We start from the raw sequence: 254,779 nt of genomic DNA, 5'->3' as shown, positions 1-254,779 counted from the left end.
TGAATCTGAATCAAGCGAACAAATCAAAAGAAAAGAAGAAGAATGAAATCAATGACTCAAATGATAAGAAAAAGTCAAAGTCAAATGATCAGAATAAAGAACAAGAAAATGACTCAGGAGTTGAAGTTAGTAGTGGTGGTGTATGGAAGCATCAATGTACGGTTTGGCTTATTGACAAGTTTCGACATCAAGTCAATCTTGGACATGGTAAAAATGGAGGACTTAAAAGCGCTGCGTGGAAGCAGGTCCTCGAAGCTTACAACAAACGATGGAAGACCAAAGAACCTTTGAACAGATTAAAGAATCATATTCAAAAGGTCAGTCTTTCATTCTTTTTCTTTCCTCTGTTCCATCTTCACTTCATCTCGGCTGATCATCATTCTCATACCTTACAAAACCAGCTCAAGACCACTTACAAAGCATTCGATAAGATTATGGTGTCCTCTGGAGCTCCTGGGGTTGATATACATCGGGTACAGTGCATGCCGATAAAGAATGGTGGGATGCTTGGATTAAGGTGGTCAGTACAATCTCGATTTCATCATATAATTCACTGAGGTTCTTATGCTTCTTTTATTTTTCAAACTATCCTTCTTATACATCTAGGCTGGAAACAAGGATGCAATCCCTATCAAGAATAACGGGTTTCCTGCGTATCAAGCTGTCTCCCAAATAATGCCTGAAAAGCATTTACGAGCTAACGGTGACAGTGGACTTGGAACTCAGAGCAAGAAACGAAAATCAATCCAGGATAAGCCGGGAGCTGATGATGATGACGAGGAACCAGATGGAGACAATTGTAAGATTTTCCAATCTTTTACTTTTCTTTCCCTTTGTTGTTTTTTCTCTCATTTTCATTATTTTTTCAATCCAGCTTCTATTCAATCCGAATCTGAGTCAATCAGAAGGATGGCTACGGATCCACCAGTGGATAGCGAAGACAAGGACAACAAGGATGGTAGTGATTACAAGAAGGGTAGTAAGAATGAAAGTGACTCACAGCCTGCTAGTCCTAGTCCGAGCCCTCCTCCCAAGAATAAAAAAGGAAAGGTATGTACATCATTCAACATCAGTGGGATGACATTGACTGATTTTATTATTGGCTCATGATTAGAATAAGAAATTAACTAGGCGTGAACTTGAAGAAGATGAAGATGATACTCCTGAGCTGAGGTTTGTCCGCAGCAAGAGGAGTCCTGTCAACTCACAACCCCCAACCAAACAATCTCGCACGACCGGCCCAAAGCTCGTAGCCCAGTCAATTGATCGAGCAGTGGAATTAGAAGATCAAGCTGAAAGCGATAGAATCACGATAGCAAAGATGAAATTAGAACAACATCCAAAACGTAAAGAAGCGATGGCAATATTCAACGCTGAATTCCGCAACGAACTGAAACCAGCTCACATCAACCAAGTAGCAAACAAATTAAAAGAGGATGATACAGCCTCTTTCTTCTTCCATATGCACAAGGATAATCACTGGAATTGGTTGAAAGAGGAAGCAGGAGTATCAGCAGAGTATGAATAGGGAATCATTCAAATGATTCTCTTTGTTTGTTCTTTAAAAGAAAGATCATTATAATTTAGATATATGTATTCAGATATATGTATTCTCATATTATCATTTGTATCTTAGCACTCCAAAATCGATTGTACAACAATAGCTTAACATGATCCTAATCATCTTATTATTATCATATAATTTTTTTATAACAACAATTACTCGTAAAAATGATTGAGAAAGTAAAAATGAAAATGCAAATAACATGTGCCAATTAAAAACAACTGCAAGTGTGATTCGAGAGTGAGAACAAATAAAATAATGTCCGAGATTTCAAAGGAAAGGTTAAAGACCTCAAACGTGTCTACAAGCAGCAGGAGCGTGAATATAATCATCAAACATCATCTTGGCAATGTAATCCCTCATAGTGCTTGCTTGAGCGTGTTCCTGAGCGGTGGGGTGAGCCCAGTCTGGGTCATCATTATCACCTGTGAGCCTTGCTTCCAATCGCTCTTTTAAAGTGTATTCCTCATAAAACTCGTCTTCTCCGGATTCAATTTGGATTATATTGTGAAGTACGCAGCATGCAATAACAATCTTAACTTGAGTCTTGTACGGAAAGGATGGCATGACTGCCAAGATCGGAAAGCGCATCTTCATGATTCCAAAGATCCGCTCAATGACAATTCGAAGTGAGGAATGTCGGTGGTTGTACAACTCCTTTGGATTCTGTGGTGTAAGACCTGAATGGCGCCACTCTTTCAAATGGTATTGAACTGATTGATAAGGGGTGAGGAACCCTGGAACATTTGCATAGCCAGCATCGGCAACGTAAAAGTGATCTGAAATATGACAAAGATCAGCTAAGACCAAGATAATCAAAAGGACATGATAACAAACATACCTTTTGGAACAACAAAGTAAGCTTGCCTTCAAGGGCTTTCATTAAGCCCTTGAAGGCAAGCTTATCCATCCGGCAGACTTCCAAAAACCGTACGTCGCTTCCTTCCATGACCTCTTTTGTATATTTGTTTCCTCGCAGTTTTGATGTTCGACACGGGATCTTGGGCCTTGTTAGAGTCTTTAGGAAGTCTGTACCAGCTTGGATAACGAGCTTAAGAAGCTTGCTTCTTCTAAAAGAAGATGAGGAGGTGGTCGAGTTTGAATCAGATGAATTGGACATGATTGGTGGTGGTTGTCTGTACCACCACTGATCATGTACTTTCTGATGTTTTGTTGCTTGATGGTTGCCAAGACAAACGCTTTTCACAAGCTTTCTTGTCTCTTTCTTTCAAAAAGTGAGATTTCGTTTTTTTTCACGAAAATCACTTCTCTACATGTAGAAAAGATGTCTCCTAGAAACCAAATTCTAGGAAACTGGGCTAAACAAACGCGCTCTAAGTTTTTACTCGATGAAACTTTGAATTTGGCTGTAATTCAAGGAGATACAGCATTTTTCAGGTTTTAACTGGTTAAAACTTAGGTTTCAAGCTCATAAACTTTTTCTTTTCAAAAATGTGAGTGACAACAAATATCGGAATGGCTGTAGGGCGTGTTCACTTAAACAATTTCTGAACAGAAATTACATTCTGTAAATTTTAAAATGCAAAAATGAACTATACTCTACCAAAGCAGCATCTTAAATGTTGTAGAATGCAATTTCATTTCTGAACAGAAATTGCTTGAGTGAACACACCCTAAAAGTGTCTACTTGGTGGAGCATGTTTCATTTTTGCATCAAAAAATTCACAGAATGTGATTTCTGGTCAGAATCCCCTCAAGTGAATGTGCCCTATGTCTCTACTATTTCACTTTTGTCAACTGTCTTCATTGTACTTCTTCATCAGCCACCCTATTCTTTTTACTGCAATAAAGTGGACCAAAAAAATAATGATATTTGATATTGTTTCCAACAGGATTCAACAGTGGCTTACTCGAGTGCAAGTAAGATTAAACTACAGTTGAATTGAATTATTGCAGCGCTCTGCCCAACCCCTAATACAGATTAGTTGAGGTTTTCATCAAAGCCTTTATACACTCTAATACTGTAGTTCATTCAAGGCACGAGTCTACAGATTATTTCGTTTGAAAATTTTCCATTTACCTGCCCTCCTGCTCCCTCCAACAACAAAATGTAGAAATAGTTATCTGCCCTCACGACACGTGTCGTCTCTTTTTTGCTATTTCTCTCCCTATTTACTGGTTGCAAAGATGGGGGAAATACATTCCGGGCACAGGCCCGTTTTGGTAGCCACACTTGCATCTTGCTGCCCCAAGACAAGACCCATTCCATTGATAATAGGGACTGGGCAAGGTCTGAAAAGTAATCATTCAAGCGCAGTTTAAATAACTTGTAAGCAATTCAGCCCCGTTCAATCAGTATCAAATTTCCCAATTTTTCTAAGTCAAGTTTATGACACTAAAAAAAATAGGGTGGCACATAGCCAGCTCCAACCATATGTTGGACTCATTGTTCAATTTTGGGTTGCCTCACCAACCAAAAGCCTCTGGCATACCACTTTGGGATAGCCAGATACAACTTTCACAGATGGAGCTGTGGCCCCGTGCCCTTCCTGTGTGGATTCCATAAGGAAGTCCGACACAGATGTTTATCCCTTTGCCATTTGGGCCTCTGGTGGTGCGGTGATGGAATCAACTGTATTCATTGTACTTCTTCATCATGCCTTTTTTGTTCATTTGCTTTAAAAGATCTTTTCTACTCACTTTTTGCACCAGGCTTTTGAGCACATCACTGTTATGTTTAAAAGATGTGTGTCACCATTATCTAAATTCAAACTGATGTTAGTGTCATGATCCTTGCACAACAAGAAAAACTCCCTGCAAGAAAAGTTTGATGGCTTGAAGTTGATAAGAGACAATCATAGAATGAGTCTTGATTTTGCCAATTTCCAATATCTAGCAAACTTTCTAGAAAAGGATTTTCAAATTTGAGAAAAAAGTAGACTTTTATCAACAAGAAAAACAAGAGTTTCATGTATCTTGATACTTTTGGTATAGGCACTCATACTTACTAATCTTGGTATAAAAAATCGTCTTCAAGGATACCTTGAATATGGTATTGATTACTAAGAATTCTTTGTGTAAACAGTATCCTAAAAGTAACCTCATTCCCAAAAAAAACATGAAGATGCTCTTGATTTATCTATTTGCTTGAAATACATTGGGAGTTTTTTGACGCAAGATACAAATATTGAAGTACTAAAATCTTTCACTAACCCTCTATAATATGATAAGATGTCACTTTGGAACACCGTATCTGAAGAAATGCACACTATACTTACACATAAGCATTCAGGAATTGTTAGAGTCTTTGATCCCAAAAAGAAGAAGAGTTACAATTTCAGAATCCACAGAATTTCTTGATTTAAAGTCCAACACCAGTGGAAGTCATGAGGTTTCAACATGACCAGATCTTGCAAGGGTGATCAGCTAGATTTTCCAGCATTTATATTGGGTCTTAAGAAGTTCTACATTTTTCATAGGACCAGAAAATTAAAACAGAAAGAAGAACTTGTTTGATTTGAGACCTGTGCACATGGCTACTTACCAGAATCTAATTCTCAAGGTTCAAAAAATTTCTAAAAAAGAAAATCAACAGAAAGATCTTTTTCCTATTTGCAGTCTCATTTCAGAGGGCTAGCTCTAGTTTACTTAATTTAAAAGCAAAAAGGGAGAAGAGATTTGTAATTGCTTATTTTGGGGGGTTAAACTTAAGCATGATGTATCAAGACAGTCTGCAAGAGCTCCTCATTAAAGATTCATTTCACATTGGATGGGTGTATCTCCAAATTTACCTGAAAAGAGTGTTTGATCTTAGTCACGATAAACCAGATGAATGTTCACAGCTAGTATACCAGAGACTGCTGCACATACGAGCTTCTTGAGTGACCTCTTTTGACTGCATGATCTTCTTGGGTGACCTCTTTTGACCACATGAGCTTCTTGGGTGACCTCTTGCCATCATGTGATTTAATGAAGTACATTTTGAAGCTTGACCAGCACTGCTCCATTTGAATCAAAAATTTGGTAAGAGGACATATGTTTCAAACTCCTCAATTCAAGAATGAATTTTTAGCACCATTCATTTCTTTCAGACCTCAACAATAAGTTCTCACTGTTCATGTTCAATGATTCAAAATACTACAGAGCCTGATGGTAGATCCCTTACACTATACCTTTCAAGAATTGATTTGATGAATCTGTGTTGGAATAACATAGGCATTTTTTGGAAGCCTTGCAAAAGACATGAAAAAAAGCTTACTTACTAGAAGGCATACATGCTATTGGTGGCAAATTGAAAATAGATAACTCCACATTGATGATGATTGACTTAATCATACTACAGAATGTGATCTTGTCAGTTGCAAAGATTCCATGATACCAGTATTTATGGGTATGACACTTGTCTTACATCAAAACCAGGCTGTCAAGTCATTGAAAGCTTAATAGAAACTTGCTGGCATACCCTTAATGCTTATCTTGGATGACAGATTTCTTTGAAGAAACAACATCAATCACTATGAGCAAAATTGTGAAGGGATCAAATGCAGTCACTGTATGGTTTCTTTATAAGCTTTGGTATGAGACTATAATTCCAAACAGTGTCACCAGGGGTCAAAACCTTGGATTTTGAACCATCACCACCAAACAGAGATTTGATCCATCAGATTCTATCTTATTTGAAAAATAGGAGGCCTTTATCTCAACAGTGGCTGGTGATTTGGTCAAGGCTCTTTTAGATACTAATTCAAGAATCAATCTAGACCTTATCTGCACAGAACAGCAATTGCAATGGCGGCATGTTATGACCCTTTAAGTGGAATTTCTTCTCTTGGTATGTATGTACTATGTGGGTGCTTTGACCTGCCAGCTAGGGTCATTCTCTCAATATTTGTGTGTAGGATGGCCCTATCCATTTTTACCCCCGAAATCTTTGCCATTGAGAAAAAGCCATCACATATCTAGATGAATAGGCAGATATAAACCTTGAGCAAGTGTAGATTCTCAATGTTCTGTAACATGTCACTTTCTCTATGCTTATGAAAAAACCCTCAAAGTAAACAATCAAAGTAAATCTTATCATAAGACATCTTACATCCTACAAACTTATCTTTCAATCCAAAATAATGAACTAAGAAATCATTCAAAATCAAACCTACCTACCACTTAAATATAAACATCAAATATACTTTTATTTTCGATTTCTTTTAACAGGTACAGTTTTTCCATCCACACTCAAGACCTAAACGAAATTCACAAAACCCCAAAAATCTATCAATGTAAAAGAAAGAATTGATCAAGAATCAAAGAATTTCCTACGTACTGCAGAAAATGCTTCTTGAGGTAATTCAACATTTCCAATACTCATCATCTTTAATCTTTTTTTACCTTCTTTTTGTTTATTTAAATGTTTCATCTAAACAGAGAGGATTGAAATTAAAACACATTAGAGAAAATGTATGATTGTGCAATTCAGTCGAATTGAGCTAATGATCAACAAGTATAAGATATTTACTTTACGTTCATAATGACCTCCATCTATTTGAACAAATCATCATGGGTGATAAACACAGTCAATTTAAACCTCTCTTGTGATTCATCTTTCGGAGAAACAACACTTACACAATCCAGCAGTAACATCCTTCCGTACAGCAGATAATCTAAAAAAATCAAAATTCAACAAAGAGAACTCTTGAGATTTAAAAGAATCCTTACCTTTCACTAGCAATCACTTTATTTCCAACAGTAGCCTGAAGCACAACTTCGAAAACCTGACGTCTCATCACACCCTTCAAGCGACCCAAAACAGCTTTACCTTCTCTCAATGCTTTATCCCTATGTACAACCGTAGCAAATGCATCCACAGGATCACTGCCATTGACAATGATATCTAACCTAACCAATTCAGCAGGTTTGAAATCTTTAGGTTTGTAATCAAAGCTTGCATAACCTGCCGTGATGGAATTCAATGATGAATGAAATGTTGTGACGATTTCAGATAATGGGATTTGATAGACTAGTTTGATTAGTTGGCTTGAGTCTGGTGAAGTGGCAGAAGCTGGGAGGTATTCAAGTGAGCTCTGTTCTCCTCGATGAGTCTACAAACACATAAATCATATAATGAGATCTAGAGCTCGGATAGTCAATATCAAGGTAATTGAAAACTGACTGCACAAAGTTCGATGACGGGCCCAGTATACCGATCAGGAACAACAATTGAAGCCTCGACAATCCTTTCTAAGACTTGAACTTTTTTCATTCCCACCGTTGGAAATTCAATCGGATTGTTAATCATTTTTTCTTTTCCATCCGCTATTACTAAAAAATCCTCAAGTTTGAAAAATCAGTATCTTCACACAAAATTTCAAGATAGTTTGAAAGACAACTGACATTTAAGTGGTACAAATGGTCTAGTAACAATCACTTCGGTTCCGTATTCATCACTGAGTCGCTGTTTGAACACATCCATATGTAGCGTACCCAAGAATCCCAACCTACTCCGTATAGAATAAGATTTCATTCCCTAAGGCAAGGTATAAACTAAAATACGTACCGAAATCCTTGACCTAAAGCCACACTAGCTTCTTTCTGTACCGAAACACTGCGATCATTCAAAATCAACTACCAACTCAACCTCTAATCAAGACCTACTCGCATGTGTTTCATGGAAGAGAGAGCAGGAAGAAAGAAACCAACCTGATCAATCGCTTCAGTTAATTTATCTAAACCAGCCACGGAATCAACCGGAAAAAGGGAAGCAAAAACCATCGATTGTCTTCCTTCAATCGATCTTTCCACTGGTTCGAAATCTTCACTTGGAGTCTTTGGATCATAGAATGTGTCGCCCAAAATCGCTATCTTACCTCACTGATCAAAAACTTGGTGTTGGAAAAAAATGTGAAAAGAATTTTTTTTAACAAACCTTGAGAAGGGTCTTTCATACCACATGTTACCCATCCACATTGTCCTACATGAAGTCCGGTTGGAATCGAAACTTGTTCTGGATACATTATTCCACAATCCGCCACTTTGGTTTTGTATATGTGAAAAAGACAGTATTAAAATAAAGGTTCATTGGAGAGATACAATTTTACTTCTCTGACCTTGAAAAATCTTTCCCGTTTTGTAAGATTGTATCTTATCCCCTACAACAAAAATAAATGAATATTGACACTTTGATAGATGAGAAGATCTTGAAGTTTATAAAATCAATGATCGTGAAGGAAGGTGTAATCAACTCACCTTTTTTCAAAACTCCATCTGCCAATTTAACCAATGAGACAACACCATGAAAGTGATCAAACCAAGAATCAAAGACAAAGGCTCTCAAAGGTTGATCACTTTGACCTTTAGGTATCGGAACCTCCTTAATCAATCTTTCCAATAACCTTTCAACTCCTATCCCAGTCTTTGCACTAATCCTCAAGACTTGATCTTCTTTAACACCCGTAAGTTTGGCTAATTCGTTTCCTATCCTATCAGGTTCAGAAGCAGGTAAATCGATTTTGTTCAACACTGGAATGATAGGTAATTCTCGACGTAATGCTGATGATAAGACTGAGAGAGTTTGGGATTGGATGCCTTGGGTTGAATCGACTAATAAGATCGCTGCATCTGCTACCGTTAAAGATCTTAAAACTTCGGTACTGAAGTCTACATGACCTGGTGTATCGATCAAGTTGAGAAGGTACTTTTTCTTGGGTTGATCCGGTGGTGAATAAAACATGCTTTGAACCCAAATTAAAAGAAGTCTATAAATTTCTAAAGTCTATCATTCGATGGAATCAAATTCGATGCGAACCTGACTGAGACCGCTTTGACGGTGATACCTCGTTCACGTTCGACCACTAGTTTATCAAGTACTTGTCGATTCCGAAGTGGTGGTTCAGATGGATTAGAAACTTGGTGGGCGATAGGAGTCAGTTTTGGTATTGTTTCTGTGAGCTCAAGTAAACGATCCGAAAGTGTTGATTTGCCATGATCGATATCTGGTTAGAATGAAGAGTCTATCAGTAAAGTTATCTCTTAAGAACGTTAGAATGTCTTTGTGATCATGTAACTTACGTGCAATGATACAAAACGAACGAATGAGTTCAGGTGGATATTCAGAGAGTGATGGTGTTGAAGTCGATGTTGGTGGTATTGATAGTTGAGCAACAGTTGAGAAGCGATGATGATGAAGTTGATATGATTTGATAGTATTGCTGATCTTGAATCTCAAGTTACTTCTTATCATCTTTCTCATTCTCTATCAAGATTCAAATTATTTCTGTTTCATCAGCATTCAAATTCAACTAGACCTAATCATCTCATCAACTTGAGTCTTGGACAGGGAAATTCAGAATCTGAATCGTGACAGTCGATAGTAGGTCATCACTTGCTCTCTATTCTGCTCAGCCACTTCCAATGCGTTTCACGCATCCACACCAGAGATGACAAACCCAAAAAACCCAACGTGTATATCACAGCACTCGGAATGTGAATACCTCACATAACAATCCACAAAAAAATCATCAAGTGCAGATATCCGGATTCTTGAGACTCCTCGGGCAAGATAAAATGAAAGATAAGCAGAAAAACTATCTAAAGTGGATTGTAATACAGGCATACAACAGTCAACCATCTGGAAATTGAATCACCACATAAAAAACAAACAAGAAAGAATTGGAATTGCGATGCATCACCACCTGAGCGTAGGAAAAAAACCAAGAAATCAGTCTTATCCAATTGATCAAAATATTTGCAAATCAAATCAGAATGTTCTAAATAACCATAATGAATCGAGACCAAACCTCTCCAAAGAAATGATCGCTAATTGATTTATAGGATTTGAATGAAGGAAAGGTTTTGAAACCTATTTGAAAGGTAAAGAACAGGTCCACATAAAGAATGGTGTCAGTAAAAAAAACGTCTTGATGATCATCGACTTAATTTAATCTGATCACCAATCGCTGTTAAAAAAATATGTGAATGAGGTTTAAAGATAAGATATCTTTGAGCAAAAGAGAGCAAAAGGAACTTGCAAACGCATGTGATTTTTTTACTTCACCGAATAGCTCATCAGATCTCGTTCTGTTCATTCCTTTGATTATTATCATTTTCCAGTTGATTCTTCTCTCTCAAATTCGCGTTTTTCAATATGTTTTCAAAATGCTTTGGGTTCTCAAAAGAGTAGATGACGATTATTAATTTAATGATATATATACGTTAGTGATGTAGATACACTGCATGTAGTCAAAAGACAACTGAAAAGAGTAGAAAATACAAGAACAACGTTTGTTGTGAATTCAAGAGGATTGTATATAAATCCACTATCACTTATGATTATTGCTGGGTTCCCTTCAAATCATTATTGGACACTGTAATAGAATCAAAAGATAAGAAAAGGCAATAGAGGGAAACGTTTGCGTGTTTGGTCAAAAGATACTCACGAACCTTAGACAGTTCCGGTTGTCATAGGAGTAGGAGCAGTAGTGGTGCCATTACCGGTCGTGTCGCAGGTAGTGCCAGCAGGAGGGTCCTGGATCGTGAACTGATCAGAGTAATTCAAGACACCAACACTATCACGGATTTGAAGATTAACTGCTGTTTTTGCAGGTAGATCGACTTTCCTGAATATGTCAATGTGCAAAGAGTTTGATCAATGTGGGTCCCAAAGATATGGATGCGAATAGAAGGTCCACTGACCAAGTGAAGCTGGTACCCGTTTGTTGACCAAGGTCTTCAAGAGGAATGGCAGTCGTTTGACCACCAGGAATGAGAGATATAAAGTAAGGAGGTTGACCACCAGACCACTGTGATAGGCAAACAGTTAGATGGACAGCGTATTCAAAGCCTATAACGAGCTAATAGTGAAGTATTGTCTTGAATGAAGAGCCACTTACACTGAGCTGAACAGGTAAACATTGTACCACGGAGGCTGAAGCGATCAATTCATGCTGATTAGATTTGGAAGACAGTGAGAGTAATTGAAGAAGAGTTGAGGGCGACAAAGGCGAGGTAAATAGGACTTACTAGGGGTGTTGACCATCACAGCTTGAGAAACAGCACCAGAGATAGCGAGCGCGAGGATGAAAAAAGAAGTAAGACTCATGATGAAAGTATATAAAGTGAAGATATTAAAAGTAATAATATTATCAATGTCAAGTTAAATGATGAAGTGAAAAGGAAAGTGCGATAAAGCAGGACGATGGTCACATTTATAACAAAAGGTGAGTAAGATTGGATCTCGTTCGACACGGAATAGCGAAAAGGCTGCCAAGATCATGGTGATTTGATCTTGACTTACACAGGCTGGTCAGTTGGCCATATGATGTAGCTTATTAAGATCATACGAAATACTTTCGGTCTCTCGATGAGAGTTGTGCAAAGCTGTGAACTTGGCTATCAGAGATCATGGTCGTGCTTGGGTCTTCTCAACACTTGGTAAACAGTCTTTCCAAGTCAAACAGATGAATATTTACAATCGAAATCCATCATCATAAGAAGAGAGAACCAATAAGATGAGTATAGTGAAGATGAAGGTGGTCTTGATCTTTGTGAAAAGATTTGAGGGATTTTTTGGGTGAAGACTACACTGCCAAGCTGTGCAACATGAATGAGAAGTCCAGGTGACAGAAAACTCTAACGAAGTCACTTTTGCTGATCTTACTGGACTCTTGGAGCTGGAGTGGATATTTGTCATTGATTGAGCTCAGTCAGAAGAGTTGCCTATCGATCTTCGGCAAACTTGCTCGAGCCCAGCCTGATCAGACAGTCGCTTACAAACTACCAGACAGTGACCATCAGCAAAACCCTCTATGAATTGCTGAGGATGACAGATAATTGCTCCCCTCTTCCCACATTCGATTTTCATTCATCCTGGATGAGGGGGGGGGTCAAGCTAAAAAACACCTGAAATACGTCTCTACATCAAAATGCTGCTTGTAATTTCTGAAGTTTCACGTGTTGGCCAACAGCAAGAAATCTTCCTTGAGATTGCTCGAGACCGAGTGAGTGCCCGTGTCTTATATGGCCTCCTTTCAACCGCTCAACCCCCCTCCTATGTAATTTATACGCCTGTCTTCACTTTAAATTGATAACCAATTGCTGCTCTGATGCTATTGGACAACTCCAAAGAAGTCTTCATCTTCCCTCTCCCTTGTTCATGCATTCAACAATTTTGGCAAAGCCAGCAGCAACTTTGACGCTTTCATGAAGTCTCAGCAAGCCATTTGCCGTTACCTCTGATATGTTGAACCAAGCATCCACAAGTCACTTGAACCTTCCAAGAGCTAAACTTTTGAAAAGTTTTCAATGGGACTGGTCAAAATTCTCCCCGACATGTAAGTTCTATCAGATATCTCATATTCACATATGTTTCTGAGCCTGTGCAACTAATTCCAGCAGGCGCGGATGTCAAGAGCAAACTTCAACTCTATACTTAGAATTTGGCCTGCGGCCACACTGGTTAGACAATGAGGTACACTCCACACCAAATCACTTGTATTCAGGTTATTGAAGGGAGTTTCTGTGGTATTGTTTGGATAATAAGTTGGGTTAATGGCTTGGTTTGTCAGTGGTGACAATTAGTTGGTCATAGTGGTTGTATGTATCTTGATCAGAACACCACATTGAATCTGGTGTTGGCAAAAGTCTAAACTTGTACCAAAACAAAACTTTTTGCAGGTTCGAGATGGTTTCAAAAACACAAAAAAACTATATATGAAGAACCATATACATGTATATGCTTACTTTGAGTACCTTAATTGCTATCATCAGAAGGGTTGAATAGCAAACACCATCATTCATTAGGTGAGCTTAGCTATATTGTCTGATCTATACATTTCTGCAAACACTGTAGCAATTTGAGACATGCTCACAAATTCAACCCTTGAAAGTCAGAGATCATCCTGAGACAGGTCAGTGTTTGTGACCTTTCTGCATAAGGGAGCTGCATAACATTGAGCCCACTCAAAACAGAACTCAAGATTCTTGTAAATTTTTCTATTATTAATCATTGCCGTAAATTTAGTCTGTTTATCCAATTTGTTCTTTACATACGTGAAAGTCTGTAGCAAAGCAAAATCCCCTAAAAAAATGACACTCTTTATTCTAATAAAGTTTGGTGCAATGATTTGGAATAGCATTCCATTTAATCACCTCCTGAGGTTTGTCTGACTACCTGGTCATACTTTTTATCATCTCAAGAGGTTTGTCAGACTAATTGGTCAGACTTGCAGAGATATTTTTTTCTATTGCCTGGTTGGTAGTGATGTGGCATTGGTCTCATGATTCTTCATTTGCCACACAGAAAAGTTGTTCCCTCATCTTTCTTGGAGTTTGAAGGGATACATCACAAGCTAGTACTTGGAAATTTTTAACAATCTTTTCACCTAGCACCATCCAACATCTATCAGGCACATAGCTACCGCTAACTTCAAGGAACAAACAATATAAAAAGATCTATTTCTGAAGACCACAAACAACACTGCCCAGAAAGCAAGGAACAAATCATCTGAGCCATAAAGCATACACTACATATGTGCAAACATCTGAGTAAATCCTTAGCTATCAGCTACATACAGGTCCGCTCAGTTATCTGCTCATCTAGATAAGGAAATCATGTGTAATACATGCTGTAACTTTGTTCAGATTGAGACACACATTTCAAAATATTGACTACATATATCACAATGGCTACTCAGGCAATATTCATGGAACTGTGTAACAGTAGCAGAATGGGAATCTGATCACTAGGACCCATATTCCCATCTGGGAACCTCTTTAATGCTGGCAGTGTATCAGGCACATAGCTACCGCTAACTTCAAGGAACAAACAATATAAAAAGATCTATTTCTGAAGACCACAAACAACACTGCCCAGAAAGCAAGGAACAAATCTTTTGATTTGTAAGTCAATTTATTCTTAAAAGGCTGATACACTCTAAAAATACTAAATTCTGGATTCTCTTCTAAATCAACGGATCAACAGCAACATCATGGCTGAAATCAATCTAAACAAAACTCTGGTAATCAAGAAAAATATTGGAAAATGTGTTTTCCTAGTATTGCTCAGTAAGGCAGTCATGACAATCTCCACAAAATTTCCAGTCCTAGAATCTCAACACACTATGGTTAATGAGGATTCAAATGTGGCATATTTGAAGGGAAACCAGTTTGATTTTTTGGCAGAAAGTTCTGATCCCAGAATCATTCAAAACTCTCACAACATCAAAAAACAAAAACACAAGGCAAAGCTTCTTGGAGTTCAACATGGGGTACATATATCTAAGAAAAAAATGAATGCAAAATCAAAGTTTCAAGTTCCAGAAAATGTGCCAAAGATTGAGGGAGTAGAGAATCAATTTAATTTTCACTATTCCCACTTTCAATCCAGAAGTCTAGCTAATTTACTCAAATCAAAAGGAATGCTAGCATTATGGCACAATCCTGAGGTGTCAAGACAGATAGATGTTTTCTTTGATAAGCTAGACAACAAATTCTACTCAATACTTTGGTCTTCATCAATCACCCCCTGTACCCCATATCAAGTCAAGTTTGCAATCAATAGGGTCAAGAAAGATGTTGTTATTGCTTTCTTTGGGGGCCTGAGTTTAATCTGTCAGAGAAGTCAAAAAGATGTCTCAATGAAAGACCTAGTTTCTGATGGATGGGTTTACCTTCAAGATTATTTGAATCAAGTGTTTTATCCTAGTCAAAACAAAATCAGTACACTTTCATTACAATTAAACAATGATCCAGACAACTTGTCAAGCCCTTCAAATTTACCAGAGTACATCTTGGACCGTGATCAATACTCCCCTGTTCAACCAAGCTATATAGGAGCATTGATTTCAAATTGGACAAAATATTATATCTTTGAGCCACCTCATTGCAAGATTGAATTCTCAACACATTCATTTCTTTCTGCAATTTTATCTGAAGGAGAACTCAGAGGGAAGAAGGTCTTGACATCTGAGATTAGTAAAGTGAAAGATAAGCCCTCATTCCCAACCTTTGAATTCTCAATCTCAATGATCCCACATCTTTCAGAGCTGGAGGTGGCTAAATTAAAAGAATTCAAAGGTAAACGGCCTGCAAATTATGTGGCAGTGATTGGCATGTCTGTGTTGAAAAAGCACAAGGACATCTTGGAAAGCATTCAAATATTCTTTGATTGTCTTGAAAAAGATATGGAACAAAGCTGGATAGAATGCATCCATTCAATAAATGGTACATTGAATACAGATCTGATCCTTGACTTGATGAAGATCCAAAATGTAATCAAAGCAGTTAAATCTTTCATGGTTCCAGCCTTTGTGGGTGTACTGGTTGTCTTGCACCACAATCAGCTAACAAACCAAGTGATGCAAATCTTACTTAAGACTGGCTGGGATATCCTTCAAGATTATTTTTCTCGATGGAGAAAATGTTTTTGTGAAGACACATCATCAATTATCCTGCCCAAAGAGGAGAAGTTAGCACATGAGGTTGGCTGGTATGATGCTAAAGACACATTACATTATTTCTGTCAGTCCAGGGTAAAGAAAAACTTCCCTATGGATCCTGTGTGGTATGTAATTGAGCTTTGGTATGAGACTATAATTCAAAGGAGAGATAGTTGGGTTCATGATAACATGGACTTTGTACCATCTCAACCAAATCAAGATGTATACCATAAGTTTCTTTCTTGTTTGAAAAGGGAGAAATCTTGATAGTTTTTTTGTATTATCAAATGGGCTTCCACAAAATGAAGACATATGTGAGATTTTCTTAATACAATGTCACAGGAAGCATTGAATGCAGTGGGTTTTTCAATGACCCATATGTTGATTCTTTTAACAGCTCCATTTTCCTACATATGTACCACTAATTACCAGTTTTACACTTGATGGAAACTAGTAAGAAATCAACAAAACAATAAAAACCATTGCACTGAGTTTAGCTACGTAGGTATCTTGACTTATGACTGCTACAATACTAATTAAAGATTGTGTCCCAATGGTCTTATTATGTCCTGAGCCATGCTGATCATGAGTAGCTACATATGTTATTAAGGCTGCAGATTTCTCAATTGAATCCTGATCCCAAGAATCAGTTTTTATCAAGAAGAGTCAATCAAGTGATTGACAGATGAGTTAGATGACATTCATAGAGATTAATTTCCCTAATGAAAGTTCACAGCCCCCAGCTACTAGGCTCTGGCAGGCCAGAGATTACCACAGCTTCATGAAAGATTCATGAAAGATTCAGAAGGATTTCAAAATCACTTCAACATAATATCATATGGGGCCATTTGCCTGTCCAACCACCAAAATTCTGATGTCATCATATGACATCATAAATCTGTACACACCTGCTCCTGTATTCACAGATCAAGAATATATAGTCTATTAAACTTTATCAGGTAAATTGACTGAGTTATTGAGGTTTGAAAGAAAATCACGGATAAAAAATACTATTTTTGTACTATACAAAAGACTGGGATCTTGGATATCTCAAATCCTTTTCAATATACATATAAAACAAATTTTATATTCCACTGTACAGTACACTTTTCTACCATTTTTATTTTTGCAGCGTTTGTTCAAAAGGCATATTTCTATATGTAATTGTGATTTCTACATGAGTAGTCCAATCTTTCCCTGATTTGTTGAGAATAGGTTAGGTGCTTGTTGGTGATCTGTGCTAAACTTCACGATGTGAAGAGTTTAGCCAGAATCGGGGCATGGAGCCCTAATTGCATAGTAGAATAAACAACTATCGGAATAGGTTTAGGATACATGTGCAACTGACTCAAAGGCACAAAAAGAGGTCCGCATGGGGCGGCCAAAGAAGTATTACAATATCTAGGGAGAGGAGGGTGGGAAAAAAGTTCTTAAATATTCTATTTTAGAAAGAATAAGAAGGACGTGGATAATATGAGAATACTTCTAAGGAATGAATCTTCTAAAAAACCTTTGAGAAGAATGAGAGTGGGGAGAAGCGGAGTTTGAGAACATCCACAGACTTTATATGATTGACATGAGGGTAAACAGCATCCTTGTGAAAAAGGTAAAGAGGATCTTATAATGATTCGGAGTGGTAAAGAGCACAGCAGTGTAAATCAATAATGACGTGGATGGCTTACATCGTTTGTCGGGGCTTTGTCACTCTTGGCACCATTGCCTATTCTTGTATCTAGAAGCAAGCTCCTAGTGCCCCATTCTAGGAAGGATATGAATAAATTGATGGCAGAAACTTTTGGAAATTATTATTTACATGCATATCAGTCTATTTGTGCCTAATTTGTGCCCTACATTTCATCACAATTTTCCTCAGGGTCAAAGAACTTCAGAAAATCCAACTTCTGTATATAATCCGCAATTACATATGAAAATACTACCCGTAGACAAAGGCTGTAGGGAACAGAAATGTGAAGAAACATAGTGCGGAAAATATTATCAAATTTGATGTATTTGTATATTGACAAAGATTGAAGATATTTAAGATCCCAGTCTCATGTATAGTACAAAAATAGTATTTTTTATCCGTGATTTTTTTTTCAAACCTCAATAACTCAGTCAATTTACTGGATAAAGTTTAATAGACTATATATTCTTGATCTGTGAATACAGGAGCAGGTGTGTACAGATTTATGATGTCATATGATGACATCAGAATTTTGGTGGTTGGACAGGCAAATGGCCCCATATGATATTATGTTGAAGTCATTTTGAAATCTTTCTGAATCTTTCATGAATCTTTCATGGAGTCAGTGGTAGGCTCTGGCAGGCCAGAGCCTAGTAGATGGGGGCTGTGGTTGTACACATGGATTTCTGATTGGATTGCTGAGGTTAATCTGTCAGAGCATCACCACAAACACTCACTAAACCACCAGTGCACTAAAACAGCCCCCATGGGGAGGCTTTTGCAGCTTGTCAGTTAATAGTTGTGAGAGAGAAAGTTGGAAACCAGCAACCATGGCATGCATCTGCAGTTCCCACATGCCCAATTGGGTGGTCAATCATTTGATTGGTGTGCAAACAAGGTAGAGGTTTGGCAAGGTGGGATTCCAATGGGGAAGGGGATTATTTAGTTAGAATTTGTCAATGCTTTATTGGTCAAAAATAATGTCAAGTGTGTTGCATATTACATTCAAAGTGGTCTTCCACTTGCAAGTCTGACTTTTGGTTAGCTTCATGTAGCACCTGTCATCTAGTCATATACTTAAAAAAGTCCCACACTGGCTCATTGCAAGTCGCTGGCAAGCAGGGAACTTATGACAAAGTGACACACTTTGGCCTGTGAGGGGAACAACATCTTTGGTGAGGAATCAGACTGGAAGTGATTAATCATGCAAGCACTGTTGTGGTAAAAGGATTACACAAAACCCATTTCAAGATGTGAAGAGGATATGACAGGTAACCCACTCCAATATCCTCTTCACGTCTTGAAATGGGTTTTCCGTCCTCCAATATCCTCTTTGCATCTTGAAATGGGTTTCACGTCCTCTGATATCCTCTTTGCATCTCGAAATGGGTTCCTGTCCTCCAATATCCCATTTTCAGGTCAAAAACAATCTTGTAGTGGGTGAAATGGTGTTATGTATGGGTGTCAAATCCCTTGTAGGTGCGTAATACATATGTAGGCATAAGAAAATGATGCCTACATCTGAAATTTGAAATGTAGGCGTCATTTTCTTATGCCTACATGTTGAAATTCAAATGTAGGCGTCATTTTCTTACACCTACATTCCAAATTCAAAATGTAGGCGTATCCTCAAGGATTTCTGCGCCTACATACTCAATTTAGGCATAGAATGGTGCGAAAACCACGTGTAGGTGTAGGAAAAACCTATGCCTACATGGTTTGTGTTGGCAACGCTGCCACCTTTACTTTACTAATCATAGTAAAGTATCGGTATCGTATCTTTTTTGCAGTATCCTACCCCCGATACTCAGTATCGGTATCGGCGATACTGTACTCGCTGGGTCCTGACATGGTATCCTGGGATCTGATACCATATCCAGTATAGTACCGCGGAGGCCAATACTTTACCGGTTGGGGTCCTGGATAGTATTGCGGTATCTTTCAGTATCTTATTTAGCACAAAAGCAACTGGGATACGTGATACAGCGCGATACTTGTCCAGTATCGTCCAAAGATACTTGATACTATAATAGTATTGTCAAAGATACACGATACTTTTCCAGTATCGTGTAGAGATACTCAATATCTTACCAGTATCGTTTAAGATACGCGATACTTTATCAGTATTGTAATGGTATCGTCAAAAACACTGATACTAGATACGTATCGGTATCGTACCTAGTATCGAGGATACTGTACCCAAACCAGCTGGGAACAGTATCTTGGAATTCGATACGGTATCCAGTATTGTATCCTATTGGGCTATACTGTACCAATACGTGTTCGAGACAGTATCTTGAAAAAGATACTTTACCGGGTATCCTCAATACTATACCGAGTATCGTATTGTGGCAGCGTTGGTGTTGGTGCATCAAATAGCAACAGCCTAAAAAAACCAAGAGAAAAACTCATGAAGCCATCTGATATTTGGGTTTTTTGACAATGGGGTTCCCTGGAGGTTCTAGCTTCCCACCTGTCCCATCCTCCTCAGTAATTCTGAATTCTTACTACACAGGCCTCTCTTAATATCTTGTAACCTTTGCCCTACTCATCTCTCTTGCAATATCAACAATGACAACAAATAAGACACAACAATCTTGGACTTGCAGAATACAATGATTGCATGGTCACAATGTTAAAAAGGTTTTTACATCATCTTGTATATATAAAACCAAGGTGCAAGGATCACTCTCATCATTCAATTAAATATCACCTTCAATGACTTGTTCTGTCCTTCATCTCTTCTCCAATTTTAGGCTATGATGAATTCATTGAAATTGCCAATTCAAAACATCATACAAATCCTCCACATACTGAGTTTCCTTGACTGTTATAGAACTTATAACCCAACAAGGTTTATACAGAGTGTAAAGGCAACAATCTACCAATAAAAGAATAGTAGAAGATGTCTAAAGAATGCCCTCCTAAAATAACAATCAGAAGAGGTAACTCTGTTGAATTGATTACCAATAAGTATCAAAAGAGAAAAGTAACTGATTTTAATTCTCAAAGGACTAAAGGCACAGTTTTTTGAATGAAATAGCACAATTTTTTCAACTCTTAACACTTATAGTGTTATTCCAATCCAATAACTAAGAGAAAAAAGCACAATATCATTTTGATATCATTTCCAAAGACTTTATAAGTCACAAACACTACAACATTAAAGTAAATATCTCTTTATAGCTACAACAAAGGGTGTATTTAAGTGACCAGGTACTATTAAAATGAGTTTATGATGATGAAAAATGACAAAGAAAAAGGGGAATAACAACACCCAAATCCTTCATTTGATGATATATAACACCAATACTGCAATGATTAACAACTTCAAAAACCAACAAAAGCCCTCAAAAACCTTATAATGTCATTATTATTAATGTGCCGCATGAATCAAGCTGTGGAATTGATCGATTGATGTTTAAGAATGATGAGTATATCTTCTTATGATGAATACAGGTGATATATCCATAGCTGAAAACTATTTTTAGAATAACAACTTTTTTGTAAAGTTGTCCAATTTTGGATTACTATATCTCATTTTATAGCTCTTTCAATACTGATAATTTGTTGCCCCATTATGACCTACTTCTGAAGTGTGATGAATAAGTTATTGAGCTGTAGAAAGTGAGAAAATAAGGTCTTTGTCATGTAAATGTTGCTACATGTGTGTATGTAAGCACAAAAGTCAAAATTCACACCATTTCCTTTATTTCCTTATAAATTTTTCACTAAATCTCTGATACTATTAATATAAATGGTGTACATTATCAAACAAAGTATTCTGTGTTGAATTAACTATTACCTGTCCTGATCTGACAGGTTTTGACATATGTAATTAGCTGAAACCTTCAATTTCAATGGATTTTGACCATTTTCACCTCTTTTCTCATCTAATATTGATTTCTCTTCTATCATAAGATCATCTAAGATCAATCCATTAATAATCATAGCTCTAAAAATTATTCACAAAAACGTTTGGTGCCATAAATCCCTGAATGACATCACCACACATGAATTAATTCCATAGTATCCTTGTTTACCATCCCTGAATTTCCCTCTTTCTTGAATAACTTCACTCCTCCCTTATCAATTCCCATGATTAAAGTTGGTGCTGACTAATGTGACCCTCCTCTTTTATAATAAAACCCTCTTGAACCTTTAAATCCCATATTAATAACCAGAAACCATTTTCCAACCTTTATACCTACATTTTTGACTTTTTTATGGATTTATTTTGCTTTCTTCTTTCTGATAATGATTTAATAGTTTTAAATCAAATAAATATAATTTAAATAATCAACAATTACATAAGAATGATTTATAATCCCTGTATGTACAACAAAATAATAATAAAAATGAAAAGATACAACTTTGCCCTAAAAACCTCAAATCTTCTAATGATGATATAATTTTTTAAGTTTTCTTGATGGACCCTATAAATTGATTACCACACTGTAAGAAAAAAATTCAAACCAATGGAACCGTAATTTTCTGTCATCCTTTTTCCAACTCAATTCCTCTTTGAAATGGATTTCTAATTTTTCTCTCTCTAAACATTTTTTTCAGCACTTGGTTTTCACTCTTTGGTTGATGAACTCAACAAATGAGATTCAGGTTTCACATTTTCCAGTTCTTTATAGTCAGATTGGCTTTTGAAAATTTACAGAGATCAAGGTTTTTTGAAAACAAAGGTGGCATGAGTAGGATTGAAATGTTTGGAAAAAGTTGGCTGCAGTGTTCATAGCTGTGGTTTGTGAGGTGATTGGACTGTGATGAGTTGCTGAGGAGGGCATATGTAGTAGAATCCCAGATCAATTGACTCAACCATTCTGTTCATACTATTACAGGCAATAAGATCTGACCAATATTGACCCATCAAACAGAACCATCTTAAAGACCACTGGTGCCAAAGACCCAAAAGTCAAATGGGTTGTCATGGTTGTTTCCATGGTTTTTGGGATGGTCTTAGATTTTTGTACCCCTCTTGTTTTGGAATGTGTCCATGTATTCAATATTTTCTCCATAGGTGAGCATCTGTCTGTGTGGGCTCAAATAGTTCTGCCCTGCAGTAATTTTGGCCAATTTCTCTCAATACATACTGTGCTAAAATGATTTGGAATAATATACTTTTTGATCAATGGCCATAAGGATTTTAAGATGACTTGGTGAGACTTGTAAAAATGTATTGCTGTTCATTGTCTGAGTGGAAGTAATGTTTCATCACAGCATATCAAGTCATGATTCTTCAGTTGCCACACAAGGATTTTATCTTCAATCTGTCTTGAATTTCATTTTTTTCCACTTTGTCATTTTTGAAGAGAGAAGTAAGCTTATTTTCAACTTAATATCACTTGGGGGCACCATGGGACTCAAATCCTTGGACATAATATTTCCAAGGTCTTGACTCAAGGTATCTTTTGGTGCAAAACCATATCTCAGATCAAAAATTTGCACAAGATATGTCTGAGGAACTGTATCAAATTGAATGATGGCTTGGATTCTACAGCCCAAGGCATATACATTGGTGGTGATAGTCCCGGGGTCAGGATGGATATGGAGCATACACAAAAGCAAGAAACATACCAAGATCTCTTTCTTGTACTAAGAATTGGTGAAGGGTGGATCCTAGTCCTTCCTGTAATCTTCAAGGTGACTGATTAAAGAGTGGTGTGAAGTCCACTACACTAGTTGCTCTGTGGTCACTACACTAGTTGTTCTATGGGCACTAAGCTTGGGTTGTTTGTATGGTCAGCGACCTTGGGTTGTTCTATGGTCACCAACCTTGAGTTTTTCTTATGGTCACCAACCTTGGTTTGTTTTTTGGTCACCAACCAGAGTTTATTTCTAATTGGGGGAAGTAGAGGATCCAGAGAGGGGCGAAGTGTATTACTTACTTCTAATCAGGGAGAAGATCAAAGGTATGAAGTTATCACTAGTCTTATGTTTTCTAAGACTCTTGATGTTACTCCAGTAGAACTTTGATATGTTCTTAAAAGTAATGTGTAATAAACGCTTGGGGGAAAGCTCTGGAAGCTGAGAGAGGAGGGGTTTATATACCCTCCTCTCTAAACCTAACTGTAGTGATATTTGTCTCTATCACTTCATTGGTTCAGGGTTGATCATTACCAGTGATACTTAATTACATATGCATTTTATATATAATATGTAATATAAGCATTTTAACTCTTGACACTGAGTTATGAGGTGTATATGATGTTCTATTACATATTACATGTTGTTTTAAGTGTACATGTGTATGCAACAAGTGTTTTTGTATATGTTATTACATGCTACACACTGTTCCTAGACTGTATGTATATGTAATCAATTTTACATATAATTTTTATAATGTTACAAGATAGTTTTGGGTACATGTATATGTACTCAGGGCTACTCAGGGCTGTGTAAAGGACTGTAGTCCTCACTAAAAGGATGTTTGAAGGAAGGGGGTTCTCTCGGAGGGAACGTCTGATCTAATGCCACAAAGTGGACTTTGAAGTCTAGAACCAAAGTGTGTACTATTTATTTCTGACTCCAAAGAATATGAGATAAGAGATCAGTCTCAATTCCCTAAGGAGTCAGTTCCATGTGGAGCTTTGAGTGAGAAGGGAAACAACGATGTTAGGTCCAGAGGTTATGTATCTAAGGTCTGTATGTTTGCACTGCAAACATTATTCAACTTCCCCAATTGGGCAGGAAAAAGTGACTGGGAGTATGATTTGTCATAAAATGATCTATCACTCCACACCTGAGCCATAACACCCACACTACATATGTGTAGCAGGCTGAGTGAATATGTGGTTATCATGTACATACCATTCTGCTCAGCTATCTGCTCATGAGGATGAGTTATTCATATGTAATACATGCTGCAACTTTTTTGAGATCAAAAAAAGCATTCAAAAGATTGACTACATACACTGACTCAATGTTTTGGTGTAATCTCATCAACTCAACTGCATGTAACACCCTTTCTGTTACTAAGCAATAGCTTCAATAATATTGCCTGAGCAGCTACAGACTTATATGTAGTGAATTTTTGAGATAATTTTCTCAAAGTCAAAAAATGTTACATGTGGTATAACATGTGATTTATTTATTATGATGAGCAAAAAACTGAGCAGACCTGTATGTACATGATAGAAAACTATTGACTTAGCTTGCTGCACATATGTAGTGTGGGTGAAATGGCTCAGGTGTCTAGTATTAGATTCTTTTATGACAAACTGTACTATTAATCATTTTCCTCTTCCAAATTGGGGAAGTTGAATGATGTTTACAGTGTTTGTAGTAATGTAGTATGCTTGTAATGATATGTGATCATTGCAGGCTGAAATTATTAGACCTAGACAAGTATGTTGAAGTAATAATCACTCATATGAGCTTTCTAACTTAACTTAATTAAGTCTTTGATCTATTTGTGAATATTTCACCATTTGTTACTCACAAGTATTGTCTTACAAAACTAACCTAACCACAAAGTGTATTGGTTCATTGATTCTCCTATTTATACCTGTTGTATTGCTGAAAGTGTGTTCCTCATCATTCAAGCTTTCATTCACCAAACACAAAACCTCATCACTCGTATATACCTAGTGCTTGTCCACATCAGATATTTAGACTGATCAAGCTCTTCTGTTTTGTTCTGTTTGCTTCTGATCAGCACTCTGGAAGTCCTTTAAAGTAATAAGAGCATCAGCAGTGGAGCATCCATCTTTCAGGCTCTCAAAAATTTGGGGAGTCAAACCACCAAGAAACATTGCAGGAGTCCTTGCAAAATCTAACACGAAATGTCCAGAGTCTCCACATTTAGGTGGAAAATGGGAACTCTCAATACATATTCCACTAGCGTAAGAAATCTTGAATAATACAGTGGGTTCTGAATAACACAAAGGTTTGTCTGGATTACCAGCATATTGAAATACTTAAATCAAGTTTTTTTACAAATTTAGGGGCACAGCTTTGCACACACACTTTTTTAGACCCCTTAAATTGAGAACTGCTTTTGGGGGTCTTTGTGGGATCCCACAAAATACAAGATATTCTCTTGAAGATACAACTCAATCATTGTTCAAGACCCCTGATCAGAGTCTCTACATTTCTCTATGGGATGCTTTATGCACTGGACTTAATTAATGATTCAATTTATTCACTGGTTCATATTTAAACCTCAGCTGATCTCTGCACACAGTGTGAAGCTGAGTGTTGAAGTAGAACGGGAGACCTAGGCACATGAACCTACACACAGGTGGGATTAGGAGAGAATTCTGCAAGGAGACTAAGGGTAAATCAGAAGTATTTTCCTCAGATTATCCCATTCTCAAAGCTCATAACACTCAACTAGAATCAAATACCTCTTTTGAACCCTCCCACCATCCAGGTGAGTGATACTTCTATTCCTTTTCTGCACTCAGAATCCCCTGCTAAGCTAAAGTTATTGGTTTTGGTAAAAGTGGATTGGAGAGAGCATTCCAATCCTAGATGATAATTGCCAAAGGATCCAGGAGGGAACTTTATTCTTTTCCAAAACCTCTGTGAAATTTCAAGAAATTGATAAACACACAAAGCAATCAGAATACAGTAAAAATTCAAGGAAACAAACCTGTGCAGTACCAGCTTACTGATAGCTGCACCAGTTATATTTTGATATAAAGATGTTCAATTCTGGTTTTGAACAAAACAAAAACCTCTCCAGAAACCCTGTGTTACTTGAAGATTCTGATTAGTATCAATATTCTTGCTTTTTGTTTTGCTTTCTCAGTTAACTACAGCCATTCTGATTTTGCTTGTTGCACCTCTTTGGAAAGAAAATGGTTGTAAGCTTGAAACCTAATTTTTGTCCAGTTAAAGCCTGCAAGTTGGCTGTATTCCTTCAATTACAGCCAATTTCAAAGTTTTATTGAGTAAAAACTTGAGTTGAAAACTTAGCTTTCCCTTTTCTTTTTCAGCATGGAGCAACAAGCAATATTGGAACGGCTGTACAATCTTTAAAAAAGAGAAAAAAAATTGATTTCTTTTTTCTTGACTTTTTGCTATCTTGAACATCAAATATATATAATTGTGTCAGCCTTGAGTACTAAACCATAGTATCAATAGGCAACATATGATGATAGGAATAACCATAAAAACAATAATTACCACCCAAGTCTCAGTTTCAATCGTCAACTTACATATGAATTAGCCTGTCTAATATGTGCAAAACTTACATAAAATACTATTACTGTGTATGTACAAGCAGACGCAAAAAGTTTACGTCACCCCGGGCCCTGACCAGCTTGATTCTGCAGTACACCTCTCGGGTTAGTGAACTGGTCGGGCCCAGGGGGTGACATAAACTTTTTGCGTCTGCTTGTACACATCTTTTATATGTCCTAAGATTGCATGCATTTCACAACTGCAACATGTATGTAACAAAGTGCAATTTTTCAAAACTGATACAGCTATTTTGAGAAAAAAAGTTGTCCTCCTTGTTTATTTTATTTTATTTTATCTTAAAGTTGCACTTGTAAAAACAGTCACACAGACTCTACATGAGAGCTGTAATCACCTTTTTCAAGGGTGCAAAGATCACAAATGATCACAACTGTTGCATCCTTTGTATCCGCAATGCACAACTTCTAGTGCTTGCTCAAGGCTTAATGGTGAGTTGCAATCTTTAAAGTTTAGCACATTATTAAATACAGCTGCTCATATGTAGAGTCTACACCTGTAATCTCTAGTGCAACTTTAAATTAAACAAGATAAAAAAAATAAAAAAACAAGGACAACAACATCTTTTCTTAAAACATCTGTAGTAACATAAGTCTGTAAACAGAAACCTAACCTTGAACCACAAATTGTGCCATTTGGAAATTCAGACTTCAGATTATAAAAACTTGGAAGATCGATTCCAACCTTGTGAAAGTCATCACATTACAATTGAACACTTGTTATTATACCATAAACACAACCATATATCCTCATCACCAACTAGATTACACTGTGTGGATAATGTATTTCACCCATTGAAAAATGATTGCATTTAATGCAGAAGAGAAAACTGCAGAATTAGTGCATCATTTCAACATTTTCAATCATTTTGGGCATCAGATGCAATCATTTTTCACATTGGTAAAATACAGTATTCACAGTGTTATAAGCTTTTCAGTGAATTGAACTTTAATACCTTATTTATGTTAACTTTTATCCTGTTTGTGTGTCTCTCTTATCTTGTTGTAATATTATTGTTTTTCCCAAACACAATATAATCATAGTTGTTGATTTCCATTTATGGAATCAGACTATTCTTTAAGTGCAGCTTGTATCTGACTGGGATTTGGTCAGATCAAGAAACTTTAAGATTATGTGGTACCTCTATAAGTCAGAGTGTAAAGTAACAAATACTATAAGAGAAATTCTTGATCAAACAACTTTTAGTTAAAAAAGGTATTTGATATAAGGTTATCACTGATTAGTCAGTGCATGCTTTCTACAAAACCACTTGTAGAAATTCATTCTCAAATTCCTCAAAAAGGCTTTGTTTGAAGGTCCTCCAACTGTAGTTGGTACTTGTTTGTTACAAGTACAGTATATTAACCTTGTTTTTCCACCTTCAAACCTTGTAGTATAACCTCTTCAAGTTTCCCCTTTTTATTTAGTGATTTACTATCCTAACAGAAGCTAGTAGCTTACCAAAAAATCTGTTTAGATGTGCCACATTTTTTACATATTTGTCACATCTCAACTTTGGTTGCTAATAATTAAAGTAGAGGGAAGCAGATAACAGATTGTTGTGGTAGTATCTGCATGGACCACATCAATCTGAGGAATTTTTGGGATTCCCAAAACAAATTCACAGCAAAAAACTCTATTTTTGGTGGTCTGTTTGATAAGAAAATTGTTCAATAAGTATTGAAAAGTGAGAAAATTATCAATGCTTCAAGGGAGTCTGATGACCAAGTTTTCAAAAATAAATAGCAATAAATGTCTCTTTGGATAAGCATAAAATATGCTCATACCATGCAATACCCTGTACAGATCCCAGGTTGGTTCCGTGTATTTACCAATTCTCTAAATTTTAATAACAGGTTTATCACATATATACATGAATCTTGCTTGACTCTTGCCCACTCAAACTTTTCATTATTGGTATCATCAGAATAGGCTCAAATAGTAACTGTTGTCTTTCATTAGGTCAGCTGATCCAAATTGTCTGGCCTCTCCAATGCGGCAGACTTCAACCACTTAAGACATCCTCTCATGTTTGAGCCTTGAGCAGTTAATTCCATGCTGAGATAGGTCAACTTTTGCGACCTTGCTGCACAAGCAAGCTGTGTAGACTGAGCTCACTCAAAACAGACTTCAGCATCTTGATTGTGCAGTCTCATCTTTCTTGACCATTGTTTTTAATTAGGTCCATTTACTCAATTTTGCTCCATACAGGAGCAGAAGTCTGTACCAACTCAAAATCCCCATATAGGTATGTCTATTTTCATCAGTACAAACTTTGGTGGAATGTTTTGTGTAATATCTTAATTGGTCATCTACTGAGGTTTTGTCTGAATACTTGGTCAGACATGTGAGGGAGCATTTGTTTTTTTGCTGGCTTGAGAGTGATGTAGCATTGGATTACTTAAATACCTCCATCATTCAGTTGCCACACAAGATTTCTATCTCCTTGGCTTTCTTGCATTTTGCGTATTTGTTGCCAATTTTCCATTTCTGGAGAGAGAGATCACAAAGTTCAATTTTCAACTGATTATCACTTGAGTCATTCAGCACAAGCAAATAGCTATTAGCCACATATCCACCATAAAGTAGATAACAATCCATATTGTCAATCTATCCTCTCTAAACTCTTGATCACAAATCTCTTTCTGAAGATCAAGAGCAACACTACCCCAAACACTAGAATATACTACCGTATAATCTTCCTCTTGGTAAGTCAGATTATTTCTCAAAAGGCTTATAACTTCCAAGAATCTTAAATTGTGAATTCTTGTCTAATTCACCAGATCTACAGCAACATAATGACTGCAATCAATCTAAACAAAGCACCAGTATTCAAGACAAAAATTGGGAACTTTGTTCTCCTACTTTTACTCAGTATGGAAAATCTGGTGAATGGTAGGCCTCTGGTATCTAGTGCTACTCATTCAGATTTGGGAAGCACTTTGTTGCCAACTCCAGCTACAGGTTCAACACAGGCCTCGGTAACATACAAACCTATGTTTCAGAGTGTTCAGGAGCGTGTAAAGCAAGGTCAAATGTTTGAAGAACAAAACAGAGTCTTTGATGAGAAGATGTATGCCCCAAATGAAAATCCAGGGGAGGAATTTGACTTGCCACCCATGAGGATAAGAAAATTATTATGGTGTCGCGATTGCAAAGATAAATCAAGTGGGGGAATTGTGTCTGATTTTATTACAAAAGCAGCTTGGATTGCAGTAATTGGGTTAATATGTATGAAGCTGTTTGAATCTTTACAGGGTGATAATCATAGGTATTGAACATCATACAAGTGATCATCAGGCTAGAGATAACCTCACCAGTATAAATTTGTATGTACATATGTAGTCTTCAACATACTATTTTTTGTCCATCAAATTCAATAGTGGCTTGGGAGACGGTGCAAAGTCTGGGGGTAGAAATTGAGATGGATAATAACAATGGAAAACTTTTTCTATGTTTTTTCATTCATTAAATTCATCTAAAGTTCTATTTTACTCTTGGATCAAAGAAATGAATGTCCCATCCCCATACTTTTTTTATTTCCATCATCAGAATAGTATCAAATTGCAAATATCACCTTTCACTCAGTCAGCTCATCTGAATCAATTCATCTATATATTGCTACACAGACTGTGTCTACTGGACGCACACTCAAATTATGCCCGCTGAATAGTAAATATCACCTTGAGATATGCTGGTCAGCTCTTATACATAAGCAAGCTGCATGGACTGGTCTCAATGAAGGTAGACTCCAAGATTTGGATCTTGAACAATGTGATTGTTATCTACCATCAAACTGAATCAGTCAAATCATTCATTTTTTCTCCATAGTTAAGCAGAAGTCTGTCCTGAAGCACAAGGTACAGGCTCACCAAAAATTGTGCCAATCTTCATCAATACATACTTGTACTTTGGTGCAAAGATTTGGTATGATACTTGATTTGATCACCTCCTGGAGTTTGTATTACCAATCTCCTTTCTGTTAAATTCAAAAGCTGTTTTACCTGAGCACACAGGTACTCATCCTGCAGTAGTTGCCACCAAGATGTCTATTTCTTTGTCCTTCCTGAAAATTACATTTTTTTAGTTTTTCATTTCTGGAGAGTGTGATCTCGACCTTTAACCTTCAACTTCCTATAACTATAGAAATCCAACACAAAACCCCTATGATTCAGTCAATAGATCAGGAAGACATGTTAGAATATATCTATCGATTAGATTGTCGAAAGAAACTTTATTTCTCACCTGGCATGAACGTAACTCCATTCTCTACAAAATGTTGTTCGTCCTGACTCCTCTTCAATTGTAGTTGAGTTCATTTTATCAACCGGTTCATCATCGTCTGTGATCTCGATGACTTTCTTTGTGATTTTATATGTCGTGTCTTTACAAATCGGGACTGGTATCACCGTTCTTGGCGTGTAATATAAACAGGAAAGACGTTTCTTCCGCGTTGCCATCCGTTGCTGCTTTCATCGCTTTGTTCAAAGTCGTTCGTATATCTAACACCAATTGTCATTGTTCCTCCTCGGGATCGATGTTGTACATTTCTGTTTCAGAACAATCCCATTGAGCATTAATCAAGTTCTTGCTTGGTTTGCATCTCAGATAATTTAATCTTGCTGTTCGTCATCTTTGGTGCCGCACTGCCTAAGATCTCAAGGTAAATTTTAGTTACTGGGTTATCGGTTGATTCGGTGGGTATCTTTGAATTCAGATCCGTTTGACAGTCGTCTTTTGCCTTTGCCACATTTCCTGTCATCACGATGAAAAATAAGTCGCAATTTCAAAGAAACCAAGCGCAAAATCAATCTTCAAAACTAATACATTATTTATGAAGGGATAATACTGAAATGAATACACGGGTTAGCTGAATCTTTGGCTTTTGCCGGCTTCGACGTGCCTTATCTCTCTTCCTCGACGGTATCTTTAGCACTGGCTGTACCTTGGTTGTCATTCTTGTCGACTCTTTAGCGTGAGCCGAATCTGTCGATGAATCATCATGCTCTGTAGCGTTGGCTGGATCGACGTGACTGTTTGTTGACATTCATCACAGGATTCATTATGTTTAATGATAGGTCTTATCTCAGATTATTATCAAGAATAGGTCTTGGTTGAAAGTTTTCTAAAAGAATATTATCAAAAGTGAAAGACGAATTACGGCTGAAATGAAGAGAAAATCGACAGTGGGAAGAAAGGAAACTTGCAAGCGTCTGGGTATACTCCTTACTCAGAAAGTGTATCGAACTGCTGTGGAGATTTTCAGGACACGATCCTCAAGTTCCCTTCCTTCATCGATCACACACCAGGTGCGCGTAGAGATGACCCGATCTCTAATATAGACGCCTTGTACGGTTACTACTCATGAACTTGGCTCTGATCAAAGCGGTAGCTTAACTACGTGTCATGGACTCGTTAGGGGCTCACTTGAGCTCAGATATCAACGCGCTGTAGCTGGAAAAATTATGGCACTGTGGCCTGAGGGCGCAACATGTCATAAAGGAGAAAATCTCGTGGGACGTTAAAATTTATTAAGCTGAATGAGAATGAAACTTTGACAACAATGATTCGATCACAAATAAGCTAAATAAATTGAGATGATAGCGTAACATGAAAGAGAAAAGAAATTGATTAAGCTGACAAATGAAAATAAAACCTCGATAACAAGTATTCAGTCACAAATAAACTAAAGCTCCGAGTTAAATTGGGCTGATGGTTTAAAGCAATTAGGGAACAAGCCTAGAGAAACTGGATTTAAAAAAAAACGTTTGCTAAGATGGATGATGATAGGATGGTTTCAAATGGATTAGATTCTGGGTGAAAGGACAGTCAATTATGATGAGAACACGTACCATTAACATGGCGAGGCGCGGTTGATTGCATGAGCTCATGATTTAGATTTGGTTGGTGTCCTACAAACGGTACAAAAGGATGAGTAAGAAGGCCACACGGATAGGAGATCACGACAGGTACACTCACCGCCTTGAGTTCTTGATCCGAAAGTAGGCCAAGAGTGTTCCCGAGCCCTCCCACAAGACCACCAACACCGCTGACTAAACCTCCTACGGCTTGACCGACACCACTCACGAGGCCACCAACACCTCCTAAGAGACCACCTAAGAGACCCGTGTAGTGATTGTACGAGTCTTGGCATTGGCCCGGGAAGGAGCACTGACCCCAAACCACTTGCCCGCTGCCGAACCCGTTACAGCTATCAAATCCGTAGTTCTGATTGATTGAGTAGTAGAACTGTGAAGTAAACGGAACATTGAGATAGCCGCGATAATCGTAGGAGAAACCAGGTACAAAACCACCGTTATAGAAGCCAGCACATCTTTGATCAATTCTTCCACCCTTGCCAATTTGGCTTTCAAGCCGAGGCATAAGAGTAGTAGGTAAAGTCATGATAGCTTGGAAAGAGACCAAGACAGATAAGATGATGAAAGCAAAATTCATGATGAAGAGTTTTCGTAATTCGTAGAGTTTCGTAAGAAAAGAAAAATATAACTAATGGATTTGATGATTAGATGATTAGATGACGAAAGCGGATGAGGTTGCAAAAAACACAGTCAAGAGGCTTCCTTTTATATCTTCAGGTTCACCTAAAAATTCAGTCATGGCTGTGCAGAAGAGGCCTCGCACGACTACGATGCGTGATATTTGATTTTCTATTCTACATAATCTACGAGCCGACGAGGTTGAAGTGGTGTCAGTACCTTCGTAGTATAATCAACAACAATCCGTGTGCGAAGAAGCACCGGGGGCGAAGATTAACAGAGATCATTGCGGATTCTGTCACTCGGTCACGGTGGACGAATTCTGCCACTCGGTCACGGTGTACACTCCAGCTCGATTGACAGAATTCTCTCTTGAGGAACTCTTTTCAAAGTAGAAGCAAAAGTACCACGCTTGGGACTTTTGCTAAGTTTATGTAACATCACCAATGGTCCATGGATATTCGACTTGTCAACTTGTCAGCTTAGCGGGAACACTCGGACAAACTTTTCGAGAACGACAGTATGTAACATCACCAATGGTCCATGGATATTCGACTTGTCAACTTGTCAAGGGAACCACCTGAAGGTTTACACCAAGAGACTCAGGAGGTGTTGATTGCACTAAGCTTAACTAAGCCCCTCTCGCGCGGGACGCGGCCGCGCTTGCACAAAGCTTGCCAAAGTCTTTGGACCAATTTGCGCGAGTTTTAGCGGGAAAACTTGCTCAAAATTCGACGCGCTTTTTGAAATTGAAAGGAAACATCCTCGGCCTCGATTAGTTCTGGAAACCTGTCCAGGAATTCCAATGAGATCATGGAGGATGTGGAGGATGTGGTCACTGGTGTCTTACGGTGAACAGTCAGACGCGCCTGTCGGCCTGTGGCTAGCTTTGGCACGAGTACATAGTTCTTACTAGGCGAAGACCGCGCGGGTTGGGATCAGGCCCGGACGTGATGATATGCCTTGAAACCAGGGAATATGTAGAGAAAGAAACCCTACGCCATCCCGCCCATGAGAGGGAGGTAGAGGTAGGTGTGCTGTGTAAATATGAGTTGTTGAGTGATTCATTGTCTTTTTTGCACAATCTCATAGAACCCTATTGGTAATTACCAAAGCCAATTCACTTCCAACTCCAAAAACTTTGCCACATGATAAAGATTAAAACCCCAATCCAATCCGATCTCAACTATCAAACCAAGCCAATCAGTTTTATTTTTTTTCATTTGTAAAGTATTTACAAACTTTTCAATTCAAACCATTTAGTTCTACAATCGACTGCAAACCTTCTAACCAATCTTCTAGAATCATCTAAAAGTTCTTTCAAAGCCATCAAAACTTTTGTCCTTTCGTTCCATAAAGTTAATGAACCTTTAAACTGATTAGGTAAACCATTTAAAATCTTAATAGATCCTAACCTTACATTCTAGATTTAGAAAAGAAGAAAAGACAAACAAAAATCATCATCATCATTGATATATTTCCTCATTTGTTGACTTTCTTAGGTAAATGGAAAGTCTCGGTAAGCGAAATCACTCACTTCTGATCCATTTTTGTTTTTCAAAGTTTTCAAAAGTCCTTCAATTAATGAAGAAAGATAAGGTTCAAAGATTTCATAACTTTCTTCATTCATGATTAATTCATTAATCGTTTTCAAAACATTGGTTTTCAATTCATCTTCAGGTAAATGTAAACCTTCAAGTAATAATCCAATGACCTATTAGTAATTTCAATCAATTCGATCAATCAAACAACTTATTTTGCGATGGGTTCAGATTTCACTTCATAGAAATCTTTCACTTACTTGAGATAGTTCTGGTAAGATTAATTGAGGTGTGACATGTGCTAAAAGACTTGCAAGTCCAATCAAATAAACCGTTTTATCTTCATCTGTTATAATCATAAAACCCCCAAGACAACTCATCAATTCTCGCAATGATGCAAAACATAAATAAAAAGTGTACTCACTATCACGACGATGATAAGCTTCAACCAACTTATTAAGCAAATAACTACAAGCTCTCTGTTTCCACAAAAACTATAACCCAAAAATTCCAATCCCAAAAGATCAATAACCATTCTAAATTCCAAAAAAAAACTCAAAAAAAAATTCTCAAACCTTGACCACTCCAAAATTTCTAGACCCAACCACTTCATCCACAATCAATCCAGTAAACCTAATCACTTCTTTTCCACTTCCACCTTTCTCATTCCAAAGTTCAATCAATCGATCTAACAAATCATATCCTCTTTGTTCTCCTCTTACAATCAATCCTTTTATGATCCAAATCCAAATCTCAATGGCTAAGATTCTAGGTTGATGTTGTGTTAAGGGTCCGATTTCGATTTCTGATTTCCAAAAGCTTGGTAATTCTTCATCAAAAAACTGGGGGAAATCTGATTCCTCATCAAAAAAGATCAAAGACAGTGATACAAACTGGTCAATTCCTTGCGCCCAGAATCCACTTGATGATGAGAAAAACGCACCATTGCAACGCCTATTGACAGTCGAGCAGAGTAACCGAAGACCAGCCTTGATAGGCAACAACTTGGTGGAAGCACCCATCTCAAGCGTATGTCGATAATATTTAAACGGAAATGATTCCGTCGTTGACAACAGTTCACCCGGAATGATAACCTAAAAAGTTGAAAGATATTGGAAACCCTTTTCAATTAACCTCTTGAAATTAGACAAGTATCTTACTTACATCAGGTCTGATTGCAATCAATGCATCTGAGTATAACACCAACATATTCTTATCTGACTCTGGCGCATCAGTCTACGTTATTTTCAAAAGGAAATGGCAAAGTCCAGATAGTTAAGAGTAAGACACAATTTAAATCTCGCTACTTGAAATCACAAAACTAAACTCACGGACATTGGTCTAAACAAACGCTTTTCAGCCATCGAAGCAGTCGGTGGTGAGTTTGGTTCAAATGCACCATTAATAAGTGCATCAGTTTGTCCCAACTCGTAGCACGCATACAGCCGATTTGCAAAATCCTGTTGTTGTCTATGATCACAAACCGAAAAGTTAGCTCGATGAAAGTGTCAAAAAGAAGATTGACGATCTCTCACTTTGAATCCATCTGTCTGACCATCAAATTGACGATCCGACCTGCATCGGCAACCAATCGAGTATCATTCCTAATCGAAACTCTTTCACGAACAACAAGTAATTCAAGATCATCAGGAGTACCGAACAAAACTTCATGTTCTCCTTGATCTTTTACAGCAAGAGATTTTCCGACCATTTCATCTTCTGAAATAAATACTGCAAAGATCCTTAATAAAATCCTTTCAGCTTGTAAAACAAGTTGGCTTTGTCCTATTGATTTATCTTCAGTTTTGGTTTCTAAAACGATATAAAGTGTTAAAAGAAGATGATGAGCATATAAATTATGATCTTCTTCATCTATTTCTCCTCCTGCAGATCTTGAACCAGCTGAACATGCAAAATCAATTCGGTTTAAGATTCTAACAAGGAAAGATTCAAATAAATCCGGTTGATGACATAAAGTAGCTAGTGCTTCCAATACTCGAATATAATCTTTTGGTTGTTTGAAGGTAGCAGTGGTGGGTGTTGGAAATGGGCTTGCATCAGGCAATTCAGCAAAAAGTTGAGCGATAGTGAGTGTTGAGACGTCCACGGGTGAGAGGTAGGCCAAAACTGCAAGTGCACCGAGTGCAGCGTCACTGATAATGAAGAAAGTGTAAGTACATCTTTAAACTTTGGGAACGACATGTAAAATCATTTTTTGGTTCTGAGAACGACATACCGGGTAGCAGAATCTACACTTGACATCAATACTCGTGTAGCTGTATCCACCACATTCTTCTTTTCCTGAAGTCCCAAGAGCCCATTGACTTCGACCATCTGAACCAATGCCCTTATAGCACCACTCACTATCAAATGCGTTGCTGATCCACCAGAGCTTTGTAAACTAGCACTGATCAAGATTCCAAGAAGTTCATCTCTTGTTTCACCTTCAAGGATTTGTTCTTCACTACCACCATCTTTTTGTACAATCTCAGCTAGAGCGGTAAAGAAAGTAATCAGATGACTTAGGATACTAGCTCTTCTACGCATTCGCTCATCACTCTCACTACTTCCACCCACATTATCCTTCCAAACAGTTAGATAAAGTGTGATGGTACGTTTGATGGTAAGTTTGATCACTTCTTCTTTTGATGCTCCACTTGTGATAATCCAAGCGATTAGAGAAGCAGCAGGAACGGCTTTTGATTTCTCAGGTGAGGCTAATTCATGAAGAGTGACGTCCAAGATTTGATTGATTAGCTCTATTGGTCCAGATGATTCCGAAGGGAAAACTGTGCGCAATAAAGTTTGAAAGGCTGGTTCGATTAGTTTCATTAACTCTTGATCAGGTTCGGTGGGTTGGAAAATCTGCAAAAAATTATACAATTGATCAGCATTTTGGCTCAATAATTCAAGTATCGGGCGGAAATGACGAAAAGAATGAGAAGCGCAATGGTGATCAAAATACCTCAGTAGCAAATGCTTCCCAATAGAGGGATCCGAATTCGGCTACGGCATGTTGACCGTATACAGGAAACGCTTGGATAACAGTCCTTAGAACTTGAAGCTATCAACAAGAAAACCGAATTAGATAAAATCAACTGCTATACAAAGACAATAATCTGATATCGATACCGACCTTTGGACCCATACTTGTAGCTAACAATTTATCAAGTAAGATAGGTAGGGTAAGAATAGCAAAACGTGGAGTAGCAGCCAGACAACTGATCAATCCTTCTGTTAATTCTTCTGTGGTAATACCACCATATGCTTCAGGATTTCCAGGTGGTGGCCGAAAAGTGATTGGAAAATAACAAAAAGTAATATCAAAAAGTTCCTGATGAGACAAAGAACAAGATCCATCATAAGTTCATGATTTTTCAACATATTTTTTACTTTGGAATAGGAACAAATGACATACTTCAACTTTTCTACTAATATCAAATTCGGTCAAGATGACTCTATCAAGTCTGAAGGCTACTAATAAATTACGTGGATCTTTTTCACCTTCTACCAAGTTACAATATCCACCAATGAACTCATCTCCCATTGATTTTAAATCTGAAAAGATTCAAATTTGTAAGGTATCAGTTCAGTTTTTTAATCTTGGGTAAAGCAAATCAAACAACTGACCTAGACGATGATTTGCTAAGAGCTCATCAATCAACATCAAGATTTGTAATCTACCATGTTGATTCAATTCTTTATTAGATAAATTGGTGAAAATCCTGAATGTTTGAAGTTTAGTTAGATACATAATCAGAACAGATTAAAGAATATAATCTGAAATCAAAACTGACGCCTTACAGCAACCGAGGATTTCATGATATTGAAAATCTTGTGATCGAGAAAGAAACCGAAGACCGGTAAGTGCTTCAACGATGACTGTAGGATGATCGGTAAGTTTATCGATAAAGAAATTGACCAAATGTTTGACTATTGATTGGAATCGATTGCAAGGTATATCAAAAATGAGTGAATTCCCGAATGATCAAGATTGAATAAAGCGTTTTGAGGAGTTGAAAAACTAACTTTCTGATGATTTGAAATTATTGATAAGTTGAGAAACCACTCTTGATAATAGCTTTATTGAGTTTGCTCTATCTGAATCGATCTCTGATGTTAATTGTGGACCAAGTTTAAGGATTAAATCGATTAAATTCAAATGATGATCGGTAAAGAGTTGAATGATTTGATTGATAGTGATTTGGATTTCTTCAGATGAATCTTGAGCTTGGATGAAGTAAGTTGAGATAAGTTGTTGAGTCAATGTCGATGATGATGAAGGTTCCATGTCGATGATGATGATAAGAATTCAAAATTGTCAAGAGACAAGAACTTGAAGGTCAACAGTCAAATTACAAAAAAAGTTGGATGTATGCGCCCGGAAATCACAAAACTGATTCAGGTTTCACATCAAAATCACATCCTTTACTTCACCATGTCACATGAAGAACACTTCTATGGGGGAAACAACAAGTTCACAAAAGTAAATCAATACTGGAGGACTTGGATGATGATGCAGTCAATTTGATAAAAACAATGAGGCCCATTATCTACTCTTGAGTCTGAGCGCCATGTATGGCATCATTGCTGTACCACACACACATGTTGGGTTTTCAAATCAAAGCTGAGCTTGGCAAAGCTTGTCTAGTACCCACCAATAACATTGCTTCTGTTGATCCGGTATACTAAGTAGTGCTTGTCTCTGGTCAAACACTCGCAGGAAACCCAGGTAAGTAATCCATCCATTCACTTTTGATATGGTTTCTTCATTATAATCAAGATGTATATACAATGCATTCTGATGATGTCAAATTTTCATTGATTGTTTTGTATTGGAAGCTATCATTGTATTTTTTGAAGCATCAGCTGAACTTGAGACTTTTGAAACAGAATTCACAAGCGGTGAGTAAAAAAACTTTATCATGATAATTCAGGGAGATTTGAATAATGATTCTTGAACCAACCATTTCTTCAATGATCCATAACTTTTACTACCTTGAAAAATAGTCAAGCTTTTAGATCATGATGGAGACCTGGCCATTGATGTAAATTGGATTGAAAGTGTCACTTTCAAATCCAATGGTCAGATAATTCAACAAACTAATAATGCCAAATTATATGTTCTAAAAGGTAAGTACTGTGTATTTCTCTATAAAATGGAATTTATCTTAGGAAATTGATGATGAACTTGCACAAACATGCTTTGATTTGAATCCATTTTCAAATCGTTGCCATGTTCCGTAAAGTATCTTTGAGTCAGGCCTTTCAACCATGAGGTCAAGAACAAAATTATATACGTAAACTGATGATTGGCCAAAATTGATCGAGGATAGATATGGATACGTGTTATCGGTCAGCTCTCAACTGGGTTTCAGTGGTGGTATCACCTCAGATAAAGACATCTGATTTGAATCAGTTTGGCTAATCAGAGAAATCATAAAGTAAGATTGAAACAAAGATATCTCAAAGCTAAATGATTAAGTTGAACTGGTTGATTTGTCAATTATTCGAGCCTATAAATGCGCAAAAGAATATCCAGTCATATATATGCGTCCCCTTAAAATGCTTATAGGTAATTTTGACGCAAGATTGAGTTTGCAAGGATAAATGCGAGATGAAGATTTCTGCGCTTGCTTCTATCTACCTTGTACATAGCATCATTAATACTGGGTACCCTTCTTGATTGTATATTTGAATGTCTCAAAATTGATCATTCTGGTTATAGTACATAATACACTCTTGATACAAGTCCTATGAGGTCATTAAACTTATATGGCGTCATTCTTGTACCACTGAAATGTTGAGTCTGGTCTTGACACAAGTGTTCCGAGAAATTTTTAGAACAAGGTTTATAACTTTCCTCTTGAACGCTTCGACGTGGAACGATATCACTGCCCGGGATACCGGTGAGACGAAAGGCAGTTGAAAATTATGTCATGATCGTCGCCAAGATTTCTACCCGGACTATGCTTTCAAGGGTGATGGCGAGCTCCCGCTGCGGGGAATGTGAATTTGACTGTCCATCAAACGTGAATATCGACAAAGAGACTTGCATAAGAGATAAGGGAACATGCTGCTGAAGGCTGTATGGAGTTTGGCATCAGGATATTGTTCAGTGCACCGACCTTGTAACCTCAAATGCCCAAAAGATTTGCTTCAGAAAGTGTCAACAATTATCATTAATCATCCTGAGTCAGGGTCGGTATTGGATTGACTATATATAAGAGTTGGAGAACGGAGTCGAACATCTGCACTTCACAAGCCTTCTCTTCAGAATACTAAAACTCTATCGAGCATTTTCCAAGTCATGGTTTCCATACTGCGATCCTCCATACTTTTATTTGCGAGCTTCTTCTTGCTCTCTTTCTCAAACCTTTCAACGATCAATTGCTTGAGTTTCTCTTCGAATTTTGTCGTTCCGGAAAGTAAGGAAACTTTCCTGATGTCTCATAAAAGGCCACAGTTTAGGTTTCTAAATTATCCTTGCCTTTATCAGACATACCCGGAAACTTCAAGAAGTTTTTGACCGATTTTTACACGGCAGTGGATGCTTCTGATGCACAGAAGTCTGTGTCTTACTTTTGTGATAAACCAGTACCAGTAGTGGCTAGCTCAGGTAAAACAGTCATAGGAAAAGCTGGTGAGTGATTCTTGTATGCTCGTAGTCACTCCGTCATTTTGGCACCCACCAAGTTCCAGGAGATCTTCTATCCATCGACATAATCTCATGACAAGAGATACCTAATTCCATCGGTTCTAACTTCCAATTCATGTTTTTGGCGACATAGCTATCATCAATATTTTCAAGAACAAAGTTGCCGATGCCACCTTTGAGAAAGTAATCACGAGCGGTGAGTAGAAACCCATTCGTTATGATCTTGATCAAGAAAGATCTGAACCATAATTCTTCTTCATGCCCCTCGAATCACGCTACACAACAATTGTTGATTGCATTTGAGCAATCAGTGAATCGTGTAGAGAGCAGTGAAGGACTTCAGATCGTAGTTAATGGAAGAGTTACAAAGACTTTAAAGATTGGTGGCCAAAAAACTCAATATAACTATTATGCTAAATTACATTTCCTTGACCAACAATACTATGGAGTTCTCTATAAAATGGAAAGTAAGTTGTCGAGTTGAAGATGGATTGGTATGAGCGGGTGATGATGGTCTTTTTCATTTTGCTTGTCTTTTTGGAATCGGTATCTTGTTCTTCCTCCTTTGTATCTCTTCTACTCTTGAATACATTTTTGTCAGGCCATTGAATCATGGGGTCAAAAACAAAAATCATACACGTGTTTTATGTCTTTTAGAAAAAATGGGCTCCAAAAGTAAATGTATCATGTCGATCAACATCGATGAAAGTTCTCCAGAATATGACTCGGGATTTGTTACAACATACACATGAAATTTCTTGTCGTAGAAAAAATCTTCTGTAACTCATGACCGGAGACACAATTCCACACATTGCTTCTTATGACTGCTTCCACAAATACTCATGTATGACAAACGATCAAACAAAAGCTTGTGGAGTAATCGTGATAAGGGAATAAACGGGCCACGGCACTTCCTCATTGAGGGGTGCCTAAGTAGGCATTGAGAGGTTTGAAACTTCCATTGCACCTCCCACCAGCGCACATTGCTTGAGCGGCTCATAGACATTCACAGGTTGTCATGAGTTTGAAGGACATGACAATGACTTCGTCAAGAGATTCTCAAGGATTCAGATTATTTTGTATGACGCAAAGTTGAATGGAAAACCATGAGATTCGAGGCATGACCACAAAGCTAGTCAGGAGGCATGACGAAGTCAGGCTGAAAAAGAAAGCATAATTGATTTGAGATTATTGGATTAGGCGGATTAAAGCAATCTCCGGTGCTTTCAAGATAAGATAAACAACTAAATAGTATTGAGAAAGAAATGAAAGCATGAAAGCATGAAAGCATGAGAATTTCGAATATAAACAAAATTGAATATGCAAGCGTAGGAGAAGTCAAAACCAAAAGAGAAATTAAAAAAAAGTAACATCGAAGAGTCGAAACACAAGAGAAAACGATGCATTTAGAATGAGAAAAAGAAGAAGAGATAACAATGCAATTAGAAATGAGAATTGAAGAAAAGAGAAAAAAAGAACTTATTCCATCATCGAATCTTCATCATCAGATTCAACTTCCATCATCACACAATCTGAATCACTCTTTACCATCTCAAAACTATCAATGACCATCTTATCATCATCATCATGTTGAAACTCTATATCCATCCGATCATCTTCTGTCACCATTGGGAAAAACAAATCTACCATTTCAACTTCGGGACATGCCAAATCTTTTGAAGGACTTGGAATGCTTTGTAAAGATGAAATCTTAGCCGCTGCTGCCACGACCCATGGGATGGGAGTCGAAGTGGTGACGGGTGGTACAGACCCGGAAGAGCGAGCGTTGGCCCGGGATCTTGTTCCGGTCCGGATACCTTGAGGCGGCTGAGCTTGTTGAGTTTGGGAGCATTGGAGTTGTTGAAGATGGAGATGTCTCTGATGTTCCTCGTGTTGACGATGTTGGAGAAGCCTGATTTGATACTCTTGCTCTTGTTGATCTTGGTATCTTCTTTGTTGTTCTGCTAAAAGGTATTGTTGTTGTAATACCTGACGTTGATACTCTTGTTGTTGTAGCTCTAAGAGTTGTTGTGCGTGATTTGAAGCAGTAAGATGATCGGATTGTGATTTTTGAGACAGTTGACCTTGAAACTCGTATTCAACTTTCATGTCATCTTCTTCTTGAATCACTTCTGATACATAAATTGAACTTCTTTCTTCGACTTCCTTACGTCGATTTAGAAGTGAAGTTCGTAAAGCAGACAGAACTTCAGATACACTCTTAGAGGCGTTTTCAACATCAGATTCAAATTTATTTTTCTGCTTCTTTTGTCGACACATTCGTTTAGAGGCTTGTCGTTGTCGATATGCTTGATGAAGATGTTGAGTGAAATAATGAGGATGGATAAATTGTTGAGGTGTTAATCCATAAACCTTGCAAGACTCGGTTCCTTTCAGATGTGGCTCCATCATTTGTCGCTTTGCCACTTGTTGTTCATGTATGTAGTATACTTCGATAGCTTTTAGTTGACTATGAGCAAAGTCGATACGTTCCCTCTCAAGGTGACATTTTGCTAAACAATGAGACCACGAAGCGCCTTGGGAGATCTCAGTGAGACAAGCTGGACGTAGGCATAAGGTTGATGACATGATGAGGATGGAAGAGAAGTAGAACTAGAAAAATAATCTTTTGAGAATCAAACACAGATCCGATCGGTCAGCATCGTTTGCTTCCAGCAGGATCTCAAGATGAACCTGATCGAAAGACCAACTTACCGAGAAAAATAATAAACGCCTACCTGAAGTAAATGGTGAATGCGAAAAGGAAGAGGAGAATGGGAATGCTTTGAAGTCGAGCTGGAATGAATGATACGAGATAGATGAACGAGAGAGTGACGGGGAGGAAGACCTTTCAACGGGGCCTAGGATCAAAGGAAAAAATAAAGACCGTCTAGTTGTGAGTGCTCATTCAAAACATAAATGGGAAACGTAAAAAGCCTGAACATCGAGAACTTTGGCACTGACTTAGATTGGTGGAAATTTATCTGGTATCACGACAAGGAAAATCCTTATCAAGTTGCTGTCAAATAGCTCAGTGAAGACTCGAGTTGCCGTGTTGCTTTTGTTCTTTTGATAGAAATGAACGTGAAGAATGAGTGTGAATCAGAATCTTAGAGTGATGCAGAGGATCCAAAGAAACAATAGGTATCCGATGAATTCAAGGTTGTTCAAGAGCTGGTATGATGATGAGTGATTTTTAGAAGTTGAAATTATTGAAGGGAAAGTGAGATATGTTCCGGGACTAGGTATGAAAGACTTCATATTTATATGCTGATCTTCAACAATAGGGTTCAAGTGAAGTTCATAGATGGCGGGTATTGATTTGTCATGAGTAGGTAGCTCGCCGACTCAGATTCTAATAAAAAGCGATCAAAACGGCTCGTTAGGGCGATCACTCAGGGCTAAGGAACGATCCATAGAACGAGGCTGTCTCGAGACATCTTACACCACCGCTTTACATCTAGGATGATAGGGGAGTGGAGCTAACTTGTGCCACGTTAACGGCCACAACCATCCCGGTATACCGGGCCCAAATCATCACAGATGCGTGACCCTGGGGAGTAGAGCCAATATCCACAGGAAGGCAAGGAATGGATTTTGATTGAGACTGATGAATTGCAGTCGAAGGAGGGTTGTAATCTCATACGGGCTACCGAAAAGGTGATTGGGTAAGACCAAGTACATAGTTTGATCGATTCAACACAGAACGTGAACCATGAGAAGGAAGGAAAGAAAGATAATTGTGATTGGATCTGCGGGTGAAATTTTTGATGCGATGGCGGATATTGATTGATGTTCAGACTAATCGAGGGAGCATTGGAGATCAATTTGATGGAATAATCAAAGTGAATGATGAAGTGAATGAAAGAGATAGGTAAGAGCAGGAAAAATCAAAAGTGTGATACATAGAAAACCCTTCAACATCAATCCAGTCAACGCTTTGTCTTGATGAAGACAAAGATCGACATTGAATCATCTCGGATAAGTCATAATTTCCCAATAACAATCCAAGATAAAAGATGAATCGCCCAGCTTGAAATCATGAGGAATTGGTCGAATGGATATCGAAGGTCTGCTTCTCTTCAACCTGTTCTCACAAAGACAACATATGATACATGTCATCAGACAGAGCTTGTAGAGTCGTGAAGGAGATCAACGGGCAAAGCACCATACTGGAAAGCAAATAGACCTGTGTTTTGACAGACTTCCTGGTCATTCCAAATTAAGATGTAAAACGTGATAAAGGTCAATGTGCCATATTTGGGTGTCGGTTTAAGGAAATGCGATCCCTTTATTTCTTTTCCTTCCACTCGACGCGTATAGCAGCCTGCTCCTCACACATCATGCTTTACAAAGACTTGTACATCATACCGCGAAGACTGCCTGAAGTGATGAGCTCAGTCAACCTACATTTTCATTAGAGACTCGTGAGGGGCTTACTTAGGCTCAAGACGTACTGCGGAGACAAATTTATCCAAAAAAGTCGACAATCTTTCTTGAAACGGCTGTAATAGAATTACAAAAGTAGTCATCATAAGACCAAATCAAATGGGTTTTCATGAGGTCTCATGAAGATCACAGTGACATACAAACATAAACAAAGGTTTGAGTCAATTTGACTCAGCCCGTGCTGGAATATGATTGACACACGTGATCTGTGAAGATCTGTGTCCCCTTTGATGCTATGAAGCGTACAAAGGACTCCGATGGATAGGACTCGGATAATAGAGCGACAAAAGATAAACCGACTAGAAGAGCTCAATGACAGAGGCTAAAGTCTTGAAGCAAATTTCGTTGATGCACTTCCACCGGCGAACATGCCAAACCGGTCCCCGATGAGAGGTACAATGAAGCATGAGATTCAAAGGACTACATGGTCAGAACAAGCCGAATAAGCCTAACCAAAGCCCCTCATGAGCGCTTTCGCCGCGTCGCGCCCTCGCTCAACTAAGCTTATATATAGGTAGAAGTAGAACAATAGAACTGCAAAAGCGATCTTTACCTTGAGGTTTCACTCCACCTTTGTCCTCTACTGGGCCAAAGTAAAACATACTCACAGCTGAGCAACCTCTCAAGACTCACGTTCACTTAGTGACTTGTATGGCAATACAGCACAATGATATCTGATTGATGGCTGAAGACACGCGGACAACACAATAGAACAAGTAAGATGGAGGAAAAACATTCAAAAGACAACCGTAAGGATTCAGTACATAAATAAGTGACAATGTGAACGGGATCGTGAATCAATGACAGGAATTGATCAAGATTTGAATAAGAAAACCAGGAGAGAAAGAAGAAACAATGTCCATATGGCGAGCTGAAGATCCAAAGGATATAAGCCCAAAGCAAACGGACGTGAAGCATGAGATACTGTTGGAACAAATTTCCATGTCAGTATTTACCAGTCATTGGAATTCAAGCGAGATACCCACAGTTTTCGAACATTGTGAAGGAAAGGGTTATTAACCGCGTGGTTTAGAACCAGCCGGCTGGGGGGCCTCTGGTAATGAAGGAACCGAAGTTTGGGAGAACGGGGTTCAATTGAACGTCGCGTAGCGACGTCATGCTAAAGAGCAGGACGCGTATTGTTGGAAGAGCATTATAGAAGAGTTTTTCTTTCTAACATCATGGCATGATTTTAATGTGTTCGATTCATTCATATATCAGAACAACTGTTGTAGACTTTGTGTTGTTCTTTTCTCTCATCGAACTCATTATTAGATTCCTTTACAATCTGCTTTTATCCAGATTGTGGAATTCTTTGATCCTCATCAGTCTCTAGTCAAGACTGATTCTTGATCTCTGTTCTTATCAGGTGTTAGTTGTTATTCTCTAATTAGTTCTCTCTTTGCAATATCGAACTCATTATTAGATTCCTTTACAATCTGCTTTTATCCAGATTGTGGAATTCTTCGATCCTCATCAGTCTCTAGTCAAGACTGATTCTTGATCTCTGTTCTTATCAGGTATTGTGGAATTCTTCGATCCTCATCAGTCTCTAGTCAAGACTGATTCTTGATCTCTGTTCTTATCAGAACCTTCCACGCACCTGATTCTCTTTGGTTCGTAGGCAGCACACCATTGGGGAATACGTTTAGGGGTACGTTGTACCACCCATTGTGCCAACCGACAGGTTGATTGTTTATCAAACCGATTGCCCATGGAGTTGCTTGAGTACCCAATGCCCAGTGGTTATTTCGGAGAAACGGTTGTCGGCCCCAGCTTAGATTCCATTGGGTCCATCGCTTTACCAAGATAGGTTCACCAGCAGCTACGGAGTAAAGAGATTAGTAAATGATCAAGAGTCAACATTCAAATCTATGCAACCTTACCTTGCTCATTGGCCACAGCTAGAGAAGAAAAAACCAAAGAATCAGCAGGGCAATCTCGAAAGAAAGCTTCAGTGGTGACTCACGTTGTCCTAAAGTAGAGCCAACGAGCGCAACGAGAGCAAGCAGAGTGAAGAACTTGAGACCAAATTGCATTTTGGTAAAATAAATCTGGTTTGATTGTTAGAACGTGATAGATAGATCTAAGATATCGAGTTTTGTGAGTGAGCTTGTTGATGGAAGGTGTGATGGCCTGGAGAAACAAAACGCCCTCTCCAACCTCTCCTTATATACTCGAGCTGGGTGCGTACGGCCGGTGTTCGTGACTCCAGCACCCCCTTGTTGTTTGTGGTCTTTAGTCAAAACATACTCGTCTGAGACTGCCAAGACCTTGCAACCGTGTGGTAATTGCTAGTTCCGTGAGACACCCTCTCATGTGTGACATCATGAATCAGTCGCATTTGTTCCTGTGGTCATGACAGAAATGTTCAAGTCAATTTCACAAAGCTTGGAAAGAATTCCACGCCAATTTGCTCAAGTTTGGCGGGCAAAAGTTTCCAAGCTTTCAAAAGTTCAAGAGTCAGCGCTTGGAAGTTGGCTTTGAGTCGAAGATTCATGTTCAAATCCCGTCAGCACCTCTTGGCAGAAAGTCACTGATTGAAATTGTTGCATCGCTGCTCCAATCTCAAATTTTTCGAAGAACAACTCGACTATGTACTCGCCAAGACCCAAGAGTGAGCGTGGGACGTTGCTGAGGATAACCAGGTTAAGAGAGTAAGCGAGACAGATATCCCTTCGCACTGCCTCCATGAAACCGGCTTAGATCATGAGAGAGGACAATAGAAATTGAAATACGATTTTACCTGCCTTCACCTTTGAGTTATGTACCACTACATAAATCTCTTGGCCTATTCATTTACATATTTTCTGTTGTAATTGTTCATGGAATCATGACAAGGCTGTCACTGATTTTTGCACATGAGGGAGTTCCAGATGCCTTCTCTTCAGAAATGAGGCAAGAAGCACAAGTATTGCGTAAGAAAACCACAGTCAGTAAAAAATCAAGAATCAGTATCCATCGGAGTTGAAGATCCGAGTTGTTCTCAAATGTAAACCTAAATGCTTCAGGTTTTCCGTTTGAACAACGGCCAAGGCCAAATGCCAGAGCTTGGATTCATTTCTCGGACAGGTGTACTCCGAGGATACAGAATAATAAAATAAGGAAGCAAAGCCAGGTAGGAATCACGAGTTAGTGATTTAGATAAGTGCTACAGCTATAATCACGTAGGAGTGATGACAGAAAGAAAGGCACCTGTTGGAAGGTAGCCAATAAAAGAAGAAAAGTAATTGTGTTAATTATTATTATGAGCAACCATTAGTTGGTGAAAAATAAGAGAAACATATAACAACTAGCGGACCTGGTAGGAATCACAAGTTAATGATTTAGATAAGGGCTACAGCTATAATCATGTAGGAGTGATGAGAGAAAGGAAGGCACCTATTGGAAGGTAGCCAATAAAAGAAGACAAGTAATTGTGTGAGGAAAACAAATATGATTGCACTCAATAGCTTCTTTTATAGTGATTCTAACTCAAGACATAGGTTAATGATTTCTAAACAATGTTGTGACTCTCACATGCCGCATTGGGATTAGTTGATATGATGTAGTGAGGCATGGAACAACAGAACAATAAAGACAATTAAAATAAACAAACACACTCAATGCGGAAAGTTGGTCAGGAGTAGTATGGTTACTAATGTAAGAGAAAAAGACAAGAGAAACCTGATTTCAATACAGAACTGAGCCTGAGGGTCACTGGTGCTGAGGGTGCACACTGCAAAGAGGAAAACACCTTGGATCTATCAATCCAAGAAACAAGGTGTTTCTTGGTGGTGTAGAAATTTGAAATTTGCTTTGTTGTATGGACTTGAACCCTTTCCTTTTCTCAGTCAATCAACTTTCTCCCTAAACTTGCACTGGGTGCTTTATGGCCAAATCATGTGTTTTGGTTCTTTTATGTACATAGTTTCTCCAAGTATTTACATCAAACACCATTGGCACAAATCATCAACTCTACACTGCATACTTCTTAACTCATGTTGGACCCTGATTCATGATTTATCATCAACTCTGAAAGTACAGAGTCACTTTTTGCAAAATTGTAGTGTTTACTCACTACACAGTAAAAGTTGAGCAAAGTCAAAGAACATAAATCCAAAGTGTTGAGCCCTGATTATTTTGAAAACACAAAGATAATAAGTTTTGAGGGAATATCTAGTCATTGATTTATGAGTGGAGGGAGGCTTGATAAGTTGAATTTGTTTTGATTTTGATGCGGATTGCTCAAGTCTTTTTTTTGAAAATGTAAATATCAAGATATGTCAACAACTTCTGGTAATATGTACTTGGAATTTGTTTTTTGGATTTGTAAAACAAAATTGACTGATTAAAAAGGGTTATATTCCTTTGCTTCCAACACCAACTGTCAGCCTAAGTTCATTTTTTTGGTAAGAAATGGATTAGAATTAGTGCTAAATGTACTCACAAAATGTGAATTATCAGCTTTCAGGCTAGATGATTTTATTTTTGGTTCTCTGTGGAAGTAAAAATTCATGAAATTTACAACTATTACAAATCTTCTGAATGATTGGAAGAGTTTTTCTACTAAAGTGGATACCTTAGGTAAACTGGCTTTGGGCACGCTTTAGCAGTAGTGACAAATGTGCACATTCTATCAAAGAATTTTCTGAGTAGATGAAGGTCTTCAGTCCAACAGCCCTAGCTAGACAATCTTTGAAGTTTCTTTGTAAGAGATGAAACAAATTTAAATTGAAAATAAGAGAAAATACAATGATAGAGATGAGTCTGATTTCTTGAAGGATGTGGTGTTTTGGAAAATATCTGGAGGAAATGTGGTTATTCAAATCAAAGTAGACAAGGCAGGAAAAAACTGTAAGTTTGATAGGTTGAGGTAGATGTCAAAAGAAGTTGGTTTTAATAAGATGCTGATGTAGACAACAGATGATTCTTCTTTGTTTTGTAGGAAGTAGACTGCTGTTTTATCCTCAAGTTAAAGGTAATAAAAAACACTTTAGTCATCTTTTGGTGTTTGATAGTTACTAGGGTTCAGATATATTCCGACCCTGACTAGTTAGTATTTTCTTTGATTGATTGAAGATAGAGGGCTGGTTGGTTTGTAGTTTGTGCATGGTCAGGTTTGTTTCATTTATCATTCTGCAAGACCCTGTATGTCAGAGGGAGTATTGGCTTGACTTCTGGTTACAGTTGTAATCCAATATTTAGGCTGATCATTTTATTATTCTTTGTGATGTAAAAGATATTACTCACTTGTGAAACTTGAGTGCTAGAGGTGTAATGTATTTTTATGTGTATTTTTATTTTGACAGCACTATTTGGCGACCGGTTTTTTTGACCCAATGCCCGGTTCTCAGATACTTGTTATTGCCCGGTTTGATTTTGATTTGAAATTGCGCTGGCTCAACAAAAAAAACATGTCTGCGACCAATTCATTCAATTCAATTGTCTCATTTTCTCACTCATCAAAAGTCAATTTTACCACCTCACGCCCTTACTCAAACTCTTCCAGACTCTCAAGTGCCCACGAGATCAACTTTTAGATTTCAAAACCAAACACATAAATCACATAGAACAAAAGGATCAAGTGTTAGAGATAAGTAAGATACAAAAAGAGCAAGACATGAGCAACAAGCGTGAGCATTTGAGATTGAGCAAAAAGTTACACAACACAACAAACAACCCATCAATCAACAAACATGAGATGGTAAATTGAGATTGAGAGAAAAGTACACAACACCACAACCAGAAACCTGTGTATCATTTTTGTGCAATCCACACATTGAAAGGAGATATGACAAGGATGACTGTTTGATCTTTGGAGCAGAGGCAAACAAAGAATGTTGGCTGCTGTGGATGTAACATTGGTGAGGTCAGTACTTGTGGAAGAACAAAAACAAGGAAGAGGACGAGACACTTACCATCTTTAGGCGACTCATAGTGGATGCTCACCTTCAAAATGGAACATTGGATCTTTGCAAAGTGGAACAATTGAAACATCGGTTTGTCCCAAGGGAGATGGGACAGTTGAAGCTCGATGTAAGTGGTAGATATTGTGGACTCACGTGACTTACACAACTGCGGCACAGACTTTCACACGCTGTTGCTAACAAAACTTTTTCAGATCTCGATTTCGAGATTCCACAACTTTGTGGAATCTTATCTTTCTTTTTGCTTATGTGTTTTACTTCTTTTGTCTATTCACTATAGGTACTTAACTTGCAAATTTGTGGAATCTTATCTTTCTTTTTGCTCATGTGTTTTACTTCTTTTGTCTATTCACTACAGTAGAGAGACAGCCTAGTTTGATATGTGATCAAAATAGCCCGGATTCGCATGGTGAGGAGCCCTCTTTCCAATACTGGAGCTGGTAACTTATTTGATACCCGGTTTTGCTGCGGCTGCAGCCAAATTTGGCGGAGTCGGGTCCGGGTTGGCAAAAAAAGCAAAAAAAGTGCGGATATGTACCAAAAAACTACAGGGTGTCGGGTCATAAAAAGTGGTCGCCAGATAGTGCTGTCCTTTATTTAAGTTTAAGTTTTTTTGTCAGTCAGCTAGGTGGTTTTACTTGGCACACTTTGTTACTGCTGACAGATAGCCCCAACACATGCACATCTTTTCCAGTGCTTGGGAGCTTGATGGAGTGACTGGTATGTAGTGTAGAGCCCAAACCCCAGAAGCTACGTGAACTCTGCTTAACAAAGCCCCTCAAAAGTGCATTTATCACACCCTGGAAGAGGGGCTTAGGACAGACTTGAGTTTATTGGCGGAGGAGCTCCAAGAATTAAATATCCTTATTTACTTTTTTGATTTTTCCACTTCCCCTCTCCACAAAAAGTTGCAGAAATTGTATATGTTGTTCTCCACATCTTGCTACATAATCTGGTACCCCATCATACATTGGTTCACATTGTCTATTTTTGTGATGTAACATCAGCATTTTATACACTTCCAAATTTGATTTGGAGGCACATACAGAAGGCTCAAGAGGACTCAAGACCCAGTTTTTACATAGCTCTCAAATTGTGCAGATCAGTCTGGTTCAAATGAGATGCAGATCAAAATATGTAGAAAGCTTTGGAGAACAATAGATGTGAATTCTGGAACTTTTTGTGGAGCAGTGTAGAGGGAAGTTTTAAAAAAGGACTCTTGGAGCTCCCCCACAAAAAAATCAAGTCTGTCCTATTTGTTTTAGGGTGTGGCAAACCTATATCAACAAGGATCCCACTATTTAGCGCCTCCCCAGGGAAAACCCGGCGCCCCATTAGTTTGGGGTAATACCCGCGTGGCCCGACAATACCCAAGTGTCACCAGCCAAAATTTGGCTGAGGCGGACCTATAGGGCTCCCAAGGGGCTCCTCAACAGGGCACAATCTTGCAGATGAGCCCTCATCTTACCTAGTTTGTGCCCTTTTTGTTCTTGATGGGGTAACAAACATCATTAAAAGAAACAAAAGGGCTCAAGAATTCTTTTGCGCCTGTGCCGGCCCAATACTACACGGACCAAAGGACTCAAGCAAAGAAGGAACTTGAAGGGAGGCACATATGTTTTCATCGCACCATCCTGTTCAATCGCTCATAAAACCTTGCCCTCAATCCAAAATCTCCAGATCAATATGCCCTCAAAACGCCCGCGAAACAGTGATGCTGACAATCCTCCGGATCCCCTGCCAAAAAAACATGAAGCAAGGCCGGACCACGACGGGCATAGATGATATTTCAATTTCAAACATCCTTACCACTTTGACAGCAAACAAACCGAGCTCAAGTGATGCACTCATACACAGTCCCGATTATGTCACTGTTTATAGAAACAATTGAGAAACTTTGAGACAAGATCAAGACGCTGAAGTTGCAAGGGATGGTATGAAAGTGACTTCCACATGTTGTTCTTTGTTATAAAAGTGCGCCTGAAGATCTTATGCCTGAAACAAATCCCTTTCCAAACTGTCCTGCAAACGTTGAACAAAATAATGAGCCCTTGGTACTCTCGAAGACCAAGCTAAACCGCGGAATTGGAATCGATTAATAAAACAAAGTTGAAGTGACACCCCCTTGTTGTTCAAAAGGGGCTACAGATCTCTTGGCGCCCCCGGGTTGACCCAAAGAAGGCGCCAGATATCGGATAGGGGGCAAGAAATAGTGGGATCCTATCAACAAAGTCCCTCTTGTATGAACAAGTAGTCAAGGGAGGGACTTATACCCCATACACAAAATTTGGGGGTGAGCCAGAAAGGTTTGGCTGGGACTTTTTCTATGCTCCATATCTGCATACCCTGCTACCAAATATCCTTGGGACTAAAGCAAAGAGCTGTGTGCCTGCTTAATCTACACACATGTGTGTAGCCAAACTATGATATGAAGCAAAACTCACAGAGCAATACAATGGCAAAGTTTGCAAAAAAACACCAAAATCAGGGAGAAAACTGACCAACCTGTCAAAAGCTCACACCAAACAAGCTGAAAGGTTACACAAAAACCAATTCTTCAAGTCATTTTTTCATATCTTTTCTGAAGCCAAGAGAGAATTTTAAAAGAACCAGTATATGTAGGCAGAGCTGGTGTACAACTCTTTTTCTTGGTCCAAAGGACATTTGTCTGTAGGGTACGCAGGTATGGAGGAATGAAAAAGTCCACAGCCATACTTTCCTGATTTTGTCCAAGAGGGACTTTGTTAAGTTAGGTGGCAAACACACTTGTGAGGGAATTTGTTAAGCTTAGTTCAGACCTGACACATCCATAGGGACAAGCCAGGGTCCTGGGCAGGGAAGAGGTTAGGCACAAGAGTTTCCGTTCTTGGAAACTTTGACGAGTTTTGTTTTTGTTATGCTAAACACTGGACGGCCCCGGAGGGTCTGAGCGGATTGCAGTGACAGAGAAAGCTAACAACCTGAGGCCCGGCGGGCGGCCTATAACACTACAATAAGAAAACCGACTAAAAATGGGAGGGTGGGTATCCAACAAAAAAATCTGTAAAAAACCGTAACAGGACAGAGACAAATTTTTGTTGATAAAGTTATGGATGTGATCAAACTGGTAAAGAAGATTGAAGTAAAAAGGATCATTCGGATTTTGGGATCACAAAGATGAAAAATAGACTTTTTGGTAAAGAACCTGGAAAACCGTTACAATGATCTCTTTACCATAGACATACAAATCTTCAAAGAAGATTAAAGAACAAAACCTAAACTCTGTTTCCCATTTTCACAACTCTCTAAACCTACACCTATTCCCCTTGGTTAAAACACGTCCCAACCACAAACTCCAGATACTTTTCATAAATAGAATCAACCCTGGTTTTTACATCACAGAATTTGGTTCCACAGGCTGACAACATGCTTTCTAAACCAAGTCTTGATGTTGGTTTTTAGTCTTCAATTTGACATGATCATCAAGAATGGTTTTGTTTTGCTCTGGTGATTTTTGTCTTTGAGCTATAGGTTTGTCATCAAAAATGACACGTCTGCCTAGATCCTGCTATGATCATAGAAAGCTTTTCAAGTTAAGCAGAGATAAAACCTCAACACAATAAGCAGAGAGAGTAAATAAGAGTGGTCTTGATGGAGTACAAGCTGTTACAAGAGTGTATTTGAACGCTGGCTTTCTTGTCCCGCAAGGAGTTGATGAATCTCTTGCTGTTGTGTTCGTCAAACCACCAAATGTGATGCTGTGAATGAAACTCTTGACTTTCGCCGACCGATACATATCTCACTGGACTTTTTCGTTGAGAGATTCTACAGTTGAAAAATTCGCTTCTTGATCATTTGTCAAGTAGATCTGTCAAGATGTTCATGCAACAATCTGGCTCTGACGAACCGGTAGAATACATGAAAAGGCAAACCTAGATTCGAGAAGCCCAAGAAGTGCCAATGGTCGTTTGTTTTCAGTTACCAGAATCGCCCCGTCAATCTTCGCCAAACTAGCACAAGTCACTGATCATTACGAAACAAGTAGATGTAAGCTTTCTCGACCCATCTCCGGCTGCACCCTCGACCGTCCGAACTGATGGGAGTCCCGTTGGTGTCGTCGGATCCTATGCAGCTGGCCTCATCTTGCGCCTCTTGGCAATACATAATACTATCTTGAGCTTTACACAGCCTTCAAAGCAAAGCTCTGATTCTAATCAATTCAATATTTTGTAAGCCTTGATGAGGTCCCCCTCTAGGAAATGGAGCGAGATCCTGTGAGAGGTAGTTCTGAGTCCTTTGAACAACCACCCACTTCGGTACATGTAACACCTTGATACTGACCCAGCAGACCCTCAACCCTATAACTTGAGCCGAAGTAGGATCTTGAGATACACGCACTTTTCGTTTTGCCTTCTTTTGGGTATGTACAAATTGATGACATCAGTTTAATCAAACACCAAGCTGATCCAAGGAGAAATGATCAAACCCCACGTGAATCCAAGGAGAAGAAGCTATGAAGCCACACTATCACTTATCTACCAATGTTACGTAAGGATAGCAATTCGCACTGCGTCTTTCTTTCTTTGAATCGCCTTAACGACTGAGGTGTTGGAGGACTTTATTAGCCACATGGTCTGAAGTTGGAAAAATGTGACACCAAGATTGTTTGAACACTGGGAGCGGTTGTGAAGAAAAATATCGAATCGAGTTGATGTTTGCGTGAATACAAATTAAATCGAGCGAAGTGGATGGCAAGAGATGAAAAGAGTGTGCATGACTCATGAGTGCTCAATCGGCGTCAAAGTTGACGAGGTTTTAAAAGAAATGTACAGTCGCCGCTCGATATAAGCACACATCGAGTTAGCATATTTCGCTATAAGGGTCAAATTTCAGTGAAACAAAAATGCGGGGGGCTTAATTGGAGCACTTTAGCATATAGGCTAAACGCATTTTTTTTCTGGAAATATGCTTACAAGGAACGAGAAAGTGTGGCTTTATAAGCATAAGTAACCACTCTCAAGTCATGTATGCTTATAAAGAGTGGCCTAGAAACATCTAGATTCCAGACAGGTGAGGAAAAAAACAGTAGGTATGCCAGTGGGACTCGAAAGAAATCAGTGGACCCAAATCCTGATAGCAATTCTGCTTGACTAAGACCCAGCCATCAAATTTTATCAAGTCGACCCTACACCACTTTTGTTTCAGCATTCTATCCTGCTCTACATCCTCAATCAAAATGTCTTCAATTGATAAGCAAATAGATGAACTCGTCACCTCTACCATGCTTTTGTCACAGAATTGTCCTGCGGGATCCATACAAGCAGCAACACAAGCGGACAAGATATTCCAAACTTTTTGTGAACCTCCGGTGCTCTCCATTTCTGATGCTGAAGAGGGCATTGGAATGCTCATAAACAGAAACATGGATACCATTTTTGGTGTTAACACGATCGATACCGAGCTTTTTACTGGGCCATTTGGAATTGAGCTGATGCTCAAGTGGATTGGTCGCGCACGTGGTCACGAAACTTGGAAGAATGATGCTAACGGACAAATGCTTCTTAAGCTAAAGCTTGAGAAAGTTTGTGATAAGCTGAAAGGTGAGTAGACTCTATCATCTCTTGTGGTACGGTCTTTGACTTCTGTTCTTTCCTTCGTCTCAGCTGCTGGTGCTACAGTGCCCAAAACCAAACCGCGCACAATGCTTGGTGATGGCTCGGTGGCTAAACCACCAGTTGTAGCTGGTCAAAAACGCCGAGTGGTGTCACATGCGATTGTTGAGACTCCGAGCAACACTAAGAAGAGTAAACCACGTAGTCCAAAACCTGCAAGACGTAAATGCTATGATCTGGCTTTCAAGAGTGAAGTTATTGCATGGCATAACACTCATGGGCGTAAAATTCAACGAGAGACTGCTCGTCATTTTCAGATCAAGCAGTCCATAATCAGTCGCTGGCTCCGAGACGAAGAGAAGATATGCAACAATGCTGCAACAAACGGAGGTGGAATTCGTAAACAGCGGTTGGCCAAGTATCCACATCTTGAGGTAGCCCTCTACCACTGGGTCATCGAGGCTTGTGAACGAGATCTTCCAGTAAACGACAATATTCTACGCAATAAAGCTCAGCACTTTTCATCAATCCTAAACATTGAGATGAAGTGCTCTGATGGATGGTTGACTAAGTTCAAAAAACGATACAACCTTCGAAAGGTTACACTCCACGGTGAAGCATCTTCCGTCAACCCCGAAGATGTTGAGTCTGCTCGCGCTGAGCTACTTGAGGAGACGAAGAAGTACCAGCCTTGTGATATCTACAATGGAGATGAGACAGGTCTATGCTATCGGTATGTATCCTTCCAGCTCATTCTGACTGCTTAAGTTCTAGAAACTCAGCTGATGTTGGTTTCACAAAATTTTCCTTCAGAATGCCACCAAATAAGACCTTAGCCGATAAACAAAAGCCGGGTGTGAAGGGGGACAAATCAAGGATCTCAGTCCTTGTCTGTACAAATTCTGACGGTAGCAACAAACTTCCAGCACTTTTCATTGGTAGTTCAGCTCAACCAACCTCATTCAGGCGCAAAAAGGCACACGATTATGGTCTTCAATACACCCACAACAAGAATGCATGGATGACTGGCACAATCTTTGGTGACTGGCTTCAGAGAATTGACACCGATTTCCGCAAACAAGAACACCATATCCTCCTTCTGTTAGACAACTTTTCAGGTCATCGATCAGCTGTCAAAACAATCAACTTGACAAACATAAAGGTCCATTTCCTTCCTCCAAACCTCACAAGTGTTCTCCAGCCATGCGACGCTGGCATCATCGCAGCATTCAAAGCCTACTACCGCCGCGACTTCATCTCACTCATCATCGGGCGATATGAAGATAATCCAGGGAAGTCGGCAACTGAAATTTATCGGATACCCCTCCTCGAAGCAATGCAGATGGCGAATGTAGCATGGAATTCAGTGACATCTGAAACCATTACAAACTGTTGGCGGCATACTGGAATAGTTGCTGAACTAAAAGCAGATGTATCTCACTTGATCCGCCCAAATGACCATGGTTTTCTTAAGCAGCTTGATCACTGTCCAGGTTTACACCAGGGGGTAATCCGAACGATCTGGTGGCGGTCATGGAATACCGCCGTACGGCGAGATTTGCTTGGTGGTGGAGAACCGACGCCAGATGGTCAGTGGCACGGCGGTCAAAAGGCGAGATTGCCTTACCGCCGCTAGACGGGCCATCTGGCGGTTTTCAAGCCATCCAAAAACCAGATTACAGCCCAGTTGACCGATCGATTGATTTTTGATTGATCAGTCAACTGGGCTTTAATCTGGTTGCTGGATGGCCTGAAAACCGTTTTGTAAGACCATCCATCGACCGATTCTGGCCTCGCAGGTTTCTTCGCTTCGGGTTTGCTTCGATCACGGGCAAAAAATAGGTATTTTTTTGTATAAAATAATAGGCTTCTTTTGTATTGCAATCGGTACAAACATGATAAGAACAATACATGAAAAGGAACAATAAAATATAATATATGTATATTGTAGTAGTCTAATATACATATGATAAATGATATAAATGAGAATTGGATAAATAAAAATGACTGAGCCACCTCAGGCTCCGGTAGCGTTGGTATTTTGTTCGGAAGAGGGGGGTTGTGGTAACGCAGCTGCTGCTGTAGTCACTGCTGCTTCGTCTGGTATTTTGAAGTTGGTAAGCGCTTTGATATCGGCCAGCTTGTTTGAACCGTTGAAGATGCGCTTGTGCTCGTCAAGAATAAGTTTGTAGAACCTACGAAAACAATACATAAGTGTGATGATTAAAACAATGAGAGAAGGAGTACTCACGCTTCAGTGAATCGGGGCCCTTTTATTCGCAAGTTACCTAGCTGTTGATCAACGCTTTTCCAGATTGAAGAGCCGTTTCCTTGGACCTCGAGACAGACGGCTTGCATTCTCTGAAAAAGATGTAGATGTTGATAAGTGAACAAGAGACAATGTACATGGGCCTAATCTAATGTTACGTACCAGATATGCGTAGCGTGATGACTTTGCGAGGTCGCGTGAAGCGTCGGTTATGACTTCTTCATCAGTGGCGATTTTTTTGTCGAGACCAGGAAAGCCAGCCATCTACATATGCAAAGTGTAGTAACATACCTGTCGGCAACTTATTGGGATTGTAAAAGGGGATTTAAACAAGGACGATTGGACTTACAGATAGATAGATATCTTCTAAAGTTGGAAGCGGGTCGCTCACAAATCCGTGATTGGGCTTAGCATTGTGACGGAGCTAGAGAAATGGATATAATTGTCAGTGAGAGCATGTATCAAAGGAAAAGTTGCTTACAATGTCATGTAATCTCTCTCGGGCATTTTTTGCTTTGTGCTTGATGAGCGTGATGACCTCCTTGGGAAATCGACTTTTACTAGTCCATCCTGGTGGAAAGTTCCGAGTCTTCCAAGCATCATCCTTGCGTTGCAGTGCAATCTGTTGAATGTATGGATTTATTGGTTTTGAAGATGATCTAGGACAGTGAATCAAAGGCGAGGTTACCAAAGACACTTACTTGAGCAATCATCTCAAGTGAGTGAGTGAGTGTCCTCTTCTCGCTTGCTACGGAGATAACACCATCGGTAAGAGTATAAGCTTGAAGGGTAGGGTCGGTGATAGACTCCAGGAGGACTTTCACGCAGGTTTTCTACAATCACTGGGTTAGTTTGATGACTAGAGGAAATGAAATAAAAACAAAGTTGACCTTGAGTTCTTCGTTAGGTGTCCACACAGGAGCAGAGTTAGTTGAAGTAGTGGTGCTTGGTGAATTAGAAGGGGCTTCGGATCCTGTTGGTTGACCGAGTCTTTGGATAATGTCTTGATGACACTGAGCTGTGTAGACAAGTAACGCGTTTAATCGAGAATCGTTTTCCAATCGATTACTACAAATTCGCGCACGCTCTCGGTTTTCGGTGTTCAGATTAGCTTGATCAGCAAGAGTGTCAAAAACTCGAAGGAGTGTTGATTGAGTTGGGTTAGATTGATGGCTTGGAGGATTCTGATCATTTGAGGGAGACGTTGATCGACGGGTATGATGGTCTGATGGTTGGAAGCCACCTAAATATAAAGAATTGAAGTGCAAGATGTGTTTCAGAAGTGAGAATAAGGGGGAATAAAAAGAAAACTTACGATTTGGATTGGGAAATCGCTGTGGTAAAGAGTTCCCATGACCTCCTGGGTTGTTGGGTCCTGCGTAGGGATTGAAACGGCCATCCTGAGGCATAAATGAGTCGAGGTTATACTGGTTCGAGCTGAGATCGTTTGGGTTCAGAGGTCCACCTTTGAGAGAATTCTTTTTGCGAGAATTTTGAAGGAAAAAAGGATAAAAAAATACCATACGAAAAGGTGGAGGACCATTTCCGTGAGACCCGTAATTGTATGGGGCAGAACCACCCTATGACATGAGAAAAACTTGATGGAGTGTTGGATGGACTGGTTGACGTGAAGGTGATGGAGAAGAAAAAGCAAGGGACTTGGAAAAAGGGACTTGACCGCTTTTGGTGCAATGCTGTATCACCTTGTCACCTGTTACAAGTGTAACAAGTGACATGTTGAGCATCTGCTGTTCTCCTTCAACAGCATCCATTTTGGCAATGAAAGACTTGTGATAAGTCAGAAATCTCATGGGGAACATATATTTTGGTAGATGATATATTGGAAAAATAATAAAGAAGGGTCAAATGATATTTGACTCTACCAAGAGCTTGAAGTAAACAAATACAAGTGAAAGACAAGTAAAAAAATATAAGATATCACTTTTTCTGTTTCTTTGCCTTTTCATCTGTCCACTTCTTTACGCCAACATTAATGGCCAGACTCCATTCTGTTGGTGTGATTTCCAACTGATCAATGTCAGCCAATCGCCGATGAGTTTCGGCCGAGTAAAAAGAGGCTGAGTTCAAGATGTACGATGGATTTTCAGCATGAACAATGTGATGTAGTGGGATGGTGGTATCTTGACGTTCAACTTGCTTGAATTTATTAGAACCAAGTACGCACTTGCTGTCGTGACAGTTGTGTTGAACATTCAAAACTGTATCAAGCGCCTTCTCCACAAAAAGATCAATGAGGAATGCTTCATGTGAGAAGTTTGGCTCGAGTGAAATGACATACATTTGGTTTGAGGAACACTGAATGATCAGTTTTTGTAATCTCGCGCATTGAGTAAAATGGATGAATGAATCCACGGGTGCAATAGTTCATCTCGATCATGCATTTGGATGGTGCCTCTCCCGCAGGCTTCCACATACTCTTGACACAGGCAATCAGTTCATTAGATGTCTGATTTGCTGGCTTGATCTGACGATGGTGCGAAAAAAAGTCAGCGCAGCACATAATATTGTTGAAAAAAATCACAAACCCAAAGAAATGTAGCATCTTCCACCTTCTGATTGTTAGGTAAGATCAAACAAGTCACACGCTCCCAAGTTACATTAGGACGAGTGATAGAAAGGAATTCGGGAAGATCATCAGGAGAAATTTCGGGAGCTTTGTTTTGAGTGACTGATTGAAGTTTGAAAAAAATGTGAGAATTTTCATCTGTATCTATTGTATGTCAAAGAAAAACAAATACCTTTCACGCGCAAGCCTTTATTTGTGTTCCAAGCAGTATTCACACCAAGAGAACGTTGAAGGTTTTTGTTTGTTGAAAATAAATTGAGAACTGCACTTCCGGCAGAAACCCGTTGACCAAGCTTCTGATCATACCATGTCCCACCTAACAGAATGTGAACAATCATTTGATAGCTGTTGAAGGAATTTGCAATATCACGTCCAGGTGCTAGATGATTCGAGTGAATTGAAGCTTTCCGTAATACAAAGTTGAAGCTTTCAAAAATTTCAGTAGCAACTAGATGACAAGGTCCAAACCACTGAATTGATTTGGGTAAATGAGTGAGCATATGAAATTTCGGTTTGTTTGTCCAGCGTGCATTAGACCCAACAAGACCGAGAAGGAAGTTGTCAACGGATCTTTGAAGTTCAATGAGATAACGATCCATATTTGAGATTTCGTTCTGAAAAATTAATGAGGCTAAAGAAATAAGCGCGCTCCAAAAGTATCTTTTTTCTCTACTGATTTCCTCAAATAGAATAAAAGGAATAGCTTGCATGATTACTCGATACTCCTTTCCAACAAGACTCTTGTAATACTGGATGAATGCGTTTGGTATGATCAGTGGGATGTTCAGTCCTTTCGTATCAAAAGATGCCCATCGAGCCATGATAGTTGAGTGTTGAGGAGTTCCCGGCTTGAGCGGCGAGAGTTCAGTCATTAACTCTTGCCAGGGATACTTTGCTACTCCTAAAAGATAGACATGAAGCGCCTCAACCGGTGTGTCGTGGTGTCCATCAAAACCTATGAAAAAAGATGTCAGCTGTAAAAGGAACATCAAATTAAATGTTTATTGAGCTTACCGGGTAGCCGAAGGAAGGGATTATAAACACGAGAACCAAATTTTGAGTCAAGATCTTGCCACAACTGACGTGATTCTTCAGGTTTCTTTGAATCGAAAACTTGTAGAACTTGATTCATCAACTTTTCATTCACTGTATCACGAGTACCATGTAGACGTCGGGCTTTTGTAATTTCATCTTTTGTATGTAAGCTACTACCTAAGTTCCAAATATATTTTGTTAACTCTTTTGTGTTGTTCCAGTCGCGAAAAGCTAGAGGGTGCTACAAGTTTTGATAAAGAAAATCAGCTATTTTTATCTCTATGTTTTTCAAATTATCAAAAATAAAAATATGGACATACACGTTGAAAATTTTCATCAAGACCGACAAATTGTTGAACATAAGTTGTTGTCATCTTTTCAGATTTGCTATCCACTCGAAGATTGCATATTCGACACGGGGTAAGAGTAATTCCCGGATTGATACAATTGCAGATCTCAGCATGCATTGGAGAATCTCCAAGATAGCATAGTACTACGACCATGACTAAGACCTCTTGATCGATTTTGCAATCGTACGCTGAAAAGCCATCCGTCGCCAGAGAACTACGCAGATGAGATTTAAGAAAATCAAAATTCGAACTTGAGATGGATTTGAAAATCATGAGACTTGCGTAAGCTCATCAACAATTGGTTCTCCAAGTTCCAGCGCACTTGCAACATTTGATGTAGAAACATAATGAATATTATAATCTTGATTTGATAATTTTGTAGGTAGACCACTCAGAGTGTAATAGAATGACATATGACTGTTATACTTTTTTGATTGATTTCCTGATGTATCATCCGAGTACAAGGTGATGGGAATGTGACGGATTAATCGTCCGTTAGCTTTTGATCTCCACGGATTTTCGATGGGAATTGGAAGCAATGCGGTTGCAGTTGATTCTAAAAAGAGTGAAAACAAATTACATTAGAATACGTCTGATTCCATTAACAGATTATAAATACATACGATACATAGATGATCCACATAGATCTCTAAGCTTTCTCCCATCTGGTAGATATACCATAGAAATTGGACGCCAGAAATCATTTGCATTGACGGTGATAAGATTTTCCGAAGAGAAATCGGGTTCAGAATAAATACAGATATCAAGACCTTGTGTAACTGAGTTGTTGTAGATGTTTGTGGTTAGACACTTTGAAAGAAGATTATCCCCGTCTGTGTAAAAAAAAATTGGAACAAAAAGCTCGAATACAGCGGATGAGAGAAGTTGAACGGGTTCGTAGATATAAAAATGACCGTGTCGAGTTTCAATCATAGGTGTTCGTAATTCTTTTTTGATCCCCTCTCGCCACTTTTTAGATTGAGAAAGTCTATTTATTGGTTCATTTGTAGAAAGTTCGGGAATTGTAATCAAATGCGGTCTAATGTCTGGATTGGCCAAGTTCTAGAAAAACAAACAAAATCAGTTGTGTGGTTTTGTCTTTATCAAGAATTAATTTATAATTACCAGAGTAATTCCTTCTTTAATTGGTAATGTAAAGCATGGAGTACCTAACACACTCCGAGTATTGGTAACAGTTAAGCCCATTTTTTCTTTAAGACTTTTTCGTAAACTTTGCAGTGTTTTCCAGGTAGGAAGATAAACTGCACAGATAGTTAAGATTTCCCTAATCTTCTCATATAGTAATCGAGAAAGTACACTACGAGTAGAACCTATAATCAACATTGCAACAAGGTGCTTCAATAAAAACAAAAACGTGTTTCAGCATTCAAAAAATTAAAACAAACAAACAAATACAATGGTCCAAGATAAAGAGAAGGAGATGAGGAATTTCAACGCACCTCCTTCTTTTTAAATGGATACCACTCATCAGATTCAGACTCATCTTTATTTAAATCATCATCATCATCATTATACACAATCTCATCTTCCTGTTCTTCCAATCTGGGCTCTTGAGGAGGTACATCATTGTCCTCTTCATCATCTTCTCTGATTCCAAGGTTGTAGATAGCATTCCAGATCAAATCAGGCCTTTCATGAACAATCTCCTCAACCTCAATACGAGTATTAGCTGGGGTTTCAAAGAGGGCCGAGTCATCCTGATTCCAGATATTTGTTTCATCTGAGTGAGTTCCGATTCCGTCATCCGGTGGATCGTCTTCGTCGCCGCCGTCGCCGCTTGTCCAATTCATCGCATTGACTGCGGCCGATCCTGATCCAGAAGCTAGGGAAGGATTTGGCAAGTTCATCTCAATTTTGTCCACTTCCAGCTTAGCCACGTTGGATTTGTGAGTTTTGCTTTTGGAATGAGTAATGTAAGACGAGAAGGGCTTTCGTCCACAGAGTGTACATATGTACAAAGGATGCGATGGCCTATCCGAGATTGAGCGAAAATCTGACCACAACAGCTCAGCCTTCGAGCTCATACTATCGAGGGTGATTTGACTTACATTCTGCCACGAGTGGTGGCTCTCCTGGTGCAGACATCACAAAACGAGGCCACTGATGGTTGAAAAGGATCAAAAACTTGAATTATTTCGATAAGAACTTTGCAGAGGTGTGACTTTTTGATATCAATAGCAAGTCCGATCAAGGACACCACAGAGGTGTCTTGGCCGGCTACAGGCGGCCATGGCAGGCCAGCTGCAGACCGCCAGCGCTTGCATAGGGGCAGGCCGTCTGCAGATGGCCCTCACGCAAGACGTCTGCCAGGCGCCAGGTGGCTCGGTCTGCAGGCCGGCTGGTTTCCGCCTGCAGGCCGGCTTCAATTTGGCTGCTGACGGTCATCAGGCTTGATGGCCCGACACATTAGCCGGGTATTCAGCTCTCGGACTCACTTGCTTGGGTGCGATTGCTCAGATCAGCTATTGCTGATCGCACCAACAGCGACAGCACTACATGATATCCAACGTACGATTGATTTCACAGTAACAGTCTATGTACAAGTGTGATAAGGCAGAGGAACTCCGCACAGCAAAAAAAAACTTCAAAGAGAAAAAACTGACCAATATAATGATTGATTTTCCCCCGCCTCCAGGCATTCGCACCATGATGGCTTCCTTGGAAAGCAAGTCCAACGTCACTTTGAAGTTGATAGTTTGAGAGAGGATGAAGTGGGATTAGGTCGTTGTAGTTGAGGAGTACGAACTGGAGTGGTGGTACTAAATGAAGCAGATCGAGTAGGAAGCCCATCTGAATTATAAAGTGAACTCCGATCACGAGATGAATGATGATTGTTGATGATGGGAGTATGATTCGATTCAGGATTATGCTGCTGCTGTGACTGTGGCTGATGATGATGATGAGCAGCAGTAGATTGAAGCGAATCGATGGATGAATGAGTTGAATGTTTTTCTTGATGATGATATAGAACACCTAATTCTTTAGCTAAAGCTTCATCTATGATGACTCTACTAAGACTAGTTTTTCTTGAGATGTTTCTGATGATCTAGATAATTGAAGGATTGGAAGTTCTGCATCAGCTGAGATATGCTAAAACCATAATATCAAATTAGTCAAGCTTCAATTATCCTTTGAATAAAGTAAATCTAATTTAGATTTGGACTCACTTCTCTCATTCTCGTTTCTTTGATTTCAACTTTCATCTTTTGATAATTGACTCTTAACTAATTCAACCGATAAAACAATCATCAGAATTAATTTCCAAAATTCAGAAAGATCATCAAGATAGTAGAAAATACCTTTCTACATTTACTTGAAGATAATTCACTTATTTGAATAAAATCTTCAATAGGATCGAGTTGAGATTTAATGACACATATTGATAATTCAAATTCAGTCAAAGATAATTGTTCTTGATGATTATTTGAAGTTTGAAAACAGAATAATTTATTTGAAAGTTTGATTAATGAACCCGACTTAGAATTAAGATCATGAGTTTGATGAGTTTGAGTAATTTGATGATGAAAATGATTTAAATGAATTGATGAGTTGATGAGATCATGATTCAAGTTGAAATGATTTGCATTAGTTGTTATAGCTTTTGATAGTTTTGATAATTTGGTGTATCTTGATGATGATGAGGGTGTTGGTGTTGATTGATTTGGTGAAGTTAGAAAATGGACACGGTGATGATTGAACGCTGACATATCGAATCTGATCTTTCAGGAATGAGTGCCAAGTTAACATCATCAGAAGGAGTTTGAAAACCTTGAATCGAACAATAAGGTCGAATGTTTGGAAACAATTTGAATGTTTTTATCAAAGTTAAAGTTGAAGATACATTACCTATTTCCAAAGGAGTGACCGATGGATCTTGAAACAACAATTGTTGTCTAACAAATGGAATCCATTGCGTCTTCGTCTTGTGGAATTGTAGATCAATCATTTAATGTACGTGTTCATGTAAAGGAAGTAAGAGAAGGAGAATAGACACTTACCTAGAGCACGACAAGTTTGAACTGGACTGTCTCTTCTTTGGAGTGGAAAAAAGACTGGGGAAGGTTTTCCTTTTCAAATAGGAGGCCAGGGATGAACGTGTGATATTTGACCTGACAGATCTCTGGAGTTGCGGACTTTGCAACTTGAGCGACGTTTGTGGCAGCCCACTGGAAGCGGTCTATTGGCCACTTGCAGGCGCATTTCTGGCCGGATTGGGCCGCGTAAAGGGTGCCCGGCGGCAGGCCGCCTATCAATGGCCTGCAGACCGCTCCTCAATATTAATTTTGGACAGATTTGCACTCCGGCAGTATGCCTGGCTGCAGCCCGCCTATAGATGGCCTGCGAGTCGGTCTTGAGGCTGATTTTTGACCTGACCATTCTCAGACGCCGTCAGGCCAATTTCTGACAAAAGACCCTCCCGTGGTGGACATGAGTTTAACTGCAGGTTAAACCCCTTCTCCATCTGGATTTTTGGCTGTCAAACTTTCCTGCTGTTCAAATTTCCTCTCAACTTTTCCTCTCAGCGTCTCGCCTTTTTTATTTTTTATACGTTAGGCAAAAATCATCGATCTTCTTCGGTTTGAAGCTCTCAAAAAAATCAACATCCTGTTCACTGCATTTACCGCGGTTTTATTGACCCTATTCTCAGGGTTGTACGACCCTCACTTCCGCCATCAATCCATGTTGGTCGTAATGGATGGCCATCGAGTCTGCCAGTGAACTCGATGGCCATCATTCGGCCGTATTCTGTACGGTCTTTCGGCCATCTTCTGGCCATCTTCTTGAACGTTCGAAAAGATGGCCGAAAGACCGGTTTGTGGCGGTGTTCTGCTCGCCAAAGAGCTGGTCAATAGGGGTTGGGCGAAAAAGCGACCAACCGGTTTCCTAACGCAATTCAGTCGCAATTCAATATTTTAGGAATGCTTTGGAGATTGCTCGAAAGCAATACCAAAGCCACTCATAACTAACCAACATTTTGATCCGTCTTTTTGCTTTGCAAAAATACAGACCGGTACGAAGTGCGTCTTCAGAAGTCCAAAGCTTCACCCGTTCAAAAGTCTTACAGGGAAAATCGATTTGCGCCGCTGGGCTTGAAGTACAAGCCATGCAAACACGCCTTTTGCACCTTTCACAGATCCCCTAACCCTTCTCTTCAGGCCAAAGCTTGCCTGGGTATCACCTTAACACTCTCGGCCCTGAGCTCAGATCCGTAAGAGATGTGTGAAACCCATAAAACTTGTTCTCCACCATCTTCAACTGCTTTCGCTAGGCTTCTCAGAGGCGCAAAACCGGTTGGTCGAAATATCGCCCAACCCCTAATATCTCGCCAGACCGACCATCCGAGTGACCAGCTGATTTCTGGCCGAAATACCAGCATTTAACCAGAAATCAGCTGGTATAGCCATACCAGCCAAAATCTGGTCAAACGCTGGTATTTCGGCCAGCGTTTGGCCAGATTTCGACACAACCACTATTTCGCTCGTATTCCGACAGAAAATTACCCCCTGGTGTAGATGAATGCCGATCCGACCATCGGCTCAGCATTAAAAATCTTTTGAATCCTCAGATTGAAAATCAACTACCCAATCACGAGTTGGTTATGCCAACAGATAAAGAAATCATTCAAGCTAGTGCATCCGATACACCTGTAGGCGCCGACGATCCCGAGGACGATGATGATCAAAGTGCTCTCACACTCCCGCCGATGCCACTTTCTCAAGTCTCTGCTGCCATCAACAGTATCATTCACGCGCTGAACCATCAACCATGCGACTTGGATGATCATGGACCCGACTGGAGAAAGCACATCACAGCCTTACACTCGCTTCGAAATGATGTTAGTACTGCCCGCTTCAAATTTGTGAATCAAAAATGTATCACCGACTTCTTTGCCCCAAGCCTATTCCATGAAGGTGAATAAAACCAGATGTCTTAAATGTTTGTGTCGTTGTCCTAGACATACACTCTTATGCTTTGTATGCCCTCTTATGCTTTGTATGCTTTTTTATTATCTATGATGTATCTATGCCAATTACAATAAAAATCATATGCAATTTTGACTTTGATGAAATAAGCATTAGGGTCAATTTCTTCCCAAATATGCTTTTATGCTTACTTCGAAGTGATGCATCGCTCCCTTTAAGCATCAGGTATTCTGCATTTAAAAGGTTGCTTATATCGAGCGGCGACTGTAGTCCCTCATTTTTAGAGTTGGGCGCCTCCTTTTTTGAATACAGAATGTCATGATGACGCAACCCGAAGGAATGATTCTGCCGAGAGAACAGAAACGAAAGAATCAACTTCATGCACGAGAGAGGACTGACGAATGAGCTGGAATGACAGACTTCGAAACCGATTTTGGACTTTTCTAAATTCAAGTACATAACCCTCCAAAGTAATTACCCTTAACGCTAGGTATCCTGACTTTTGGGTCTACCTTCAGTTTTGATTTCAGATGTTTTGAGTGATGCCTTTCGCAATCCGTGAGCGCGTAGTCACGAAGCAGATCAGCATTGACCTTCATTCGATTGGTCTCACTCACCCCTCTTGATGAGCCCGATGTGATCAGAGTCAGGTCAGCTTGAAAGTCGGTTCCGATTTGGTGTGTGTGTGTAGGTGTGTGTCCATGGCGCTTCAACATCCATCACGCATCTCCACTAGTATGTAGGTACATAGTGCTTATGTAGCTAGATTCATGATAATTGTCGAGTTTTTTAGGTTAATTCAGGCCAGATTCTCACTAAACAGCTTATTACTTAATTAAATTTAAATTTCTTTTCATCAAACTCTTACCCAATCGGGCAGCTCAATTCAGAGTCTGAGCGTTCACCTTTTTTTTTTTTGCTTTGCTTTGCTTTGCTCCTTCTCAACCTATCATCGATCATTCCCACACTATATCGAAACCAGCCCTTAAATACCAATTTGAATTCATCGTTTCTCTCTCCTCCTTCCCTACCGTTCAATCTTACTTTTTTATTATAAATCTAACCATCGTCCATCTTTTCCGCATCTTTTGACCGTTTTTCACTTCGACACGTCAAATTTAAATCCATCACCACCCTTACATCCACTTTATAAACTTTCATAATGAGTCTTACCTCCTTCGTCATCCTTGCTACGGCTATTGCTGGTGCTGCTGCCCAGGGTGTCATGGTCAACACCCCTAGTAAGTCCTGTCTATCTGGTCATCGTTATCGAAGCTTTCGATACCCTTACGAGTTCTCGAATCTAATCAACATGAATCTATCAATGCAGCCTCTGTGGTTCAGTGCTTACCTGTTCAGCTCAGTGTAAGTAGCTCTCCCTACTTGAATCTCTCGTTGTACTTGGAATACACTATTAACTCTGCTGTTTGTTCCACAGTGGTCTGGTGGTCAAGCTCCTTACTTTTTGTCACTTATCCCTGGTGGCCAACCAACTGGTACTCCTCTTGAAGACCTCGGTCAACAAACTGGTACCAGCTTCTCATGGTTCGTAGTCGATATCTTTGCATCACGCCTTTTGAGATCCTTTCTGACTTGCCTTGTTGCTATATGACCTTTTTAGGAAAGCCGATTTACCTGCCAACACTGACGTTACGGTCCAAATCCGTGACAGTGCTGGTGTCTTGAACTACTCTGATAAGTTTACCGTCCAGAAAGCTCCCTCTGGAGTTACCTGTACCTCCGGTACTGGTACTGGCACTGCTACTTCCCCCGTTACGACGGGGACTGCTTCGGCTCCGTGAGTAATTCCAGCTCAAGACTTTCAGGTCTTCTACGTTTTCTTATCTCTGTTTGCTTTTGTATGCTTGTGTATGCTCACGCAGCTCTTCCACTAGCCCGACTACCCCAACCACCCCAACCACCCCAACCACTGGATCAACCACCGGATCAACCACCGGATCAACCACTGGAGGCTCATCGACCACTAACACTACTAGCACCACACCCAAGACCTCTCCTGGCACAACTACGCCTGTTGCTGGCACTAACACCACTGGTTCTTCAGCCAGCACTGATGCTAAGAGTGAAGCCTCCCGCTCCGCGTACGTGAACTTTTGTGTCTACTATCTATCACTGCTATATCTCTACAGCTAATACTTTCCTATTGACTCCGCAGTGCTGGAATCATGGCTGTTGCCGTTGCTGCTGCCGTCGCTGTCTTTGCATGAGAAGTTGGATTTTACCTTCAACTTGCTGTCTCCTAGTGTGCCGCTTCGCTTCATGTTTTGAGAACTCGCAGTCATCTCTTTACTTGGAGCGGATGTGATCTGATGCTACTTGGATACATCCTCGTTGTAATTGATTTTTATTCTGTTTGATCTTCTCTTATAATTTTGTTCCTGGAAGTGAATAAACAATGGACCCTTTGTTTCGATTCTGCTTGGTAATCAAAATTTCACCAGGAACTTGTTATTGAGATCACTTCTCCTCACTTGCGTTGTTGATGGTACTGAGTCGTGTCAAGTTTCATTTCTTTCCACCCGTTGAATTCGATTTAGACTGAGTAGCAATTTATTCTTTTGATTTACCTTTTCCCTTCACGATAATGACCTGTTCATTGATCCAATCAGCTTGCGTGTCTCACCAAGTCACGCGCGCAGACTTTGTGACCTCTGTTATGCTTGCTTTACCGATGGCTATACACACTTGTCCAGTGAAGCCTCCAATGACCGACGAGAACTGTGTAATTCTTGAGCATTAGTCACATGGCGTAAGTATGCCTTGCATAAAGCCAGGTCTGGCTCCTGACCTTGTGAGCCTGCCAGTCATCTTGGGCCGCAGAGTGACATCACCACAATAAACACAGTCCAGCCGGTGCTTACCCACTGGTGACCGACAGTCTCAAGCATTCTAACAAGTGTTTGCATTGATCAATCTCAATCACCTTTCGACATCCTCGTGCCGAGTTATAATGCTTCTACACCTCTCTGCCATGTCTGGTAAGCCTGAAGAAATATCAAAATCAATCCTGAGCTTTGCAGTTCAAAGCCTGGTTTTCGCCACTTCAAAAGGACAGAGACTGTGTACATGTTTAGAGGCTAATATTCAGAAAAGTATGCAATGATGCTTCACTATATCTTACTTCTAGAGCTCTTTTGTCATTTCTGGTCAGCAAGTTGAAAACCCTTTTGCTGTGCTTCAATGATTCTATGAAAGTTCTGTCAAATTCCGCATACAGACTACATGATTTGAAGGGTTTGACTCTGCTTGGGTTCCTTCATGTACCATGTACTTGGGATGTGATGGAGAGGTCATAATGGTGATTGGATATGACTCATTGGGCTAATGTAGGAATGAATTGGTGGTCAAAGATCCCTCAAAAACCATTTCAGGGTGTTGGGCAGTGTTCTTCTCAATTTGACCATTTCATTGAGAGTCAGAGGACACATACATGAATTGACATCAAGATACTATATATCAGACCAGGGGCAAGATACAAAAGGGTATGCTTCGGAAAGTTCGCACCCAAGATCGCTGAGATATCTGCTTGAATCGTCCTGACCATCTTACTATAGAGGTGGTAAGCCCCATTTTGCCCCATCCCACTCTTCAAGAGAGTCAAGGACTTCATCAGCTTCAACTACTTCCATACCTTGAGAAAGTTGTAGTTTCTTAAGTTCTGGATCAGGTACCCAAATCACTCGCATACCAGCTGCTTTAGCTGCTCGAACTCCTGGTATACCATCTTCAAAGACTAAGATCTCATCTGGACGTAAACCTTTTAATTGATCAAGTTGAGTTTGATTCAAAGGATTAAAGTTGCCTTGATGGTCTGGTGAGATTTCTAAGCCGAGGAACTTCTTGGCAGCCAAAAGGAATGGATCTGGATCTGGTTTTCCTCGTTTCATCTCAGGTGAGTCTCCACATATTACGTTTTGACCAAACTTGGCAAATAAGTTCTTTAGATTAGAGGTTTTGAGATCAAAGTTTTGACGAATTGATCCAGTGGCGATCTGAATGAGAAAGCAATGGTTTCATCAAGTAAAATTCAAGATCACTGAAATCTATCAATCAATAGTGACTATGTGTACATACCGCCATGGGTATTCCATTTTTGTGAAGATTTTCAACAAGTCGCTCAGCACCTGGCATCGGTTTAACATTCGGAAACATTTCAAGTTGACGAGATTTCATTTTAGATGTAAACTCTTCTCCTGAGATCGGTATGTCTGTCTTTTTAACAAGTAAAGCAGCCGATTCAAATGCTGGTCTACCCATTAAAGAAGCTTTGATTTCCCAAGTAAGTTGTTTATTGAATGGTCCTAGGATCTCGTTAGTGATGGTGGTATAAATGGTCTGTTGTTAACAAAAATTTATGGGTTAAGTTTCACAGATTTCGGGGTTTGTTTAGGTCCATAGAATCTTGACCTCAGAATCTATCAGTAAGCCGTCCTGAAAAAAAATTATGAATGTCAGTTTAAACTTTCTGGAATTAGGTCTGGAGAAGATCAGCTAGAGACTTACCATGTCAAAGATGACGGCCTTGATGTTGGCTTTCGAACCTGAGCCTGAGTTGGCCATCAATGTTTGTGTACTTTTGATGATTGACGAGCAAGTTGTTTGAAGAATGTGGTGAAGCCAATTGCACGAGACTCCAAAATTTTCAGATCACCTTTCACCTCAGAGCCCATCACGTGATCTGTATCGCATAACTATAACAGTGCAGCTTAAACATAACACCACCCTTAACAAAGCGCGTGGCTCTCGGGACTGGGGCATGCCAGGCACGCCTTTTCAATAACAAACCAAAAAAAGAACTGATCTGAGACTGAATAGAGGTTTGAACAATTATGGCGTTCAAACATGTGCAAGAAATTTGCAAAACCGATGTGCAAGATCCGTGCAAGATCCGTGCAAGAAATCTTGCACGGATCTTGCTTAATTAATTTTTTCACAACCCCCTGCTGTATGTATCTCATCAAGGGCAAACTGAGTCCTCAAAGCGGGGAAGCCTAGGTTCACACATAACTTTCTTAAGTCTGCAAGTTTTGTGGAAGTTCTATGCAAGATGTTTAAAAGAACTTGCACAGAACTTTCTCACAACTTGCAAATTTCTCGCGCATGTTTGAACGCCATAAATGCTTTTTTTTGACAAAAGCAAACATATAGATGTGAGCCTACACCCCAGGAGGGCCCAGACCGCCCGTGGACCAAGTTGCCCGGCGGTTGGCAGGCGGCCCGCGCGTACGCACAGGGGGGCGGTCTGCAGATAGACCATGGCTAGCCGGGCCGCAGGCCGCCTGGTCAGGCGGGACCCAGGCGGCGGTCTAGCCGACTGCAGATGAACTTAGGGTGGCCCAAAGGCGGTCAACGCAGGTTTTCAGCTGGGCGCACCGCAGCGACCTACCAAAGCACGCACGAGCGCGGCTGCACATATAGGTGGAAGCCAGCACGCCTTCTGGGGACAGCATGGCAAAATCAGAACGCCGCACCAGTCGAGCACATAAAACATATAATCTTTTTCATTGGCGGGGCAAGCATGTGAATTTTGAGTAAAGAAAAACACTATCTGAGCACACAAGTTGAATCAAAAATGGCGGAAAATGCAATGCCAATGGTGGCACTGTGATAGCGCTTGACGGATGATGTTGGTGCCAGTGCTTTAGGCGTTTGTGACGACGCCCCCTGTGACCACAATGCCCGCGACGATGTCCTCCTCAAATGGTAAACGGAAGGAAACATTTTCGGCTATATCAGTATAAGTGTTTCTGCCATCGAACGCGCTACAGTCATCGTCATATATGATGTTATAAAATCTGAAAGATATTATTGCATCAGTGCGTGAACATTGAGCATCATGATCAGGTACTAAATACTCACGATGCTGCATAATCACGCCCACAGACTCGTAGAACATCAAGCTGCCGGTCAACCTCCGCCCAGATCGAGCTCGACCCCCTCCCGATTTGGAAAATGTGAAGGGCCTCTCGACGCTGTGAGCGTTCAAAATGAACCAAACATCAGAGGAAGTTTAATACACGCTAATGATGAGATTATAACCCACAAGATAAGCCATTCGAACACGTTCAGGTTCGCTGGTGCTGGCCCAAACGGTCTCGATCGGAACATGGTCCGCCACTTGTCTAAATTTAATGGCAATCTGGAGAATGGCACGTTAGCAAGGGTGACTACGGAGATGCACAATCTCAAAACATGAAGAGACTAACCTTATGCACCAGTGACTTCAGAGTTGGCACAGCGCCGTGGACCACAGCGTTTTTCGGATCATATACCCCAGTCAATAGCTGTGCCAAATGGTCATAAGTGTGTGTAGGGTTATTTCCTAATCAAGACACCAAAATAGAACGCACCAGCAGGTGAAGCTTCTCGCGGACGTGCTTGCACACGTTCTTGACTTCAGAATCGTAAGCCCTTGCCGCAAGGACGGAGGTAACGCCGTTGACTTGTCGCGGCAGCAGTGGTTCAACTGCCGCGATTTGACGCACGGCACTCTAGTCATTCAGAAGTGAAATATAATGAGCCACGTGCGGGAGGGATGGGTTCAAGGATCAATTCACCTTGATGCTATTGTAGAGCGAGTTAGCTAGCCAAACTCGTCCTGGGGTTTCCAAGGCGGTGTAGGAATCCAGGGTGGCCTTATTGATGAACCGGTAAGCTTGGGTGGATATTTTGCCCTGAAAACTTTTGGGGTTAGCAGGTGTATGATGAAGGAAAGTAACCAGTCTAGATGTTGGTGACGTACCCGCAGTTCCGTCGCGCAGACCCACACACTGCCAGTAGATGTCGCGTCATCGGCGTCAACATGTCCATTGCCAGTCGCATGGGTCGCGGCATTCGGGTTGGACTGAACGAGCTCAGTGAGAGTATCAATGTGATCGGCAATCCCGTCAACCTTGTCCGAGATGCGTTCGACTTTCTCCATCACGTCTTCAAGCTTATTCATGACACCTTCGACCTTGTTCAAGAATGAATTGAGCGCGTCCTCGAGGTGATTAATGACCCCATCAACCTTGCGCGAAGACGACAAGATGTTCTCAGACATCTGGGAGAGCTGAAAGGTATGTTGCGCGTGCGCTACACTTATCAGGACCTGTCGGAAAGGGCCTTGGGCCTGAGGAGCTGGTCTTCAGCATCCGTGCCATCATTGGGGTCTCATAAGAGATAAATTACCTCGGCAAGGGCGAGCGCCTGGAGTCGGTGGAGTTCATTGATGCCGCTATCCGTCACTGCATCTTTGAAAAAGATCATCTCGTTTGCGCGGAGTGGCCTGGCTGGTCTCTGTTCGTCTGTGTCCACCATGTGAGCACTGTCATCCCGATCGGGTCGGTCAAACTCAGTGAGGTTAGAAGAGCCGGATCCGGACTTTCGGGCGCCTGGAAATTGGGAACGATCATTTCTGCTTCTAGCAGAGACAAGATTCGGTCAACCACCTAGCAAGTGGGAGAGGTGGGCGAGTTACAAAATGGTGAATGTCGTGTCAATCAATTTAGGTAATCAGACTGAAACAAACCAGAATGGCTCCGTAAGGAGAGCATGTTGTGGAGTGATCGGATTGAACTGGGATTTGCCGGCGTGCGAGTGGTATTTGAGCCAGCTGGCGATCCACTGGACTCCTGGGAGAGGTTGCCTGCAGGTTGTGATGATCGGGGTCAGATGTCCTTCTGAACCAAATAAACAAGCGAGGGGATGACAGACCAATTGATCGGTGCACATTCAAAGACATCGCCGTGATGGAAATCAAGATGTAAAGGAAAATTGGTTTGGGTTTATAGGACGTTGAAATATGATGGGGGCCTCGGGTGAGGCCTTATGAAGTTCAGAGGTCAAATCAAACTGTGAGTGGGCCAGATGACCATTGATGCCAAAGAGAGACATGGTGTTAGTTGGGGGCTCGCAATCAGACCGTTTCAAGGAGACTGACCTTGTCCACTTGACTTTGCCCATTTGGGAGCCGAATTGTCCCAAAACGTCGATTTGAATTGGCCCTACCGTACAGTGGCGCCGCCGCAAGGCCATTCGCAAAGGCAATTGGCAGGCCTGTTATGGACGGAGGTTGCTATCGCGTGTCGCTCCATTAACGGCTTCGACTGAGGCACGTTCTTTGCATGTGCATTTTCAGTCCCCTTTGCATCCTATCACCAATACCGCCTATCGATCATCTTGCTCAGGAGTTTAGGTTAGTTGTTTTTCAGCCAAAGGAGTCCAAAAGACAATAGCTGACCTCGCCATCGTCGCGACCACTGGTTCCTTATTGGGGGTTAGGCACGATGTCAATTCAAGGCGTGATGAATGCGATTCGCGATTTCCAAAGGGCCGAATACGAAGCCGTCCGCGATTTATTTCTGAAAATGGAAGAGATACCGACCGTTCTGCGAGCGGTGGATCCTTTAGAGGAAGATGCGTCCAACTGGGTGTTATGGCTTGACACCACGGAAGATGCCATTGAGTGGCTAACCGGGGTGGAGGATTATCTGGATATCACTCGGCCAATAGTTGCATCAGCGGTGAACTTAGTCATAGACCGCTTGGCCCTCGATGTGATTCGTCGCACAATTCATCCTGATCATGAAACAATCATATGTGATGCTAGCAAGGCGCGTGCCGCAATCACTTGCCTGCGTCGTCACTTTGATCCTTATGGTAAGTGACACGCGCGACCTTCGGCGCTTTTGAAACAAACTGATGCCTCTGCCATTTATGCTTGAAGCGACGGGACGTTTGGAACGAGGCGAAGGCAGATTCACTGGTTAAATCGGCGGGGGTTTCCTTCAGTGGGAAGGAGGGACTTTGAATTATTTTGGACCTCTTTAGACCATTAATCTCATAACATCGTGTGAATCAGAAAAAAATAACATAGAACGAGCGGCTTCCCGTGAAAAACAAAACCAATTTAAAAACAAATGGTGTGTGTGAGTAATTGAAGTCGTAGACGATGATGTTACTTTGGGTTATCTTATCTTATATTTAAATCCTTTTTCATATTACTTATTCGTCTCTAATGATTGTTATCTCGTCTCATATTTGATGATATCATTCTTACATCATTTGCTGTGACTGTGTCCTTGTACGTGATGTGTGCGGTATATAAAGAGGTCCTTTCTGGCTCATTGTATTTCTCTTTTTCCTTACCGATTTTCACTCATCACTTCGAGCAGGTTTGTTCTTGCTCGTCATCGGTCACAGAGATCATTATCTCTTCTAGTAACTTACTAGATTCCTCTCAGGTTATTATCTTTCACTTACCTTTTGTACTCGTGCTGTTTAATAAATATCTTACCGATTTTCACTCATCACTTCGAGCAGGTTTGTTCTTGCTCGTCATCGGTCACAGAGATCATTATCTCTTCTAGTAACTTACTAGATTCCTCTCAGGTTTGTTCTTGCTCGTCATCGGTCACAGAGATCATTATCTCTTCTAGTGAAAAACAAAACCAATTTAAAAACAAATGGTGTGTGTGAGTCCCACACAAGATCCAATTCATGACAAGATTGGATCATGAGATTCGTTTGAGGGTTTTTGCTTCTTCCGGGTTGCCTCCTTCCAGACCTTCACGCCTTCAGTTATTCCTTCGTTCCATAACTCCGGGGTGACTGGTGCCACCGTGACCTCAGCTATGCGACGATGGGTTTCTCCCGAGTACTGAGCCGCTGAGTTCAAAATGTACGATGTTGAGTCAGCATGACTCATTCCGGAAACAAGCACGTCACATATCTTCCGTTCAATGCGTTTCGTTTGGTTCATGGTGATAGCGCATTTGCCTTTGTGGCAATTGTGCTGAACGTTTAAAACCATGTCGACCTCCTAAGGGTATTAACCGAATTAACATGAAGACCAGGTTATTCATGTTTATGGTGTATCAACAAATAAATAGATGGGCGATTGCGCGTACCTTCACACCCCTTGCGAATTCATGATCCGTCTTACGTATCTCTCGCATCCCATAGAACGGTACCAGGCGTCCTTTGTTACACTGTTTCATAACCAGAACGGTCTTGGCCGCGGCCTTCCCTTCGGGAATCCAAATACTTTGGATTTGGGCCAGGGTTGAGTTTGTGCATAGCTTCAAAGAAGTTTATGGTCAGCATTTGTGACCATGAAACTCTTCAACCAAACGCGTGCCCAGTACATACCAACACAAAATCATGTGGGCGCACCGTTTGCCCACAGGCCAAGGTGACGCTTTCGAGGCATTGCCACGGAGCCTCAGCATTTTGAGCCTGTAAGATCGGTGGACACGTGACTAAGCCTTTGACCAGGCCTAAGAATTAAACGGTTTCCAATTAGAAACCTTACAAAAACGCCAAAATGCAAACGCACGGCCACTCACGTCCAGATTTCATGAGAGATTCCCGTTTCGGAATTTCATTCAGTCCCATTGCCCGCTTTAATTCAGGTATTCTGGTGAATAGCTCAACCACGCGAGGGCCCCCAGTAACTCGAGCCTGCAGATCCTTGTCGAAGAAAGACGAACCGGAGATTATCATGCGCAACATTGCCTCGGTAATGAATGAGTTGCCTATATCACGACTCGGGCTCTGGTGATTAGTGTGTACTGAAGCATCTCAAAGGTTCCCGTTATAAGATTCCATTTTTTCTGTGGCAAACAAACAAGCAGGTCCAAATCGACGTATTGATTCTTGAAGGTGCAGGAGCATGTGAAATTTTGGTTTATTACACCATTGTGCGGTGATGCTCGTGAGTTAATGAAGAAAGGAAGAGATATGATTGTCCAACTCGGCAAGGTAAACTTCCATGTTGGTGATTTCTGTTTGGAATATATACGAGCCTAACAAACATAGAGATAGCCATAGGTGATGCTGATCTTTGGTCATATAATGAAACAAGACGAATGGCACTGTCTGTAGGACGGTGCAAAAGTCCTTGCCAACCAAGCTCTGGTAGTATTGGATGAGATTTAAGGGCTGAACTGGAGGTATATTTAAACCTCGGGGACTGAAAGATCGCCAACGGGCCGTGATGTTGTTAAATTTATCTGAACCTACCTTCATGGGTGTCAAACCCTTCATCAGGTCACGGAAGAGATATTTCGTGATGCCCAGCAAAACGACGTGAAGCACTTCGACAGGGGTGTCTAAGTGCCCGTTGAAACCTTTGGTAACATCACAACAAAAGCAAAACATGAACATCCGAAGATGAAGACGTTCGGGAACTGGGCGTGATAAAACAATGTAACACTCACCTTTCAGTCTTAGCATGGGGTTAAATAACTTGAGGCCTTTTTCCTCATTGAGCTCTTGGCATAGCGTGTCATACTCATTCTGAGTAAGTTTTTCGAGAGCTACATGTACCTTTTTGACGAAGTAATCATTGAAAGGGTCTCGCAGTCCATAAACTCGTGCCTTGTCTTCGACCAGCGTTTTTGTGTTGCGCTTTTGCGCCAGAGCCCAAAGCTCTCGAGTGCGTGCCAGGGTCATATGCCACTGTTGTCACCAGTAAGAAGTTCTGCGGAGCAGAACTTCTATCGCATTGACAAAGATCACGAACACAAAACTCAGTAAGGGTTGAACCCTTATTTTAAACAAAATATTTATTTATTTCATACACAACTCTACCACTCATGTTTCAAGAGTGCACCAATTAAGAAAGACCTAATAACGAATAGATTCACAAATTTAGTTTATAAAATGGTTGTGAACCAAAACGAAAAAAGGAATATCCCGAATTAGCCCAGATCGATACCTAGGCTAATCCAGGGATTTAGAGAAGAACCCTTATCGAGAAAACCAGGGATAGAAACCAACCACTTTGGTTAAAATTTATAATTAACCCAATTACGTTCGAAACGCCAAGTCAATCAGACTCCGAACCAAAAGTTCTTTAACCAAGAAAAACAGATATATAAATAAGATCTCTCTAAGAACAGAGAGAAGGAGGATCATCCGATTTATCATCTAGAACCTTTAAACAAAAACTTTATTCTCTCAAAGTAAAACACTTAGTTAGAATAGAAATTGAACAGCCCCACTTTCCAAATCTTCCTACGAATTTACTTAGAAACTGTTATTTCAGACATCTTATCTTAGATCCTTTAAAACACTTCGCTCAGTAATCCTCGTATCCTTTTCTTTTGTCATCTTCTCTTTTTTTTTCCTATCTTTCTTTCGAAGATATACGAAGATCGTTTAGTCAGAGCTATTCGACCGTATACTTCTAACATAAATCGGTGATCGAACTAGTGTTCATCACTTTTTTGCTGAAGCAAAGCCAAAGCTAGTTTACGAAAGTATCCACTTTGGTACCAATTTACCCTACTCTAGATATTCAAAGACTGGCTGTTGATCACTTTCACAAAGAACCGAAAAATAAGTTCAAAAGCTTGGCTTGAACATACATTTCGTGAGCATTCATTTAACCTTTTCTCACTTTCTATTTACCAGTTAGTAGTCAAAGGTTGACAACTGTCGCGTCGGCAGAGAGATCTGTACGTCATGGTCAGAACAGACCGCTCGTCAGGGCAACAGAAGAGCACTCACCTTTTCCCCACGCTCATTCCGGCCCAAGAAATCGCGCACAAACTGCGGTTGTTCTTTATCAATTTTGCGGTCCACGCGAAGGTCACACATCCTGCATGGTGTTAATGTATTTGCCGGATTTGTCGTGTTGCAGATCTCTGCATGCATGGGGGCATCCCCCAAATGACACAGAACCACCACCATAACCAACACATCTTGCTTCAGCATGTGATCATATGCGACAAAGCCGTTTTCGGCATGATCACTGTGAAAGGCCACACCAAGTCAGCGTGCATGACACTAAAGGGTAACATGTGGATAACGAAAGGGAAGGACATGTGCTTACTTCACATCATCCACCACTTCGTCAAGTAACTCCAGTGCTGAAGCCGAATTCGAAGTCGCCAAAAAGTGGATATGGAACTGTTGATTGGTCCATTCCGGGGCCAGTCCAGAGAGGGTGAAGTACAAACTCATGTGTTTGTTCCATTTTTTGGAAACATTCCCCGATGTATCGTCTGAGTATAGTGTGATAGGTACATGCCGGATGACTTTGCCTCCTGCTTTGGCTCGCCATGGGTTTTGAAGGGGTTGAGTCACCACGCCCACTTGATGATGCTCTACAAGCACCAGACATAGCAATATATAATGTCAGCAACCAGAAACATCACTGTAAACAATTCTGTTCGGAGACCTACGATACATGTTTGAACCACAAAGATCTCTTAGATGCTGACCATTTTCCAGGGTAATCTCGTTGAAGGTTTTCCCAAAGAGTTCTACGTCGAAGGTGTACAACTCGTCTGAGTTGAACGGAGGTTCTTGAGGTATGATAATGTTAAGATGGTCCGGGTTACTTATATTGTTTTGAATTGTTGCCCGAAGGCACTTGGCTTTCGTTTTTTTCTCGTGTTGGAAGAAGAACACGGGCACAACCAGCTCGCCGGTTTGGAGCTCCACTAGTTCGTATATATAGAAATGATGAGAGTTTGCGACGACCATTTGAACACGAAGGTCAGGGGAGTAACACTCCCGCCATTTGGTCGATTGAGAGAGTTGGGTGATTTTCTCGTTTTGCGGTAGCTCAGGTACGAACACCAGGTGAGGGCTTACAATTGGGTTGGCCAACTCCTGGGATGAAAAACCAGGCAATTACGATTGATCCCATCAAGTCAATAATGATCAAAGGGACTTACGTTTGTGATTATCGACTTCACCGTTAAGCCAAACAAAGGTATTCCGGAGGGACTAAATCATTCAGACAATGACATGTCCAGCCTTGACCGGAGTCGTTCTTTGAGGGCCCTGAGCGTTCCCCATTCAGGGAGATAGACATTACATATACGTATGATAGAACGTATGATCTGGTACTGTGCGCGCGAGATGAGATGTCGAGGTGACCCGATGATTAACAATCCTGCGACCTGCTGAGAGAAGACGGATGTGTCAGTCTCTAGGGCCAGCAAACGCGCGAAGCTCTCACTAACCTCTTTGTTTTTAAATGGATGCCATTCAATGGCTTCGCGTGCTCGAGCACGCGCAAGATTGGGATCATGAGGTTCCTCGTCTTCAGGAACGTCGTTGTCGTCGTCGTCAAACTCGAGGTTATCAAGGGTCTCCAGGGCTTGACGCAGCCTATCGAAACCAATATGGGCATCGGTGTCATTCCAGTTGTCTGTATCAAAACTCGTTCCAAGAAAGTCGGATGCGTCCAGTGACAGAAGGCGAGTGAGAGGAGAAGGAGGTCGAATGTTATCTCCAATTTGGGGATCGGGTTCAAAGGTTGTCTCCATCAGAGGGGTCACTGGTGTATCCGTTTCTATCGGCAGTTGCCCAGATAACCCGACGAGCATCTGCTCTTCGTCGGCCAGGCGGTTGACAAACCTCGCAACCTTGAGTTGGTGAGCAGCGGACTTGATGTGATGTTCATAATTGGCCATTCCGCGGGTGTTGCAAGCATTGCATCGAAACCTGGGGTTGGCGGGGTCTTTCGAGACGGATTCGATGTCTGGATTGTTGATCAGATCAGCTGGGGGACAATCATTGAAGTCTGTGAGTAAACTGACAAGGATCGGTGGGCATGATGATGGGTGAAGGGTGTGGTTCGTCCGGAGTTTTGCCAAAGAACGGAGGACTCAAGATCCTGGGCTTGGGCGGTTTTCAGGCGGTGTTGCTTCGTACAATATCCTGCGAGGCCTGCAGGCAGCCCGGATGTGGCCGCACGGCGGCTGGAAAAGCGCCTGCATGAACGGCTGTCTACAGACCGTGAAGGAGGCCGGCGAGGGGCAGTCTGAGGACCGGGTGCTGGCCCGGCCGGTTTCAGGCCGAGCTCGACTGATTGCTGGCACAGAAGCCTCCCATGGTGTAATTTGACACGAGATTTTAGAACAAAAAAAATAGGATGGAAGATGATTATATTTACAATAGGAGACAGAAATACATCATTTGAAAGAGATCTTATGAATGTCATCATTTTTTTGATTAAGACTGATTCAAGAACTCAGAGAGCCCCTCTCAGAAACAAAATTGGATAAAGCCTGATAACAATATTAGTTTCTATGAAATTTATAAAGGAACTGAACAGGTTCCCAATACCAAGCTCTGTGAGAATCGACTATACAAAAACTTGCAAAAGAACATGGAGAATAAATAACAGTAAGACCTTGCAGAAGTAGAGACCAAAAGGAACTCTGGCACAGGAGAGACAACTTGAGTATGGATAGGATGGTATAAATAAAAGCATTCGAGAAATACAATAAAAGATCCACCTTTCCACTCAAACATTACATCCCTGCGGCGCTACAATGACCTAAATGTGCAAGACAGCCTTTCCAGCAACCCTGGTTCTCGCATACTTCACTATCCACGGAGTCACATGTCACCTGTGCGCAGTCAATCTTTTCAGACGCCGGATCTTTGTCGTCGTCTTCAAGACTCGTGCGCAATCTTCTAGTGTCGGAGAAGCCTATGAGTTCAAGTCTCTCTGTATCACTTAACAAGTCACAAATTGTTGGTTTGACTGCAATCCCCGACATTAAGCTTAGTAAAATGATTCTTCTCAAATTTCCATTGACCATTGAACCAATCTGTATCAAAGTAAAATATGTAGGTAATCCAAATCAGTCATACTTGATCAAATATTGAAATTTTCAAGAAAACTAGTTTGAAAACTTTGCAATCACATTCGGACAACAATATGCAGAAAATTTCAGCTTTAGATCTTTTCATACCTTCATCTATTGTGCCCAGATGTTGGTATTTGATTCAGGACGAGCTTCAAGGAAAGACGGGGTTCTTACTTCAAATTTGCGAACGGTGATTGGTACAGTAGGTGAACGCCAGTTTGATGGGGTGTTGCGTTGATAGAGTTAATATTATGTTATACTGTATAATTGAATCATCAGGTTTGGTTTGGCTGGAGACCAGAGATGGATTGCTGAGTCACGAGTGAGATAAGATCATTTTGCAAATTTGCGTGGTCTTCTCGCCATCTCGAAACTTGAAAAAGTCGCATTGCTAAACGGGTCAGACAGACTGTTTCTTGTCTTGTCTACCTTTGTCCGGTAATGTCACATGCTATATTTTGAAGTTGAATAACCTGAAACAAAAGAACATATTTTCATGGAAACCGATCGCTATTAAGGGTGATTGTAAGGGATGTGTTGCTGAAGCTGTACCTCGATTTTTACTTGAAAAAAGTTTAGCCAATGAACATGAAAAGAGAAAATGTGAGCAAATATACCGAAATCGACTTCAATTCGAAACCATCAAATACTTCCTCCCTGATGGATTGTTTATCATTGGAGAAACGGGGACTCACTTTGAAGATTGGGGTCGTATGCTTTGTATGGCTACAAACTGGGAGCTAGGCTCAGTATCACTTGCGGAAAACTATGGCTGGTACCATCACAGTGCCCATCCGAATGGTTGTACTCGAACGAGTCTACTAGCTCTCTCGTTTCTGGTCTTGCTGCAAAGCTTGCCCAAGTTTATCCCCAAAGTCCCGTGCTTCGACGCGATAGTTTGGTCAAGCTTTGCAGAGTTGACTGGAAGATATTGAGGATGCACTAATGTAGGATGCGGATGTTGAAGTGCTGGAATATCTCTCAATCAATGGAACCAAATCTCTCATGAGATCCTCACCATCCTTTAACCAGAAATCAGGAGATATCATGGAGCTTACAAAATCTAAAAAAGAATACTTGTGATAACAACCTCCCAAGAAAAAGAAGCTTTGAACTCCAAATGCAAGAAAATCCACGAGGAATCAAGCTTGGGATTGTTTGCTGAACAAAATCAGCTTGATCTTGCAGTATCAAATTCTGGTCATGGCTGCACCTTGCTCACAACATCTGCAAAAAGAGTAACTAGGCAAATCCTTTTGTGCTCAACACGGTGCATGTTGTCCTAAAGTACGGACATACACAAAATCAAAAGTTCAAGGTTCATAAAACTTGATCACAATTGAAGGGGCAAAAGAAAAGCTTCATTATTCCCACCGCCAATCCAGAATTACAGCAAGTGTACTCATATTAAAAGGAACTCTAGCAATATGGCACAATCTCATGGTTCCAAGGCAGATAGATGATTTATCTGGAAAGATAGACAACAATGTCTACTCAAAACTTTGGTCTTCATCAAACACTCCCTATTGCCCATATCAGGTCAGTTTAGCAATTGAAAGAGTGAAGAAAGCTGTGGTTATTGATTTTTTGGGGGGTTGAGTATAATACCTCAAGGAAGTCCAAAAGAGGTCTTGATCAAAGATCTAGTTTCTAATGGCAGGTTCAATCTTCAAAAGTACCTGGTTGAGATCTTTGATCTTGATCAAAATAAACTTGGTAAACTTTCATTAAAAATGATCCAATCAACTTCTCAACCCCTTCCAATCTACCAATCTACATGTTGAATATTGAAAAGAAATTCCCTATTCAACCCAGCCTGATAGGGAATCCAATTTTGAATTGGGGAAGAAAAACTGTCTTTATGCCCCCTCAAAACAATATCAAATTCTCAACACATCCATTTCTATTTACAATTTTCTTCCAAGGAGAGCTCCAAGGGAAGACCATCCACACCCCCAGACTTAGCTAAGCTTAAGTGTAAATTAAGGCCCCATTGCCAAGTTTCAGCTTCTCATGCTCCATGATCCCATATATTTCTGAGCAGGATGTGATAAAACAAAATAGATCAGTGGCAGACCCGCAAGTTATCTTGCAAGAATTGGCAGATCTGTGGTGTATGAAAATATAAACTTTTCACAACATGTCCACATGTTCTTTGAAAGGCTTGAAAAGGACATGGAACAGAGTATAAAAGAAGCCATCCATTCTATCAGTGAAGCATCAAAGGCCAAATATTCTGAATCAATTGGTATCCAAAATGTAATTTCAGCAGTAAAATATCATATGAGTCCAGCGTTTCTGGGTGCCCTAATTGCCTTGAACCTTGATCAGCTTACCAAAAAGATTGGCTAATGTTGGTATTGAATTTATATATCCAGTCACTATCTATATTCATTGACCTTGTCAGTCACTTGTGTCGATGTTCAATGGTCTCTGGTCAAACACCTCGCACATCGTGCTCAAACGAGACCTATCGAGACCACCCTTCGGACGCAGAATTTGAATCTCAGAAATGAATGCGCCATATCCTCTTCATATCAATATGGAGATAATGAATTCGGCTCTGAGATCAACAAGCTCTCCTGCAAGGCGACTATCTAACACACAAGCGATCGAATCCTTTCATCAAAATATACGACAATCGGCTGTGTACATCCATTTCCTTTGTCGAATCTGCCAAATGAAATTCCAGAATCAGGCTATTGATCACTGGCCGCCCAGGGAAAAGAATGGGGCCCGAAAAGAATCTACATACATGGCTCAATCTTTTTTAACACTCAAGCATAGACAAAGTTTTCTTCAGCCTTCTCAAAGCGCACATAATTGGGGTATATTGCTTCACTTGTAGAGGTCTACTCACCACCGGGCACAAGCTTGGATGATCACTTACGGCGCACCCAAAGCCTAAGAGAGAATGATATGCCAACACAATGTGCATATCAAAAGCTGTCTTTGCATCTAGTCGGATTTACTTGTCCCACATTTATCTATAGCTGCTATTTTCCTAGCCTAAAAAGCGAAGCGTATGCCTGGCATTTTTTCCAGAACCGATTTTTTTTGTCCGTCAACTCAGTTTACAAGCCAAGTAACCTCAACTCATATATTGAATCCCGGTATTCTATCATTCATCTGTCTCCTTATCGGACCTTTATAATATCAATATAATATCAATATGAGGGATTGGGTCGGGACTCTATCACTCCTGCTTGTGTTGACTTGTTTGAGTACTGCGAGAGCGGTCCATTCTTCAAGGGAGTTTTATTGGCATCAACGGCAGGTCTTGTTTGAGACGCATCGAGCGCCGAGTACCTTCACCAAGCTTTCCGCCCGGCCTCCACAAGACCACAAGATAGACCTCCGATTTGCGCTGAAGACTCGATTGGAAGGCGCCATTGATGAGCTCCTCGGAAGGATCTCGGACCCTTCGCACTCTTCTTATCTTGATTATTTAACCGATGATCAGTCCAATAAGCTAAGCAAACCGGATGACGACGCGATAGCTACAGTATCGGACTGGTTAAGGAGCCACGAAATCCAACGACATAGAATACAATGGAGTAAAATGAAAGACTGGGTCACTGTGACAGATGTGCCTTTGCCACAAGTCGAATACATGTTAGATACGAGTTACTCTATCTTTCAGCATCTTGACGGAGATCAGATTATTCGGACAGAAAGCTTTAGTCTCCCTCATAACTTGCATAGGCATATTGACGTTGTCCAGGTGAGTCATCCCGCGTCCTCGGGTCACTTTTACTTCACTCAGTCTTACGTTGATCATGATTCTATATTCGGACAGCCTACTACGATGGTAAGCTATGAGACTCGAGTGATTTTGAAGCCATGAACGTATCCTCTCCATTATTGCGCTGATCTTGACCTGTTACATCTGATTTACGCAGTTCGGCCGTTTGAAAAAGCAGCGCAGTAGGGTAAGGGTAGCAGAGGAGTTATCTCAAGACGAATCATCTCTCCTCAACACAACAATGACCAAAAACTGTACCAATCCTGATGTTGTCACAAATGACTGTTTGAGAAAACTATACCAGACCTTTGATTATGAACCAAAGGCTATCCAAATGGGAAATCGTATCGGAATCACCGGATTTCTGGGCGAGGCTGCAAATTTCAACGACACTCAGAGGTTCCTCGCCCTCCAAAGACCAGACCAAAAGGGACATACTTTTGAGGTGGTATCAGTCAATGGTGGTGAGAATCCACAGGTATGTTTTTGATCAAGACTGCCATCGGACCTCGCGTTCATATTTGAGAATAACTTTCTTGTTTACTTTGTGAGTATCCATAGACCTTGAGCCCCGACCAGATTTCTCGAAAAACTGGTATTGAGGTCGGTGGATTTCAAGCTAGCGATGTTGTATAAAAATCGATTCGCTCGAAAAAAAAGGAATGAATCACGCTTCCTCAAATGACATAACTGAACTTTCTTCCATTTCGTTCTAGGCCAACTTAGATACTCAAACCGTCTTGGGCTTCACTTCCCCTACTCCGAATGTATTTTGGACTGTTGGTGGGAGTCCTCCCTTCCAGCCAGACCGTACGAGCTCTGTCAACACCAACGAGCCTTATCTTGCATGGCTAGAATATATCCTTTCCTTGAATAACTCTGAAATTCCTCGAGTAATTTCTACTTCTTGTAAGACTGGATTCTCGCATTGCTCAAATCACTTGACCATCAAGCTGAATGTGCTTCTTCTGATGGTGATGTTTTCTTCTTCACAATATATCTTCAGACGGTGACGATGAGCAGACTGTCCCTCTGTCATACGCTCGAAAGGTTTGTCATGGATTTGCCCAGCTGGGGGCTCGCGGAGTCTCGGTCATATTTTCTTCTGGTGATGACGGTGTTGGTAAAGATGGCCGTTGCGTAACAAATGATGGCTTAGTCAGTATCTCCTTAACTTGATACCTACTCTCAAGGCTGATTTTTTGACGAATACATAATCGAATACGGTATCTGTATATGTCATATCGCAGGAGCGTAAAGCATTTACACCTATATTTCCTGCAAGTTGTCCTTAGTGAGTCTCCGAGAGGCACATTAGAATTTGAAAAAAAGGGCTACTTCGACTGATATTGAATGCGTATCAGCGTCACGTCTGTGGGGGCTACGGAGAATTTTGAGCCTGAAGTCGCGGTTTCCAAGGAGGGCCCTGGTGGATTTAGCAGCGGGGGTGGATTCTGTAGGCATCTCAATTCTCCATGTGATAAAATGGCATGTGCAGGCAGCTGAAGTGGCATCAACCCTGCTTGTTTATATCCTTCATGTATCACACAATATCACACGACTAGCCAATTACTTCCCAAGACCGAAGTGGCAAAAATCTGTAGTGAAGAACTACTTTTTATCGCTTGGGAGCACACACTCTGGTTTATACAATGTTACGGGTCGTGGATATCCAGACGTTTCCGCGCAAGGAGCAAAATATGTGATCGCCTGGCAGGGAAGATTCGTGAGAGGTTTGTATTTTTTGTGATTCCCTTGGCATCATTCGGAGTGATAGCCTCAGACGCTGATCTTGGGAGAAATTCAAGTCGGGGGTACATCTGCATCTGCCCCTACATTTGCGTCAGTTATCAGCTTATTGAACGACTATAGTCTGTCTCGTGGTGGTCGCTCTCTTGGCTATTTAAATCCCTGGCTTTACTCAGTGGGCTTTCGTGGACTGAATGACATCACATCTGGTAGTTCCAGTGGGTGTGACACGAAAGGATTCGCTGCTCGGGAGGGGTGGGATCCGTTGAGTTATATTCATCTACCTTCGCTATGAAAATCTCACTGATGCATTTCGTCGCCTCAGGGTCACGGGACTGGGGACACCCAACTTCAAGAAATTGCAAACTTTAGTAAAAGTTTCCCACACGTCTTTTGATCTCGGGGTTTCAATCGATGATGAGAACCTCGTGCAGTGATTTGAAAGCTCTCCTAATTCCGATCTTACCTTCGAAATTTCTTTAATTACATTTTTAGACTCACCACATTGTTATCTCCAATAACCAAATTTTCTCGAATGTGTGACCAGATGGACATTATCAACACACTTTTCACTCCTTACATCTTAATCTGACTATCTGATATATTTGTCTCACACTGCGAACAGTTGCTTGATCTTTGTTGACCAGAATACAAGGAGGTCTCTACTGAATGTGTACTTTGTTCAACTTCTATAATCCCGAAAGCCATTTCTTCTGACGCGGAGGAGTGTCCGAAGTGAGGAATTCCTTCATAGTCAGACCGGACGATTTTATTTACCAGAAACTCCCTTCTTCGACTTGAGAAAGAACACCTTAATTAAGTATTTTACAAAAACAATCCCGTCATTCACAGGGTCCTCACTCACCAGTCCTCAGGCCTTTCGACTCTCAAACACCAAATATATTTGAAAGTATGTGTGGTGAAACTTCTGAAAGGTATAGACTATAGTCCCACACAAAATGCTATGGGATAGCTGCCTTTGATGGTCGGCCAAATTCTTCTTTCAACAGGAGCTACATTCTTCATCGCACTCCAATAACTTTATGCATACTTTTTTTCATCGTGAATTTTTTTTGAACACAGCTTCTGGCAAAAATGCTTTCGTGGATGCAGCTTTCACACAAGGTGGATGAATGAAAACAGATGTTTAGGAATAACAGGCTCTCACTTTTAATATAGACCACATGACAAACCCATAAATTCCAATTCTTAGAATCATTGCACAGACATTGGATTTCCGTTGGAAGTAAATGTATATCAGCTTAAAGCATGTAGTATGTGTACACATGGAAGTTGATTTGGTATTGAGAATCAGATAGGCTGTGCATGGAGGTAGCTGATACCTGTGTTAGTTGCGGTTGAGTGTAAAGTTTAAACTAGAATGATAAACAGATTTGACCGACTCTTGCCTAATATCCTCCAACTGCCAACTCTGAGAAAGAATATTTGGTCAAAGGTTTAATTATGATGACTTGACGCCATATCTGGCATATTTTTCAGATGCAGCAGTTGTGCTACATGCAAAAAATATGTATCATAGCGTTGGTTGTGTAGGGTGTGACGGGGTCGGGTTTGTGGCCCCGGCTACATAGCGTCTCAAAATCGACCGACAATGCATCATGACCAGTGATCATCGCAGTAAACCACATCAGACCACCACACCAATCCATTACCTTACCAACAACAATTCATTCATCCTTCAAGTCATCTCAAGGTCATCCTCAACAATAATCACATATTAGCCTTCTTGAACATCAATTCATTTATCCGATGTCTTTCAACGATCTCGAACGTGGCCTCAATGAACATGCACCGCTGGCTAGGGACTCACCCTTCTCGCAAGGTTTGAACCGTTAATCTGACACCTATGCACCATTCAAAAGTTGCTCAACTCAGCTCTCTTTTACTTCCAATGTGAACATTCTGAAAAAAGATCCAGAGCGTGACCGAAAATTTCAGGCTTTGGCCACCAAGGTCTCAACTCACATCTTTCGAATCAATAGCAACGTCTCGGGCCTTCAAAAGTTCATCGACTTGTTAGGTTCATCAAGAGATACGGCTGATATTCGGAAAAAATTGTTGGTTTCTTCATTCATATCTACTCTTCAGAATCAATCCAGGCGTTATATGCCTAACCTAATCAAATTAGCTTGTTTTAAATGGACACTGGTATTTTCTTAATCAGGCATGATTTGACTGAATCTACTCGAGAATTTGTCAAGAATTCATCTGTTGATGCAAAGGAGCTAGCTGTATGGCAAGTTCCGGAACAACTTGTGAGTATCCAGAATGTTCTCTTTCAGCTTCCGGGCAGATTTGTTACACAAAAATGGGTAGCTGACTCAAAACTTCTCGCTGTGCGAGCTTCTTTTGACACCAGAAAATGGAGCAACAGAAAGTTTCTCGAGATTATGCTAACGCAATTCAGGCGTTCCAAAGAGTCTCGAGACTAAGCGCTGAACGGCAGAAGGAATTTGTTGATCGAGCAAAATATGCAGCACTACCCATGCCATCGTAGGTTTATATCGGCTGTTTCATATCATCATCCTATTGATTCGGTCATTCTACTACATCTTTACAGGAGTCCCACAAGAATTGCAGCGGATGATGACAGTGTGGAGCTCTCAGAGACCAGGATTGGTCAACAGCAACAACAGCTTCATGCGTCACACCAACTAAACCAGGAAGAGCTTATCCCAGACCACGAGCTCGATTACCAGGATGCCCTGATTGAGGAACGAGAAGCTGAGATTCGGGAAATTGAGACTGGTATTCATGAACTTAATGAGATCTTTCGAGATCTTGGTACCATCGTTCAAGAACAAGGCGGTCATATCGGTGAGTCCTCCACCTCTTCACTTCATCCCATTCCTTTGCTCTTTATCTAGTTATGGCCAGAATATCTGTCGTCGTGTGATACTGATGAATTTTTCATGTAGATAACATCGAGAGTAATGTACACAGTATCAGCAATGATATGAGAGGCGCTGTTGTAGAACTTCATCAGGCTCATGATTATCAACGCAAAGCAGGGAAACGGATGTTATGCCTGCTGCTTATCTTTATCATAGTACTGGCTATTGTCTTGATAGCTGTGAGTACTTTCTTACATTCGATTTAACAAAATTCCCCATGCAAAACGACTGACCCTTATGCATTTTGTTCGCTTAGATTCTGATTTGAAGCAGTGTCATCAAGCCAAACGCAAAAGGAAAGAGTATCATTCTTCTAATTTGTGTAGATCATCATTACAATCGCCTAATTATTCACCTTGTCATGTCACAGTTCATTTCCCTTGCCTTTTAAACTATTTTGAAACATCTCGCTTCGATTTTTGTATATTTATTCTTTTCAAGTCAATCACTTTTTGATGCCTATCTAGTGTATACGCTTGTGTGAACGAGTGGGATGGGCGTTGGATGAGGGATTTTGAACATGTGTATGTATAGTCTAGCCGCATTTTAAAAGTTTGTTAAACGATGAACATTCATCCTAAAGTGCGTGATTGATCACTGGTACAGGCAGCACGATATAACCCAATGTCCTCCGGTTAATTTTGATCAGTCCCGAGCACCGGTGCAGGCTGCAGCCGTGTACACATTTGGGTCTGTATTAACTTCAAAGACTCGATGGATCTCTCGTGGAGGAGAACGATCCGTCGATTAGTTCAACCTAGTTCAACCTAGCCACATTGATTGAGCAACGATCAGCGTGATGCTCACTCGAACTCGATCCCTCTAAAGTGATCATCAACCCGTTCAAACATCCTACTCAGTGAAACTGAAAGGTGTTGGTGACCGAACATTTGCTTTTCCGATGCTGCGCCGATGCGATGCTGCACCAATTTCAAACACTCGATCTTGATGGTGGCTACCATGGCGACCATCACAAAAACTTACAAGCTCTCACCAGTCGGCCCTTGTAAAATCCTGAGATAGTTCCATTCTGGCTTGTCTTCACCAATGCAGTTGAGTTTGCGCTTGGATTCAGCGGCGTCGGCATCAACTTCTGGGATATGACAAATTTGGTTGATCTTAAGGAGTTACTATGCACAACACATGAACAAATGATGATCATCTATGAGACGCAGCAAAATATGTACGGATTAAGCCTTTGATATTTTTTTTGGATAGATGAGAACAAGTATCTGACTGTGGATTCGTGGAACATCGTGTCTGCCCGAATAGACTTATTTTGAATAAATATTGTCTCCTCCTCTAAGAGATCACTCTTCACTCCACTCGCTTTCTCGTGTTTATTTTTTTATTTCCTCCGACCTTTATCTCCTATTGTAAGTCCTTTCCAGCTGTGAATTCGGATGAGGCTTGACTTTCTTACTGATATCTGCCACGCTTGGGTCTCGCTCAGCATAGGTTATATAAGATTAAAGAGGGATTGCTCGAGTTCTCTGCGCTGCATTTGGTCGCCCCTTTCACCTGTAAATAATTGGCAAGGATTGTACATAATGCCCTCCGCTTCTCTAAAGACCTCACCGAGCCCAGCAAACAGGTCTGCAGACACTCATGCTTCAGGCATGGTCCCGGCAACCTTCGAGGAAGGGGTGGTGACTGTGAACTGGGCTGAATCTGAATTCGCTCAACTCAAGCATGAACTTATAAAAATTCAGCACCAACTTGATCAACTCAGGCTCGAGCGCGGCGAGACGTAAGTTTATCTCATTGCCAGAAGTACCGGTTGCGATATCACATTGAAATACTTGAAATCCTGTCCCATCATACATCATCTCACAGTGGACGCCGGCCGAGTCTGTCTCTCGGCAACAAGGAAGCTCAAGCTGACGATGACTTTGACTTGTTGGCATATCTGGTACGAACCTTGATCTTAACGATCTGTCTCCACTTCAATTTTAAACATTGAAGAATGTCGATCCACTCAGTCACACCTAAGAGACTCTGACACTTCCTTTGCCGTTTTTTTTGAAACCTCAGCGTGGTGAATATCAAACTATGCAGTCTCACGGTTTCCGCCTCAAGACAATTGGCGTCATTTTCTCAGATCTCGCTGTTAGTGGTATGGGTGGTGTAAAACTCCCGATCCGTACATATCTGCATGCTATCAAGGATCATATTTTCCTTCCAATAACGATGATTACGAGTCGATTTAAGAAGCCACCTCCTTCGAAGTTGATCCTTTCTGGCTTCAACGGTTTCGTTCGTCCAGGAGAGATGTGCCTTGTGCTAGGTCGGCCTAACGCAGGTTGCTCGACCTTCCTCAAGGTGATTGCCAACCAACGAGGCGGTTTTGTGGATGTGACTGGCACAGTTGAATATGGTGGGATAGAGGCCGAAACGATGGCCAAGCGCTACAAGGGAGAGTGAGTCTATCCAAACGCCTTGAAGAAAAATTTCCGTGTCCGAATTGATATCTTACCTACGATGTGTCGATCTTCCAAAATAGAGTTGTTTATAATCCTGAGGTGAGCACAATACTTTTCCATTCCACGTTGGATTCTTATTTGGATATGTGAAGTTCTCATATCGGGTGTGGACCAATTCAGGATGATGTACACCATCCTACTCTTACAGTTGGACAGACCCTAGATTTTGCTCTTTCAACAAAGACACCCGCAAAGAGGCTTCCAGACGAAACTAAAAAGATTTTCAAAGCAAAAGTTCTCGATTTGTTGCTTCGTATGTTGGGCATCTCCCACACCAAAGATACATGTCAGTATGACTTCCTTTTGCACGTATCTTTTGTCAGTTGAGTTCAAGTTATTCCTTTTGTCTAATATTCGATTGGCCCTTCTGGGAATCTAGACGTCGGAAACGAGTTCTTTCGTGGAGTATCAGGTGGAGAGCGGAAGCGTGTATCAATTGCTGAAATGATGACTAATCGCGCTTGCGTATTATCTTGGGACAACTCAACTCGTGGTCTTGACGCATCTACTGCACTACAATACGCTCGTTCGCTTAGGATTTTGACCAACATATTCAAGACGACCATGTTTGTAACATTATACCAAGCCGGTGAAGGCATATATGAACAATTCGACAAAGTGTGCCTCATTAATGAAGGTCGCCAAGTCTACTTCGGTCCCGCCTCTGAGGCTCGGGCTTACATGATGGGATTAGGATACAAGAATCTACCTCGACAGACCACTGCTGATTATCTTACTGGCTGTACCGATCCGAATGAGAGACAGTTCGAAGATGGTGTAGACCCAGCAAGAATACCAAAGACACCTGTGGAGATGGAGCATGCTTATCTCAATAGTGATCTTTGTCAACGAACTCGGGCGGAGATGATAGCCTACAGTGCACAAGTAAAGGGCGAATCACGTGCGAGGGAAGATTTTTTTCAAGAGGTAAAGGATTCTCGGTATAAATACACCTCCAAGCGGGTATGTGTCATATCATCTATCTCTTATTGTTGCTGAATATTGCTCATTAGAATCGATCATATCTAGTCACCTTGCATAGTTCCATTTTATAGCCAGGTTTGGTTTTTGATGGTTCGAGAATTTAGACTGAAGTTGCAAGATAGATTGGCTTTGATATTGAGCTGGGCCACCACAATATTCATCTCGATCGTTGTTGGGAGTGTGTTTCTTGATTTGCCTAAATCTTCTGAAGGGGCGTTCACTAGGTCAGCACTTTGATGATAAATTGGATCACAAGCAGTCAAACTGATCTCTATCCGTCGTTGTTCAGGGGAGGAGTGATGTTTTTGGCTTTGCTATTTAGTATGTTTATTGGTGAGCAAAAACATTTGTGCTTTTTTCACCGAAAATTAATCTAATATAACGACATTGTCTTCTTTTAGCCTTGGCGGAACTTCCGGCCCAGATGGTAGGTCGGCCAATCATTTGGAGACAGACCTCTTTTTGCTTTTATCGTGGCGGTGCACTTGCTATAGCCACTACTTTGTCCGATATCCCATTCTCCGCCCCAAAGATCCTTGCCCTCTGTATAATTGTTGAGTCACAATATTAATTCTAATCGCATAAAACATCAGTTTCGACTGAGACGGTATGCTGATACTTCATTGCGAATGATTTCCAGCTATACTTCTTGGCAGGTCTGGCTTTGAATGCGGCGGCTTTTTTCACTTTCTATTTCATCATCTATCTCATCTACCTCTCCCTCAGTGCCCTCTTCAGGTTCTTGGGGGCAACCGCGTCTAGTTTTGATAGTGCAGCACGTATGGCCAGTATCATGTTTATGACTATGGTCCTTTACAGTGGTTATTTGATACCTCGGCAGCAGATGAAGCCTTGGTTGTTTTGGGTAAGAAGAAATTCTTTGATGTGTACTATCAGCGATTTAGGCTGAGGGTTTCTTTTCCGTCATCACATCGGTATCAGTTGTGGTATATCAATCCGATCAGCTACGCTTTTGGTAAGATGGTATCATAAAAATTAAATCTACTGAATTTGACCATTTGTAACTGAAAATATCTGTCTCCTTCATTCTACAACGTGTCAACTTGAAACAGAGGCGCTCATGGGCAACGAGTTCGGTCGTTTTCATATGTGAGTATAATTACAAAATTAGTCCTCTACGAATATCTGATTTTTCATGCGTGGATCTGGACAGGCCTTGTGAAGGAGACTCAGTAGTTCCGAACGGGCCAGGGTACCCTTCTTTCCTTGGATCCAATCAAGTTTGCATCCTTCCTGGTTCACGACGAGGTTTCACTACAGTAACCGGAAATCATTACATCCGCGCTGCATACTCTTATAATTCCCGAAACATCTGGAGGAACGTCGGAATCGAGGTATACATCATCACTTCGTAGTGCCAAGTTTTGTCGAGAGTCTTGACTGATGTTTGGAGTGTATCCTTGTATACTATTTGGAACAGTGTGCATACTTTGCTGCTTTTCTTTTCTTTTATTTCTTGGCCATGGATAACATGTCATCAGCCTCAGGAAGTCCATCGGTGATCTTAGTGAGTGAAATTCTTCAATATTCAATCACCTGTAGATCATTGTGAGAATCAAACTCACGCGTTTCCCTTGATAGTTTTCACAAGAAAACGGAGAGCGAAGAAAGTTGAATGAGAGACTGGAATCCAGAAAGCAAGATTTCAGGAACGGAACAGCTCAACAAGATTTGACTGGGCTTATAACTACTCGGAAGCCCCTAACGTGGGAAGCATTGACATATGACGTAAAGGTACCTGGTGGGACGAATCGACTTCTGAATGAAATTTACGGTTATGTAAAACCGGGAACTCTCACTGCATTGATGGGCGCGTCAGGTTTGTGGACTCTATAGTCAGTCAGAATGCCTGATATCCCCTGATCAAGTATCTTTTTGATTGCGCTACAGGTGCTGGAAAAACCACCTTGCTCGATGTCTTGGCCAATCGGAAAAGTACTGTGAGCCGACTCTAGACCATTATCATGAAGAATTCAGTCTCGCTGACTTTTTTCCGTGATGTAGGGTGTAGTTGGGGGTGACATATGTATATCAGGACGGGAACCAGGGTCAAACTTCCGACGCGGGACAGGATATTGCGAACAGCAAGATGTACACGAGCCAACTGCGACAGTACGGGAGGCTTTCAGATTCTCAGCTTATCTGCGACAGCCTACACATGTTTCAATTGAAGACAAAAATGCATACGTCGAGGAGGTGATCCAGCTGTTAGAACTTGAAGATTTTGCAGATGGTGAGCTATTCTACGTTCGACTGTTTGGTCAGACCTACGCTTACCTTGGACGTGTGTTACTTTTGCAAGCCATGATTGGATTCCCCGGTTTTGGATTGGGAGTTGAGGGAAGAAAACGGGTGACAATTGGTGTGGAGCTGGCTGCCAAACCACAATTGTTACTTTTTCTCGATGGTGCGTTTTCTGAAGTTTCTAAATTTCGAGAGCTCGACTTGAGTTCTGATCATCGGACCCATGCATTTGTTAAATTTCCGACCTTGAAAACCTAGAACCTACCTCTGGGTTGGATGGACAAAGTGCGTACAACATTGTGCGATTCCTGAAAAAGTTGGCGGCAGCCGGCCAAACCATTCTGTAAGTCTTATGATGCATACCCAGCTCTTTCAAAAGGTGACCTGCCGAGATCTTTGAGATTGATCTCTACCTCTTCTTTTCAGGTGTACGATACATCAGCCCAATGCACTTCTTTTCGAGAATTTTGACCGGCTTCTGCTATTGAAGAGGGGAGGCAGATGTGTTTACTTTGGGGACATCGGACAAGACTCGTATATACTGCGCTCATACTTTGAAAAACATGGAGCTCGATGTCCCAGTGATGCCAATCCCGCGGAATTCATGTTAGAGGCGATTGGTTCTGGAAACTCTCGCCCAATGGGCGGTGATAAGGATTGGGCAGATCGGTGGTTGGAAAGTGAGGAACACGCTGAAAACAAACAGGAGATTGTACGTTTGAAACAAGAATCGCTTTTAGATCCGTCACAGCACTCCGAGGAAAAAGCTACAAATTGTTCGTCTTTTTTTCTTCTTGTTGTTACCGCATCCCCTTCAAAATTATTCATGAAAGCTTTTATATCTTGCAGATCCAGGATTCGGTCGTCAGCTAAGGATTGTGGCCAAGAGGACTAATGTGGCCTTTTACCGAAATGCTGCTTATCAATTAACAAGACTGTGCGATCACCTTTTCATTGGGTTTCTTGTCGGAATCACCTTCCTCGATCTGAGTGACACAGTCAGCACTATGGCCTTACAAAACCGGGTCTTCGCAATCTTCATTTCTGGTTTCTTGCTTGCTTTTGTGAGTCCATAGTTTGAGACCACCTACCAAAAAAATTCCTGGGAGATTTTTGCAGTATACTGATGACCACCTAAAAGATCGTCGTTCAAGTCGAGCCTATGTTCATCATGGCTCGGACAATCTTCCTTCGCGAGCTGGCATCAATGACATATACAGAGGAAGTGTTTGCCATCAGCCAGTTTCTAGCGGAGATTCCGAATACAACTCTTTCGGCCGTAGCATACTATTGTTTATGGTATTTTTTGACAGGATCTAACAAAACACCTAGCCGAGCTGGCTACGCAATCCTAAGTTGAGTCATTCTGACAGTCTTTCACATCTTCCCTTATTGAGTTCTTCTATCTGTGAATCAAGGCTGAAGGTTTTGATATCTCTTGTTCTTCATTTGATTATAGTGATTTGGCTTTTGGACATTTTCGCCGTCAGTCTGGGGCAAGCAATCGCAGCCTTGTCCCCGAGCATCTTCATCGCAATGCAAGTCAATCCAACGGTGGTTACAGTGTTGACCCTTTTCTGTGGTATAATCGTGCCACAGCCTCAGATTAAAGCGTTTTGGCGGCAGTGTAAGGCGTCCGCAATATCCTGACCGGAAGGGGAACGAAGAAAGCTGATCGATGACTACTATTTTTCAGGGATGTATAACTTGGATCCATTTACCAGATTGATGTCAGGGCTAATCGTCAATGGACTTCATGATCTGCGTGTCACTTGCCGACCCGAAGAATTGTAAGTCTTGTCTTCCTCCACCGCTTTGATTCACATCGCTGAGACCATTTAATCTTTTCGGGTCGTCAAATCAGCGCGCAGCTTCAACCGCCCCATGGCCATACATGCGGTGCCTGGCTTTCTGACTTCATTTCGAGATTGGGTGGCTACGTACAAGATGCGGAAGCGACGTCGGATTGCAATTATTGTCGGTACGCTGTGGGGGATGATTGTGAGTTTACCATGTTTGATAGCAGCTTGCTCATGGACTATAATACCGATCAACAAATGATTCTCCCTTTTGATCATAGATTTCAAGCCTTTGAATTATTCGTACGCTAATCGATGGAGAGACTTGGGAATCATGGTTTCATTTTGCTGCTTCAATTTTCTCGTGACCGTTCTAGCAGCCAAATTGTTAACCTCAAGATACTCGCATAGATGAGATGGCTTCCAAATTCAAACAAACCTTTGTCTTCCTATCAGGAACTACCCTCTGTTCATTACCCAATTCTTTCTTTTGTACATCTCCCTTTCTGCACGGACACCCTCATATTTTTAAACCTTTCAAATGTTGACATTTGGTGCATGTGTACGTGGTGTATTCATTTGTAGTGCCTTTGTTTATATATATATGTGTGTGTGTACGTAGATTATCTAGTTGTAGCCATGGAGATTGAAATTCACTTGTAGAAATTTGTCTAATTCTTCCGGGATAGATCAAAACACAGCATCCTGAAAAAGGATGGGCTGTCCTCAAACCAATATCTACACGGGATGAGGAATGCCCTACCACAATGGCCGTCAAATGAAGCCAGTCTGATCATGCACTTCAACAGGATGAAAGTGGCAAGTAATACAATTGTTGATGACACACATAGTTTACACAATGTCGTCCATTTGGCAAATTAGGAAACCATGATGTATCAAGACATGGGAAAGGGTGTCACATATGAAGATGCTTGGATGTGAAAATTTGCACATTGGAAGATATCACATTTGAACCCCCAAGATCTTCCTAAGGGTACTTCATCTTGTCTTTTGCTGAGACAAAGGCACACTTTTATGTTATCCCCTATATTGTCTTGTGATGGGGAACACTCTTTAGGAGTTTGAGGACATTAAACAATAGTCCTTCTGATTCTCTAGTAGATCTTTCCTTGACCAACCACTCTCATGCCACCCCTCCTTCATACCTCAATATTGCGCTCAAGAAACCTACAACTCACCTAGCTTATCACAAGCTTGTCTAAAGAGGCTGGTGAGTCCATCACCAGAGGGGGGCTTGCTTCTCATACATCAATGATTGGTAACTTTTCAGAGTTGTCTGGGTGTATCTCGAGTCTAATGGCCTCACAAAATACAAAATCTTGAAGAAATGGAATGAAACCCTTGTATTCTTTCTCCTAATTTGTTGGTGCAATTAGAATTTTTCAAACATCTTTGGTGGTCAAGATTCCAAAGGAGCTCTTCCGTATATATATTTTGACTCTGCAGTCTGCTGAATCCACGGTACATATGTTTTCCTCTACCTTACTTCATTTGTGTAGCTAATTTTACTTATTCACAGTAATACAACTATATCATAATATTATCATAATACCAGAAAACCATCAGTAAGCATGAGAGTATCAAATGATGGGACACAAATCTCTCATATACAGTGACTAGCACCAGTAAAGATGTTGAAGGGATGTGATTGATTGTATGGTGAATATACTCCAATACAACACTTGATATATGATTATGAAGGATAGTATAGTTGGTACTGTGATATGCTACATATACTCTTATCAAAGTACAGTCAATAGCTATATTGACTATACCAGGTATGGTGCTATACTATCAAGCGCAGTGGCCGTGTTGCTAGGATTGAAAGTACGTTAAATCTTGCCATCTTTCAGGCTGGACAGTCCCCCAAATCATTCAATTTCAAGCTTAGCCAGAGTCTCATGATTAGTTCAAAGGATAAGCTTTAAATATTTCAAGGACTCCAGCAGTGATGTATAGAGAAATCGCATTTCAGAGCTGATGAGGAGGTTTTGCTTCAGATGAAAGTACAAGGCTCTGGATTCAAATGATAACAAATAAATTGATTTTGTTCAAATCACCGGCGAGAGCTTCTATTCGCATCATCAGTTGACTGGGTTTATGTGGCTCCGATGTCGGCGCACAAATTGAGCTGTTCAATTTCACGAATCGAAACTTGACAAGTTGATATATAAGATCAAGGGTGCGAGTGAGCAAGGGGGATTTTAAAAATGTGTTACGTGGATTGCAAAATTTACGGCTACATGTGGGATTTATAGGCATTTATACATTATGAACATATTAAGTCCAAGCAAGGTACAAAATTTCTATACTTCAAGATTTTCAAAATCTAAGGTGTCTATGAATTTTTATCAAAGAGAGGATTACGTACAGAAGAAGTTGATGGACGGTGGAAAGACCTCATTTTGAACACTAGGGAATATTATAAGCTAGCTTATCTGTTCGAATATCTAGATGTTAAAATTTTCGCTGCTGAAACGGTAATCATCAAGTTGAAAATGCAAAAGCACGCCATGATCACCAGGTCTCTCCATCGATTGGAAAAGGAATAGTTCAGAGGACGGAGATCTTAGATAATGAAAGGATTTTGTGTCAGATTTGTGGTGCGTCAACGAAGCCAAAAGAAGCCAAAGTCAACTTACAATCGTCCCCGGTAGCATACCGACAAAAATTGCAATCTGAAGTGGCTGTCGCATTTTGTACAGCACCCCCCAATGTCGATGTAAAGTTAGAAAGCCATTCACCGCATGTTTTCCCAGCAGGCGGTTGGATTTTGGAACTGAATTTAGAAATAGGGGATGTTTGCGTGAACTCAGCAACACGAATCAAGGTATTGAGGCAAGATGATACTTACAATTCTTCCGAACCACAAGTGACAGTCAAATCATGGAGTTCATTCACAACTAGTCCGGCCATCATTCGAGTCATGGGATCCAAGTTGTACATCCCTGAAAAGCCGTGAATAGTAATCAGCAGGGAGTCGTCTACCCTCTGCAAAACTGAATGAACCAGGGCTTTGCTTACATTGTCGCCAAAAAGCTTTGATCTGGGGCTGTGGTATAATGATACCACAGAACAGGGTCAACACCGTCATCACTGTAGGATTAATTTGCATCGCGATGAAAACGCTGGGGGACAAGGCCGCGATACCTTGCCCCAGGGTCACAGCGAACATCTCCAGGAGCCAGATCACTATATCACCCAAAAAGTGGAGGATAAAGATTCAGCCTGTGTTGAAAGATTTCGAGGCGCCAAGCATGACGGGGTTGAGAGAGATGTGGAAATAGCTCAACTGAAGACTGCATAGCCAGCTCTGCTGCTTGAGGCATTGGACCCCGAAAGGAAGTACCAAAGTATATAATATACTATGGCCGATAGAGTCGAGTTCGGAATCTCCGCCAAAAACTGACTGATTGCAAATACTTCTTCTGTATATGTCTTGGAAGCTAGCTCTCGAAGGAAAACTGTCCGAGCCATGATGTACATGGGCTCGACCTCGACAATGATCTGTAAGGTAGGTAGCATGAGCATTTTTGTTGTAGTTTTGAGGAGGGTTTCGACTCAGAGTTTCCAAGTTTCAAGACTCACAAAGGCTACCAAGAAAGTAGAAAGAAAAATTCCAAAAACTCGATTTTGCAGGGCCGACGCGGTGACTGCCCCATTCACATCCAGGAAGGTGATACCGACGATGAACCCAATGAAAAGGTGAACATAAAGCCGCGTTAATTGGTAATCAGGAGTACGGAAAAAGGCGACGTTAGTCCTCTTGGCCACTGTTTTCAATTGGAGTCCGAAACCTGGATCTGAAGGACATAAATATCCTCATTAGTTTTCGCGTAGGAATTCTATGAACAGAACAAGAAAGAAAGACGGACAATTGATGACTTTTTGATTCGAAGATTGAAGCGGGTCTGCGAGTGCTTCCTCTTTCAGGCGCAAGATCTCGCGTTGATTCTCGGCGTGCTCTTCACTATCCAGCCACCTATCTGCCCAATCTTTGTCACCTCCCATCTGACGGCCGTTTCCAGCACCCATTGCTTCCAACATAAATTCTGCTGGATTGGCATCATTCGGACAACGAGCTCCGTTCTTCTCAAAGTAGGCGCGGATTGCATGAGAGTCTTGCCCGACGTCGCCGAAGTACACACATCTACCTCCTCTCTTCAAGAGTAAAAGCCGATCAAAGGTCTCGAAAAGAAGTGCGTTAGGCTGATGGATCGTACAGCTACAAAGATGTGATGGAAATAAAACATGAGTATCTTGACCGGCTCACTTTGGGAAGGAGTGAAAATGAGGGATGAAACGTACAGAATAGTCTGGCCTGCTGCTGCCAATTTTTTCAAAAATCGGACGATGTTGAAAGCACTCTGTCCATCCAATCCGGAAGTAGGTTCTGTGTCATAAATTTGAAGGACGAGAGAATACGAGAAGGCAGTGATTAATTTTCAAAGAAGACGCAAAGATTGAGAAAGTCAAAAAAGGTTACCATCAAGGAAAAGTAGCAATTGGGGTTTGGCAGCAAGCTCGACACCGATTGTAACCCGTTTTCTTGCTTCAACTCCCAATCCGAAGCCAGGAAATCCGATCATAGCTTAAAATAGGATGTTCGAGATAAGCTTAGATTCTCACCAAATAATCGGACGTGAAGTAACTCACCATCTGCAAACTCTTCCAATTCTAGCAGCTGGATGATCTCTTCCACATATGCGTTTTTTTCTTCAACTGGAACATCTGCAGGTTGTCTCAGATGAGCTGAGAATCTGAAAGCCTCTCTTATTGTCGCAGTCGGCTCGTGCACATCTTGCTGTTCGCAATAACCGGTTCCACGTCGGAATTCTGGTCCCGGTTCACGTCCTGAGATACATCTCTGGCCTCCAATCACACCCTGACATTGAGTAAGAAAGTTAGCAAGGTAATGTATCGATCAATTTTGAGTTGAAGATTTGGCTCACAGTATTTTTGCGGTTGGCCAAGACATCGAGCAGAGTGGTTTTTCCAGCACCTGCAGAGCAATCGAAAAAAAGCTTATAAGTAAATTTGACATGTCATGGGTGGCTAAATTTCGCAAACCTGAGGATCCCATCAAAGCAGTGAGAGTTCCAGGTTTAACATAGCCATAAATCTCATTTAGGAGTCTATTCGTCCCACCCGGTACTTTGACATCGTATGTCAATGCTTCCCATGTGAATGGTCTCCGAGTAGTTATAAGCCCACTCATATCTTGTTGAGCTGTTCCATTTCTGAAAGCATCCTTGCGCGAATCCAGTTTCTCATTCAACTTTTTGCGTTCCTTGTTTTCTTTGGCAAACTTAAAAATGACGTGCAATTTAGTGAGGATCTTGCAACTATCTTCGGGTAGTTCAGATACTTTTCACTCACCGACATGAATGATGCACCTCCTGCGGCTGATGACATTCTGTCCGTTGCCATGAAGAAAAAGAGAAGAAATGCGGCAAAGTATATGATCTGTTTCAAGTCGTGTGTGTGTGGAACAGGTAAGCCGATTCGACATCAGTAAATAAATTCCCACAAAATGGCTCAGAGGTGATGAAGTAAATTACCAGAATCGCAAAATTTCTCCAGACGTTTTCCGACTTATAAGAGTATGCTGCGACGATATGGTCCTCCCCGCGTACATTAGTGATACCTGGACGGGCACCAGCAAATATACAGACCTGATTTGCGCCAAGATCAGAGGGGTAACCGGGCCCACGCGGGATGATGGAATCTCCGTCACAAGGCCTGTTTGGATACACCATTAAAATTAAATACCTATTCAAAGTTTTGTAAATGACTACTCACATTTCGATACGCCCAAACTCGTTTCCCATTAGGGCCTCTGTTGTAAGATGGTAGGTTGTGGGAGGACACGGAGAGATGAGTTTGATTCCTGTTGGCCAACAGCACTCAGCATCCTGTCGAATGAAGTTAGCTTACCGAAAGAGTAATTGACCGGATTGAGATACAACAACTGATGCCGACGAATGACAAATGAGCAAAACTTAGTATCAATGTTAGGCAATAGTAATCAGAAGATTATTGCTTACCCAAACCAGCCAGCGCTTCATGGCTTGTTGAGGGATCATGTAGCCACTGTAGAGAACCATGATCATGAACAGACAACTGGACATACGAGATGCGCCATCAAAAGTGGACGAGATGGCTCCCAATAACCTGAAGAGGGTACTGATTGTGAGGTAGGTCATATAGACGATCAGAAAGTAGGTGAAAAAAGCCCCCGCATTTACGACAAGACCTGCCATGAAGTATAGCTGCAAAATATATGATACAAGGTTGGGACATGAGCTCAGCTGGAAGTGATGTTACGATTAGAAAAATATTCCGACTCAACGATTATACACATGCCAAACAGTTTGGGGGCGGAAAATGGGATATCAGCCAGAGTAGTGGCTATCGCAAGTGCCCCGCCACGATAAAAGCAGAAAGAGGTCTGCCTCCAAATGATTGGCCGGCCCACCAACTGCGCAGGAATTTCTGCCAAGGCTAAAAAACACAATGCCCTAGTGTATCAGATGAAGTTGCTGTGAAGATGCGACTGAATTTTTGAACTCACCGATGAAAATACTGAACATCAAAGACAGAAAGATCACTCCACCCCTGAAAGATGGCCGACATGCATCAGTTAGGGTTAAAAAAGTAGGCTCTTATCAAAGGACTCACCTAGTGAACGCTCCTGAGGAAGATTTAGGCAAATCGAAAAACACGCTTCCTACCACGACCGAGATAATTAGTGTTGTGGACCAACTTATAATCAAAGTCATTCTGTCTTGAAGTTTCAGTCTAAATTCTCTGATTATTAAAGACCAAACTTGAGTGTAAAAAGGAACTATGCAAGCAGACTAGATACGAGTGGTTTGATGAGTAAAGGTTAAGGAAGAGTATAATTTCAATGATATCGCACTTACCCTCTTGGATGCGAGTCTGTGGCGAGATTTTTCTACTTCGCGAACGAAATCATCCCGTAAATCTGACTCAGCTAATACCTGTGCTCGGTAGGCCGTCATGTCAGCCCGATTTCGTTCAGCAAGGTCACTTTTCAGATAGGCTGCTTCCATCTCCTGAGGTGTCTTTGGTATAGTTGCTACATCTAGACCCTCTTGGAACTGCCTCTCGTTCGGATCAGTGCAGCCAGTTAGGTAATCAGCGGTAGTCTGTCGAGGAAGATTCTTGTATCCCAATCCCACCATATAAGCTCGAGCTTCAGAGGCAGGACCGAAGTAGACTTGACGGCCTTCACTGATAAGGCATACTTTATCGAATTGTTCAAAAATACCTTCACCGGCTTGGTATAGTGTCACAAACATGGTCGTCTTGAAAACGTTTGTAAAGATCCTGAGTGAACTAGCGTATTGAAGTGCCGTAGAGGCGTCAAGACCTCTAGTTGAGTTATCCCAAGATAGTACACAAGCCTTATTGGACATCATTTCGGCTATTGATACACGCTTTCGTTCTCCACCTGATACACCGCGAAAGGATTCGTTTCCAACATCTGGAATTCCACAAGGACAGGTCTACAGTCAGTTTCGAAGACAACTTCCTTACTCGGAATCCATGACGGGTAGTGCGTGGAAGAGAAAATATGCAAACATGTATCTTTGGTATGCGCTATACCCAACATACGAAGCAACAAATCGAGAACTTTTGCTTTGAATATTTTTTTGGTGTCTTCGGGAAGCCTCTTTGCTGGTGTTCTTGTTGAAAGAGCAAAATCTAGAGTCTGTCCGACTGTAAGGGTAGGATGATGTATATCGTCCTACGTGAATAAGCAACTCATGTCAGAGCTCCATACTGGCAAAGAGGGTTGCAACATGAAATGGTAGCGTATTCTGCGTACCTCAGCATTATAAACAGTTCTGTTGTAAATAATCGAGAAAGCGAGGGAAAGAGCACTCTGAGATCAATGGTGATACGACGCATGGACATTGACAGCATACAAATCTACTCACTCTCCCTTGTATAGCTTGTCCATAGTTTGAGAATCTATCCCACCATATTCGACCTTGCCGGTCACATCCGTGAAACCTCCACGCTGGTTTGCAATCACCTTCAAGAAGGTAGAGCAGCCTGCATTGGGTCGACCTAGCACAAGACACATTTCACCAGGTCGGACGATTCCATTGAAGCCAGAAAGAATTGCCTTTGAAGTTGGCTTCTTGAAGTGACTCATAAGCATCGTGAATGGGAGAAGAAGATGATCTTTGATCGCAACCGGAGACGTTCGAATAGAGAGTTTTGCGCCGCCCATGCCATTGACAGCAAGATCTGAAAAAATCACGCCGACTTTTTTGTGGCGGAAACCATGAGCCTGCATGGTTTGATTTTCTCCACGCTGAGATGTGAAGCAAACGAGGAAGGGAGAGTCAGAAACTGCTACATCAAGTGGAAGGATGTGGCTTTGAGGTCGTACCAAGAAGTCCAACAAATCAAATTCATTGATATCTTGAAGTTGTGCTTCTTTGTCGTCTTCCAGAGTCGACTTCCTGTGAGGGGGAATTTAAGATGGGATATGATTGATGAAAATTTGAATCACGATGTTGCAGTCGAACACTTCTGGAAATTGAGGTCAACTTACGTATCTGAGCGGTGAAGATTAAGCTGGTTGAGTGAATGATCATGTTCTGAAAGTTCATGTTTGACTTGAGCGAATTCGTTTTCCGCCCATTTCACAGCTACGGCTCCATCTTGGAATGTTGTCGCGAAAGCGCTTGAAGTACGAGGATTAGTTGGCCTGATGGTTGGGTTTGCTGAGGTACGTCTACGTATGGTTTGAGCGGCAGCAGCAGGTGAAGACATCTTACTATGTTGATGATAAAAATATGAAAAGATAAAATATAAAAATATAAAAATATAAAAATTTGAAAATATAAAAATTAAAATAATGTGATGAAGATGAAAATATAATTGTCAAGGTGAGGAAAGAGTGGAACGATTATAATTGTGTAAAGGAATCGAGCGACCCATCTTTAAGGCTACGCTCAAACTTCTCACACTACCCAGACGTCGCGAAATCCAAGGCGTACTCAGTCAGAGAAGCCAATCCGAACGTACATAAGCTCTGTTGGGCTATTCCAGGATTTCATAAAGATGAACGTGTTGGGTGGTTGTGGCAGTTGTCATAGTTCTGGCCCGGGCCACAGGATCTTTCGTACAACTCAAAGAAACCATTTTCGTACCCTAACACTTGCGGCAATGTATTCAGATATGTTTGTGTAGAAAGTTGAGTCGGTCAATGGATCGCTTTTGAGATCGAGTATGGCTGAGGCATTACGTTCATCCAGTGTGGCCAAATCGAATTATGTAAATACCACATACTCAACGCCAGATCCCGTCAACGATAACTCTATATGTCTGGACTGACAGCATGTTAAAGGACGAGTACGTTGTGATGAGGTTGACTAAACTCTTCTTACGTGACCGCGTCGAGGTGTGATGGTGGTGGCCGGTGCTACATAAATAATGGGCCCTTTCGGTAGCCGTGGCCCGTCGACCTCGCAGTATACAATTGAAGTGCCTGGGTGTTGAACCGTTCGGGACGTGTTTTTTGAAAACGGGTCAAGCGTTAAGCTTGAGTTTAGCTTAACAAAGCCCTCTCTCAAAACCCGGGCTTTGCACCTTGAGGCTTGATGAGATAAAAAAATCATTCTTTGGAATGTATCTTCTCTAATCAAAAGTGGTTGTCGACGCCAAAGGATTGATTCCCTCAGTTGATATCCTTTCAGGAATGCTTCAGCAACATCTTTTTAATTATTCTTCTCACTGTCGTAAAGAACACCAGTGAATGTGAGATGAACATCGAGACCTGCCAGGCTGCACAGTACACTATTCAACCTCGTTCAACACTGTGCACAGTACCAAGGTCGCGAAGTGGATGAATCGAGCTGTATTCTTGAAACTGCTAGGTTGCAGCGATTTTTCGGCTTCGAGAACACGAAAACGAAGAACGATGACAATACTAGCATAGCAGACCACAAAAGAGACATAAATAGTATTGAGGTAGCGAAGAGTGGCAATGAAGCAGCGATATTGGTTGTGCTAGGTTGCGGAGGTTTGTCAGTGTTGAGGACACGTGGACTGAGATGAATGCATTGCACTTTGTTCGACTACCCGACAACCAACAAATACGTTACCGCTGCAGGCTATAGTATCATGAACTAGGCCACTCCTCTTGCTGCTTACTTAAAGGCTCACCAATGGCTGTGGTTTTGAGCGTGATCAATTCCCTCTCATCAAACTCGATCGATTTAATCTTCAACTCTGCCAACACTTTTTAGTCCTAGATACTCACTTGCCATCAAACGCGATCTTTCTCTTAGATTCAATCTTTCCTGTCTCATCATGAAGTTTGTTCTGTTTGTACCTATTCTCTCTTATGTTTTCTTCCAGGTCGGAGAAACTAAGGTGATTGGGACTCGGAGACTTCAAGTGCGTTCCACCAGGCATATGATTCGTCGCGCTGACAACAGCAGCATCGTGAAAAAGAATAATCACACCTTGCAGGAGGCTCCAGTCAGCGCGTCGTCTAATAGAATGAAGTTGGCAATGAAACTAGGCATCGGAAAGAAATGCGATGGTGCAAACCCCGTAATATGTCTATCTGAAGGAGGTGGGAGCATGACTGCTGACACTAATGACTGTCAAGCGTTAGTGATCACTCTTTCCTTCGTCGCAATTTTTCATGCCACCAACATCATGTTTGGTGTATCAATCTGACTTCTGTGACCTGCACTGGTAAGCTGATTTACTTTAATTTCCAATGGGCGGGTACACAGTGTCGCTCGATTCATGGCAAATGCAAGTGTGCCATGCGCCATGTTCAAAAGCTGTGCGGTAAGTGCGATGTGATTCAAACAAGTTATTCAATACATTTCACCGCAAGCTGATGAGCCGATTTCAATAGTTCATGACAAGGAATCAAGACCTTGTTCCAACGGCTCTTGTGAAGTGCGTGTCTGGTGAGACTCGGATTCACATTTAGCGCCAACTGACACAAAGGTTGCCATTTCGATCCATCCTTCTGAACACAGGGCGCCTATGGATGAAGCTGCGTATGCTTTTGGAAATTACCTCAGCGACGACTGCAAAGTCGAGTGTCCGATCCCGCGTGTGAGTCTTGCAATCTCACTATTGAAGATGAGAAAACTCTGCTGATCTTCTTCCCTACATTTTGATAAATAGCAAGAATGGACCTCTCCACCGAGCCCAAACGATAATTTGACCTTGACTTATTTGTTTTTCAACAAATTGGAGACCGCCCCAACCCCTCAAAAGTGCGACGATGAGGTGTTTGGAGCGTTAAAGGGTTCCCCTCCTTGATACAGTACTGGCACTGTGTCTTTCGAGCGGGACAAGTCCTTTTTCGTGCAGTTCGCTTTTAGAGGTGTATGGGTCAAGTCATACTTGCACAATCCTATCTGGAGACAGGTGTTATCTGATCTTATTCGACTTTACACTCTTGAGTCTTTCTTGACCTGATAAATTTTTGGAGATTCTTATCTTTTCCCGCTGCTGGCACAGCTTTGATGCTGTCTTCCTTGACCTCTCTTCTTTCTGTATGCTTTCTATATTGATCCTTGTAATATCAATTTTATCAAAACCAACAGCTCTACTGCTCATAATCTGTGTGATGATCTACTACGATGAATTGTACTTCTGTAACTACCAAGATAGAGAAGTAAAAAGAATATATAAGTTGCTGCTATACTATCATTGAAGATTGTCCATAAAGATAATATGAGGTCTGTTTCCAAACTCTTGAATCCCACCAATGAGCATGCAAGTAGCCTTGAGACCTGGACTCTGGAGAAATTCTTCAAGTGATCAAGCAATGCAACCACAGCGCAGACACACCTTCTCTAAAGCCCTTCACATTCAGTTGAGGTACCTGCTCAGCCATTGTACTCCAATCTACTCAAGTCTGCATATCTTGTCACAAATCAAAGTTTCTGAGGAAGTCAAAGTTCGTGGGAGGGCTCTCTGTTGAGCTCTGCAAACATTTAGTGCAGCAAACTCCAAAACACTAATCCAGCCCACAATTGTGCCTTGGCTTTTGGGTTCCATAAAAAGGTATGGGTTCTCTCAGAAGTACTGGGAGTAAACTTGGTTAAGTTGAAGCATACTCCCACTTCACAACCTCATAAAAACAAACAAGTGTACAATTCTTCTTTCTTTCCTCTTTTAATTCCTTCAAACCATAAACTGATCTAACAAAATGTAACAATCTCTAATTTATACTCATAATTGATCACACACCCAAAGAAATATCACAAGTTAACAAAAAAACATCAAATCACTAAATTCAAATCCAAAAAATATATAAATCAAAAGATTTCTTAATCCTGTTGTTTATATATATATAATTTCATTTCAATTTAATTTAAATTTCATCTCAAAACATATATATATATCCCCAAAAAAAACCTAATCAAAAAAGAAAAATCCATAAAAACAAAGAACTTAAACACCAGAAAAAAAACACAAAAAAAAGCACAAAACAAACGGAAAACACTAAAATTGAGTTTTGATTTCTATTGAAGATTATCCCACATCAGCTAAAATTAAACTTTTAGGATCCGATTGATTTGTATTAATAGTAGAATTAGATTCCAATAGATTCAAATTACCTTCTCTTTCTGACTTGGATGCTCCAATTCCAACTTCTGTTTGAGTTTGAGGTTCAATTTCTTCAGTATCATTTACTAAACCATTCAATTCTTTAACTTTTTCAACTTCATTCTCTTTACATTTCTCAAGTTTAGATTCTTCTTCTTCATTTCCAAGCTTTCCTTCTGTAATTTTTTCATCGCCAATCGTTTCTTCTCCAACCTTTTCATTTCCAACCGATTCTTCTCCGACCTTTTCTTCTGTGATGTTCTCATCTCCAACCTTTCCTACTTCTCCAACCTTTTCTTCTGTAACCTTTTCATCTCCAACATTTTCTACTTCTCCAACCTTTTCATCTTCTTTCCCATTCTCTAATCCTAATTCACAACGAGTACCACTACCTTCAATACCCATACTACCCTCATGATTCCCATCATTATTCGTAATCGTAGTAGGGGTGGTAGGTAATGGTGTAGTAGGTGTGGTAGGAGTATCAGACAAGATTTCCAATAACCCCATCACTCTACTCTTATTATTTCCCGCTTCTAAATCAAACCCAAACCCAAAAAAACAATCAAACATCAATAACCCTCTTCGTCGACTTCTTCAAAACCCAAACCGAGATCACAGAAGAAGAAAAGAAAAAATGAACAAACTCTTAACCACATATTCTCTTAATGGAGCTTTCAATACACCTTGTTTTCCCACCAATTCTTTTAATTGTTCTCTAGGTAATTGTAAAAGTGCTCCAAACGAATGAGGTGCAATGATCTTTGAACATCTCATAAACCCTTCCCAAAGTTGTCCAATCGTCCAAATCTTCTTAATAATCAATCTAGACAAAAGTGTTGTAGAAACAAATGGTTGTAATGATTTATAAGTTTGAACGGCTTGGATTACCTAATATATGTCCATCGAAAAAAAATCAAATCACACAGACAGGTGTCAAAACATTAGAAGATTAAGATTTCATGGTTTCTTATGATTTGGTGTGAATTTCTTTCATTCATTCGAAAAAATTGAAAACCCCAAAGAAAAAAAAAAGAAACTTAACTGTTCTAAGAAACAAAGTAGGTAAAGTCATTTCATCTACTACTTGTTGCATAAAAGCCGCCAAAACTTCAGGTTTGAAGATCTCCGTCATCGAAAAACAAAGTCCAATAGCTTCAATAGCTTGTTTGATCGAAATCTTACCACCTGAATCATCAGTCTGATGTAATTTCACTAAAAGTTCAACCGGTGTTAATAAAACTTCATTACCTCGATTGATTCTAGGTGCATTAGTTGAAACAGATCCGAAATTATTAGGTGGTAATTGGATAATCGATTCAAATACAGATTTCACTTCTAATTTCTCTTGTAAGGTACCATTCAATAAACTTAAGATCTTAGGTAAATTAAATAAAATCTCTTCTTTATTTAATTCACCAATCAATGGTATAATAAATCTGGGTGAAAGGTTAGTCGATGTATTTGCTAAATTTTTAATCGCTTCTATAATCACTTGCGGTGGTTTACCTCCTTTTTCGGTCGAGATATTTAAAATTCTTAAAACTAAGGATTCGGATCCGGTTTGACAATTTTCAATTAATGAAACTATTTTCGGATGTTTGGCTCCCAGTGATCGGATTAATGGTGTAATAAGTTGTTGTACACAATCTCTGATATGTGGTGATACATTTGGATAAACTCGAAAAAGACTATGTATGAAATCATATTTTTTGGGGGGAGGGGACTTTAATTAGTATTCAACCTTTACCTCTTTTTGATTGGAAAGAAGAGATTAATTAAAAAGAGATTAGTAATGGAAATCAAATACTCAACTGATCCAATAAATCCGGATTCTTAACTGATAAAGCCAAAAGTAACTCAAGATGTCTCACAACAGTTTCTTCATCTTTAGCTTTACCTAAACCAGATTGTAAGACCGCATTTTCAACTACAGCAAATCGAACTCCATGATCATTTCCATTGACTTCACCATCTTCCATTCCTTCATCTCCATCACCTAAATTCTCTTCTGTCTGTAACTCTTCTTCTTCTTCTTCTTCTTCATTATTTTCTTCTAACCTTTGTACCAATTGGATGGCAAAACTAACCACTCTTTCTCCCAAGACTTTCCATTCTCTACCCGATGAACCAACCCAAGATTTAACACTAACGATAGCTGCATTTCTAGTTTGTCTAGACTTATGTGTAGTCAATCCTAATAACAAATCTAAAGTCTTAAACCTAAGTGTAGGTCGCAAACTGGTGATTTCTCTTAAAGATGTAAATCCAATCGTCAACATCTCAGGTTCTTCACAAAGATCGACTAATCTATTCAATTCTTTTTCAGGTAAGTTAGGTAAATCTAATAAGAATTGTGATAATAAATGTCGTGTGTTCCTTTCTCCTTGAGAATTAGTACTAGTACTAAGAGTTAAAATATGATCTAGTATATGTCCTAACCATCTATCATATGCATTCATTCCAATACTTGTAGTACTACTTGTGAATCCTATCGAGTGAGGGTATTCATCAACTTGTTGTTTCCGTGTTGCAAGCCATTCTTCCATCAACCAAACCCTCGCAAAATGCATCCTATCATACTACCCAATCAGCATTCATACGAAATGATAAAAAGCCTAACTTCACTTACCGTTTTGGAAAATCCGCTATAACAAATCCAAAAAGTGCAGCTCTCACATCTTCTCTTCTCTCCTCAACTTCTTCACCTCCTTCACCCCCACCACCATCCATACCTCTAGTAACCAATCTAGCCAAAAGAGTAGACCAAACCCCTTCATGACCCACTTCATCTTCCTTCATAGCAATTCGATCCAGAGTGAATTTCAATAACAATCTACGATTTGGTTCATTAAGAAATAAAGGAGATTCAGGTTCCCATTTGCTTATGATGCCTTCTTTTTCTTCTTCTATGTCTTCTTCTTCTTCTATGATCGGTATGATGATTTCTTCTTCTGGATCTATATCTGAACTTGAAATGATGGGTTCCATGGTAGGTCTAACAGGTGAACCCGTTGGGATTGGAGTTGAAGTTCTTGTGGTTGGTGGCGAGACATGAATCGGAACTTGAGGTTGCCTTGTAATTGGATCAGAAATCATTGATGGGATGGGTAAAGCGGCTGTAGGTTGGATTGATTGATCGGGGATATTATTCGGGGTAGGTGGGGTATACCTAAAGCTCTGGGTTTTGTTTACATGAAATAGATATCAGATCATTAGTTCTTTGAGAAATTTAACAAGTCAACACTAGGAATCAAATTAAGGAGGACAAACAGCCATGGCTTCATGTAAGGTTTGATCGTCCAATGCAAGTAAATTAGCAATCACAAGTTCGACCACTAATTCTAATCCAAGACTAGTCACATCAAATCCTTGTAACTGTGATTGATTCCTTTCATGATCTTCCACAACAGTAGGTTGTTGAGCAACAGGGGTCACCATCGTATTCCCACTCTTGGCTCGTTTCTTGGCACTCGCATCCTCTTCTTTCCTTCGCCTCTTTCGATCTTTTTCTTTTTCATTTAATTCTTCTAATCTTTTCAATTGGTTTACTAAAGCTTCTCTGATTTGTGGACTTGGTGTATGTCTTTCTAAATGTGATAAGGTGATCCGTAGTGTTTTTTCGACTCCTTTGATTTGAAGTCCTGGTTTATTGTTATGGGCAAGTGGTGAGGAAGGTGGGATGTAGGAAGTTAAGGTGTTTATGATCGTGGTGGATAGGGTGGGTCGATGTCGTACTAATGTACCTGTAGTAACGATGATGGCTGATGCTATCTCCGGTGAACTATTGACGACGCGTTTTCAAAAGATCGCGTATCACAAAATATACCAAGGATAGGGTTAGTTTTCGTTGTCAGAATCAAAGAAATCAAACCAAAGTGTTAAAAGAAGCCCAAAAACAAATTGACTCAACTTAGTTTGATAAAGTAACCTAATCAATTCCTCTAATAATAAATTAGATTCTTGTTCAATTTCTTTTGGTTTGATGAATGAATTTCCATTAGCAGAACACATTGAGATACTAGGATCTTCTGATCGTTTTCTAGGATCAGCTGAACCACCTTTGGTTCCGACTTGAATTAATCTTTGAAGATATTTGATTGAAGTGATTTTTAATCCTAATGGAACGTTTTGAGAAGTTGATCTAAAGATTGATAAGATGATTGATTTGGTTTGATTGATGAATGTCCAAGTTCTTGTATGATCTGAAGTTGATTTTGTGTTGATTAACTTAAAGATGATGGGATATGATGTGGTGGCTGCTTGGATTGCGAATTTCTTGGATTCGATTAAATCTGAATTAGGTTCTAGATCTTGTGAATTTAAAATCTTATGAATAGTTTCTGTAGATTGAATTATAACTATGTAAAGCAGTCAACCAACAAAAAAAGTGAGTAATCTATCATCAGAAAAGAAGCAGAACAAGAGAAATCAATTTACTTTGTAATCTTTGATCAGATGATAAGTTTAGATTAGGTCTACAGATAGCCAATTCGATTATTGAAGATACCCATTTTTTGATCGAAGGATGATTTGATTGAGATGAGATGAGAGATAATAAAGAAGGATATAGAATCGGCAATAAAGCAGGATTTGAATCGAATTGATTTTTAAGTTGAATGAGAGTTTTACGTTGTTGAATTGAGTTTGGTGAGGATGAGATGGCCGTTGAGAATAGTAAGAGTGCATCATTTGAACTTGAACTTGTCATCGTTGGTGGTGCTGATGGTGATGGTGTTGGTAGTGGATGGTGTTTGGTTAGTTGGTAGGTTGGGTTTGGCTGAAGTGACGATCAAAAACTTTCAGTCAATCGAAATGTCACTCAGTCACCTATCACATACATCACATTTCTCCACAATCAATGACAGATTATTTAACCTCAGCATGTCGATTCAGATTCCAGAAAGCCATGTGTACAACTTTCATTTAAGAAATCAAATCTCTTGTATGCCTTTCATCTAACTGCTTATCTCAATCACAATAATTGACTCTTCTTGATAACAACTAATTCTTGGGATCAGGATTCAATACAACCTTATCAGGGTGATTAGGGCTTCACAGATCTTGTGAAATACCAGAAGTTGAACCAAGAAAACAACAATAACTTTGCAAGGGTTGAACTTTGAATTTGATACTCCAACTCAGAATTATGTAGTTATTTATTCTACAAAGCCATGCCCACACAATGATGAACTTGTTTTAATGGGACTTTTATTGGTTACATAAGATTTGGTTGAGTGCTGGAATGAAAATAAAAGCAAAGAATGTGGGCTAAGGAAGTTGCAGTAGTGATTGCAGAAGGATTGATGGTTACAGATTATGAAGAGAAATCAAACTTGAAAGGTGATCATTGACAAACAATGGGCCAATTTATATGTTACCATTTGACATGAACATGTGATCACCATTGCTTTGCAACACATTGTGCAATGAAAGTAGACCAAATCAGAAAAGGGGTTAGCCATGAGTCAAAAACAATGTCTAGTGACCACATCAAGTTTGAATCCATTTCTCTGGGACTAAAATTCTGCAAAAGGAAAGAACCACACCCCAAAAGCCCAAAGATCTATTCCCCAGGACAAAAAGTGTTGGATTGAAGCATTAACCAACAGGTAGAATGCAATTACCTTTGCTCTTCAACACATTGTGGCATGAAAACAAAGCCACTAAGGAAAGCAAGAACATCAATCAGAGGATGGGACCAAACACCATAAGTGTAATGGTATATTGTCCAAGACAAAAATCATTGTGTGGAAGACTAAAAGCATTGGGCTTGGCTCTAAAAGCAGTGGGTCCCTTTGTAGTCCAGATTTGAGTTTTATGATTGTAGCAGATCACAAGTCAAGATACCTATGTAGCTAAACTCAGCGCAATAGTTTTCATTTTTTTAGTTGGTTTCTTACTAGCTTTCATCAAGTGTAAAACTGAGAATTAGTGGTACATTATCATATATAGGAAAATGGAATGGTTAAAGGAATCAACATATGGGTTATGCAAAAACCCACTGTTGCATTCAATCCTTTCAGTGACAGTGTATTATGAAAGTCACACATATGTCTTCATTTTGTGGAAACCCATTTGAGAATACAAAAAATCAATCAAGAGTTATACTTTTTCAAACAAGCAAGAAACTTATGGTATACATCTTGATTTGGTAGTGATGGTTCAAATTCAATCTTATCATGAACCCAACTATCTCTCTTTTGAATTATAGTCTCATACCAAAGCTCAAGTACAAACCAAACAGGATCCATAGGAAAATTTTTCTTGACTCTAGACTGAGAGAAATAATGTAAGGTGTCTTTAGCATGATACCAGTCAACCTCATGTGATAACTTTTCCTCTTTGGTCAGGAGAATTGATGATGGGTCTTCATGAAAACAGTTTCGCCATTTAGAAAAATAATCTTGCAGAATCTCCCAGCCAGTCTTAAGTAAAATTTCCATCACTTGGTCTGTTAACTGATTGTAGTGCAACACAACCAGTACACCCAAAAAGGCTGGAACCATGAAAGATTTAATGGCTTTGATTACATCTTGGATCTTTTTTGAGTCAAAGATCAGATCTTTTCTCAATGGCCCACCAATTGAATGGATGCCTTCTATCAAGCTTTGATTCATATCTCTTTCAAGACAACCAAAGAAGATTTGAGTGCTTGTCAAGATGTCTGTGTGTTTTGTCAGTGCAGACATACCAATGACTGCAAGATAATTTGCAGGCCGGTTCCCTTTGTATTCTTTTAATTTAGACAGCTCCAGCTCTGAAAGATGTGGGAGCATGGAAATTGAGAATTCCAAAGTTGGCAATGAGGGCTTCTGTTTCTTTTTGATAAGCCTAGGAGTCAAGATCCTCTTGCCTCTGAGTTCTGCTTCAGATAAAATTTCAGAAAGAAATGAATGTGTTGAAAATTCAATCTTGCACTGAGTTGGCTCAAAGATATAGTATTTTGTCCAATTTGAAATCAATGCTGCTATATGGCTTGGTTGAACAGGTGAGTATTTATCAAGGTTCAACATATACCTTGGTAGATATGAAGGGCTTGACAAGTCGTCCACATCATTGTTGAATAGTAATGAAAGTGTACTGATTTTGTTTTGACCAGGATAAAACACTTGATGCAAATAATCTTGAAGGTAAACCCATCCATCAGAAACTAGATCTTTGATTGGGACATCTTTTTGACTTCTCTGACGGATTAAACTCAGGCCCCCAAAGAAAGCAATCACAACATCCTTCTTGACCCTATGGATTGCTACCTTGACATGATATGGGGTACATGGGATGATTGATGAAGACCAAAGTATTGAGTAGAATATGCTATCTAGATTATGAAAGAAAACATCAATCTGTCTTGACACCTCGTAATTGTGCCATAAAGCTAGCATTCCTTTTGATTTGAGTAAATTAGCTACACTTCTGGATTGGAAGTGGGAATATTGAAGTTCTTCTTCTACTTCCTCAATCTTTGGCAAATTTTTTAAAACTTGAAACCTTGATTTTGATTTTCCTTTCTTTTTAGATATATGTGCCTTATGTTGAACTCCAATAAGCTTTGGCTTTTGTTTTTGTTGTTTGATGTTGTGAGAATCTTGGAACATTCTGGGATCAGAACTTGATGCTGAAGAATCAAACTGGTTTCCCTTCAAAGATCCCACATTTGAATCCTCATCAACCGTAGTGTGTTGAGCTTCCAGGAATGGAAAGTGTGTAGAGGTTGTCATCCCTCTGCTTTCCGTTTGATCTGGAGATTGTATGATATTTTCTGAATCCATAGATCCAAGAATGGTGCTCATCTCTTGAGAGAAATTGTTCCAAAACAAAATAGTATCAGATTCAGGATGGCTGGTGAGATATTCTAGTGCTGCAGCATCAGTATTTTCCATTAGTACATCCTCATTGTCTTTCAAGTGAGTTGATAATTCAGCATTAGCTTCATGGTCTTCTGTGGGTATGTTGCTACTTTTGAAGTGATGTTCACAGTTCCCTATACTCTCGATGCTTTCTGTAGTTTTTGGTTCAAGCTGATGAGGCTTGGTAAAAGAAGGATTTATGGGTGCCCGAACCACATGGAAAGAGTAGCACACAATTAATATGTTGATAATTGGCAAAAAGACAGCTCGTTGCATCTTTGAGAGGCCCAGTCTCTAGCTTTTTCAAAAGGTTTAGTAAGTATTGGGCAGATGAAAAAATCAAGATTCATTCTACCAGTGTCCCCATCTCAAATATCGCCCCTTATATATCTCACAGCAGTGCTTTGTGTACCAGGATGATATCAGTGTCACGGCTCGGATGTTTCATCGGAAAAGTACAAATGTATCAGTAAAAGCTGAAAGAGATTATGAGATTCAAAGAAGTTTCGACTGTAATAATGTGATTGATACATGTTTGCTTCTCTGATCAAGATAATAGATTACTTCTGGTATTCAACGCGTATCAAGTACAATGGCTGTGGAGCACCAAATGATTCAAACCCCCAAAGTGCAAAGAATCAACCTGAAACTTGTCCGCAAGGCCCTGTTCAGCCTATCCCAAGTCCGCCCGACGCACTTTGCTCGTTGTCACTCCCTGTCCGCTCAGTGTTTATTCCACCAAGTGTTTCTTTATGTCAGCTAGAAAGTCTTTCTCTGGAGTCATTATACGGAGCATTTGACTTACCATGTGCAAGGACTCTTCTTCTGAGCAATTGCTGTCGAAAAACGAGTTGCATGTTCTGCTCGGTGTTTTCTGTTGGAAAACAAGTTGCGCCACAGGCTCAAAAACTGATCATCGTATCTAATGATCAATGCATCACAGTTACGAGATAACACCGCAGGGAAAATCGAAAGTATATATTTGAAAGATCATTATAATATCTATCAACTACTCATTGAGGGGGACCAAAATCATTATACAAATCCCATTGCAAGATAGCACTCTCTCGACCTCGTAAAAGTAACAAAGGCAAGTGGTGTATGTTTAATGTAGATTTTTCTTAAGATTTCATGAAGCTTTCAAAAAACTCGCACACAACCGGAACCCAATAAAAACCAAAAAAAGTAAAAATAAAAAGTACAAGATTTCTCTGAGTCAGAAAGGTTCAGCGAATAGTACAAGATTAAGCAAATTTCCATTTGATAGAGACCATTCCTTCATCTTTAGTTGCCAACTTTTGAAATGCACCTTCACTTAAATCAAGACTATTCTTGTTTTTGCAAGTCGGGCATGCATCTGCTACTGTTGCTGTGATAGTTTTACCGGTCGAGATTCTTGTGATCTGGACTGTTCTGTTACAGTACTGTGAAATCTCATCCAAGTTTCCATATCGTCGAAAGTCGAGGGCAACAATAGTATCAGAGTCTTTGTGCACTTGACCACAGGCACCTAAGAGTAATCAAAGATAAGCTTCATGTGAGAGAGGATTCGAAGAGAGGGAATCAAAGAAACTTACCTGGCCTACCTTCTTGTGTGAAGAAAGTTGCCCAACCACCACCCAATAAACCTGAAACCGCATCATCTAGATCGTCACTTAGGTCATCGAGCTTTTTATCTTTTAAAACATTTAATGGATGCTGATGAGTTGAAGGATTTGAACTGCTTCTTCTTGAGAGTAAACTTCTCTTGTTGGAAGGAGGCTTTGTCGATGTTGTCGTTGAATTGGATCCTTCGTCAGTTCGAGGTGATTTGTTTCCTCGATCAGTGACTGTTTGGTTACCCGAAGTGGCGTCCGTAGAATTACCGGCTGAAGCTGTCAAACAGAGAAGTTGTTAGACATACAGATGAAATTCACACGAAATGTTTCCTCAAACTTACCATCATCTTCACCGTTTTGATTTTCGTGCTGACCATCCGCAGTTTCCTGTTGCATAGCAGCATCTAGGAAGAACCACCTCACTGGCCAACTCTCGAACTTGTTGATGATAGAGTTACCCGTTGCTTCTTTCCAGGCCTTCTCACTCAAAAGGATTGTTCTATCTAACTCTGAATGACCTTTACTATCAAATGAGTCGCTCACTGTCAAGGTCAGATTATTCTTGCTCCCTTGCCATGGTCGACCTGCTAACTGATCGAATACCACCACTACCTGTTGTCCACATTTTGTGAATCTTCCGGTATTGAGATCTGAAGGTAGAGCGACCGTCAATCCATCATCGTGCTTGCGAGGTGGGCATTTTTTCCCTGATCCGGTGAGCGGTAATGGATATGGAATCGCACTGAAAGGAGGTAATGATACGGAAGGTGGCGGCGGATAAAGTGAAGAATAATCTCCTGATGCATCTACCTTCTTATTCGGATTGGGTGCCGTAGATTTTTCGGTACCTGAGCAAATCCACACAACAATTAAGGGATTTTCAAGTCAGACTTAATCACAGATGTTCGGAAATTATGCCCAAAAGAACTTACCATTGGGGTATTTGTCCGAAGTATTGATGTTAGTATAATTACTATAGGGAGTGTCAGAAGCGTCGGCTGCATTTTGGCGTGCGTCTTGATCGTTGATGGTCACTGGTTCTGAACGTCTAAGCCTTTTTGAAGCTCTTTGCATCTGAAACTTGGGGTTGACGTCTCGAGCTCGAAGGTTGGTAAGATCGGCGTTAATGCTTCCGGTTACTTCGAAGATAAGGAAAAGCGCGTAAAGTGATGAAATCATGTCGAGTTGATCTAGTGATTGTGATATTTGTTGTAAGATACGTTTCTCCACCAGTGAGTATGAAAGTTTCGATATTGCGTTTGAATAAAGAGAATGATATAAAAAGAAGTTGAAGGGTGAAGTTGAGAGTTTTGTGATTGTACTGCACTGCAGGGCACAAATAAGACTGAAGACTGAAGACGAATAGGATGAAGGTTGGAAGTTGTTGTGACTGAAGACGGATGGGAAAAGAAGTGATCAGATCTGGAGAAAGAGACCCCTTCATATAGGTTTTCATCTGCGGCTTGGATTTGTCTTCCGATCTGGAGAATAGCCATCAAGTCACTGTCTAGCGTGCCATTGCTTGAATCGGTTCGAGTGAGAAGAGCCCGGCGGGATGGCGGAATCCGCAGAGATTTAGATTTAGGAAGCCGAGCTTGACATTCCGCCATCTCTGCCATGCAGCCATCTGGTTCACTTGATCTTTGATCCGTCACTATTGGTCTGCCATCCTGTCTGTTGGCCCAAGTTGCTATATGTCTCGTTTGTGATCGCACTCGGTGATAGCCATTTGAATACTATCGATCTCGCCCTTTCGGAAGGCTGGGCGACCAGACGGCGTCGAGGTCGCTAGTCAATTATTATGCCAGTTCGCAATTTTGCTAAAGACTGAGCGGGCAATCTCGCTTTGAAAAACTTTGGGAACGTACTGCTGAGGCATGTCGCTTGCTCGGACATCTTTTCGATTAAGTAATACGAGGCTTGAGCGTCGAGGGCGAGACCGAGGCACGTTCGAATCTGTAGGGCGTAAATGCCTTCCGTTTGAAGGACGTCCGGGTCGGCCAACGCTTGCGAGTATCAAGGGTTCAGCTGAGGGGATATTGTTCAAGTTCGTGAGCTTTGGCTCACATCAACTCTCTGGACTCTGGACTCTGGACTCAAGGGTTAGATTTACACCGGAGACTCTGCTCCTTTTCGACGCGCTTCATCAGCAATCTCTATCTTGTCAGGAGTATCAGGACTCGTAGTCGTGGGCTTCATCTGGAATAAGGGTGCGCTTGCATAGACTTTCAACTCGTGCACCACTTCGCCATGTAGCCTTGAGCTTATAGGTTCAAAATGTGTAACGCCGGCTGATGAAGACTATACATAGAGCTGGTGTCGATTTTCAAAGGGTTCAAGAGGTGTTGTCGCTCGTTTTTGCCGAGAGGTGTTATTCAAAAGAATTATCTGGGTAGCTTTTTGTTTAACATATCAAACTATGTATAACAAAGTAGCTCTGTTACATCTTTCAGCCATGATTGGCCACAATAGGTAGTGGGTCATGTATACGGAGCCATCAATGATAAAACATTGATACTTGCCATCAAGGTGTGAATCTTTCTTTCTCTTTGACAACGTACGGTAATTTTTAATGTTAATCAAGGACAAATATAATGTAGCACAGCTAAGAAAAGTAGTTTTGTCGCGAGAAATCTAAGATTGCCAATCCGTCTGGGTCAAATTATAATCAAGTAATGAGTGGAAGGAAAGAATGTGATAAAATAAAGGCGTGCAGCTGGATGAAGGCTCCGTACAGTGTGGGTTCTTGTCTCAAACTGTGGGGAGAGGGAGAGTGAAAGCAACAGGCTTTGGGAGACGTATGAAGTGTTGTTCGCGGCAGTCTAAAAGGATCACCAACAAGCTCAGCGCGGCCTCCTGTGAGCGCAAAATATGATAAACAATGAGCGATCGCGAACTGCATGCTGAGTGGAGGGTCGGTTGAAAGGGTGTGTATGTACATACCGGAGAAATGAATGGGTCGTGTCCTCGATCTGCTGGGATGTGAACAGAGTAATACTCCCCATGGGGTACATGTTTAGGAGGCTTGTGGAGAGCTAATCCCGGAGCGCGTATCACTTCATGTCGTCAGTCATCAATGCCAATATGAGGCGATTGTAAAAAGCTTCCCACCTGAGATCTCAGCAAGGGTGATGTTTCCAGCGCTCGAATCATAGATAGGACCCACTGGTCCTTCGTCGAATTTTCTCGTGAATAGAGGATCATAGGTACTGTGCTTTTCCGTATCACTTTCGACAGTCCATTCTCCGGACTTGCTACTGTGAAAGAACGTTGGAAATTTCTGGCTGGGGCAGTTGGACTGGTTCGCAGATATGGTACCCTGGGTGAGCAAAGGAAGACAGGATATTTTTAGGTGTGTAACAACTCTGACCCAACTGACCAGTTTGATCACCTGACATTCCGCGGTCGTATTGGCTTTTTGGAGATGAATCGAGCTGGTCTCGGAAGTCGAAACTGGATTAAGAGAATATGCTACTTCGCCATTGGAGTTGTAGATCTTGGCCTCCATTGAACGGGTGTAAGGACTTTTAAGGTAGAAGGTACGATTGCCCGTGATATGAGGACTGAGGTCGACAAAGTCGAGCGGGGCACTTTCCTGAGGCGGACGATGGGGAAGAGAATGTGCCTCTGGGGTGAGCAAGTTTAAGGACAAAAGGCTCAAAAGAAGGTATGTTGGCGAGGAAAACATGTTTGTCAGAAGGGCAGGATTGTAATTGTAAGCTGTTGGCAAGAAGTCGTCGATGGGGTGAGGCCAACCGGAGAGGTTTATATGCTTTTTATACGTTTTACTGAGCAGGCGAGAGGAGGAAACCCAATGAATTGTCATTGGTGTTCAGCTTCTTTGCCCTTCCATTCCGACCCCTATTTCAAGATCTCGAAGCGAATTTCCCTTGCGTCGGCTCCGCTGCAGTCAGCTCACAAAATCTGCAAGCTGTAGCTGAAGGGGTGAAATTAAATGGCGAATTAGATCGTATGTATAGACTGGATGTCGAACGGTTTCTTTCAGACCAAGGAAAGTGTCTTTGCCCTACATTTCTTCTTGTTGGCTGCATTCCTTGACTGCTCAGCGTTGACTCAGACTGGCATACAGCAAAATCGTAGTAGGAAGTTAGGAACATCAGATATGAGCTAGTTAGATGATCTGCATGCGTAGAGCACGTGACGCGCCGAGAAAGAAAATCAAGTTGTGTGTATAGTACAACACAAGACACTAATGCGCGATGACGAACCAACAAATGTCCGCACAAAAAAGGTGATGACCAAAAGCAACCTTCCCAGCCCGTCACTCTATGGCTCACTTGGACATACCCGGAAAACGGTTGTACATACTTCTTTTGTCTTTGATATCAAAAAGAACACTATCATTGCATTGAGCCGAGTCAGAAACCTGCTCCGTCATCTCCGAGTGTCAGATATGACGGATGAGGTACTCAACGTAAAACTCCATGTGTTAGCTCTTGCCTACACGGAGACAGCACTGGCACGTGCTTTGACGCGCACGCAGGATCAAGGATGAGCACTACCACCAACCTAGCAAGGTGTAGTGGTTCGAGCCGGTAGATCTTGGGCTTCATTCTGTAGGGCCAACATACAGTGCAAGCGTTCGGTCGGCATACCACGGATCATCAAAAGCTACAACCGGCCACTTTGTAAGTAGCTCCACTGCCAGATCTTGCGTAGCATTTTCTGCTTTAGGCATGCTCACAAGTTTGTTATTGGTGGCTTGAGGTTTGGCCAAATAGTGGCGACGCTCAAGCCTTGTGTTGTACCGCATCACTGTCAGACAGGCAGGCGCACAGGTGCGCGGTCTTGTGCCAAAAGCATTGTGCGAGGCATCAACTTGAAGCTATAATCTCAGCATTCATTACAACTTCAAGTTTTGTTGAACAAGTATCAAGAATCTTAAAGATTTCAAATTGAACAATAGGGGTGCATATAGAATTTATCACTGAGAAGTAGCGGCTTGAAGATATGAAAATATGAAAAACAATCCCCTCAAATTTCGAATATCTTCATGGATGTGGAGTCAGCAATATATCCTTCAGCTTTGGCTGTGAAAGGGGCTTGAAAAATTATCCAGCTACATGATCATCTCAACAGCCATGGATTGATTTGGTTCTTTTTTCAATTTCGGGATGGCACCTTCAAGACCTACTCGGGGTCTCATTACAAGTTTGTACGGCCAACTGTCCTAATAACCACCGGAATGTAAAATCTGTGATCAGCATCAGTTCCTTCAAAGGTAATTCCCTCAGGAAGGACCAGAACATCAATGTGTCCACAAAAACCTCATCTTTTATCAGAAAGTTGAACCTATTTGAACACATGGTATGTCTCTATTTTTTGGGCTTCAGTGGTAACCTTTGAAGTTTAATCTTCTTTAAGGTAGTAAAAACTTTGATTTTTTTCTGAAGTCCAACATATAATGAATTAGTAGTAATGGTAAAAAAGAAGGAAAAAACACATGGTGAGAGTTATAATAAAATAAATGTAAGTGTAATACATGTACATAGATATAATTTTGATACACTTTTTGATTACCCTACTGGGTTCATAACTTTCTTCAATCACAAGTCTTGTTAAGTTGTTTGCAATGCATTCATATTAGGCTCAGTGAACACCCTTCACCACTCACAAAACTTAAAGGTAATGAGACATAGCAACTCAATGGTTTTGTATATACACATATCCAAGATCCTTGATTCCTATCATCATCACGATTATAAAATTCAACTCTTTGATCTCATTATATTGTCTCATCTGCCTTCACATCTCTTGAAGTATATAGTATTATGAAAGTATAAGCTGTTTTATAAAGTACACATGTTTTGAAACAGTGTGGAAAAATATTTGTCTAGTGTTTCTTTGTGATTAGATAGACATCAACTTTTGGTTTTAGCCATTTCATAAGTCTCTTTGCTTAGACTTGGAGAGATATTTTGCCATTGCAAAGGTGACCTTCATGATGGATTAGTATGGAAGGGCTCATGGATACTGGACAAAGAGGGATACATAAAGTGCTTCAAGTACAACATGAAAGGGAAGATAAAGTAGTGAGTCCAAAAAAGAGTGCTTAGCAAACCTGATAGCAAGGTCCAAGAGGGTCCAAGTTGGAAGAATGTCTGAAATACAACTGTCCCTTCATCAAAATGCTACTCAAATTTTTAATTTTGAAAACACTGTCCGAAAGTCCCCCCTGAGAAGCACATTCCTGGCAAAAAAAATTATGAAAAAGATTAACTTTGAGGGGCTGGGAGGTCACAGTGTGGTTGACTTGAACCCCTCTAATGTGAACGCGCTGCAAACGAGACTCGTGATTGAAGATTGGCAACTCCTTCAATCGAGTTTTGAACACATCGATTCCCGCGGTATATAAGATCGCGCGAACTCTGCGCCTGGTCCTTATTAACTCTCAGAATTCTTTTAATAAACTGCTCATTCTTTGAACCATGGTCCCAATTACGAAGCACAGAGTTAACACACCAACCGAATGATTTTACAAATACAGTCGTGACTCGTCCTCAAAGAGGACGGCTTCATTTCCCCCTAAACTCTACACCACAAAGACGCTTTTGAGCCAAAGGGTGTCCGGATTGTCCGGGATCCAATTTATCGGACTGACACCCCAGATCGGGATGTCTTTTGCACATCCAAGGGCTTAAACATCCGCACGGCATCTGGGAGATGCAGTGAAGGTGCCCCACTCTGGTGTAACATCCAGAGGATGTCCGAGCTTTGTGGCCCGAGCAGACATCTTGCAGTGCGCTCCGTCAGGACAACCGCTCCTCTGCAAAAGTGATCAGACATCGCAGGGGAGTCGGAGTGTCCTTGCCGTGTAGCAAAACGGTGGAAAACTGCTACCATAGATCGCACGAGCAATAATGTTGTGCACACTCAACCTCATTCAGAAACCAAGCATATGCGGGTCTCTTGGGATCACAACCTGATATGTTTTCATCCTAGCTGACTTGGAAGCGAAGTGATTACCCACCCTCATCCCAGCTTCACTTATAATTATTACACGGGCGTTCAAGCACTCTTCAACACTCGTCGACTATCCATCTTGACTTCAAAAGATGTCTGCAGATACAATAGCAGGCTTCTTAGCTGTCTTTGAATCCGTCCGTCATCAACCGCGGCCGTACTCAGCGCTGAGTGACTACCTCGCTTCAATTGCTGTACTTCCTCGCTGGAAAGGCGGAGTAGTGGTATTACCCTTCTCAAGCATCATTCTGAACTTCATGTGACTCGTCTTTTTTTTGAAGTGGACTGGGGGCCGAAGATTGAGAAGATTGATGCTGACGCGGTAAATTTTGGGTCACATATGTAGACTACTGATCACGGCTGTTGGAACCTGTTTCGTCAAGATACGCTGCAAAACTTTCCATCTGGGCTCTATAAATCAAGGTGAGATCGCTTCCAAGTGAGGTGTGAGGATGACCTTCGAACGTGGAAGGCCGATATCAATGTTTCATTTGCGTTTCAGACCGCATATTACGACCCAACTCGGCTGTCTGTTTTGCACTTGGATGCATTGTGTATTCGTTGTGTGAGTATATCTAGCAAGTTCCGCTAAACTACCTGGGTCACTAATTTATGCCATAGCGACAATCGCGGAGACTGCTGTGTGGATTTCTGGAAATGATGTCAAGGGTATAGACAATACGCGTGGGAGGGTGGCTCTAGCTGGCACGAAATTCACCTATCTATGGATGGGGGCTTGGTTCGTCCCTCTTCGCGATATTTGACCATCACCTTTGTTTTGATTTGGATCGCAATCCATCTTTCGTAGGTGTTTTTCTTGGAGCAGTGCGGGTCACTACATCTGTTGCAAATGGAGACCTCCTTGGCAGCCAGCCCATAATCACAGTAAGATCCCGGCCCTGGTGGTAATGATTCTCAATACAACATTCATAGTCGCGGCATTGTTGGCTCTCATATGTGAGTCTCACTGACTCATTTTTACTGACTGCGTATGTGAGTGAACGCTGATGGACAACGTGATTTGCCATCTCATTTAAAGTTCCTCTGATAACATTTACAATGCTGGAATTGCAGGCCCGAGATCTATTGAACTCGATCACTTTGGCCTGCAAGAAGCTGCGGCGACTAGATGAACATAAAGTTGTCACATTCGACGTTTCAAAAGCAATACCAATTTTGAGCTCACTTGTCAAGGCTCTCCCTATACTGGTCCGTCTCCGCAAATGTCATGAACGCGTTTTTATTTACAAATCAGTCAATTTATGCATTGATATCACACAGGTCCATGTCGTGAAACTGATGCAAATGGGCATTGCGGCTTGGTTGAGCGTTCTATGTCTCTTGATATTGGTGGGCATGAACTCTTCCTGAAGAATGATTGGAGCAAGAAATATACTGATGTATTATGTGACTCTCGTGACTATGTAGGCACAACTGATCTTTATCTACCTTGCGTTTTTGCAAGGGCGTGTGATAAAAACAAACGATAGCCTCTGGGCGACCATTGTGCGGACAATGAGTCCCAAGACCAATGCTGATATTAATTCGGGACTCAGAGCTACCTTGGATCATGTTCGCGAGCAAAATGTCATCATGATGAATTCTTTCATTATACTAGTCACCGGTGTTGCTTTCTTGCCTTTGGTGATCTGGCAAGTGAGTAAGATGTTTTCACATCTGGTATAAATCTGGTATTGCATGACTCTTACATTCTGAACTTCATGACCCAGTATCGGACTGCCACCATAGGTAACATCTCAGGAGTAACAGGTTCACTGATGACTGACCTTGTACGTCCTCCGTCGCGTCTTTCTGCTTGGAACTTTTTACTAATCAGTCATCCTTATCGTTGCAGATTTCCACTTTTATCGTATCAGTAATCTCCAATGTGTATGTCATCATCAAACCACGAAGAAACTCGCCACACAGCCGTTTATTGATTCTGTCCTTTCTTAATAGGCTTATGATTGTAATATTCCTACAAACCATTCGACTTTCAAACTCGCAACACGCTCGAGGAAACCAGAGCGTTGTGACCTCGGAAGAATCTCCAATGAAGCTTAGTATCTTCGCAGCAGTAGAATCATCACAACAAAACAAGGCTTATCCAGGCGATGTGTTAAGATTGGAAGACCCAAATGATACTACAGTCACAGATTATGAAAAATGGCATAAAGGTCCCCTGCCAGTACACATCAATCAAAGTGATGAATTATCTGAGATATATCTGGATGAAAGGAGACCATCCGTAGTATAACTACTTTTTTTGTAAGCTTCAATTGGCTCTAGACAGAAATTTGAGGATCAGTGTTACACCACAATCTAATAAGTTATATCCACATTTCCATTAGCCTCTTGCTTGGATTACTTCGATTAAAGGGCTTTTCTCAAAGTTCATCTTTACGATGCCTGCGAGCAATTGTGTCTATACCATTTGACTTGTGACAACGTCTCTATCATTAATTAGATTGTGGCAAAGATAGAATACATCAATCAAATCTTTTTTGCTGACGGGTCGTGTATTCTCTGTTATACGTTTCAATCTCGGTGATATCAACATCATCCTGTTGTACATTCCACTACTTCTCTTTTCCACTCTTTTGAAAGCAAGTGACCATCGTTTTTATCATCATATCCTTATGTTCAAGCTATACATATGGCTTTCTGAAAAGGCTATTGGATGGTTTTTGGTATTGAAAACTTTCCAAGTGAAAAGTTTGCACATCAAAGGAGTCATATGCCAATCACAACTGACTCCAACATGAGGTTGAGATGGGTAGAAAAAGCATGCGAACAAAGAAACTGCCCACTTGACATAAGTCCACTACAGTTTCCTCGAGCTTGTACGATGAGCTGCCAATCGTGATATCTCATCTCTTCTAGAGAACAGTGGCTAACCCTGTTTTCGCCATATAATACAAGACCAGAAGACCTCGTACAAAATAATCAGTCTTGGTATCAGTATCAACACATCTGAGAAATCAAAGCTCATCCTCAAGCATCCCATTCCTCTGCCACGTTTTTGAAAAACTCCTGTGCCAATCTATCTTGAATCTCTGAACCAGATTGACCATCCTGATCTGCGATACCTCTGATCACGAAGAAATGATGACCCATCAGGTCTTTTCCTGACCCATCTTCATCAAATGCTTTCCCCCCTCTCCCATAACACTTGCCGCCTGCTTCCCGAACAATGACCGTTCCTGCACAGACTGAAGATCGGATGTAATGAGATGCGGAAGATCAATGAAAGACATTTTTTCTAGAACGCGTTGGCTCATGCTCACCGTCCCATGCCCAACATCCAATCTCCCAATACAAATCTAGACTTCCAGCTGCGACGTGGCTATAGTTCAAGGCAGCCGAACTACGACCATTCCAGAATTAGGATCAGCCATCGAAATCACATAAGACGGTTGAATTGCAAAAGGACTGTAGTAACACTTACCCCATCGATCTCAGAGAGTGGCACATCACCCCACCGTCCACCTCGTTCGGATCTCCCGCCAGTCTTACAAAGCTTCGCGACTTTTTGTCCATAACATTTTTTGAACGATCACTACCCCATTCTACTCCTACCAAAGCATCAGAAAGCTTGTTGAGTGGAAGTTGATCTGGATAGGATAACGGTAATCGAGTGGTTTGATTAAGGTACGCTCCATGACCTTTGACAGCTGTATACAGTTGAGAAAGGAATGGATTATAGATCACTCTGTGTGGTTTAAGAAAGTACTTTAGCTGTAAAGACATCGATCATTAGATTCTTGAGCTTACCCAACAGTTGGCACCTTGTTTACCACCCAACCTATGCTGATACACACACTAGGAAAGCCATGTACGAAGTTGGTAGTGCCTAAATAGCCAACACATCTTATATTTATGATCTCATTTGCGATACGGTAACAGCGAAATAGACTAACCATCAATAGGATCACAGATCCAAGTAGGATCATTCTTCAGAATGAGAAAGGATCAGACGAGCAGAATAAGAATTCTGAATTCAACCGTCCAAGTCTCGAGGCCCAAAGCTCTTACCGTCAAATCTGCCTTCTCTCCGGCCGCAAATGATTCCTCACCAATAAATCTGTGTGAAGAACGACCTCATCTTAGTATGACATTTCGATCAAGTTGCAAAAGAACACGAAGAATCACTCAACTTATGATCCGGAAATTTCCCTTTGATTGATTTAGCTACTAACTTCTCAACAGCTTGATCGGTCTCAGTCACCAAATCGATTCGATTCTTCTTATCATTTACCGTTGTGCCCTTCCCGGTTTGGCGATCTTTACTTGCCTCTAGGATCAATTCTCCGGCACGTCGAGCCAAGCCGATTGCGAATTCGAGTTCAGTCACGTATGGGTTATTAGACATCTCGGATTGGGATACCAAGTGTAGTTTTCTGTCGTCGTCTTTCGTGTTTGGGGGCCTTTAATGGGTCACTCCTGCAAGGGGCCCCCGGTCACACAAACACACACATCCCGGTTAAAGCTGTCCAGACACCGGCTGTGACGGCCTCTAGAGTGCCGAGGAGACCTGGCACATCTGTGAAATGTCTGAATAGCCAAGCTACATACACATTACAGGTCTACACATGTCAACAGTCACAAACTCAGCCACCACTTGAAAGTTGAGATTCGATCGACCAAAAATTACATTCATCTCGCCAAAAATGTCAACCACACTCACCACTATCGATGGACCTCCTTCTTGCGTCACTTCAGCTGAGCATGCTGAGCTCACACAGACTACACCGGCTAGTTTCGATTCGCTTCCGCCTATTTGTCGCTTACAGCTAGAGCCAGTAAAGATTGATGGTCATGCCGGATGGGAGAACATGTCTTTGAAATTATATCTTACTGAAAGGTATTTGACTTTTGTCGTCTGTTTTTGATGGTTGATGTTGATCCAAAACCATGTTTCTTTTTTTCGTTCGCTTTGAGTTCAAAGAGAAGTTGGATTTTATTCAGCTGAAAGATCAAAGACATTACTCGTACCATATCCGACCATCAGTTTACACGCCATCTCACGAACAGAATCGGGGGCTCAACCTTGTATTTATTGTCAATTGGATGATTGTTCAGATCCAGAAGCAGAAGCAGATGAAGAGCAAGAAGCAGTAGAATTAAGGATTGTACCCGAAGATCCAACCCGATGTCAGTGTTCAACGTTTCCAAACTCGAAAAAGATGACCTGGTCTGACTGAACATATATTACTTTTTCTACAAACAATAAAAGTGGAGGAAATTTTTGAAGTCTTGTCAGCATGTGCATCCCTACATCCTTCCAACATGCCACCAGAGGAAGACGACGGGTTCTTTGGAGAAGTAGGGGATGTAGATGAGAATCTACATGATTTGAGTGAAACTGGTCGCGTGAGAACAGATATCTTATCCCCTGGTTCTCGTTTCAATCCTTATTAGTATATCCCCCTATCATTGGGTTTGATATTCAAAAAAACATGATCATACCAATTATTGTTTTCATGTATGTTTGAGTTGAGTTGAAGATGTAATGGAATTCTGACTTCATGACTTCTTTTCTCTTTGACATAACTCTTGCCAATCATATCACTTCAATGGCCCGAACAAAATGATCAGCAAACATTAAATCACTTGGACAGCCTGTTAGATAACTTGAATCCTTCCAACACGTCCAATCCTACTACCACCGCTTTAACAAACGGAAATAATACTCATGGCTCTCCGCCACTAACTCCACCTCATGATTGAACAAATTTCTGTCAAATCACCCCAGGGATGTTTGCTTTGAATATATTGAATGTTTTCAAAATACCATCAAGTTCTACGTATATCCTCAACAAGTGATCTGTATCATCATAAACAGAAACATTTATCAGAACTTGAATCCATTCAACATCAATTTTCAATAATGTAAACAAATCAGAACTTGATGTCTCATATGATTTTGGCTTGAAACTTTACAATGGATGTGGTCAGTGAACCTCAAAACTGTTTGATGGGCAAGGGTAAGCAAAATTTGAATCAAGTACCGCAATTTGAACTAAAGAGTGTCTCCAAAGGACTCTCAGTGCCTTGGACGGAGCACCAGCCGCTATGGCGGAGAACATTTTCCGGTCGCACAATTGACCGAAGGTTAGATTTGTCCTCGAGCTCTAGCAATCACTGTTGCATGAGCCTCCTCCTAGCTTGTAATCACCAGTAGACGAGGTCAGGCAAGCTTGCCATTGTACGTTCTGATACTCTTCGGCCTCCTAATCCGCGCGTTCCGGTGCACAAGCGCACCTAGCCACTTTGATAGTGAAATTACGGAATCACTAAGCATGCAAAGTTCCAAACTGTTTCCAGCGCGGACCATCAAGGAAAGGAAGCATATATCCTTCAAATACTCCTACCAAACATTGACGTGGTTTCTGAAGATACGTTTTACTATGTTTTACTATGTTGAGCTTGATGCCGGTTTTCTTGAATAACCTTTCAAGATCTGTCTAATGAATTTCTCACCACAACTTGGTCTGAAGTACAATGCAAAAGTCTAACACACATACCAAATCTTTGGATCACACAAGCAATGATGTTGCGAACAAACAATGGTTTGCCGGGGTGATGGCATTGTAACCTTGAATTATCATCAAAGTTGGCCTCGAAGCGAAGTGACTATTGAACCTCAATTCTGCTTCACTCATCAACACCTTATCATATCTGGGTTGAATTTGATCTTGCAGGCTGTCAAGCATCCTCCGGTACTCCTGAAAAATCCACCCTCATTGGAAAAGATGTCTGCAACCTCTTCACATTATTAGCTGCTATTGACCCCCTCCGTGATCAACCACAGCTGTACCCAGCGCTGAGTGACTACCTTGCGCCATTGGTTGTCACTCCCAGCTGGAAGAGTGGGATATGAGTATTAAATTGTATTTATTTGGGGCACATTGGAGACTGGGATATGTGCCGTCAATGCTGTTGTCATGGGTTTTGTAATACCTCTGTAGACTACTAAGCATGGCTGTGTCAATCTGTTTCATCAAGATACACTTCAGGACTTTTAATCTGGGATCCCTGACTCAAGGTGAGTTCACTTCCTACCAAGGTGTGAGTGCAAGCTTCAAACTTGCAAGGCAAATAACCATCTTTGATTGACTTTTCAGAGCTTATATTACAACCCAACTCAGCCGTTTGCTTTGCACTTGGGTGCATTGTGTTTTTGATTTGTGAGTAGATCTAGCAAATTCCATGAGATCCCATAGGGCACTAAACTAGCATCACATACTGTTGGTCAGCAAGACTGTGGTGTGGATTTCAGGAGCTCATTCAAAGAGTAAAGATAATATGCATGGGAGGGCGGCTCTATGTGGCTTCAAATCCATTTTCCAATGGGAGGGAGCTTGGTTAGTTCACCTTCCTGAGATACAAGGTGTATCATGAATTGAAGATATCTTGACATTCCCTTTCTTTTGATTTGGTTTATGAGTCATATATGTTGCAGGAGTTTTTCCTGGAGCAGTGCGGGTCATTAAACAGGTATCCATAGTCAAAGTGATACAAATGGGTGTCATTACTTGGTTTAGTATTTTTGTTCCCATAGTGTTGGTGGGTAAGAAGTGTTCTACCAGAATCATTGAAGAAACTAATATAATGATGAATCTTGTGGCTCTCATGACTAGGTGCAATTGATCTTCATCTGCCTTGCATCTGTGGAACAACATATTGGGACCAGATGATGGCCTCTGGACAACTATTGTATGGATATTCATTGACAAGACCAATCCTACTATCACCACCATCAATTCCGCACAAAAATCCGCTTCCAATTATGCTTGTGAGCAAAGTGTCATCATCATGCTTTCTTTCATTATATTGGTTAGTGGTACCACCTTCATGCCTTTCTTGATCTTAGAAGTGAGCAAACTATTTTAAAATCTTGTATTCCATCTGGCAGTATTGCACTGGCACATTACAACACATTGCAGGAGTAAGTGATTGACTGATGACTGACCTGGTACATCCTTGATTGCCTCTTTCTACTAAACCTGTTTTGCTCATCAGTCATCTTTACCAATGAAAATTTTGAATTTTGTCGCATCAGCAATCTCAATTGTGTGTGTCAATGCCAAAGGATGAAATAGCTAGCTATACAGACATCTAATATCCACATTCTTGCTTGGTAGTCTTACAATTGTATTACTCATACAAACACACCGGCTTTCAAATCCAAAACACTGTCCATGCAATCAAATCACTGTAAGATCGGACAAATTTCCAATCAGATTATCTAGCAAACACCTCTTGGTACAACCCCCATAGAAAAATAGAATTCACCAAGGAAGTATTCCAAGCTTTGCAGACCCCAAGAAGATCATTTCTACAGATTATGAACAATGGAAACAGGATACTGTTTCGATCAAGATCAATTGTGCTGATGAAGCTTTGGAGATAACTTTGGTAGAAAGAAGCCCACCAGTGAGGTACACAACCTGTTATGTAAGCTTGATTTGCTCCAGATACAGGTTTTGGGAAGATTTGTAACTCAGAGTCTGATGTAATTTGTTGTCTTTTCCATGAATATCTTTTACACATTGCATGTGAAGTCTCTATTGAATGTATCCATCTTTATGTGACCTTGAAGCATCTAGGACCTTACTTCCTAATAAGTGGTACCTTTTTATTTTCTCATTCAAATGTGGAATTGAAGCATTATACTTAATCTATTATTTTATGGCTGGCAATTGGGTATTCTATGTTGTTGTAATCATACCACTTCCATTTTTTACATCCAAGTCATTCTTGCAGAATCAGATTATTTTTGATCTTATTTCCCATTGTATCCAAGTTCTGGTGTGCAGCATGTGTGGGTATTTTTGAGTATTGTTGGCTGCAATAAAGAGATTCCAATCCAAAAAATTGATATGCGTATGAATATCATGATTAAGGCACAAGTGACTCAAACCTGAGGTCTGGGGTCAAAAATCTGACTTGAATTGATGAGCCTCAGGCCTGTTTGGTCAAGGAGGTCAAGCCAACCATATAAGACGAAGTGCCTATCAAGTGCCAGTGAGAAGTGTCACGATCAGCAATTGATCACCCTTTTTGTGGTATCCACCTAGGTCCGATCCGATGCTGCGATCCGATCCGGCTTAGCGTAGACTTTACCATGGGGTTGTAACCCGTTGAGGAGTGACCGTCACGATGCCCCACTGAATTGATCAACAACGCCCTCTGACCAGCTCTCACCACAGAACACAAACAAAACTTGATCAAAACATTCAACATCAGCTCAGCATTCATCATGTTTCCAATGTTAGGACCACCTCGTCCAACAAGATTCAAGAAAAACACTCAAAAGAATCCAAAAAAGAAGACTGTTAGATTAGTAGAACCTCCTTCAACACCTACCACTTCACTCGACTCACCAATCCCATCAACATCAACACCATTACCAGTATCAGCACCAGAGCCACCTACGCCCTCATCGCTACCTACCGCTAGTCCCTCTCTGAGACTCCTATCATACTCTCCTAAACCAAAATCCACCCCGTCAACCTGTCCTATTGATTCAAGTCCCAAGGTCGTTCCAAAGCCTAGAGCTTGCTCAAAGCCTCCTCAACCTCAGCCAGTCAATATTGTGATCTCTTTCATCACGCGTGGACCTCCCGATCGTCCTCGTGGACAAGGGTATGGAAACAAATCATATGAGTCGTCTTGGAATCGTATCTGACTTGACAATATCCGATATGCTCAACAGGACCGAGATTCTCTTCTACAAGCCTAATTCTCATCTTCTTGCTCCTCCACCCCCAAGCTGTTTGCGCAAAGCGTGGGTGTGCTCTGGCCTTGGAGCTAAAATCTCTGGGATTTTCCGATCACGCTTTTGGCTCATTTATTTGCCTTCTCTGGTAGCCCAAGACAGATTCCCAATGTCTGGACCTTCCTCTTCATCGATGCTTCCAGCACCTCGCCCACCTTCCTCGGACCTCCTCAAGCGCAATCAGAGACGCAGCTTAACACCGGTCAACTCTCGGAGCGCTCGATTAATCGGCACCTTCCTGCACTGGACTTCTCAGTAGACCTCCAGCTAGTACGAACCAGTGCCACCCTGTCTTGGGAACCTGGTACTTCTCTTGTCGTCTTCTTTTACCGACTGCAATCTTCGCTGGAATCCCCTGCAAATTCTCCAAGTCTTTCTGCGAAGCTGGGTGGGCCTGATGCTCATTATTGGTCACCGATTAAGTAAGTCCGATTGAACTGTTTCCTCACATGTGCGACATTTTCGGTGTTCTGACAGCTGTATGTTTTGTAGTAACCTTCACTCAGCCATTGAGAAGTGCGTCCTTTGGCTCCATCAGAACATGTCATACATCACTACCAGGAAAGAGTTGCTAATCATGTACCTCAATTCATAAAGTCATTTAGTAGCTACAGCACTTGCGTGCGTCATACAAACTTTTCATCAACGGTCGACGATATGCCATAGCTGAATGAATGAAATGGATGTCTCCAGCTCAGTCTCTTTCCCGGTTGCTTTGAACGTTGGATATGAAGAGATTGCCCAAGAAGACGGCCCAAACAGGCCGGATCTTGTTTCACTCAGGTATGTGTCTGTCCCTTTCGAAATCATCTAACCCTCCCGATCATCTTGCAGTCTCTCAATCCATTGTTTTGGAACTGATGGTTTAGGGCTTTGGAGACCTTGTATCTAACTATCCAAGCGGGATATGCACGCGACGTCAGTCTTCACCACCAACAATAGGCTTACGGAATATGATCTTATCTCTGACCCCACATGAAGATGGGTACGATGTCTTACAGGGATTTCGGTTCTATCCTCAAACATCATCTGAAACACTTCGAACTGAACTAGATCGTGAAAGAGCTTTCAAATGCCGAGTCTGGGCTTATTGGACAGAGGTGGATATCTTACACTTGATTTCAGTTATCATCATCCTCGGCTCATAAGAGGATCCATTACTACCCACAGGTTGTTTGTTGGCATCTTGTGAGGGCTAAGCCTAGTTGCCATGTTTCAGTGGCTTATAGTATGAATAAAGTACTAGCTAGTGTTAAGCCTGCGGTCTTGGATGATAAACTCAATTTAGAAGACGTAAGTAAGTTTCCAAGTTCAGCTTGTTTACCTCAAGACTATCTCTTGAGAAGCAATGAATGTTATTATCCGATCATCCTTCTGACAAGACACAATTTGACATATCTTTCATATCAACTTATCTCACTTGGATGTTATTTTGTATTCGATCTTGGGCACCTCAGATGGAAAAACTTATAGTTCAAAGTATTGGACGGGAAGCTGATCGATGTCGAGAGGCAACTGACAAACTTGTCAACCACGCGCAATCTGAGCTGCTCTTTGGCGACTTGAATATCCTAAACGATAAACAACTTCCGGGTCGACATCTTCATCTCTTTACATTAGGATCTTCAAGTGCTACTTATAGCTTACTTTCGAGTTTGGGTCAGTTAGGGATTGTTGTTTACCCCTGTTTACCTTTACCACTCGTCGCTGACGAAAATTTTCCAAAAAATGGTTTAGCGAGTCATGTGATACGTACCCAAACTTGGAAACGTGTTGAAGCTCCTGAACGAGTAGAGACCTTGAAAGTAACGATTTCTGAAAGCCAACCATTTGATGAAGGAGTGATATTGGCATCCAAATTGGCAGAACTTGCAGTACCACCCGGAAGAAAGACACCTAAAAAGATCTTCAAACCCCCGACCCAGCGAGCTCAGACTAGGACCAAGAAACCAATGTCGATGAGATCTAAACAATCATCCAATTTCAGTTCTGATGATCTTGAACTCAATCTTGAACAACTTTATCTTCATTCTGATCATGCCAAAGCGGTTGCTGGAGGATTAGGTGGTGATGGAATGGGTTATCGATATGATTTTCAACCTAGTAAGATTGAATTTGAAGGGAATGAAATCATACCAGGTCGTTTACCTGATCTCTTAGCACAGTTGAGTTTTTCTTTATTGATTGAGATGTGTGATGAACGGAATTGAAGTAAGATACAAAACTTGGTGGGGTTTCTTCAGGATGGATAAGGATCGAAAGAAAAGTGAAGGAGAGAAGAAGTTAGGAGTGGAGATTGAGTTGGTGACTGATGCGGGCTTTCGTTCAGCTTTAATGAGATCAACAGGATCTTTACCTGTCTTGGTCTTAGCTGCTGACCGAGTGTGAGTGTCATCTAGATAGGTCTGTACCAACAAATGAGAATTGGCTGATTTGGATTTTTTTATGATAACAGTTTACCGAATGGAAGCTCGGTTTGTAAGCTGGGTGCCTTATCAGTAAGTCGCACTTCCATGAATTCCAATCTTTCATGTCTTGAAGTCTTTTTTAAAACTTTCTATTTTATAGGCGGCCCATACAGCAAGAGCTCTAGGAGCACCAGTTTTGATCCTTGTCAGACTAGATAGAATCCATCCAACACATATGCCAAATCGACCCACTTTGAGTGAAAAGACTGCTAAAGTCACCAAAGAAGCTATGTTAAATAGTTGGAAAACTATGTTAAAAGCTGAAGTGGTTGATAAACTTAATGTCGAATTTGGAAATGTTGATGCTTGGGAAAGTATTGGATCTGAACTTGTTAGTGGTTATGTAACTGAATTAGGTTTGTTTCAAGTTCTTTTTTTCTATATACGTATTTCGTTAGTTTTTTGATCGGTAAAAAGATGTGCAAAGGAGCGTGGATTGATATATTGAAAACTTTTTTGGGGGGTGTATGTTTTAGGTGTTTTAGGAATTGATCGAGTTAAACAAATGTCAGAGACATTAAGTAAATTAGATAAGTTGATTTGGAATGATGAAGATGAGTCAGAAGAAGAGAAAGAAGAAGAAGGGATCATCAAGAATATTAGGTTGGAAGATATGTGAGATCTGAAAGGTTTTGGTTGTGGGGTTTTTTTTTCTGGGTACTTACAATCTGAAAAACTGTAGTAAAAGATTTTTGAAATGGTACATCAGTTAGATTTCATTTTGGTTTGTTGTTGATTTGTTTCTATACTTGGGGTTTGTTTCTAGATAAAATGCATATATCATCATATAACCAGACATCAATGTAATTTTGATATGTCAATTTTGTCTTTTGCATTTTCAGGATTTTATCATATTGTGAAACTTGGAGTTCCTACTCATCTAGAAGATCTATAGAAAATCCAATACAGAGAAAGTTTTCAGCTAATAATACGGATGTTGGAATTGAGTCTTTACTCATCAATCATTGAGAATCAGCTACACCCAGGGTAGATATCTCAAAGCACTGTTATTCATCAGTAGCATATATCTTGGAGAAATATTTGGTTAACTTTACTCTGATGTGTCTTTCATATCCGTCCAGCATCTATGATGAGCTTCCATAGTCAAGAAGGCGCACACCGTTTCGAGTACCACGTAGTATGCTTGAAAGCTCAGTTAACGATAGCTTGTTAGCTGAATAAATAGGAGAATGATCCCAGCTGTACAACGAAACAGCCAAGAATATTATTAGTGGTCGTGGCTCACATGTGGAGATTCGACAGCATTGTTAATTGAATATAAGTTGAGTATTGGAAAATAAATGAGCGGGATTGGAGACTCCTCTTGTGAGTGACCTTCTTGTTGGTGATGATCACATGATATTGTATAATCAGATGGAGATGTGGTGGATGATTGATTCATCTCTTCAAGTTGATGCTCTATAGCTATCGATATATGTCCAGAAAGTTTGAGGGAAAGCTCATGTTGAACTTGTTTGATGTCTGATTCACGAGATGTTTCAGAGATGATGCTGAGAGTTTGTGTACCTCAGCATTGCAAATGTCAATTTTTTGCCGCAACTTTGGCCTCGGTTTCCTAAATTGTTGTCGCCGAACTCCATGGCAAGGGAATTTCCAGCGAGTTTGTGAGCAAACATAGGTATGATCCAAGGTCAGATTCCAAACTTTTTTTGCCACAAGCGTCAATCGAAGCATTCCTGCTTGATATCATGCCCATCGTGAGTCCGTGACATGAGATCGGTGAGATAAAAGTTCAAACAATGATAATCTAGAGATCACATGGATTTGTAGTGAAATATAAATGAGTGACATGTGCTTCTCACCCCAATTGAGGCCCAAAGCTTGAATAATGATTGAATGTATGCTACCGAAAACCTCGGAGACAGGAGGCGGTAACACAGCTTTGTGTTTACCCCATTACAGAGTAAGTACAACATCACAAGACAATTATAGATGATTCAAAGAATGCACAGCATGATCGAGAAGTGAAAGTGATTGGTCATCCGTCCAATGATCAACAGTTTTCCTCTTCTATCATGACTCAGGAGAGTACGTAGATTTGTTGAAGCCAATCACCCAGCCAAAAAGAAATCTTCTTGAGTGGCAGATGATGAAAAATCATTCTGGAAAAAAGCTTGGCTAATTTCAGTGGCCAAATCGGTTTAGCAAATCGGCTTACTTCGGAAGGGGGGGAGAAAACCTCAAGACTCGTGCTTCAACTTCAACGCTTGATGAGAGAACGGTTATAAGCCGATCACATCAGAAATCTTCACACGAGACCGAAGATGAACTTTGTAGAATGAAATCGTGATTCGTTTGTGAAAGAAGATCGTTGATCGATCACTAAGCATCGGAAAGAGACAGATAAGCCAGAAAAGTTTAATCTTCGAATGTGTAATTGAAATCAAGAAAATCTAAGATCACTAAGATCTTTTTGATGGTATGATCTCCGAAACGTTGATGAAATGAAAGTTCAAAAACGTTTTCCAAACTGATGATTTTGCGTTGAAAGCAAGGTTTTAAAGATGTAAAGAAAAGAACGAAAAAAGGGGTATATACCTCAATTTGAATGTCATATAGAGGTGGATAAGCTCCATAGATATATATGGATCATAAAGTAAGATTGAAAGTCAATTTTTCTACTCATGTTCGATGTGATTGATTTCTTGATGATACTTTAAGCTCTATTGAAATGTAAGAAAGAAATCGATCGACCGAAGATATCCAATCCAATTTAAGCAGTGGAGGCAGTGGTGTTGTAGGTTGCCAAGGATTGATTCAAAAAAGCATGTCGCGGGTTGTTGCGGATGGTTCCATATGTAGTTTAGGAATGGATGAAAAGAAAAGGAGCGAGCCCTTGAAAAGGTATCGGATAAGCTAGGTTCGGGGACCGAAATCGATGGCTTGAAAAGGGCCTTCGAGGAGAAGGGTGAGGGATTTCCAATGTAGTTGAAAGTCATCAAGCTTGGAGCTTAATGAAGCTTGGAGCTTCATGTGAATTACACTTCAGGGACCCTGGCAAACAGAATCTAGATGCTGTGGTTTCACGGAGTGTCTGACTACACCGCCGCCGTTTCGGGCCGAGACCGTTGATGTGAAGCACCAGCTGGTTTAAGTTCATGATCAATCTGCTTTTAGTCCAATCATCTCTCGTTGTCTGAAAAGGTGATGGAACACCAATCAAGCTGTGAGTTTTAAGACCTTCACAGAAATTCAGTTTGAATTGACACCGTGCTATGCATGTGGTTCAATAAATTTTCATCACCATTTTAACTCCTGAAATGGCCAAGAAAGCTCAATAAAAAGACGGTGTTTTATCGGATTTGGTTCAGTTGATTTGTGAGTTGTGTAGAACTCTTCTCTTCTGCTGCTTTTTTTTGCTTCTTCTGTTTTTTTTTTTAGAAAATTCATCAAGTTAAACTGACTGGGACGGGACAGTTGAAGACTAGGACAAGACAGGACGAGACCAGGATGAAATTTGAATGATTAAATTTAACTGAACCGAAGTCTAGACTCTAGTGATCTTACAAACTGTTGGAAGTTTTTACGATAATCATTAGGGAATTCATTGAAGGGCTATATATCCATCGAACGATTAACACTCGAGATCACAAGATCCTGAAACTGAACCACATCCATCTTCGATTGACTCCAAGATTTTAATTTGGATCACTACGCCAGCCAACTGATCACAGCTGACATCGATTGTTTTTATATACTTAAGCCTACCTTCACTCTTGCTTCTCTCTTTCCACCGTTTTCTTTCAAAAACCCAATATCTTATTCCCTCTTTACCTAAACTACAACTACTTTACTCTTTTTTTCTTTTGGTTTTTGTCTTTGTTTTGATTTCCTTACCATTCTATCTTCATCCGATCTCATTCTTCTTCAATCCACTTTAAATCCCAATCACTAAATTACATTTCTTTGGATTTACCTTTCATCACTACACTCTTATCAAACCCATCCAAGATGTCATCCCCATTCTCTCTTCACCCTGATCGATACGGTAAACAGCCGGAAAACTCTATCAATCCTACCACTACCCCATCTTTAAAACTTAGGATCTTAGTGGTCGACGATAATGATTTGAATCTAGTCAGTTACATCTATCTAAACACCTTCTTATCCATGATTGTTTCATGAATCAATGCTAACTAACCTAAAGAACGGCTACTTCCGCTTCGATCACCACAGAGAGTCATGCGACAAATCCTTTCCAAGAAAACTCCCGATTTGGTTCATTTACCTAGCTTGAGAGTCGCTTCATCTGGATTACAAGCATTGGCGTTGTTATCTCAACATGTCTTTGACTTGATCTTACTGGATATCTCAATGCCTGGTATTTCGGGAATCGAACTTTGTCGAAGGATTAGAGATCTAGATCCGAATCAAAAGTCATTGGTTTTGAACCATAATCGAACGATTGACATTTGTGCTGTCACAACTGATTTGCAAGATTGGCAGGTCCGTGCTAGGTTTCATCAATCTTTTTTACTTTTGATTGACTATCCACATCTAACTTTTTTTCTCTTTGCGCTATTTTATCACAGATTGAAATATACAAAAAGGTAGGCATGAATGGAGTGATTGGCAAACCACTCAAAGAACAAGACATCAGATACGCATTACAACTGTCTTGTGATTCGACTTTGGCCGCTTCCCAATCACATCGTACATCCACGACCTGCAAGGCTCGACCTACTTTTGCAACCATTTCTCTCGGATCAAATCAATCAGGGCATGCCAATTACCCGTTTTACTTCAGAAGGGATGGAGTCAATGAAAATTTGGCGTTCGAATCGATAATCACCTCATCCTCGTTCCGGACTGATTCAAGTGACACGATCTCTTCATCTTTCACCATCGTTCCTAGCGGTCCTTCCACCCATTCCACAAACAATGCCACTTCAAGACCTCAACTGAACCGATTCGACAGTAATTGTACTTGCAGTACTAGCAGTGTTGGATGCGATGAACCTGCTTCGATTGGGAGCATTGATGAAGAAATCATGGTATCAACAAATTCATCCGAACAGGCACTTCAATCCCTCACACCCGATTGGTACACCGAAAGCGCCCCCAATGTGATGAAAGTCTCCGAAAGCGATCCGTTTGATGAAAAGTTTGGTCATGCGATTACATTACGCCACAGGAAATCGATCCCTATCTTTCCTTCTTCACAACGTCTTCCAGTTGATGTGGAAGTGAATCGTTTGAGCAAGTCAGCTACGGGCCCTCACAAGGATGATTATCGACCCACATACCAACTGGTTTGGTTAGGGACTCAGAGTCAATCAGTTTTGAGGGATGGTGAACTCCTCGATGAGTTGTTAGGTCACATGGGTTTGGAAGACGAAGTTGAAGTTGGAGCCGGTTGAGTATGGCTCTTTCCCCCCTTCTTTCAACTCGACTTCTCTACCACTGGACTCTTATCTCTTCTTCGATTTGTTATCTTTGGGTTTATTGGGATCTTGTGGGCTTTCTTCATTTTGGGAATCATTTCACTTTTTTTGTTACATCAATTATCTTTTTTTTGGGACAAAGGGCTAATAGCAGCGGTGTATAGGCAAAACTCTTTTTTCAAATGATATTCAGTAAAAAAATTACCACTACTTGGGGCATATTGTAATGTAATATATAATGTATAAGCTACGCATGTGATATAGTATAGCATTCAAAAAATGTTTGTACATATGATGATGATTTGTTGTAAAAGGTTGAAATCATTGATCTGATCAACTTCTCTTTCTTCTTTGCAAACTAGCTAATTTTCTTTGTTTTGTAATCCCATATCGTTGTATGGCTAATCCGATTGCACACGACAGGATTGTATTTTGGGTATATGGCAAGGATCTTGAATGGTTTGGGGTAATCAATGAAATCTGGTTCATCAACAAATGAATTGATCTCCGCTTTTGTGGTACATGTCGCGTTAATCATAGATGTGCCAATGCCATGCTTCAGGTGAGCGGACAAACCAAGCGAATGATTTTCAATTGAATTGTGTTGACTGTTAGTGTCACCTTTGTGACATTTGTTCACGCCTTCTCGCTCGCTCGCTTGTTCCTCTTTTCGCTTCGATTAGGACACTTCACAGGTTCTCGGTTCTCGCTCATGAAACTTTGGAAATTGATTATCTTCAAGAAGAACAAGCAAATGTACAGAAATGTTCTTCAATCGGTCTCAAATCATAAGAAGAACAAATGTAAAACTGATTTCCAAACCAAGATTTAACGAATTCAAACCAAACTATCAATTCAAAAGAAATTTCACAAGTACAAGAAATCCCAACCAATCAATACTTTCAACCATCAGTAATTCATATGATACGACCATTCAAGAATTGTCCATCATCTTCTTATCACAACCAATTTCATCTAATATTTCATTTTTAACTCAAACGATTTTGATTACGCTAAGTTTAAGAAGTTTAATTACTTTACCTATTTCGATTTGGTCTAGAAATCGAATTAAAAGATTAGAAGAAAGAGTTTTACCTGAGTTTAAGGAATTTAAATCTCATGTTGCTAAAAGAGCTAAAAGAAATTTTGGATCTCAGGATGAAATTGGGGTTTATCAACGTTCGTTGAAAAGATTGGTAAGTTATCATTTGGTTTTATTGAAGTGATTCTTCTTTTTTTGAAATCAATCAATCAATCAATCAATCAATCAATCAATCAATCAATCAATCAAAGAAAATAATGATTGAAGTCGTGAGTTGTAAATGGTTTATCTGATTTGTTTTCTTTTTCTTTGGTTATGGTTAGTTTAGAAAAGAATTGAATAGATTACAAATCTTACATAAATGTAAACCGATGACAACTATCATAGGATCAATCACGATCCATATTCCTGTGATCTATTTAATGACAAATGTATTAAGAAGATCATGCGAGATTGGATCGATGGATCCAACCCACAGTTTAGTTTTAGAAACGTCTCCAATCTTAGGTCAAAGTTTGATTACAGATGATTTAGGTTTAGCTTTAGCTTGTTGGATGGTTTTTTTGATTAATTTAGAATTTAATTGGGCTTTAAGATTGAACAAAAAGAAAATCAAAGGCGAGATTGATGATAAGAAATCGAATGAGAAGAAAAGTTTTTTGGCTAGAGGGTTAGAGGTTTGGAGTCCTGATCGGATTCGGAATGCTGGGTTCTTAACCGGTGTGTTTATGATGGGTTATGCTTCTTTTCAACCTGCTGTAAGTTTTTGGTTTTTTTATAAATTCGACAGTTTCTATACAACTTGAGGAATCTCATGGTTTTTGATGATGATGATTTATTTTTTTGGTGGTTGGGAGGGAATGGTTTAGTTGGTTTTAGTTTATTGGTTTACTTCTAATTCATTTTCGATCATTCAAAGTATATGTTTTGATTTGATTGATAAAAGAGAAATCAACAAAAAAAGTATGGGTGGTTTGGATTTGATGAAACCCAAATCGATTGAAAAGGTTCCATGAATCGTAAGACAAGGGGTTTTTGCTTTAGCTTTGGTTTTGGTAAGATTGGATTTCTTGGAATTGATTTCCAAACAGTTGAAATCTTACAGTGTTTTCTTCCTTTCTTTTCTTCTTTTCCCTCACAGAAGTCAGTCTTACGTCACAAAAAAACTTCTGAGACACATGGGCGTTGGGGTTGTGAAAGGCACCCAAGCTTGGTCTTTGAGCTCATTTGACATTCTAACTGGCTATACTCAGGGTTCAAGCTTTGTAGTCCGACCCATATTGATGAAAGTCAATTCCGCTTCAAAAAGGATTATGCTGTTGATTTAATTGGGATTCTTGATGATTTTTTTTTGTTTGGTTACAAAGAAGAGAAATCAAATCGATTTGATTTGTATATAAGTGTGAATAATTTTCTTTTGAAAAAAGGTTTTTCATTTTGAAGATTTGTAGAAATCAATTTATTGTTCATTTTTTTCTTTCTTTGGTTTTCTTTGAAATTATTTACCAATATTGTAACACTTATTCAAATATTCAATGATGAGGTCTACAATTTGTGATTTGATTCATTGAAATTGATTTTTTTATTGGGGTTAAGATTGGAATTTGATTGATCTTGAACAGATTGGGGTTTGAAAAGTTTTTATTTATAAGAGTAGTAGATTTGTAGAGCCTCAGGTATTCGGGCAAAGAGGTAGGATTAGATTATGTTTTTTGGTGTGAAAACTTACCTTGAAGGTTTGTATTGAATTCCTGCTTGATAGGTCAGAGAAATTATATTTCTTACGATTTCTTTCTTTCCTACTTTATATTATTCTTACGTTGTAGGTTTAGATTGGTGAATATCAGTCGGGTAGTCGGGGTAAAGGAAATCTTGATTTCAGATCAAGAGTTTATGACAATGACATGGCTCTTTAAGAAAAGAGTCTGTTCTACAGATCCTTACAAACTCTTTGTTTATGATTATATATATTTGTATTTTGTTTAGAATCAATACTAGTGTCAATTGTAAAGAAATGAATTTATCCCTTTCAATTCCAAGGTTCTTTAGAGGGTATAAAAATAAAGATAAGACTCATCACACAAAGAAAGGTACGAAGGGAAGGGGACTGGAAGACAAGAAGGATGAGCTATGAATGAAAAAGCTTGATAAATACAATCGACACATTTTCAATCGATTGGTAAAAAAAGAAGAGTGGGTTTAAATTACAGCGCGTTTCTGATTTTCAAAACACAAATTGGGATTCAAAGATTAGAGGTAGTCCAATATGATCAAGAAGGTGCATCTTTCAAGGCATTGAATATCTCCGAGTCACAAGTTTGAGGAATCGGACTGTTTTCTAGTATGTTGAAGAAGAGGAATGTGATGGTTAAATCATCATTGGGTGAGGGTATAGTAGGCCCTGGTCTCTATGAAGTGAAATATTTTATAGAGTCAAACCTCAGAGAATATTTTTTAATCAATGATAACACTTTGAGACCTACAGGTTGAAATGGGGTTTGAACCTGGCAATGCTTGCTGAGGTGATTTGCAATACAATACATAGCTTCCTCGGGAGATGCACTGTGCTCAGGTAGATGGATCGTAGAGACTACGATTAGTCAAGTATAGGATGGCTATAGGCACTCATTGGAGAGACACTTACTGTACAAGAGCCTTCGGATTATCATTCGAGTCCCTTGTCATGAACTGTTGGGGATGGTCATATCAGCTTGCCGTTGGATGTAGTGATAAGCTTGACATCATGTCTAGATATTGAGATACCATCGCACTTACGGCACACGACCTGAACATGGCACACGGTATACCATGTGTTGCCATGAAGTAAGCAACACTGGTGCATATCCAACATATAAATCGAGATTCGTCAGTTCACAATGTGCGAAGCGAGGTGTGTTTGTCATATCTTATAATCTTGGTGAGATGCAAAAACAGGATGACAGTGAAAGAAATTTAATACTAACGCTTGACAATCGCTGACATCACCAACCATTGTTCCACCTCCTAATGCATTGCATATTGCCATATTTCCCATCAGTGGTCTATTCTTTCGCTGCGAAGGTCCATTGCAAGCTGGATTATTGCTTTTTGTAATCTTTTTACTCGATGATATCGTTCGTTTTTGCACAATGCTAAGACTTTGAGTTGTAAACCAGCGTTGTTGAAGATGGCCGATCATCTTGGTTTCTCCCATTACGAAGAAGTGGTGAGAGAGGATAGCTAAAAGGAGAATGAAATGCATGATGCTAGAGGTGAGAGATGATAGATAGAATGTATGTATGTAACAAGAAAATGGTGTTTTGTTGTTTGATCAAGTGAGTATGTAGCATCCAATAAGATTTAGGTATTCCAGTTTGATTGTGGGCTTGGATTGATGAAGTATGATGGAAGGAATTTGAAAATGTACACACACAAAAAAAACATCATGAAGGGAAACTAGCATTGGTGATGACGAAATGAGGTTGTTGAATAATCGAGCATGAGGTCATCCATACATCTTACTTCATTTGGAAACAATGTGCAAAACAAGTATAGCTCAAAGGATCCAACTCTTCACCCTCGCAACATCAATGCGAAGATTGTTAGTAGGGCTCTTATCCAGTCAATGTATCTTAGAGATTTGAAGGATTAATGTTTTGATAAGGAAACATTTTGTACTATCTATAAACATCAAGACTGATCACTTTTTCTCACAACCGTTTTCTTCATGAGAATCATATTTCCTTAACACTTTATTAAAGATTGTTGTGTTCTTGATAATAGATCTCCCTAGTAACGATCATAATACCTCGTGAACATCGTCGCACCTATATATATCACCTTCACTACCAATCCTCACGACAATGGGCACTGAACGCGCAGTGGTATGTTTTAGAGGTTCTGGCCAGGATTCAAGCATCTCTCCATCGGAGGAATTGAGAATGTGAATTTGGCCGGTGTGGCAATCAACCAAGGCTCAAACTGTAAACAGAAAGACCTGAATGAGACTTTAAGAGGATTGGCACCTGTAGGTGACAAGTCGTAGCAGCAACTTTATTCTTTTTCCTTGTCTATCTTGGTGGTTACAGAAGTACAACTCATCGTCGTAGATCATCACACAGATAGTGAGTAGTGTAAGAGCTGTTTGTTTTGGTAAATTGGTATTACAAGGATCAATATAGAAAGCATGAAGCAAGAAGAGCGGTCAAGGAAGACAACATCAAAGCTGTGCCAGCAGCGGGAAAATGAGAAGCTCCAAAAATTTATCAGGTCAAGGAGGACTTAAGAGTGTAAAGTCGAATAAGATCAGATAACACATCTCTCGGACTCTAGATAGGATTGTGCAAGTATGACTTGACCCATACACCTCTAAAAGCGAACTGCACGAAAAAGGACTTGTCCCGCTCGAAAGACACAGTGCCAGTACTGTATCAAGGAGGGGAACTCTTTAACGCTCCAAACACATCATCGTCGCACTTTTGAGGGGTTGGGGCGGTCTCCAATTTGTTGAAAAATAAATAAGTCAAGCCCAAATTATCGTTGGGGCTCGGTGGGGAGGTCCATTTTTGCTATCAATGAGAATATTGGAGGGAAGAAGATCAACAGAGTTTTCTCATCTTCAATAGTGAGATTGCAAGACTCACACGCGGGATTGGACACTCGACTTTGCACTCCTCGCTGAGGAAATTTCCAAAAGCATACGCAGCTTCATCCATAGGCGCACTGTGATCAGAAAGATGGATCGAAATAGCAACATTTCTGTTAGTTGGCACTAAATGTGAAGCAGAGTTTCACCAGACACGTACTTCACAAGAGCCGTTGGAACAAGGTCTTGGTTCCTTGTCATGAACTATTGAAATCGGCTCATCAGCTTGCGGTGAATTGTATTGAATAACTTGTTTGAATCACATCGCACTTACCGCACAGCTTTTGAACATGGCGCATGGCACACTTGCATTTGCCATGAATCGAGCGACACTGTGTACCCGCCCATTGGAAGTAAAAGTAGATCAGCTTACCAGTGCAGGTCACATAAGTCGGATTGATACACCAAACATGCTGTTTGTGGTATGAAAAATTGTGACGAGGGGAAGAGTGATCACTAACGCTTGACAGTCATTAGTGTCAGCAGTCATGTTCCCACCTCCACCAGTTGAGCATGACACGAGGTTTACTCCATTGCATTTCTTTCCGACGGTCGCATTGGTTGGCAACTGTGTTTTATTAGACGGCAAGTTGACTGGAGCCTCCTGCAAGGTGTGATTATTCTTTTTCACGATGCTGCTGTTGTCAGCGCGACGAATCATATGCCTGGTGGAACGCACTTGAAGGCTCTGAGTCTCAATCACCTTAGTTTCTCCGACCTGGAAGAAAGCATGAGAGAGGATCGGTACAAAAAGAACAAACTTCATGATGAGACAGGAAAGATTGAATCTAAGAGAAAGATCGCGTTTGATGGCAAGTGAGTATCTAGGACCAAAAAGTGTCTGGGGTAAAGTTGAAGATTTGATAGATCAAGTTTAATGAGAAGCACGCTCGAAACCACAGCAATGGTGAGCCTTTAAGTAAGCAGCAAGAGGAGTGGCCTGGTTCATGATACTATAGCCTGCAGCGGTAATTACATATTTATTGGTTGTTGGGTAGTCGAACAAACTGCAATGCATTCATCTCAGTCCACGTGTCCTCAACACTGACAAATCTCTGCAACCTAATGTCTTTTTTGAGGTCTACTATGCTAGTATTGTCATCGTTCTTCGTTCTCGTGTTCTCGAAGCCGACAAATCGCTGCAACCTAGCAGATTCAATGATACAGCTCGATTCATCCGCTTCGCGACCTTGGTACTGTGCACAGTGTTGAATGAGGTTGAATAGTGTACTGTGCAGGTCTCGATGTTCATCTCACATTCACTGGTGTTCTTTGCTACAGTGAGAAGAATAATTGAAAAGATGTTGCTGAAGAATCTCTGAAAGGATACCAACTGAGGGAATCAATCCTTTAGCGTCGACAACCACTTTTGATCAAGTTTGACTAAGCTCCTCTTCCGACGCGGCAAAACCGACAGTCCTTAAAGATCTCTCTTTATAGAGAAGAAGAGTGAAAATTCTCACTGGGTGTGATATGTACGAATGCTACGCTTAACGAAGCCCCTCTTAGCTTGGCGGAGAACGCGCTAAGAGGGGCTTAAGCTTATACAAATGCCAATACTTCCGGTTACTTCACATTGTAGTCCGTACAAGGTCGTGTAGGATCGAGCTCGCGAAGGAGGTTGATCGAGCACTTCAATATTGAATGTGTCAGGTTGCAACGATTTTTCAGCTTTGAGGACAATGTTTCCAGTGAAGTGAAATGAATGAAATGCGGATGATCAATTACCCAGCAACCTTAATATTTTGTTGCCGCTGCTGGCTATCAAGACGTAGGTCAACCAGGTCAACCCTTGTCTTGAAACTACAGAAGTCACTGGTATAACCTCTTGTACGTCATCAACTCTCACTGTCACGAAGACTTCCTGCGGATGTGATATCCGGTCAAACTTAAAGTCGCGAAGGCAATCGATCAGTATGTGATACTGGATGTGCGAAGTTGCCGAGATTTTTCAGCTTTGAGGACATTGTTTCCAGTGAGGTGAAATGAATGGATTGCGGGTGTTCAATTATCCAACAACCTTTAGATTGGGTAACCGCTATCATGAATAAGGCCATTCTTGCTGATAATTTAAAGTCTCACCACCGCTGGGGTGATGTTCATATTCCCTCCCATCAGCCTTCATTTTGACTATTTCACTCCACTTGAATCACCTCTTAGTACTCACTGCTAATCTTACGAAATAATTCTCACGAATACAATTTTTCCTATCCCATGATGAAGTTTATCTTGGTTTTACCCATCCTCTCTCATCTCTTCTTCCGTGTCGGAGAAACTAAGATGAGCGGCCGCCTTCAAGCGCGTTGGGCTCATCCAGACAGTCAGGACATCAGCAGCCGCAGCGAGAGAATACGGCTCTCATATAGCGGTCAGGATGATTCGTCGGACAACAAATCAGATGACCCGTCCAATAACGTATTGCTAAGGCGAAAAAACGATAAACCCAAGAAAAAAGATACAGGTGGTTGTAAAGATACATTTAAGAAACCACCTAAATCTGCAAAAAATAAATGTGATAACAAGGATACAAAGGATAAGTCAAAGGATCGTAAAAAGAGTCATAAAAAGGATAAAAGGGCCAAAAAGACAAAAGGTCCAAACACTGCGACATGCCAAGCTGCAGGTGGCGGACAGATGGTTGCAGACACCAACGACTGCCAAGCGTTAGTTGATTACTATTTTTTATCATCAACGTAATGTTTCATGTCACAAACCACATGCTCGTGGTAATAGTATCAATCCGGCCTCTGCACCCAGCACTGATAAGCCAATTGACTTTTATTCAAATGGGTGGATGACACAGTGCTGCCAGATACGCGGCCAAAAACAGTGTAGCGTGTGTCAAGTTCAAGAGCTGTGCTGTAAGTTTGATATCATCTAATAAGGTCAATTGATATGATCCATCGCAAGCTGAAAAGCTGGGTCCAACAGGTCATGACAAGGGTTGTCACCAAGCAATCAAAGATAGCACAGGCACTTGTGGAGTAGGTGTCTATCCAATGACTACCTCAACCTCTTGCGTCAACTAACAGAAACATGGACATTCTGATTGATCTGTCTGAACACAGCGCACCTGAGGCTGAAGCTGAATATTCATTTGGAAACTTCCTCAGCAATGAATGCAATGTTGAATGTCCAATCCCCTGTGTGAGTCTTGCAATCCCATGTCTCAAGATGAGAAACTTGTTCTGATCTTGGTCCCCACATTTTCATGTTAATAGAAAAAATGGCCAGGCAAAAAAGACAGTCCCAACAACAATTTAGAATGGTCATTTCTCTTTTTTCAAAAATTAGAAACATCCAAAACCCCTGAAGCTTGTGATTCAGAGATATTTAACGCGTTGCAGGACGCTCCTGAATTTTGATGGTAATCTTTGGCTTATCAATATTCCTTTCTTTTCTTCTACACATCATGGACTTGTGTCAAAATGGTCATAATGTCACTGTCAGGTGTTGTTATCTGAAAGATTCAATACACTGTCCACTGTTTTTCTCTTTTCTCTATCAAACTCAAACAGTTATAATCCTCTTTAATATCAGATTATTTTCATGCCTTCTTGATCAGTGTACAGCTTAGAATAAGCTGACAACCTGATATTCACAGGTGTAAGGTGTGTTCATTTAGCTATAGGTTTACCAAACAGTTATACTCAATCAGAATATCAATGATTCAACACCAACAGATCAGCAGCGGGCAGCACACTCAAGATGTCAACATTGGTCTGTCAGTTTTAGTTTTGAAAGCAGTATCATATGGATGATACTTGAAAGAATCAATTCTGAACAATGCCTTCCACAATTTTCATCCATTGAATTTGAGCAACATTCTATGCCCACATATTGATTTCATGAGTGGTCATTGCAGCTCTGAATCATCCAAAAACTGAGGAAGTCATAAGATTGTTTGTTGTGGTTGACTCATTGAAGTCTGAGACAATGCACAGATTGCTTCAATCATCATCCATTGTAAGATCAATTTGAAACAGGAAAACTGAGTTCATCATTTGATATCCACAATTTTTGTGGATGAGTTTGTACACTATATGGAGTCATTTTTGGTTTTCAATTGCTTCTTCTTTCACATGAACAGCTCTGATATTTGAATGTAACAACCATCTCATTAGTTGAGTCAAATTCAGATGCTCAAAATGTGAATATCTGAATCTTGAAAATGGACCTGCTGAATATACACTTGATTCACATGCAGATTTTCCACTTTAATCATGTGACAAACCATCAGTGTTCTCATTTCTCACTATGCTAAATGCTCCAATTAACGCAAACTAAGGAATTATAAATACCTAGTTTCCTGATATCTAGATGAGGACACAAAGAAAAACAGATTCTGAAGGCAAAGAGAGTAGATCAGTTGATGTATCATTTTGGGGGAGCATTGGGGTTCTGGATTATCTGTGAGATTTCTCAGGTCAATATACAGAACCACGTATAGACATACATGTATTTTCACATATCCTTGTAGCCGGATGGACCGGTCCCCATTTGCTGCGCGCGCCCTGGCGTGTTTTTTATTTTGCACCCCCATCCTGAGATGTAATGTTGTTTTAAGGCACTATTGTCATCTAGTATGATTGATATGTATTTTTTTTACTACAACTGAATCAATAGATGAGTGCTCTCTCAAACTAGTTTAGGTAGTATTTGGAGGACCCTGGAAAACTCCAGGGGAACTATCTGACCTAAATGGAATGGATTGATGGTTGAAAAAAACACTGACGTACCAATGAAAAAGGTTTTTTTGGTTTTTTTTTGGAGCTGAAACCGTGTTTTTTGAATTCAGACCTGCCGACATGAGAGGTATGGTTCTGTCTTGGTAGGGAAAAAAGGCCAAAAACACGCTTTTTTGAATGTACGTACCAACCAAAAATGAATGGTTTGTTCTCCTGAGAGATTTTTGGAAATTTTTACTCTTTGAACCTACCAATGAAACCGGAATTTTTTATGCTCAATTTTTGGGTTTTTACCGCGTCACAGGGTATCGGTAAGGTCAATCTGGGTGGTTTTAGCTTGGATAGTTCCCCTGGAGCTTTCCGGGGTCCTATATTTGGGTGTTCCTTTGAAGAACAGATATCAATATTTCACTTGAAATTTGAAATATTGATATCAAACAAAAATTAAAGTGAACTAAACAAAAATAGCCTGCGTAGCAATTTCAAATTGACTTTGAAAAGATGAGCTATGGAACACCTAGAATTAAAGAAGTCACTCTTTTTCCAAAAAAAGTGATCTCAACAAAATTGAGGAAGAGAGGACAATGTGATCTTAATGAATACAAGCAAATTTTAGATCAAAACCTTTGGTTGTCAACTTGTACTAGTCAGAGCAATTGGATTCTTTTGATTTTTACTGTAATAGTACAGTGACACATGGTTTGGTGAAAAAAGTGTAATTGTTTCATCCCAGAACTCAAAGTCCCATTGATTGTAGTCCATAATCATGCATATTGAGATACTCGCAAAAAAATCTTGATCTTGTGAAATTAAAGATAATGAGAAACAATAGACAAGAAGTGATGACATAATCAAGATCAAGGAATACAGAAAGGCTATGCATTGTCAGCAGCAGGATAAGAAAATCTCTAAAGCCTGGCTACTTAAAAAATTACTGAAAACATGGTAAGGTTGAATGACAGTTATCTTCAGCTGGGATTGTAAAAGTGCATTGTCAATAGCTGAAACCATACATCATACAGGCAAACCTTGTGGAAAAGCATTAGTCAAGGAGCTTCCTGCAAAGCGTTGAATATCTCTTGATCACAAGCTTCAGGAGTTTTGGATGTTTCTAATTTTTGGAAAAAGAGAAATGACCATTCTAGTTTGTTGTTGGGACTGTTTTTTTTGCCTGGCCATTTTTTCTGTGTGAGCACCAACCAAGGCACGACTTGGTGCGGAGTTCCATGAGCTGGTTAGTTGTAGATAGATGTAAGAAATATGCTTGTAGTGAGGGGCCGCGCGAGAAGCCCCTCCTAGAATTGAGATGAGAAGAAAATATGAAATTTTCAATCTCAACAATTCAAACTCCTGCTCAGCAAATTTCTTCCCCTGCACAATCCCACACAACTCAGCTCATACAAGTTTTGATAGTTTTTATTTCATCAATTTTAAAAATTTTTGCTCTCACAAGACTCGAAGAGTAGAAAACAAGAATAAAAAGAAAGAATAAAAGAAAATGGCAACTTTTGACGAAACTTTAGAGGAAGCTAGACGATTGGCAGAAGAAGCGTTGAGAGAAGGGAAGGAAGGAGCAGGGACAAGAAGTCAATCGAGAAATAGGGACGGACGAAACGAAGAAACAAGTGATGCAGGAGTTTTGGTCCCAGAAACGCCAGAACAAGGTAACGGTGAAGAACCAACAGAGGACGAAGGAAAAGAAGAAGAAGAGGACGGTGGGGAAGAAGGAGAAGAGGACGAGGAATCAGGAAGGGAGACGGAAGACGGAGAAAGAACAGGACCACCGCAAGCAGAACAGGCGGCGGAACCTAGAGGTTGTTTAATGTTACGCTTAAATCGTAAGACAAGCAACACACTTCATTTTTTCTCATCTTCTCCTCTGTTCTTCTATCATCATTTTCCTCGTCATCAAAACACGTGGTACCCACAAAGGGGAAAACCAGACCTCTAAACACAGACGTGGGAGAGAGTCGCTAAGGGCACCGACCAGAGAAGTCGAGGCGGCAGGAGCTAAATCCTGATAGTCGAGAATGAGAGCCCATTGTGTTGAAACGTCATAAAAGGACATCCAGTAGAGAGACTGAGGCAGGCAGAGCTATATCTGGCCAGGAGTATAAGACCTGTAAAAGGAAAACACACTATGTCAGACGATATAAGAGCCGAAACCATTGGTGATGGAATCCGGGAAACCGAGGCTGGCAGGGCTATACCTGACCAAGTGAAAGAGTGATGACATATCAGATGGATAACTGATATGCGAATGAACTGTTACAGCCAGTCAGCCGAAGAGCAGCGGAGACCCCGCTAGAGATTTATGGTGGAAGTCCATAGTCAAAACATACGCCGACGAGAACGTGACAGTTGGACGAATCATGCTAAATGCTTACAGAGCAGCATATGGAGTGGTACCGTATGAGATCGAAGACTTGAGGCAAGCGTCGCTGGCGAGTCAGAGAACGGACCAGAAGCAAACAACCGAACGCCCCAAACGTCAGAGAACGGCATCGCTAATCGCGGGGAGGAATGATCTGAGCCAACCGGCAACCCAACAGAGGCTCGAACTAGAGAAAGAAGAGGCGGTTACGAGAACAGAAAGACCAAGAAAGAAGGAACGAGAGGTTAGAGATCTGGTAGATCCAGAGAGTGAAATTGTCTTTGTAGAGAAGCAATTCTCAAATACAAACCTGCTTCAGCTATCAAGCGGCATTAACAAGAAGATGACGAAGTTAACCGGCTATGTCCCTCTGACGGTCTTCAATATGGAATGGATCGATCTAGATTCTCAAAAAGCTGCGGTGAAGAAACCAAAGTCAATCAAAGAGTTACAGGAAGATGAAGGAGCGACGTTCACGGGACTTACGCCAAGAGAGGAGCTACTAATGACGTACGGCGAGTGGATAGACGCCATCGACCTGTTCATCAGATACGTAGACGAGCAGTATCATATGACGACGTGCGCAAAGATGCTACGCAAGCACAAAGACATTGTCATTGAGATTAGGAGATTGACGTCTTGCTGGATGATAGCACTGAGGTACTGCATGAAAGTAAGCCAGAAGTTCCGAAATCCTACCATAAGATTTGATAAGCAGATTAAAGAATAAGAGCCTGATGATGATGAGCGATACACAGGTCAGACGACTTGTAATGCAGGTCAGGATCGGAGACTCGGGGAAACGGGAAATGTGCCAGGCGGGAGTGCTGCAGGAGGATATCTTGAGAGCGGTGAAAGATAAGGTAGAATCATTGGGAGAGAGAAGCCATGTAGAAAATCCTTACGCTTTAGGCCAAAAAGTCCTGGCAGACCAAACCACCCAGGTAGCTAGTCAACCTGCAACCCAGAGGACCACCACCGGGTTCGAAAAACGCCAATTCGCCTCAGAAAACAGTAGAGGAAGAGGAGGTGGAAGAGGTGGAAACGGCTGGCGAGGAAGGGCCAAGGTGCACAAGAACAATAACTGGGGCAACCGGGGTGTACCGAACCAGGCAGCGAACACAGGCCCCTTTTTCGGTAACCACAATGGGGGGACCTATGGAGGGTACCAACCTTTCCAGCAGACGTTCCAACTGGCTCAACACAACTCCAATCCCTTCAGGCCTTTCGGTTTCCCAAACCATAGCCAAGCCTACGGGAACACGTGGCAGGACCAAGGACAACAAGGCGGAGCGCAGTTTGTCAGTAACTACCCGAACGGAGAGGGAATGTCGAGTTCGAAAGGAGGGACGAATGTGGGAGGAGGCAAGAATGCAAACGGACCAAAATCCAGCTGGTAAGCTTAAAAGGTCCCATCAAGCATGGAAAAGAATCTCAATTGATTATTTCCCGTTTACCATCCCATCGCAACCCCCCCTCCTTTCTTTTTGTTTCGACGCGTCGGGGAAGATAAAGATAGACGGAGATGATCACCAGAGAGAAACGTATCTCTCATCCTAGTTGTGATCGGGGTGCTCAAATGATGTCCTTTACTTCTATACATGTGCACGTTCTTGATTTGTAACCCTGATAGAGACCGGTAGCTTTGATTGTAATCCTAAAGGGAAGCCGTCATATGTCGGGAAGCAGAAATGAAGATGTTAATTCAAATGTCTTAACAAACAGGAGCCTAGAGAAAGAAAGAGAGAGCGTGAAAGAGAGAAATTGAGAATGGAAAGAATACTGACTTTAAGTTTACTTTACTTTGATTCAATGATGCTTGTCACTTGCAGTTCAAGTCCAGTAACAAGAACAGGCAAGGGATCTGTAAGAGTGGAGGTGGACCAAGCCGAGAACCGATTGAATGAGAAACAAGAGAAAGATCCAGCACGTGAGAGAGAGGAACAGGAGGACAAGGTCGAAAATAGGACGTGGCCAACAGAAGTGACGTGTGAGATGAATATAACAGCTTGGTTAGATCTGGCGAAGAAGTTGAATTTGGGGATGAAACACATGGATATCATTGAGGGGTTCCGAATGGGGTTTCACCAAGGAATACCGGAGCATAGACTTGGGGGAAGAAGGTATTACTCACCTGATAATCACGTAAAAACGGAATCTGAGAAACAAATGATTAGAGAAAAGATAGCGAAGGAGTTGAGAGCTGGGAGGATGGTAGGTCCTTTCTCGGAACAAGAGGTATATGAGAGAATAGGTTTCTTTCGAACAAGCCCAATGGGCAGTGTAGTAAACGGCGACGGCACGACCAGGATAATCAACAATCTCTCATATCCTAAGAACGACGAAAACACCCCGTCAGTAAATTCCTTCGTGAACAAAAAGGAGTTCGAAACAACCTGGGATGACTTCGGAAAGGTCTTACAGTTTTTGATTGAGCAAGAGGAGGAGATAGAGTTCGGTATTTTCGACTGGGAGAGCGCATACCAACAAATCCCCCTACATCCGTCGCAGTGGAGGTACTTGATGGTACGCGGCCCGGATGGAGAGATCTACCTTGATTTGAGGGTTTCCTTCGGCGGAGTAGCGGGATGCGGAAGCTTCGGTGGTCCTGCTGACGCGTGGAAGGAGTTGATGCATAAGAAATTCGGTTTCCTGATGGTCTTCAGGTGGGTGGACGACAACCTATTTATAAGAAAGAAGGAGGAGAAGATAAAGGTGTCAATGAAAGATGTTGTAGAAGCAAGCGCAGAACTGGGAGTACGTACCAATGAAGGAAAGTATTCAGAGTTTAGGACGGAACAAAAATATATCGGATTTATATGGAATGGTAGCGATAAGACGGTACGCTTACCAGAAGAGAAGTTGGAGATAAGGAAACAACAAGTAGACGAAGCGTTGATGAAGCAAGGCGGTCATACGCACAAAGAAGTAGAAAAGTTGATAGGACGGTTAGTACACTTAACAAACATTGTCCCGCAGATGAAGTGCTTTTGCCCAAGCTTTTACCATTGGTTGGCTACGTGGGTGAACAAGTCGGCGAGGAGGGAAATGCCGAAGAATGTGACCGAGGACTTGTGGGAATGGAAAAGGTGCTTAAAAGACTTCGTAAACAGGAAACTAGTGCCAAGGAGAAAGGCGGTTGACATCGGATGGGTCGGAGATGCCTCGACAGAGTTTGGTATAGGTGTGATGATTGGAGGTAATTGGAACCAATGGAAGTTGAAAGCAGGATGGTCAGAGAGAGACGCAATAGGAGTGAAGAGAGATATCAACTGGGCGGAAACGGTAGCAATACGGCTAGGCCTAGAGGTAGCAGCCAGGTCGATGGAAGTTAGAGGGAAGAGACTTCTATTCCTGACCGATAACACGACAGCTGAGGCCGTGGTGCGAAACATGAAGCCGAAACACCTCGCGGTGAATAATGAGTGGAGAAGGATTCAACGCCGGTTGGCGGAGCTAGATTGTGATCTAGAAGAGAAAAGAGTCACTTCAAAAGCAAACGAAGCAGACGCGCTTTCGAGAGGAACAGATTTCAAAAGAGAAGACAACCGGATCAGTTTCCAGCTACCAGAGGATTTAACCACTTACTTGGAAGAGACGCAAGCGGTAGAATCAAGAGGAAAAGATGGAGAAAACAGGAAAGCTCAATTTTAAAATGATAGAGAAGGATATCGAGGACCCGACGAAATTGCAAGTCACATGTCATATGGTAGGAGGCACCTGGGCAGATAGTACGCTACAGGGGTACGGCAGCGCAGTCACGAAATATAAGGAATACATAGAGAGTAGAGGTCGAAAATGGGAAAACACCATACCTTTAGTAGCCCAGGATGTATACGGATTCCTGGTGTGGGCGAGCGCTTCGAATTCGAGAAAGGAGACGTCGGCTAAAAGAGTGGTGAAGGCCAAGACACTGGAGAAGTACCTAGCAGGTTTGCAGGCATGGCAAATGGCTTCCGAACTGAAACCACCCGATTGGACCAAAAGATGATTTAGGGGATATTGAAGGCTTCGGAGCGAGCAAGAAGAGAAGGCGATACTAGATGACGATGTGGCGGAGGCATTTAAGATTGAGAAGCTACCGGTGACGGTCAAAGCAGATGGCACACTTGGTGTTTAACTTCGCGGGAAAAGATGAGCTGGACGAAGATGATAGCTACGACAGGCCTGGTGGCCTTCTGGGGGATGATGCGACTGGGGGAGTTGCCCAGGGAAACGAGAGAAGAAGGCATGCTGACTGTCAACGACCTCAGATTTGAGGGGATAGGAAGAGAGAGAGTTGCGATTATAACTCTGTGGAAAGCAAAGACGGCGAAGCCGGGGAAAACGCAGGAAATCAGGTTAGTGACCTCAGTAAGGTTGTCTCGGAGTAGACAATGAGACGAGAATGATACTGACATGTACATATCCGAGTAGATTAGGGACTCAATGCTCAGTATTAGACCCGGTGGCAGCCCTCGAGAGGATGTTGGAGAAGATCCCACGAAAGATAGGAACAGACGCTCTATTCGGCTTGGGAGGAGGACTTCTCAGAGTACCGTTGACCAAGGATCTATTCATGAGCAAAGTGAAACAGATCTGGGGTAAGAGCGGAGCGAAAGACGGATTATGGTCCGGTCATTCGTTCAGAGTTGGAGGAGCCTCGTTGCGCTGGAATCTAGGATGGACAAAGGAAGCAATAATGAAAGAGGGAAGATGGGAATCTAATGCAGTAGATGCTTACTTGAAGAATTACACGCAGTGGGAGTTAGAAGAAACAAAAAGACTCCTAAGAGCTATCGATAATAGAGACAAAGTTTGAGAAGACAGACAAAGTTAGAGGAGGTTTGTATTGGCTGAGCAGCCACCAGTTGAAATGAATACATGTGATACATACAATTAGAAGAGATCTAAACCCGCATATACCTTGCAGGTACTTGTTAGAACTGAGAGTAGAAGTGAGCGAGATCCCCTACTGAGTTAAACCTTATTTAATTGAACGCCTTGGAAAGGACCCGCGAGGTTGAGAACCTAGAAGTTGCACTCAAGTAGGGGTAAAGTAAGGGCGAAGAAGGACAGTAGCAAAGCAAGACATCCCTGCGAGCTATGGGGTGACTCGACGGGTTGAGACTCACAGGCAGCCTCAACAGATGGGAGGACAACACCCCAAAGCCCTAGTGACGTAGATCAACGAGAGGAGCAAGCAGGGTTTTAGCAGATGAGAGCCTTTTTCTCATCGACGCAAAACCAGCGGCCCGCCGGCGGCGCCCCCCCGTACCTTAGGATAACATAAAAGAACATGTGATCCTAAGGGGGAGGTTGGTGATTAGGTGATGAAATAAAACATCAAACTCACAACTCCAGAAGGAATGGAATCAAGATGACAATGTGGAGACCAAGATCAGCACAAGTTTCTCATCTTGAGAGGTGGGATTGCAAGACTCACACAGGGGATTGGACATTCAACATTGCATTCATTACTGAGCATGTTTCCAAACGAATATTCAGCTTCATCCCCAGGTGCACTGTGTTCAGACAGATCAATCAGAATGTCCATGTTTCTGTTAGTTGACAAAAGATGGTTATCAGAGGTAATCATTGGCTAGAAACATACTCCTTAAGTGCTTGCGCTTTCTTCAGATTCTTGGTGACAATCCTTGTCATGACCTGTTGAAACCAAGCCTTTCAGCTTGCGGTGTATCATATCAATTGACCTGAGATGATATCTAACTTACAGCACAGCTCTTGAACTTGACACACGCCATACTGTTTTTGGCCGCGTGTCTGGCAGCACTGTGTCATCCACCCATTTGAAATAAAAGTCATTTGCTTATCAGTGCTGGGTGCAGAGGCCGGGTTGATACCACAAGCATGTTGTTTGTGACATGAAACATCACAGTGATGATGAAAAACAGAGATCAACTAACGCTTGGCAGTCGTTGGTGTTTGCGACCATCTTTCCGCCGCCTGCAGCTTGGCATGTCGCAGTGTTTGAACCTTTTGAATCACCATTGCCCTTCGATGATTTCTTTTTGGCCCTTTTATCCTTTTTATGACTCTTTTTATGACTCTTTGACTTATCCTTGGCATCATCCTTGCCACTCTTTGTATCCTTCTTGTCACATTTTGTTTTAGACGACTTAGGTGGTTTCTTAAATGTATCTTTACAACCACCTGTATTTTTTTTCTTGGGTTTATCGTTTTTTCGCCTTCGCAATAGGTTATTGGACGGGTCATCTGATTCGCTATCCGACAAATCATCCTGACCACTATATGAGAGCCGTATCCTCTCGCTGCGGCTGCTGATGTCCTGACTGTCTGGATGAATCGCACGCGCTTGAAGGCGCCCGCTCATCTTAGTTTCTCCGACACGGAAGAAGAGATGAGAGAGGATGGGTAAAAAGAAGATAAACTTCATCATGAGATAGGACAAATGGATTCGTGAAAATTATGTTGTACGTTTAGATGATTAAAGTAGAGTGAAATATTAGATCAATGAAGGCTGATGGAGGGAATACGAACATCGCCCCAGCGGTGGTTAGACTTTAAATTATCAGCAAGAGTGGCCTCATTCATGATAGCGGCTACCCAATCTAAAGGTTGTTAGGTAAATAAACATCCGCAATGCATTCATTTCACTTGCTTGGAAACACCATCCACAAAGCTGAAAAATCCGGCAACTTGGCACATGCCGTATTGCAGACTGCTCGATCTCCTTCGCGACTTCGATTCCGGATGTTACATCCACAGGAAATCTTCGCAAAAGTGAGAGTTGAAGAAGTACAAGAGGCGGCAACTTCTGTAGTTTCAAGACCAATGGTGACCTACGTCATGATAGCCAGCAGCGGCAACAAAATATAGGTTGCTGGGCAATTGATTGTCCGCAACACCTGTGTCTACTCACTTGTAAGGACTCGCGTCTATGCTCTTGCTAAACATAGCTTTTAATTCAAAACACTAGTTAGTTTATCTGAGTGAAGAAAACTACGTTAATAATTCGCTAAGAGAACAACACATCGACCTTAAAGACCATACATAGCATTGATGGTTAGGTCCAGACTGGGACTTGCCAACTTTGATACATAGCTATACATTAAATTAAATTAAATTAAGTTAAATTAAATAAACTTAACCACCTAAGCACCCTCCTTAAAACAATCTGCCAGCATTTCTGCTACAAATTTATGTTTTAAGGAACTCTAGGGGAAGCCATAAATCCCATTTGTTTTCAAATCTGACTAGTGGGATCAAACACCAAGACCAATGGTGTGCTCTAAATGAAATTTGAAAAAGCTTGCTCCAGAATTAAAAAAACCATTTTTGAAAAACTGAAAATCCATGTGCAACTGTAGATTTTTAGTTTTTTGAGGAGGATTTTGTTAGTTCTGGAGCACACCTTTCTCAATCTCATTTGGAGCACACCATGGGTCTTGTGTTTGATCCCACTAATCAGATTTGAAAACAGACAGAATTTATGGCCGCCCCTAGATTTTGTAGAATTGTCAGACACTCAAAGGCCTTTGCCAGTAACAACCATAGGCCACTCTTTCAAAGTCTGTAGTATACAGTAGCGGGTTTCAAGTTTGGATTGTTTTTGCATATTTTTTGGAAATTTGGGCAAGTTTTTTGTAAAAAAAATCATGTAAAACTAACACATTTGTAATTTGGGACACCTTTATAGGTGTCCTGCTGTAAGACATTTACACATATTTTACAACACCAGGCAAGTTGTGGTAGCGTAAAACTACGTAAGAACCTTCAACTTGAAACCCCCTAGTAGTGATTTCAATCCAGACATTGCCAACAGTTGAATTTGCACATTTCAATCAAGCAATGGTGTCCACAACAGGTTGAAGAACCTTCACCAAAACTTGATTAGACATGAAGTGGTTACAATCATCAACAATTGATCAAACATTCTTGTTGATGGCAGGTGTGTTGATGGTTCAATCATCCAGCATTGCTACACATTGACTGAATCTAAGCTCATGCACTTCAACACATAAGCACACTTTAGCCATGGAATACCATTGTGTCACACATTCTGTTTGTAGGCCATGTGCAATCTTCTCCCGCTTCCTCCACTTTTACAGGTGTTCAGCCCAAAATGCTGATGATGTGAAAAAAGGTCACAGGCACTTTGTTATTGGCCACAACATCCTTCAAGATAGGACGTCCAAGTGTGATGGTCTGATAAGCTCTTGAGGGATAGGAGCAAAGGATGCACTTGAGGTAGTAACAAGATTGTAACATGAGGGAAAGGAAGACTAAGTGTCCACCTTTTCCTATCTGAATTATGAAAAGAGATACTACAATATAAGCATAGTCTCAGTATTGAGATCATTACACTGAGTGTATCTTCTGCAATAAGATCAAAGGCATTCAGGCAGCAGGCTAAGCCAAAGATTGTTGAGATACACCATAGTAACAAGCTTCTGTTGACAGAATCAAAAACAGCTTTCAGTAGATCTTTTTCTACATACATATACAAAAGGTAAAGGGGATGGGACAAACCCTGAATTTGATCATGACTGATGCACCGTGTCCAGGTAGCGTTTGCTTGTCAACAAGCGCGCACAACCTCCCTTTCTCCCTCAAAGGGAGTTGGTGTGGGCTTGTTGACGAGCAAACCCTACACAGACACGGTGATGGCAAGTCAGATACAACAGCGCTGATTTGCTGCCAATTGATCCATTTCTTGACAAGAGGTTTCTTTAGTACAGTCCATATGTTTTCAGATGTATGAGGTTCTTGATGAAGATCAAGGACATCTAGGAATTGCTTGATGTTAGTTCCACATAGTATAAGCACAGTGTAGATACTGTTCCTCAAGCAATCTGTCCAACCATCAAGCAAGATGGTGAGACTCTTCTGGTGGCTGAATTGTGATTGAACAGAAATCTTGTGCTGGGCATGTAAGTGTGGGAGGATCCTATCCATCATGATATACCAGGAAGGTATATTTTTGTTGTCACACAAATTTGTTGTTGGTACTCTTGGAATTATCTGTTCTGAAGGAAACAAAAGGGAATATGGCCTGAAGTTAAAGCTTTGAGAAGCAGTTGACGTAGTTTGTCTGTCTTTTCCTTTGAGGTGCCACTGAAATCATGCAACAAGGCCTTTTGAAAGATGTGGACAAATTGAGGTTGACTGAGTGGCTGCTTTGTAGTAGAGACCACCTGATACTTGGTGTTGTTGGAGGAAGTATTGTTTTTGTTCATGGTGTATTTAAGAGTTGGTGTGGGCTTGTTGACGAGAAAACCCCACATGGACACGGTGATGGCAAGTCAGATATAACAGCACTGATTTGCTGCCAATTGATGCATTTCTTGACCAGAGGTTTCTTTAGTACAGTCCATATAATTAATATCACAAAGTGATCTCTTAAGCACATTTACACATAAAGACATGTTTCATCCAAATGCGCATGATGATACTTTTCTCTTCTCACTTCATGACACGGACTGAGTTCTTCAGGGTCTTATATATAGAACAATCCTTTTGTTATTTTTTGTTCTCTTTCCCATCAAACTCAAACCTTTTGTTTTTCTCCAATCTCTTTCATAGATTGTTGTTTTCTTTTTGATCACTCAGCATCTCCCATCAGTGAGACCTAGACTGATCTTAATCCTTCTTAGGTGTTAGTAGCAGATTTAGTTGTTCATGTTCTCATATGCCAATCAAACTCAAACCTTTTGTTTTGCTCCAATCTCTTTCATAGATTGTTGTTTCCTTTTTAATCACTCAGCGTCTCCCGTCAGTGAGACCTAGACTGATCTTAATCCTTCTTAGGGAAAGGGAAAACAACAAATACTTTTGAAGTTGTTTGGTTATGAGCCCAGCGCTCCACTAAGCGCGATTCACACAAAATTTTTGATCAACAAAATCAAAAATCCTCTGAAATTCAAAATTTTCTTTTATCATTTCGAAAAAGGCCAAAACTTCCAACTGTTCTCAAGTACACTTTCCTAAACTTGCAAAAACAAACTACGCTGAGTGGACGGGCGATGTCGTCTCTCACTTGATGACTTGCAACCTCGAAGAGTTCATCAACACCAATTCTCCTCCTACTGCTCCTGTGAAAACCGTTGATTCTGACCAAGCAATCCAAATCGCCTTGTTCACCACCAAGCAAAAGAAAGCAGCCGGTATTTTGTTTGGTTGTATTGATCAAGACAACCACATGCGGGTTGTTGCAAAGGATGCCGTCTCCGACCCGGTGAAGATGTGGAAGTTGCTGAAAGAACACTTCCAGTCATCTTCAGACAAGAATCAAGCTTGTGCGTACCTCAAGTGGACCAAAATTGTCTTCACCAATCTCAAAGTATACATAACCAACAATCAACATGCAATTGCCGGTCTACTTGCCGTCGATGGACTACAACACATCCACGATAAGTTCATCGGTGAGACCATTGTATCCAAACTTCCATCCAGCATGGACATCACAAAGACCTTACTGCGTAAGGATTGACCACTCACCGCCGACAAGGTGATTACCTACTTAGAATCTCAGCTCATCACCATGAGAGATGAAGAAAAACACTCAAGCACTGTCGCCCTTGCTGTACAACAACCACGGACTCTTCAAAGATCCTCCACTCAACGTTCCTTGACGTTCAACCGTACCAGCCGTCCATACTGCTCAAACGGACGCCACAACCCTGAAGCCAAAGGCCATACCTCTCATCAATGTTATCAAGTGAACCCTCACCTGCGACCAACTCAAACCACCAGCAATCAACCCAAAGCTTCCGTCGCCATAGTCAACAATTCATTCTTTGAAGCTCAAGCATTCATAGTAACCTCATCTGACCATGAATCCATTCTTCTAGATTCAGGATGCTCTCACCACATGGCACCTGATCGGAATCTGTTTGAGAATTACCAAGCGGTCACTTCCAATGTCACTCTTGCCAATGGAACAAACATCAAGATTGCCGGTAAAGGGACAATCACCTGCAACTTGGCTGATTCCCATCCAGGAACCTCTTTAATGCTGGCAGTGGAAGTAGGGTGCTACTTGATTATCATGGGTTCTCTTTTGAATGACAGATACAACATCGAGAACGTAGTCGATGATATCCTCATGACGAAGCCAGGCGTTGGTGGATTCGTCGGTCACGTCAAGAACCAAGTCACTGAACTCGATATCACATTAGGCATGTCAGACACCAATTTCACTCCTTGTATCAACATCACCACCGCTGACTATGACACTCTTCATAGACAGGGAGGTCATTCCGAATCCCTTCGCCTTAAGATGATGTACAACATCTCGGCTCCCAACGACTGGCACTGTGAGATCTGTAAACTCACTAAGGGCCACCGTCTTCCCTACTCCGGACATTTTCCCTCTTCAAAACTTCCCTTAGATGTAGTCCACAGTGACTTGAGCGGGAAGGTTTCTGTACCCACCATTGGTGGTGGTCTTTACTATTTCAAACTGACCGACGCCTGTACCAACTACAAATATGTCTTCATTATGAAATTAAAGTCTGATATGTTTCAATGTTGTATGCAATACAGATCAAATGTTGAGACCCTTCACAATAAGAAAATCATGAGTCTGGTGAACAATCAGGGTGGCGAGTACATGACCAAGGAGTTCCAGGAGTTACTAAAGAAGAATGGGACGACACAACATCTGAGCGCGCCGTACACTCCACAGCAGAATCCAGTCTCAGAAAGAGGAAACCGCACCACAACAGAAAAGGCCAGAACTCTTCTTCGACAATCCAATCTACCCTACAACTTTTGGGGTGAGGCAGTCACCACCGCAGTTTTTCTTGAAAACATAACACCTGCAAAAATTACCGGGAACAAATCAGCTTATGAACTATGGTTCAATCATTCCTTTGACTACACAAGGCTTAAACCCTTTGGATTTCGTGCGTACGTACTAATTCCAAAGCAGTTTTGGCAAAAACTTGACAACACATCGGTCAAAGGAATTTTTCTCGGGTATCAAGTTGGCATGAAAAACTACCAGGGAAGACTGGATGATGGCCGAATTGTGTATTCACACAATGTGACTTTTGACTGCACTTCCTTCCCAGGTATCAACGGTGCATATTCAACTGATGAAGTCGGACTTGATGATCTCTTCTGTGACAACTATGTACTCCCTGACGTATCTGACACATCAGTTCCGACAATCGAACAATCTCTCGTCAATCAGGAAGACAAAAAATTCAACGCCCGCACCACCTGAGCCTTCTTCACCTACTGTTCCAACATCTCCTTCTCCAAGACCTGAAGAAGACACACCGGTCGATCTCAACAACAACGATGATTCAGGTGAGGATGAGACGATTGCAGGTCAACTTACTGATCGAGCAAGACCCGGATGGGATTGGCAGGTTAGAGGCGAAGCACCTAACGACACCACCAGCGCCATCGACTCCTCAAACATTCTACCAGCAGGAGCTTGACGGAGGTCTTCTGCAGTCTCAGCAAAACCCACTTCTACTTCCTCCAACCCTATCCCCAAGACTTATAAGCAAGCACTTATGTCAAACAAGAACTCTGACTGGGACAAAGCCATCACCTCCGAGTTACTCAACATGACCTGAAGAAAAGTGTGGGACGTTGTCACGTTAACAAAAGGACGACATGCCATTGGAACAACATGGGTCTTCAAAAAGAAGATGGGCGCAGAAGGCGAGCTACTTAAATTCAAGGCAAGGCTCTGTGCTCTTGGATTCCTTCAATACTTTGGGGTCGACTAAAGCAAAACATACACTCCCACTGGAAGACTTGTCACATTTTGATCAATGTGCACAGTCGCCGCAGAAGAGGATCTGGATGTCATCCAAATGGACGCCGTAGCAGCGTTCTTGAACGGCAGTCTCAAAGAGACCATTTACATCAAAATTCCAAAAGGCTTCAACGTGAAAGACACTAAATGGGATACAGTTCTTCAACTTAATCAGGCCTTATTATAGCCTTAGTATTTCATGAGACAACACAAACATAAGAAAAAGACAAAAGAAAACAAAGATAGACCTACCTAGAGCACACAATGCAAGTCTCTTTATTTCTTCCGACCCTGCGTGGCACTGTCTGGTCCATGTCCACGTTGACAATATGGTGATTGCTTCCAACAATGTTGAACGTTTCAGAAACGCCATCACAAAGAAGTTTCAAATGGATGCAAACACTGACTTCAAATACATTCTTGGAATGAAGGTAGTACAAAATCACAAGACAAAGACAATCACACTATCTCAATCTCAATACATTCAGGACTTGTTGGAAGATTATGGTATGGAAGACAGCAAAACGGTGGGATTGCCAATGGTACCAAATACATACCTTGTACCCAGTACAGATGCAGAAACACAAGAGTTGAACAAACTTGTGGTGAGCTATCGTCGAGCAGTTGGAAAGCTAATGTATCTCAATAATGCCACCCGACCTGATCTATCCTTTGTTGTGTCACAGCTCTCACAACATCTCAACAAACCATCCATCGTACATTGGATTGCTTTCAAGCGAGTCTTACAATTCCTGAAGGGGACACAAACACTAAGTCTTGTCTTGGGAGGATCAGATCTCAAACTCAACGGGTATGCTGACGCTGACTTTGCGGCATGTCCTATCACGAGAAGATCAACAGGAGGTTACGTGACTAAACTAGGCAACAGCACAGTCAACTGGAATTCCGAGAAGCAAGATTCAGTAGCAACATTGATGTTAATGTTCAATCGACTCACAATAATTCCTTGACTTGTAACTGTTGAGTCAGACTTACATAATTCAAATTAGTCCTTGCGTATCCATCCCTGAGAAATTGGTCATATGCCAAAATCCCAAGTGCGTCTAAGGTAAAGCAATAGAGACGCAAGATCAGTAAAGTTCCCACAGTTGATTGACGGAAGGGGATAGTGATGTCGTTCAGTTTCTTGTTTTTTCATCCTTTCTTTGTTCTCACTTATAACTTGTTGAGCAAATTGTAGTGTTACTCTTTTCCCATCTTTGGAAAGAGAACCTTTGTCCCCCATAGATCACATACTCAAGCTCATTTTTCTATTTGCTTCTCACTCGTATCTACTGAACCGCTATAGGTCAGCGCACATCCTCAAGTGTAGGATTTTGTGGTAGCTATATCTAACATTGCACATTTATCAGGTCAGCGCACATCCTCAAGTGTAGGATTTTGTGGTAGCTATATCTAACATTGCACATTTATCAGTTTGTTATCACAGGTGTTGTTAGAGCTATTTCAAAGCACTTACACATTTTCAATTGACGACTGAAGCTGAGTATAGGTCTGCTTACGAGGGAGGTCAAGATATAGTATGGGTAGAGAATTTAATTGGAGGCATGGGTATTAGACAAGAAGATGTGCCAGTGTTCAAATTAGACAACCAGGGTCAACACGGCCACTATACTATACTTTTTTTGCAAAGTATAGTAAAGTATAGTTGAAACCTGCACTATACTATACTGGTATAGTATAGCTCTTGACTATACTTTTTTTGAAAAAGTATAGTATAGTATAGTTGATAAGATACTATACTATACTTGGTATAGCACTATACTTTATCAAGTATGGTGTTTTTTTAAAAAAAGGGGTTTTGAAGTATTGAAGTTATCTTTTGATACTTCATTCACAACATTTCTTTAACATATAATATGCACATTAGCTGTTCATTTCAGATACCAAGTATAGTTTTTTTTGTTTTTTTCTCAAGGTGGTTTTGAAGTATTGAAGTTATCTTTTGATATTATCATTCACAACATTTTTTTAAAATGAAATACACACATGCCAACATAAGATTATAACATTTGTTTGTATCAAAGACTATGAATGAGCTCTTTGTATAGCTGCATCAGCAGAAAGACACGCATTCAAAACATCCATTGCCTCTTTGAATTTGCCTTTGAAAGGAGGTAGATGAGCCGCCCACATGTGGCTGCTCACACAACACTCCATAGTACAAGGTATCAAACCACCACGATTGCCACCACAGACATCAGCTGCTGCGGAAAAAGTGCGTTCAACTGCACAAGATGAAGCACTTCAGGCCAGGCAATCCTGAGCCAAAGATGCAAGCACTGGGAATTCCGTCTGATGAGCCTACAAGGAGATTTGTCAGTAAAAATACAACTGGACTACTGTAGATGGTAATTACCTTCCACCATCCCAGAGCAAGGTGTGGGTTATTTCGCATATCTTTTGATGCTGCTGGAGTTTGAGCATAATTAGTCAACTCGTTCTTTGATGAGACAGTTGGACCCGACTGATGAAGGTGTGCAAAAATGTCCTCGTCATCACTTCCTGATGAATCATGGGATGCATGAGATTTGTGCAGTTGATTGCTGGGTTGAGCAGCTTCTAGCTTAAGTTTTTGTTGGGAATACATGCTAGAAAGCATTTCAGTGGCCTTCTTAAGCTCAACAGACGGAGAGAATTGAGAACATTAGGTTTGGCGAGGTATGCTACCATGGTCTTGTAATCAATTAATTCAAAAGCTGGGCTGTCCATGTTGGACTGTTTGGTGTTACTTGCACTTTCAGCGCTGTCAGCTTGTTTTTTTGCAGCAATTCGTGATTGTTTCACAGCAGCCGCACTAGGTTTTGAGCCAACCACATGACCAGAGAAAGCCAGGTCCTCTGCGATTTGGGCTTTTGTTCGGCAGGGGCGACACGAGCCACTTGGAGAGCAATGTGGTGAGGTTCTTAGCGAGACACACATTTCAGACGAGGTAGAAAACTAAAAAGCAATTGATTCATGAAAGACAAAAGGAGTAATGTATGAATCAGCCAGTTTATCCAGGTATTGATGACCAAAGATGAGTAATTGACCTACTTGACTCGAGTGATTCTTCAAGAAAGGAAGAACATATATGTGTTAGTCCTTTGACAAGATATGAATAACAAAAAAGAAGCAGTTGACGTACTGTGTGAAAGGTCAGCTTTGCAAATCACGCAGAAGGGACTGAAAATTGATGAATCTTGGACGTTGAGTATCAGAGGAGCCTAGATCACAGATTACGAGCGCAAGCAAAGATAAACAAGATCAAAACAGGAAAGAAGCATATGGATATGCATATCAGTGTCTGTGTTCAAATGTGAGTGAAGAAGAATGGAAAGGAAAATTCACAGGTAAGATGACTATTAGCCTTATTGATGACAAGAAAGTGGATGGTTTTGGGGTACACGATGAGAAGAAAGTATTCCTCAACTGGTGGAGCAGCTTATATAAGCACAGCAGCTATCAAGAGATTGATGTCGACGTCAGACGCGTTTGATGATTCCCTTTAATTTCCGCAGTTGAAAGACCTAATGAGTTAACCTGAGAGACCTTACAAGATTTGCATGCTTTGATCACCCGTTTGCTGTGTGAGCGCTGAAATCAATTTCCAAAACGAAGTGGTGAGGCGTGAGGAGTTGAGGTCAAGACACCAGCTGAGGAAAACAGCAGGTAAACAAATCATGTTACATATGACCCCCGAGTACCGCGGGGTTCTGAGCAAATGACCGTGTCTTTAGCCGGTAAAACAGGAACACCCACAGAAAAAAAAAATTAAATGGTCTTGAAGAAAAAAAATAAACGTTATGTCAAGGCACAAACAAACCAAAAAAGGGGACAAAAGGAACATTTTTTTTCTCATCTTTTTTCTACAAACAGCCAAAAGCTGTAAAGTTTATAAGCACCAATTGCCAATCGTAAAAGCGTGAGCCACCTCTAGAGCTGGCTTGCGACCTTAAAATTATACTTATAATTTTAAGGTACCGAACAAATATCAATGGCTTGAAATCGGCTGTAAATTGCCTACTTGAATTGCCCTAATAACTAATAAGGGGTTTCAAGTTTGAGTTTTTGCGTATCTTTACGTTTTAAAAACTTGGACAATAAGGGGTTTCAAGTTCAAGATTTTCCGTATTTTTACGTTTTAAAAACTTGGATGAAGTCGTAAATTTTACGTAAAATATTTTCAAAACGGGAGACCTTTTTACGTCTCCCGTTTTAAAATTAGCATAAATGTATGCTTCTAAAAATCTTCGGTCAACAATTTGACCTTTTCAATCATGGTATTGTCCACGTCATCAAAGATGAGATTGGTTAAGAAGGCCATCTCGTCATTCTCTTCAAAGGAAATGTTGCCAAATCTTGGAACGATACGTTCACCACTTTGATTTGTTTTACAACGGTAATTATTTGACGTGCGTGATTTTTACAAACGGTCAAATTTAAAATCTTACGGTGTCGTATAAAACTTGACCAAATTTTTAAAAAATTGTATAAAAGATTTAAACTTGAAACCCCTTAATGTTATAAATTTTACGTAAAATAATTTTAAAACGGACAACCTTTTTACATCACCCGTTATAAAATTGGCGTAAATTTACGCTTATAAAAAGTATCCAGTCAACCTTTTGACCTTTTAAATGATGGTATTGCCCACTTCATCAAACATGAGATCAGTCAAGAAGGCCATGTTGTCATTATCTTTGAAGGGAATCTTGCCCAAGCTTGGAGCAATTGGGTCACCGCTTCGATTCTTTTTACGACCATAATCATCCAACATGCTTGCTTTTTACAAACGGTCAAGTTTAAAATTTTACAGGTTGTATAAAACTTGACCAAATTTTTAAAAAATTATATAAAAGATTTAAACTTGAAACCCCTTAATTTTGGTTTCATCTTTCTTTCTAACAATTTTCAAAAGCAATCGAAATAATAAAAGACCTTGGAGATATGGTAGGAATCAATTTTTTCATCTCTTCAGAGCTAAAGCTTGCTCTTCTCCTCTCATTTTAGCTGACTCAAATCAATTGCAAACTCAATATAGGTTGATCACTCGATCATTCAAATTCAACTCAGGTTAGCAAGTCTCTGCTACTCAAACAAAGGTGATCACAAAAGATAAAATTCAAGTATATTAACTACAAGATCATCAGCATCAGCAAGAAATTGTTTTGATTTGGAAAACATATCATTATGATCTTTGAAACTCAAGATTGCTTAACACTTCTCAAAGTCTCAAGATAGCCCTTTGTTTTTTACCTATCCTCACCATCTGAAACCCATGTCCACAGATAAATTCTCTCAAGATCCGATCCGATCAAAACCTAGCTTGAAAACAACACTGAATTCGTCTTTCAAGTTCTATCAACTGTCAAACTTCTTCAGATTGGAGTGAAATATTCAAAGTACCCTTGACAGCTGCATCTATTCTCATCAAACACTCTGTAATCAATTCTGCATCAGACACCGCAGAACACTGTATCTTTTGACCAGTAGTCGAGTCAAGGGGTACCCTTTCAAACGACTACCAGTCGAGTCCGCGTGCCAACAGGTGTGCCAGAGAACACGTGTAAACACCTCCCCCAAACTCACTACCACCTGTGATTTTTTTTGAAATTTCATACTTGGACTTGGCCAAATCCGACTTAAGGAACCCAACAGCAAGATAACCAGCGACCCGTGTAAAGGTCGAGCCAGGGCTAAAGTCCTTCAGTGCACCACACGCCATATGAATCCTTAAAAAGTGTCAATTTCACTCAATTCAATAACTTTGCAATACCTATCTTCAAAACAATCACGACTGGTCTCAGTTTCAATCAACAATCAAACATTCAAGCAAGTTCATTAGATCAAGAAGTGTTTTCACATCTGACCGGATTCAGAAATCTGATTGACTCGGGACCTTCTGTGAAATGAGTATTGCACTCACCATCCACAATGTCTTGATCATATATGTATTCTGTCATAAACTACACCCACAACAATGTCTGCGAGCAGACGTTCAGAATTGTGATCCATCATTCAGTCATTTGCATGTACTGACTATTGTATCCCAATGGCAGTGCTTCATGGGGGCCATGTAATAACACCCCTTGTGCTTATTGCAGTGGGCATTTAGTGCCTTGAGCGTAATACAGGTTGCTTATTGGTAAAATCATTATACTACTCATTTGGCTTCCTATGATTGAGCGGCAGGATAGCATGGCTCCCCCAAATAAACTCGGGAACAGGAGGGAAACCAAAGTAGTGTTCTGGTAATAATACTTTGCCACTTTGGCAACATGTCTGGTAAGTGGAAGGACCTGTGTTTTTTGGATTGTGAGTTCTTTTGCCAATCCAATGTAGTCCGTCGCAGGTTGAACATACATCATTACAATTGCCTAATTTATGCGGAATTTCATGGTGAAATTGAAGCAGAATGGAGTTCTCGTTGTTTTCCCACTGTGCTCGTACCACTGGCTGTGGAATTTCAGATCAAGGGGGCTTCATGGTTGAGAATACAATAGTTGATGAAGGTGTGGTGTGACAGTTTGGTCACCACTATGACATGTGCCCCATACCAAGTAGTTAGTAAATGATGATCTGGACCATTTTACCAGGTTTTACCGTGCCGTGTCATAGAGTATATTTTTGTGTATTGCCACACAGCAGAGTTAAGTGTTACACCCACACAGCTCAATTTTAGTCAACTTATTGAAAGACAGGAATGTCTTGTTCAGAATTCAGCAGACAGTGTTGTTTAGCAGATAGCATAAATATATTTCAGTCAAGGAAATCCAGACATTGGGCTACCACATGAGAAAAAGTGAAAACAAAAGAGTGTGATGTGTGATAAGGACTGCAGCAAAGCAAATGCACTGCTTCATAACAGAGAAACAGCACATTGGAATGCAGAAAAGATGTGGATGAAGGTCAAACAGGCAATCCAAGCTAAAGGAACTTGTCTTGGAGCAGCAATCAACATCCAGAATGCAGTTGCAGTGAATAAAATGAGAACATGATGCATCACGCACAACAATGTTTCAATGGGGATGAATTGGCAGGCATTTTGGCTATTGAAGTGTCTCCGTCTTTTTCATTTTCAACAGCAGAATCATCAATTGCTTCCCTTTGGTTTGAAAGAGCAGATTGAGAACTGCTAGTTGCTCCTTCAAGAGTAACACTAGATGTGTTAGCTGTGGCCATTTAGCTGCATCTCTTACAAACACGCCTGCTTAACATAGGAAAATGTTTATGGGTAGGTCTTTTCATTCTGCAATAAGGATTCTTCAAGTCATTTTTGGATCATATGATAAAGCCCCCTTAGTGAATTGAGGATATAACTTTGTCTTGCTGATTCATGAACTGATTTGTTGATTCGGTATGGATTGATGAATCTGGTTTTCCTTGCCAGTATGGGAGTTGGGGCAAGGGACTTAGTAAGTCAAGTCAAGAATATTTAGTATTGGTAGTATTTTTGCAAAGAGCTTTGAAGTTTTTTTGCAGCATCCAAGAACATTGGCACAAGATTTTGTCAGCGGGGTAGTTTGAGTCTTGAGTTGTGAAGTCTATGATAGGTTGCTCCCATGATCCACACAATCACCAGCAGCACACCTTGAGTACAACTTCAGACCCATGGTTTGTAAAGACACACCCTAGTTTGTTGAGCCAAGGCGGCACAATGCTGTTGGTGTACCATGTAGTTTTTTGCTTGTACCAGGGCCTATGTTGATTCTGAAAATCCTTCCGCTATTGTTATGATTAACTCAAGACGAGGTACTGGGTGGCCAGCCACCCTCTGGAATTGGGTGGCCAGCCACCCTTTGAGACTAAGACAGGGTTAGTCCTGGGTATCTTTCATCAAATGTAGAAATGGGATGTGCGAAATACTATTAATGACACTACAGAACAGTATTAGTGGCACTACGAAGCAGCAATTGTTGGTTGGAGCAAAGCTAGTGTGAGCTGGTTAACCACTACGCTGTAACATGTAAATTGCCATGGCTGTACATCCAGACATGCTTCTAGTGTTAACAATTAGGGTGTAACCAAAGTTTGACCAACGTAGTGCTCGGGGCCTCTACACGACAACCAATTCTTTTCTCTACATGACTATTCTGACAATCAATTTGCTTCTCATAAGATTCATGTCAATTACGTTCCCTTGTAGTGCCAGCACTTGACCTGCCTGGATCGGACCAAACGGGCTCGCCGCTAACTCCAGTTTATCATATATATAATCGACCTGAAATTCTCTAAATTTAAGAAACTATTTTGTACGTGGTCAGCTAATGCACTAACGGTCTTTGAAACATCTATAACTCATGTACGTACCTCCATGTCCCATTCTCTATGAAGTACTACAGCGACTCTCCACTCACTCCCAGAAGGCCCTGCTTCCACCAATGAATCCTTGAGGACCAATCCACGGCCACGTACGTTGAGACCTGGTCCAATACCAGCAAAAATATTGTTTGTGCTGCCTGGCTCGTGGCGACTTCTCTCCATTACCAGACGTCCCCCTATGTTGCTACCCCCGCCAACGACTACTCCCCTGAGTTCGTGAACTCCGGTCATATCGTCATTGTCAAGAACAAACTCCTCGACCAGGGCCACTGGAATCGGAAGCTTTGCCTCATCAAGGACCACGGACGCATCGTAGACTTTGCGGTACTTTTGAGTCAGGGCCTTTTCGCGCGGTACTGTCGAAATCAGTTCGGTGTGATACAATCAATAGGCATGACCACAGCTTACCTTGGCCTGAACGTTGATTCTAGCGCTCCATCCCATTGTAAGTTTGCAGTATGGTCCTATTCGTGCAGTGCGCTTCGTGGCTGAAATGTCCATTTGTTGGATTGATGTGACTGAGTCAATAAGGTTATAGGCTGGCAAGAGATAATGTATTACCAAGACCAGAAATAATCGATCAACCCACACTTATGGAAAAAAGTTCACCACCGATTCGCCCTGAGGCGACATTTTGACTTCGAGGCTGGCACGGGAGTGGAAACGCTGGTCCCCTACGCAGCTGGTTTGGCCAGATTCGTTGGACCATGTGCCACAGCCAACCAAAGTGGCCCATCCAAATCATCCAGCCCATTGTACGTTGACCTCGTGGAGGCACCCTGAATAAAAACCGTCGTTCTATCTTGGTAGACATGGTCAGAACTTGCCAGAGCCCGAGTAAGCAACCAATCGAAACGACCTCACTTGAATCGCCATGGATCTTCAGTATCTGCCAATGGGTTTTCAGTCGGAACTTGTTATAGCCGAGAGGGTCAGATTTAATGAAAGTCACTTATCCAAAGCACCTACTGATTTGCTTCTACTACAGGTACTATCTCATGGCAATGCAATCGCTTCTATGGGCCAATACTCAACTGAACTATTCATCACTATTGACGGTCCACAAATGGCCCCAGCGAACGTGATTGAATCTACACCTGGCCAACTGCAGACGCGTAGCACATACTACACCTATGGACGGATCATATTGCCTCCGTACCACTCCGTACCCATTCTTCACTCCGACAGGGCAGTTCTAGCCGTTCCAGCTGTTGATTCACCCACGTCCAGCACATATCCGAACCATGTTCTCATAACTAGCATTGGTAGAGTACTTGATTGTTACTACTCAGACATCGCCAGGTGTTGGGTTTTAATTGTTCTGCATCGAGACTGGGAATCTAGTGTTAGTTGGCTCATGTGGCTTGTAAAGTACAACACTGACTTTTTTACAGTCCTTCAGCACAGTTTCTTTTCGAGTTCGGTACACAATAAGAAATGACACCATGGGGACGCTCGGCCTGGAAATGTTCCAACTGGACGCCCTGGTGTCGCTCAGCGGAACTTTGTCGGGCTACGCACAGTCTAGTCAAGAATGGACAGTCAACGTAAGTTCAGGGCTCGTTGTTCTCAAGCCTGTACCTGACGATATTGCGCCAGTTGACCAAAGCAGAATCAGTGCCTCATTGAAGCCGATTGTTGGAATGTTACGGGCTATTTAGTCTTGTTGTACTGCATCTACTATTTCTTCCCAGTTACCTCAAGATCTTTAAATCGTGCGCTTATGCTAACACTTGAAAAGATTGGAGTTTAACACCGTATGCGTAGTGGAGTCTGAGCCGGTTGCAAAGGGGACTTAGTGTTCTTCCAGAGGCGGTGCTGGCGTTGTAGTTAGCACCAACTGGTGTTTGAATTCCACATTTGGAAAGTAATTTTTGTACCCCCTGAGTCAAGTACAGTAGAGGAGGCTCAACAAAGCAGCTAAATCAAGCACCACTGTCGACTGAGCAGGTTCTGTAGCGAACAACTTCTACGTTTTGACTGGACCACTTTCCTAGACCTGGCTGTCAAACCTGACCAAAGAGACTTGGGTCACATTTGGTCGAATGATTAGATTACGTCTCCCATTGAGAATGACTTAGACGCTGGGCCATAATAAAGGAAAGTATTTCAATATGTAAGGATTTTTCAGAACTTGCATGTAGCCAGACAGAGAAATACATTGCGGTTGGAATACCTGGTTGCTACAATTGGGCCGAATGCACTGGGTTAATTGAACACCAAGAGTATTAATTGAACCCGTAATACTTAACACATTTTGACTTGTACTTCAATAGCACCACAAGGAGTGTACTGAATGTCGCCCTTACAACGAACTAATCGAGCTCAACTGTTCTAGATTCACAACAGTGAGTTGTGCGCAGTATGTAACGAAGTGGTTCCATCAACTTACAAAAATAACCCACTCTCCTGTGTCTCCGGCGTGCTGCATTACAGTTCCCTCGAGGTCTATGATGGTGTTGCTCAATCCAACACAGTGCGGTAGAGTGGATATTAGACCTTGATTATCGACGTACTTGACCTTGAATTCTACATATCGGCCCAACTATAGTGCCAGTCAGTTCAGGAATGCCTTCAATTCGAGTTCATCACTCACTGAGTCTACCCATGCGTTGTGAAGAACAGTGAGAATCCACCAGCTGCTGACGGTATCACGGTTACCTAAAGATTGACGCCATATAACCATTCCTCGAGCGGTAACATGGACCATATTCAGTCCAGCCTCAAGCGTGGCGTGGCCCATGGTTGGCGAACAATCGGTAACATACTCTGCATTAACGATTAGAGGCTCGTCGGGACCAAAGAAGACGGCCAAACCGGAAAAAGTAATGACAACCCCATCAGATAGCATATCCGGCGACCTGGTAACCAATAAGAATGGAGAGTATCGATCCGGGATGTAAGGGTGAACTGCAACTACTTTGTAACGAACGCCCAAAGGACCACCAAAGGTTGAAACAGAAGTCTGAACCAGAAATCAGTGTCAGAATGTGACCGTGAATCTTGAACTTACAGCCCCTCTTATTCGTACTCTGCCGCTCCACACTAATGGTAACTCATGTCGCTCAGACATCATCACTTAAGAATAGTCTGAACTTTCAGGATTACACCGGATTATATTGGCCTGAGGATTCTTCCGGTTCGTCGAAAAGTGATGGAGGTAGAGAAACGTAGAAGCAGACTGATACGGCGAGAGTGGAAAACGACCGCAACCACGACTGCTTCGGTGTCAGCTGTTGCCGTTGAGTTCTTTCCCTGGTCGTGGGGTTTGTACTGATGAAGTGGTATTGCCAGTCCATGACGTGAGTTAGTCATTTGATTTCGTTGTCGTTGGCAGGCTGTCCCTTAATGTAATTGGCGCACAGGAGGGCCAGCCGTGACTCAGGAGCGTACAACATTACAACTGTGATGACCTTTGTGCCTGAATGGGTTCTGGAATCGGCGTAAGGATTGTTGTTCCTTTTCAGGTAGCGTTATGCGGTTCGCCAAATCGGTGGCCTGATGAGTCTTTGCATAGCAACATCACCTGTCTTCTTCGCCTGCGCAGACCCGCAGACCCACATTGAGTTCACCCGGGACGATTTAACATCGCTTCGAATGGAACTTTTCCAAATCTCCACAATACGATCCACTCCTTCTCTAGGTCAGAATGACCAACGTAGCCGACTCCCGCTTACCTATGAACTGGACCGGCGTTTTTCGAATGAACAGTGATGTAAGTTAGTATCGATATCAGTTAACCAGGACTGAATTTGCTTTTCACCTGCAGTGTATCCGACTGTCCAACGCAGGAACCCCTTGACCATGCCTCCAGAGCACTGTGTTACTACTACATGGTTGTCGTTCGCATTTGAGATTTTTTGTGCCGTCTCAATCTACCCAGACTGCTCTTGAATCGCACCGGTCTTACCACCTAACGGGTGCAATTTTACCAAGGAGCAACCGAGACGATACAATTTTCTTGGTAGTGTCCAGTTCAGTAGTTGCGCTCAGCGACTATGCCGCTCAACAGCCTGCGCCTGTTCCGGTCCTTACAGTTACTGCTCGCGGCCATATAGTACAATGCGTTCGATGTATGACCGTGGGGCATGGGGAAGGCGTATGGGCCATTACGGCGATGCACAACGCCTGGGATGATAGTGTAAGTGACTTGAATGTTTGCCCTGCGCACTTCCTGACACAGTCACAGTTGGGTAGATTCGTCCATTTCACGGCGGTATACGAAGCATCTCCAATGCTGTTTGACTCAATCGGGGGCCAGAATTTGAACGTGGGCAACGTCATAGATTTCAGCGGTGTGGTAAAGAATTATTGGGCACGGGGTAGAGTATGGGTCGTGGAGGTGAGTTCTTGCTCGCCTGAATTAGACTTAAGCTGACTGGTCCCAGCTCCGAGCCGCAGATGCAATCGCGTCGGCTCAACCCCCCACGCTCAGTTCTAAACATCGAGCATCCTTCAGCACTTGATCTACAGCTGCATGACATTTTCGCGTGTACAATCGGGAGCGGCGTGAAGAGTTATGAAGATAGTGGGGGCAATTTTAACTAAATTGTTGAATCAGCACAAGCATTCAGGTTGAGACCACTCCCAATGTATGATAGGCTAAAATTGGGTGCGCAATGCTAACAGCGGGAGAGAAATGGCCAGTACTAGTGCTGTGTCTCAGCAGAGTGTGAATTACTTTATAGATCCGAGTTAGGCAATGAGAACTTACTGGGAGCAAGTGAAATGGGTTATGTACGCACCGAAATTAGAGATGAATAGGTTCGAACTGACTTGAGTTGTAGTTGTATGGCTTAGCATAATCTTATGGTATCATGTAGTGATAAACAACACGGTCATAGAACTGCCTGCATGAAAAGGCCGTTTACTGGCTGCATACCTTGCTGGCCTGTAGGCTCAGCTGGAATCAATAGTTTAAAAGTCCCTGGTTGAGGCGGCACTGATGAGTACAGGACGTGACTAAACAACTTTCAACGGATCTGATGTGTCTATGTTTTGAAGTCTTGTGCTATGCACGTTTCGTAAGGATGGCCTGTAATGATTTGAGTATCATTCTCGGTAATAAACTTTTAATTGACTCAGTTGAAACTCGGTGAACTGTCACTTCAAGAGAAGCAATCTTGTTTAGTCAACCAGGCTGCTCAGAGCAAACGTGCAGACTCTGCCTGTTGCAGCGGGTTGAAAACTTTGGTTCGACACTACTTCTGGTAGAAGCCATGTATGCATTGCGAAGAAATGGTAAAATTAGATAAGAATAGTACAGGAGAAGGGACTACAGCTGGTTAACCAACGTTCATACGCAATATCCAGTTGTACTACGAAAAGCATTTAGGTGCTGACTGCTACATCAGTTAGAGTTTGCGACTGAGACGTGGCACTGAGATGCTTACGTGGCGGGCTTATGCAATGGCCTCCTTTGAGACTACGTTCATTGTATATCCTTCTTCAAGGCTGGCTAAAGACACTGTGGTTTGCTCTGCAGAGGTGCACCTAGACAATCCGACATAAAGTTGACCATGTGCGAATACCGGTGTGGGAAGTACCAGACAAACCTTGTTGACGGTCTGACCCTGAGCCTTGTTTATGGTCATGGCGTAGGCCAGGGTCACGGGGAACTGCAAGCGGTAGAAAGAAATGGGTACGTTGGGATCGCCAGGATGATGGAGCTTGATCCGTGGGAGAAAGATGTCTGAACCCTGCTTCGGACCTGTTATGATTAGGCAACGAAGAGCGTTGTCAGTGGTTCCGAGTATAAGCAGGCGCGTCCCATTGCAGAGGCCGCGTCTGAGATGAAGGTTGTGTAATAGAACTACGACTGCGCCAACTTTGAGTTTGAGATCGTGTTGCGGGAAATTGGCCATATTGAATGTGTTCAGAATATCGACGCTGACTTGCTCAGCCCAGTCTTCTGACAAAGCGTCAACGGACTTGTATTGTTTGAGTACTCCAGCTTGGCTATCCAGAACGTGTTGGTTGATCTTCGCCACCGTCTTGTTTAGCGGAGTGATAATCACGCGTTCCGAATAAACGTGGCCGAGGTCAGGCCATGCCTGGCTTCGCAATAAAACGGCTGTGTCGGAATAAAAGTTGTCCACTGTCCTTTTGTCAAAAGAGGCATTGGTGCTGAAATGGGCTACTTTGACGTATTTTAATTGAACATTTTCGACTGGGGCGGTTTGGAGTGCCCCGTCACCGACCTGGAGAAGCCATTTAGCAAATTCCTTTGCGGTGCGTTGAGTGGCCTGATCCATGCTATCACTTTTCAACCTCATATTAATTGTCAGTTTAAATTGTACTACGTTGGTCCAGAGGTAGGAGTTTTTGATACACACCCTAACTGAGTCCTGTAGTGATCCGGATTTAACCACAGGCAGAATCTGACGGAAGTCGCCTGAAAAAAGCACGGTTACACCGCCAAATGGCTGGTCGCAATCACGGAGGTCTCTCATGGACCTGTCTACACATTCGATAGAAACCTTGTTCATCATAGAGATCTCATCCCAGACCATGAATTGGACATGGGCTAGCAATTTACCTGTCGCATCTAACCGAGTGAAGTTGCACGTTGAATCAGGGTCGGCAGAGAGTGGTATTTTTAGGATCGAATGAGCGGTGCCTCCATGGATTAGTAAAAGAGCCGCAATTCCGGATGAAGCAACTGATACAAATGGTATATCATTTGTATTGCAATAGTTGAGACAAGTATTGAGCAAGTAAGTTTTACCTGACCCCCCAGGTCCGTCGACAAAAAGCATTCCACCACTTTTGGATCGAGTTGAATCCACAATCAGATCGAAGATTTCCGCCTGTTCTAGCGTAAGACTTTTCACTGCTTGGTCCATAGCTTCATGAGTTAACGGTTTGTTGTCTACGTTGTCAAAGTCAGTCGTTCCGCCCCCAATTTCAAACAACAATTGGATGTCTACATCGGGAAGTCCAACTTCCCCAAGCGTCTTCCCCATGCTCAATACGCAACTTTCTAGCAGAGATAGGCCACAATTGTCGAGTTGAGCCTGAGTCGGGTGGAGTTCAGGCGAAATTAAGGCCAGTTGGTACTCGCAATCGTCGCATAAATCCTCTACATGTTCTTCCCAGAGGCGAACAGGATTCGCTGGAGGACTGTGGACTAATATAAGCGCGAACATATCCCGCAGCTGCCTTCCTGTCTTCCACGTGGCTGCTTCACTGAGGCAGGCGTCAAAATGTGTATCGGAAAGCAACAGACCGAGACTGTCAGCCGCACTGCGGTAAGTGTTATGCAATTTTCCATTGACAGTCTTGAGAAATTGGAAAGAGGTTGGGCCTCGAACAACTGTTAAAAGAAGCCGAAGGTAATATCGTTCTCCATGGCTTGGCATGGCGAAGTGGAGTCAACTGACGGCTATCGTGTTGTTAATACGCCTCAGCCAAGCTTTGTCGGTCTTGGACCACCAGAAATAAGCGGGCATGTCGCCGTAAAGAAGTGTCCGTATCGGTATGTTGGTATTGGCTATCAAACCACCCGCATTGCACATGGAGAAGAATTCAGTAAGGGTGGTACGCTGGGCTGTGCCGGATTCCATCTGGTTGCGAAGTGTATTTGTGTTATGAAAGTAAACAGTATGTGAATCTTCCAAGTGTAGCATGAGTCGAGTGATCGATGGATAGCGACCTGACAGAGCGTACTTGTACAATCTCCATACAGCTAGTCAAGCATATTCAGTTTTAAATAATATTGAAGAGGGTAGAGAGCGAATAATTACCTTCAGGAGACGCTAAAGTTCTCCCGTCAACAAAGTCGTTTGGTTCATTCTCCACCTCTAAGCTGACGGCGCTGCGATCGTGACCTTTACTGATGTATTTATAAAGGTACTTGATTGATTTCATTCCGAGAGTCACTTCGACGTTAATGTGACATCGAAATTTGAGTAGTAGGAAGGGGTTGTAGGGTACAACATCCCTATTCGTATACTTGTACCCATTTTTCATAAAGAAGCGACCATCGTCGGGTCTTCGGTAAGCTTGGTAAGCATCTTCGGTGATGGCGGTTTGCAAATTGAATTCCTTGGGATATCCGTATTTGCACCTGAGGCCGTTCCAGCATGCTTTTCCCTCGTAGCAGGGTCCATGAAGCATAAACTGAGTAACGCATGAGTAGAGGTCGGGTGATTCTTGAGGGTCAGGCAGGACTGCCGAGACTGATAGGTCGACAGCGGCAGGGGTTTTCGGTGTGGAGCTGGCGTCGTTGATTAGAACTGCATGGTCGTGAGGATTGCCTCGCTTTTGGAACTCAACGGTGTGGACGTATGAAACATTGTAGCCAAGTCTAGAGCGTTTGAAAATGTCCTCATGCATTTCTTGAAGCTTAAGTTCGAATACGCGAGCGACTAAGTCCGGCCTATCGTCAGCTGTCTGGCCCGGCAGCAGAGCGGCAGTAATTTCGGGCCACTTGGGGTTGGCAGTCATCGTGACGAAGAAACTTGGCGGCCCATACGCTTTGACCAGTGCCATGGCGTCGTGATAGAGCTCATGCATGGCTCTGGGACCGCCTATGAAGCCAGAAGGTAGTATTATCCGTTTTCCGACCATAGCGTCATTGTTATTCAATGCTTCAGCAGCGCCGTTGTAAAATGCTGCCCGAATTTTTTTTTGATTCATCTTGTAATATTTCATGCGAGCATTCTCAACACAAACGTACATATCGACTATGTATTCTTGTAAAAGTCTGCCACCTCGCAGTATAGGTGAGAAAACTCCTGGCCGGCTGAAGAGTGTGAAAGCCGCCCATTCAAGATTTGAAACACGACCTGATTCGCCTGCAGTAAAGCAATGTAAGCGGAGTAGAGTAGTAAGCAAGAAGAATTACGTACGACGTTCATTTAAATGCCGGTAATGCTCGTCCCATCCGTGCGACCCAAACATAAAAAAAATCGGGTAACGAAGTGAGAAGTAGTTGGTATTTAGGTCACATATACGTCTGAGTGGGCCATCCCGTCGCCTGAGTATGATATCTCGGTCTTCTGATCCAATGTCGCCGTCGCCTTGGATCACAGCGGCGACTTCATTACATGTAGGGTAGTTATAACGGTTGGGGTCGCGGCCTGATAAAGACATGGATTTGATCTTTATGGTCTTGACACCGCCTGCGTCGAGAACCTCCTCAGCTGACTTGTACAACTTAGCAAACGGATTATGCCTATAGAGGAATTGTTGAAAAGTTTTGATGACATTGGTGTTGAGACCGCCGCCGGCGCGTTTGTTACGACTGTGTGCTTCTTCGTCAGACTGGTCCCCATACATGAATATTTGAGCGAATTTCCTTGGTATGCCCGGTGCGGGTAAAAGTGAGCCAATGCGATGTGTTAAACGTCCCTTGATTTTGTAAGTCCAGGAACCACCTTTGCCTGCAACACTGACGTCTTGCTTCGTCCCAGTTGAAGCGAAAGACAGGGAATTATTGTATTGGCGGATATCTTGCCTGAATTCCTTGGAAACTGTAATCAAGTATGTCAGGAGGTAGATGTACTTAACTTGTGGCGAGTAGCTGACTCACTTATATCTTGGTCGGACAATAATGCCTTGAGGAAGTCAGGCGTTAGTTCGTTTTCAAAATTGGTGCTAGGTAATTTGACTGCGCCTTGCTGGCAGCACGCCGCGTAGACAGTACTCAGAGCAGTCTTGGTCCCGGGTTGTCTCTCCAACTTCCAATGAAGAGCTGCACAGTACGCGCATGGGTCGTCACAAGGGCCAATATTGTAAGGTATTTCTTCGCCGAAGCGTCTTTTGATTGAAGATTCGGTATTGTCATCTGCATTTGTGACGGCCGGACCGTGGTTAGGCATAGTTCTGAGTATACTGATTATGTTCAGATATCTGTACCTGTGTTGAACAGGCGAGGGAAGATAGGCCTGGTGAGCACTATGATAATTATGGGGAAGGAGTGGAGGAATAATAACGAATGAACCTGATAATGAACTATAGATCGCCGTTCGACTTGATAGAGAATAGTTTCCAGTGTTTGTGGAGGCTGTGAAAGTCGAAACGTATTTGGAGGACTGACGGTTCAGGGGTGAGCCGAGGGATTTACTCGCTAAGTATGGCAGGAGTGAGCTTTGGGGAGTTGTTGGTGTTACAATGTTGGTGCGGAGCGGGACAGACGACCAAGGGTGTGGTGAAAGGTAGAGGGAAAGATAATTGTATTGTGGGTAAGGTTGCCTGTAAAGGGGTGGCAAGTTGATTGGGTTGTGAGTATGGATGCGCGCCGTGAGCAGGAGTCAAGTCGTGGGTAGCGTGTATATATAAGGCAGCGCGAGAACTGGAGCGCCATTTGCAACATACATCGTATGAAAGACGGTGAATGGCTGAAAAGCTGTTGAGCAGTCCACGTCCAAATAGGAGATGAACCAGTCCAGGCATCACGATGAAGCGGCAACAGACTTACGGGAAACGGGTGGTACGGTTGGAACTGATGGTCACAGGCTGGAAATGTGTAGAACTGGTTGGAACCAGGCCCAGGCCAATGAAAAGGGCGATGATTTGAAGGCGAAATGATGTTTTGTTTGAAGAATGTAGTCTGATTTATGGATGGGATCGCAATTGTTATGGACCGATCCATTTTGTCGGTGTTAATTTCGTGGTAGCAACAACAACTGCTGCATGCGGCGTCAAAACGGTTATGACAATGAATGTCCAGGTAACCGTTTGCCAAGGTGGCGGGGAGTGTAGGTCCTGAAAATGCTCGTGAGCGCTGAACAAAGCGAGTGGCGTGCGAATTCAAGGTAAAACACCGAATCAAGTGGGAGTCGCCGAATTGAACTCATACGTAAATCATTTGGTTACCAGAGGTAGCGGCACAAAGAAAGGATATGACCAAGACATCATTGTTTATTGACATCATGTACACTATAAGAAAGCTATTGTACAACTGTTACACATTATGAACAAAAAGCGAGATATGAGTTTCTGGTGCGAGCTGAGGTGCGAGAGGAGGCGACACTCTACGTTTCCATGTCGTCTTCAGTATCGGCTTCTTCAACGTCATTGCCGTCTTCGATAACCTCCTCTTCTACCTCAGGTAGCTTAGGAATGGGCTTAGCCTTCTTCGCTTTGGTTGCAGGTGCCTTCTTAGTAGTAGTTTTCTTTGGGGGTGGTTGAACCGGCGAAACAGGCCACTCCTTGTCAGAAATGGTCTTGTCAAGGGCGTCAGGTGCGGGCTCAGACTGAACTGTAGCAGAAGCTTTGCCTTTCCCCTTAGGGACAGCCTTGACGGCCTTGGTGGTGGCGGAAGCTAAAGGCTTTGGGACATGTCTGAGCGTCAAAGTCAGCACGTGCGAAAAAGAATCTGGAGAGAAATGACGTACTTAGCAGGCCGGGTCCTACGTGCAAGTGGCGTTGGGGACTTCAACGGAACCTCCGCAATGGGTAATTTACGTTTGGAAGCAGGTGTTGAACTTGGACCGGGTGTTGGGTTGGTAGAGGTAATGGAACTGGGTACGTGTCTGAATACATAGTCAGTACAAGATCTGGTCGGAGTGTGCTATTGTGACTAACTTAGCAGGCCGAACCCAACCAGCGGGAGTAATTGAGCCAGCAGGGTCCGCTTTAGTTGATGAAATGCCTTCATTACCGGTACAGGGGCTGACACCGGTAACCTGAGATATTAAAGTCAGTCAGATTGGATTGTGAAAGGAGGGAAATCAGGCGGTTGGCTAACCTCAACTATCCAGCGGTTGTGGTCAGAATCCCAGTCCACGATGAAGCCAGTAATAAGCGTTTCGCGACCCGCTTGAACAATATTTTGACTCTTTTCCATGTTGCGAGTTGGACGGATACGGTATTCGATTTCGAAGTACTGGTTTTTACGGAGCTGGGGTTGGCTTTAACAGTCAGCAGTGAATCAATGGGTATAATGAGAGACACTCGTACCTGCGGTTGGTAATCAACATGTTTCATGACAAAACATAGTGTTGACTTTGTATCGTCCTCATCGGGAATGTTCCATCGACTGGACACCACGCCTAATCCTGAGATGGCCGTATTGTTATGGAGTACGCCTGTGAAAGTTTTGCTGGTCCCAACAAATATCTTGTGATTTGCTTCGTAATACATATTGAAGTCGGCTGAATCTTTGTTGGCGAGGAAGCGAGCTTTCATAACGTAACACTCCGAGACGTGTGGTACTTCAAGGGCTGAACAGTACGCGGTAAACTTTCCATCATATTCCTTCTTATTATCGTCATTCCAACCATTGCACGTGATCGCAACAGTGCACGAACGGTAGGAGTAGTTACGAGTATCAGAGGGAGGGAGCTGGTGAAGAAGTCAGCAGGTTGCACCACGGGAGGACAGGGATTAACTCACGACTGCACTGTTCTCGACCACACCGGACACGGTAACGGTGTGGGATTGTTTGACAGGAATGTTTGAACCGGACATTGGAGAAGTAGTTAGGAGTGCTAGATGTAAATGAATCGGCTGATAGAAGAGAAATGTGCTGCACGCAATGTGAGATGGAAATATGGAAGTGGATGGGTACGTATGGTGGGTGATTTGTGACAATACGATGAGCATGTGAATACTATTTATACGCTGAAAAGGCGAGCAGTGGTGGTAATGAAAGAGGGCAAAGTGTCAAAAGGATGATTGCAGGGTGTTGAACCAGTTCGAGGTTGCTAGCGCAGAGCGACACGGCGGGATATGGTACATGGCCTAATGATTTGGATCGATTGGTGGAGGCTGTTTGCTGATCGCAGGAACGGGTTGTGCGGGATCAGCCTGGGCTGGGCGAAGTGGACTGTTCGGGGAGCAGTAAGCAGATACGATTACAGCGGTAAGGTTAATAGCGACGCGGCCGACGATGACGGGGGAGCCACTAAAGGAGCATGACGTGTGTTCATGCGAGCCTGTAATCTGGACTGAAGAGGTTGATAGCAGGTAAAAGGTGGCAGGAGCTATGGAGTTGTATGAAGAATATAGTGACGGTGCGGAGCGGAGTGTTGGGAAGAATGACGGTGGTGTCACGTCCTGGTCAAGACGTAAGTGTGTGCGACCAGGGTTAAGGGTATTAAGTTGTGTGTAGAAAAAAGAGGGCTAAGTAAAGGTAACAGTTTCGAGTATCAAGTAATAAGCCTAAGTACTGGAAATGGGCTGGAGAAGCACTGGTCATAGTGCTGAGTATCAGTATCATGTAGAGAGTATCAGAAGCTGGGTAAAAGTAACGGTATCAAGTATCAGGTAATGGAGCTGAGTACTGGAAATGGTCGGGAAGAACATTTGTTTAAGTATATAGATAGGTTACGGTTTACGCCAAACACTATTCTACCTTGGCATTATCATATTCTGAGATAATTCGATGTCTTTTGAGTATCTATGCGTTAGAGCAGAAGAACATATACCTGGACAGACAGGTAACCTTATGAGCTCTAGGAGAACTCGACAAAGAATAAAACGGCAGAGAGGTTCGACGCCTTACCTGCAACACAGCAGGGAGTAAAACAGAAAAGCTATCCTAGAGATGTGAGCGCTGACCAGGGTACAAATGATTTAAAAGATAGTTAAGAGAAAAAGCTTACTCTGAGATGATCACATTCCTAATGGTGAGGAACAATCTCAGAGCTCAAGAGAGGCTTGGTATATGAGTAAAATGATAGAGACAAAAATTTTCAACAACATAACTCGACTAGACCAAAAAGGGAAATGCCCACATGGCTACACAACTTCACAACACAATCAATCCCAATTGGGAGATATCAGACAACTACTAAATCCTAGACACTCCTGAATCACTCTTTATCTTCCTACCCGATTTGATTTGATGTTGATACTACCTCTTAGTTTAAGCATGATATTCTACATATGATAACCTCCACCGTTCCATAACTTACTAAAGCTTTCCACACCTGATTTCGTGATGTACTTGAAACACATCAGTTCTTTTACCATAACATATTCACTAGAGCATTGGAGGCGGACCACCTCCCTTTTGCAGAAGACGCTACTGTGGATGGAAATTGTTGGATTATTAGATTCAGTCGTAGTAGGTGGTGCTGGTAATGGGATCAATGGATCTGGAAGTGTGAAATGGTTTGGAGGTGGTGAAATTAATTGATCAATCGTTTCAGTCAACAATGCTCCTCTAGAAATCCATTCAACATGTGAAGTTCCAATAAACTCAAGGGGTAATGTGAGAAAAACATTGATTGTAGCGTGATATCATAATGTATACAAGCGTCCAAATTTAAGAAATGAACACTTTTTGATTGTGTTGCATCAGGAAATAAAGTTTTTTGATACCCATATGTTTTCTAAATTCTAAATCTAAATCTTAAAAAAAACTCATTCTACTCATTTTTTCTTTCCTAATGAATGTCCACTAAACTTCATAATGCATGTAAGTATCAGCTCGGACACCTGATTTTCTCCTTTAACTTATCATCTCACTCAATTTCTTGTACATCTGTCTATAAGTAGCAACCTATCACCTGTAGACTCAGTTTTTGACCTCTTATGATGACCAAAAACATCAAGATATTGATAAAACTACAACTTATGGACCTGATATTTTGACTGGAATCTCATGAATCTCATGAAGATTTCACTCTACCCATTCTTTATTCAGTTGATTGGTAATCTCAAAGATATCTGTTATGAACAAAATACCATAAAGCTGATTGATGCTATTGTAAGACTTTGAGACATTCTTCAATTATATGACTTTCATTGCCAGTCAAAATTTTCTTGTTTTTGATACAATGAATGATCTCTGTTTCAAACAAACAAACTTTTTCTCAATTTTGATTAGAATCTGCTTGAGATTTTAAACATAGTTTACTAATACTGCTTTCCTTGTTACAACTTGAAAGTAGACATGTGAACTGTATGGACAAAGAAACATCTTATGAGATAGAGAGGTACAGTCAACTCTGAAATAACCCATACCCCTTGTTTGTTTTTGATACAATGAATGATCTCTGTTTCAAACAAACAAACTTTTTCTCAATTTTGATTAGAATCTGCTTGAGATTTTAAACATAGTTTACTAATACTGCTTTCCTTGTTACAACTTGAAAGTAGACATGTGAACTGTATGGACAAAGAAACATCTTATGAGATAGAGAGGTACAGTCAACTCTGAAATAACCCATACCCCTTGTAACACATACTCTGGCCTAACCCATGCCTTTTTTGGTCCATAATTTCCACTTTTTAGCCCAGAAGACCATTGTGATAACACATACTCTATGAAAACCCATACCTTTTGGGTTCCATAAAAAGGTATGGGTTATTTCAGAGACAACTGTAGTGAGTTTGGAGGAGGGGTTTAACAGGTGTTCTCTGGTGGCACCTGTTGGCAGGGGGACTCAACTAGGAGTCGTTTGAAAGGGTACCCCTCGACTTTAGCTTGAACAAGCCCTCTCTGCGCGGCCACGTCCGCGCGCCTCGCAGAGGGGCTTGGGACTAATCGTGATTTCCTGGCACGGAGACTCCACGAGTTAAGTGCACTTATGTAGTTTTTTGCTTTTTCCCGTTTTCCTCACTGATAAACACAACTTTACCTTGCAGGAAAAATTGTTTGTATTTTTGTTCTACATGTGTTTCCATCTTGATCTCCTGGTTATCACAACTTCATCACCTTGATCATGAATCGAGTTTCCAAGCTCTTATGTCCCATATGTAAATGGATGTACAGCCTGTATTCACATCGTACGTGATTTAAATATAAGGATGTGCAAAACATCCGCTGTATTTGCCGCAGGCAGAAACTAGCGTACAAAAAGTATTGAAACAGACCACAATACAGGCGGGTGTTGTAAGAATGTTGAAGCCACATTTCTGGCCGCATCAGATGGTTTGTATACAATCTGAGGCTATGGGGATGTGTAGAACAAAAATATGAACAATTTTTCCCGCAAGGTAAAGTTGTCTTTATCAGTGAGGAAAGCGGGAAAAAGCAAAAAACTACATAAGTGCACTTAACTCGTGGAGTCTCCGTGCCAGGAAATCACGATTAGTCCCAAGCCCCTCTGCGAGGCGCGCGGACGTGGCCGCGCAGAGAGGGCTTGTTCAAGCTAACCCTTGACTCGACTACAGGTCGAAGGATACAGGGTTCCGCGGTGGAATCAGATACTGGACAAGAATTGAGATCGAATGATTGCTATCAAACGTGTTGATCTAATATTAATGTCCGCAAAGCTGAAAATTCTCTGCAACTTGGCACAGCCAGTATCACATACTGATCAATCGCCTTTGCAACATCAATCCCGGTTCTCACATCCGCAGGAAGTCTTCGCAGCAGTGAGAGTTGAAGACGTACAAGAGGTTATACCAGTGAGTTCTGTAGTTTCAAGACAGGGGCTGACCTGGTTGACTTACGTCTTGATAGCCAGCACTAGCCAGCAGCGGCAACAAGATATCAAGGTTGCTAGGCAATTAAGCCAAAAAATAACGTGTTTTCAAATTCAACAAAAAAACAAAGACAAACTTGGAAACAATATTTTTGAACCAACAAGCTTAGAGAAACATCAATAAAGGTTTTGTAAACGAATTTTGAGAAAAAAAAGAGAAGAGTATGTAATATGATTGAATGAGTCAAAGCAATGATATTGAGAATGCGAGTAAATGATTTAATTGTTTTGAGTGATGCAATATCAATTGAAAGGCTAAAAAAAAGTAACTTGTGCTTGTTGATGGGAAGAAGAAATAAATGAGATGCTCAACTTTAATACTATACCCAACCATGAGTGCTGGAAGTACTCAGACCATTGCTTTGTGATTGTGCCATGCGGCTGCTTCCATCCAAGACTTTAGGAGATTGGATGGATGTCTGATTGTGGCACAATAATATTGTTTTAATCCTTCCATCCAAGGTTTTGGAACATTGAGGGGAGGTTCAATTGATGAGGAGGTGTTATGATATTGTTTTGATCCTCCCATCCAAGGTTTTGGAAGATTGAGGGGAGGTTTAATTGATGAGGAGGTGTTATGATATTGATTTGATCTTTCCATTGAAGGTTTTGTGGGATCAAGTGGATGGTTTATTGAGGCGTGATGATCTGCATTTGGATATCACATAGTGGAAATATATTGATGGTGTGCTTGGTTTGGTGATCAATCATGAATTAAGCATAGTGATGGAGGTGGGCCAACCAGTAATGCAAATTGTAACACCCAATAATTTGGGGGAAAAGAAGGAGTGAAAGGTGTAAGGCCTGGAAAGACCTGGCCCCATCTAACTAAGTGGCAGCGCTGCTCACTACTTTTGGTGCTGCAAGCCAGATTTGCTGGATCTAATCATTCTAGCAGAAAGTGGAAATATGACAAGTGAACACAATGTGATAGCCGCTGAAATGCCTTTAGTAGCCTTCTGGGGTACTTCCAAGCTAGGTGAGCTTGTCTCAGAGGACCCAACAAAGATATTACCGACCTGGGAAGACATGGAATGGGGTCCAACAACTGAACCAAGGGAGATCCAACATATACACTTACAAGACCAAAAATCTTATTTTGCCCCTGTCTGAGTGTTGATATTACTCCACATATTTCAACCTAGATCACCAACAGACCAAATCCTTGCAATGGAGGATGAAAAAGGACTGTTATTCAGAAAGTCATTGTTAATCAAGATATGCATGAGTCATTCAGTCTTGAGGACCAAAGGCTGAGGAGGCTTAGAACAAGTTCTATTTGGCTGGTGACAATCTTGGTTTGTATTATGTAATCCACAGTGGTTGTCAAGATGACAAAGGTCATTGGGACTCAGTCGTATTTTACAAGGCTGATGAGTAGGTGTAGCATTGGAAGAACAAAAATTGAAAGCTCAAACTGAGGAACATCAATCAAAAGAAGCTTCATTTGCCACTTCAAGGACCAATTGGACTGTCACGTTGACTACAGTAAGAGAAGCAAGATCTGCATGACAATGGGTTGTTATGTAATCAAAATCTTGTCCAAGTCTGTTAAGAAGCAAGATAGCCAACAATTTAGAGGACAGATCTATCTCTTTGTATTCCTGTAGCATATTGTGCTAATTGATTATGAAGGTTTCTAAGATGTGTGATGCAATCAGACAGACATTGACCAGCATTCAAGCTGGCAGTCACAATACCACACATGGTCACAGCATCAAGAACACTACCACTGCTTCCATGAGCCTTCACGACTTTAGCATAGGCCTCCTTGGGAATATCAGTCAACTCAATAAGCACCTTTTTTGAAGCATTACGGGATTTCAAAATTGACTTCATTGATAAAAGGTACAAAAGATCTGATATATAAAAACATAGAACAGGCCTGCATGAGTTATGGTCTCTCATTTTATCTGTCAGTTGGGTCCCTTTGCTTAAAGTGAGGCTCCGGTTGCTTTTGCCTGTCCCGTTGGTTTTCTTTTGATATCCAGTTTTTGTTGCGGACTCCACTCAATACACAGTTGCTTTTATTCCTTTTTCCACTTTTTTATAGCAGCTCACACATTTGGCCTTCTGTTTACTCATTCTTTTGATATTGAGTAACTACATAGCATGTACATTGACTTAAGTCGATCTTTTTTATCATCTACTGTATGTGTATGCTGTGCTTCCTATTGTACTTACCTTTTGTTTGCACTTCTTGTGATTTTGCAATGTGCTGGGTGCTTTTTGATTTGGTACTGGACAAGATGTTGGCCCACATCTTTGTCTATAAAAGACACCCTCATATCCCTCTTCCAGAACAAATCCAAATTGAAATTCACCAATATCACCTTTGAAATCATATCCTGCTAAATTTTCCATTTTCTTTCTATCACCAAACCTTGATCCACATTCTTCCAAGCCCCCAAACCCTAATTCAACATTTTTATCCTCTGCTCTCCAATATCACCTCATTTGCCCTTTATCTTGCGTATAGATACCATTATATTAACCTGTTACTTTGTATTTATCTCCTAATGTTGACTATTGTTTTGGCTCCATCAAAAGTGAAAGCTGTGAATGATACACCTACTTGAAGCCTAGAAATATAATTTCTTTTACTTATCTTCCTTAGTAATCTCATTGTCATACTTGATTATCTTACACTACATTTCATTATAACAAGACATCACTTATTTGATTCCTTCTTCAATCTAACAATCTTGCACCAAGGTCTTACATGTTTATTTTAGTATATAAGAATGAATGTTCTCCTCAATAGATTGTTCTCTTCTCTTCTTCATTCATTCTTACTTTTGTTTTGCATACCCATAGGTGCTTTTGCTTTGCACTCTCACTCGTGTTCTCTTACTGCTTACTAAGGACACCCCGTGATCATCAAAGCTTGTACACTTACAAAACCTACTATTCAGATGTACTACCTACAAACATAAAATAGTGGAATATGTTATGTCCTGGGAAAGAAAGTGTTGCAATGAATCTTGTTAAGGACCTTTGAACAGGCTTCATGATTGTACTTACATACTTTACTCATTGTTAAGCATAGGCACTATTCCTTGAATCATTGGGTAATAGGAAAACAATTGACTTCTTGCTTGGTGAAAACAACCTAGACTGTTGAGATGGCTAATTTATGTCAAACAAAAAACTGTGACAAGGCAATGACTACATTTGGAACTGTGGTGAGTTAAATAGACACAATTGGCCTAAATGGCAGAGTAGGTTTCAAATTATATAATTCAACTCTGTGTGGAGTATAGCACCACCAACATATTTACCTCGGATTTTGTAATCCGAGGTATCCTCGGATGCAAAACCTCGGACAGAAGCTTCCCTAGGTTTTGATCCGAGGTAATTCTCAGGGCAAAAAAATACCTCGGGCAAATACCTCGGACAAGGTTTGTCCGAGGATTTGCCTCCAATGATGCCTCGGATTTCTCAACCCGAGGCATCTATGCTGGCAGTGTAGGTTGTGTTTCACCAGTGACCTGTTGCGGGCATGCCCGCGTAGTCTCTAGTTAGAATAAATACATACATGAACAGGGAGAATCAATAGATATCTCAGTAATAGAGCAGTATAAAAATCACAACTATGCATTAGTCATAATCAATAAGGGTGAAAAAGGAACTGAGTCAACAAGAGTTTATCCCACTCATGTGAGATGAGTTTGGGGAGTTTCCTTCTCAGGCTCACAGCCCATCCTTCCCATGAGCTATCACTGTAAACATCATTCAACTTCCCCAATTTGGCAGAGGAAAATGATTAATAGTACAGTTTTTCATAAAAGAATCTAATACTGCACACCTGGGCCATTTCACCCACACTACATATGTGCAGCAAGCTAAGTCAATAGTTGTCTATCATGTACATACAGGTCTGCTCAGTTTTTTGCCCATCAGAATAAATAAATCACATGTTATACCACATGTAACTTTTTTGACTTTGAAATTTTTTTCCCAAAAATTCACTACATATAATTCTGTAGCTGCTCAGGCAATATTGTTGAAGCTATGTCTTAGTAACAGAAAGTGTGTTACATGCAGTTGAGTTGATGAGATCACACCAAAACATTGAGTCAGTGTATGTAGTCAATCTTTTGGAAGCTTTTTTCAATCTGAAAGAAGTTACAGCATGTATTACATATGAATAACTTGTCCTGATGAGCAGATAACTGAGCAGAACTGTATGTACATGATAACCACATATTCACTGAGCCTGCTACACATATGTAGTGTGGGTGTTATGGCTCAGGTGTGGAGTGATAGACCATTTTATGACAAATCATACTCCCAATCATTTTTCCCTGCCCACTTGGGGAACCCGAATAATGTCTGCAGTGTATGGGGTTGAAAATTATTTTCTTATTTGCCTCTTGCAAAAGGCACGCCTTGTAGGATTTGTCCATGAAAAAGAAAGACACGCTCTAAAGGAAATTACCCAAGAGTAAATTGACCAGCAAGACAAACCTTTTTGGAATGACTCATCTCAAAGAGATATTCTCATTACCACATCTAGGTAGATTAATCCCAAAGAAGAAAGACTATGTCACTCTTCATTTACAATCTAGAAGAAGGTCTATGCTTATGTTATATACAATAGGATTACCCCTTCTTGTTTTTGTCTTGCTGTCCTCATTTTCTTTTATCAATTTTTCCCATCTTCTTCACCAATTTCCTCTTACTATACTTTTTCCTGAAATCTCTTACCAAGAGCTTTACATACTTAAATTGAACAACCTAATATAATTTTTTGTCCGACCCCCCCCTCCCTACTTGTTTAAACGACTGACAGAACTTTCCAAACAACTGACAAGAACTCTCTTATATTTTAGATAGCGCACACCATGAATGTGTAGAGAGTTCATCTACAGGACCTTTTCTTCTCACAAAGAGACCTCCTTATGAACTCTCCACAGAAGGTATATACTAACAGGAGAGAGTTCTACCCACCTTTGAGTGGTGAACTCTCCACGTAGTATCATATGTACACTATTGAGACATCCAGGTTTTGAGGACGTAAGAACTTCCTTGAAACCTACCACCCACTTGTGTTCTTTCCCTCACTTAGTTAAAACTAAGCAAGGGAAAGATATCCAATTGGATTATATGAGAGTCACAATTTGAGAATGGACAGGCGCTGCCTGATAAAATAGGAAATAGAAGGTGATTCTGAAGGAATCACAACAGTGTGAGTAAGGGAGCTATAAGGCCAAATATCATGTAGGAGTGATGAGAGAATGTTTTTTACCTGAAGGAATCATGACAATGTGAGTAAGGGCGCTATAAGGCCAAATATCACGTAGGAGTGATGAGAGAATGTTCTTCACCTGTTGGAAGGTGGTGAGTAAGAGAATGAAAAGATGTTTGAGTAAAGAAACAGCAACAAACACGAAATAACATCTCTTATATATACAAACAGACTCTAGACATAGGTTAACAAACATACATTGTTGTTGTGACTCTCACATGCCGCATTGGGATTAGTGGCAACATGATTGTGGAACATGGAATAAAAGAAACAAATGGAACAAGGCTTAGTTGAGGAGACCCAATTGGGATTAGGAGGATAGTAAGTAATGCGTGAAGAAACCTGATTTTAATACTGTCCACTTCCAAAGGGTAAACAAACAGGATTGGCAGAGACCAACTCCCATACATTTCTTCAACTTTGGGACCACCCCCAAACCACAAAATGTAGGCTGCTAACACCTTGAGGAAAAGGTTGGTAATCCATATTTGTGGTAGGAAAGTCCTAAGAAGACTAGGATCATATGTCTACTGGAGATACATCCCCTACACAGAAAGAAAGCAGGTCACTCAGATGCAACTAACTTGTAACATGCTCTATGGACAATGGAAAAGAAGATGATCACAAAACAAATGTTGATGTTTGATAGAAAGGTAAACAGTGTAATGAACCCTTAAATACTAAAGTTGAACATTGAGATCATAACACAGGTGTATGATTTCATAAAGAGAAGGAAAGAACATTGATAACCATATTGAAGCATTGATGATTCAATTGATTATAACTGTTTGAGTTAGATTATCATCTCTAACTATAAATTTGATTAAATAAATTACACCCATGAGTATCAGGTTGTCAGCTTATGCTAAGCTGTACACTGATCAAAGATGCATGAAAATAATGGAATCAGTTGTGGGTTGTTTGGCGATGGGCACACGTGCTACCTATGGAGGCCTGGGGGCCTAAATTTCAGAATTTGCGTTTTTGGCCCGGGGCCAGAGAAAATGAGGAGTGAGCACTGTGGGCGGCCACACACGGCGCTGAGCACTTCCACTGGAAGGCTCCCCGCTCTTTTTTGGAGAGAGAAAGATAATGAACTAAACATGTTGCACCACTTGGAACTTAAACCCCGTGTCTGACAGGCAGGGTGGTGGGCGGGAAAGAAAAAATTGATAACTAAATAATAAAAAACTGAGTCTGAAGGACAAATTTTGAAAATAACTTATACTATAATAAAGGAATAATGATGATGAAAGTTCAATTGAAAACTATACTAATGTCATAATTTCTTTGATTACAATTTTGATAATTTGAAAAGATGAGGAAGTGACGACAGACAACAAAAAGGATAGAGAATGAAGTGAGACGTAACCATACTTGGCTAACCTCCCACTCTACCCGTTGGGGTGAGTTTGATGTGTAGCTGATTTTTGTTGGTGATCTTTTTAGAGTAGCTACTTGCATTCCCAGATGCCAAGATTTCACTCCCCCTTTCACATATTCCACTTTGTTAACACCCTGTGCCAACCTTGACTGATGGTAGAGAGACCATAACCGTTTGAGTTTGATAGAGAAACGAGAACAACAGTAAACAGCGTATTGACTCTTTTAAATAAGAAAATCTAACAGTGACATTATGACCATTTTGACACAAGTCTCTGATGTGTAGAAGAAAAGAAAGGAATATTGATAAGCCAAAGATTACCATCAAAATTCAGGAGCTTCCTGCAACGCGTTGAATATCTCTTGATCACAAGCTTCAGGGGTGTCGGACGTTTCTAATTTTTGAAAAAAGAGAAATGACCATTGTAAATCGTTGTTGGGACTGTTTTTTTTGCCTGGCCATTTTTTCTATCAACATGAAAATGTGGGGACCAAGATCAGAACACGTTTCTCATCTTGAGACTTGGGATTGCAGGACTCACACAGGGAATTGGACATTCGACATTGCATTCATTGCTGAGGAAGTTTCCAAATGAATATTCAGCTTCAGCCTCAGGTGCCCTGTGTTCAGATCAATAAGAATGTCCAGCTTTCTATTAGTTGACGGAGATGATGACCAGAGCCGCTCATTGGCTAGACACATACTCCTTAAGTGCTTGTGCTTGCTTCACCTGGCCTTTGACGACCCTTGTCATGACCTGTTGAAACCAAGAGTTTCAGCTTGCGGTGGATCATATCAAGTGACCGGATTAGATGAGATTAGATGATATCAAACTTACAGCACAGCTCTTGAACTTTACACACGATATACTGTTTTTAGCCGCGTGTCTGGCAGCACTGCGTCATCCACCCATTTGAAATAAACATCATTTGTTTGTCAGTGTTGGGTGCAGAGGCCGGGTTGATACCACAATCATGTTGTTTGTGACATGACACATTACATTGATGATAAGAAATAGTGATCAACTAACGCTTGGCAGTCTTTGGTGTTTGCAACCATCTTCCCGCCGGTTGACGTGTTGCATGTCGCAGTGTTAGTGTTTGAACCTTTTGAATTTGATCCACCGCTGCCATTCGGTGGTTTCTTTCTGCCCCTTTTATTCTTTTTATGACTCTTTTTATGACCATTTTTATGACCATTTGACTGATCCTTTGACTGATCCTTTGACGTATTCTTTGTACCATCCTTGCCAGCCTTTGTACCATCCTTGCCAGCCTTTGTACCATCCATGCCAGCCTTTGTATCCCCTTTGTCACATTTATTGTTAGACGATTTATGTGGTTTCTTAAATGTATCTACACATTTTTCCTTGGATTTATCCTTTTTATCATTATTACCTTTAGGTGGTTTCTTGGCTTTATCGTTTTTTCGCCTTTGCAATACGTTATTGGACGGGTCATCTGATTCGCTATCCGACAAATCATCTTGACCACTATATGAGGACCGTCTTCTCTCGCTGCTTCTGCTGAAGTCCTGGCTGTCTGGATGAACCCAACGCTCTTGAAGGCGCCCGCTCATCTTAGTTTCTCCGACCTGGAAGAAGAGATGAGAGAGGATGGGTAAAAACAAGATGAACTTCATCATGAGATAGAAAAAATTGAATTTGTGAGAATTATTTCGTACGATTAACGGTGAGACTGAGCACTAAAAGGTGATTCAAGTCGAGTGAAATAGTCAATCAATGAAGGCTGATGGCAGGGAATATGAACATCACCCCAGCGGTGGCGAGACTTTAAATTATCAGCAAGGATGGCCTTATTCATGATAGCGGTTACCCAATCTAAAGGTTGTTGGGTAATTGAACACCCGCAATCCATTCATTTCACCTCACTGGAAACAATGTCCTCAAAGCGCAAGATCTCTGCAATTTGGCACAGCCAGTATTGCATACTGATAGATTTCGTTCGCGACTTAAATTCCGGAATTCACATTCACGAGGAATTCTCGCGACGGTGAGCTTTGAAGGAGTACATGAGGTCATACCAGCGACCTCTGTGGTTTCAAGACCGTGACCTACGGGATGATAGCCAACAGCGGCAACCAAATATTGAGGTTGCTGGGCAATCGATCATCTGCAATTCATTCATCTCATCTCACTGGATATACACTCCGCAAAGCTGAAAAATCGTCAAACCTAACAAAGTCCCTCGTCTTGAGCTGTACTTCGTTTGAGCTGTACTGGCCAGCTCAAAAACGAGGGACTTTGTTAAGTTTGAAAAATCGTTGCAACCTAGCACATTCAATATTGAAGTGCTCTATTAACCTCCTTCGCGACGTCGATCCTACATGACCTTGTATTGACTACAAAGTGAAGTAGCCGGAAGTATTGGCATTTGTATCACACCCAGTCGGAATCTTCACTCTCATTCTCTACATTGAGCAATCTATAAGAACTTCTGCTCATACATAGTGAACGTTGGGCACTTACTATGAATCGAGAAGCGGGAATCAGGGTGGCAGGGTGATTTTCTCGTATTTTCTTAACCTCACCCGCATACATACACTTTTCTCAGACTCTAGGAAGCCAACTCTAAGAGCAGTAGTGTCTTTTCACTAGTAAATTCCATTTTTATGCACTTGTGCCATTCTGCGTATGTCGAGACTATCCGGAGTCTCTCTCTTTGTAAATCATCTGTAAAACCTATCGCGGGTAGCTTCTGGAGTCCCAAAACATTGAGCGCGAGCCAAATTTCCAATAGCGATGATCAACAGGCGTCTGGCCTCCAGAAAGTCGTGGGATTACTCTAGATAATTTGATAAGGCAGACCCACACCTTTGATTGCCAACTTGTACTAGTACAACATGTCAATGAAAATCGAATTGAAAAAAAGGAAGAATTTTAAAATTTTAAGATGATTAACTTTTTCCCTTTAAACTTCTTCACCCCATCCTTCATCTTCATCTCTATTGAAATTACCCCGTTTCATCATCTCAAATTCAATTTCTTCACCACCTAAAACCACTTGTTCTTCTTCTTCTTCTTCCTCATCATCATCATCTTCCTCTGCTCCACCACCACCACCTAACAAAGATGAATGGAAATCTTTACTTTTAATTGTAGAAGCTTTACTATTCTTGATGCCTTGATCAGCCTTCTTTTGTTTTTGTTTTTGGTTTTCACTATTTGATGATTTTTTGGTTTTACCTTTACCAAATAATGAATCTGCAATTTTATAATTAATCTTAGATGATAATTTTTTCTTTGAATTGATCATATTCATGACAGATTCTCCAACAGTTGCACCACCGGGATTTTCCGAATCTCTTGGTTTTGCTTTAGGTTTCTATAAATCAAACAAACAAACAAAAACAAAGAACAAGTTTAATTAAATGAGGATGAGATCAAGAAACCAAACTAAGACTCACAGAAGCGTATTTCTTAGTAGGTTTGATCTCACCAGTGGCTTCTCTTTCTTTCTTCTCAGCAAGTTTTTCTAAATATTCTCGATTTAATTCCATCCAAACTCTAGTTTTGATTTCCACTTCGTTTTCATTCAAAATAAAACAATCTAATTCATCTTCATCTAAATCTGATAAATGATCATCAAATTGATTTTGTTGATTGATTTCTCTTTGACTTAATTCGTTTTGAAGTAAAGATCCTGTACCTGAAATTAAATGAGCCTCTACTTCTTGTGTGATCGCTTCATCTAATCGGTTCTCATACCATCTATCACTTTCTTCTGCATCTTCATCAAATCTACGTTCTTCAATGATTAATGATGCTTCAGATTCTTCATCTTCGCCTCGAACTTTCGCTTTTGATTGATCTGGATTTAATTTTCCAATAGCGAGTTGTGTTAATCCTCCTTGGCTTGAGTTTTGGGTATTAGTAGGTGGAGGTGCCGTGGATGAGACCGATCGACTTATCTTCACCTGATCTTCCTCTTCCTCTTCCTCTTCACTTTCACTTTCAGATTCTTCATCACTCAATTCCTCTTCTAATCCATCTTCATTCTTTTTAATCTTCTTTAATTTCTTATTCTTCTTTTTCTTCAACTTTCGTTTTCCTTTTTGAAAAGCCGGAGGATTCTCAGCTTCTTCTAACCATTGGTTTCTAAAATCTTCAACAGTCATTTTACCCGTTTCAGATCGTTTGAATTCATCTAATCTTTTCTTAATCGTCACATCTGCAATTTTCACCACTTGAACGATTTCTAAAACTGATCGTTTGAAATTATTCATTCTTGCTGCAATCAATAAACAAGCTCCTGCTATACCTGATGGTCTTCTTCCTGTCGTAATCCAATCATGATCAAATCTTTTCACTAATCTTGTGGCATCATATGCTACTTTTTCTGTTTCTTCTCCAAATTCTAACAAAGCTGCAAATCTTGAGATGTACAATGATGGATCGATTAGTGGGATTTGGGTCAAACATAGTTCTTTAACTAGTTTAAGATATGTTGCTCCTACAATAAACACATTGACCTATTTTTGATATCAAATCGGGTGAAGAGTCGAGTTAGTGAGATGGAAAAGGTAATTCGATGATTGATTAGATATGAAAACCTCTTACCTGGAGAAAATCACTAATGTCAATTAACATCGTGGGTAATTTATTCATTCGACAAGCAACATAAATACAACTAGCCAGAACATAAGGACTTCTTCTTCCCATCACTAAATCAAATCAACCAAAACCAAAACCAAAGCAAATCAGTTTTTGAAAAAAAAACGGGTAAATGGATGAAAGAAACATTCAAAACGAACCAAATCCATTTGATAAAGCCAAAGTAAAAAACCTATGAGCCGATTCAGCAATCACTTCACTTAAATTCAATCCATGAGCCATGGACAAAAGATTCCTTAATCCGTTTTCTAAAGTTTGAGCTCTAGATTCAGCAGAAGCTTGTGGTCTACCTCTAGGTCCCACAATCCTAGCTCTAACTATTAAAACAAAAAAAATCAAAGTAATCAATCAGATTTCTTTTGGGGTTTGTTTTTAGTAGTACAAAGAAAAGAGAATGAAAACTTACGATCAGTTGCACCTAATTGTGCTCCTTGTAGTACAGCAGCACCATTTGAAGATTCACCAAAAGTCACATCAGATACAATCGTATTCTCATCTACAACATAACCACAAGCTATATGATGAAGAGAACAAAAACGGATGGAAAGTTTTTTTAAAAAATATGATATCAGTTTCTTATTTGTAGTCAAATTTATTGTGCTGTAGAAGTTAGATTTGGAAGATTTATAAATTTTTAACTTAACTAGTACAAACTACATTACCAGCAGCTGAATCATATTCAATCACAGCTGAATCACCACAAACTGGACAAATCGGTTTTCCCATTTTATAATTTCGATTTTTGCAAAGATGATAGGTTTAAAGATATTAAAGGTTTTGAACGAGTTAGTCAAATGGTTATTTTAAGATGGTTGCTGTTTGATTGAATAGTTTACGAATCGGATGACAGATAGCTTTCGAAACGTAGCACGGAAAGTCAGGTGGAAAGAAGAGGATGGGGAAATCAGGTTCGATTCCCATCTGATGGTCAATAGGTCAATGCGCTACCAGCCAGCACATGTCATAGATGGCAGTACAGCTTCTTGACATCTGCTGGTCGTGTGGTACCGTGTCAGGCTGGGCTTTTCCTGTATTGCCACATCACCCAACTCAAGACCATCTACCACACTTTCTTCAATTGACCTGCCACCTGCCCATTTTTCACTCAACTTCCACTGGATCCACCATGCCACCAGACCTCGACCTCACATGCCAGACTACTGCAAGCAGCACAACCAGTACAAGCATGGAAATTGGGGTGAGTTCTATTCATTTCTCCAATCAACCATTACCATCTCTCTGCCAGTAAAACCAAATCCTCTTCTGTATATCTGAGGACCATCACCTTTGGCCCAGGCCACTAATTGTACAAAATCTTTTGTATGTATTCAATTTTGAATACATATCTCCTTTGTTTTAACCACACAGATCAAATAAAGGTGGTGGTCCAATCAAAATCCCACACAATACATATGACCCTGCCTGTGTTGCAAGTGGCTAAGGTTTATAACTCAGAGATGAGATTGCTCAGCAAGATCATCACCAAAGACTGCCATGCTTGAGCTCTTGGAATCAAATGGTTCTGTTGCATCCCTTCCATCCAGAATTATCTCAAAAGAAATGAATATTTACTTGACACAGACAATAATTTGGTGCAACACAACCCTCAAGAATTTCAAAACCAAACCTGGTGTGTCTCTGATCATGAGATTTTATAAACTTTGATCTGCAATCCTTCCAAAACAAATGTACATAGTAGCAGGTGAATTGAAATTGTGATTCACTTTTTTTTATTTCATGTGTTCATCAAGTTGAAACTTGAGATAAATCAATGACAAAAACATCAATTCAAGAACAAATGAAAGAATTCACATTTTAAATTCTCTTTAGCATGTGATTTGATACATTCTGATTGTAACTTTATTGGATATAAGGTACAGGAAGAGAAAAAATGAAATATATGTAAAGAAAGCAACAGGGCAAGAAAATGATAAAGAATATCTTTAGAAAGATGGTAACCACTTGGTCTATAATACATTTCATGTTCCTTTGGTAAGCAATACCCAGCTGCATTGTATTCTGCCACCAGAAGTTTGGGTGTGATGAACTCCAAAACCATATCTTAAATAGTTCTTCAATGTCACATTTCTCTTGAAGTGAGCTTTGATTGTGGAGAAGCACATGTCAAGTGGATTCAACTTGGGGGTTACATTGGGAAACCTACTAATCTAACACCTGTGAAAGGTATCAATGTGAGAATCATAATTTGTGTTCATGATTGATTAATCCAACTTACCAGCAGTTTTGAAAAGCTTTTCAATACAGCCACTGTGATGAATCACACAGTTATCCATGAGAAGGATCAAGTTCAAAGATGGATAAGGGCCCATTAGAGGAAGCCATATTGGTTTCATGAATCAGTAGGATGAAAGATTAAAAAGTTAATAAGAAAAAGATCACTGACCAGCTGGAATTCCAAAACCATTGTGAATTGGCTGAAGTCAATGGTACCTTCACAGACAGAGTGGTAATCAAACCATATAGTCCAATTGCAGGAAGCAAGGAGTATCTTTTTGGGTTAGAGCCCTTGACCCAATTCCAACCGGATGTTGACCCTCATCAAATCAAACTCAAACATGGCACTCTCATCTTTTGACCAGTGAAGACAAGGAGTTCATCAGGGTTATTCTTCATGTCATTGATAAACTTGGCTGTCTTGTAGAAGTCCTCAAAGAATTCAAGGTCTTAGCCTTTTTGAAAGTAAGGTGAAGGTGTGTGTTAAGTTAAAGTGAAAGTTCTTTGCAAGACACTGGTTTTATTGTAGATTGTCACACAGATCTTGTCAAAAAGAGAAAGTTGGCTTGCTACAAGTCCTTTGATGAAAGCACAATCTTCATCATTGAACATGAGAGGTGTGCCTTGTGTCTTATACTGTAATGGATCCATTGTAAGGACTCGACATGGATGAGGAGAGATGAGAGTAGACTAATGATGTCCTTCTAGTACTAAGTAGATTGCAACGTGAGGATCATAGTCTGTGCTTGAGAGGGTACAACAGATGAGAGCAAACATGTATAAGCATATGTAGAGTAGCCTTATACAGCTCATAACACCCATGTAGCTGATTGAGTTTGCTGATAGATTGCCATCTATCTGTCAAAGGTACAATCAGTTATGTTCTTGCTAGGAATATCTTGGATTTTGTGCTAAGGCCATGATGGTTGCCGAGTATTTTACAAAGACCACGCTGCCAACATTTTTACCTTGGATCTCTTCTCAATCTGAGGTATCTTTGGGTCTAAACCCTTAGACAGTTCTTGTCTGAGTAATGATCTGAGCCATTTTGTGGCGCATAAGATTTCCTCAGATTGAAACCTTGGATAGGATTTATCCAAGGATTTGCATCTGATGATGCCTCAGATTTCTCAACCCAAGGCAAATATGCTGCAAGTGCCATGAAAAGATTGAGTGGTTGAGTGAATGAAGTGGAGTTGAAAGAAGAAAGCCAAGTGAATAAAGATGAGTTGAATGAAGAAAGTTGAGTGAACAAGAAGTCAGTTGAATGAAGATGTGTGAGGAGTGGAATTGGGTGGTGGATGATATTGAGCTGGGACCGGGTGATGTAGCACAAAACCATTGGTAGGCTGGATGGGGTTTTGTGTCAGACCTGCGTTTGAGTGATACTCACATTGGGGCCAATTTGTGATTTTTCCAGAAAAAAAATGTCAAACTTTCATGCAGATGCAGTATGTGACAGATACATAAAATTTGAAAGATCATATGCTCATAATGTAGATGTTCATTTTATGCATAAATTTGATGCACATGTACTACAAGATTTTCATTTCAATCACCTGAAAAGCAATTTTTGAAGTGTTTAAGTAGGTATTATTCTGAAGCATAAAAAAGACATCTTCTCTTCATCACATACAATCCTTTTTTTGAACGGACTCAAATACAGTCAAACCTGCACAAATGCATACCCGCGCAGGTGCATAACCCGTGATACTGCATAGAAAAAATCTAGAATCTTGATACTTTTTACTGCCAAATTTGACAACAGAAATGCATAACCTGTCATAATGCATAGCAAAAGTCTTCCACCCAAATTATGTGTTTGCGCGGGTTTGACTTCAGACAGAAGTACAGTCTATCTCACTAAGCTTGACAAGAATTCCAAGTCAAACCACTTGAATTTTCTGGGCAAACCTTGATCAAATATTTTGGAAGTTGACTGTAACAGCTACATATTTGAGGGGGAAATGCCTTTAAGAATGAGTTTTTTCATATTTGGTTTGGAGGAGATGATCTAGGTGTGAAGCTTCTGACTGTTCATGCTGCGGACCATCTCAGATCATTTCTTTCTGAACTATTCAGATGAGCTATATACCTGATGGTTACATGATGTGTTCCTCAGCTTCTATCATGATAGTTCTTTTTAAAGGCTGTCCAAATTCAATCTTGTGATTTATCTGAACAGGGTGATCTTTAAGAGCCACCTACCAAAGCAAATTCACCTTAATCATTCAATTTTGACCAAGCCTCAAATACTACACCGCATTACCACCCTTTTTGCTTGGTCCTTGGGAAGGTTGGATGTGTTTTCATGGTCCCTGGTCACATTTGTGAGATTTGAGCAACAGCTTTGACTCCTTTTTGTTTTGGAGTTCACAATGATTTTGGTGGGTGCCTGATCACATAATACACGTCCGATCACTGAGTACCGCGTCCTTTGACCCGACCCGGTAGCATTCATCGACACCATATTCTCAGACTCTTGATTCGACACGGTCACGACTCACCACAATCTCCTGCATACACTCAACTTTCTCAAAACCAGTCAACAAAGCTCAGCAAAGACGAACACATCAATCAAACCATCAGAATGTCAAAGACTGACGAGAATAATCCAATAATACCAAAGATGACAATACCCACTACGATATCAAAGTTAGTCAAGACTTGACTCAATTTTCTTTATCAGATCTTATCATTTCAAGAAGATGCTGATTCCTTGGCATTTTCTTTTTCTTGTAATAGTCAACAACCCTCAAACAAATTACTTGAACACGTTTCAAATCAATTAATCTCAATTGGGCATTTACGTAAACCATTAGATTCGAATAGTTTACAAACATTAGATGGACAAGAAAAACTATTCAAAGCGATCTTTTCTTTAATTACTTCACATCAAGTTAAGATCTAATCCAAAAAGATAATTATTGTGAATATTTATACTAAAAACCTTTCGTTTTCTGGTTGTATTTCTTTTAGGGTGTTATGAAGAGGAAAGAAGATGAACTAGATAAAGAAAGAGAAATGAGATATGAATTTGATAGATTAGGTAGATTATTAGAAGTCTCTCAATCCGAAAAAACTAAATCAATGCAATTAGCTTCAACAAATCAATCCAAAATGTCGTCAGTTTTTCAAATCCATTTTACAACACTTGAATCTCTTTCATCTCAAATACATACAACCTGATTTATGATTGATTGATTTTTTGAATATATACCTATAGCGCAGCTTTGAAAGCATTAGAAGAGGAGAAAAACTCGCATCGTAAAACTAAAGAAGATATGAATAAGCTAATCAATTCAGAAAAATTAATTCGAAGTTCATGTTCACAAGAAATCAAAAGAAGATCTCAAGAAGTAGAAGAATTTCAAAAAAGAATGAATAAATTGTCAAATTCAACACATCAAGTTGGTAAAATCATCATTGGTAGTCAGATTATGTCGACTAATTCTTCCATTAACGGTGATCAACATGGGTATCCTGGTAGTGAGAGTGGAAGAAAGATTGGACTATTAGAGTTAGAACTTCAGGGTGCTTATAAGGTTAGGGATAAGATCATCGGTGAGAATAAAGAGTTAAGGAAGTATCTTCGGTTGTATGAAAAATCGATTTCGGATTTGGTGGACGAGGTTAAAGGTGGGGACGAGCCTAGCCTCGATGTGATTGACGAGGACGATGAAGATGGTCAGGCTCAGCAGGATGACGGAATGATAAATGATGATAGCACACATCGAATACCCTTGACATCTTTGTTTAAAAGGATGTCACGTTTTACATACGAGTTAAGGGAGAAAGTGATTGGTCTGAAGGATTTGTTGAATGAATCAATAGCTAATAATGAAGATATCAAACAAAAAATGGAAATGGAGAAAACAGCGGTATCGGAAGGATATGAGCTTCGGATTGATGAGTTAGGGAAAGAAATTGAAAGATTGAAGTCTGCTTTGGTTCAAACTGAGGAGGTGGTAGAGGGTTGGATAAGGGCTGGATTGAATCAATCGAATGGGATGATGGATCATGGAATTGCTGATGAGTAAGTACATTATATCTCTAATCGGAAATGATCTTATGAGCTATGAAACTTCTGAAAACGTGTACTATAGCTAACAAATTCCCTTTCTTTTCAAAATAGTGTTGAAGAGTCTATCGTAATCCCATCTAAGGTAGATAATCCTACAACAACAATCGCAACCACTACTACCACGGATTCATTCAATTCGAAAAAACGCGAAATTGAAGAAACAATAGAAAAACAAAAAAGAGAAAGATTAATGGAATATGAAGAAAAACAAAAACAAATCTTAGCTGAAATCTTTTCACCTGAAAAACCAACAACCACAACCAGCACAATTCCGAACCCAATCATTAATCAAACAATACCAGAAGAAAATCAAACCTCATTAGATAGTTTGATCGTTTTTACAAAACCAACTAACCTGAATAAAAAACTTAAAGGAAAAGAAATCATAGGTAAAACGAAATCTTCATCGACCATCAAAATGAAAAAGATTGATGTACCTTCTACTACATCAAGGTTTAGAAGAGAACCCATGATTCCTAGTAGTAGTAGAAGCACACTCAATTCTGTACTTGCTATGACAGATGAAAAGGAAGGCAAAGCAACGGCCGCAGGTAATGAAGCTTCTGGATCCGGTTCGAGTAGTAATCCTAAGACTAAGGCTAAGGCTAAGGTTACTCCCGCAGTTCCTGCTACTGCTACTGCTCCTAGTAGTACTAGAATTAATAGATTTGGTCGTCTTAAAAGTCGAGTTCCTTTGAATAATCGAACTAAAGCAAAAGAATAAAATCAGGGGTTTTTTACTTAGTCTTGATTTGATTCTAATTCTTATGATCTGTATTTGAACAGTCTGTGTAAAATGATTACTAAACTCGTGCATTTTCTGTCTTTCATCTTTCTTTTCATTTTTCTGTGTTGTTTTTGATTGCTTTTGTTTTGAAGGGAAAAAGGGTTAATTACTTATTTATTTGTTGGATGAAGTAGAGCAAATTCTTGAAGTTGAGATTTCTTTTTTGGTTTTTGATGTTTTTTTTGTGATTAGATAGGTGGAATGTAAAAATAATTGGATTGAGAGAGGCTGGGTTTGTATAAGATGTTTGTTTGAGAAATTTTCAAATGGTGCTAAGAAATAAGTATGTAAACATGCATCTTCATGAAATAATGGGCATCTGTTGCTCATTTTTCATCAATTCTTGAACTTGCAGAAACATATTTTTGAAAGTTACAACAAGAGTTGATTATAATTCATTCATGGGAAATGCAACTATTGTAATCAGAGGGGACCCAAATGTACTCAAAGGCTGGGCAGGTATGATGTTTGACTGATTGGCATTTCACTCAAACTATTGTCAATTCTGATGTGATGTGTTTGCAAGACTACAAGAACTTTGACTCTACACAACTAATTACAATGCAGGCCCAGCTCAAGAAATCACACTCTTCTAATCAAACATTTTTGATGTTTGCAATCAGTGGTAAAAGCTGACTTTGGCTGGTTGCTGATAGGCATATGCACATATTGGTACTAACTGACATTGGGTTTCTTGAGTGCACATATTTCTCCTGCTTGGTACATCACACAACTCTGATCTTGAAAACTTGTAATCAAAGTGAATTCATTATTCCAGTTTTTCTATATGACAAAATAACTTGATGAGACTTTGATCATTCACTCTATTTAGATGGATTCCATATGTACAATAACCAATCACCAATCTGGCCAAATCATCCAAAAAGGGAAAAATCATTCTTATTCTCTTTGCTTTTCAAACCAATCCAAAATCCAAAATCCAGATTATCCATCAAATAATACAAAAAGAAATAATACATAAACCAAAACCAAACCATACCAAACCAATAAAATAAGGCCACTGAAAATTTCCTTTAACATTATCAATAAGAAATCTAGATTTATTCTTGATTTTCTTCTTCATCACTTTCCATTATATCAGAAGAAGCAACTGATCCACTCTGTTGTTGTTGTTGTTGATGATGATGATTTATATTAACTTGATTCTCATCAATTTGCATACTATCTTCAATTTCTTCTTCTTCTGTTTCTTCATTCTCTTCTTCTTCTTGAACTCCTTGTTTAGATCCTTCTACATTCTGAGACCCACTTTCTTGGATCAAATTGGTTGTTGTTTCTGGAACGGTTCTTGGTTCTGGTTTACTTGCTTTTTCTACTTTCTTTGCTGCATTTAATTTTCGAAATGCTAGATTTCGAAAAGATTAGATTAGATTAGATTTGGATTATTTGAATATGAGAAGTTTGAAGAGATTAACCTTCTAGTTCGGTTTTTAATGTTCTGATCATCTCTTCACTATCTGACCATTCTAATTCTTTACATGCTTCAAGTACGTGTCTTGCACCTAATGATTTTTCTGATCTTTCTGCTGCAATTCCATGAGCACTGAACGAAAACCAAACGTAAATCGAAAAAAATCAAAACTCAGTATTTTTTTCTGTGATGAAGAAGTTGAGATCTTGTGTATCAAATTGATCGATTTTTTTAGAAGATAATCAACCTATAAAATTCACTTACATTGAAACTAAATAATTTATAAAAACTGTACTTGCTTTGGTTAATGCAACTGGCACTTCTTTTGCTAATTTCATATTTCCAGGTCCAGTAGATTTAGCAAGTTTCATAACTAATCGTCCAAAACCAAATTTAAATACCAAAATCAATCGGTTGATATGTCATGTAAAGACTGAAGTTCGAATTGCGTGTTTTCAAGCTTACCTACTGCTCTAGGTAATTCTACTGCTTCTATACCTGTGAATGATGCTGCTTGTTGGTGTCCTCCTATTGATTGTTGTACATCTGGTGGTTGAACGATTTTTTTTACTTTCTATATCATAAATCAATAAAAGATCGAAAATCAGTTTAAAACGTTTGTCCTTTGAGGGCTCTTTGGATAGTTTGGTGTGAGATGAATTTAAAGGGAATACTGACTGGCATGGTTGATTGATTTTTGGTTTGATCGATTACCGAGTTTGCTGGATGGAAATCAGTTTTGATGAGAAAGAGTACAATTTGATGTTGAAGGCTTGAAGTTTGAAGAGAAGAGTGATGTTTATAAAGAAATGTAATATGCTTATAAGCTGTGTAGCATACAATCAAATGGTCAACAGTCAACTCGATCGAATGGAAAGCATGAAACGAGGATGGTAAACAGTTTGATCAAAGTATTTCCTAGAATGATACTGTTAAAGAAGTCAATTCATATCCTACCACCTCTAGATGGTTCACTTCATAAGGGTCAATCTGGTATGTCTTATCAATCGAACTGTTCAATCAGACCAGACAGTCCTATTAAAATAATTATTTTACCTTCTTGTTTGAACAAAGGTCGGGTGGGTGTAGTAGGTGGCTCAAGAGAGTATGTTTCCATATCATTCTCAATCAGTTAATCTGATTACTCAAAGAGATGAATTGGTCATAATCTTATGATTAGTTATACTGGCGCACCTTTCTTTTCGAGTTATGCTGCACTTCGATTAGCTCAGTATTCGTTCAAGACTACTACAAACTCATCAAACTCTCATAATCTCTCTTGACTAATCCTTGTTTCAAATAAATATAGGGAGCCGATCTATCACACGTAATATGTGATCCAATAGCATCAACCGTGATAAAAACTTATTCACCAGATTTAATAGTTCATAGTTTTCTTTCATCATCAAAAGATCAATCACTTTATAAAACTCATCAAGATGAATTTAAAGAATTGATTTCTAGATTACATGTTTTAGTTATCGGACCTGGTTTAGGTAGAGATCAAGAAATGCAAGATTGGGCTAAATTCGCTATTGAGATTTGTAAAGAATTAAACCTTTTTATCGTCTTGGATGCTGATGCACTTTGGCTTATTCAATCTGATCCGTTTAAGTTCTTTTCTTTTTCCTTGAAAAAAAACAGTCAATCAAATAGTCAAAAAAACAAAAACTGATTTTCTTTTGTCTTGAATTCATTTCGACAGTGATATAATTCGAAATTATAAAAAAGCAATCTTAACACCAAACCACGTAGAATTTCAAAGATTATTGAAATCTTGTTCAATTGAAACCACTGATCATCAATCAGAAACCGATTTAGCCAAAAGACTATCAAAATCTTTGGGTGGTTGTACGATTTTACAAAAAGGTTTTAATGATATTATTGCTTGTGATGGATATGATTCGATTATAATCGATACAGAAGGATCACCTAAACGGTGTGGTGGTCAAGGAGATATCTTAAGTGGATTAGTTGGTACATGGGTAAATATCAACAAAACCCTTTTTTCAAGAAACCTCATAAGAAACCAAAACACTCATCAATCTTGGTTTTGATTGTTTTTGTAGTTAGCATGGGGAAAACTTTATCTTGATAAACAAACAACAAATCTTGATCAAATTAATGGAGAAGATGAAAAAATCAAACAAGAAGAAATCACATTGATTTCAGCAAGTCTTGGTTCTAAGATCACTAGAACTTGTTCTAATTTAGCATTTGATCAGTTTGGTAGATCTATGCAAACAAGTGATATGTTAAATTTTATTAATGAAAGTTTTAAAATCGTTTATAAAAGTTTATTGAATGATGAAAAATTATCTAAAATGTAAACAAACATGTATTGTATTTTTATCATTGAATTAAATGTTATGGTTTTAGTCATGTGGTATTATTGAAAAAATATTTTATTCTGATATTTAGTTATCTCATTGATGCTCATTTCCTTTATTGTGGTCAAGGAATACTTTTGAAGTAGTGAGATTGTTTTCTTGGTTGAATACCACTTTATCCAGGTTGGTGATTCTTTTGACATACTTAACTTGATTTCAACTGTTTCTTCTTAACAATTTCAATCAACTTCTCATGGAGTCATGACCCATGTAAGAATCAATTACCTTGCATATAATTTGATGGTCAATATCTAAGATGATATATATATCCCAAGGACTAAAAAAGATAACTTTGCTTGTACATTCAGGTTTCAAATCAAGCTTGACTTGAATGTAATTTTTTCTCCTTCAATGATGAACAAATAAAATGATGTAACGAAAATGCACTTCATCAACTTCTTGAAAATATGTATCTATTTTATTTACTTTCAAATTTATCACTGGTTATCAAACCTTATTCCTAGCCATCAAAACTCAAATAGCAGAAGTGGAAAAAGACTGATCAGGTGCACCTGGTTGCGTAGTTTTACATGTGGGAAGGGGATGTGCATGGCCCCATGCAACTTAAAGTTTTGGTATAGTGTCACTTTCTTATCTTTAAGTTAGGTTGGCTTGCCATTGGTGGTACAAGTGATTAGCCCATGTTGAGCTCCTTTACAAAGGGTTCTCTTATTATGCCAATATTGCTTATAATCGTAAACTCATGGTTCTTTGTGGCCATTTTTTGTCTTTTCAGAGTATGTATATGAAGCCTTTTTTTCTGGACTTCTTTATAAACATGCCATTGTACTGTTGTTTTGTAAATTTTGGAACCATCGATTTCACCCCTGGGTCTTATCCTTATCTAATCTAATAGTAATACGTGTATTCAACCTCTCTATCTCACCCTGAACCATGATGAGGAGTAACAAAATGTGGTTATTGTATATCATACTTCAGGATGAGATAAGAAGCTTGAATACGCTTGTTAGAATTCTTTTCAAACTTTCCAGGAAGTGGTAATGTACAGTGATATAAGAAAAGCTGGCTGAATTTTGCCCGCAAAACTCGAGCGAATTGGCGGGGAATTTGTCGCAAGCTTTTCTTAAATGACTGTACCAAAGCAGTGTTCACGCCGTACATCAGTCCAATAATCCTCAAACCCATGTGGGGATTCCAGATGCAGCCTGGTCTCAAGTGAACAGATTGAGGTATCACGCACAGCTTTGGGGAAATCTACAGTCAATCGTCCCTTCTGGGTTCAAGAAAAAGCCTATCCATATCAATTTTCAAAGGAAGACCCTCACAAAACCACACGGCAATAGACTTTTCGCAGTGACGCGCAAACTTATGATGGTAGTGTCCCGGCATGTATCGCTTTTTAGCTCACGGAAATTTCGTTAGCCCTCGGGAATGATCCGAAGCAATTTTGAGACCGGTACCATGGATTTTAGATCACACTCCCCCACAAGATAGAGTGAAATAATGCGTGCATAGTGAAAATTATTTGACTTATAAGCAAGACTGGATTTGAGTTATTTTTTAGGTAATGGAAGAAGGGTCTCGGAGAACGCTAATCGGAATATCACATTTGAATTTATAATTTCGTAGCATTCAACACCCAGTTTTTACCCTAGCTTAACACAAGACACTCCAACCAGGATCCCCGGAGATTGATGTGTCTTGTTTCACGGTCTATCTTTTGGCGAGACGGCCCGGAGCTCCCGCAGGTCGATGAAGAATTATCTCTGTGATACGATCCAGCACTTATCGGTGGTCAACTAATACAGAAACTTGTCTCTATATATCATAGGATACACATAGCTACGCAAAGTCAAAGATATAATAAGAGAACCCACGCAGTTGGATGCAAAACATAACACCAATGCACAAACCATCTGGTTGAAATCCTCAATCTCGTTATCCTACGACACGGCGAGAAATTCCACCATTCAAAATGAACTGATCTCAGATACGGTAATCTCAGTTTGATTAGCGTATGCATTGGTTTGGCGCACCGTAGACGAATTGCAGGTTTGAATTCCCTGTTGCTTCCGGCCGCGTGAATATCACCATTTAGTTTTCTACGTCCATTAGCTAGAGACGATTATTTAAGACTCTGAGTTAGCATAAAATCTCAAGCGCGCTTGAAGCCGATTGAAACAGCGCATCAAAGCAGTCTAAAAATTGACTCCTAAAGGTGTAAATCCACCTTGATAAATTGAGAGCCATTTCGTGTCATTTGTCAGCAAAGCAATACTTCCTGCAAGATGCTTCTTTTTCTTTTCACTCAGAGTTCCATTTCATCGCTTCTAATTCTCATTTCATGGGCTATTTCCATCATTCAGCTCAACGCTCTTCCGTTCAATGAAGCTGGAGAGATATTGGTAACTGGAATTCCAGATGATGCAGCAGTCTTGCGTCAAATTCAAGCGAGAATTGGTACTGTTCCGGAAGTCGAAGAGGACAAATATACTTTCTTTAAAAAAAGTTATCCTCCTCCGAAACCTACCTCAGATTCCAATGGACTTTGGCGCAAGTTGAGTATCATCATCCGTCCATCCGTCGGTGTGGACCGCCATGCACCAATCCATCAAATCGCATCCAATTGGAAGGATTTGGACATCAATAGCAATTTGAAGCCGTTGGTGAACGTGATCTTGTTATGCGGATCAAATGCAAAACAGTTCGCCTCCAGGGTGGAACGCTCGTCAACCTCGATCAGTCCGACTGGAAAAATTCTCCTGCAAAAAGCGATCTCCGTTCTGAATGTTGCAGATCTCACGCAGTCAGAGCGTGTGTGGGTCCACGGATTGATAGATTCATTGCAGCTTTACTGTCCTTCGAGGTTGGATTTATCGGCCGCGAGCTCTGCTACTCCATCTTTATTGAGGGGAGAGCTCGAACATCTGAGAGTTTCAGGTGACTGATTTGAAAATTCTTGAAACCTGAAAGTTAATCTGATGCATCTGATGTGACATCAGGGGCTGCCCTTCGAGACTGGATTGTCAGGTTATCGAAAAACCCAAGCTCAGAGGCTCCACCTACTGCCAAGGGTGTGTGATCTCATTCATGCTTCATCCCACAAAAGTCATTAGTTACGACATCTGACAATTCTCGGAGGATTTCTGCATGACCAAAATCAATCAGGCGGTAAGTACACCCTCCTTCTTTTCCCTAAAACCACTCCTGTATTTCAACGTCGATTGTAAAGCAACCCATGAAACTAATTTTGTTCATGTCGTAACAGAAATTCTGGAATCATTGGAGCGCGTGCAGCTTCTCAAGGGGATCAAGGAAAAAATCAACCAGGGCTCCGTCAAGCATGACCCCGAATCAATTCGCAGGCTATATGACGACATTTTAGCAGACACTATCGCCCGGCCTCGCGAAGAATTGATTCTCGATAAAGTACGTCCAACAGCCATAAAACATCTGGCCAGTCCGGTGACCGGTTGGACGAAAGAAATAAGTGTATGGGTCTTGTCACACTTTATGAAACATTACAAAGACTTCAAATCCCACATGGAAACTGTCATAGGGAAGGATAGGAATCTTCTGTCGAATTATATGGACATCAAGTTGCGAGATATCATGGATCAATTAGAGTCTTCTGGTTTGAAAGAGGAATCCGAGTGGATGGATCTCGCTCGCACATTTAAGCTTTGGGATTCGGGTGTAGAGCATGACGATTTTTTTGATAGATTTGTAGATTTGATCAAACTACCAACGACGAATACGAAGCAAAAGGCCTTGAGCTATCAAGCGCTTAGTATTGTCAGTACTTACAATGGACATACCGCCGCGAGGTTGGAAAAACTATACGACACAGACCCAGACTTTCGTCGAGATGTGATCCAGACTTGGAGTCACTTATACGACGAGTTGGACCAGAAAAAGGTTCCCTATCTCAGCTGGGAGCATAAGAAACTAGGTACGCTAACCTAGTTGTACAACGTCCAGTTCTCTTGCTTGTCGGTTTGAAATATTCTGAGCAGAGTTGGCTACAAAACATAACAGGTTCCCTAGATCAGAAGTCTCTCCTCGAGATGGGAACCATAGAGCTAGAAAAAAGCTGGGGAGACACTCAGGGTTTGCAAGTACTGAAAAAACAGCTGTCAGATTTGAGTTCGGGTGATATTCAAGCCAAGGAAAATCTATTTTACACAACAACCCAATATCTCTCACAGGGAATCCTAGAGAGAGATCTGTCAAAGCCTGGACCCAGAGACAACCTGATTGCAAAGCCACTCGAAAGATTTTATGTTGAAGCTTTAGCCTACTTGGTATCAGGAGAGAGATCATTCAAGCAGAAGTTGAGGGACCTAATGGCAAAGCAAAGTGGGCTAAAACACAGATTAATCAACCAGATGAAGAAGGAAGTGGGTTATGATTTTCTCCCAGAAGCTTTCAGAAACAAAAAGTTACTACCCTTTCATCGATGGCTCACCCAGGCAAGTGAAGAATTGTTTTTTTGATTGAGAAGTTATACCAATTCTTTCGAGTACCATGACACTCTGAGTCTAACCAATATTGAAAGCTGACATTTTTCTAATGATTTTCAGAACACAATCAATAATCCTCTTGCAAAGGTTTCGACAAGTTTAACTTTTATGCCAAAAAGTTTCAAGTCATTAAGTTTCAAAACCCCTATTCAAAGGCAATCAACGATGTAAATGGCAAATACAAAGCACCATCCTACCCTTCTTTCTATCCTTCAGTCTTGCAATGAGTTATCTATCACTAAATAAATTTTGGGTTGAAAGATTTTATACTATTATACTATTTATGAGCAATAGGGATTGTACATACATGTCTGATGTGCATCTCAAAGTAAATTAAACGTGGGTTTCAAAGCGTATAATTTGAATCAATTTTGATAATAAAAACTCAGGTTGATAATTGATTCCACGTGTCTCAAGACGCCCAGAAAAGTGGAAAACAAACCCCTAGAATTTTGAGAGATCTGTGTAGAGATCTCACCATGATATGCAAAGAGAGTTATGAGATCATAATATGATTTTAGTATCCTCCCTATGGTAACCTCATCACCCGCCCTTCACAGTGGGTTCATTAAAAACAAGTGACTTCCTCATCTTATGATGTTTTAACAGAACAAGTTTGATCAACGGATACACCACGAACCCTGCTTTTGTTGAGCAACCGCGCCAAAGAGGTGGAGCTACTACCCCGGTAAATACTCGCTGCGAGATGATCGGACCGCGGCTTGGCCCCGGGGCTTAAGCCAGCTGAGAACTACGCGCTGGTCCACCACTTCCACCAGCGGTTGAAACATTGTCTTTTTCTCACCGGCTTCATATTGATCATGTTCAGCTGTTTCCCGCTGGGTGTCTTACCCAGCGGACGAAAACGTATAATTAAGCGGCTTAAAAGCTGCAATCAGGTGCTGAATCAAAGGTCCCAGCTGGTCGCCATCGACAAACCGGTGATCAATATGGCTTAAGCCCATGGTTCCAGCTGGTCGCCTTAATAAACCATTAATGGCAACCAACCCAGATTACGAAGAAGGAAGCGCTTCCCTTCCAATTCCATCTTATTCATCAAATCTTCGTATTGGAATAGTCCTTTGAAGGACATTTCCCTTTTGCATTCAAGCACATTGAATCAGTGTCTTGTGTGTAATTTGGTATTTTGGTATTGTCTTCAAACGCCAAAAAGATGGCTCAAACGGACAAACATTTGGAACAATGTATTGTTTTCCAAAAGTTTGACCTTTCTCAACATCGCACATCCATCTGAAATTTCTTTCATTTCTCTTTCTTTCAAGGCTTTGTTCAAGCTCCGGAAGGAGACAACGACGATTTTATCTGTCTTGCCTGTGGCAGCAGTCGCTCGTTGAAACCCCAGTCTATTCGAAAACATCGGCAATCGCCAAGTCACACAAAAAACTTTGAAAAGTGGCTTCTCCGCCAAAGCAATCACAATCAAGACCACGATCAAAACACAACCACTGCCATCAATCTTGATGTCGATCTTGATTGGACTATTGATGAGATTATGCAGTCGGATCTAGGAGATGAGAGTAATGCCGATGAGGACATCGTCATGTCTCCTGTTGACCTCGACGATGATATTCTCGAACAAGAGGAAAGAAGAAGGACACTGCTCGACCTTTGGACTCGTGACCATACTTCTGTTTTTAGATCACCCGCTCTCAGTATCAATAGCCACGACTCTTGTCTTGATGAAACTCTATCTAGCAATGGCTCTGAAGAAGATGATGACAATCAGTCATCCGGCTCCAAAGACCCGGACCAAGGAGCTTGCATAGACGGAGACTCCTCTTCTTGGGCTCCTTTCTCAAATCTGGAGGCAAGTCTTGATGTTTTTTGCATCAGTTATACCTCCTGATAACAGATAGAATGACTGTGTTGCCCGTCATCAGGAACTTGTAGGCCTTATGCTGCTAGGTTCAGCAAGGACTAGGATTTCTGTATTGGATTATGAGCGCGAACGGTCAATCATTGGCCTTCTTGGTGTTAAACTCCCTGGATACAAAAGTCTCAAGAACACACGCCAAAAACTCAAGAGGAAATACAACTTTAATGTCTCAAAGACTGTCAGCTCTCTCGAAAAGCCATGTTATGGGCTGCAAGTCGAGCAGATCTTAAAACAGGTATTGACCTCCTGCCTTTATCCTCACAGTGGCATCACAGAATATTTACAAGTGTGACACAATAGGAACTTGGCAATCCATACGTTAGAGAGTTTCTTGATTTCATGCCCAAGCTGCCGACTTCAACTTCTAAAATAAACTCATTAACACAATCTAAAAAGTGGCGGGAGGGCCTAGATCCAAAAATGCGTGTGCAAATGATAGCACAGCCACATGGACACTTTTACTTATTCGAGCCTGTTCAGCTAAGAACAAAAGAAATCGTAGTCCCAATATTCTTCTACCGTTCAGGTCCCGCTATCTACGCGAAGTGTGTGCCAACGATTCAACAAATCAACAGAAATTCGCCCTCAGCGTCCAGGATTCGAATGGAGTTTTCTTCAGTTTCAGACTTCAACTCTGATAAATTGATGTCAATTGACGTCAACTTCTTTTGGAGAGGGTTTGACCAGATAAAGATACGTGATGGTGTTCTCCTTAAGAACTGCTGTGGGAAAGTTATGTACAGTGAGTTTCCAAGTTTGAGTTCCTGGGGATGACAAATATTGATGCAATGTGATCAACAACTTCCAGAGGGTTCCGTAGGATCTTTCACCGAGGTGCCATTTACGAATCCTTGGCGTAAGAAGGCTGGTGACCGTATCATTCGCCACATTCCTCTGGTATTATACTGTGATGATCTATCAGGGAACGTTTCAAAACGCTGGAATAAACATATTGCGTTTTATTTCACTTTAGCTGGTTTGCCTCCAAAGTTGGCAAATCAGGAGTATAACTGTCACTTCTTGACCACCTCCAATACAGCAGGGGCTTTAGAACTGGCTACCCCGGTGATTGACAGTATCAAGTAAGCTATTCTGAATGATTACAGCATTATATCAAAAAACACATTGATTCTGATTCCATCGATTATTGAAAAGTAAACTGTCTACCACAGGCTTTGTTGCGTTTGATTACGAGATCAAAGCCGAAGTCCTTGTGATGCCACTGATTCTGTGTCATTTAGGCGATTTGCCAATGCACGCAGAAGTGACGAACACAATGAATCCCACAAGTTCACTCACCCCTTGTCGAGTATGTGACCTGCAAGTTGATTCACTTGCTGACAAAAAAACGGGGAGGTGGAATTTTACACCGTCCACTTTACACAGACATGGTCGGTGTAAAATCCCAAGGGTGTAAAATTCGAAAATTGAGGCCTTTTTTCGAATTTTACACCTTTTTTCTTTTTTTTTGGTCCGTGTAAAAAAACTCTGTGTGAACAGGACGGTGTAAAAGTACGGAACCCGGACTCAACATTGAGTTTTGCACCGGAACTTTAACACTGAAAGTTTCGGTGTAAGAAATGCCTGTGTAAATATCAAAAATTGAATCCAAAGATTCAATTTTACACTGACTCCCTTTACCCCAACCAGTCATGTGTAAAGTTCGACTGTGTAAATTTGCACTTTGCATAAGCTCAGATGCACTTTTACACCGCATCCAAATAATTTTGACACCGCCTTGCATGTATTTCTCACAAACAAATAACTTCCAAGATGTATGATATCTTATATATGATCTTCAATCACGCTTGTATCCAGGCAATGAAGAAAAGACACAAACATAATCCAAAAACAAAAAAAAACACAAAATGATGACAGAGAGTACATCAGCCACGACGGTGACGCTTTGACCTGGTGGGTTTGACCTCTGCTACAACTTCTTCTACATCTTCAGCCCCACTTTCTTCGACGGGCACATCTTCCACGATAGCCCAACCTTTCCATTTTCCTTTGTTTGGTTTAGATGCTTCTGAACAAAAACATCAGTCAGCAATTAAGATTTTGTAAATCATATATGGATCAAGGTATATACCTTGTTTTCCTTTCGTGTCCGGTTCATCCTTGACCTCCACCCGGGTTTTGGTACGCGTGGTTCTTGAGGCCACTACAGGCGGTGGTTTTTCCATTGCCTCTAGCACAACCTTCCCGTCGGGTTGTGATTTTCCCTTGCGCTTCCTGGGTGACACTATATCACAGATAACAGATTAGTATCTTATATAAAACATTGTATAAGATAAAACATTATAAATATAAATATTAAAACTCACATGGTACCGGTTTAGACTTCTTATCTGCTGCTTCTGTGAGCAAAATGTCCTCTTCAACTTCAACCTCCGTATGTTGTCCCAATGTGACGGCCGCCACTCTGGGAGCAAGAATGCTCTCCACACTAGCCTTTGCCTCCTTTCCTGCGGCCTTTGCATCGCCTTCGGTTTCATGATCTTGAGGCAGGCCCCCGCCAAATGGAAATGTCGAAGTTGGCATTGAAAAGGGAATGTTGGAGGCTTTTTTTGGAAAAAGTTTGACGAGATCGCGAATTGCAGAAGAGATTTGATCAATCTCTTCTGCCTGAGGCATGCGAGAGTAGAACAGCCAGGAGGTATCGGGAGAGCAACCGCCAATGGTGGAGACATCCGCCGATTCCAGCTGGGCTATTCTGCTGTTTTCACGTTCGTCATAAAGCCAAACCCCGAGGATGCCATCAATAGCTCGTACGACCCGTCCCCAGTAATGGTAGTTCGCCCAATAGCCTCGAGATACCAAGAAGTACTCCACCGCGCCCACTTTGATACGTGCAGGCCAGTTGGTCTCACCTTGGTAGCGTTCGCGTTCGGAATCAGTAAGTCCCACAATTCCATCCATATGAAAGTATAGATGTAGCGGCGCGGTTTCGGCGTCGGTAATTACAATCTTGAAGTTGTTATGAACAAATGAAGGGTTTGCCACTGGGGTGACATCCTTGCCCTTCCCAGTAGCTTTGGGATGGCACTGAGTACATAAGACTCCTTCAGAGGTCAGTCCATCAGTCATCCATGTCGATAACAATAGGGGAACATCGGAGTAAGCTAATGAATGCTTGTCAAACATCGATGGCAGCAGGCGAAGAATAGCACGTCGTTGAGGTATCACGCTTGTATGATCTGAATTCCGAAGACACATAACTGTCTTAATCATCGAGTGTTCAAATAGCGGTCCCAGAGACGAATTTCGGTCCTTCACTGGTTCTAACAATAACTCCATAAACCCGTCAGCCGACGCAAAAACATCGTTGGCGTAAGAGTTGGACCTTTCTTGAACAGCTTCGTGAAGCAAGGTTTGCCACCTTGTCATGCTTCCCGTAAAGTTAGCCCCGGTGATTTCGAAGTTACATCGCGCGGTGAAGTGTCTTGCTAGCACGTTTCCTAAGTTGGTACTGTTCACCGTAAGGTATTTAGTCCAACATGGATTAAAAAGCGCATAGAGGGTTTCTAGAGTCGAAGTTTGCCAGCAACGATTCCGGGTTCCTTTCTTACTTCCGACTTTGTAAGACTGATAGGTGGTGAGTGAATTTCGGTTGATGTTCTGGGAGCCCACAGGTCGTCCTAATTTCGCAGGTGCCTTGTAAACCTTTTCTTTTTTTCCAAGTAGAGTGTCGGAGTTATCGGGTGCACAGCCATCGTTACGTGTGAACTTGCGTTTGGTGGGAGGTGGCATGCCTAAAGCCTTCACCACCTCTTGCCAGGTGTCCTGCGAGGTGCCACCGTAAGTTATTGAAATGCCTTTTTTGACTTGCTGGAAATCCTTTTCCATGCATTGGGCAAAGGCGCAAAGTTGAATGATGCCGGCTATAATCGAGCATCTCCCTTTGCTGAAGGTGATTGTAGCAGAAGAATGAACTTGATCAGTAAGTAAAATGACACTGATAGGAATTAAAATGTGTACTGACCACAGTATGTAATACACTCGATGCATACTTTCCTGTCCATTCGTAGTCGAAGGCAGGTCCGCACGTCTTCGAGGTGCGACGACGTTGACATCATCATCGTCGCTGTTGTCGCCGGGCAAGGGAGGGTCGTCAAGAGGTTTGCGCTTTCGCGCGGGGAAAAGCATAGCTTGAACATCAGCGGTTTCCCACCAATCTAGCCATCGCTTTGCTAGAGGGAAAAGGTGTCGCAACTCTTCAAATCGGGAGTCCAGGTCTTTGATGCCAGGTCCGTCAGGGAGAAGCAAAGCTTTGCATTTTTTCTCCCAAGTTACCTGCCGCAAAAAGAATAACAACACAAATGAGTTAAATGAGTTATGTGAAATCAAATGAAATATGAAAATTTTGATTGACTTACCGCCTGTTTGGCCTTCACAATCTTCTGATTCTTCTGAATTCGGGTAATAGCCTGATAAAAATGCCATTTGCATCCGTGCAACTTCGACAGTGCCACATCCTTGTCGTGGCAATTAAACACTTCCATATATGCGTCCTGAAATCCCACTTTCTGCGCCAAAGAGAAATCAACTACTTGTTCTACCATCATCCCTTTGCTCTTCTCGGACAAGGTTGTTTTTTGAATCTGCTGAAGTAAATTCTTAAAATGAACTTTGTAATGTTCAGCGGTGAGGCCATTAAGCCAAGAGAATAAGACAGGAACCCAGCGCTTGATGGTTTCACAGTATTTCGAAGTAGTTAATAGATAACCAATCTTGAAAAATCTATAAGTTACGTTGGAGAGAAGTCCTCCGGTATAAGTGTCTGATTTTTTGTCGGGTTCAACTAGTACTTCCGCCATCCAACCAGTTTGGAACGTTATGTGTGCATCCGGGCCGGCCACAGACGACGAAACCACCTTGAGGCCTTTCCTGGTTAGATAGATAGATACATATATACTTATCTATCAGTAGGGTGTTCTTTTGGGCGTAGGAGGTGTTATGGAACAAACCTTTCCCAATCCATAAATGTGCATAGCCATTTATCGCCGGCTTCAGGATCGCGGGTGTCAGTCATTATACCGGCCTCGACAAGATACATTTGACGCAAATACCCTAGACGATCGGCGTTTCCAAATGACGAATGAATATCGGTGACTGAATGGACTGGGTCATTGCCCAAATGCGCCAGTCCAACCTAAATGTGTGATCAGATGAGACTGGTCAGCATTGAGAATATTCACGCAGAAGGTCATAATCGACTGACCTTCAGGCCTAAAGGTCCGGTCTTGGTGTCATTAATGACCCTTTCCTTCAACTTTTCTTTCGAGATAGGATCGGCCTTTTTGGACTCCGGCCAATCATGTTGGTGAGTCCCTTGATGACGCAGTAGGCCCCACTGTTCGTTTCCGTCCGCGTCTAATTCGGTATCAACTCGGCATTTAGCGTCACATTCAATGTGTACTTGGTAGCCATCGCAAGCGGAGATAGGACAGTTTTTTCTGTGGAGGTATATCGAAGGAAATCATGAAAGAAAAAAAAAGAACACAAGTATTAACACAATGTTGAAGAAACCGAAAAAAGGTGTGCAACCAGGTGCTGACCCTTCCGCCCCTTCGGTGATCTTTCTGGCTCCAGTTGGAGGGGAAGCTGCCAAAGGACAGGTCGCCTCGGAGCATTTAATGACCCCCAAGCAGTAGTACCGACGAGTAGTCCAGGTTTTCTTCTTTGTAGTTTCCGATTTCATGGTGTGAGTTCATGCAATGAAACGGAAATTCGACGCCGGGGAATCAGGGTCATTGACATAGACAGGATACTCCTCTTCGTCGAGTTCGCATCCATGATCAATGAAGGTTCTATATAGAGATTTATCAGTTGGTAGATGAAGATTAGGACGGTGTGGTTTGTTTTCCGTCATATCAGCTGGGAGAACTTGGCTTTCGATGGGAGAGGATGTGATCTCAATCATTTCGAACTGAGGTAATAACAGAGATGGTGATAAATTGAGTGATATACTCGATTGAGACAAGGAAGATGAGGTACTATATGTGGATTCAACTTCACAATCTGAGCTGGATGAAGTAAAAACAAAAGAACTCAAATCAAACTGATTTTTGGAAGAGATAATTTCTCCCTCGTAAACGGTGCAGACTGCTTTGCGAGGATCATAGCGCGACGTGGACATTGGTTCATCTGGAGATGGAGACACATTGCCTTCATTGGCAATGCCACCATCATAGCGTGATGTGGCGTGTCCCATGGTTGAATTAAAATGATTCTAGGGGACGCCTCATGAGAGCTCAAAAGAGATGATGGACTCGAAAGAATCGAAAATGCGAAAATGAGAATGGGGGAGAGACAGTTGAAGAAAGGAAATGGTGAAGTTGGATCCCTCTTTGGGAAAGATGGCGGCAAGTATGGCGAAATATATCGTAAAGTTGTTCGATATTGGAACAACTTTCGATATTGGAACAACTTTGCGCTGCAATCATCCACCCTCCGGTATCATCACGGATATGTGGGTAAAAGGTGGTTTCTTGATATCTCGGTTAGTGCATGTTTGGTTGAGGTTATGCAAGGGTTCAACTGATATAAATGATTGTTTTTGGCACATGGGAATGTACGTCCATGGTTTGAAAGGTGTGGTACATGTCCGGTGTACGGTATCGATATGGAGTGGTGTAAAATTATAGATTGGTATTGAGTTTTGGAAATTCACACAGCGCGCTTTTGCACCGGAAAGGGTCTGTGTTACCCGTCCTGGTGCAAATTTCAAAGCCCCGCGGGGGTCCCGTAATTTTACACTGTAACTTTTTACACAGTGACTTCCTGTGTAAAAATCACAGTGTAAAATTACATGTTACGTCCGGTTGCCGTACTTTTGCACTGTCTTTTTTACACAGTGCTACTGTACACAGCCCAGGAAAAATGGAAAACTGTGTAAAATTCGAAAACACAGCCCGTTTTTTGAATTTTACACAGAAACCGTTACACCGCCCGACCCGGTGTAAAATGACCCCTGTGTAAAATTCTCCTACCCCCAAAAAAACGACGAAGTATGTGTCCAACTTTCTTGGTCTTGACGAAAGTGGAAGGCCAGTAAGTTCATATTCATCATGTTCATCGTTCTCCTTCATTCATCATTTATTTCCTGGTCTTCATCTATTTCAGTTTTCTCTGCCGATGCGAGACTGGCGTTCTACAATAAAGGGTACAAAAGATCTCTGGGAGATTGCGCAGCGCCCATCGACAATTGCTCTCTTTGATAGTCAATCTGCGACTTTGGGTATACGAGATACGCTCAACATGGAGTTTGTAAAGATGGTTCAAAACTTCCATCGAGATAAAAAACTATCTAACAAAGACGTCGCTGGTCTCTGTGGTGTCTTGGAAGCCGATTTTGGAGAACATCTTTTCAACCCCTTTCTGCGACTTAAGAGTGTGCTTCATTCATTGCTCTCTTTCTATCCAGCTTAATTAATACAAACATTAACACCCTAACTAACATTTTCAAACATGTGTTAGGTTTTGATGGCCACCGGGATACTCCTGTCGAGATTCTACATGTCATACTTTTAGGTGTCGGCAAGTATCTATTACATCATCAAATGAAGAATTGTTCAGCAAGCGAAAAAGACAGTATACGAGGGAGATGGACGTCGTTCAACACATCCGGTCTAAATATTCCACCCATCCAGCCCAAGACAATGATACACCATTTTCTAAGCCTGAATGGGAAAGAATTTCGAACGGTTCTTCAAGCCGCACCATTCATCTTCTTCGAATGCAACTTAACGGAAGAAGAGCGTGCAACGTGGAAGTCACTCTCAAGTCTTGCCCCTTATATCTTCCAAACCGAAATCACCAACATGGACACTTATCTCAACGAACTTGCCATTCACATTCAACGCTTCCTTCAAGCAATAGTTCAAATGTCGGCTCAATGGTGTAATAAACCCAAATTTCATATGCTCATACATTTATGCGATTCTATTGATTGGTTTGGTCCAGCATGTCTTTTTGCTACGGAAAATTTCGAACGTTTCAATGGACATACAAGGCATCAATCGGTACATTCGAATCATCTCAGCCCGGGGCGAGATATAGCAAACTATTTCAATGATGGTGGCTTGATGAGATCTGTCACGGCAGGATCATACCTTTACGATGATGAATTGCAAACCTATATCAGATCTAGTATCAATGTGCGAAGGCTTTTCCAAACAAACCTTCTATTGCAAAGGGCGTTGGGTTACAACTCCTCATGGAATAAAGAGAGGGAAATTGGTATTGGCAGTAAGTTGATTATTTCGAGTGTGATCTGGATTGAACTGCACTGATTCTTTGGCTTTAGAAAAACAGAATGTCAACCGAGTTCTCCTGAAGAACTGGTTCCCAAGGCCATCCGTGACGCTTTTGCAGCAAAAGACTGGAAGGTAATCAAATCTATCACTTTGAAAAGTGAGCAAAGTGTCACCTCGGACTGTTTTGTTTCAGTAAACAGTCCTGCTACTTCTAGGACAATCGGACGAGTTGTTCACGTTTGGGGTGTCGGTGGCTGTGCATTACGACAAGTCAAAGTCGAAGTTCACAAATGCGTTCTTGGGGGGATCAGTGAATTTTATGGCATGAGAGAGATTCAAGAGAGAACTTCTCTTTTATTGATAAATCCCGAAGTAAGTGTATCTGTTGAGATCCAGATTCTTTCTATTTTGGCTCACCAAACCGCTTTTACAGGATATTGAAGCCGTCCTCAACGTCCAACATGACTGCCACAAGAGCAGGTGCAAAGTCCAAAGAACTCGACCAGTCATGATTGAACGTGAAGTATCAAAATCACTTGATTTTGCCGTTGCACATGCTTCAACAAATGACTTTATCATCAACTCAGCGGCTTTTTATTCGACTCAGATTCATCGCAGCTGGGCCCAGCTCCCTTGCAATGGTGTTACACCAATGGAATGGAAGCAAGCCATTGAAACTGGCCTGAAGCACTGGTGCGAAGTAATTCAAGAACGAGACGAAGCAAGGGAGCAGAAGAGTCAAAAAGAAAGACAAAGAGTGCTCAGAGGACAAGGTTCACAACAGCCCGCCAAAAAAACAAGATTGACGCAGGGCTTATACGGGGCAGGACCATCACGTTCTTCACAAACACCTGCTTTGTTGCAGCCTGAAGTTGATGAATCCCAGCTGCCAGTTGCCGGGCCTTCGACTTGATGTTTTTATTGATTAATCATTGCGTTTCATTCCCTTTTTGTACAAGTGTTTATGGATTTATTTTCAATATGCATTAATTTTGATTATTGGTTTAGTATTTATTTTATTTATCTCATCTCTCATATTCACTGTATCATTATTTTTTGTTGATTTATTTGAAATACAATGCCTGTTCTTTGCTCTCTAATACAATTCCTAAAACTATATCTGACCAAACATAAAATTGCAAAATGCAATTAAGAGAATCATTACAATAATTCTAAAAGAGAATAATTACAAAAATTCTAAAAAAGAATAATTACAATAATTCTAAAATGCCATTGAAAAAAGTGCGACTGAAATCTACAATAAAGATGAAATCTACGATGAGGATAAGGAGCAAAGGGTGGGAGCACCAAAACACTGGAAACATGAAGGTTTCAGTATTTGTGTTACATTCGTTGAAACTTGAGGTCGAACTCACATGTTGATTAGTTCAAAAGATGATGATGCAATGTTTGCTAGTGCAAAAGCCCACGAACAATGGTTTTCAATTCTGGTCTGACCCTGCGGAGGGTGTAACGGCTCAAGATCATATTGATCACACAGGATTGGAATGTTTTGGATCGATAATCAAATGTTTTGATGTCTTCCAATGAAATATGTTGGTTTAAATCGTCCAATGCTGAGTGAATGCAAGATGTGAATCCTCCGTTGTTCTTGCGATTTCCACGCCCAATGAGTATCAATCTGACCACACATTGTTGGAATCCGTCAGATTCATGATTGATTACTTGAACTTTTTCCATTCTAACTTGAGCTTTCAAATCTTTCATAACTAATGCCCAGCGATGCTTGATGTCTTCGAGTCGCACACAAAGAGATCCACCGGGACCATGTAGACGTTGCAGTTTGTATTGGAGTTTGTATTGACCGGATGCAAAGGGACCTTGTGATGCCATTGAAGAAAGGAAGATGAGGTTGAGTGATCTCAAGATGGAAGAATGAACAACAGAAATGTGAGTGAAACATTTAATATTTCACGCACTTTTCACCTCTCAATATCTTTAATGAACTCGTTCTTGATCTGGCGGCACTGTGTTTATTAATTAATCCAACCTCAAACTCGAACATCATCTCCATTTCAATAATTCCTCCAGTTTTCCCTCCACCATGTCTCAACGCTATGAGCCGTACAAACGACCTACCAGAAGTGGGACCACTGGCAGCCCAGCAAAATCACAGGGACCTTCAAAATCTACACAAAAAGCACCGAGTGTGAGCTCGACAAGCCCGGTCCAATCGATCACCCCTGCGAGTTCGACTGTCAGATTGCGTGGTACAACAACTTCTCGCAACAAATCCAAAGGCGCCACCCCGATTTCCAAGAAGGTAACCAGAGGGAAGAAAAAGTCGAACAAGAAGCCGAAATCACCTCCCCCTTTGTCACCCCCGTCCATCACAGCAGACGATCTAACTCAATTCAAGCCAGTCAAGGATCTTGGTAAGTCATTACGTTGATCCAACACAACTTTAGATGTTCTGATTGACCTCTTCGGTTCAGGAGAAGATGGCAATAACGGCAATGGCGATGGGAATAGCTCGCAGAACGAGAACGACAATGACGAGGGCGATGTGAATAATGATGATAGATTCAATGGCTCTGAAGATGATGGTAAAGATGATGGTGGCGAGTACAACTGTGAAGAAGAAGAAGATGAAGTTTATGAAGAAGATGAAGGAGAAGAAGAAGACGATCATCTTCCTCCATCTTTAGAGCCGCCAGCTCCCCGGTCCCAACAGTCTCGAGGGTCTGCCTCAAGAAACCAACAATCTCGATCGGCGCGTCCTCCTCATGAGGAATCCAAACCCATTGGCGAGTTTCGACTAACTGGGATGGACCTTCAATGCTTCAATTGTGTGGCGAGCCGTGCGAACTTGGATGAAGAAAGTAAAGCTATGGGACGGCTACTCTGTAATGTACGTCATCTTCTGGATTCTCGAATGGCCTCATGGTAGAAACCTCAACTGTATCTCTCTTTTCTAGGTGGAGGGAACGAGTGCTCAGTTCTTTACTTGCATGGCTTCAATTCTTGCGGGGCGTCAAGAAACAAGGTTACTATGTGAGGAAATGAACCATAGGTTTGATATTTTACAGGGTACAACACAATCACATAAAACTTCCAAGAAGTTAGAATGGACAGCACCACCTGAGCTTAGAGTAAGTGAACTTTTCCCTACCTTGTTCAACCATACAAATGAATCAATGAGTTCTCCGTGCAAGACTTAAATCGTTTGTTACAGGGATGTATTCGCTTATTAGCAAGTCGGCTTGTATTGGATGGTGACGTACAAGCGTACACGGCCAAACAAAATCGACATGGTAATAAAGACAACCTGCCTTTATCGCTGTATGCCAAAGTATTGGTAAGATCTTTTATCAGATTATTCGACCTCAATGAGATCAAAGCTGATAAAAAGAACAGCGAGATGTCTTGTCAAAAAACGAGAAATGGAAGCGTCGAGTTTTGCCACCAGGCTATAGCAGCGATCCCGACCCTGCCGCTGCCGCATCACTTCGCAAGGTGATAAATGCTGTATTGAAAGACATTAGGAAGGAAAGTCTGGACATTGTGCGCTCTTTCTTTTCATTCTTTCTAGGTATTTCCTTCTATTCCTTCTATCTCTGACGTTCCTGTGCAGATTCTTACCAACATCCGACTCCCAAACCAAGCCAATCCGCTTGCAACCAATGCAAATGTCCCAAGAACAAAATCAATGATTGCAAAGGTTAGTATCAGCATTTCACTTCATTTCATCAGTAAAACAAAGCTCACATGAATTGTTACAAATCAATCAAAGCTTTATGAAAAATCTAAAAGCTTAGTAGTAGGGCCCATATGTGTTCGTGAAGACGTCATAGCCAATGTGAAGCATTTGCAAGAAGCACGGTTTGCTTGGTTGGTAAGCCGAAATCTTTGTTACCATCATTTATTTATGAAACACTGAAGTTTCTCCTCCCAAATCGCAATGCAGAGATTGCAAGCCATTCATTGGGGTATACACGGTGACCAGTACCTGGGGCAAACGTTCTGGAATGTGGTTGACAGCAAATTGGAAGAATTACGAGGCAAGTCGCTTCGGTACCGTTATGCGTATGTCACAATTCATTTTTCCAAGAGTATGATAGTATGACTAATCTATTGCATCAGTTACCATGTGTGCATATTGCATGACGATTTCGATTTGATCAATGGAAAGGCCACTTTCAAACAGATCCAATCAAACAAGGGCAATAAATTTTTGATGCCCTCAGACGCACGGGTACTTACTTGTGTTCAAGAATTGAATGACACATTTGGAGACGATGGCCCTCAAGACGAAGCTGAACATGAATCAATTGCAGTTGCGGTAGACGAGGAAGAGGGAAATGAGGAAGAAGATGAGGGAGAGCAACAGGAAGATTGAATCATAGTGTAAATTTGTAATTTAGATTGTAATTTAGATGATTGTGTATTGTCTCCAGGGAGCGTTTTGATTCCCTTTCATTGCCTCTCTTCCGCTCTGTCTACTTATTCTCTTTCATTTCATGTGTATTTATTTGGTATTTGGAATTTGCTATCTTTTCTCGTATCTGTAATTTCTTTGTACCGCCGTGTGGATCAATGTATACGTTATTGTATAAAAAAAGTCCCAAAATGAGCAATACTGAAATTGAGGAAATGCATCTATGAATGCTTTCAAAACAGTGTGGGAATGGATCTGAACCCGTTTACCAACGGTCTGAAAAATCAGCACAGTAACGCAACAATTGAGGAACCCACGGCTTTGAGATGGAGAAGAAGCAGGACAAAATCGGGAGTCAATACTCCTGGTTTTTGGATAGCTTGGATACGAGCAGCTTCCAGACCGTGGGTCCCTCATCAAATAAATCCGGTGGGTCAGCCGGATTTCACCCACGGTGGTAGAGCTGCTCTGGTGACCTCGTGGTGTATGAGGCTTCATTGTTCGGGCGGCGTGAGCTGGCGGAGGGTAGTGTCCCGATTTTGCAGCTGCGGGTATGCTGAAGGGCATGTACATATGGACTCTGCGCGCCACACCTTCGGTATCCCCGGACGCCGACTGTACATATGCGTTTGTTACATGCGCCGGACATCGGCGTCTATTGATAGCCGTTTTTGTTAAACCGCTGCTGAGCTTTCCTGTGCTCGGTCAAGAGGGAACTAAATTACCACTTCAGTCAACAGGAAAGACTTTCTCCCCACATCCTCATTCACATTCAACCAATAAGACACCAAAAGCCAACGTTATCCTCAGAATGAAGAAACGCGGTCCACGTATTCAAATCATGGCAGGTCCCACACTCGATGAACTTTCACCCGTCAAGGTCAATGCAGATCAAACTGGACCCATGCCCATCAAAACGGATAGTTTTGAAGGTAAGGTCTTCAATTTCAGAAAAAAGATATGATCAAGCATACCCATTTTTTTTGAAGTGAAGACTGATTTGTATCTCGACCGCTTTGAGCAGGTGCTTTGATCGTAAGGTGGGTCATTGGGCTTACAAAGACATACCCTCTCTTCTTCTTCAACTCCCCAAACCTTAAACAAGAAAATATCAAAGCCTTGTTTAAAGAGGCACGAGTTGGAACTTATCTTCCGCTGTTGTATGTGATTTAAACCAGAATCAAAAACTTCGCGGGAGTTGATGGGGAAATTTACCGCGACACCGAGTCTGGTTATTTCTTATATAACCATGATGTCACTTGGAGTATTCAAGTTCGAGGTCAGTCCATGTTTCGCAAAGCAACTTCATGTTGGAGATGAGAGATTCTGATGCGAAGGATTGGTATGGTACAATCCCCTTCAGGCCGATTTCTCAAGCCAACAAACGCCAATGACTGCGTGTTCGGCAATACCTTCGATCAACCGATCCGAAGTCGATTGCCGTATGGCACTGCTATAGCTGTCAAAACTATTTCGTACATTGACCCAGGGTTCCAAGTTAGTTATGTTTTACCCTCAGAAATCGTCTACATGGCTCATTATCTTCTAACTGGTGCAAATTCCAGTGCGATTTGTATGCGGATAAACCATGGGCATGGTAAGCTTATGTCTCATACGTACTGGACATGCTGGTATGATTTGTGGAGACCGATGAGAACGCTACAACTGTTTCAATTCTTGATCCACAGGTCGCCCCTTTTGGCGACGATGAATTACGTCAAAACGGTGTAAGTTCGTGAGATGAGAGAAAACCTTGCGTCCCAAAAACTAACCAGGCGTGTTTTGATTTTGATTTTCTTCAAGAAAATTGCCATCCGATGATACACCATTGCCTGAATGGGATGGGAAAAAACCTGTTGAAGATTGCAATACAATCATCAAAAGTACTATGCCTGATCCTACCCCACCTCAGCCTCATCTCCGACGCAGGTACTTTGCTTCTGAGGCCAATCGTCTAGCGCTGACCCTGGGACCCAAAGTATGCAACATGTTTCTCTTGCTGGGCCTGCCTTTCTGCTGACGCCCTGATTGTCCTGTATGTTAAACTTGGCTCGATGTGAATCTTGAAAGGACTTTGTAAGTTTCCTTTTCATCAGAAGTTCAGTATTGCGCTTGAAGCTTACGTGTGGTACAAATATCATCTTGACCTAGATCAACGCTGAGTTCGCTAATGGATTTTTAGACTTCTCCACCCTCTCACTAAAGATCCCCGTCGTCAATCTCTCGTTCAGGTGTGTTCAAGCATGCCAGATCCCTCCCAGTTGAAAGAAATTGATCTAATGTATTTGATATTGACAGTCTCGATAAGTTATGGGACGGACAACCAGTCAGATACATGTGTTTAAATCGCAAAACAAATGAATGTTACTGGGCTGTAGTCTTTCAAATCGCTGAATTAGAAGCGGATAACAACTTATCTGAAGATGATACTGATTCAAATGAAGAGGTCAGCAAAGGATCTCGTCGCAGTCTCTGGGGTCGCCTTCACTCCCGTCAGAAGCCTAAATGAGCCAAGAGAAGAGGAATAGAATAGTTTTCACTGACTTGCACTTATTGGGATTATCTTTGGATGTGTTTCGACTTCCTTCGTTTGTCAAATAATCAAATATAGCAATCTTCCGAGGAAAACTTTGCGGTAAGTCGACGTGCTACACGAGGCAATTCCGCAGCCACACGACCACCAGATGACCTACCAGTCTTTGAAAATCCTGTGATAGATGAATGAGCAGGCAGAGTTTCTTTCATCTCCAACTGACTAATGTTGAGATTCTCCCTTGAAGTGCGATGTGGTTCTCAATTTCACTTGGCATTTGGATGGTTTCCTTGATACATAGACCATACTAGCAACTTTTTTTCCTTCCTGTTTGTTTGTACATTTGATCATCAGCACATATATGGGTGTATGTTTTAGTGTCTGAAAGTGTGAACAAGGTGATATGCATTTGTAGCATTAAATAATACAGGACATCCCAATATCCATATGCTGATAGGTGATGTGTTGATCCTATCAACTACTAATCATTACAGTGTTGTCAGCAGCATAATTGATGACAATCTAAAAAATAATGATGACGATGATCATAACTTGACACTCTGTTACCATCTCTTCCTATTAGACATCTTATGCAATCATGTAGCCTTTGAAGCTATCTTTGATTTTCAGTGTGTGGCATTCTATGAAGCTAGATCACTACTTGAAGCACTTTAACACTATTATGAGTAAAACTTGGAATCCAAATATATGATCATAATCTGATTTTTTGAGATTGGTATCCAAGCAAAAGGAGAAATGTCTAGAGTTTGAATATGTACATATCTTGTCAAAATCAAAAGGTACAAGTTCATATTTGAAGTGTTTGAATTGAGAGAAATCAGTTATCATCAGTGAAGGGAAGGTTGATAATTTTTGATCAGAAACATTTCAAGTTTGAGATTCTTCTTTGTATATCATCATAACATCCTCGAACTTGAAGTGTCAGAATAAATTGAGGAGTGTTGTTGATCATCTTGGCTCCTCATGTTGGCAAATAATGATGTGTTTGCATTGAGCCTCAAGCTCAAAATTCAAAGGGAGGCATATACACTACAAAAGACCTGATTCACTTACTCACAAACCTGCCCATTTCTGCTTCTATCTTCCCATTCATTTTGGGAATTGTCCATAGAATTGTGAAAATGGGCATTTATGGATGATGTGTGTTGGCCATGTTCTCAAAAAGAAGTGGCCTTGCATAGTTGCTTCCTTACATTGTTACTTATTATTGGCATCCAATACGCAAAAGGGTGATGAAAATGATACAGGTCAAGAAACAAGTACAGGATGCATAATTGAAGCCTGTGAAAAAAACATGTTAGGCTGATTCCACACAAGACTCTCAATCAAAGTCACTTGAGAATCTTGACACCTCATTACAACCAGAAGACAAGCTTGGTACATACTCACAACATCTTTGAGAACAAAGGGATACAAAGCTAAAATCGAATTCTCCAAGTTGAGTGACCCTGAGGACGAGAAACGTCAGAGTAAGCTGGGAGGTATATAGACGTGATAAGAGACTAGAGTTCATCATCAAAAGCTTCGGTTTCGAGTTAGTTGATCAGCTAGTCGCTCTTAGGATAAAGTAGTTTCCTCGCATTTTGAAGATTTATAAATCTGGCTTCGCTGAGCACCTCTCAATGAACATCACTCAACTCTTCATTGACAACATAAACTTTCAGAAAGGTTGATAAGGCAAAATAGTTTGTTTGAAGAGAAGTGGATCGCTCTGAAACTCATTTCCCCATTTTGTTTAGAGGACATATATGAGTTTTTTTCATACGAAACTGTTGTCTTTTGATAGAGACAGGGAAAGAACCCCAAATGGAGACCAAGAAATGACAAGAAAGAGATCCAAATGATCACGTAGAGATATGCCCAGGGGTTGAGCTGGTGAACATTGAGATGCCAGGATCGGTAGCGAGACAAACTTTTCCATTTTGAAAATTTGATACAAGTTGTGTCTATCTCTGGGATATGTCGAAGGAAATGATTTGAAATTTTGCTTGGACAAAATCAAGTGGACTTTGCCTTTTGAAGGGTTTCAGTAGATTTCAAGATACTATGGAGTCTTTAGAGAATAGACTCGAAGGCTCAGTCAACCTAGCTAGTGAGAGGTGTCCCAACCCCTGTCTCACATGCTTCTCATTGCCCCAGCAGTTCAAGAGACCCGGCTTTGTTGGGTTGCGAGTTCCCAATCTGTTCTGGGAGCGGGAGCACTTGAGGATCCGGGTTTTTTTCCTGATAATCCCTGATAATCTGATACTGATAAAATTCTGATAATACAGCGTACAGTGCCCCCGTTAAAAGCAATTCAAAAATTTATAATAGCATATTACATGGCTATGTGCTAGTCCGTACTAAAGTCAGAAACCTTAGCGTTAGGCCATCACGTGTGCATGTCACTCACCTGTCCCATTCTCCCCAAATGAAAAAAACCTCACATACCTCCAGTGTTTCAAGATGAATTTTTTTTACCACCACCACCACGCAAAGAAGACCTGCAGCACAACGGAAAAATATTCAACAGACATTTACCGACTTAGCATCCTTCATTTGTTTCCTTATCCAATGGTAATGAAAGAGCTCATGCTTCATATTTTTCAACAAAGATCAAGACTTATGATTCTTCAATCAAATTAGACTTTCACTTATGTTGCGCATGTGACGATGTGAGGCTTGGGGGTTGTCGGCCCAGAAAAGTGAGAGTTCCATAGCATCCAAATCCTTTCTTTCATTTGACTTGATGAAGAGTAAGAGTGTAAGATTCACGGTCATAGAAATTGGGTTGGAGTGGTAAGGAAAGATCAATTTCTCCTGACCAAAAAGTTCCTCATCTTCACGTTTTGAAATCTTGAGCTTTCAATCAAACTTAATATGTACTCTCTTTTTTCGATTCCTCATATATGGCAAGGATTCTCGGAAACCAAAATAAAGTGTGGTTTTGTGAGACATTTTAAAGATCGATTCTCATTGGAAGGTTTTATCAAATTTCCATGACATTTATCGACATTTTTTTCTTTGGTTTCTTCGAAGAAAGGTTATTGTGGCATTTTTTTAACTTTGACTCAAAACCGAGCAAATTTTTGGACTTAGTTGAGAAAGACATCAAAAGACAGCTTTACTTTGCTGTTTTCTTCCTTCCACTGCACATCCGTTCATAGTCTCACTAGCATAAAAAACCTTTATAAGAGAAAAAGTTGATTGTATAAAAAAATCTGTTTAAATTCTGTTTTACTCTCAATTTGTCTAAGAAAACATCCATACACCTACAATCACGTTAGCTTTACTGCATCTCTTTACTTCAGAGCGCCAGTGAATAATATGAATCGTACTAGTAGAATTTAAAACTTTGATAGAAGGTCGCATCGCAAGGCGTGAGAGGTGACACCTCAAGGGCGTAGGCCACGTGGTCTGCCTGACGGACAGCAGTCCAGACGCTAAGTGGTAAAGGGCCTGGAGATTTTTCTAACTTTACATATGATGTTGACTAATGTGGACCCATAACCTATGGGGTTGTGAGGGTTTATCAGGATTATCAGAACTTATCAGGATTATCAGAAGTTCTCCAGCAAAACCCCGATCCTATAGTCTACCCGTGGGAGCTCCGAAGATGGTGTGTGTTCAACATGTTTGGTGATAACGGGGTCCTCCAAGTGCTGCCCTGAAGAGATGGCTTTAGCACCGCTCCGTTTTTCCTTCTTGCGGGGACCTATGACACTAAACATATACAAAGTAGAGAAGACATTGATACTCAATTTCTTTGTAGAAGTGCAGAGCTTGGATTCACAAAGGAACATTGGACTCCCTGGTATGGACTTGTGATGTGATAGATGATGAATACTCACTGGACGTGCTCCAACTTGACTCCTCTGAGTGCGAGTCCAACAACAACAAAATATCATCATCGTCAGCTGAATGAATTTAAGCTCGACTTCACTGTTGCCACATTTGCCTTAAGTGGCGTGCAAGCCTTCAAGGTAAATGCTCCCAGTGCTGTATCGCAAGCTACTTACTTTCGGAAATCTGGATTTCTGACCCACACCACCTCTTCGTATTCTGTCAAAACGACATCCTCAAGATAGGCATTAAAGTGCCTTCCAGCCCATTTGAAAGCTTCCCGACCTTCTTTTTGCGTGATTGTTTGACCATTGGAGGCTTTGTAAGGCTTCTTACCCGGATGTAACATTTGTCCGAGGTTCAAATTACGGTCATGTTCTACATCACGTGGACCCGCATACCCATACAAGTAATTTCTGTCGATGTACTCAAGTAAAGCTGATACTCTCTCGGGGTCATTATAGTCTTCTGATGGCCAAGACTCTCCTTTCTTAGGTTTGAATGATTCCTTGTTTACTAACGAAGCCCTGCTCCAGACCACAAGGTCATCCACTCCGTCCGGAGTTTGATAAGGGAAATCTTCACAATATGAACATTCATATGATCAGCTTCATCATTCTTGGACATTTGAATCACACTCCAACCATACCATTTGGAATCAATTTGGAAATTCTCTCATCTTGAAGGCTACCCTTATCGAGAAAAGCTGGAGCTGCAGTCTCCCAATGTTCAGGCCATCCTAATTGTTCACGCAATTGCTCGTGATTGGAGCGGCCCCTTTTCGAAGTTTTCTCCTGCCATGCCACATAAGCACTCTTTCAATATGATACAAGTGGATCAGTGATTTGGTTCAGGATGTTTGGACAGCATCACCATGAGGAAATCCTAGATACCAGTCACTACTCACTTGGGTTTCTGGTGACCTTGTGGTCGATATATCTGGGTGCCTGATACCATAAAGTCAGTCACTCGTCGTCTCCAGTGTTAAGGTACAATTGACTTACCCGCTCAAGACCAACCGTACTGTCTCAGGATAGAAGACCTTTGGTACATCTGGTCGTGCTTTCAAAGGAAATTCCACTTCCTCAAAACTGTCGGACTTGTGCGTGGCCACATCCTTTGCTATTCTCGACGGAACGGCAAGAGATTGGGATTCAAAAATCCCGTAGGAAAGAAGATACAAGAAGAGTAGACGCATTGTATTCCGAAGAAGTAATTTGCTAAAAATTATTTGTCAGGAAGCTCCAAATGGTGTAAAATATATCGTGGAATAACTCTGAAGACTAGGACAAGAGAGTACGATGAAGAATTGAAGTGATACTACGTATGCTTGTATAGACACCTCAGAAGGCTGGAGTCGAGCATCAATTGTTGGTCATGAAGTCTGGCGCTTTTATACCATATTACTACCACTTCACCGGTGCGCCGCCGCCGCGTAAGTCGGAAATTCCGAAGAGTGCAATCCATGAGCAGCTCATGAAGAGAAAGTGTCCATAAACCTCCAGTTTGTTTCGAGTGACACACGGCAGCCATCCGTCACTCTTGGACTCACTACGATGTACATACCCATTTCCCGTGTTTCCCATTGGGTTCTTGCGATAAGATATGTAGATAACGGAAAATCCGAAGGTTAGACCAATCCATCAGCAGCTGAACAACGCGCAAGCAGCTTCATAAACCTTTATTATGTTTCGAGTTTCACGCGGCCGCCATCCGTCATTCGTGGGGGCACCACGATGTATACTACTATCCCATGTTTCCGACCATTTTCGACCAATCCGAGCCGCGAGCTTTCGCGAAAAATACGAATGGTAGGGTGTCCAATTCATGAGGATCTGAGGATCGAGCGAGCCCCGATATCCACCGTGTCCTATGTCCTCATTGCAACCGCTAATGCCGAACAACTTTTACTTATATGACTGGATTCTTGCAATGTTCTATGTATATAGCAAAATCCGCAGGGTAGACCAGTTCATAAGCAGCTGAAGAGTGAGAGAGCGTCGTCACATGCCTTCTTTGAGTTCGAGTGCCATCTCCAATCCGTCCCTCGTGGGCACAACACGATGTGCATACACATTCCCGATGTCTCCGACCAGTTCCAAGCACTCCGAGGCGCGAGAGTTTGCGGAAAACCCGACAGATAGGGTGACCAATATATGAGTAGCTGAAGAGCAAGCGGGCGTCGATAGCCACTTCAGTGCAACGGCTATATGCCGAACAAATATATTTATATGACGGATTTCTCATAATGATTGATATCTATATATATAAAAGGCCTTTTATCTCCTCATTGTAATGTTATATAATTCGAACATCCTATGATGAGCATCATCATGTGTGTAAAGGAACTCCTCACCAAACTGTGCAACCATTCCCCTCAGACGGCCGAGACTCTAACGCTGAGCGAGATAACCCAGTTGATTGTATACTTTTGGAACTGGAATTTGATTTCAACAAATGTGGTCATCGGATTTGATAGGTGGTGGTGAAAGGCTGTGTAATCTGTCCGTATTTCTTGCTTGTTACTTGCTCTTTGGGTGCTCGTGGATCAGACAATGCTTCGCATACTCCCTAGGGAACGGCGCAGGACTTTGATACGTTTACAGGCTCAGCGCTTCCATGAAGCATCGGCAGTTTTCAGTGAATTTTCAGTTTTTGCCGATCAAAACCTGTATGTCCAAAACTCAAAAGAGACCATTCTTTTGAAAATCATATTTTGTGACATGTCTCTCTGGAAATCCATACTATTGTGTGTTGGTGTCACAAAGCACGTGATTTAATGGACATCATGGAACTTGAAACTTTGGTTCAAATTGTACCAAACCACTCATGCAGTCATCACTCATCCTTTCAACCATATTGACCGTGGAGCTCCAACTGCTTTAGTAGAACCAGGACCAGCATTTCTCTTAAAATGCCTTTAATTAGATCATATCCTCTACCTGGATGAGCTCCAAGCTGAGATCCTCAAAACCTGTGGTATTCATGTGGCTGTCCAATCACTTTCAAACAAGCTCTGAGACAGCCTCAAATGGACTCAAAAACAAGCTTGAACTGTGCATCTAAACAATCTCTAATGGCCAGAGGTGCTTATATCAAGGCTATTCACAACATTGACCCTTGATGCCCTGTTTTCACAGTGTGTTTCTAGTGAAATCATTTTGATCTCTTTTTAAACCCTTTTAATAACTCTTTCTGACTGTTTTTATACTTTATTTTCCTTTGTAGATGAAACTGCAAACATTGTCTCTATCAAGAATTTGCTTGAGCTCCAGTTTGAAAAAGAACTGCCAGGCTTGAAGTCCCCACCCAAGTGTTTGGTTGGTCAGTGCTGCCAGCCATATCAATGGATGGAGTACTTGCTTTACATATATTCCAAAACAGGGGATACCAACGCTGAGACAGCTACGCTACAACACGCTACCATGCATTTGGTATGTAGCGTAACTGTATGCAGTTAACACAGATCTGACCATTATGATAGTGTAACTTGTCAAGTTACGCTATGCTACAAGCTACTGTAGCTGAGTTTTGTGCCTCTACACTACGCTACAAGGCCAAAATTTGGTTAGCTTGAGATTTTCTGGGACTCTGTGTAGGGTAGCTGGGATTCATTCATGCTGATTCCTGCTAGCTGTAGCTTTGCAGTGTGTTTCTAGCTACGCTATCTTGCGCTATCAGCTACGGGTAGATTAGCTGTCTCAGTGTTGGGGATACTCCCAAGTGAATTTTGAGGCCTACTTGGAAAACCATCTGGTCATTGATCATTTGATTTGCCAATGAAACAATCATAACTATGGTTCTGATCTTTGTAGTAACCTACCCTATGTGCTTATAGTTACTGGCAATGAATCTGTGGCCCCAATGTAACACTATGCAGGTTATGGACAACACACCAATTCACCATGGGGGCATGGCTGATCTTTGCACCACATGGGAAGTGCAACTGGTGTACCTTCAACCTTATAGCCTGCATTTCAACCCAATTGTAAAGGATTTCACTACTGAAGGAAGCATTGAGAATTACAAAAGAAAACTCAAGCTGCTTGAACACAGAAAAAGAGAAGGCTAAAAATTTTTAACAGTTATGAAGTTGTTCACAGCTGAGATTTGTGTGTCACTTTTTAGAAGGACTACCTATCTCAGAACAAAGACTTTTTTGTTTTGTTTGCTTTGTGGTTTTGGTCACTTTGTCATAGAGATGAGAAAACATACTTGGATTCCAGTTGTTTGTTTTCAGTTGTTTTCTTTTTCAAACATGACAATGTTTATCCTTTTTTGAAATGTCATTAAATAATGTTCTTTTTTGGATGTGCTAAAGCTTTACAAATCTTTTTTGATTGTATCAAAATCAATCTTTTGGGAAATTCATGCCAAAAGTCTTCACATCAAAAGTCACCCTTCCACTGCTAAATTCTCATAAAGTTGAAAAGATTGGTTGAAAATGTAAAAAAAGATATAAAATGCCTTTAAAGATGTTTTGCTACTACTTCTCAGCCCCGAGAGAATGAAAAAAATCATGTAGGAAGACAGTTCACACATAAAGAAGCATGTAAGAACAATTTCTGATATAAAAGTTTTAGTCTCAGATGTGCAGATAGGAGAACTTGATCAGAGGTCAAAGAAAGAAGCTTTCAAAAATAAAATAATTATTTTTTAAGTGCTCATATTAGACATGCAAAAGGAATGCTCAGGTCAAATATTGAACTTTAAAATGTTATAATTTTTAACAAATGACTCTTAGACGTGCAAAAATGAGTGCTCAGGTCAAAGAGTAAACCTTTGAAATGATCTATTCTTCATTTGAAAATTTCTATTCTCAAAATGGAAAGCTGGCAAAGTGGTTTCACAATGTGACAATTTAATTTCAGATAGAGTAACATGATTTAACAGATTTACAAGTTTCTCAGGCAAAGTACATTGGTTGATCAAGGGGAACAGAGGTAATGGTGTACTGGGAGAACTTTCACATTTGTAAGTAGGAATGATCCCATTGATATGTCCTTGGTTTCATTCCTTCAGATGATCATTTGGCTTCTGTAGACAGTCAGAAGTGAAATTTATTGGAAGAAGTTCAGTATATAGGAAAATGACTCACTATTATTTGTATCATGAAGTTGTTGAGACTTTTCTAACATCTGGGCAGCAACATCAGAGCTAAATCCATTTTCAGTCAAAGTAGCCTCAGTCATCTTCATGCTTGGAAGTTGAACTCAATCAGTCCATGATTTCAAGCCAAAGTTGAGGAGTTGGTTATGAGTGCAACCATAGTTGTTGATCACTCCACATTGTGTGACAAAAGTTTCAAGGAGTGACTTGTTCTCCTTGCGGACCTCAAGCACATCAGTATCAGTGTCTGAAATTTCTCCCTCTGTTCCAAACAAGCCGCATGAGTAACTTCGAAGAACATGTCTTCTGGCAGGAAAAAACCATCTGGGTTGAAGAAATGTAGTCAGTTAATTACTTGCCAAAGTAAAACAGGAGAAGACTAACCTGAACTAAGTACAACAAAGCTTGGTGAATCAAAGTGGTTTTCATTGTCAGAAAATATGAAGGAAATTGGTGTTAAACAGAATAAATAAGCTGATGGGGAAGAAAGAGGTCAAGTTTGTTGGATACCCAGCCTTCTTTTATAGGCAAGGCAGGTGTAGCTTGAACACAAAGAGATTTTGGAAAAACTTTTGGGCTGGAAAGGTCCTGTTAGGGTCCTTTCATCAAAATGTTTGTAACAAATTGCATGTCCTCACCTCAATTGTAACAAGGAAGGCTTGATGAGAACTTTGGTATCAAGTATCATTGCTGGGTTGGGAATGGGTCTGGCTCTGGGCTGATCAGCAGCTGGTTTACGCTTGACTGCCAAGAGGCAAAAGTCTTATTGTGTACAGAAGAAAAAAACAAAACATGTATAAGTGTCAGCCCTGAGCCCTGTGTACAGGACCACGGACTAACAAACACACATGTAAATATATGTAATACATATGTAATTATATGAAACTTGTCTAAAACCATAAGAATTACAACTCATGGCTCAGTTTCAAGAGTCACTTAAGTAACAAGACTTACTAGGACTTAACTAGTAATAGTAAACCTAACCCAAACCTAACTCAAAGAAAAGCAAACCTAAGCGCCAACCACAAGTTGACGCCTAGATCTGGAATATATAAACTCCTCTTCTTCCCACTCTAGAAGAAGGACCAACTTATTATCATTCCACAATTCCACATCACAACTTACTTGATTCTTACCAACAATATTGTGTATAGTGATTTTATTGTACTTGATCTTATAGTTCTACAACCTTCCTCAAGCCCTTGTAAGCTTTAAAGCGGTGGTTCTAAACTAGTGGGACTATATAGTTATAGAACCAAGCTTTAGAATTGCATAGGATACCTCCTGAGTTGAGTGTAAAGTATCCGGCGGAACCTTTGAGCAATCAGAGTGTAAAGTTCTGCAGGCTCTATCCCCAACAGAGCTCTTGAGTAAGCTCCTTTGAAGGATTACTCAGCCATCCCACTGGCTTTAAACCCTCTTCTTAGAGGTCAACTAACTGAAGTCTTTACTTGTTTATACCAAGTAAAGACTTTGTTAATCTTTATTCCACCCTTACTTCACCTTTTTTAGTGAAGAGTCAGCCAAAAAGTAGCTGACCCCTCACAACTTGGGGGCCTCATCCGGTTTTTGTTCCTACAGACCTCTTTCTGTCCAGTCTCATTTTGTTTTACTTTACTTCTCTTTTATATAATAAAATTGAAAAATAATACAAAAAATATCTATTTCTTTTCCTTCAAATTCTAGAATTTCCATTTTTTCTTTCCTCTTGTTTTTTTTAAGATCACATTTAATTGTGATCACAAGTATTTCCTCAGTTTGTAGATTCAATATACTAAAGTGTTGTTCAACTGTAATTGAAATATTCACAATTCTTCTTCAGAAGAGTCTACTCAATTACATTAAAAGACACCCCATTTTTTTCAATTAAGTGTGATATTTCATGTACACACTGAGAAAAGAGAATTAACAAGCTATTACATACATATATAGCATCATTTATACTACTTGTCTTTTAGTATTTGTGCTACATATATATTATTGTCTGTGTGCAACAGTAATTCCACATTGTGTTGAATTATTTGACAAAAATAGTGGACAGAGCACGTGTGTAGTTTATTACACAGCGTGTCAAGGAAGTGTAGTGTAATTTACATATACTCAACATTTCCATTCTCATAAATTTCAACGTCAAATTCTATAAGCATATTAGCCTTATAGAACTGTCAAGAGTTGACAGATTCGATCACCTGTCACATTTTCCTCGGAGCCGGGTAATTTTCTTTAGTCCTGCTCCTCAATCATATTGATACAGGGACCTCTACAACCCTCTACCCTCGGAAATCACCCCACATCATCATAATCCGAACGATCACGACATTCGGACTGATATCTCTCGAACGACATCAACTTTCGAAGACTATTGTCAGTGTTGCTTGGTCCACGCGTTGTTGGCTTCCCGCTATGAACGCCAGGACCATTCGTCCTGCATTAAGATAATTCAATTCCAATAGAATCATCAAAATTGCGACGTCGACCACCTTCATAAATACCTTTGCCATTATCGAACACATGAATTCAATACTAAAAACAAATTATCGCATCTTCTTTTCTCAATACTGGAAAGCTCTGATAAAGAAAAAGTGAAGTAAGTTAAACCAACTTACTATTTTGTTCTATCTTGTTCTATTTTTTTTCTTTTCTCATTATTGAAAAGCCTTAACATTTGGTTTGAATCACGTTATTATTAGTGACTTCATTCGTTCTGGAAGCTTCCACTCAACCACACCAAACAATACGATCAGAAGTTATAAAAACCTACCGAAGTTCTCCTCTAAACGATTCCTTCCTCAGACGATTCCAGCTGTTTAATTGTATTGCAACTATCAAACTCTTGTTAGTATTTCCCCACTCGCCCTATTACCATTTTGTAGATTGTCATATTCAGTTTATTATCTCTTCATTTTTCGATCACTTTATTCTTTAGATCACAGTTCCTACAAGCCACCAAGCGAAAAGCATTAGCGTTTACAAAGTCGGTGGTTATTATAGTTTTTTATTGTAATTTAATTCGCTCAAACTTGTTAGATCAGAGTCTGATCTTGCATTTGATTCTTTCTCTTCTCTGTTACCTATTTTCGAACCGTCCTCTCATTTTTTTTCTTCAAGTGGATCCATTAGAGTGCAACGATCAATCTTCGTTTCGAGATCTAGCGAATCGAATCCAAGACGTTGCAAGCAAAGTCGGGACCTATTCACCTTGCAGTACCCCGGCTATCAACGGTACCATCGCATCAATTGACGGGCAATCAGTTGTATCGGAAACCACACCGTTACCATCTCGATTCCAGCCAGAAGCAACCAATACACCAACACCATCAGGTAACATTCTTGATTACATTCAAGACCCAGGTGATTTCTTTTGAAGTTTTGTTATATAGCTTCTATTCACATAAACTCTTTAATAACATCTTTCACTGTTGATTCCGAACTTATAGACCAGATCGAGGCAGTCAACCACTTGGAAAGTCAAAGTAAGCAGCCCTTGCTTTGAAAACTTTTTTTTTTTTTAAATCTATTTCTGGTTTCTAATTCAAAGATTTGTCTTTATCATGTCTGCTCGACCTCGGACTCGTAGTGAATCAAGGAAACGAGCTAGTACAACCGACCTTGCAAGTGACCAACGAAGCGAGGCCGGTGAGTCAACCAATTGCCCAGGAGGACCAAGCCATGCCAGTGGATCAACCGGGTGGGGGAGACCGCGGACCAGAGGTAAGAAAGTCCTCCCTATTACATCAACACCTATCAGATCAGCAACTGATCCGTTGATTGCAGGTGAACCAGGCCCATCAACCAGTACCTCAGCAGATCGACCCAGAGGTGACCTACCTATGGACTTCGCTGAACGCACAATACGTGCGTTGGGAAGGGGCCAGGGAGTTAGGGAAGGATCACCCCGACG

General features: G+C 40.9%; 53 protein-coding genes across 53 annotated transcripts; 24 read left to right on the top strand and 29 right to left on the bottom strand.

Annotated features, from left to right (window-relative positions):
• Positions 1–1,008: 1,008 nt before the first annotated feature.
• On the top strand, positions 1,009–1,759 carry MELLADRAFT_73059 (uncharacterized protein; the record flags this gene model as incomplete). Its single annotated transcript, XM_007415506.1, has 2 exons — positions 1,009–1,050; positions 1,115–1,759. The coding sequence occupies one exon, from the start codon at positions 1,322–1,324 to the stop codon at positions 1,526–1,528; it is 207 nt and encodes a 68-aa protein (XP_007415568.1).
• Positions 1,760–6,818: 5,059 nt separating this feature from the next.
• On the bottom strand, positions 6,819–9,759 carry MELLADRAFT_50186 (uncharacterized protein; the record flags this gene model as incomplete). Its single annotated transcript, XM_007415453.1, has 13 exons — positions 6,819–6,938; positions 7,038–7,060; positions 7,145–7,182; positions 7,238–7,620; positions 7,692–7,840; positions 7,913–8,019; positions 8,076–8,143; positions 8,219–8,376; positions 8,445–8,549; positions 8,626–8,667; positions 8,765–9,249; positions 9,324–9,510; positions 9,587–9,759. Coding segments are annotated over 13 exons (2,038 nt in total), but the record flags the coding sequence as incomplete, so codon positions are not given.
• Positions 9,760–10,958: 1,199 nt separating this feature from the next.
• On the bottom strand, positions 10,959–11,615 carry MELLADRAFT_92673 (uncharacterized protein; the record flags this gene model as incomplete). Its single annotated transcript, XM_007415452.1, has 4 exons — positions 10,959–11,133; positions 11,210–11,316; positions 11,407–11,441; positions 11,537–11,615. 4 exons carry the CDS (start codon positions 11,613–11,615, stop codon positions 10,959–10,961), a joined length of 396 nt encoding a protein of 131 aa, XP_007415514.1.
• A 2,887-nt stretch (positions 11,616–14,502) lies between these two features.
• Positions 14,503–16,218, top strand: MELLADRAFT_67260 (uncharacterized protein; the record flags this gene model as incomplete). The annotated part of the gene is made up of 1 exon (XM_007415507.1): positions 14,503–16,218. The coding sequence occupies one exon, from the start codon at positions 14,503–14,505 to the stop codon at positions 16,216–16,218; it is 1,716 nt and encodes a 571-aa protein (XP_007415569.1).
• Positions 16,219–32,524: 16,306 nt separating this feature from the next.
• Positions 32,525–33,466, bottom strand: MELLADRAFT_124020 (uncharacterized protein; the record flags this gene model as incomplete). Its single annotated transcript, XM_007415451.1, has 3 exons — positions 32,525–32,619; positions 32,701–32,760; positions 32,828–33,466. The coding sequence occupies 2 exons, from the start codon at positions 33,302–33,304 to the stop codon at positions 32,743–32,745; spliced, it is 495 nt and encodes a 164-aa protein (XP_007415513.1).
• Positions 33,467–34,579: 1,113 nt separating this feature from the next.
• Positions 34,580–39,462, bottom strand: MELLADRAFT_111212 (uncharacterized protein; the record flags this gene model as incomplete). Its single annotated transcript, XM_007415450.1, has 16 exons — positions 34,580–34,768; positions 34,883–35,059; positions 35,147–35,232; positions 35,311–35,380; positions 35,462–35,739; positions 35,830–35,980; positions 36,051–36,122; positions 36,218–36,356; positions 36,422–37,039; positions 37,123–37,751; positions 37,852–37,950; positions 38,023–38,220; positions 38,305–38,444; positions 38,517–38,611; positions 38,684–38,819; positions 39,444–39,462. 16 exons carry the CDS (start codon positions 39,460–39,462, stop codon positions 34,580–34,582), a joined length of 3,096 nt encoding a protein of 1,031 aa, XP_007415512.1.
• A 1,734-nt stretch (positions 39,463–41,196) lies between these two features.
• Positions 41,197–42,028, top strand: MELLADRAFT_39287 (uncharacterized protein; the record flags this gene model as incomplete). The annotated part of the gene is made up of 4 exons (XM_007415508.1): positions 41,197–41,314; positions 41,386–41,529; positions 41,678–41,740; positions 41,856–42,028. The coding sequence occupies 4 exons, from the start codon at positions 41,197–41,199 to the stop codon at positions 42,026–42,028; spliced, it is 498 nt and encodes a 165-aa protein (XP_007415570.1).
• Positions 42,029–42,705: 677 nt separating this feature from the next.
• Positions 42,706–45,414, bottom strand: MELLADRAFT_117871 (uncharacterized protein; the record flags this gene model as incomplete). The annotated part of the gene is made up of 4 exons (XM_007415449.1): positions 42,706–44,170; positions 44,260–44,405; positions 44,509–44,899; positions 44,990–45,414. The coding sequence occupies one exon, from the start codon at positions 44,131–44,133 to the stop codon at positions 43,024–43,026; it is 1,110 nt and encodes a 369-aa protein (XP_007415511.1).
• A 2,135-nt stretch (positions 45,415–47,549) lies between these two features.
• MELLADRAFT_124587 (uncharacterized protein) lies at positions 47,550–48,032 on the bottom strand (the record flags this gene model as incomplete). Its single annotated transcript, XM_007415448.1, has 3 exons — positions 47,550–47,818; positions 47,880–47,897; positions 47,963–48,032. The coding sequence occupies 3 exons, from the start codon at positions 48,030–48,032 to the stop codon at positions 47,550–47,552; spliced, it is 357 nt and encodes a 118-aa protein (XP_007415510.1).
• Positions 48,033–59,905: 11,873 nt separating this feature from the next.
• MELLADRAFT_92668 (uncharacterized protein) lies at positions 59,906–61,171 on the bottom strand (the record flags this gene model as incomplete). Its single annotated transcript, XM_007415447.1, has 7 exons — positions 59,906–59,910; positions 60,054–60,063; positions 60,112–60,186; positions 60,244–60,384; positions 60,464–60,595; positions 60,653–61,005; positions 61,078–61,171. 7 exons carry the CDS (start codon positions 61,169–61,171, stop codon positions 59,906–59,908), a joined length of 810 nt encoding a protein of 269 aa, XP_007415509.1.
• A 5,261-nt stretch (positions 61,172–66,432) lies between these two features.
• Positions 66,433–67,462, bottom strand: MELLADRAFT_111208 (uncharacterized protein; the record flags this gene model as incomplete). The annotated part of the gene is made up of 3 exons (XM_007415446.1): positions 66,433–66,801; positions 66,923–66,979; positions 67,055–67,462. The coding sequence occupies 3 exons, from the start codon at positions 67,460–67,462 to the stop codon at positions 66,433–66,435; spliced, it is 834 nt and encodes a 277-aa protein (XP_007415508.1).
• Positions 67,463–70,643: 3,181 nt separating this feature from the next.
• On the top strand, positions 70,644–72,303 carry MELLADRAFT_73055 (uncharacterized protein; the record flags this gene model as incomplete). The annotated part of the gene is made up of 6 exons (XM_007415509.1): positions 70,644–70,920; positions 71,010–71,044; positions 71,118–71,224; positions 71,301–71,477; positions 71,563–71,781; positions 71,856–72,303. 6 exons carry the CDS (start codon positions 70,842–70,844, stop codon positions 71,905–71,907), a joined length of 669 nt encoding a protein of 222 aa, XP_007415571.1.
• Positions 72,304–73,248: 945 nt separating this feature from the next.
• Positions 73,249–74,206, bottom strand: MELLADRAFT_53667 (uncharacterized protein; the record flags this gene model as incomplete). Its single annotated transcript, XM_007415445.1, has 4 exons — positions 73,249–73,692; positions 73,775–74,035; positions 74,108–74,131; positions 74,204–74,206. 4 exons carry the CDS (start codon positions 74,204–74,206, stop codon positions 73,249–73,251), a joined length of 732 nt encoding a protein of 243 aa, XP_007415507.1.
• A 1,504-nt stretch (positions 74,207–75,710) lies between these two features.
• Positions 75,711–77,235, bottom strand: MELLADRAFT_67254 (uncharacterized protein; the record flags this gene model as incomplete). Its single annotated transcript, XM_007415444.1, has 7 exons — positions 75,711–75,839; positions 75,907–75,984; positions 76,051–76,191; positions 76,258–76,374; positions 76,443–76,751; positions 76,871–77,073; positions 77,211–77,235. 7 exons carry the CDS (start codon positions 77,233–77,235, stop codon positions 75,711–75,713), a joined length of 1,002 nt encoding a protein of 333 aa, XP_007415506.1.
• A 732-nt stretch (positions 77,236–77,967) lies between these two features.
• On the top strand, positions 77,968–78,451 carry MELLADRAFT_67253 (uncharacterized protein; the record flags this gene model as incomplete). The annotated part of the gene is made up of 2 exons (XM_007415510.1): positions 77,968–78,340; positions 78,408–78,451. 2 exons carry the CDS (start codon positions 77,968–77,970, stop codon positions 78,449–78,451), a joined length of 417 nt encoding a protein of 138 aa, XP_007415572.1.
• A 727-nt stretch (positions 78,452–79,178) lies between these two features.
• MELLADRAFT_111204 (uncharacterized protein) lies at positions 79,179–79,911 on the bottom strand (the record flags this gene model as incomplete). Its single annotated transcript, XM_007415443.1, has 3 exons — positions 79,179–79,340; positions 79,591–79,726; positions 79,856–79,911. The coding sequence occupies 3 exons, from the start codon at positions 79,909–79,911 to the stop codon at positions 79,179–79,181; spliced, it is 354 nt and encodes a 117-aa protein (XP_007415505.1).
• A 3,671-nt stretch (positions 79,912–83,582) lies between these two features.
• MELLADRAFT_92664 (uncharacterized protein) lies at positions 83,583–84,256 on the bottom strand (the record flags this gene model as incomplete). Its single annotated transcript, XM_007415442.1, has 3 exons — positions 83,583–83,591; positions 83,662–84,182; positions 84,241–84,256. 3 exons carry the CDS (start codon positions 84,254–84,256, stop codon positions 83,583–83,585), a joined length of 546 nt encoding a protein of 181 aa, XP_007415504.1.
• Positions 84,257–84,957: 701 nt separating this feature from the next.
• On the bottom strand, positions 84,958–85,251 carry MELLADRAFT_124274 (uncharacterized protein; the record flags this gene model as incomplete). The annotated part of the gene is made up of 1 exon (XM_007415441.1): positions 84,958–85,251. The coding sequence occupies one exon, from the start codon at positions 85,249–85,251 to the stop codon at positions 84,958–84,960; it is 294 nt and encodes a 97-aa protein (XP_007415503.1).
• On the top strand, positions 84,988–86,234 carry MELLADRAFT_111203 (uncharacterized protein; the record flags this gene model as incomplete). The annotated part of the gene is made up of 3 exons (XM_007415511.1): positions 84,988–85,111; positions 85,443–85,501; positions 85,785–86,234. 3 exons carry the CDS (start codon positions 84,988–84,990, stop codon positions 86,232–86,234), a joined length of 633 nt encoding a protein of 210 aa, XP_007415573.1.
• Positions 86,235–88,273: 2,039 nt separating this feature from the next.
• MELLADRAFT_45226 (tripeptidyl peptidase) lies at positions 88,274–91,568 on the top strand (the record flags this gene model as incomplete). The annotated part of the gene is made up of 11 exons (XM_007415512.1): positions 88,274–89,023; positions 89,099–89,110; positions 89,202–89,522; positions 89,606–89,647; positions 89,761–89,953; positions 90,051–90,202; positions 90,295–90,338; positions 90,409–90,500; positions 90,610–90,777; positions 90,853–91,057; positions 91,119–91,568. The coding sequence occupies 11 exons, from the start codon at positions 88,472–88,474 to the stop codon at positions 91,228–91,230; spliced, it is 1,893 nt and encodes a 630-aa protein (XP_007415574.1).
• A 995-nt stretch (positions 91,569–92,563) lies between these two features.
• MELLADRAFT_92662 (uncharacterized protein) lies at positions 92,564–93,976 on the top strand (the record flags this gene model as incomplete). The annotated part of the gene is made up of 7 exons (XM_007415513.1): positions 92,564–92,636; positions 92,727–92,871; positions 92,979–93,069; positions 93,174–93,307; positions 93,387–93,631; positions 93,733–93,887; positions 93,965–93,976. The coding sequence occupies 7 exons, from the start codon at positions 92,564–92,566 to the stop codon at positions 93,974–93,976; spliced, it is 855 nt and encodes a 284-aa protein (XP_007415575.1).
• Positions 93,977–95,760: 1,784 nt separating this feature from the next.
• MELLADRAFT_39264 (uncharacterized protein) lies at positions 95,761–101,654 on the top strand (the record flags this gene model as incomplete). The annotated part of the gene is made up of 24 exons (XM_007415514.1): positions 95,761–96,128; positions 96,212–96,230; positions 96,312–96,477; positions 96,571–97,154; positions 97,221–97,399; positions 97,465–97,508; positions 97,577–97,728; positions 97,816–98,040; positions 98,118–98,151; positions 98,249–98,285; positions 98,350–98,530; positions 98,617–98,703; positions 98,778–99,015; positions 99,087–99,136; positions 99,201–99,429; positions 99,499–99,603; positions 99,699–99,783; positions 99,867–100,236; positions 100,310–100,504; positions 100,582–100,795; positions 100,900–101,067; positions 101,137–101,230; positions 101,305–101,441; positions 101,521–101,654. 24 exons carry the CDS (start codon positions 95,761–95,763, stop codon positions 101,652–101,654), a joined length of 4,095 nt encoding a protein of 1,364 aa, XP_007415576.1.
• Positions 101,655–103,694: 2,040 nt separating this feature from the next.
• On the bottom strand, positions 103,695–110,074 carry MELLADRAFT_92660 (uncharacterized protein; the record flags this gene model as incomplete). Its single annotated transcript, XM_007415440.1, has 27 exons — positions 103,695–103,828; positions 103,903–104,039; positions 104,115–104,244; positions 104,285–104,452; positions 104,554–104,767; positions 104,849–105,063; positions 105,136–105,485; positions 105,569–105,653; positions 105,747–105,851; positions 105,917–106,145; positions 106,213–106,262; positions 106,331–106,568; positions 106,640–106,726; positions 106,822–107,002; positions 107,063–107,150; positions 107,198–107,231; positions 107,308–107,532; positions 107,613–107,764; positions 107,835–107,878; positions 107,942–108,025; positions 108,187–108,218; positions 108,265–108,770; positions 108,824–109,034; positions 109,116–109,134; positions 109,228–109,610; positions 109,689–109,761; positions 109,854–110,074. 27 exons carry the CDS (start codon positions 110,072–110,074, stop codon positions 103,695–103,697), a joined length of 4,395 nt encoding a protein of 1,464 aa, XP_007415502.1.
• A 3,541-nt stretch (positions 110,075–113,615) lies between these two features.
• Positions 113,616–118,625, bottom strand: MELLADRAFT_117867 (uncharacterized protein; the record flags this gene model as incomplete). The annotated part of the gene is made up of 8 exons (XM_007415439.1): positions 113,616–114,426; positions 114,538–114,781; positions 114,936–115,581; positions 115,706–116,464; positions 116,523–117,070; positions 117,164–117,674; positions 117,804–118,251; positions 118,331–118,625. The coding sequence occupies 8 exons, from the start codon at positions 118,599–118,601 to the stop codon at positions 113,816–113,818; spliced, it is 4,038 nt and encodes a 1,345-aa protein (XP_007415501.1).
• Positions 118,626–119,988: 1,363 nt separating this feature from the next.
• On the bottom strand, positions 119,989–122,016 carry MELLADRAFT_67247 (uncharacterized protein; the record flags this gene model as incomplete). Its single annotated transcript, XM_007415438.1, has 1 exon — positions 119,989–122,016. One exon carries the CDS (start codon positions 122,014–122,016, stop codon positions 119,989–119,991), a length of 2,028 nt encoding a protein of 675 aa, XP_007415500.1.
• Positions 122,017–122,839: 823 nt separating this feature from the next.
• On the bottom strand, positions 122,840–125,128 carry MELLADRAFT_79073 (uncharacterized protein; the record flags this gene model as incomplete). The annotated part of the gene is made up of 4 exons (XM_007415437.1): positions 122,840–123,250; positions 123,318–123,614; positions 123,680–124,186; positions 124,271–125,128. The coding sequence occupies 4 exons, from the start codon at positions 124,515–124,517 to the stop codon at positions 122,985–122,987; spliced, it is 1,317 nt and encodes a 438-aa protein (XP_007415499.1).
• Positions 125,129–125,447: 319 nt separating this feature from the next.
• On the bottom strand, positions 125,448–127,026 carry MELLADRAFT_67245 (uncharacterized protein; the record flags this gene model as incomplete). The annotated part of the gene is made up of 5 exons (XM_007415436.1): positions 125,448–125,629; positions 125,900–125,972; positions 126,074–126,160; positions 126,282–126,394; positions 126,450–127,026. 5 exons carry the CDS (start codon positions 127,024–127,026, stop codon positions 125,448–125,450), a joined length of 1,032 nt encoding a protein of 343 aa, XP_007415498.1.
• Positions 127,027–130,382: 3,356 nt separating this feature from the next.
• MELLADRAFT_57451 (uncharacterized protein) lies at positions 130,383–131,279 on the top strand (the record flags this gene model as incomplete). The annotated part of the gene is made up of 3 exons (XM_007415515.1): positions 130,383–130,581; positions 130,669–130,745; positions 130,825–131,279. 3 exons carry the CDS (start codon positions 130,415–130,417, stop codon positions 130,899–130,901), a joined length of 321 nt encoding a protein of 106 aa, XP_007415577.1.
• A 607-nt stretch (positions 131,280–131,886) lies between these two features.
• MELLADRAFT_57448 (uncharacterized protein) lies at positions 131,887–132,993 on the top strand (the record flags this gene model as incomplete). The annotated part of the gene is made up of 5 exons (XM_007415516.1): positions 131,887–131,978; positions 132,053–132,112; positions 132,178–132,212; positions 132,282–132,590; positions 132,674–132,993. Coding segments are annotated over 4 exons (451 nt in total), but the record flags the coding sequence as incomplete, so codon positions are not given.
• Positions 132,994–133,316: 323 nt separating this feature from the next.
• Positions 133,317–134,694, bottom strand: MELLADRAFT_39285 (uncharacterized protein; the record flags this gene model as incomplete). The annotated part of the gene is made up of 7 exons (XM_007415435.1): positions 133,317–133,534; positions 133,610–133,689; positions 133,771–134,034; positions 134,097–134,175; positions 134,243–134,276; positions 134,358–134,406; positions 134,480–134,694. The coding sequence occupies 7 exons, from the start codon at positions 134,692–134,694 to the stop codon at positions 133,317–133,319; spliced, it is 939 nt and encodes a 312-aa protein (XP_007415497.1).
• Positions 134,695–134,992: 298 nt separating this feature from the next.
• Positions 134,993–135,743, top strand: MELLADRAFT_111193 (uncharacterized protein; the record flags this gene model as incomplete). The annotated part of the gene is made up of 3 exons (XM_007415517.1): positions 134,993–135,186; positions 135,271–135,476; positions 135,559–135,743. The coding sequence occupies 3 exons, from the start codon at positions 134,993–134,995 to the stop codon at positions 135,741–135,743; spliced, it is 585 nt and encodes a 194-aa protein (XP_007415579.1).
• A 2,103-nt stretch (positions 135,744–137,846) lies between these two features.
• MELLADRAFT_67242 (uncharacterized protein) lies at positions 137,847–138,844 on the top strand (the record flags this gene model as incomplete). Its single annotated transcript, XM_007415518.1, has 5 exons — positions 137,847–137,895; positions 138,019–138,161; positions 138,241–138,273; positions 138,606–138,782; positions 138,809–138,844. The coding sequence occupies 5 exons, from the start codon at positions 137,847–137,849 to the stop codon at positions 138,842–138,844; spliced, it is 438 nt and encodes a 145-aa protein (XP_007415580.1).
• A 3,978-nt stretch (positions 138,845–142,822) lies between these two features.
• MELLADRAFT_73045 (uncharacterized protein) lies at positions 142,823–143,498 on the top strand (the record flags this gene model as incomplete). Its single annotated transcript, XM_007415519.1, has 2 exons — positions 142,823–142,930; positions 143,051–143,498. Coding segments are annotated over 2 exons (251 nt in total), but the record flags the coding sequence as incomplete, so codon positions are not given.
• A 2,455-nt stretch (positions 143,499–145,953) lies between these two features.
• MELLADRAFT_79070 (uncharacterized protein) lies at positions 145,954–149,528 on the top strand (the record flags this gene model as incomplete). Its single annotated transcript, XM_007415520.1, has 5 exons — positions 145,954–146,672; positions 146,772–147,041; positions 147,128–148,541; positions 148,663–149,175; positions 149,345–149,528. 3 exons carry the CDS (start codon positions 146,547–146,549, stop codon positions 147,953–147,955), a joined length of 1,224 nt encoding a protein of 407 aa, XP_007415582.1.
• Positions 149,529–149,575: 47 nt separating this feature from the next.
• Positions 149,576–150,037, top strand: MELLADRAFT_92653 (uncharacterized protein; the record flags this gene model as incomplete). The annotated part of the gene is made up of 2 exons (XM_007415521.1): positions 149,576–149,698; positions 149,891–150,037. 2 exons carry the CDS (start codon positions 149,576–149,578, stop codon positions 150,035–150,037), a joined length of 270 nt encoding a protein of 89 aa, XP_007415583.1.
• Positions 150,038–151,291: 1,254 nt separating this feature from the next.
• MELLADRAFT_111189 (uncharacterized protein) lies at positions 151,292–152,055 on the bottom strand (the record flags this gene model as incomplete). The annotated part of the gene is made up of 5 exons (XM_007415434.1): positions 151,292–151,429; positions 151,505–151,583; positions 151,666–151,709; positions 151,797–151,854; positions 151,985–152,055. 5 exons carry the CDS (start codon positions 152,053–152,055, stop codon positions 151,292–151,294), a joined length of 390 nt encoding a protein of 129 aa, XP_007415496.1.
• An 8,418-nt stretch (positions 152,056–160,473) lies between these two features.
• Positions 160,474–162,402, top strand: MELLADRAFT_111188 (uncharacterized protein; the record flags this gene model as incomplete). The annotated part of the gene is made up of 3 exons (XM_007415522.1): positions 160,474–160,551; positions 161,656–162,103; positions 162,341–162,402. The coding sequence occupies 3 exons, from the start codon at positions 160,474–160,476 to the stop codon at positions 162,400–162,402; spliced, it is 588 nt and encodes a 195-aa protein (XP_007415584.1).
• Positions 162,403–181,348: 18,946 nt separating this feature from the next.
• Positions 181,349–182,585, bottom strand: MELLADRAFT_111187 (uncharacterized protein; the record flags this gene model as incomplete). The annotated part of the gene is made up of 4 exons (XM_007415433.1): positions 181,349–181,429; positions 181,760–182,113; positions 182,180–182,310; positions 182,357–182,585. The coding sequence occupies 4 exons, from the start codon at positions 182,583–182,585 to the stop codon at positions 181,349–181,351; spliced, it is 795 nt and encodes a 264-aa protein (XP_007415495.1).
• Positions 182,586–182,645: 60 nt separating this feature from the next.
• On the top strand, positions 182,646–183,483 carry MELLADRAFT_67237 (uncharacterized protein; the record flags this gene model as incomplete). Its single annotated transcript, XM_007415523.1, has 3 exons — positions 182,646–183,116; positions 183,166–183,318; positions 183,466–183,483. 3 exons carry the CDS (start codon positions 182,646–182,648, stop codon positions 183,481–183,483), a joined length of 642 nt encoding a protein of 213 aa, XP_007415585.1.
• Positions 183,484–183,999: 516 nt separating this feature from the next.
• Positions 184,000–184,844, bottom strand: MELLADRAFT_111186 (uncharacterized protein; the record flags this gene model as incomplete). The annotated part of the gene is made up of 4 exons (XM_007415432.1): positions 184,000–184,086; positions 184,164–184,316; positions 184,368–184,736; positions 184,785–184,844. 4 exons carry the CDS (start codon positions 184,842–184,844, stop codon positions 184,000–184,002), a joined length of 669 nt encoding a protein of 222 aa, XP_007415494.1.
• A 576-nt stretch (positions 184,845–185,420) lies between these two features.
• MELLADRAFT_111185 (uncharacterized protein) lies at positions 185,421–186,706 on the top strand (the record flags this gene model as incomplete). Its single annotated transcript, XM_007415524.1, has 4 exons — positions 185,421–185,486; positions 185,655–185,912; positions 185,955–186,113; positions 186,572–186,706. 4 exons carry the CDS (start codon positions 185,421–185,423, stop codon positions 186,704–186,706), a joined length of 618 nt encoding a protein of 205 aa, XP_007415586.1.
• A 3,909-nt stretch (positions 186,707–190,615) lies between these two features.
• MELLADRAFT_39320 (uncharacterized protein) lies at positions 190,616–191,302 on the bottom strand (the record flags this gene model as incomplete). The annotated part of the gene is made up of 1 exon (XM_007415431.1): positions 190,616–191,302. A coding segment is annotated over one exon (687 nt), but the record flags the coding sequence as incomplete, so codon positions are not given.
• Positions 191,303–192,750: 1,448 nt separating this feature from the next.
• On the bottom strand, positions 192,751–194,188 carry MELLADRAFT_67233 (uncharacterized protein; the record flags this gene model as incomplete). The annotated part of the gene is made up of 6 exons (XM_007415430.1): positions 192,751–193,060; positions 193,114–193,251; positions 193,304–193,404; positions 193,467–193,619; positions 193,679–194,062; positions 194,114–194,188. The coding sequence occupies 6 exons, from the start codon at positions 194,186–194,188 to the stop codon at positions 192,751–192,753; spliced, it is 1,161 nt and encodes a 386-aa protein (XP_007415492.1).
• A 5,543-nt stretch (positions 194,189–199,731) lies between these two features.
• On the bottom strand, positions 199,732–200,520 carry MELLADRAFT_111182 (uncharacterized protein; the record flags this gene model as incomplete). Its single annotated transcript, XM_007415429.1, has 3 exons — positions 199,732–199,956; positions 200,218–200,259; positions 200,341–200,520. 3 exons carry the CDS (start codon positions 200,518–200,520, stop codon positions 199,732–199,734), a joined length of 447 nt encoding a protein of 148 aa, XP_007415491.1.
• Positions 200,521–207,721: 7,201 nt separating this feature from the next.
• Positions 207,722–210,150, bottom strand: MELLADRAFT_92647 (uncharacterized protein; the record flags this gene model as incomplete). Its single annotated transcript, XM_007415428.1, has 6 exons — positions 207,722–208,135; positions 208,218–209,282; positions 209,371–209,474; positions 209,565–209,741; positions 209,831–209,938; positions 210,069–210,150. 6 exons carry the CDS (start codon positions 210,148–210,150, stop codon positions 207,722–207,724), a joined length of 1,950 nt encoding a protein of 649 aa, XP_007415490.1.
• Positions 210,151–214,249: 4,099 nt separating this feature from the next.
• MELLADRAFT_111180 (uncharacterized protein) lies at positions 214,250–216,467 on the top strand (the record flags this gene model as incomplete). Its single annotated transcript, XM_007415525.1, has 5 exons — positions 214,250–214,314; positions 214,405–214,558; positions 214,639–214,784; positions 214,886–215,695; positions 215,795–216,467. The coding sequence occupies 5 exons, from the start codon at positions 214,250–214,252 to the stop codon at positions 216,465–216,467; spliced, it is 1,848 nt and encodes a 615-aa protein (XP_007415587.1).
• A 1,124-nt stretch (positions 216,468–217,591) lies between these two features.
• On the bottom strand, positions 217,592–218,646 carry MELLADRAFT_92645 (uncharacterized protein; the record flags this gene model as incomplete). The annotated part of the gene is made up of 5 exons (XM_007415427.1): positions 217,592–217,896; positions 217,967–218,094; positions 218,227–218,335; positions 218,428–218,536; positions 218,641–218,646. 5 exons carry the CDS (start codon positions 218,644–218,646, stop codon positions 217,592–217,594), a joined length of 657 nt encoding a protein of 218 aa, XP_007415489.1.
• Positions 218,647–218,862: 216 nt separating this feature from the next.
• Positions 218,863–220,350, top strand: MELLADRAFT_50177 (uncharacterized protein; the record flags this gene model as incomplete). Its single annotated transcript, XM_007415526.1, has 6 exons — positions 218,863–218,955; positions 219,037–219,067; positions 219,143–219,188; positions 219,272–219,570; positions 219,668–219,947; positions 220,032–220,350. The coding sequence occupies 6 exons, from the start codon at positions 218,886–218,888 to the stop codon at positions 220,290–220,292; spliced, it is 987 nt and encodes a 328-aa protein (XP_007415588.1).
• Positions 220,351–222,601: 2,251 nt separating this feature from the next.
• On the top strand, positions 222,602–224,809 carry MELLADRAFT_67229 (uncharacterized protein; the record flags this gene model as incomplete). The annotated part of the gene is made up of 6 exons (XM_007415527.1): positions 222,602–223,253; positions 223,316–223,387; positions 223,455–223,484; positions 223,582–224,007; positions 224,164–224,265; positions 224,352–224,809. 6 exons carry the CDS (start codon positions 222,602–222,604, stop codon positions 224,807–224,809), a joined length of 1,740 nt encoding a protein of 579 aa, XP_007415589.1.
• Positions 224,810–230,451: 5,642 nt separating this feature from the next.
• On the bottom strand, positions 230,452–232,437 carry MELLADRAFT_92641 (uncharacterized protein; the record flags this gene model as incomplete). The annotated part of the gene is made up of 6 exons (XM_007415426.1): positions 230,452–230,668; positions 230,719–230,948; positions 231,113–231,623; positions 231,704–231,888; positions 231,958–232,192; positions 232,295–232,437. The coding sequence occupies 6 exons, from the start codon at positions 232,435–232,437 to the stop codon at positions 230,452–230,454; spliced, it is 1,521 nt and encodes a 506-aa protein (XP_007415488.1).
• Positions 232,438–238,615: 6,178 nt separating this feature from the next.
• Positions 238,616–239,569, top strand: MELLADRAFT_73042 (uncharacterized protein; the record flags this gene model as incomplete). The annotated part of the gene is made up of 4 exons (XM_007415528.1): positions 238,616–238,676; positions 238,749–238,850; positions 238,923–239,041; positions 239,099–239,569. The coding sequence occupies 4 exons, from the start codon at positions 238,665–238,667 to the stop codon at positions 239,352–239,354; spliced, it is 489 nt and encodes a 162-aa protein (XP_007415590.1).
• Positions 239,570–240,110: 541 nt separating this feature from the next.
• MELLADRAFT_75661 (uncharacterized protein) lies at positions 240,111–242,473 on the top strand (the record flags this gene model as incomplete). The annotated part of the gene is made up of 11 exons (XM_007415529.1): positions 240,111–240,325; positions 240,418–240,433; positions 240,572–240,672; positions 240,757–240,890; positions 240,959–240,990; positions 241,082–241,120; positions 241,197–241,371; positions 241,464–241,469; positions 241,545–241,624; positions 241,692–241,839; positions 242,005–242,473. The coding sequence occupies 11 exons, from the start codon at positions 240,205–240,207 to the stop codon at positions 242,116–242,118; spliced, it is 966 nt and encodes a 321-aa protein (XP_007415591.1).
• Positions 242,474–245,486: 3,013 nt separating this feature from the next.
• MELLADRAFT_124139 (uncharacterized protein) lies at positions 245,487–246,967 on the bottom strand (the record flags this gene model as incomplete). The annotated part of the gene is made up of 6 exons (XM_007415425.1): positions 245,487–245,649; positions 245,778–245,801; positions 245,946–246,348; positions 246,419–246,584; positions 246,677–246,716; positions 246,774–246,967. 6 exons carry the CDS (start codon positions 246,965–246,967, stop codon positions 245,487–245,489), a joined length of 990 nt encoding a protein of 329 aa, XP_007415487.1.
• Positions 246,968–254,779: the final 7,812 nt, after the last annotated feature.

This window comes from Melampsora larici-populina (assembly GCF_000204055.1).
Source record: "Melampsora larici-populina 98AG31 unplaced genomic scaffold MELLAscaffold_51, whole genome shotgun sequence".
Classification (NCBI taxonomy): Eukaryota; Fungi; Basidiomycota; class Pucciniomycetes; order Pucciniales; family Melampsoraceae; genus Melampsora; species Melampsora laricis-populina.
This window is presented reverse-complemented; position numbering and strand designations above follow the sequence as displayed.